Raw genomic sequence first — 287,707 nt, 5'->3', positions numbered from 1 at the left:
CAGGGCTGACATCCATCACCAGTAAAGGCTGGTCCCTACACCAGAAATTTGGGCAAGATCTGTCCCTACTCCCTTGCTCCCCTGATGGGCACACTGTCACCATCCTCAAGAGAGAAAACCAAAGTTGAAATGAAATCGGGTCCAGCTTGATAGGAAGAGAAGTGATTTCATGAGGAGGGCGGTCACAAGTTGGCCCAGGTTGCCCAGAGAGGTTGTGCTGAAGCTCATTGGAGCAAGAGGTTGGAGTAGAAAACCTCTTACTCTCTTCCAACTTGAATTATAATTTGATCCTAGGATTCAGGAGAGGCTAGCTGGGCTGAGCACAAGGATGGGACTTAGAATCACCTGTCCTGGGCTGTGGTTACTGCCTGTCCACATCACATGTCATTGTTGGAATTGGGAGGACCAGTAGAAATACACCTGGGACGTGCATAATCCCCAGGCAGGGATCAAAATCCCCAGTTGAACTGGTTGCACCATCCCCGTTCAGTTCATATTCACGGTTACGGCAGCATATCCATTTGCCTCCATTCCTTTCCTAGAGGGGCTGAACAGAGGCAATGAAGGCCACTCCACCTCTCCATCACTGTGAGCTCTGCTAGCCAATACTTTGTGCTCCTCCTATCTTAAATCACCCAAGGGAGCAACTCCCTGTCCCAGGAGATGCTGCAGGAGCCAGGGAAGAAGTTTACCTCTGGGCACTATAAAAGGTCACCCCAAAAACAGAAGAAAAAGGACAGTGATCTTGAAAATCTCAGACAATCATAGCTTTTAACTTCTAAACACGGAAAAAACAGGCGTCTCTCATCACCCAACTTCCATCAGAGAGAGCTGCCATAAAATAAAGCTCGAGCAATGGAGTGAAATTAAACCCAAATTGACTATGTGGCAACACAGGCTATAAATTGTGGTTATTGTGACCAGTGCCTGGGCATTATCCAACTGCCTATTCATCTTCTCCTTTGATTAAAACATCCCGTACTAATTCCATTTCCAAAGCCCAAGTTTATTTATGCATAATCAAATTAATTACATTGCCTCACTCGGTAATCCATTCATATCTCCTGGATGAAAACGCAGCCCCAAGATTTGACACTCAGATATTCCTGGCAGGAACGTGGCATCTCAGAGAAAATCCTGTGGAGTGGGGAAACAGCAAAAAATCACATCCTTCCCTTCATCCTGACTCCCCGTACCTTGAGGGTAGGTTTTCACTGCTGGTTTAGCTAAGCTGAGTGTCACCTCCTCACATTACTACCACCCCCACCAACCTTCTCACCCTGGTTTGAGGGTGCTTTAATCCTTGCGCTGCTACCACGGCTGAGGGCGTCAGTGCAAATTTGAATATCATCCCAGCTCCAGATTTGGGTGGTCGCCCATCCTCCCGTGTCTTCCCATAGTCTCAGAAGCTCTGGCCTCTCCTGGCCAGCCTGGCCCAGCAGCAGAGAACCCTTCACCAAGCTTGTTCTTCAAGGAGGCCAGATCTCTGCAGGATTATTAAACCACTGCTCATGGTTGTTCCTTTTTTTGTATCACAGTTAAGATACACCAGCTCCTCCTTCTGAGGATGTTTTCAGGCTCCTAGGGCAATTAACATAAGGCCATTTGCAAGGATGTTTTCAGTGCCTGGTTGTGAACACAGGAATATCTCTTTTCTTTCAGAAAACAAGCTAAGGGACAAGCCTGGAGGACATGTGAGTTCCACCAGAGTGCAAACCTTTCCTCGCCCTCCCTCCAACTTTTTTCCCCTCTCTTCAGCTGCCAGAAGGGAACCAGTTTCTCTTGGGAAGGGGTGCATGTAGCTACACAGTTTTGCCACGTTGACCCACAAGGTCTCACCGTGCCACCATCCCCTCCAGGACCCTGCATGGTCCCTACGAGAAGGAGCCCTCTGCCCCCACAGACATCCCTCCCAAGCATGCAAGTGTGCACAGCTGCAAGATGTTTCCCACTGCAATATGTTGCTGGGCTCTCCGCTAATCCCACCCTCCTCAATACCTGTGCTTGTCCGGGCGCCTGAGAGGATTTGGAAAGGCAGGGGAAATATAATTAGACACAACGTTGCCCTCGGAGTCAGAGACGGGGCCGGCTCGTTGAAGGGCAGCGGTCAGCAGAAGGAGCGAAGAGGAGTCAATTTAGCACGGCTTACAGTGCCGTTCCGGCTGATTAGGGATTTGATGAGGGAAGGGGTTTGATTTTGGTAGCCAGAGTGACAGAAGCCTTACGGTCAGTTGAGATCTTGTTTAAGGAGGGCAAGCGGATCTGGACTGGGGATGACAGATAGGGAGACGGGGACAAGCGGGACGAATTGGCATGGTTCCCCTTCTTTCTTGTTGTCTCTGCAGCCCCCTGACCTAATCCAACTAGGGCTGGCCACCAGCAAGGAAAGACAGCCAGGAGGGTTGCAAGGAGCTCAAGGGAGGGAGAGAGGGTAGAAACAGCAGCAATAAAGAACAAGGAGAGGCAAGAAAGACACGCAGACAGTCAAAGTGGCATCTTCCCTTGGAACATATCTCAGCCTCAGCCATTCCAGCGTTCTCTGGCTGTGGACCTTTTGCTCATCACCTCTGCCTTCATCCTGCAGTCCTCTGTGCACCAAGAGCAGGTAGGAGAGCAGAGGTGAAAAAGGAGACCCAACCTCATATAAGACTTGTCCAACCTTGCCCTTTCTGGATACTGGTTTTGCCTTCTGGGAATGGAGAGGCCGTTTCATGCACATACCACTCCCCTCCGGGGCCAAAGCACAAGAGCATGTAGGGATGTCCCAAGGACCACGTCAACCCCGTGGTCCTTCCTGTGGTTTGCAAATCAATTAGGCTTGTTAGGCCATCAGTTCCCTAATTATACCCCTTTCAGGTGCATGTAACTGCTGATCTGGTCGAGTCCATATTAACTCCGTGCTCAGAGGTAAATCCTCCACTTGGAGGAAGTTTTAAGAAGCCGTAATGCATAGTGAAGGAACAACCACAGAGAGGCAAACGTTAACATAAATTATCATATCAATGAGCCAATGGGGGGTGGGGAGAGGTAGAATGGCCTAGCAAGCTTTCCCAGATGGATACCAAAGGCACTGCAGCAAAGGACAGTAGAATCTCTTTCACCCTTGCCCCCATCCCAGACCCAGGCCAGGAAGGGGTGGGAGTTGAGGGACATGTCAATGCACATGCCCTGTTCTTATGCAGGTCTCTTGCAGCACCTGCTCGTTGCTCCTGAAGACAGGAGGAGGCAAAAGGCCCCATGATCAGGTATGTCACTGGCAGGGTTCTAAGCCCGATTTTTCACCTTGGGGTGTTGAACCTCTCCATTAGCTGTGATTCCACCCTAAAATATCTCACCCTCCATTCCTCTCTGCAGGCTGAGCTACAGCCAGGGAAAGGAAATTTCATCTGACACCGTGTCTTCACTTCAGGGCGGAAGGTGGTGGAGAGGTTTAGACATCACCTAGAACTTTACGGGAGCCACGTGACTTTGTTTGGGGGCTCACGATGTGAGTGTCATGAACACAGTCACACCTTTCTTGCAGGTAATGAAGCAGAACTGTTAATTGCAGTTGTTGTAAAGAGAGAGAGATTCTTACGCTCCCTTGATTGCACAAGTAAGAGGCACCAAGAAAACTCTGCTCCGAAGAGCACCAATTAGGCAGAGCTGCTGAAAATAGCCCCAACTCCATTTTCTATTGTCACACGGAGATTAAGTGACTTTCCCATCTGCCCAGCCAAGGCTCCAGGTGTCATATTCAATCTCCTAAAATCACAGGACAAGGCCTCCTCCTTTAGCAGGTCAGCTCAACAGCTTCTGGAAAGTTAAACTATTAGGAGAAAAACCACGCAATGTGGTCAGCTTTGCAGCCCTTCCTGCCTTGCCAGAGAGGGGATCCTGTCCTAAATGTAATTATCAGTATTACTAAATGTCAGGGGATTTCGTCATGCCTGGGCAGAGAGCTTTGCCCCGTAACACCCTGTAAATCAACTCACATGAGGAAGAGGATGCTCAGGGATGGAGGCCAGGCGGGGTATATCACCGGGGGAAATTCACAGCCTTCAGTTGCCCCAAAAAGCAAAATCTTCGCAGCGACTGGTGCTGTAATCCTCACTCCCAGCACCCAACGGTGCTAAAATGAGGCTCGAAAAGGTTCAGCCTGGAAGTCAGCAGGAGTGCAGTGCCAGCACAGCTGAGCCTTTAAGAAAGAAAGAAACTGCAATCTCCAGCCAGAAACCAAAGTAGGGAAATATTCTGTGTTAATAAACAAAATGAAAGGGAAAGTTAAAACCATCCTTCTCCCTGTTGTACTTGTGATGTGTTTGGCTTTCAGTTCTCTTTGACAATCCATAAGAAATTAACACCACGAGATATACAATTATTGTCAGATGTGAGCAGGGCAATCAAAGCACTTCAAATCAATGTTTTGTCAACAAAAATAAATGAAGGTATTTGCCATGAAAATTCCCACAAAATATTGGCCCTTTTTCCCCTGCAAAGCTAGGAATCTCATTTTATATCAGCTCTGAAGTTCCTTTTCATCTGTCATCGTATCTTGAAACGATAAGAATTACTCTCAGTAGGGAGTTATTTCTTCGCTTCCCTTTCAGCTCAAAATAGAAAACACTTTTTTTTTTTTTCACTTTTTTTTTTTTTTTACTAATTTGAAATAAGCTTAATATCATCAGTGAAAATTCATCATCAGAACAGAAAGATCAGATCTTTCCACAATTCATAATAAAGCAGGGAGCTCTCACCTGGTAACTGGTGCCTACCAGCTTCCAAATGCAGCTTCAATATAATTAAATAATAATAATCCAGAAGATACAAAGCCAGGAATCCTGGAGCAGTACTTAAAACCGTGCCACCTCCATTTCAGATGACTGAATGCGAATGTGGGTGATTTATTTGATTAATTAGCTAGGTAGGTTTCGAGCAACCCTTCACTGCATTTTCTAGAGGCTCCATCCAAAGCCCACTTAAGCCAGTGTAATAAAATCTTTTGCCTACAAAGGGCCTTCAGATAAATCCATGGGCATGTGCCAAGGGTTAATTTCTGTTTCAGCTCATGCTGGGTCTACTCCACTGCAGTCCCCGGTGATTTCACTGGAGTTATTCCAGATCATCCAAAATGAAGGCTAACACGAGCCAGCCCCTGGAACACGCACCTGACTGTGCAGAGGAGATATTTTCAAAGACAACCTCCCCCAGAGACAAATCTTTTGCTTGGAGTATTCTTCCCCAGCTCCCCACTCCTCCCAGGGTGGGAGAGAGAGCCCTGGAAATTACTTTTAGGGGCAAATAATGGGGGGAGAGGTGAGCTCTGAGCAGCACAGTTCCCCCAAAGATGTTACACTGTTTATTTACATCAAGTGGAGTGGAGAGGTTTGGCTGACACGGAATGCCATCTCCCTATCCCAGGTGGGCTGTATCCCTCCAGAACTGTGATCTCATTCCTTCCACCTTTGCAGAAGTACCCCGTCTGATACCCCAGTGATGGCTCTTTGCTCCTTCCACCCCTTGCCCTGTTGGTCTCCATGCAGGCAGATATCTCCCTCCCTGTGAGCCACCCCTCTTCCCCAAAATAAAAAGCTTAAGGGGGTTGGTGGTTCCATCCAAACACCCTATTGTGCTGGGGTGACATGTGAGGCACACCCACCCCCAGTGCACCCCCCTCTCCCCACTCCATCACCCTGCAAGGTCCCCAGCCCTCATGGGCACCACGGAGGGACAAAGTACAGCTGGAGAAGGAGGATGGTAAATGTTGGCACCTTTTGGGGACAGGTTCTTCAGGTCAGGGCAAGTCCTGGGGACTGTCCCCAGGCACGGCTGCAGTCAGGGACAGTCACCGTGGCTGGATGCAGGTGGCCGCAGTGCCGACACATACGCAGCTGTCATCCCCGCTGAGCCAGCTTGCCGTCGTTTCAAGTTTCCACTCGCAGCGTGTGGCAGTTTGGGGAGGGAGGAGGGGGTCTTTATCTTATTTTTATTTATTGGCAGTGAAGGAAGAGAAAACCCCCCCAGCCCTCCTGTGCTATGCAACAGGAACAGGAGCCTCGCTCCCTCGTCTCTGAGCCTGGGAAGGTAATTGCCTCTCTCGCTCCAATCCCTGAGAAACCTTTAATATATGTCTCCGCCAACTTTGAGGCCTTGTCCAATCTTGACAAATTGTAGTGGAACAAATCCTGTTTGGTTGTAATACAGCGATTCGAGGGAAGATGGATTCGAGAGAGATGGCAGGTCCCGTGCAGCCGTTTAATGTATTTTGGCTGGGGGTGCTCGGCAGCAGCAGCGGCAGCAGAGGCGAAGCACGATGCTGGAGAAATGTCCCCCTGCATAGGGAGGGACAGGTCGGGACCCCAGCCCGGATGCTGGCAGGGAGGGAAGGAAATTCCTTGGGGACATTCCTCCCAACCAGCCAGTGCATGTGGGGGACTTTGGCTATGTTCCCAAAAAGATGCCTCTGCAAACAAGGAGGGTAGTTGTCCCCATGTCACTAGGGGGGATCGTGGCAGCAGGCATTCCTTCCCACATGTCTCTTGAGGAGACTTCATACCACCTTTCCTCCACCCCAGGATCCCCTGGCCATCCTGGGATTTATTTTTAAACCAAGCCACCCAGAGGAGATATCTGGGGTGAGGAGAGGCATTGCCATCAGCTGTTGATCATCTGTTTGTCCGGGAGAAAAAGTATCTATCAGATGGCTAAGTTATCCTCAAGATGGACCAGGGCCTTGGTACCAGGACCTAGTCCCACCAGCAGGCATGGAATCTGAAGGACATCAGAAATCCCCCGCTAGATTCAGTCTTATTTCTTAACACCCAAAAAAAGGCACAAATCTGGGGAGGAGAAGAAAGAAATTTTGCATTACCGTATATAGAATCATACGTATATAAAGCTGGAATTTTATTTTTAACAATTAAAACAGTCTGTAGGATTTCAGGAAGAGGATATTTTAGTTTTAAGACAGTAACAAAATTGCGCTTCTAACAGCTTTCTGCATACAGGTATAACCTAGTTGTCAGGAGATGAACGTTAGTCCCAATTGCAGAGCAAATAAAAGAAAATCCAAAAATGTACCACATCAGGGAATTGACAGGGAATAAGCTGTTTTACTAAATCTATGACTGAAAATATATTGAGTGATACTGCTGGTATTAGACTGGGTCACAGTTTCAAATTCCCTATCCTGCTTCAGCCCAAATCATGATAGATCTATTTATTTATATATATAAAAGACATGCACAGATACATATGTAGGTATTATAATTGTATTTGTGTGTGTATACGTATATATAAACATAAGAATTTTGATGAGAACAACCCTAAAAATATTTCTTAAGCCCTCTACGCTTTGATTTTTCTGCACGTTGAAATGTACTGTAAATCATCAAAACAAAGCGAACCTTTCTGACTTGATTGAAATGCCACCCTAATGCCATACAAATACCGAGATGAAATCTATGTGTCCTTGCAAAAACCGTTTTTTCCCAGTTTCTGATGAGTTGGCCTTTCCCAACTAAAATCTCGCATCTGAACATGTTCAAAAACGCTCTGTTCATTTAATGCAAACGATATAAAAAGTTGTGATTTCTTTCAGCTGTTTAACACTGGGGTTTTTTACAAGGAAAAAGTAGAAGGGGACACATGTTCTGATGGTTTCCAGGCAGATCCTTTTACTCCACAAACCTATCTCTGCATCGTTTGGCCAAATTTTGTCATCATTAGACCCGAACAGCAAATATTATGAATATGCCTGAGCCCAGAATTTACATCCTCACTTTGCCTGACCCGTTAGCAAGAGGGTACATTATCAGGGAAACCTCCTAACTACAGGTTTGCACAACTAATTCTTCCTCAACTTTTGGTCTGCCACTTGTACTGAAAAAGATCAAGGTTTGCCTAAGTATTTTTGGTCTGAAAATCTTCAGAGAATTTTCTGTTCCAATGAAATTATTAAGAACAGAAATAGTTGTGTCAGCCCTGGCGTGGCCAGCAGGGACAGGGAAGGGATCTGAGCCCTGGGCTGGGCACTGGGGAGGCCGCCCCTCGCTGAGGGGGTTCAGTTCTGGGCCCCTCACCCCAAAAAGGCCATTGAATGACTCGAGCGTGGCCAGAGAAGGGCAACGGAGCTGGGGCAGGGTCTGGAGCACAGGTCTGCTGGGGAGCGGCTGGGGGAACTGGGGGGGTTCAGTCTGGAGCAGAGGAGGCTGAGGGGAGACCTCCTGGCCCTCTGCAACTCCCTGCCAGGAGGGGGCAGAGAGGGGGGATGAGTCTCTGGAGCCAAGGAGCCAGCGCCAGGCCCCGAGGGAATGGCCTCAAGCTGCCCAGGGCAGGGTCAGGCTGGCTCTGAGGAAGGATTTCTGTGCAGAAGGGGCTGTTGGGCGTTGGAATGGGCTGCCCAGGGCAGGGGGGAGTCCCCGGGATCCCTGGAGGGGTTGAAGAGTCGGGCTGAGCCAGCGCTGAGGGATCTGGGGGAGTTGGGAACGGTCAGTGCTGGGTTAACGGTTGGGCTGGATGATCTTCAAGGTCCTTTCCAACCTAGCTGATTCTGTGATTCTGTGATCCTGTAACATTCTTTTTTACTGATTGTGATTAGACAGCAAAGTTGGATAACTATACAAGCAGAATACACAGATCTGATCTTATGTTTCCTCCAAAAAAATGCTATTTGGGGAAAGATTATATGAAGCATGGTAAATGCAGCACAGTCCTTCCCTGAGCAGATCATCCCAGCTCCCTGCGATGAGAGCGTTCCTGATCGCCAGATCTGTGGGTTGCGCTGATCTCTCAGTTTTCAGGGGCATCAAGCCAAGTTTCTGCTGTACTGCTGAAAAGTGAGAATTTTGACTATTAGGAATGCGATTATTTTTTTCCAAGGAATATTCTGAAAATTATGGATAATCATAGGTTGAAAGGCTCAGCCTTGCACAGGCATCTCTACCTGGAGATTCTCAAAAGAGAAACGGCTAAAAATGAGACACGCACAGAAAGTTTGCTTGCAGGGATTTTGTCCCTGCGTGCTGTCCCCATGGAGGAGGCAGACTCTGCTGCAAGAGCCACCTTGTCATTTAGGAGTTTAGAGACACTGCCACAGGAGGATCCATTTGCCAGGGCTACAAAACGCAACTAATCATCGAGTCGTTTCACAAATGTAGGCAAGAGCAGAAGCTGAGCACCCGACTGCAGAGCAGTTTTACTTATTAGCTTGTGGTCAAATTCAGTGCAATTATGTGGTGAGATATTGGAATGTGGGCTGAGCTTTACCCACAGCAGCGCTGTTTGTTTGAAACCGAAAGCAATCGGAAGGAAAACAAGCTATCTGGCCACAGACCATTGAAAGCAATAGGCAGTTGCAAGGTCAAAAGCTTTGGCTGCCTGCAGTGGATTTAGGAGAGAGAGGAATCTGTTGTAGCATCTATGAAATTCGGGCACTAAAATAGATTCTGGAGGGCAGAGTTGGCGGATGCTATCCACAAAATGAAGGCACTCTTTATAGCCAGTGGGATGGATGCAACTTTCTTAACAACACACTTAATTCTGGCCAAAATAGGGAGAGTCTCAACAGCTTGTGTAGAAATGTGATATAAAATTTTTAGATTGTGCATGGTCAGTGTCTGTAAGCGTACAAGGGATAAAAGAAGGGATAGGTGATGAGGGCCTTTATACCCTACGTCCCTCATGCTCTTGAGCCCAGAAATTTGGGGAAATATCTGAGCAGTCCTTCCAGGGGAATACCAAAGTTCACCTCAATCACGTGGGAAGCTGTAATCCTGAGCCACACCTGCATCCTCAACCACATGGGACTCCAGGATTATTTCTAAACTACCACCTTCAGTTCAAACAACCCACATTTGCTCTCCACGGACACCAGCTCCATTTGTAGCTCTCTGGTCTCCAAGACATCCAAAGAGAAGCAAAGCTGAAATAAAGACTTAACTCTCCCTGCCCAGTACTGGGCTTGGGCTGGGTCTGCTTTGTTGTCTCCAGCTCTTGAATTCCCTTGGGCATGCTCAGAGCCTCACGTGGCAAAAACGGAATTGCAAATCCATATTAAATATTCCTTAATTTCCTAAGCGCCTTCCCTCTCTTCACAATTTTGCCACTATATTGCACATGTAAACAAACTTGAGAGGTCCTGAAGGATCTCTTGGGCATTAGTGGGTTGAGGGAATGAGATAAAACACTCAACTTCCCAAAGGCAAACTTCCCTAAGACCATCCAGAAAGCCAGTGGCAGAGCCAGGACTAGAGTCCAGATCTCAGCTGAAGACCCTCCTTCAGCTGCATAACCCCTGTTCTTTTCTTGATTCCTTGTGAAAGGCTCCTAAACAAAAAGAAAGGGGAAAATCTTTTCTTCATGGGTATGGGGATAGACCAAGAAGTCCTTAGGTTTACACCACTGCAGGAGGCTTCAGGTCAGGCAAATGCTTTGAGAAAAAGAGGATTGGGAGTTAGACACGCTATCACTAGAGGACTGAAAAAGAGGATGGGCAAGAAAAGTCAATAAACTGCCACTCTCAGGAAACTTATTGCTTATGTATGACCCACCACATGTCCCAAATATCTATTGGCAATCCTGGAGGGAAACATAGCAGCCCTGCTGTCCCTTGTCTGAGCAGGGGACACAACAGGCAGTGTCCAACGAGGACTGAGGAGACAGCTGAGTTAGGCTGCAGTGATGGACGAGCCAGAGGAATGGGCGGAAAATGGGAGCAAAGGCTAAGAAACCCTAACCACACTGAAAAGAAGTCAGCAAGACCAGCATGACCCTGTTCATCTCCATCTCTGGGTGTTGCTCAGAGTCTATAAATCTACATAGCCGCAGATTCTTCTGCCTGTCAGGGAAAAGGGAAGGGAAACGTACTTTATTTCTAGTCCCAGTGCTTTTGATGAGCTGCAGTATTGCCCTTCATACTCCTCCAGTCTCAATAAACCTGGCTAATTAGCATCCTGACCACTCAATTAATTAGGCAGTACACTTAATTATGACAAACTACATTATTCGCTATAGCCCAGAGTCCAATGGACATTAGCGTCAGGTTATGTTCAGTAACAATTTGATTTGAGAGGGAGTTTATTGACCAGAAAAGACATATGATGAGATTAAAATAATCAGTAGAACTAGCTCAGTGCTATTGGCTTGTCGTAGCTGTGGGCTTGGGTTATAAAGACATCGAGGATGGCCAAATTAGACGCTTCATTCTCATTAAGAGCCACTGCATAAATGGAAAGATATTGGCAGTGGGAAGGGAGAGGCAGCCAAGCTACAAGAGGGTCTCAAATAAGATGCAGGACAGTGGGTTTGTTTTGGCTCCTTCTTTCTCTTGGTCATGACCCTGCTCTTTGCCAAATATAAAGGAGAAGCCCAGGGACTCCTAGAGAGCAGAGAAATAAGGCTTGCTCATATACAAGCATCCCTTGGGAAGGCAACAGCCATTTCCCCCCCCAAAAAATATCTGTCACTCTTTCTGAACAAATGGCCTTGACTTGCCAGTGTCCCGGTGGAGGTCACATACGTTGCCACAGGGCTGACCTAACCCAACCAGGGTGCATTTACACAGCCAGGAGCAAGCCAGGTTGATCTCTGCTGCCCATCCACCCTGCTTATCTTCTAGCGGGATTGCCCAACACTGCTGATCATCACAGCATGCACCGGCATCCATGGACCAGCCACGGGATGGGGCCCGGCTCTCAATCCATCTCGTCTGTTTTGAGAGCATCCCATGAAAGAAGATGGCAGGTGACGTGCAAAAGGCTTTTGGTGCAAGGGTAGATGGGATTGATGGGCAGCCTGAGGAATTCAGGTCAATACGAGCACAAAGCCTTGAGGGCGTTCGGAGCCCTTCAGTAATGCTGATAAATCTTCCCCTTTTCTCCCCAACTCAGCTGAACAGCAAAACTACTATCCTGCCTTTTTTTGATACTGCCTATTATTTCAAGAGTGATCACAGGCAATTTAGTCAGAAGTAGGGATGAACTTTTCATTACAGGTTTAATACCAGTGCAGATGATGGGCTTTGTGGGTCCTGAAAGGTAGTTCCTGACCTACAAACCTGACTTGCAAGCACAACCTTGTGCTTTTCAGTCAGCATTGATGTCGCCGGAGTCTACGGCAGCCTCCAGGTCATGTCAGTCATCTGTGGTTAATCTTTCTTAGCTGACCAGACAAGGATAAGCCCAGCAGACAGGCTGATGTTGCCATCAAGACTTTGTGTAGAATGTGGGAGCTGCCATAGATCCCCAAAGGCCGCGTGCTTCACTGACAGCAAGATAGTCCTGCTACGAGTCCTTCAACTGCTTCCTGGTGATCAGAAGTACTCTTAGTGAGGTGAAGAGCTTTGAGAATCCCTGTAGATATAGGATGAGGGATGAGAAAACCACAGGTGGCCCCTTGGAAATGGAGCATATGCATTGCAGTATCAACGATGGGGAGTGGCTTCTTGTTCTTTTTCTTCCTCAGAATCAAGAAATGAAGCAAATAAGACCCTTTGCTTTGAATTCAGAGATGTATTTGTTACCCCAGTATTAGCTCAGAGTCAGTTTTCTGATTCAAGATTCTTCTGTGGAAAGAAATCAGTGAAACAGAACAGGAAGAGCTGGAACACACCTAAACTGGATGATACATAACATCATCAAGAAGTCAAGGGATAACCCCCATGACAAAAAAAAAAAAAAAATCCAAACGAAAAAATCACACCACACAACAGAAAAAAAAAGCAAAACCAAACAAATAAGAAAGATGATTCCTCAGTGAAGGGGAAGGACAAAGAGGAGATTCACTGGGAAATCTGACCCAGCTCTTGGCATTTCCATCACAGCTTTGCTCTCCCAGTATCTCCTACTTGTGGTGGCCAAAAAGGTGGAAGGAGCCCATGTTTGTGCACATCTTGCATCTCCCTCAGAACTCTGCAGATTAAAGTTTTCACATAAATGTGCCTTCCCAGCTGGAAAAAGACACAAAATGTCACTTTCATGGCAATTTGAATGGGACCATCCTGCTCCAGGAGGCCACGTGTTCACCAACACAAATATGCGTTGTCCTCAGGACCAAGGAAGGGGATCGGCTCTGGTTTATTCACCGTTAGGGACATTGTCCATCCCAGGCCACACCTGAATATCTCACCACTGTCCCAGGCTGTCCTCAGTCACTCTCAATCCTTTCCCTCCCATTCCCATTTCCTTCTCAGGTTTACCGGGAGATGTTCATCATCTGGATGTCTTGGCCTGGCACTTGCAGGGTGGAAGATTTCCACAGGACAGTGACACAGACATACCTGAAGAGAGTTTTCCCAAAAGACTCTATGTGCTGCACAGTTTCCTCCCAGCTAGTTCTTCCTCCCAAATTGTGTTGGAAGTTTAAAATATTAGATTATATTTTGATTTGAGGAAGGAGGGGGTATTATTATTTTAAACTTCTTCTTTTTTTTTTTTTTTTTTTTACATTATTTGACATATATATTTTCCTGTCCTGCAGAAACATTCTTCTCCCTCATCCGGAACCTAGGAATCAAAGAAGAAAATAAACTTAGTTATTTTTAAAAGACTTTCCTGTGTGAAAAAGTATAGGGGGAAAAATACATTCATCCTCAAAAAGAAAACCAATTTTCAGTGACTTGAACTGTGATTGCAAGTCTAGGAGGTTGGCCAAGGGCAGAGTTAAGGCTCTTTGGATACTGGGAAACTCTACACCTTAACATATTGGATTTCTTTTAAGTTTAACATTAACTCTGCATGTCTAGGTTTATTGCCCTTGGCTCCAGGATAATTGTAACATCCCTGTAATTTATTTTGCCATAATTACTGATATGCACTGCCAACTTTAACTGTGTTTTAGAACGGATGCCACAGTCCCGTGCGAGAAGGTGGTGATCCTTTATGTCGTGAATGGCTTGGTCCCATTCAGAAAAAATAAAGGGCACCCATAATTTTCTCAAAATGACTCAAGGCTAAGGGCAGTGCCAGCTTCAGTCCTATCAGGAACAACAAGGGGACCAATACTTTAGAGAGAGGGAGGTCTTCATCCTAGTAAGTGGCTGTATCCTTCAGCCTTCACTGAAGGAGAATCTTTCCGTTACAAAGAGTAATGGAGAAGAGGAGGAATAATCATTAATCCTAAAGAAAGCCTATTCGAATATAACGCATGCCCAGTTGTGAATGGACTTTCAGCAATACTTGGGGTCCAGATATACCTTATTCTGCCATTGAGATCACTGAGGGCAAAGAAAAAAATTATTGGCACCCAGCACCAGTCTAAATTACTCTCACATTCCTGGGCTAATGAACAGGTTTCCTGTTAAGTCTCGTAAAACATCTCTGGTTCCCATAGAACAAGGACTGTGAGTTGTGAAGCCTGGCCATATTCTGCACATGGGATGGGGAAGCTTTAGATCTCTGCTTCTTAGAAAAAAACCATCAGCTGCCGCCTCTCCTGTGAGGTGTGTATGCATATGCTCTGCACTCGTGGGCTGCACTGCCTTTACATTCATCTGGCTCATCGTCTTCAACCCTTGATGAGCCCTGAGGTTCGGGACAGCCTGGCCCCAGGGCTGGCACCTCAAACCCCCAGACTGTGCTTCCCACAGCAGCGTCCCACACAGGAAGGCACTGAGCACAGCGTCCAGGTAGGACTGCATCCACAGGTAGATTCACACCCTGGTGTAACATCACGTCCAGGTGCATGAGAACCTGTCCCGTGCTCTGCCCAAGAGAAACTCCATGCCCTTCCCTAGATGTGGCCTTCCTAAGCTGCTCTCTGACTCCATCTCCTGTAACATGATTTGCTAAAGCGTCGTCTCAGGCATGAGGAAAGCAAACATCTGAGATGGGAGTGCAGCCCTCACCTGGGTTACTCAATCAGCCCAGTGTCTGATACATGCAGCCTCGGGCGCAGGTTCCACGTAGTGTCCCAACCGGGATTCACATGACGGCTCTGTTTCTCACAGCTCACCGTGAAGAGTCGAGGCCGGCCACCTCAAGCCATCCAGGCTCGGCAGAAGCAACATTGCAGATACTTGTTGCAGATGGAGAGGACGTTTGCTCAGGCTACACTGTGCTTACTACTTCCAGGAGCTGTCTGAACCATGGAGACTTTGCAACAAGTCCCAGAACCCCTTGTTCCATTCCCAGGAAACCGATGCAAAACTCAACCGCATGGGCCCACATTTCGTTTTCCCCATGAACAATTTCCCATGGGTAAGGAAATCGGGACCAAACAGAAAGCTGCTTTAGCTCCATGAAATGGAGGGGGATGGATGGGCAGATAGAGCCACGCACACGGGAAAAATCTAAGACCTTCATTTCTCTTAACAGCTAATTTGCGGCAATGAAGGCATAAAATGCGGAACTCGGAGGCAATCCTTCAGTGAGGATGAGACACAAATCAGGAGATAGGAGGAGGATTGCTCTCCCCAGATCTCTGCTGCAAACGGTACAAAGACATCAGCTGGTCTACACGTAGCTACAGAGTTTATCACTCACTAATCTCCCAAAGAGCAGAGCTTGGGGAGAAGTTTTCTACTGAAAATCTCTTATAGCCAAAAAATTGAGTTTTAACGATATTGAAGCATTTCTCAGATACATTTCAATTTCACCGAGTTTTTGGTGCTTAAGTTCCCTTCCTAATTCCAAGAAATTAAAAATAGAATGAAATGCATTAAAAGAGACATTTTCATTTTGCAGCTGGGAACGACTATTCAAATTCATCTGGAAAAAAAAAAAAGGCAAAATTAGCAGCCAACTTGGAGCATTCCTAATTGAAACAAAATATTGCAGCCTGCTCACAACCAAACATCTCAATTGGCCAAAGACAATTTTTTTTTCCAAATAGTCAATCTGCTGAAGTACATAAAGAAATATTCATTTCCATTCCAATCCAGTTTCAAGAATATCGATGTTTTTATATCTGACCTGCTTTAAGAACATACCCAGATTCTCTGCCTTTCCAAATTTCCCTCCTGGGTTTCTCGCTGCTTCCCTGCAGCCCCACCTCCCGCTGGATGAACCCACAGATTTGGGCAGGCCGGTGGCATCACTACCAAGAGCACCGTGCACTAGCAACCATGTCTGTCCCCCCACAACTTCAGCCCATCCCCAACTTCAGCTGATCAACCCCTGGCCAATCCCTTGTCCTCACACAGTGCTGGGCTCTGGCATGACTTCCAACGAGACTTGGGCCAACAGCTGCAAATCTGGGGTGGACTGTTTCCCAGTTCCTTTCTCCCGAGCAAGGATATATTGCTGGCTGCACCCTACTCGCAGATAATCAGATCATGCTATGGCTTATTTTTCCCTCGAGCACAGCTCCTCGTTCTGGCACTGAGTTCAGCCACAGACAAAGCTTTCCCATGGACGTTCAGACTGGACAATAGCAAGGGAACTTTTTTTTTTTTTTTCTTTTTTTTTTTTTTTTCCTCCAGAGAGGTGCTGTGAATATGGGACCTTTCAGAGGCTCATTCCCTGACATCCCTCTTGCCTGCAGAGCACCCAGAGGGAAGGACCATCATCTGACCAAGACTGGGCTGTGTCATTGTCAAGTGCAACACTCTCAGGCTCTAGCTACTGGATGGTTTGCACGGAAAGGTGTGGACAGGAGGAGGACTCTCCCCAGCCGCATCTACCCAGCACCAACAGGGTGTGAGCAGCTGTCCCCTACAAGCCCACCCTCCTGCCCTACCCACAGTGTTCAACAGAAGTGCTGTTGGCTGCCTGGAAACTGGAGGGACTTGGGCAGCCTGGGAAGTTGGAAACCAATAGATTTCATCTGTTTAAGGTTTTTAATGACAGCATTTCGCCTGGAGGCCCCATATCATCTCTCCAGCTACTGCTCATCCGCAAAAATCTCTCCACCTCACTAGCTCCAGATACCACCCTATGCAGGCAGCAGGAGAGTCGGGAAAGCAACCACGGGTGGATTCCCAGAGCACCACTTGAAGCAGCACTGCTGCATCCAGATCAGCCGTGGGCAGGGAGGGCAACACGTCAATGAGGTAACACAAGGCTCTGGTCCACAATCCAACCACCCTCATGAACACAGACTGCAGCCTGTGGTAACTGATCCGTGGCCACTCACCTCTCCCAGCAACCTGCTGTCTGGGCACCTCCATGCTCTGGACCCAAAGGTGTTCTCAACTGAGCATATCTGTGTAGTAACGCGCTGTCTACCACAGAAATCACAGAGGTGCCACTGCCCGCTACTCCAAGGGCTGATCCAGCTTACAAAGTGCAGCCTGGAACAGAGCTCAGTCCCTCCCACAGCACCACACCAAGTCTCTGAAGCAATCAGAGATGCCACGCACAGAAAGCTGGCATTGAGCGATGGTCCTTGCTGTCAGTCAGAGAGGGCTGCAAGACACTTTGGAGGTCTGCTTTTTGCTCCCCGCAGAGTGAATCCGTGTCAGCAAGCCATAGAGGAGGAGGGAATGGTGCAGAGAATCTGTGCATTGGCCTAGCCCAGGTCTGGAAAGACAAACCGTCACTTTTTAAAGGAAGACACCAAGACGGGACCGGCTGGAGTGAATTTGCCATAGCAATAGCTGGCGGAGGCCACCCCACGCTGCTGTAGTCAGGAAGATGGGGCAGAGAATCTGTTTCTCCTTGGAGTTTGCAAGGCTCAGAGCATGAAAGAGCCTCTCTTCTAGGTGTTACTATCACATGCATCATTAAATGCAGCAATCCCCCTGCCTGGAGTTCCTGGAGGGCGGCTCCCATGAAGGACACAGACCACAGTCCCACTAGAAATCAGATACATAATGCAAAGCAAATGCAAAGTGGTGCCCGCAGGAGAGGCAGCCTTCACCGTCTGCGTCATCCAAGTGAAGAGCCTGATGCTGGCCAACGGGAAAAAAACACCCAACAGGAAGGGTAGGAACTCATTCTAGGAGGTGAAATAGGGAAGATGAGATTGCAAAGGATACAATATGACAGAGAAGACAAATTTAAGAACTGGTAGAAAAGGGAAGAAAGGGACATATCGCCTTGCAGAACATGAGGCACTGAAGCACATTCTTCAGAGGTCTGTGGGCTGCACAGGCACTAGAAACAATAATTTGTTCTAGTGACCATTTGGGAGGGAAGAGGCCTAAGACACTGTCCTCTCTCTGTCTCACTCCTCTCCCTTTCTCCCTCTCAGACAATCAAGTGAATTAAGCTAGCAGAGTTACGTAGGAGGCATCGGGCGTCAGATATAATTACTCACCCACTGCATCATAATTACTGCAAATGGTCCATTAAAGGAAAATTATCATCAATATGATATTATCAGACAGCGGGTAAATGAATAAAGGAAAGTGCTTATTCTTCCATTGTCCTGTTAATAGAGATGTCTTTGAAATTGATAATGTGAAGGATGCCACCTCACTGGAGACAGTGGGCCAGCAGGATGCGGAGGGGAACTGTAGGTGTTGACACACCAACAGGACCCACCTTTTGGGATGGAGGTGCAAGTGCAGATGCGCACCTTCATCTAATTGTCCAAGAAGAGGAGGATGAGAATAGACTGAGACTCTTGGGCAAGGTGTCATCTCTGTTTAGGATACCCTCACACCACTTCTTCCCGCCTTCTGCCTGAGGGATCCAGCGTCACCCTTCTGCAAATGGTCCTTAAATCTCAGTGCCAATAAACTTTAAGGGACACGACTCCAACCTAACATCCAAACCCAGACCAGGGCCAGGTCATTGGCATGATGTTGCTGTTAGGAGACCTCTGTCCCAGTGGTTGCACTGGGAGATGAGGGGATCAGAGCTGCTCATCATGCAAACACTCTTGCACTCACCCTGCTGAAATTAAGCCACAGCTGAAAAAAAAAAAAAAAAAAAAAAAAAAAGCATCAACTAATTGCAGCTCTGGATCAGCAAACATGACACTTTTGTGCACTGGTGGGCTCTGAGTGTTGAATAACTCTAGGAAGCTCAACCTCCACCTCCACAACTGGGAACTTTGAAGGCAGAGGGTTGGGTACAATTGTGCTGGAGCAATGACTGCCCAGAATGAGAAAAATAAGGAAACAAGTAGATGAGATCTGGCTCCTGTGAGTCACCGAGAGATGTCCTGGATGCTCAGACCACCTGAATAAACTTTTGGCAAGGCATAGCCTGGTTATCTTGCTAGGAATTCCTAAGGCAGGGCTGGAGGTGTAGCACCCAGTGTTACGGTTGCAACAGTCTCTTTAGACCTGCAAAACGGTAATCAAAAGACACGGAACAGTGCAGGAAAAGAGAGCAGAGTCCTTCCAGAGCAGACAGCATGGGACATACAGCAAATATATCTGGATTTTGAATTGTTACTGCTGCAGAGGAACAACGCAAGAAAGGTCACATCTCTTGTTTCATGTATTAAGACAGTGTTTATCCACCCGGGGCCCCCAGGCCGTGAAAGCTAAGTCTATCCTAGGGAATTATATGGGTGCGGAATTATTTTCTAGCAGTGAGGCCCAAACCTCTCCCCCTCACCAGTGTGGTCAGTAGAGTTCCAGCAGTCAGTGAAGTTCTGCTAATTAATACTGGCTAATTAATTACAGCAGACATAGCCAAAGGTTAGTTCTGAGCTGTTGTTGAAGAGTAAATAAGCAAAGAGACACTGTTAACTAGCAGTTTACATTTACTACAGTAGAGCTCTGAAACACCACTAGAATAATTTAAGAGCCACAAATTTAAACACACAAAAAAAATTCTGCTGCAATAAACCATTTCCCTGGCAGGAGTGAGGATGAGTCTCCATGGGATGTATTACACCATCTCAGTTCTTTGTGGGTTCTCTTGAACCTTCCTCTGGAAGAGCTATTTCCAGCTGAACTATTTCTGAATCTGCACATACAGAATTCTGGGGAAAACACACCAAACTTTTTCCAGCCTTCCTGCTTCCAAATCTGGGAGCTCTCTTGTGTAATCAGACAGGTCCAATCCTATAGTAGGTGTGGTTTGCATACCTATGTCCTGGAGATCTGGATAAAAGGCGTTTTGATGGGGTTCATCTGGCTAAATGGTGTGTCTGCAGCGGAGACACCTCTGTCTCAGGCCCCCTTTCCCATGGATGGAGTCTGAGCTGATGCAGTTAGTAGAGCCGAAGGAACTTTTCCACTCTTCCTAAAGCAGAAAACTACATCTGAGTGGAAAATTTACACTTTCAGCTTTGTGGATGGCGCAGATCTGAGCTTCTGGCTGTAACGGGAACATAAACACCCTACTTAAGATGGAGACACCTGTGTGAAGACTCCCAAAACAGACAGGATGACTCCCAGCCTTTAAGTGACTGGGGGAAGGACACCTGTGAGATCCCCAGGTCCGTGGAGTGGCATCCTGTTGTGACTCCTGGTCTCACTGTGATAATAATGTGATAACCCATCTGAGTGCCAGAAGCAGGGAAACAGACCCAGAGGCTGGTTGCAACCCCTTGCTCCAAGCTCTAGCACTCACCATCTTTACTTGGGTATTTACAGTCTCCTTCTCTCATCTTCCTCCAGAAATCTTTCTTTGCATGAAGGGAGATGGGGCATTGTGGTCCTAAGTTATCACATCTGGACTGCAACATGCACATCCTTGTGTGAAAGGGCCGTCTGAACCATATTGAGACCCACTTTAAAGAGAAGGAAGTGCTCTAGGACACCCTTGACCCTTGGAGGCTGCTGTATGCCCCATCATCTGCCCACTAGCAAGCTGGTGGGACCACCTCCATCACTGGGAGACATTATCCACACCCCGAGAGCTGTGATCAGGACAAGACTGGGGTGTCCATGAACAAGCAAGAGAAGTCACTACAAGGTAAAGTGGCATCAGTGAAAGGGAAGGGGGGTGGGAGCAAAGCCAGCCCCAGCTGCAAGACCAAGGAGCATCCTCAATTTAGTTGCCTAACAGATACCCAGTGAGAAGCACCAGAAACACCCACAGCTTACACGCTGCTGAGGTGACAGAGCTGCCTTTTCCCTCTTCCAGCACATCAGTGGCCAGACACCAGGGTGACAAGGACCCTTGTAAGGCCATGGTGAGGTAGACAGGCTCTGCCCAGGATGACCAGCCCCACTCTCTCGTTCTTCATGCTCTGCCAAGAATCCTCTGTCCCGAGAGCGCCTGGGATAGGTAGCCTTCACAGAAGAGTGAGCATCTGGCCTGAGCAGGAATACGCCTGCGGGGCCAGGTTTGGTAAAGCGGCACGGAGCTGCATCGGTCTCAAGTGTAGAAAATAGTCAGTGAAGGGAGTAAAGCGGATCTGCTGCTATTCATTTCACAGCTGTAGTGGGATTAGTGGAACGAGGGCGATGGGGTAAGCTGCCCCTTTTATCTCATTCAAACATGTTGCTAATTCAGCAGAGCACCGCAGCCAGGAGCAGCTCCCAGCCTAATCCACTGTATCATTCTCACCCAGCGTGAAGAAACGAGAATTTTAATCCGCTCCCCACCCCCCTCCACCCCATCAGCTGCTCCAGCGGGCTCTGCCTGGCCTAACCAGGCATGGGGACCTACTCCATGCTTGGCACTGCTTCCCCCAGCACCGATGACTGGCTCTCCGGGAGCTGGGAGAGGTGGCTTCTCAGCTGCAGCTTCCACCCTCCACTCCATGGGCTCAACTGGGCTGTCAGTGGTCCCACGCAACCCCAGGATCCTGGGTGGCCTCAGGAACAAAGCGCCAAGAGCATCAAGGGTAAATGCATCTTGAAGGGCTTCAAGTGACAGCTTTAGCATGTGAGTTTGGTTGTTCTAAGGATCTTCTTCCAGGTCAGCAAAGATGGTGGTGGAGAGGTGGCGTTTCTGTGGCAATGAACAAAGCCTGATGCAAGGTTCCACAAGGACAGATATTGGCCCAGACAGATCTCCAAACCTTGGAATTTAGGAAGAGGACAAACCAGTAGGTTTACAGAGCATGTGGTGTCCAGCTCTCCGCATAGTCAGAGCTCCCTTTTCACACATCAGCCTCTCAGAGCACATGCAACAAACTGTGAGATGTCTTCTGGAAACACAGTCCCTAAACCAGTTTCCATCACAAGAAATGCTACCTGAGATACCTCCCTTCTGAAAGCCAGACCTTCTTCACTCCCAAACATTTCAGCCATGCCTTTGTTCCCAAGGAAACACTGATCCACAGCCCCATCCCATGTGTTCACCTGCGAATCTCAAAGCACTGTAAGAACATCTCGGCCCGATGTGACAGATGACAAAAATGAGGTGGAAGAGGAGTCTCTGAGTTGCCATAGGCCACTCAACTGGCACACTCTGAAACTCAAGCAGAATTGCAGAGTCTGAGCACAATGAACAGACAGCTCCGAAATTTTAAGGCCATGCCCCAGCATAAATTTTAAGTAACAGACATGATTTCCAAAACCTGTTGTAGACCTTATGCAAACATTTGTCTGGATAACCTGTGCTTATGCCTCGATCTCGCCACTGATATGCTGACATGCATCTAGACATGCCTGAGCACACCGGTGTAGACCGACGGGACCTTCCCCATGTCTCACTGTGTCTCTGCTTCTGATGCCTCCAAATCCAGTCTTAAACCGAGCTCAGTAAAATTCTTCTAGGCTTGTGTAAAACCGGTTAGAGACAAGAGGGTACCGTGACGCCTCTGAATCCCCCTTTGTGACAAACGGCACCTGCAAACAAGGCAGTGACAGCAGAGCCTCCAAAAGCATCAACATTTATGAACTTCGAAGCCACCTTCATCCCACTCAGGTTCTCGAGATTGTGCATCTTGTTTCTCCAGCAAAGAGCTAGGATGTGCCCCCAGTTTCCCCCATGTGAACCCTTGCTAGGTCTTTACTTGCAATGTAGAAGCTCTCCAGAGCTGCCCTGGATTGAGCCAGGTATGGAGTTGTCAGTCCTGGGATTCGGGGCAGCCTGAAGCCCCATACAACCTTAAACCGATGTATAAGTTGTACAGATCGCCCCAACAAACTCCGTAAGCACAGCAAAACCCAATGGCTCAGCAAGAGATCATACACTGATTGAAGAAAGGGGAAGAAACAAAGAAATGCACAATGCAATGTGATAAGTTTCCCTGAATTTTTGTGACAGTAGTACTTGGAGACTGTATCTAAGAGGTTTTAGGTGGGAAGCACTCCTTAACAAAACTGGTGCAAGAGAATCTCTACCCTAGGGACATATCTGCCCACTTTCTCCTCTGGAAGAAACAGCAGCAGTGTTTTCTAGTGGAATACAAAAAAACAAAACAAAACAAAAAAAAACCCACAAAAACAACACCAAGTGTCAAAAATCAGCATCAGCTCAAAGCTGGCATCCAGCTCAGGAAATATCAGCCGGTTTGGTGAAAGTCTGTGTTCAAGAAAATAGAGTTTCCCCAGAGGACTTAAAGCAGAGTTGTCCCCCAAGGTGATGGGAGACAGCAGGGATGTGTAACAAGCTGCTATTGAGAAAACAGAAGTCCTTGTCCTGCGTTCGGGCACGCCTGACTGTGCAAGGCGAATGTCTTCCTTGCTGTGGATGAAACAACAAATCCAGACACTGGGACTTGGCTTTCGGCTTCTCCCTGCTCCTCTCAGTGCCTGCATGCCCTCGGATGTGATGGGAGATCTCTACTGAAATAACCTAAGCAGCTCCCGCTCCCCGTTAGAGCTCAACCCATCCTGATGCAGAACGGAGATGCACAGCCCATGGCAGAGCAAAGCGAGGATGAGAAGCCAACGCCTCCGCCCCACACCAGGCCTGGTGCGTGGCGGCTACACGCAGTCCTTGAAGCATCTGGAAAATATCCAAAGACAGGTAGATGGGTCACGGAGAAGGACTGGGCTGGATGCTCCTTTGCGCAGCCCCGGGGTGTTCTGAGTCCCTGAATCCCTTGGGGACTGTCCCAAAGACGTGCTGCACCCATGGGGCAGTGCCTCAGGGACACCCCACCTGACCGACCATGGGTCACCCCCCATCCCTCCCAGGACCTTTAGGATCAAAGCTAAAAAAACCCAGACTCACCCTCCCTGACCCCAACCCCCCCAGCCTGGATCAAGGCTCCTCCCCAAACACCTCCCTCCCCACAAATCCCCTGAACCTCTTCCAATTGCACACCAATAAAAAGTACATTATTAACACCCCTCTGTCTTCGCTCCCTCACGCTCTCTGATGGGCAATGAAACCTCCCTGAATTATGCCGCTCGGCATGCTTACAATTTAATTACACTTAAAAGTCAGTCAAGAGCTTCTGGAGCCGAGTGGCTGTTAAAGGGTTGTAGGGGAGGGGTGGGAGGAAGGGATGGGACAAAGACCCCCAGAGCTGATGTGCACACGCACACGCACGCACACACACACACCTTCTGCAAAATCATTAGCATCAATCTATTTTCTGTCCCTCCTCCTGTTCCCCCTCCCCCCTGCCCATTTTGCTGAGCTTTCTGGGGTTTTCTGGGCAGCAGCCCCATAGCAAAGTCTCATAGGGAACTAGGGAGGGAGGTGGTGGAGGTTTGGAAAGAGGGAGGAATAAGACAGGCAGCAGCAGCTTTCCCTGCTCCCCACCACCTCCACCCCTGTGTCATTGAGAGATGGCACGCGCCTTGGTTTTAATTAGATGGCGGTAATTGCCTCGGTGCAGAAAAGCATTGTTCTCACTGGTGGGAAGGGAGAGGGGCTTCAGGCTCGGTTGCCGCCAGGAGCTGGGGGAAGGAGGGTTTTGCTGGGTGCTGCTCGGTGGGGCAGAGGGCCTGGACTGAGTGATGAGACTAATTCATTGATCCAAGAGGACAAGTGCCGAGATTGAGCTACTGCGGGGCTTAACCCTTTCACCCCCGTGCCATAAATGAGCCTGCTTGTGTCCAGAAGCACGAGAAGAAAGGGTCCAACCATGGGGCATGGGTAGGTCTGGTGACTGTCCAGGGTCCCCTCAGGCTCTGCTGTGTGTCCCTTGGGGTGAGTGTTAAAGCACCCTGGGGAGAAAAACGGGGAGAAGAGTCTGTCTACTAGCAGAAATCAAAACAATATTCTCCCAAAGTGTCAGCAGAGGGGAGTGGGATGGTTGCCTCATGTCCCTGCACATTGCAAGGCACGACCTGGGTATCGTAACACGCAGCAAGGTCCTCTGGGACAGCGCAGAGCATTGCAGTGGAGCCCAGCACGCTCACACACCGTGCCGAAAGTGTCAGTAACGTGGGAAGAAATGGGGGCTTTGGAGATTCAATCTTACCCCTGCTCCCTGGCCTCCCAGCCGTGGTGGGCAATCCCTTCCTGATCCCTGAAGTCACACAGGTTGAGCCCTGGAGCGTGACATTTGATTGTCTCCCCTGGCAGATCAGCATGGTGGCATCATCCATAGTGTCTGTCGGAGAAACGTCCCTGGCCCCCATCAGCCCCCGACCGTGTCCACAAGCCACCCAGGTCCACGGCAGCCAGCCTGGGTGGAAAAGGTGTTAAACCTTGTGCTGATAATTAGGGATGGTGCCGGAAGGTCCATGCCGTAGTCCTGGTTAGTATGCAAACTCAGATGACATTGACTGCACCCCAACGTGTTCCCGGGTGTGTTTCCTCACCGGAGACTTTCTTGGCAGTAGATCAGAGCTGACTCAGGAGTTGCACTTTGCACTGAGCACACCAGGGCACGGGGTCTCTTTGAAACAAGTGCTTTGAAAACTCCCACAAAGGCTGTAGATAGTCAAACATCTCCTACGCGGCCCCAGCAACTGGGATAAATATTTATGAGGGATGTCAGTGTTGTGTTTCAGGACACACGCCAAACACTAACCACTTGAGGTTAGCAAGAAACTGCCCCCATTGGCATATTATTGGATAAGTGTCCATTACAGGGGCTGACTCCTTCCTCCGAAGCAGATGGGAGGGGATGCTCTCAGAGACAGGATATTGGATGAGATAGTGGCATCCCCGCATTCCTTGATGATTGCTCATAAAATTAGCCATCCCTTAAAAACAGTCCTCCCTTGTCGATATTTAACTGCAGGCTGCCGGAGGGGGAGAGGCCGTGCCCAGCTTCCTGCTGCTTCGACCCGCCACTGAGCAGGTTGCCTGTGGGTTTGCACAGCTCTGTCCCAGCCTGGTCAGGGTCTCCCCCACCAGCGACGAAACCAGGGTTGTGACCGTTGGCTTGTGCCAATCGTCCAACAAGTAACAAACCCCCTTGGTCATCATCCCGTCTCCAAAACTTGATGGTTTTGAGTCCTGTGAGGCTGGTGGGTACCACACACATCACCCATCACCCAGACCACCGAGTACCCCAATGGGACAGAGAAGTTACGTGCTCAGCAATTTAAAGATCATTTGGGAACATCTTCCACGCAGTTGAGTTGCTGTGAGGGTTCCTGGCATGGCATTAGCCCAGGTCAGAGGGGCTCCACCATGGCTCAGAGCCATCAAATAACACCCGGTCCCCAGGTGAGGGTGCAGCTGTGTCGGTGGGACACCCTGGGATGGTGCTTTTCACACTCGAGAGCCTGTTTCACACTGCAGTGTGGACACAGCTTGGGTGTTCTCATCTGCAACACAGGGAGACCAGCACCCGTGCGGTTTGGGGCCAGGAGATGGGTGTCCATCAGCTGGGCACCGGCAAGGGCGAGGAGAAGAGAAGGTACTAAAGTTAGGTCAGTCTTGCTAAGGCATGAAAGGTCGTGCAGGGAACAAACTCTCACAGGCAACTAAGAGATGGAATATGGTCTTTTCCAGCACCAAAGCTGTGATACTTGCAGGGGCAAGAATATAACCCACCACCCATAGTAGGGAAACTGAGGCACAACAAGGCAATTTAGCCAAAGCAAGGAAGAGCAGCCCCTTCTGCCAGACTGATCTTTGATGAACTGGCTGCCTATGCCTTGTGTGTGGAGTCAAGTTCAGGTTCGGGACAGGAGGAGGCAGAACCAAATCAGCGATGAGGAGAGGAAACAATCCCTGCGCTTAGGAGAAGGACCCAGACTCAAAGCCATGACTAGAGGTGGAAGGGGGCCTTAGGAGACACATGGAGGAACAAACCCAGCTCGACCTGCCCAACCCCAGCAGAAGGAGAGGAAGAAGTGGGGAGGGAGGATTTCACTGGGAAAACATCTCATGGGATCAAATCCAGGGCTGACACCAGACCACCACAACTCTCTTACAGTAGCATCTGCAGGAGCCTGGGAGATGCAAAGCTGGCAGCCTTGCTCAGAGCAAGTACACGGCTCAGGTGTTCTACCAGAGGCAAAGAGGGCGAGGAGGCACGTTCTCAGCTGGGGCTCACACATGCTGGTGAAACTTGGCCTCTGCCACAAGGAATCCGCATGGAAATGCCTCCAAAGTCACCGCATGGCTGCGGTGAAAGGAGACAGACAGTGTATGGGACTCTGGGCTTGAAGAGCTGCTCTGATCTGTATTACTTTTTCTGTCTGGTAAGATCTTGGCCCCAGTGATACCTCCTATGGATTTAAATGTCTTTCTTTAGTAAATAGCAGTGGGCCATATATACGTACCTAAATATACATGCATAAAATTCATTTGCAACAATAATAGAAGTGATGACCTGGCACTTTCCCTCTCTGCCTGTCAAACCTTCCTCTGCAGCACTGAGAGGATGGATTAGAAATGGTTTGATGTATGGATGGGTGAACAGATAAACTAACCAGAAATGGATGGAGGTGAGATGGATGGGTTCCCCATGCATCCTGACTATCGTCAGTGCATTTCAGCTCTCAGTTATACAGATCTAAAACATTCAGGCTGCCTAAAGCTTTTCTGCTTTGAAAGGTGGTTGCATGTTCAGTTGCTCAGCAGGTCCAAGCCACCTTAAACAACACTCACCCATTTTCGTGGCTTTGTTAAATGCACCCCACATCCCCATCCTAGTGCTGACTGCTGGTGGGGAGCACTGGGACTGGGGCATGCTCACCCCAGAGCAAAGCCCCACTGAGAACTGATGTCTTTTGCAGTGGAGAACAATTTCTTTTTCAAAAGGATGTTGCTATAAAATGCATCTCTTGCAGACCCCAACTCTAACAGTAACCTAAAGGTATCCCACCCAAAGACTACAAGTCCCTGGAGAAGCTCTCTGCTTCTCCAGTTTCTCCACTTCTACCACAGGGGCACACCCGCACCCACAGCCACCACCACAGGAAACCAGTAAGAGAGGTAAGTACTGGATGGAGGAACACACCCAGGGATGGGTGGCAGTCTCGAGATCCACTGTTTGTCCATTCCGTGGACTCCTACACCAACTTTATGATGACCTTACGAGGCCAAGCATCAATTTTCAGTTCCCAAGCCAAGCTGGGCCAGGCTATGGAAGGCTAAGGCTGAATTCTGTCTCAGCATGGTCTGGGCAGGATACCCATGAACGTGGTGTGGAGGGTGATACGAGCTCTTGCTCTCTGCGCAGAACAGATACTTCTGAGTGCTTAGAAATCGCCCGCACTGAGCTCCTGAGCGCAACTCCATCGCAATAGCCACAGAGGGATCAGAGACAGAGATGGGAAAGGGAGAGGGAGGCAAAAGGCTCAGATGATGAGTCTCTCAGCTCACTCAGTGAACACCACACATTCATAACAAGCCACAGACCAACTGCACTGCACCACAGAAAGCATCATGTGAGAATAAAAAGATAACTGTCGGAAGATGTGCCCATCCAGCCACCTCTATCCAATCCCCACGTTTTCCTCTTCAACCCATCAGTTGCTCAATGTAAATTTGGTTACATCCTAATAGAATTATTAGTTAACTTAGAGTATTCCCAGAGTTTTCCCGCTGACGCTTGTCTAACACTTTGTCCCACAGTGCTTTGCAGAGGATGGATCTAGGTGCTCGTCCCTGGCAATCACTGCTGAGGGGGGAACTGTAGGTCTCCTAGCATCCCACAGCAAGACAACAGAGCCAGCCAGGCAGTGAAGACCATATACCATGAAAGAACCTGCCAAAGAGAGGTTTTGGAGCAGAAGGGTGTTAAATCTGTATGTATCTATATGCTGCTTTCCTTGCCTCACCCATCAGCTTGGGATGAAGCCACCGACCCCCGGGTGTCCTTGCAGCTGAGGTTTGTACTGGGTAAACCAGGGATGTACCTGCAGGCTGGGGAAAGATGGGCAGAGGGAAGGGCAGCAGGAGGGTTGCTCTCCCCTACACCCCCCCCCCCCCCCCCCCCGAGAGGTCGTGCATGAATCCTGCCACCACTCCTGGACCTCTGCCAAGCATCTGGCACAGAGCTCTGGCCCCTCCATCCGCCTGCAGCAGTAATAGAGTAAGTGCTCTTTCACGTCGTGTTGCTTTGGCTTTCCAGGATCCGAGGGGGACTCTGACACACAGCATTTATCTCAAGCGGCTATTGATTCCCAGCTCTATAAAAATGATTACACTTCACCCAAGGCTGCACTCACTTCAGTGTCTGAGCTGAAGAGCAGGAAGAGGCTGCCCAGCCGGGCATGAGCTGCGGAGGGAGGGAGAGACCACAGGGGAGGAGACGGTACTGGGAGGTTTATTCAAAGATGAGCGGATAAAAGCTGCAGGGCTCTTTCCTTTGGGCAGGATATAGATGGGAAAATGCTCACCTGATGGAGCCACTCAGTTGCTGAAGGACCATGGGGATTTGAGCTGAGGGTTTAAAGGCAGCACTTTTTAGGTAGTTCAGCCAAACTCACAGCAGTTAGGGAGCAAACAATTTCAGGATGCTCCTGTAAATGTGGGAGGATCAACACAGTTCTGGTGGTGGTCCTGGAGAAGACAGTGGGTTGTAATGATTTCCACCATCATGAAATCACTGCAGACCTGGGTGATGAAGCAAGAGACATGGTGGAAATCAGTGCCAAGGCCAGAAAAGCAGCCGGACAGCCCAGCCCAAGGGTCCCTCCTTGGGATCAGGAACACTTGAGTTCACTGGGGCAATGCAGAAGGAACAGAGAAGACAGCAGGACAGCAAGACAGCAGAAGCACAAGGAGGGCAGACACTCACCATGGAGTCCCTCAGCACTTTGTGAGCGGTGCTGCCCCTGGCATGGGAATGGGTTTGCTTGGACTCATCGTCAGGGTCTCCATCAGAGCCACCAGCCCTGGGATCCCTCTGCAGTCATGGTCTGCAGAGCCAGTGGTGTTTGGGGAGCCTTTGGTCAGATACACCCTAGTCTAGCTGGTCCTGGCTGAAGGCAAGCCCTGCTTGCCCTGACAGGACAGTTTCTGTAAAGATCTTGCTGTAAAGTTGCCTCCTCCATCTGCCCAGCCCACTGGAGCACAGATGTGCTCATGAGTTGGTACCCAAACTGTCGTGTCACAGGCCTTACCTGCCTCTCTCCTCCTACTCCTCCAGGCTCAGGCCCAGGCCGATGCTCCTGCCTTGTTCCTGGTCCCCATCAGACCCCTCTACATGACTTTCCATTGGGTAGCTTGAACAGGCCATGCACTAAACATCAAAGCCCAGATGAAGAGACATCTGGAAGAATATGGAAGTGGACTTCCTCATGGCCAACAGACTGTAAATCTGTCCTGGGAAATGCAATCCTTTATCCTAGACTAGTACAAGGTCTTGATGTCGGGCTTCAAGCCAGGAACCTACACCAAAAGCCAGCAACGAGACAAACAAGCCATGGACCAATTTACGGACTTGCCACTGGATTAAAACTTGTTGATGGAGATCAGTGAAGAGGCTCATGATATAGCAGGAGGCCACCCAGCCTGCCCGAAACCATGCGTCTCTCCCTGAGCCTCAGGAAGAATTGCTGGAAATAGTGAGCAGCTTGGCTTTCAAAGCATGGAAGATTCTCAGGGAGCTGGGACTATGAGAAAAACCCTCCAGCACCGTTGCTGGAGGGCAGTGTGGATGAGGTTATTTCCAAGAAGCAGTTTGGAGCTGTCCCGAGAAGCCACATGGACAGAGCCACTGGGATTCAGGATGCAAGTCAAAGAGTTGGCAGTACCAAAATGAGTTGTGCCATGCACTTGCCTTCAGGGTCGGAGAATAGTTGCTGGGGGCTGGAAGGAGAAAAGCAACAATGGGGAGAGATATCTCTCAGTCAGGCAAAGATGAAGGATTAGAGGAGACAAAAAGGTCTCGGAGCCACAGCTGCACCTGTGGATGGGGTGCAGAGACCGTGAGTCGCCAAGAGTCTTTGTGCCTGTTCCAAACCCACTCTCAGACAAGGACAAAGAGAGAAGAGATCTCTGTGCAGCACGATGCCCATCGTGAGCAGCAGTAACTCAAACACCCAGCGTGACAAGCAACAAGTGTTCCCCTACAGAGCTGGACTTGGGCTGTGCCTTACCCAGAAGTGACTCTGGGTCTATCGAGCCCATTAGACCTGGTCCAGCAAAGCCTGATCCCACTGACACCATCACAGTTTGACTGGATATGGGAAGAGGCCCTGCAAGGCTCTTCTCTCCCTCAGCCTGCTTCTTCTGCTTAGATACTATCCTGGAGCACGGAAAAAAAAAAAAAAACAAAAAAAACAAAAAAAAAAAAACCAAACCAAACCTTCAAACAGAAATTAATCCTTTTGCAAACTGCCCTGAATTAGGACCTAAAGAAAGAGACTGGCTCAGAAGTATGGCACTTGCCTGGAGCTCCCGAGCAGAGAGGGAAACGGGGGGATATCACCGACGCTGCTGTTCTGCAGAGCTGGCTGTGCACACCTATTGGTGTGCTGAGTTGGGGAGGGCTTTGCTTCCAGCATAGGAGGGTTATCAGGGGATTTGCTGCTGTTGCAAAACTTCTGCATGGATTGGGAGGGAGAGGGAGAGGTTTTTCCAGCAGTCAGCAGAGCACGATTTAGCATCTGCAGAGTTGAAAATGACCCTTGCGATTACACTTACTTTAGGGGACGTGGATTTTAGATTTCCCCGTGTGCTGGATAGAGATGCTTGTGCTTGCTGCTTGGGGGAGGGATGTGTGGGACACAAAAGACTGTCGAGGGGACAGGCCGTTACTGCAAATGTCATTACTCCAGAGGGAAAAGGCTGAGCTGCTCACAGCTGTAATTAACAGTCTCCTCAGACCTGTGAATTCAGGTTTGAGGATGGGATGATGCGGGCACTCATCTCTCTCCCTTGACGGCAGAAGGGGCCAAGAGTGATTAATTTGGTGCTCAGCTGAAGCCTGATGAAACCCTTGAATGTGAGGATCTGAACAATACGTGCATCCCTGAGACATTTCTTTAGCTGGGCAGCAGGAGGGCCAAAGTGCCGGGAGGTTTCACCGAGCACACTGCTGTAATTCCACACTGGCACAGGCCCGTGCACAGATGGGGTTCCACTCACGGCTGACTCGAGGAGGCCTTCCTGAGCTGCTCATTGCAAACACAACCCCAAACAGAGAGCAGAGCCAGGCCCTGGGTTATGTGTAACCAAGAAAACAACTTTTCTTCAAAAAGATGCCGAAATGGGTTCATCTGCTGGAATAAGACAAAGCCCTATTGCTTTTGGGGTGAAGTCCAGGAAAAGCCATACAGGCACCACATGGGCACAGGGGTGACCCCAAAATGGTCACGTTACATCCCTCTGAGTCATCTGTGTATGGAGTTCCTGGAGACCAACATAAGAAAAATGAAGTTTTAAGAGGAGCTTTTCTTTAAAGAACAATTTAGCTAAAACTTATCTCATGGAGGAAGGACCTTGTCTGGAATGTAGATAAGGAACTGCGAGGGGGAAAAGCAAAGTATGGGATGGGGATAAAAAAACTATCTTAGTGACAAGAAAGATCTTTGCGGAGAAGCATCAACATCCCAGCTGGACCATGTTGAACATAGACAAGTCAGGGATGCTGGGAAGAAGAAAAGAGTGAAAAAAGGAAACTTCTGGTCCAATTTCCAGTACAGAGGCAGCTTTAGGGCAGCCCAAATTTTTTAAGTAGGCTTAAACATTGCTAAAGTTAGAGGGAAATGTCTGATTTTTAAAACAATGAAGCCACAGAGGTCCATACCCAAGGTTAGGACATGGTTTGAAATGGGATTGTGTCAATCTGGGCAAAAGAGAATTAAAAAACAAGGGACCTAAGTGAATGTTTGCAAGGACGTGCCAGACACAAACCTGGGTAGGGTGGGTTGGAGATGCTCCGGGAAGAATTTGCTCACTCCCAGGGAAACTGAACCTAAAACCAGCTGCGCATGCACACAGGCAGTGCATGGGGCTGCTCGGGCTACACAGCACAGACCCAAAGTGTCCGTGGCCTCGAGCTGGGCTCAGGGACACACACGCAAACAGATTCTTACCCACTCCACGTGTCCTGTAAGGACTTCACAACCTACAGCTTCTCAGGCACCCCCAGACATCCTGCAGGACTGCCTGAACCAGGGAATCGGGATTGTTGTAGAGGGCAGGGCAGGACCCCAAAAGGGCAGCATTTGTGGGAGCCCCTGGGGTCCAGCAACAAGAGCAGAAGGGAAATCCGGGCTCCAACACTGGCACGTAGTTGACCTGAGGGGCAAAGCTGCTCCAGAGCCCAGCTGGCCGTGCCCCTGAGCCCCGCAGAAGCCGTTTCCCAGTGCTGGGGAGGGGAGGTGTACATCCGTCCTGGCCTGGTTGGCAGATGCATCTCAGCCAGCCATTCCCCCTCAGGGATGCCCTCCACTACTGGGGTGCAGGGAGCCCGGCACAAGCCATGCCTGTTCTCAAATATCCCCCCTCTCTGTCCCCCAGCCCTCCCCTCCAGTGGGGCACCTGCCACGGGGACCACTTGGCTTCCTAGCCCCAAGGGCAGCGCCAGGACCCTGACTGCTGTTAGAAGACACCCTGGCTGGCACCCAGAGCTGACACCCGATGCATCACCACCTCCTGCTGAGAAGACACTAAGCTCAGCCCCCACCCACGGGCTTCCCCCAGGGTTACCACCAGTCCTGAAGCAGGAGACTGGCCAGGACACAGAGACACCCCACAGGCAGCACCCCAACTGTGAGGTGCACGATGCTCACACGAGCCCCATCATTCCTGCACACCTGACCATACTGAAGTCATGCATCCCCAGGAGGTCCCGAGTGAAGAATGAAGGCTGCGTGGTGCAACCTGTTTTACAGTAAGGATAAATGCTGGGGCGAGTCCTTTGCAGAGCACCCAAGCATGGAAGTATTTGGCTCAGCAAGGGCTTACGTCATGGAGAGAAGATGCCATCTCTTACCCAGGGGCCTCCCTGTTGGAAGGAGCATCTCCAAATTCCTGGAGGTACATGCTAACCGGCACAGACTGTGCTGGGAAATGTAACAAGCCACAAGCTGCAGGGATCCGCTTACACCGCTGGGGCCGTGGACCTGGCAGGGGGATGTGCAAGGCTCCAGCAGCAGATCCCTTCTCATGCTGGGGGGACAAAATATATCAGACTCCAAACTGGTACAGCCAGAGGTCCCAGTACCAGGCTAGGGTTTCATCCTGGAGGGACAGGTGGGCCAGAGACCTCAGCTCGAGCATGCGGCACTGCAGGCAGGGCTGGAGCAATACGGAAGGGCGGCAGGTTCAGGGCAGCCACCCATCCAGAGAGGATGGAGCATCTACACACAGCAAGTACGCCAGGCACCGTCACATCCTCCTTCCTATCCCTGTGTCTGTCTTTGCACGATGCCTGTCCCCACTTCCCTTTCTCAAGCCGTTAAACCTCACTCCTCACCTTGCTGTCCCTACGCTCATTACTGCGAGGTTGAGCCATTCTGTAGCACATCAAGCCCTTGGGTCTGCCCTGGGGCATCCCATAAGTCCCTCGTGCCAGACCCTTTGCACCCCACTGCTGTGTGCCAGGCCTGGAGCTCTGCCAGAAGCTATTGTCTCACTCCCAGGGCATGGGACAGCCCAAAATGTCCTTGGCAAACTGGTACCAGCACCAGCTCTCTTGGCCATCCTTTGCTCCACAGCCACTTCTCTGCGAGCAAGCAGGGGCTCTGAGCCAGGGCCCTTAATGCACTCAGGCTGGCTGCTGGCTCAGTCACTTAATAGAGTCCAATTGTCTATTTTTCATTATTGAACAATTCCCTTTATTGGGCTTTTTGGCTTGTCCAGGAAATCCAATCAATAGGGTTCCCGAGGCAAACGCTGGCTCTGCGTCCTCTTCCTCTCACCGCAGGGACCTGCTGTCCCTCGGTGCCCAACCACCCCATTGACACCGCTGAGGCCAAAGGCCTGGGAGCTGGAGGGGATCTCTGGCTGCCTGGCCACCACTGAGTGTCGTGCCCGTAGGGATGTTGCCTTCCCAGGGTGGGAAGGCAATGCCAGCTGCTTCCCCAGGGGTGATAACCACCCCTGAGGGATTGGGGGGGCTGTTGATTCAGGGGGAAATGGGGATGTGCAGGGAAGGGGGGTGTTGGTGCTGGCTGGAGCATTAGACATCTGCTGAAACAGTCCCAGCTGGAGCTGCCAGCTCCAATCCTCTGGGTAGCACAGCCTGGCTTTCACACCAAACCCCTGCTCGCTTGTTTTTGGAGGTGACCTGGGGGATTTCCAATCCAAGCACATGGCCGTGTGCATTACCTTGTAAGTGCAGAGGAAATGTTATACCTCCTAGAGAGGAAATCACACATGGCAGCCCATCTACACAGCCCCAGACAGCCCCACTGGTGCTGATCTGGGCACTGCTGTGTGTGCACAAGGGACACAGCCACACTTCCCAGTTCAACAGACGTAGGACTGTGTGACAGGGAGCATCCTGCAGCCACCTCGCAGCACAATGTGGTTATCTCCATGCTGTGCACGGCAAATAGTCCTCAGCCCACCCTAATACTTGAACTACACTCACAAATTGCTGGAGGCAGCACCCTCTAGCCTGGGCCCAACGGAGCAGAGCAGATGATGGAGTTCCACTGCTCAGGAACATCTTCTCATGCTGTTTAGATCATCGCTATCGATGCAGCCAATGGCAGCCACCAAGGGGAGAGAGCAGGTGAATCCCTGCCCTCACGGCACATGGGGAAAGGCATAAGGGTTTGCAGTGCATGATCTGTGCTGCTATTCCCCTCCACAACCAGTGCACCCCATTTTACTGGGCCCATCTTGAGCTGGACGTGCAGCACAGTGAAGAGGACTGGGAGAGATATTCTCAGAGGGGCACTGTGAAGATTTTCAGCCCAAAACGATAGCTGCATTGCATGCTGTGGCTCGTTCATCTTTCAGACCCAGCTTCTGGAATCAGGGGAAGAGACAGTTTCCATCATGGCACTTTCTGCCTCCTTCCTCACTGCGTCTGCTGACACAGCATTCCCACCCATGTGCAGAAAACACGTCAGCGTGTCGGGGGGAGAGACCCAGTGCCAAAGAGAAGGAAGGATCACACCCACGTAAAGCCACCATCAGGTACCACCGGCCCAACTAGCAAGTGCAGACACAGCATGAAACACGCTGGGAAACCAGGTGTTCTGTCAGCACCGACGGCTCTTACAGGACATTTCCACCTTGTGAGGCTGCAGGAAAATGATGGAAATCTTGCTAGGAGTGACCCCTAAAGGCTGCGAAGCTGAAGAAACATAAAGAGAGGGATTTTCTTAAGAAAAGGAGAGGGTTCCGAGGAGAGGAGAGGAGAGGAGAGGAGAGGAGAGGAGAGGAGAGGAGAGGAGAGGAGAGGAGAGGAGAGGAGAGGAGAGGAGAGGAGAGGAGAGGAGAGGAGAGGAGAGGAGAGGAGAGGAGAGGAGAGGAGAGGAGAGGAGAGGAGAGGAGAGGAGAGGAGAGGAGAGGAGAGGCTCCTGATTTGGGGATTTGACTGCTGCCACGCAGGGATAGTGCATTCGTGAGTGTGCCTGTGGCTGCATGGGAAGCACCGTGATGCCCATGAGTGTGTCTGCAGGATAAGGATGAAGTTTGCTGGGGCATTTTTAGAGGATGCTGCTTCCCCTCGTGTGTCAGAAGCCCTTTCCTTACCTTGAACAGGGCGTTCAGAGCCAGCAGTGGCGGCAAAGGGGGCAGCATTCAGCCAGATGCAACCTTTGAGGCACCTGCAAGGCTGTTGCTGTGCTTGCGATGCAGGTGTGCACACTCACATCCCTTCCCAACACCACCTTGTGCCTTCCTGATGAAATGCACGGCTTTGCACACACGGCCTCGTGTGCACAGTGCCGTGCACATCCACACACACACACACAGAGACCTTCTGAGGTGTCCTGTGCCCAGTGTGCCCTGTAACCACACCCCACAGCCCAGGTCAGGTTGGCGTGATGTTGCTGGGGTTCAAAACCTTGTATGTGTCACCTTAACTTGGGGCCATCACGGTGCTGTGTGGTCTCCTGGCAAAATGTTGATGCTCAGGGGTCGTCTGGGCTCTCCATGGGGCTGTTATCACAACTGCCGAGTGAAGGAGTCGGATCTGACCCTCGGAGACGTTATGCTTCAATCCTAGAACGGGAAAGTCAAAATGACCCAACCCAGGGATGTTTTGAAATGTCCCCACAGCTGAGTGTAATCCGAGAGCCAGTAAAACTAAAATCACTCATCGCAGGATGTTGGCGGGGGGAGATTAGTGCGCTTGAACCATGACATCTTGCAGGCCAGAGGGACATGTGCTCCCAAAACTGTGAAGTGAGAAACTCATCACCTGGAGGCCACAGCCAGGAGAGTCTCAGGAGTGGGCAAAGCCAAGTAGCCTGGGCAGCGATGGGGTGCTTTGCATTCCTGCTTTGGGGTGTGATTGCTCTTCTTCTTTTTCTCCTCTAATCGTTCGTCAAAACATCCTGTTCCTTTCTGGGCAGGCCTCTTCATCTGCAGTTGATTTTGGCACTGCTCGGTTCCACAAAGGCCCCCTTCCCCCTCCAATTCATTTGGCTTCTTGGTGCACATGGGATGGTTTCTGGTCCCTGATGGAAGGAACCAGATTTTTTTGAAAAAGAAAAAAGTGCTTCTGACTCTACCAGTATATGGCCCACAAAAAAAATCCCTGTAGTGTCCTATCTGCATGTGATACAGGGCTTCAAGCAGTTTAGGAGAAATGGGGAAAGTGGACCAAAAAGGGAAGAGAAAGCTTAATTTGAGAGGTTCCTGCGCTGCAGAGTGCAAAGCAGCACTTGTCAGGTGCTCTGGGGGACAGGAGGCCAGGATGATGGGCACATTCAAACCCGAAGCATAGCCAGATGCCGTTCCCACATTGCACTCCACCCTAGTTCACTAGGAATAATCCTCCTGATAAATCAAATCCCATTTAAAAGACACCTCTCGGCCTGAGCTCAGTTATCCCTGCGGGATCGCTCTCTTAGAATCAGCAGCTGCCAGGGACCACGTCTGGGGGTGTCTGCAGACTCCTGGAGCCACCACGGCCGTGCTGCAGGGTCACTGTGCTTCTGCAGGACCCTGGCACACGGGGACGGCCCCTCACTGGGATGGGGCAGCAGCCAGGCAGGAGGGTAGGTCTTGTGGATGGTCAGGCTTTCACCGTGAGGCACAGGTCCAGACACTGAGCTATTCTGGGATTCTCATTTTCTCTCCCGTGTTCCGTTGATCAGCTTTCCTTTGGCTCTTCCCCAGTAGACACAGCCTTCCTCTTGACCAGCTGGAGGTCTTCTTCTTCTTCCCTTCCAGAGGTCATCCCTCCTCCTAACCATCCCTGTCATGGGTCACCTCGAGGAAATGTGGAGGGAGCTCTGAGCACCCGCTGCTTATGTCAACATCACCTGAAGCTACAGGTGCCTTCAGCCCTGAACATCTGAAGGAAAAAGGGGGGGCCACAAAATAAGAAAGCTGGTTTTGAAACATGAAAGCTTCTGCTATGCAGAAGCAGCTGGGGCACACCTCAGACCTTAACAGACTCGTGCTAATGTGAAATATCCAATGCTCTGCCCGTTTCCCTCCGCCCCTGCCTAGAGGAATTAGAGCCATGCCACCAAAGTTAATAGTCATACTGATTTTGCCTACGGCAGCTCCATGCCCACAAAGCCCTCCGGACGCTGCTGTGCAGAGATATCCTGTCCTTATCAGAGCCATCAGGCTCCTCCTTGCATCCGCTTGTCAAAAGCTGCTCCGAGGAGAGGCAGGAGCTCTGAGAACAACAAGGAGACACGTGTCAGCATCACCCGCTCATTGCATCCCTGCCTTCCATCGCATCACCACTGCTCATCACACTACTCATCCCTTACACAAAGCCCGATGCCTGACACCAACATTTTCACCAGGTGGTTCAGACGGGTGGTGTCAGAAGCACCACCATTCACCCAAGGGCCAGATCAGCACGATCTTGCTGTCTGGGCAGGCAGTGAGCAGAAATAAGGTCCCAGCTTTGAACAGGGAGATGTTCCAGATGTTTGCCTGCTCCTGGTGATCTGGAAAAGACTCTGTGCACCTGAAGGACCAGGGGGAGGGCTTGGGGGACACTGGGGAACTGTCTGCTCCTTTAGAGCCTCCAAGGAAACTGTCTGGTCCAGGAGATGTACGTAGACCTCGGGGCACCCAGCTAATCAATCAGCCTTCCAGGAGCCCACAGGCCACTGGGAATGGTCAGAAATTGTGGTTTCTTCTCCAAAATAGGGATTGCAAGTCCCAGCTCCAGCTAAGTGCAACTGAAGGAGAGCATTCAGGCAGGCTGGGCACTGAGATGTACGTGCAGAGCATCCTCTCCTCTCCAGCACACACCCAAGTGCTTGAGGCATCCATGAGAAGGGACTTGACCAAAGGCATGCAGAGGGGACCCCAGCAGCCCCATCCTGCCATCCCACCCCTGCCAGCTCCTCCAGTAAGCCCCCAGCTTTGCGCTTGTCTCCCCCACCATGGTATCTTCCCCACACCTGTGGTGCCTCCTGATCTGCGTGGCCGACAAAGAGCTACTGAGGGCTGATGCATGTCTTGTGTCAGAGCCAGAGGCTGGCAAGAAGGAGGCCCAGGCAATTTTAGGATTAAACACACTTTGGTTTATTGGTGGGAAGCAGAGCCAGAGTTGGTATTTTGCTGGGGGTTACCTGCTGGGATATCTCTGCCGTATGTCCAGGGAACATGGGGTGAGACTGGCTGTATGAAGTCTCAGTGGGATTGTCCCGTATCTGCTGGTCTTGCAGCAGGAAAACCAGTTGGGCTGCATGGTCCTGGCTACTGGTTTCCTCTCCGGTGGAGATAATTTGTGACCAGATATTTCAGGCTTTGGAGAGGCTGGGAGGGTAGCAGCCTTGCTAAACTGTTAGGAAATCATCTCATGAAGGAGTTCAAAGAAGAATGAAAGTCTCCAGCACCACAACCCAGCAAGTCCTGATTCACACCGAGGTCAGCCAGATGCTCACCAGTATAAATCTGGGATAATGTAGATACATTTGGAAGACCATTTATTTGTCTCCCAGTTCCTGAACTGCAACCTTCATCTCCTTTTCCTGCAGCAAAGAGATGTGGCCATAGGCTTCGTGTTCAGATGATCCTGTCCCTCGAATCTCAGGACTTCAGTCTCTAGGCAGAAGAACAAAACCTTTCAAGACAGTGGAAATGCTGCTCATATCCCAGCTATAAGCCCCGTTACTGACGCCCAGTTGCCCATATGTGGTCTTGGATTCAACCCTGTGAGATCCCTACATCTCCTAGACCAAAGGATGTGGCAACCTTCTCCCTCTTCATCTCTGGGATGCCAGGGCCTGTGTGGAGGAGAAGAGATGAGTCCAGTCATAGGGACTGGCCAGGGACTTTTCCTCGGGCCAACGTTGCCCTTCACCCCTCAGCGTCAGACTGATGGGAAGGGAGAGTGGAGGGAGAGGTTGCACTAGTGGTAAGTTGTAAAAAAAGCGTGGTTTTGTCAGTGTAAATCCCGAAGTCACTATTTTTATGGGGTGGAATCACACTTGGAAAGATGCAAAGTGTGACAGTAGCAGCATTGCACAGGTGGCGCTGGTCTAAGGATGCAGGCACAGCAGGGAGTGCAAATGTCTCTCATTAAAGCAAGTGATGTTACCAAAAAAAACCCCAGCCCAGTGTTCAGGCACATCAGCCTTTCCCCCTCATTCCCACGTGTATGAAAAGCCCTTCCAGTGCAGGATTAATTTAATAGCACCAAAGCCCTGGATCATCCCCAGATGAGTGGTCCAGCTGGATGAAGGCAGTTCAGGGCTCTTCCAGCTCCAAACCACTGCGCATGGAGCCAGGCAGTTGCCCTGTGCCTTTCTCCTCCGGCCTTGAGCTGCTCTGGGTGACATTTCAACATGTTGCATGGAGGCAGAGTGATGTTGTCAGGGAAACAACCCTCTCCTCACCCTAATGCACGCGAGTGCCAGAGTGACACTGTTTGGGAGAGCCCACGTCCTCACAGGTAAGGACAGCCATGGGTTGGCATTCACGTGACACTGAAACAGGGCTTGGCTCTGTCACCTCATGAGTCCACATACATTTGCCTGGTTCAAACCCCACTTGTCCTGTTTTTCAGAGGGGTTGCACTGACACCAGCACATACAGAACACCCAAGCAGCAGCTCTTCACACCAGCTTTCCAACGAGCATCATGAAATTGGCCAACGGGACCTCAAAAGGGTTTTGAAGATGGACAGCTTGACAGCAACCATCCCAGCACTGCCTGCTGGCTTGGAGGGGTCCAGCAGCACCGGAGGCATTTGGGAGAGGACAAGGGGATAGACTCAACAAAGGGACAGATCAAAGGATGGACCAGAGAGACCCCACAGTCAGATGACAGATAACCAGAGAGCTACAGCTGGCAAATGGATGCAATCCTGAAATACTGTACGGTAAAAGAAATGTGTCAGGGAGATGAACAAGCAAATCGAAGATGCTTGGTGTAGGTGGATGGATGAGTGATAGATCCATGGCACTGCTAGGCGGGTGATGAATACCAGGGCGTGGGGACATAGCAGACAGGCAGAGACACGTGTGTACCACGGGAGCTGTGTGTAATCTCTTTCCCCGTGTGCGAGTCGCCTGCAGTCCCCTTGGGTCCCCTTTAAAAAAACATTTCCAGAACCTGCTTCATAAATATTACGGGGGGGCTGAGGAGACGGGGTGGGGATAGAGGAGTTTGTTCCCAACTCTCCAGGTTGTCTTTGACAGAAAACGATCCTTAAAACAAATCCGGCTCGGTTTATCGGGGCTTCAAACACCCATGTGCACTCACACACACACACACACGCATGAAGAAAATTTCAAAAACAAAACAAAAACTGAGGGGGGGGGCCCAAAAAAAATCAAAAGTAAAAAAGAAGAATTAAAAAAAAAAAAAAAAGCCCCATATTTTAGAGTCAGCTGAGAAGTGACAAAGTAATTTGCTCCTGGCAGTCTATCACGGCAGTCTAATTCCCAGTGACACCATTCAGCTGCTGACTACACTAACTGTCAGAGTCAATTAGCCGGGAGCCAGCAGCGCAAAGTGTTTACGGGTGCTAAAATTCACTCCACACGCTGTGCGGAAGTGAGAAAAAATTACTTTGAGGGAAGGGGGGAAATTCAAGCGGCTGGTTTAACGTTAACAATTGCCTCCACCATGCCCTGAGATGGCAGCAGGGCCTGGAGGATGCCAGGAGGAGAAGAGGGAAGGCAGTGTGGCCAGGACTGAGGGCACCCAGGGGTGTCACGGGTGCCCAGGCACATTCACCCGTGGAGCTCATTGCCACGGGAGGTGGGACAGCTCCTGCAGTAGAGAGGGGGTGTCAGCCAGCTGGAGGAGGCAACAGAGCTTGGGCTTTCCCCATCCCTGCAGAAGTGGTTTGGAAAGCCAAGGAAGGGGCAGGCACCCCTCCACGGATGGCATGTGCTCACTGCAGGATGCCCAGGAGAGAAATAACCCATTTTTCCTGCCATCAAGTCCACGTGCCTGGCACGGAGCTGCACTGACACCATCCCCAGGCCACCCTCCCTACCCCTCACATCTCACAAGGGGAGAAAGGAGAAGAAATCTGATGGAGAGCAATGCGATTTCCCTAAGTCAGGATCTCCTCAGGAGCCGTGAGGAAGCGGAAGAGTGATGCCAAAGCACATGCCGGGGTGAGGAAAGCATTGCTGTGACTGCACAGGAACGGGCCATCAGCCCGCGACCATCAAGGCACAGACGGACACCAAGAAAATATCCTCTTTTGCTGGCATTGCCCAGCGATAGGCAAAGATCTTCCGATGTCTGCCTGAAAAAAAAATGCTGCATGAAGGTGAATCCCAAAGTCTGAGGGCCATCAGACTTCCCTACATCCTCTAAACCCTTGAAATTTTTACTGTTATTTCTTCTGGATGGGGAGTGGGATAAACACATCCAGGGTTTTTGCAGTGTGAGATTCGGGCATGTAGATATCACAACATAGGAGCTGGAGGATTTTCCTAATTTGGTCAATTTTGAGATTATTAATTTTTTTTAATTCTTAATTGCTTCTGCCCCAGTCGGTAGACAGGAAGAAAATTTGTAAAGAAATTGAAAATCGCCCTCCTCTCCCCAGTGACAACTCACCTGGGGCCAAACCAAAATATCCTCTCTCCTCCTTTTGCAAACACATTGCAATTAAGACTTTTTCTTTTTCATGGGTATTTCAGCAGCAACGCTTTCACCTTCCCCGAGATGAAGACAAAAGGCTGAAAGCAGAGTTTGTGTGAACAAGGGATATTTTGACAGTTGCAAAGCTTTCCATGAAAATTTGATCAAGAAGTATCTGTGACTTCCCTTTCCTGGGAAAACAATCAGTTCTAGTCAGTTGTCTGTTATTTCCTTAGAGTAAAAAGGTCCTGGCCAGATGTTGCTCACATCCCAGAGTGTCCAAGTCAGTGTGATTAACTCGGGCGCTACGCTGTTGTCGGAAGGATCTCAAACCCATCTCCTCAAACCGATGGCGACACGGAAGCCAGACACAAAAGAGGTCACCTCTTCATCACTTTCCCTCTTTGTCATGTGAAATGTGCTCAGACATTTGTGGGTTTTTTCCCAGTTTTTCTCAAGTCAGACATGAAACTCGAAATAACCCTTCCCCTGAGGCAAGTTGTCCCCTGAACTGCTGAGAAGTGGAGTGTCCCACAGATGCCACCTGTGTCTGTCACTGCTCAAAGCAGGACACGGGGCTCAGGGGGACAGATCTCTTCCCACTGCACTTGTTTTGCTACACCCCGTTTTTGCTCTGGTCTGAGGCTGAGGCTGGATGAGAACCAGGGAGGCAGAGAGACAACTTTCTAGTGTCTTGTCCTTCTAGCAAGAGCAGGTGGTTGAGGAAAAGGAATATTGATCTGGATCCAGCCCATAGCCCTGGCCTTTAAAGCTGCCCCTTTCCAGGGTTACCTGGCCCCCCTCCATAGAGGGGAATTCTCCTTCCCTGCAGAACAGGGTGATTGCAAAGGGCAACTCAACACTGTTATTTACTGACAGAGCTCTGCTATTGCTCTTGAAGCACCAGCTCTCTAATAGGATGTACCGGCCCTTATGAGATCAGGCAATGCTTCCCTCTCTCCATTTAGACAGAGAAACTGAGGCAGGAGGCACATGAGCTCACCCAACATCCGTCTCTCTCTCTGGGGTTTTCCCATGGGAGAGGAACAGGCTTTCCATGCATCAGCTCATCCTAAAGGTTTGGAAATGGGTCAGACAACTCACACCCTAAAGCAAATGATATCTCAGCATAACAGGACCTGGGGCTGACCAAGTCATCCCTCACATGTTGTCTGGTTTCTGCTGAGCTGAATTCCGCTGTAACGGCCCAGCAGAGGAGGTCTGAGAGTCACAGACTCACACTCTCTGCTCTCCCACCTTCTTCAGGGAATAATTGAATGCTGGGATATCACGTTGGGCCTGGCTGCACCCTTATCTCCATTGCAAAGAGCAGGCAAACAGAAGTGGACAGACCACGGTGCTTTGAGCAAAACCCCACGTTTTATAGCTCAGACCTAAATTTGTTCCTCTGTCCATTTCCCCCACACACATGTGAAATTGAAAGCAATAAAATCTCCCCTGAGAGAGTCAGGTAGTGTCCCAACTAAACCAGCGCAGGAGGAGGGGGATGCCGTGTCCCGGCTGGCTCTTGGGGAGAGATCTTAAAATCACAGCGGACACAAAACACCAGGTCGTGCTCTGTGGCAGTGACCTCAACCTTTTGGCTCCAAATCACTAAATGCAACCTAATAGCAGCTATTTCTGCCCCTAAGCAACAGTAACATTAAACGTTGTACCCCCGGCTTGCTCACGCACTGTTCTCCACCTGCTTCTTCTCCCAGCCTTCAATAGATTGTGCTCGGTGAGCCCTCCTAGGAAAAAGATTCGAGTCCCAGCCTTGCTAATGTTGATTACACTGGAGTCATCTTATCTACTCTCCAGTTGCCTGCCTGCCCTGCTGTGAATTTTTTGCAGATTTAGCTGTCCAAGCTCTAGGCTGTGGTCCGTGGCCTCTGTGAGCACTGGTGTAAAGCAGGTAACAACAGCGGCCAGTGCTCAGGACAAGGTACGTTGCCCAACCAAGGAAGAGAAGCACCCACCACAGTGCAGGCAAGAGCTCCCACACCCTCAAGAAAGGCCTGGGCAGCTCGACACTTTGGTGTTGGGGATTTAGCGTCCCAACAGCGCAAAGCAGCAGGGTTTCCATCGCATCAGAAACTTTTCTGGTTCATGGGACTATTCTGGCCGAGCTGCTTTTTCTGTCCAAGGGTGGTGGCACGGGCAGGACCCTTGTTGCTCACTTTACAGTAGGTCTCAACATGATCCCCTGGCGAAGTGCTTCACCCAGGCAGGGCACTGGTATCCAAACTGAGCCCACCGGCCTCGAATCTCCCACCCAGGACAGGGATGATGACACCAGTAGGTCAGCATCTTACCACCGAGCTTGTTGCATTGTTAAACCTCTGGATTTTGGAGACGTTTCATAACAAAAATGTCTAGAAACCTTTGTGGGAGGAACATGAGAAGGGAGTCATTGATTTACTGGGTTTTAATTTCATTAAATGTTTTCTGTGATATGATATTTTGAAGGCGACAACCCCCCTGTGGGAGTGAAGCCTTTGCTGGCAGGTGGGGGTTCCCCATGGGGACCAGCTCCCATTGCCATGGGGGGTAGACTGGGATGTATACTGCAGTCAATGTCTCAGATGGGTCCAGTAACACCCACACCAGAGTCCTGGGACCTGACTCTTCCAACACAGCCAGATCTGCCAGGGAGCAGGAGAGGGTAGATAGATGCTGAGCCCTTGCAGCATCCCAAGTACCAGGAGATCATTTTCTCCCCGAGTACAACCAGAACAAACCCCACCCATCTTGGAGGAGGATGGATCCAAATCCATCCATTTTGCTCAATTGCTGATGAGTTATGAGGAGGCTGCTTGGCTCACTGTCCTTCAGCAGAGTGGGTGAGGATGCTCTGGAAGAAGCTCTAAGTTCTGAGAGCAGCTGAGATCCCCTCAGAGCAATATGGGTGGGTTGGTCTACAGTAGATCCCACCTCCCAGTCATAGAAGTAGTACTGAGGCAGTGTGGATGCAAGCAACGAGCTACTGGGCAAAAGTTGCTCCTCCCTTTTATCAGCATCAGACTGCATACCTTGCTTTATGCACTGAGTGTGTGCCAAGGGTCCAAAATACTCCACAGGTAACTGGACACCTCCTTGCCTGTCCCCAAGACTCTCAGTTTCAGCTGAGCTTTAACCAAAGACAGACTTATCCTGGTGCAGGAGTCCTGCCTGTCCTACACAACGAGTAGTGCAGCTTGTAGGACACTCCAAGGAAAGGGTTTTGCTAGGGGCTGGGCTCATTAGAGCTCAACAAGTAAAACAGGCTTACCTTTCTCAGGTGCTTAGAAAAAAGAGTGGTGCAGAGAGGGGATTTGCACTCCATTGATCTAGAGAGATCTCTGGAGCATGCCTCTGTAGGTACCAACTCCCTCTGGGGGGTAGCATGGCTAAATCACCAAAAACCCTTTCACAGAATCACAGAATCCCAGAACCATCTGGGTTGAAAGAGCCCTTGCAGCTCCTCCAGCCCAACCATGACCCTCCCCCTGACCGTTCCCAACTCCCCCAGATCCCTCAGCGCTGGCTCAGCCCGACTCTTCAACCCCTCCAGGGATCCCGGGGACTCCCCCCTGCCCTGGGCAGCCCATTCCAACGCCCAACAGCCCCTTCTGCACAGAAATCCTTCCTCAGAGCCAGCCTGACCCTGCCCTGGGCAGCTTGAGGCCATTCCCTCGGGGCCTGGCGCTGGGGCCTTGGCTCCAGAGACTCATCCCCCCTCTCTGCCCCCTCCTGGCAGGGAGTTGCAGAGGGCCAGGAGGTCTCCCCTCAGCCTCCTCTGCTCCAGACTGAACCCCCCCAGTGCCCCCAGCCGCTCCCCGTACGACATGTAAAAAGATGCAGCTGGCCCTGGAAGACAAACAGAAAACTCTGAATAGCACCATCCATGTTGGAAGCAGCTCCTAAACCAATGACTCTTTTATAACCAGAGGATGAGCTCTATGCTAAGTCCATCTCTTCCACCTCAGGTCTCTATACCTCGGGTGGAAGCCCACACAGTTCTGAGAAACCTGCGCAGTGAGTCTACAGGACATTGGCAGCACGATGTTCACGACAGAAGAGCTGAGGCTCTATCAAACATTGCAAAGGACCCCCATGGGAGGTTTCCATCATCCTCCAGAGCTCACCAATCAGCTCCCTCCTGGCAGACTCCATGCCAAGGTCTGAAACTTGGACCTACAACATTTCTGACGTGAGAGATCTGCAGGGGATGTTCCCCCACCAGATCCTCATGGTGTAGGAACCTGATACAGGGCAGCTGCTGGCAGCAAAGCATCGTCGTCATCTTCCTGTGACATCTCTGGGACCAATTCTGGCCAGAAGGGCCTGAATGTCAGAATGATAGACCCTGTTTGAGACTCGGTTATCAAAAGGCTTTTCGCTCTGTTGTATATTTTAAATGAAAAATGGAGCACAGAACAATACAAAAATGTCTGTGTCACTCAAATTCCTTTTATTCTGCATCAAAGCCAAGTAGGGGATTTTTGGAGATTTCATTTTCAACACAAAAAATTACAGGGAGAATTTTTCCATTGCAGAAATAATTTTTTCCCTTTCATAATAATTATTTTTCCTCCATATCCTCCTCCTTTGCTAGTGGAAAAAGAAAAAAAAAAAAAGAGGGGGGTTGTTCGGGGCTTTTTTTAAGGAGAAAAAGAAAACAAAAAGAAAACAAAGGACAAATATAAAGATTATCTCCATCAGGAAATGTGGTCAAAAGACACAGTTGTTCTTTTCTTTGGAGATTTTGTAGAGAAACCCTCCCCTGCTCCCCTTTCCACAGGAAACCCCGAGCCCAGGAGCATCTCTGGCTGCTGCTGACACTGTCTCCTAAAGCAGGGTGTTGGCTGACATGCTCTGGACTACAACTAGCCCTTTATTTTTGCACAATAATGTGTTTTCCCCTCTGCATATCAATTCAGGGGCTTCATCGCTCCAAGGAGTTGAGCAGAGGGCTCCTCGGAGGTCCCACAGGAGAGAGGAGGGCTGCGGCAGGGCCAGAACATCTCTCTCACTGTTGCAGAGTTCTCGTCTCCTCCACCACAGTCTCATGCTCTGTCACTGAAATCACCAGAGGTCACCAGTGACTGTGGGACCTGCAGAGATTCAATCTCCTGTTGCTCTGTCACCAGCCACGTGTCTCATTACGCTCAGCGTCACTTCAGGTAATCAGCCAGGGAGTGTGTCCCTTGGACAAAAGTGCAACAGAAGTTTGGCAAAAGTGCTGTAATTTTAGGCAATAAACTGCCCGCTGGGATAGCTGTGGTGATTAGCAAATTTCATCCTTTTTTTTTTCTTTCTTAAAATGTGTATATCTAGCCTGAGAAATTCAAAGCCAGAACCCAAATCAGTGTGAAACTGCAACTGAGTCATCATGGAGTTGTGGGAACCTGGCTATGTGCTGTCGTCTGGGTTTTTATACAACTTGCCTTAGAGCAGACAAAGTCTGCAAGACCTGACAGCCAAAGGCAAAGCTTGACCAATGCACACTGGAGACACACAGCGAGCTGTTAATGAAGGGAGCAATTAACTAACGCAAGAAGGAAGTAGCACTTCCATTACTGTCCCTTCAGCCTTCGGGGATACTGCTCTATGGGAGATGGTCTTCTCCAGCCAGCAGTTATGGGTTCAAGGGAGAACTCACAGCGAGGGCAGATGACCAAAAAAGCTGAGTTCGACCAGCTTAGTGATCTACCCACCATCAGCTGAGCTGTGTGGACCTTTCACTTTCAACTGTGTGGTTTCACTTAAGCCCTATTTGACATCATTCACACTAAAGCGTTTTGGTGGCTGAGATGCCCAAGGACAGGGGGTTGCCACAGACCAACTGATGAATGAGAAGACGCTAAACTGTAGTAACTCCATCCCGTGTCTGAGACCAGCATGTTGTGCTTAATGCAGTGATGGGTGCTTTGAGGGGTCCTACCAACCTTGTGTAGAAGACGATGGTATCAACGCATCTCACTCCCAGTGAAACCCATGAGAGCTGGGCACCTCAGGCCTAGCGAAGATCTACCCTGCACAGCTGTGTCCTAACCTCAGGGCTGCCTCTCTGTGCAGGAGGGCTCCAGCGTGTCCAGATGTTCATCAAAACCACCTTTAGATCCTGGGAATCATGGACTGAGACTCACACAAAAAAACCCAACAAATCACAGAATGTTTGCAGGTGATTTATCAGCTAGAGCAACAGGGCCGTATTCATTTCATAAACCCACTCCAGTGAAGCAATCTATCCACTCCATCTACAGGAAATCCTTCAAGGAGAACCAAAGGACTCCTGATAACAGTGACCTCTTCATGCTTCTTGGTGACACGATGTCCAGGTGTCACGCAAAGACAGCTGAGTCCACAGGGGCTGGTGGTTCCCAAAGCAGAGATGACTTTGGGGGTCACCTTCAGGCAAAGCTTAAACCAGTCATCCCTACACAACTGGTTATCTGGGGCAACAGGGTGTAAGCACTTGTGGGGATCCATGCTCTGCCATGTTCTTGCCTTTGGGACATTGTGTCAGTCTGGACACACCTTGGACACAGAATTGACCTTCCTGCACTGCTGACATTCAGTTACCAGGAAGAGAAAGGAGTGATTAGGAAATATTCACGAAGCTTTTTGTTAGGCCCTGCAGTACAAAGGGCCCCAGATCCTTGTTCCCCAATTCACTAACCCTTTCAGATAAAGAGCAGCCCTGTGCTGCCGGGTTCAGGAGACATGACAGGACCTGTGAATTAATGGGGAGGACAACAACAGCTCCCATCCAGCTTGTGACATGGAGGGAAAAGAGAATTTGACACTGAGATGTTAAATGTCAGCCTTGGAAGAGGATGGATGGATGGATGGATGGATGGATGGATGGATGGATGGACGGACTGGCAGAAAGGTGGATGAACAGTCAGATGTGAGGATTTTATATTTTTCAAAGTCTTAATGGCATGAATAGCTCCACTTAGGCTTCCAGATCCCACCAGCCAATGCATAGTCCATTAAAAGGGATTGTGTTCCACGTCCTTCATGCACGCAAAGTGATGACCAGGTTGTCTGGCAGGTTGCAGACTGACCCCACATTGTCCCTAGCAGCCCCCATGCCCACCAACGAGCCCTAGTAATCACTGCCACTGCCCCTGGTCCCCAGAGTTAAGGCTATGCCTGAGATGCACTCAGTTATTAAATATGATGTGACAGCTGCCAGCCAGCAGCATCCCACCTTGAGCAAAAGAGCATTTGGAGCTGCACGATTTCCAAAACTCTCTGCTCCCACCACGCTGGGGTTGGATGGGAAGCCTGGAAGTGATCAAGGATGTAGAGATCTTGTGAAAATCCTGGCCCAGATCCTCCGCGTGGGGCTGGAATGAGCACCGGGCATTGCACACATAAATATCGGTCGGGAGGGCCCACATACGCTCTCCTAGGATGTCTGTGGAGCAGGAGAGCACCTCCAGGAATTACACCAGGTTCTCTTGGAGTCTTTAGGGAGAAGCAGGCATTCTGAGGTGTGATCCATCTGGCTTTCTGCAGCCATCAAAGTCAGATGAGATGAACTGCCCCTCCACCAGGGCCTATTTTTCTCTTTGGTGGCAGAGACAGCCACGATGAGCACAAATAGCTGCTTTTGGAGCCATGAGTCCCTCCTAACATTTCTTGGGTTTTTTAAGCAAGACTCAAGTAGCACATGCACTTCCTCACTGAAAACACTTTGAAAATCCCTCATGAGAAGAAGACATCACACTTCATTGTCACCCTTGTTTGCATGGAGGTTTCCTCCACCCTCTGGAAAGTTCAGCTCCAGAGGAGAACCACATCCCCTCTCTCCCACCGGGTGTTCACATGAGGAACAAAAGTGTCCCAGCCCCACAGCAGAAGGATTACAACCCAAATCTACGCTAGGATCTGACATTTATTGGAACACCTACACCCCTTCCTGGATTTGGATCAAAATCTCTGGCTTGAGTGGAGACAAGGAACCTGCAGCAGAAGCAGCACTTGAACTTCTATCATCTCCTGGATCCCACGCCGACAGCATCACCCAAAGCCCACCTATCTCCTCCCCATGTACCTGCCACTCCAGGAGCGGTGCTCGTCTCAACAGGAGGCCGGAGATAACACTCCCCAAATTATTCACGACACAGCCCATGGCAGGAGCTGGTGAATGGAGGTGGGAGGGAGAGAGGGAAGGAGGGAAAGAAGGAAAAAACACATACGACAAGCTTGTCAGTTGACTTCTTAAGCAAAAGCCAGCAAACCGTGCAGTCAAGCGCCGAGTTCAGTTTCTCCCAATTAAATTTAACAAGTGACGCCCCTGAATCTTTCATGAGCATTCGGAAATTTTAGCCCATCTGTCTTTACACACACACACAAGTCTCGCTCCTGCTCACGTTTTTAAACACCGCAATCCTCCAGCGATCAAGCCCTGCCTTTTTGTACTGCATCAGCAGCACCCAGGGGACTTCAAACCCCTCTACACGGGGTGGTGTGAGGGTGAGAGTGGCCACACAGCCGGTTTGGAGGTGGCCAAAAGGGGTTTCGTCTGGGCCATCTGCTCAGCACTGCGTGCCGAAGCTGCTGTGACTTCCTTGGGAGAGGCATTGCTGCCTCCGTCGCCCCTGCATCCCCCCCTTCCTCCCGCGTGATCGATTGTCACTTTAATTATCTGTCGGCCCCGCGATGTGCCGGCAGGTTCCCCAACCTGAGTCAGGCTTCAGAGTGGCTCCTGGGTCTCGGCGTGTTTGTGTGCTGCCTGCGCGCAGCGTCGGCTGCTTTCAATTAAAGCTCGGAGGTAACCTGAAAGAGGCGCGCTGGCTGCCGGGGGGGGCGAGCACCGAGAGGGGAGAGGAGGGGAGGGCGAGGAGTGGAGTGAGGAGGATGCCACTGGGTTAACTGCAGAGGGCTGCAAGACTACAAATACCGAGATGGGATGGTGGAAGCCAGGGAGACCTTGTCTCGTGGGCTGGGGAGAAACACCAGCATCCCAAAGAGGTCTGGTATTTGAAGTCTTTGTAGGGGAGGAAGACCACATGTTGTCCCTCCCACAGGCTGCCCCATCCTGCTACTTCATCAGCAACATGATGCCAACAGCGTGAGGCTGGCAGATATGGCCCAAGACCTCCTTGATCCTGGGATCAAGGGATCTGGAGCCATGGGAAGCCGTCTGCGATTGCAATTGCTTGGTCCTGGCCTCAGCAAACCCCCATTGCATGCAACGGGTCTGCACAGTGATGGGGAGGGATGAGTGCAGTGCCAGCACATGATGGAAGCAGGACCCAAACTAGGCAGGTGGAAGATGGCTCTAGGGCTTTTGGACTGCAACAGGTTGTATCTGCAGCTTCCTGCAGCTTTGGAGGCTGGAGGTGTAGCAAGAGCAAGGAGAGGCTCGAGTATGGCTGTGACGATGAGCTCAGCTGAACAAGCCAACACAAGGGCCTGGGGGAAGTATCAGGGTGGTCGTGACCCCATCTTGGTGACACGATGGGTTATGCAGGCACCTGTCTCACCCACCCAGGCCCACCAGAGCTGGGTGCTGAGCGTTACAGAAAGCCCACACCATGCAAGACTCACCTCTGCCCTTCCTGCCCTCAGGAGATCCTCTTCCGAGATCCTTCAGCCTCTTCAGCAGCAAGCTGCAGTGAAAAATTTCAGCTAATTTTACTCTATTTTGTCCTGGGAACAATAAATCCTCATGGGTCTGACGGACGCATTGGTCGCCCCGTGTTGGATCATGTCTTCTCCAGGACACAAGCAGCCTCTGGAGCCCGCAGATCTACCATTCTAAAGTCTTCATGAGTGCTTTGGTAGATTATTTCTGTCCTTGTCACCATCCCACTGGAGTCCAGGCCCTCACCATGTTCTGTGCAACATATGGACAGAAAAGGTCAGGTCCTTATCACCGGCAGCCCGCTTTCTAAACATTTTACAATTTAAATTGGATTGCACACGTTATCAGTCTAAATACACTTTGGTTATTTCTGGAGTGGGGTTTTGTTGTTTTGTTTTGTTTTTTTTCCCAAACTGTCATGACTTGGTGCTCCAATAGTGAATAGTTTTGCCGCTTCATTCGGGTTTGTTTAGTTGCTGGACCAGGGCAGGATGGTTTCTATGTCTAAGTAAAGCAATGTTCATGTAAACGTGGGTCACTGGGTCAGGGGAGCCTAGGTGGAAGGAGGTGTGATGGGAACCATTTGCACATCAGTGGAGAGATCTCTGCCAGCTCTGAATAAGACCTGAAATAAATTCCTTGCCAGACTGGGCAGAATCAGACGTAGGCTGGCTACTGAATTATCTCCAATACAGGGCAAACCCAGCCATTGTGTGGTGAGGCCATGTGCAGAGGTGTTGCACCAACCCCCCTGTCCCCTTCCTTTGGCTCTGCACAGCTCTCCAAGCCCTCCCGCAGACACAGCACCCACTGTAGAGACCTGAGGATGTCTCGCGTGAGGTCTTGCAGTTTCTTTCCTTCCCCTCTTGCAGAGAGCTCATCTATCCTGGTTGGCCAGGGCAGCCACAGTCTTTCTCATCCCAATCTCCCCCCAGCTCTCAACCCACTGGGATGCTGGGTTGAAGCATCCCTGCCCCAATCCAGTCCCTATTCTCAGCCCTCCACTTTGACACGCACTCTGCATCCTGATTCCTTAGGGACATGGGTTGTCCATGTGGAAGCAAATACATAAATGCCTCCGCTGTCCCACAGGGAAAGGGACAATGCTGGCTTTCAGCTCACACACAGCTTGGGAAAGGTGGCACCAGCCTCGGGAGGATGCAGACTCACAGGCGTGAAGAGATGAAATTGCCTGATGTGTGTCAGTGGGGGAATTTCTAAGCAAGGACAATCCTCCTTGGACACCGTTTCTCTTTGGTTGCATCCTACCCAATCACTCGACTGTTGTTGCTGCCTCTTGTCCTACCCTGGGGCTGGCAGAACCTAAAGGCCCAGCGATGTCCCTTGCAGGTAGGCCCTGATGCTACAGGGACCTCAGTAGACAGACGGATGGGTAGGCAGATGGAAGAAGGGTGTCCTGTACCTGGAGGGCAGAAGTCCCCCAGGAAAAGGGGGATGCTTAAGTTGCACTAACTAGAAGCAGAATGTAGAAAATTCATAGAGTTTCACACACTGGCAGGGAGACGTGCTGGGCTCTGCTGTTGTTCCCAGAAGACCACCATGAAAACCTCGTAACAGCAGGCGTTTCCATCCCAGCCACCCCGAGGGGACAATCCTGCTGGCTCTCCTGGGGATGGAGCAGATGATCTAATGGGTCTTTAGCATTTTCTGGCTCTCAGCTTCTCCGCCTCAAAGCCGAGCTTTGCATTCAGAGACCAGGCTCTGCCTCCAAGTCCCATCCCAAGCCAGCAGCAGTCAGGGCTCCTTTCTCCTGAGTGATGGAGAAGGCAAAATCCAGCCTTTGAGTGAGGAGCTGAGAAATTTCCCCAAGATCAACTTGTTTCATAATGTCCCATGGAGATTCTTGCAGCTTCATTTGTGCTGCCTGCTGCCACCAGCAGCTGCTGAGCTAAACAGTCCCCAAGCCTGTGTGGACACGGCCATTTCTGAGGGCATAGCTTGATTCAAACCCATCACCATTCTAGGAGCCCCTTGTGGGGACAAGCAAGGTCCTGGACCCCCCTTTTGCTGTGCTGGGTTGAGAAATCAGCTCTGGCTGCACTGGAGCTAATGTTTATTATGGGTTTGCCCCACAGTTTTGACTTGCACACTTTCTCAGCCCCAGTCCGCATTCCCTCTCGGCCTTACAGAGCCCTGGATGACTGAGAGGCAGCTATTCCGGTTCTGAATGATGGGGTTTTACTCCATGGTTTGTGGTATCGTGATTACCTGCCTGCAAAGGGAGCTCAGCTCAGCTCAGGACTGCTTTCTCCTTGCTTTGCTCCATCTCTAAGGCTCCACCACTGGCCCGTGCTGGAAGTGGGATCCTGGGCTAAATGAGCCAATGCAACCGCTGCACAAGGTGCCAAGCCTTTTGTGGTGACATTGCAGGGACTGCAGTCTGAGGATATGCAACCCGCAAGGTTTCAAAGAAGAAGGGATATCTTTTAGATCAGCTGAGACAGCGGAGAAATGAGGACAAGCTCTCTGAAACACCAGCCCTCCCAAGCTGCTTGGAGCACAGCAAAAGGCGTCAAAGCAACCCGGGGTAAGGGCATGGGCTCTTCAATTCCCGACAGCTCTTTAACCCAAAGCTGCTTTCTCTCTATCCTTGATGGAAAGAAATCCATCTTCCCAGTTCGGTTCCACCATATCCCCTCCAGCCCTCTGCAAGTGCTTGTGGTGAGCCTCATCAGGGAGCAGATTAAGGTTAAAATGACCCAGGGGGGAAAAGGTCAAGGGATTTTTCAGCCAGAAAAACACAGAGGACGTTGTTCACTCCTTTGGAGCAGCACGGCCTCCTCTGAAAAAAGCTGGAGGTCTTAAACAACAACCATCAAGGAGTAAAAAAACCCTTTCTGGTGTGCTTAGTGGTTACCCTCGCTGGCACTCCTTGGATCCACAGCAGCAGTTTCCTTATCTACATCTTGTAAGAGACTTTATCCAACAGTCTAATTCACATGTCAAGAGCATCCCCAGAGAAGTCGCAGGCTCATTGCTGCAGAGATAAGCTTCAGAGAAGCCCTCCCTGGTCAGCATTCAACCTTGACATAAGTAAAGGGAAGGAGATAATTACATGCTCATTAGCTGGACAGCAGGTTGGAGGCAAGAGGTCAGAAATAGAGAAAACATAGAAAAAAACCTCAAGCAAATCATAATGTGAAAAGAACTGGTGGAAAAGAGGTTTTAAGGACAGAATAGATGCAGGAAGAAGAGGCTGGGACATTATAAAAGGCATCCCATCAGCCTGCTACATGCCTAGAGATGCAGGAGGTAAGGTGGCTCCATGTCTGAGGCATCCTTCTGGCACTCTCCTGAGCACCCAAGATGCTGGTTTGGAGCCAGAACTGTTGGTCCAGTGATGCTTTACTGCCCACAGGGCTGGCACATGTCTCTGCCTTACCAAGAACATTAGGTAATCTCTAAGTCAGACTCTGGGAATGGGGATGGGGAGACCCCGTCCACCCTCCAGGAAGTTCAGAAGTTAGATTTTTAGTGCAAATCACCCCAGGGGCAAGCTCTGGGCAGGTCCCGAGGACAGCTGCATTAACACAAGGCAGTAGCGTGAGCCCAGGGCAGGTGCAGAACGTCTTTGGTTGACTCCTCCACCTGGGAACATGATTCATCCAGCTGTAGGTGCTCTGAGAAGGTTTTCAATTCCCTCAGAGTGACCCAGGTCGTGGGAAGTGATGACAAAGAAGGAACCAAGAGTATCCCAGTTACTGAAGGCAGCTTTGCGATGGAGAGGAGCCAGTCAAATAACTGGCTGCCACTCAGAGGGGCAGTCCTCCTACCCGCTACCCAAACCCACCCATGTGGCCTGGTACCAGAGTTCATCCAGCCCCACAGAAGGAGATAAACCAGTAGAAAACCATCTCATAAACAAAAGAGATGCACGCCCTGTTGGAGAACATCCCTGGACCAGTTCTCCATGGGCTCAGAGCATGGTCCAAGGGCAGGGCAGGACCACATAGCTGGGGTAGAAAGGATGCGAAATGAGTGCTTTTAGGCTCTAACATCACAATTTAGCTGGAGCATCAAACCCTACACTCACCACCATGCCTTCATGTGTGCTGGGACCGGTCATGAACACCAGCCCCTTTGGCAACCTCATCAGAGAGGCCAAGAGAGGAGGAGAAAGCCAACGAGACCCTAACTGCTGGACATGTTTCCTCCACGTAAACAACACAAGGGCTTCAGGGACTTGTCCAACACATCAGTCTCCTTGGCACTCGGATGACCTCAGCCTCCCCTTGGCTGTGGCTACAAACCCACTGCTGGCCTGAAAGAAAATAATAAAGAATTAATCAAGACCAAGCTCTCATCGGTGTTAATGCTTCACAGCTCCGTAGCCACTGTACTTGAGCAATTCAAATGCCTGGTAATTTGCTTTGCCTTATGAAATAATCAGGATGGAGAAGCAGTGCCTCAGCCTGGGGCGCTGCTCCCACCATCATCGCTCTGTTTGTGCTCCCAGAACGGTTGCAAAGGGTTTTCAAAGACTCCGCTCCTTCATTTCATCAGCAGTGGGATCATGTTGCTTTTCTCCCTTTCCATACCAACATCTTCTCTTTCTCTTCCTCTCACCATGGTGGATGCTCGTGTCTCCCCTGCCATTTAACCTCACGCAGCCCCAGTCTGCTCCAGCACAGACCTCATGGGCACTAACAGCTCTGGTGACATCTTCTAGGAGACCGACCCAAGCTCTGAAGGATGACATGTGGCTGATGGCCCTGAAATCCTACTTCTGGGGGGGTCACAGCATCATCACTCTACCTGCAGCAGCCATCACAGGGCAGTATTATTGTCGGGGTAGGCAGCGGGTCTGCTGAACGCCTGACAGAACAGATGGAGTTCGACCTTGGCCAGATCGTCCCGTACTCTTAGAGAGACCTACGTGCAGGAAGGCATACCACACAAGAACAAGGAACTGAGTAAGATAGGACAGGGAACATTTGCTGCAAGAGATATGAAACTGCTGACCACAGACAAGAAACTACGTGAATTATGTTCAGAAGTAAAACTTTAAGAAAGCTACCCAATCATGTACCGTTGCTATGGGTTTAGCCAATTGTGTTAGAGCTTGCGGCAGCTGTAAAAGATAGATAAAGTATGTAGAGAACAATAAAGTGCTTCTTTTGCCTCTGACTTGGTTATTGATTGTCGCTTGACCGTCTCTACCTCGACATATTACTGCAAACAGACCCCGCGTATCGCTGGTCTTGGAGAAGTACCAGACCTCTGGAGCCCTCTCAGGACCATAAGGCTGCACAGGACAACTCTGAAGTCATGGTTAGCCCACCTACAGCAGTGATTAGCCACCGTCCTGTCTTAGGTATTCACGGGGCTTGTTACTGTAGCATTGGAGCATCTCAAGGCCCACCTTGACACAGAGGCAAGGTGATACGGCAGTTTGGTTAATTCAACAGGCAGCAAACTCCAGGGTTCAAAGGCTTTGAGAGACAAAGAGCTGGGTTAGAGCAATGAACAAGCTCGGCTGAGCAGGGAATCATTTCTGCAAAACTGGGCTTGGCCCTCAGCTTTGAGTTTCTGAGAGAAAATGTCTCCAGGTCGTTGAAACATGAGCTGCAGAGACCATCTTACAAAGCTGGATAGGACTGACAACCAGGGCTCAGCAAAAAGCATTAGCATCTCCCTTAAACTTAGATGCCTCTGTTGTCCATGTCTCCATCTGAGTTGCATACCCGCGGCTTCATTCATAGTCCAGAGAGAAAAGCCAGCATTTTTATAGTGCATTCATCCAAACAAACCTGGGCATTTACTTGAGGTTGAATGAACCTCCGGTGACTGTCTCTGGTGATGATAGAGTGACCCAGGCTGCCTGGCCCAAGGGAGGATGCTCATGTTTCATCAGATGAAACCTGCGGTACCTGACTGCCAACCAGGCAGCATTGTCCGAGGGTAACAACGCAGCCACGCCGCAAACCTCGGTCTCATTCAGCTCTGCAAGCGGGAAGGAAAGGAGGAAATTCAGGTTGAGGCTTAATTGCTCTTGATTTTCTTCACTTCAGGCACATTTCTTCTTATTCCACTGATGGCACAGTCGATTTTTTTTCTACTTCCATCACTGGCTCACAGTAACTGGCATGCACAACTTAGGCTCAGCCAAACTGCCCAGGAATAGCAAGTCTTGCCCACCAAACAGGCACAAAAAATGAGAGGTAGCACACAGCCTCATGGGCATGACTTCACGCACAAGGGAGGAAGGACGGGCCGTGTCCTTCACCCCTGCCATCTCCCGTAACTCGCCAAACACAGCACCAGGCAGTAGTTCACACATGCTGCAACAGGACATCCAGGAAACCCACTTCCAGCATCTCCATCCTAAATCCTTCTACCAGGAAAGCACGGTCAGCTTGAAGAGTGAAAAATTTGGGATCTGCAGGCTCCTCGCTTTGATTTCTGTGTGGCTTCTTTGCCGCTGCAAAGTCACCCTCCACGTGTTCATCGCCAGCAGTGAGACAGAAGCTCTGAAGAATTCTGCAAAGGCTGATGCAGATGGGTTGTTTTAAAGTCTTGCTCACTCGCCATAGGAGCCATCACCTCTTGCACTGGTTTCCTGAAATCACCTGTATTAAGATGTGTCCCTAGTACCATGAGCAGCTTCCAGTGGATTTTAACGGAACACACAGACTTGGACTCTTCCAGCAGCCGTTGAGAGCCCTGACAGCCTCTCATACAGGCAAGGATGAGAGAGGCTGAGAAACAGGAAAGAAGTGAGGCTTGGAAGCAACATGAAAAGCAGTGTTAATTATTTAATGGAGGAAAAGAGATGATGGACGCAACAGGAATGAAACTGCAGCGAGCACATCCCAAAAACCAGCCCTGGAAAATTGACATTCAAGAAGCACCGAGAGCTGGATCTTTTCTCCAGGGTGCTGAGCACCTCCATCCCAGCCCTGACCACAGCACCAGGCGAGCCCTTGGGGATGCGATGAAGATGCTTTGGCCCACACAAGACTGGATCTCCCCACTGAGCCTCTGGGCTTTGCCACTCTCCAAGCCACCATTCAGAGCTTGTGCAAGACCTGGGGCAAGATGCATACTGCAATGGAAATGAGGTTAGAAAAAACACATGGACGTTGTTGATAAGCTCGTTTTAAACCCCAGCTCACTCTTCCTCTGCCCAAGACCTCCCTGTGCTTCCCTCAGACCCACGACCATACCAGGAAGAGTTATTGGAGATGTGCTGGAGCACGGCCATCTCCGCCCGTAGGTCTTAAAGAGCTGCACATGCAAAGGCTGGTAAACTCGACCATGTCAGGGACTATTCCTGTGTATCAGGACTAAAAGACGTTAGACGAGGCCACCCCACGCTGCAGCTAAGTTTGGCTGGTTGGACACAAGCCCTGCCGTGCCAGCCACCATCAGAACTAGAGATCTGCAGCCCTGCTGAGCTTAGCAGCAGAGATGTAGCCAAAAGCCCAGCTTCTTGAGGAGGTTTTAGGTGTCCTTAGGAGCTACATGGCTCCGTTTTGAGGTGGGGATGGTTTAAATCACTGCTCTGCTTCTCATTCTGGCACATCGGTGCAGAGCATGTCTTGTGCTGCCAGCCCTTGCTCCTACACCTCCAGGAAAAATCACCCCGACAGCAAACCCAGGGCAATCAAACCGAATCAAAACACGACCGGGAGAGACAGCAGGAGAGGAGCAGCCTCGAGTCGGTGTTAAATGCTCAGTGTGATGTAAAATCGGCCTCGGCTGCGTATGCAAAACTCGTCCCACGGAAAAGATGCGCATTAGGAAACCAGAGCTGCCCCTGGATACCGCACATGTTACGGGGAGATGATTTACATCAAGTCCTTTCTAGAGGAAACTGCCAGTCTTGACAGGCAACAGATTTGACCTCCCTTGACAATTGCCCCAATTTGCTCAGCTCTTTGCTTTATGGATCCTGGCCAGGTTTTGTTTTGGTTGCTTAAATTTTTCTTCTTTGTGTTTTTTTTGTTTTGTTTTGTTTTGTTTTGTTTTGTTTTTCCTAAGTGAATTTAGCACCATTAGAAGATGCCTGACTGACAAACCTGGCGACCAGGGACTCTTTAGCCACATGATGCACGTGTCACCACGAGGTGCAGAGGAGTCTTCTGCGTAAAGAGAGGCCGCTTTTAAAACCATCAGCAAATATTCAGTCATGAGAACTGTCCCTGCACCTCTGCTTGCTTCACAACCCGAGCTAGAGAATCCTGAAAATTGGATATCTTAGCTGTGGTGGCTAAAGAGGCCTTGGGGTTCATCTCATATAATTTTATCCCCATTTTCTTATCACATTAGTAATTCCGCCTTGTTCTAGACTTTTGGAGATTATTTTTAATTTCCTAGAAGCACCAGCTGTTAACTGGGGACCATGCAAAAGGGAAAGATGACGTCAAGGAGCACAGAGCAAGGGCCAGTGATTTGTGTTCGCACAGCTAACAGCCCCGTGTTGGTTTTAGTCAGCACCTATTTAACTCAAACACCCCACTCATCATCAGAAGGAAAAAAAAAATCAAAAATATTTTTAAAAATCTGTTTAAACTGCAACTTTCTTGATGCAGCGCTTAGGAGCTGATCCACTTTTCTGCATCCTCCGATGAATTTTGGGGAAAAGATCAAAAAAGTTGAGATTGAGTTCTCCTGATAGCCTCGGGTGACAGACCAGTAGGGAGAGAATTGTACACCTCCCCAAATACTGGAAGAGCAGTCAGCCTGTCTTTACCCACGATTAATTTTTTTTTTTTAATTTGCAAAGTCACCTTCATATCCTCATGGTGTTAGCATCCCTGCACTTTAGGGAGTGGTGGCAAAGCTCTAAGGCCAAGTGCTTTCCTCCGCGGGCTGGAGGAAATGTTAGGACTGTGGGACAAGAGCAGCTCGGTGGGGACAGGCGGTGGATGTGGTGGCTCACAGGCAGGTGTTAGTGTAGCTACATAAACCCAGCTCACTGTTGTCCATCCACAGCTGACCTTGCATGCTGTAGGAGCCTGATGCTCTGTTTCTGTGCTGGACACAATTTCTCACTCCCATATTTGACCTATGGACCAGCCAGATCAGGAAAGACAAAAGCAACAGCCAGGAGCCAGCGTCCTCCTACATGGGCTCTGCCGAAAACCTGCTTTGTGCATCTGGGACATCCCTCAGCGTGATGCATGGGCTCCTCCTACACCCCAAAAAAGGTCTAAGGGACACAGTGGAGGTGTCCAGACTCTTCCTATGAGATGGTCTCTGAAGGAAAAGCAGGAACAGGAGACCAAAACCAGTTAACCCCCCCTGAGCAAGCCCTAGCAAAAATTGAGATCTCATGCTCAGGTGAGAGAAGCGAAGAGATCAGCCTCTCCTCTCCCTGCCAGCACATGGGTGAAGCCAGAAAACAACAAAACACCTTGTTCTCCTCTAACAGTCCTTAAGCAGGGTGTAGCTGGGGGAAGAAGAACCTCCCAGTGCTGCCCAGGCTGCCTTTGAGAACGCATCAGGCATGGTGCGGTCTTTTCTGCAGGGCCTGGCATGGAAGAGTCCTTCATCCCCTGTCCCGCACAAAAAAGTCAAATATGGTCTTTTCTGGGACTTGCCATCCAAGTGGCAAGTCCCAGAAAATACAGACCCTGTATTTTCCTTCCCTCTTTTTTCCCCCCCAATATTCTATAGTCCATTTTCACTTGATCCAGCTGGAAAATAATATAGATCTCTTTCATAGCCCTTCATCTCTAACATCTGATGACAACAGCACACCTACCATCCCACCCTTTGTTCCAGATTGCTGCGGTGCCCCAAATCCCACCCTCCGTCACCACGGGCCGACACATCTAATCCTGCTATCCCCAAACACCTCCCTGCCCACGGTGCTGCCCAGCTGCTTACATCTCCACCTCTGCCCCTGAAAAAACTTCTGCCCCAAACCCTGCTCCAATTTCCCCCATGTTTTGGTGTTCATGAGTCTGTCCCCAGCATCCCAGGAGGATCTGATGCTCACAGCACCACCACGCCTCCACAGGACACCTCCATAGGGCAATCCCACCCTGTTGCCTGAAAGCCCCAGTACCCCCAGTATCCCTGAGTACCTCAGTGCTTAAAACCGTACCCAAAGCCCCAGAATACCTTGTCACTCTGTTGTTCTGTCTTTGCCCGTGGTGCCGTGCTGCCCACAAACCTACCCTAGCATCCTCCAATGTCCCATCCCACCCCTCTTCCGTACACACCTCCTGCAGCCATGTTACCCCAAATCCCTAAAAGCTCAACAAATCCTCTGGCCACCTCCCAGCAGAGCATCCAGTATCCCCAGTCTGACCACTCAAAGGCCACAAAGCCATTTTCTCCAGCTCAAAGTCCCCCAAACTGGTCACTTCTGACTCTTCTGCTGGGGGGATTTCAGGCTTGCTGGGGATTTTTACATGGGGATCTGTATGGGAGGCAAGGGGGAAGCGTGGAGGATTGCTCTTGCAGCTTGGGTAGGGTTAACAGCTTGGAATCGGTGACTGGAAGAGGCCACAGCAGGAGACCAGTGACCCACTAACAGTCCTTTGCAACCCAAATGATTCCTGGTCTCAGGTTTCTGGTGTATCACAGAGGAAGGGGGAGCCGGGGAGGGATGGGGGGAGAAAAATGCCGACACGGTGGAAACATGAAAAATAGCAACAACAAAAGGGAGCAAAAAAATAAAAAATATCAAAGAGAATAAGTGAGTGCTGATAGCACCACAATACAAAGCAACCCTGAGCGAGCGGCAGCCTGCACCGAGCCCCCATCCCACCCTCCTTGCACCCCTCCTGCTTCCAGCCCCCAAGGAGAGACAATGCCCGTGGGGAAGGGAGCACAGCACAAAAACAAAACCTGTAGGGCCGTCAAAGGCTGGTCAAACTCCCCCTGTCCTCACCAGCTGCCACTGAAGGGTCCCCATGCCTGTGGGGGGGCAGTTCCCCAGCTGCCACATCCCCTTTGCCCCATTTCCCCAGCAGCGCTGCCTCCCCACTAACCACAACCACTGCGATGAAGGTTGGGGAAAGGAAGTGGGAAAGCCAGGTGATGGAAAACAGTGTTGGAAGCACAGGCACACAGCAGTCCCTGCCCCAAAAGTCCCTTGGACAACATAATATAACCATCAGCCAGATGGGCCAAGCCACAGCCCTCTCCCCCCTGCTGGCATTTGCAGCCAGGGAAACTGAGGCACTAGGAAAAATTATTGTACAACAGGGTTGGAGGTTCTTACTGGGAGAAGAGCCTCCTTCACCTCTCCCACCAAGGTTAAAATCATTAGTGCTCATACGGAGCTCAGCGCGGAAGCGCAACGTTAGCCCAGCGCGTTACCCTCATTATCCACGTGGCCTCATCCAGCTTCCGTATGAAGACGGCGTGACGGCGTGGGAACGGGGCTGAGCGGCACGTGCTGCGTGGGACCCCCATGCTCTACGCCATCCCAGTGAGACCCCCCCAGGCCCCGAAACACCTTATTCCCTGCTCTGAGCATCGCGGGGAAGGTTTAGGACCCTGATAAAGCCGCTCGGTCCAGCACCACGTGCTGTGCAGGATGCTCTCCTTGGCGGAGATAATGTCCAAAGATGCTCCAAGGAGCACCAACGTGTCTGAGAAGGAGTAGGGACTAAGCTGCTTTATGCCTGGGGAGGGGTGCCAGGGCGGCACCCCCCCATCATAGGGGCATTAGTAACATCTCCCCTTCCTCCAGCTCACCTGCCAGAGGGGGACACATCTGTCCCCACGGCACCAAGAGCGCCCGGGGACGGGGCATGTCCCCCAGCAGGCAGCGGGGGAACCACCGGAGCTTATTTCCCAGGGCACAGGCACAGCTGTGAGAGCAGGGACGCTGCCAAAGTCCGGGAGAAAACCACTGATTAATATCGTCCTCCGGTGGATCCCGCGCTGCAGATGTGCAGGCTGCTGACTCGGCAGCTCCTCGCAAGGAGACCTGGAGCCAGTAAAGCTGGCAGGAGCAAGCACGGCCCCGCACGGCACACAGCTCCTGGGGGGGGACGGGACAGCACAGGGGGCAAGGCTGACACTGGGATGCACAGCATGGACGCTGCCCTCCCGTCCCATAAGGTACCAACAGCAGAGAGTCACTCTGTCCCCTAATATCTGGTTGCACTCACCATCTCGGGAGCAGTATCCCGACAAGATGCTTGAGACAGGCAGCTGCCCGTGGAGAGGGTTGGGGCAGGCTGTCTGTAGGCTCAGGCAGGTGGCAATGAAACCACTTACATCAGCTCCCATGCCGGACGTTATCTTTGCAAGCACAAAGACCAAAGACCTTTTATCCCAAGGGTTTTTTTTTTTTTAAATTTTATCTTGAGAAAGGCTGAAACTCCCGACACGCTTCCGCAATAACACACCACTGGACAGCAGCATGATAATACGCACTCATATTACCCATTTCTAATTAAACCAGAGAGCCTCCTTCTCTAATGAACTAACCCATTGGAAATTAATCAGAGGGTGACCAATACCAGAGCAAAAAAGCAAGGAGAAAGACGTTGCCATCACCTGGGCCCTGTCTGATTAGACGGGGAAGTCAAGTCTCCCTGCAAACAGGAATCGACTGCCGTGCGTTGGCCCAGCACCGCATCGATCTGTGCCGTTGTGTTTAAGAATGCTAATGAGCTTGCACGGAGGCAAAAGGAAATAATTTGTGTAAGAAAATACGGCTCTTGATGGGGTGTTATTTCTAGGAGGAGTTGATTCAACACCAGCTCGGGAACTTCATCATCGGAGGGGTCAGGGGACTGCCCGGAGATGTGGCAGCAGAGAAGGAAGGTCCTTGGCTATGGGGGTGATTTCTCTGCTGGACGTGGTGGTGGATTTGGGAAGGATGCCTGGTGCAGACCCCACACAGACAGGGCATGGAGGGGCCAGACGGGATATACAAGCATCCCTAAAAGAGAAATGCAGTCCCCAGCTGGGGACAGACTTTCACCTGAAGGCTCCATCCCTCCCATCCAACCACCTGGTAAATCACATCCATTTCATTGCCCGTCTGTCCCACCTCAACCACCTCCAGACCCTTGTCCGTCCTTCCCACCTGGTAAACCATCCCCCTGTTCATCTCTCCCACCTCAACCACCTCCAGTCTCCTGCCCATCCTCCCACCCCATCACCAGAACCACCCCTGGTGCTTCCCACAAGGCCCAGTCCACACCGAGGCCACCATGTCTCCCCTCCCAGTCCCACCACCGACCTCTCACAGAGCTCAGGAGAGGAGCACCAGGGAAAGCTGGTGCCAGATGGGTCCAGCTGTTGCAAAACTAGGCTCATACATCTTTAACCACGGCCCAAATCTTTGCCAGCTGTGCATTTGTGATGGGCGAGAAGGAAGCCAGACCTGCCTCACCAGGACCTTCACACCTCCCTTCCAGCACAGTCCCATCAATATTTCATACCTGACCTTGTGGCTTTGGCAGACTTTTGTTTGGTTTTCGTTGCAGTTTTCTTCACTCTTCCTCTGTTCTCTGTCCCGGTGCTTCCTCAGCCAGCACTAATGCCCCATCCCAGGAGAACCCTCGGGACCCCCACGCTGGCTCCTGAGATATTCACGGGCGGGAACATGCAGGGAGGCTGCATGGGGTGGCCTTGCTGCGATGGCAGTGAGCATGGTCCCGGCCCGCGGGCATGGTGGAGCATCCTTCCCTCCTCTCCTTCCCCAGCCTGTCCCAGAACAGGGCAGGGGAAGAGCCACACGCAGCAAAAAGCCCTTTGGGGGGAGCATTAGCTGAGCTCCTAACTGCAATTAAAAATGAGCTCCTGGGTGTCTCCTGTCTGTGCTTGCAATGAAAGGGGAGAGAAGCAATGAGCAGCAGAGCCTTTATTTTAGGGACTATGGACGACCACGAAGGAAAATTATTTTAATTTTGGTTTATTCTCTTTTTCCCAATGGCAATGCTGTCCTGGGAAGGTTTCACTGTTGAAAGGAGACAGTACCTCTGCAGCCACCACGCTCGACAGGGATAGAGGACGTCATTCCTGTCACCTGAGGCCTTTTTATCCTCTGCGGTCACAGTGGAAAGGCTCATGTCTCCTCTCCTGAATTCAACTCCTTCTGGTGCGCTCTGGAGGTGCTGGGGTTTGCTGTGCATGAAGTCACCTCCCCAAATGGGACCTGAGCCCAGCCTGGTCCTCCCCCTCCAACTATCCCATGAGGCTTTCTTGCAGGGACCCCAGCCAGGAGCAGGGAAGGAGCAAAACTCTCCCCATCCCTCTCCCAGAGCAATCAAAAGGGAAAAATCTCAATCCCACAGTTTTCCACCCTAATCCTGCTGCCTCTGGGCAGCTGGACCATGACAACCCACCTGGGCAACATGTCCCTTCCTTAAAACTTAATCAGCAACTGATGAATATTTCACAAAGACAAACAGGCCAGGTAGATAGGGTCAATCTTTTATTCATGAGCATCGGGGAAGGGAAGGCTGTGGGTAGAGAGCTCCAGGCTCAGCCGGGTTGTGGACATCTCCCAGTGAAGATTTTATGGCCAAGACCTCCTGCATGGCTGACGCCCATCCCTGTCCTGTGGGCATCTCGGCAGCATCCATGCCAGGAGATGGTGACGTCCCACCAGTCCCTGCCATGGGACAGACAACCACGTTCCCCCTCTGATTTACCCTGTGGCACCAGCTCAAGGGAGGAGGCAGCATGAGAGCACCGGGGAAGCAGTGTGGGGTGAGATAAGCCCAGGGCTGAGGTGCACCAGCAAACCTTCGGCCAGCCCAGGAAGAAACCCAACTAAAAACCCCACCTTTTGCCCCAAGCTGAGCCTAAGATTTGCCTGAATATTCATGGTGATCATTTTTTGGAGTTGCAGCCAAGGCTGGGCTTGCTGGGGAAATGTGATCACAGATGCTTTTCGGTACCTTGCCCACTCCACTCTGCCCGTAGCCGCATCAGAAAGTCCACAGCTGTGGCCACATTTTTGGAAAACCAACCCTTAAATCCAAACCCTGCTCCGAATCGAGCAGCGCTGGACCAACACTGATCTGGGCTGTACCGACCCTCCTGCAAGGTAAAAAAAATACCTCCTCCTGCATCCTGGCTTGTAAAGAGTCCCCAAATCCCTTTTCCAAACCAACCCCAAACCCATTTTGCATCCACAGGCCAGGCAGGTGGGAACCGCGCACTGCTCCGACCTGGCTCTATTCACATGTAACAGACATGAGTCCCTCTGTAATAACATGTTTAATTAAACGCAGCCTGGCCACAAAGGCTGGCCTGACATTTAACTGGCATCTCAGAAGATGCTAACGAGGAAGACGTTAATTACCCAGCTTATTAGATGTCCGCATTATTAACATAACCCTGATGGAATTAACTTGATACAAACTATCCCACAAATATTAATTACCTAAAACTTCCTCGTAACTCGAAGGTATTAATAAGACAGTAATTATGTATGGATTGTATAGCTGCAAGTTAATGACATGGCAATTTGATTTGTCTCTGAGAAACGCGATAAACCCGAGGAAGTGTTCTCCGAACAATCAATTGATATTTAATTAACGGACAGAACCTGTCGGCGTAAATCTAAATTAAACGCCCGCAACGTCTTGTTCAAAGTGTTATGACAAAGGCTCCCGGGATGTGCCAGCACGGCAGGGGGTCTCCCGTGCCACGCGGTGGGGTTGCCGCTGGAGACAGCGAGCACCAGCACCTCCAGTCTCCATCCCCTCCAGTGCATGAGACCATGGATGTGTTCTTCCTCCTCTTCTTCCTCTCTGGCCTGAGGAGTCCTTGGGCTGCTCTGAGTTGATGAGGGGATAACGCTCACAGCCCCCTCTGCTATTCAGCATCATGCTCACCTCCACCACAGGCCCAGATCCGGCAAACACATCCCCGCCACGGGCCCTTCCACAGCTCGCGCTTGAGAAAACGGTTGAAAGTCTCGAAGGGCTCGCGATGGTCCCTCCAGCCACCCCATGGTTCAGCAAGAAGACCAAGGGCTAGAGACTCTCCGCTGTTGCCCAGATGAGAGACTGGTCAACTAAGCAGAAGTGGGAGCAGTAAACTCTTGGGGTACAAGGTGTTTGGGCATGAAAAATCTCCCAAAAGAGGCCTCAGAAAGCAAAGGACCCGCGCTAAGAGTTAAGGGGGACGGTGAACATGTGGGGTGTCCCCTCAGCCTGAATTCCCACTTTGTGGTTGTCATTGGCCAGGCCTTTCTTTTTGATCTGCACATGCCATGGCCAAACTGAAAACCCCGAATACACCTACCTCAGCTCCCCCAAAAGCGGCCTGACACCAGCGGGTCCTTCCTTTCAGCCGGCTGATGAAAGCACTCCTTCTCTCCCTTGGGCTTTGCGCCTCGCAGCTGGAAGTGGGCCAGCAGCCCTGTCCCCACGGCGAGGAAGATGATGGTCCAGCCCCTCCATCTCTTTAGCTGTCAACTCCTCCAACTACCAGCATCATCCCCCAGACAGGCAGGATGAGACCCGCGGGAGCAGGGGAAGAGCCGGTCCTACGGCGCCCACCGCCCAGGAGAGGTTGGCAGGACGAGGCTCCCCTTCGCCCTCCCAGCCGCCTCCCCCACCTCTTCCCTTCCCTTTATGTAAATTGAAAATAACAATTAGTTTATTTTTGCTTGTGCAAATTACAGCTCGCACGCTCCCAGGGAGCAGACAGCTGCCAGGGCTGCGCTGAGCTCTGCTCCAGCCTCGGCCTGTTACATGAATAAATAACCTGGTGTTGGGGGGCAGGGAGGATGCTCTACCTGCCCCCCCCCCCCTTCCCTCTGTTCTTATCCACAGAGAGGAAGGAAGGGGGGGGGGGGGGCGGAACTCCAAGGAGCCTTTGGATTTTACTGGCTGCGTAATTAGGCGCTAAGCTGATGAGTTAATTGGGGAGTTTGGCAGGCAGGGATGAGGAGCTGTGGGGCCAGTGTGGGGGACAAGGGGGTGCCTGGGAGTTGGGGATGATGACACCAAGGAGAGCTGCTCTGCCTGGGACAGCAAAGGGCCGTGGCTCGTGGGGCCTCATCGCCACCGGCCCGGAGGACTGACCCGGCCTTCGTGTTTCCCGCTTGGCAATGCGGCTGGTTTCCCTGTGCAGACACACGGATCCGCATCCTGCACCCCACCTTCTGCAGCCTACATCCCCCCTCCTGCACCCCACATCCCCCCTCCTGCACCCCACATCCCACCTCATGGACCCCACCTACTGTACCCCATCTCCTGCACCCCACATTCCACATCCCTCCTCCTGCACCCCACATCTCACTTCATACATCCCACCTCCTGCACCCCACATCCCGCCTCATGGACCCCCACCTCCTGCACCCCACATCCCTCCTCCTGCACCCCACATCCCACCTCATGGACCCCACCTCCTACACCCCACATTCCACCTCCCACCTCCTTCACCCCATATCCTAGCTCCACCATGCCACATCCCACCTCCTGCACCCCACATCCCACCTTCTGCACCCTAATCCCACCTCCTGCACCCTAATCCCACCTCCTGCACCCCACATCCCATGTTCTGCACCCTAATCCCACCTCCTGCACCCCTATCCCACCTCCTGCACCCCACATCCCACACCCTGCACCCCACATCTCACCTCCTGCACGGTGTCGCGCAGGTTTACACACGTACATGCACACATGGGTATCGGTACACACACCTGCAGGCAGTGATGGGCAGGGACAAGTGATAGCACCCGATTAATTGTTATCAGACACGCCTGGAATGAGTTGGCATTGCCGGTAACTGTCAGCGTTGCATCCTCACTGGAGCTCGTCCCATCGGGTGGGCTGGGCAGTGCCGGGCTCCTTCTTGCTCCTTGCGTGTGATCCAGCACTTCCTCTTCCCCCGGCACAGCCACAGCCACGACACTGCTCACACAGCCGCAGGGAGCATCCCATATCCCATTTGTCACGTCCCTTATCCCGCATCCTGCTGCCCACACCCAGCATCCCACATCCCACTACCTGCATCCCATCCCCTGCATCCCACGCACTCCACGCACCTCCTGTATCCCACCTCCTGCATCCCAGCCCCATATCCTGCATCCCACATCCAACGTCCTGTATTCCTGCTTCCCGTCACTTTCTTCCTGTATCCTATATCCCACCTCCTGCATCCCATACCCCGCAGCTCACATCCAACGTGCTGTATCCTTGTATCCCACATCCCACCCCCATATCCTGCATCCCTCTACCTTCATCCCACATCCAATGTCCTGTGTCCTTGCATCCTGCATCCCAGCTCCCGCATCCCACATGCTCCACGCACCTCCCGTATCCCATATCCCACCTCCTGCATCCCACCTCCAAAGTCCTGTGTCCGTGCAGCCTGAATCCCACCTCCTGCATCCCATGTCCTGTAGCCTTGCGTCCTGCACCCCATCTCCTGCATCCCACCTTCCCTAGGCTGTATCCTTGCATCCTGCAGCCCTTCTCCTGCATCCCATATCCCATCTCCTGCATCCCACCTTCTACATCCCATAGCCCGTATCCTACATTCCACAACCAATCTGTCCATCCTGCATCCCACCTCCCACCACAGCATCCACCCAAACCGAAGGAATCTGGGAATCAAAACCCAGCTGCGGTCCTGTTCACGGTGTGCAGGGGATGGTTTCCCACACGCCGGCCGTTGGGAAGGACCTCGGCTCCCGCTGGATTGGGGAAATATCGGTGCAACAGGGACGTGCTGGCTGGGGGGGGGGGAGGCAAAGGGCTCTGCATTTCCCTAGGAATAAATCCCAGCCGCAGGGATGAGCCGGGCAAATGCCAAAGCAAACAAGCCTATGGGCTGGCAGAAGCACATGAGCTCCGTTTTCTAAGGTGATATATTATATATATGTATTTTTATATTTATATATGTTGAGCAGGTTCCCCGGGACACAGGAGCGTGGAGGAGGCAGCCAGGCCCAGATCACAGGAGGGAGACAACACACAAAAAGCAAACTTTACCCGAGCCAGAATATAAAAGATTGTCTCGAGCCAAAAAATATCAGCTCCAACCCGAGCCCAGGCACAGCTTGCAGCGTGTCAGCCCCGAGGACGGCTCGTCCCACACGGCCTCTCGGAGCCAGCGCCAGGGCTTTTGTTTTGGTGAGGGATTTATTTTGCTGGGAATTTAATAAATTCATGCTTTTTGAGTGAATGCAGCCCCAAATTCGTGCATGTCCAGCATCCCACCTTGCTTCCTAACCATGATTTAATATCCCAGGGCTGGAGTTACGTTACCAAGATGTCAGGGCTTGAGCAGAACAGGCTGTAGCAGTTCTGTGGTGAACCCGCTGGGTATTAACATCAATAATCGAGGAGGAAGGAGCAAGGGGGTATTTCGGTGGTGCCGCATTGATGAGCCTGTTGCAGTTTTCTGCCTGTTTGCAGACACCCAGTTATCTGGAACCATCCAGTTAATCGCTACTTGGGGATACCGCAGAGTGCAGGGTCCTGGCTAGTGGGTGGCTTTGCCGGGGGTTATAACTCATTTTTTGGGTATCTATGTGTGCTTGGGCAAGGTGCTCCGGGATGCTGCTTGTTTGGGATGGAGCATCCCCCCCAAAATCATCCATTTTCCCTACTGGAAGAGATGTGTAAAAATCCGTCAGCGGGAACAGCTTGGAGGAGTTCTGGCTGTTTCCCAGCCCAACGATGCCCGTGGTGCTGTCAAGCGCTCACCAAGGTGTAAGTAAAGCTTGAAAATGGCTTTAAAAAAAAAGCTTTGGCAGGAGGTTTGTCCCCCCACACCCCCACCCTGAGAGGCAGCCACCCCTTTGTGCACGCCGTGCGGTGGCTGCTTTCACCCCCCTCAGGGCTGCAGAGCCAGGCTGGAGCTGGGGTGCAGGGGATGACCAGGATGGGTGCAGATCCTTGCAGGAGGGAACCTGGGGTGGCCCAAGGTCCTGCAACCCCCCTGCAGATCCCAAAAAGCAGCAAGCGCTTGGGGAAGGGAGCTAGCCCCACTAGGAAAAAAAAAAAAAAAAAATCAGGAAAAATGAGGGGGGAAAAAAAAAAGCTTTAAAAAGCAGTCAGAGCAACCCCAAAATCCACACACCCTCTTGTAACATGCACATGTGGCGCCCCACAAACATCCGCAGCCCTGCGGCACGCTACGTGGGTGACACGCCGATGTGTCACCCCGTCCCACAACACCCCCCCCCCCAGCCCAAAACATGTGCCAACACGCTCTGACCACGCAGACGCAGCCCCGCGACACTGCGCAAACCCAGGGTCCTGCGGCAAAGGTCAACACAGCGCAGCCGCCCCCCTCAAAAAAAAACACTGCAAAGCCAAGTAGGGAGCACCCAGACACCCCCTCCTCATCCCACAGTGCAGGGAGAGGGCTCAGCCCTCCCAGCTCCAGCGAGGAGACAAGTCATAAACCAGCCCCATTCGGGCATAAACCGCTTTAGTTTTTATTATTTATTCACCAAACAGGAGCACGGCCGGCTCCAGGCCAGCCACCCCCAGGCAGCGCTGGGAGCTTGAGCACCCCAGCAGCAAGTCAGGGTGATGGGAGCGCTGAGGGGGTGTCCCTGACTGCACCCCAACTCTGTAACTCTGCCCCCAAACCTCCCCAGGGAGCTGCTGTGGGAGGGGGTCACCAGGGACTACCACTATTAACCAGTGGCATTAATGCCCTGCTCTGGTGATTTCCAGGAGGTGCTGGAAAAAAGTAAATGAGTGGGGAACAGGAAAAAAAAAAAAAAAAAGAAAATCACAGTTGGGAGTCACATCCCTGCTCCCATGCCCAAAATTGCCCTTGGAGGATTGGAGAGTAAGGGGATCACTGAAATAATTTGGTCGAGGAACAGCAACACCGTAAGAACCAGGTTGTACCTTGCCCGGCTTGCTGCAACCCCCAGCAAAAAAAAAAATTAAAATTAGAGGAAGGAGATGGAAAAGCCAAGTGGTGCCGGGCACCAAGGAACGGGGAAAAAAATCGGGAAAAGCTTTGCTCTGGCGAGGCGGTGGGGAAAGGCAGCGTGGGGCAGGAGGCGATCGCAGCTGCCCCACGGGTGTCTCGGAGCATCACACCGGACCCCAAACACCCCCCCCAGCCCCAAAGTCAGCTCTGCTCCTCCAGCCAGCCCCGGCATGGCTGGGAAGCGGGGTACCAGCCCTCGGGGACACACGGGATGTGCCCATGGGGAGCACAGATCACAGCAGGATTGGGGGGCAAGAAAATAGATGGGGGGGAATGAGGTCCCCGGGATGGTTTGGGGAACGCACTGGCCCCAAACCCCTTTTTCTCCTCCCAAAACTATTATTTAGACAGCTAGAAGCGCTCTCCACCCTCCAAAAAAACCCAAAACAAAACCATGCCAAGGTGGGGAGGATGTTGGGAGAAAAATTTGGGGATTAACCCACCGGGGAGTTGCGATTCACCCCCAAAAAACCAGGCAGAGGCGGCAACGTCCGGCGAGAGGCTGCACAGGCAGCAGGACGGGTTATTTTTATTTAGAGCCAGGTTTACAAAGCTTCCCCGGATCTAAATAAGAATAGGAACAGGGGATAAACTCCCCCTCACCAGCCTTCCCCCCCCTTTTCTGCCCAGCCCTGGTGTATCAGGCATGGGGCAGGGGTCCCTCCGTGCGCCCCAGCCCAAAAACCTGAGCCCAAAATCACGCCGAGCTCAGGCTGCTCAAAACCCCTCTGGACACAAAATAAGACACCAAGAAGCCCAAAGCAGCTGAAGAAAAAAAGGGTGGTGAGGGCTGGGGGGCACAGGGGAGGCAGAACTAGAGGGTCCTGGGGCCACAGGCACCCCCATAAAGCCCAGGGACAGCCGGTCTCAGGGGGGGTGCATCAGCACGGCGGTGATTTATGGGGGGCGGCAGGAGAAAACACGCTGCAGCCAACGTGTCGGGGCAGCTCCTGGCTGGGGACCTGCCATGGCCGAGCCTGGGCACAAATATAGGAGGGAAAAAAAATATATATATATAAAAAATTATATAAAATACTGAGAAATACGTTGGACCAAGGGCTGTGTCGCAAATTGCCCCACCGAGAGTGGCACAGCCGGGGAAAACTGCGAGCGGGGCGGCCGTGCTCAGGCTTCCCAGCAGCGTGGAACAGTCCCCAAAACCCCCAAAACAGTTGAAAAAAAAAAAAAACCACCAACCCTAAAGATTTCCTGTAAGGAAGGCGTGTGTTTGGTTTGGGGTTTCTTTCCACACACCCCACCACAGCCCGCTCCCCCCTCACCCCGTCCTTTATTCTAAGAACTCAGCAGGGAGAAGCCAAAAGGGGACAGAAAAATCATTTATTACCGTTTAATATCAAGCCAGCAGCTCACTGGGATGATGTCGGACAAGCTGGGACCAAACTGGATCCAGGCTGGGGCGAAGGTGACTTTTCGGCAGCCACGGGGACGAAGGTCTCCGGGGCGCCTTGGGACCCTCCGGCCGGGGAAAAAAAAACACAGTACCCGGCTGGAAAAAAAAAAAAAAAAAAAAAGGCAGAAAAAGTGAAAAGCCAGAGTTCAGCGGGGCACAGTCGATGGTGGTCCCTGGCTCGCAAGTGATGCTCAGCGCCGGATTTATCCCTGCGAGCCCCCCACGCCGAGACCCCTCGCCCGGCCGCGGCTCGGGGAGGGTTTTGACATCGGTACCAGGATTCAGACAAACAGCAACACACCCCCCCCCCCCCAAAAAAAAAAACAAACCCACAAAAACAAAGCCCAAACAACAAAACAAACGAAAAGGCAATGCTGCGGGCCCCCCCAGTTGAGAGAAAACCCGACCCAGGCTCTAGTTGAATATAAGTTTTTATCTTGATGCAACATCGTTAAAACCGTCACAAATCGAAACAACAGGTCGTTAAAAACGCTTCGCACGATCAGTACCTAAAATGCACCAGGCTCCCAAGCTCGCTTTGTCCGCAAGACCCTTGTGTTTTCCCCAAGATTAATTTTTTTTTAATGGTTTTTCTTTTTTAAATAAGCAACTTGTTAAAAAAAAAAAAAAAAAAAACACCACCCCGCTCCTCCGCGCAGGATCAAGCCCCGCTTTCGCTCCAAGCACAATTGCACAAATTATTATTTTCTTTTTTTTTTTTTTCGCGCAAGAAATAATGTGCATTTTTCTTTCCTTCTTTCGACATCGAGGTTAAAATAATATTCCGTTTCCCGAGGGTTAATAAATAAATCTGGTGCATAGTGAGATAGCAGCCAACCGTTTGCAGTCCATATATTACTATATTGCCTTTCAGGTCACCGTAGAATTGTTACCTCTCCCGCCCCCCCCCCTCCCTATTTTTAAGAGCATAGATAATTTTAAATCTCTATAAAACAGTATTATTTAACCCAATTGATTCCTGTATATAGTGCATTCGGCTTCTTCCCAACATCGTTAAATTAACTCGGATATTATTTGCATGCTATTACATACAAACTTTTAAGACTCGTGTATTTTTTTTTTCTTTTCTAAAGGATTTTGGTTTTTTTTTTTTCGTAAATCACCAAGCAAAATATAGGCTCAAGGAAAAAAAAAAAAAAAAGGCAGAAAACTAACTAATTTCTACATATTTACAAGGGTGAATAAGTTAAATGTGGCTCAGGTTCGCCGGCCGGGAGGGGGGTGCGGGTGGCGGGGCCGGGCAGGGCGCAGCGCTGCCAGGGCCCCCCCCGGATGATCCGTGGAGACCCCTCGAAAGGAAAAATAATAAAATCAGGGGTAAAACACGCAGGACAAGGGGTTGGGGGGGGGGCGTGGGGGGAAGCCACCTGGATGGCGCTGATGCTCCGGGGGAGGGGGGGCGGCGCGCCGTACACGTCCCGCATGCAGGCTGGCTCCGGGTCCCCCCCCCACCCCCGGCGCCCCGGGACCCCCCTCTCCGAGTCCCGATGGGTTGGGTGGGGGGGGTTCAACTTCCCCTCCCAAAAATTTCAGTGGGGGAAAAAAAATATTTTTTTTTTATACAAGCAGAGGGTTTGCTCCCCTTACATGGAGAGGAGGAAGAGGGGGGGGGGGGGGGGGGGGGCAAGAAAAAAATAGGGGATCTCTCCACACCCCCACACACACACCTCACACCCCCCGGGTTTGCGGCTCACATGAAGAAGTCGGCGGCGGGTTTGGGGGCGGCGGATGGGGAGGGCTCCCTTGGGAAGCCCCGGCCGGCTAACTTCTCATATTTTTCTTTGTACAGATCCCTTTCCTTGGCCAAGCGGGTCACCTCCTGCTTGAGCTGCTCCACCTGGCTCTGGAGTTGACATTTCTCGTTCTCCAAGATGTGTCGTTGCTGGACCCGCTTGTAACGGCAGGATTGAGCGTAGCCTCGGTTCTTCAAGGTCCTCCTCTTCTGCTTGAGGCGGATCACCTCCTCCTTGCTGAAGCCCCTCAGCTGCCGGTTGAGCTCCCGCACCGACATACTCACCAGCTGATCGTCGGAGAAGCGGTCCTCCAAGCGCAGGTGGTGATGATGATGATGGTGGTGGCCGGGATGGTGATGGGCGGCCGGGGGGAGCTCCTCACCACCGAAGGGCTGAGGTCGGAAAGGCTCGTAACCTTGATGGTGATGATGATGATGGTGAGGGGCACCGATCAACGCCTCCACCGCGTCCTCCGGCGTCAGGTTGAGAGCTTCGGGGTTGAGGTGATGCTGGTAACCCGACATCCAGTACAGCTCCTCCAGCTGAGGTTTGGAGCCCAGGGAGGCGGCGGTGGTAGTTGGGGGACCGGGGGCCGGTTGCCCACCGGGGCTAGGAGCGCAGAAACTGGGCGAGGAAGGCACGGAGGAGCAGGGCGTGCTGAGCGGGGTGGAGGAGAGGGAGCCGGCGGGCAACCGGTGGCACAGCCGCTCCGCCTCCGCCGGTTCCTTCTTCACCTCGAACTTCATCAGGTCGAAATCGTTCACGTACTCGATGGCGAGGGGGCTGGTGGGCAGCTCCGCGCTCATGGCCAGCTCCGAGGCCATCTCAGTCCATGGAGGGACCGGGGGGTGAGCCCCCGGGCACCGCCGCTCGCCGAGGGTTCAGGGGCCCGAGGGCTGCGGGAGCCTCCTCCGAGCGGGGCTTCGGCCGCGGGTCGAGCCGGTTGCCCCCGACGGGGCTCCGCTCCCGGGTTGAGCCGGGCTCCGGGAGCCTCCGACGGGGCTTCGCTGCGGGCTCAGCCGGGCTCCGGGAGCCTCCGACGGGGCTTTTCCTTCAGCCGGGCTCCGGGCCGGTTTCTCTCCCCCCCAGCCACCGGGAAACGGAGCCCCGTGGGTGCGGGAGCGGGCGCTCTCCAGCCCGGCTCGGCGGGGCAGGTTCCGCCGCTGCCTGCGGCCGGTTCCCAATGGCGAGGAGCAGGCAGCGCCCTGCCCGCCCCTTCCTGCCTGCCCTGGCACCTGCCCCGGCCCCACCTCCCCGGGCTGCGAGCCTTCTCCTGCCCTCCTCCTCCTCCTCTTCTTCCTCCTCCTCCCCCCGGACACGGCGCCCTGGGGATGGGGGCCGCACCCCCTGCCCGCACCCCCCGCCCTGCCCGAGCGCTGCCCGTGCTCGGCGCTGCCGCTGCCGGGCGGCTGAATGGAACCCGCCGCTTTATATACGGGGGAAACGCGGCCCGGCCACGCCTCCCGAGGCGGGTTCAGTCTCTTTTCACCTATCAGAGAGGCGTTTTCCCGTCGTGATTTGCATATCCCCATGGCAACGCCCCTGGGAGCTTGTCAATCTCGGCGGGGACGGGGCTCGGCGCTGCCGGGGCTCGGGCATCCCCCCCCCCCCCCCCCCACTTCCCCGGGTACCACCGGACCCACCATGTGCCTTCACCCCCGCGGCTCCCCCCATCCCCCCTGGGCCCAAACCGAGCTGAGGAAACAGCGGGCAAAAATCCGGAAAGAAATTTTAATTTCTTCCCAAAGAAACGGGAAACATCCAGAAAGGGGATTATCGAGCCCAAAACGGTTGAGGCACCGCGGCCTCCTGCACCCCTGGGGGTGCCAGGCACGACATTGGGGTGCAGCCCCTTCCCCATCATGATTTTCCCGGGCAGGAGCAACCCAGCGTCCTCCCTGGGGCACGAGGAACACTCGCCATCCCCCGCAAAACCTGATTATATATATTTTTAATGATTATTTTGGGGGGATGTTCCCCCAGGGAGCAACCGCCTGCACCAAAACCGCCTCCGCGTGTTCCAACCAGGCCTGGAGCTCCGGCTTCGAGGCTCAAGGAGGTGACATCCCTCCCCCGGCATGTGGTGAGGAGCGTCACCAGCTCGAGGACCATCATCCCAGCATCACCAGTAGCCAAACTGGTCATGGGGTGCTCAGCCCGGCGCAGGATGAGGCCTTGGCCTGGATGCGGCCGTGATGCTCCGAGTCCTGCCACCTCGTGGCAGCTGCGGCTGCAGCACGGGAGGGATGAGGAGGTTTGGGGTGCCCGGGTGAGGGGTGGGATTAACACCGGGGCTGGGGGGCGGGGAGGGGGTCAGGGGCGGCGCTCAGGGGTCAGGGTGAGCGTGGGGGCACTCGCCGAGGCCAAGGATGGGGCACAGCAGCAGCCCGGTTCCAGCTGTGCATCCAGCTGTTCCTCACACTAAAGGTGTTTTGAGGGAAACTGAGGCACGGGGCAGTGGCCAGCGAGTTGTCCCACCTCATCCCAAGGGATGACCGGCCTCATCCCCACCCACCACGTAGCTCAGGGCTCAGGATCATCCCCAGCGCCCTGCAGGATGTAACCCAGGTCCCAGTATATCCCAGTCTGGCCGCATCCTGCCCCACTGCAGCTCCACGGGATGGGTTGGGGGGGGGTGACTGTCTCCTCCTCGCTCGGGTGAGGCTGCTCTCCACAGGTGCTAATTAACCATTCAAAAAGAGGGATTATTTAGGCCAAATTAATGCAAAAATGTTTTTTTTTTTTTGAGGGCGGACAAAACCCCTTACCCGCTGAGTCGTCAGCAATTAAAACCCATTTTTTATTCTACTGTCTCTGGCCTCTGGAGGGTTTGGGGTGCTCGTTGTCCCCTTTTTAAAATTTCTCCTTCTATCAAGGTAAAATTGAATGGGGGCAGATGGGGGGGGGGTGTCCCCCACCAGGGAGAGTGATGGATACAGGCAGAGCCCCACGGTGATGCTCAAGTTATTCCATACTGGAAAACCTGAGACACACATCCCCTATATTGGAGACCCCAAACTTGGTCAGGGGATAAAAGGGGCACCCCCCCACCCCCCCAGCTTGTGGGAGGGGGCAAAAAAGGGAGATACAAAGGGCATCTTGATGTTTTGGAACAAAACGCCCTTTTCACCCCTATTTGCCTAATTGTGTGATCCCCAATGCAGAATTGGGATGTTGGGGTCCTGCACTGGGAAAAGGGGGGGGTCTGGGATGTGGCCCCACCACCCTGTCCCTGGCACCACGTTCCTCCCCCACCTTGGGGGGCACCCGGCCCCCATCAGCAGCTGCCACCCGCGGTGGGACGGGAGCCACGAAGGGATTAGGAACGGGCCGAGCTCCAACGGGGCCGTCGCTCACCCACAACACCCCCCCTTTGGGTATTTTTAGTGGCGGGGGGAGCACGGCCGGGCCCCGTGGCATGTCCCAGCCCTCCCCACCACACCAAACCGGTCATCTAAGTTTACTCACAGGCCCTCGAGTGACATAACCAGGTTGGTGGCCACAGGATGGCGGTGGGATGGCGTCACCTTTTACTTTTAGAGCGGGCAGCTCGTGTGCCCCTTTAACCCTTCGAGCAGGGCTGGGTGCCCGCACGGGCACTGCCTCAGTTTCCCCAGTTGGTGGAGGATGGGATAATGGTGCTCAGCACCCAGCTTGGGGTGCTGCTGGCTTGGAACATCGGCCCATGGGGAGGGTGATGTCCGCAACCACGCGCCCCGTGAGCTGGTGGGACCGTTTTGGTGACGCTGCACCAGCATCTGCAGCACAAATCCTGGTGCTGCTGCGGTGAGAAGGGTGGGAAACGATTTGGGGAGGGGAAAAAAATCTTACGAGGAGCAGCTGGGGGAACTGGGGGGGTTCAGTCTGGAGCAGAGGAGGCTGAGGGGAGACCTCCTGGCCCTCTGCAACTCCCTGCCAGGAGGGGGCAGAGAGGGGGGATGAGTCTCTGGAGCCAAGGCCCCAGCGCCAGGCCCCGAGGGAATGGCCTCAAGCTGCCCAGGGCAGGGTCAGGCTGGCTCTGAGGAAGGATTTCTGTGCAGAAGGGGCTGTTGGGCGTTGGAATGGGCTGCCCAGGGCAGGGGGGAGTCCCCGGGATCCCTGGAGGGGTTGAAGAGTCGGGCTGAGCCAGCGCTGAGGGATCTGGGGCAGTTGGGAACGGTCAGGGGGAGGGTCATGGTTGGGCTGGAGGAGCTGCAAGGGCTTTTCCAACCCAGATGGTTCTGGGATTCTGTGAAAAATCACACAAAGAGGCTGACACCCATGGTGGGACCAGCTATGGGCACTGCGGAGGAGGGCAGGGGACAGCCTGATGACACAGAAAAGCGAGCTTGCGGCTGATGCTGACACCTGCGTCCCCGTCAGGCGACCAAAACCCGCGCCAGCAGCACCCACCGCAGAATGTTTACGGTGCCATGCCAAAACACTGCCCTATGCCACCCCCCCACACACACTCCCAGCCAAGGCACATCCTTATTGGTGCCCCAGGACATCCCAGCCACGCACCCACCACCACCACAGCATCCCGGGGAGGCCGGATAAACCCCCATCGCGGCCCATCACCGAGGCGTCGTGGCTGTTGGCGGCAGCGGGGGGAACCCACCGGGGCTCAGCGACACTTCTCCAGGGGCCGCGTTTATCCCCGCTCGGGAAATTAATCACCCCCAAGCAGCGCTTTAACGACAAGTGGCAATAAATTACAATCCTCCCCGGGAAGGGAGCAGCGGCGCCGGTGGGCGGCAGAGCCGCGGCTCTCAGCGAGCTACTCATTGCCTCGCTTAATTAGCGCAGCGCGAGCCTTAATCCCCGTTAGCCCACTCATTAGGGAGCCCAGGAAGCTCCCGGTCACCATCGCCCCACACAAGGACTCGTAGCATCGTCCCCTCCAGTGATTTTTAGTGAATTTTTTTTTTTTTTTTTTTTTGGGGGGGGAACCACCACGTGAAGAAACATCTTTTTTTGGGTAAGGCGGGGGGGGGGTAAAATGATAATAAAAACGTTGAAAGATTTGGGGAGCAGAGTGGCTCCTCTACTGACATCAGACGGTGGCTTGAGGGGATGTTTGTGCTGAAAAAAAGAGCAAAGCCACGCTCCGACCGACCGAGCATCCCGGGGAAGAAATTCTTTATTTACATATCAAAACACATGCGTTAATAAAAGACACTTAATATCAACAGAGATGACGAAGTTTTTATTAAAAAACAACTCGCTGGACACACACAGGGGTATGAGGGCAGCCCCGGGGTGGGGGGATCTGCTGGTCCTCGCAGTGGTTGGGGGGATGCTGGGGTGCAGACACCCCAAACTGGTCTCCAAGTGGCAGCACACCCCCCACCCCACCCCCAGCAGCGGGCAGTATCCTTACACAGGAGCCCAGGGGGGTGACAGGCGTTAATGCCATTGTGCCTTTGGTGGCATTTTGTGCCCTGTGTCACCCGAGCCAGGCACTAAACATCCCCCCCGCGCACAGCCCCCCGACCCCGAGCTGGGCAGGGGGGGGAGCATCCCAGCCTGTAGATGTGGGGTGACAAGACAACCCCTCCGGGGGGGTGTTCAACTGGGGAAGGGGAAACCCCGTGGGGACTCGCTGCCACCCAGTCACAGGGCCCGGGGGGGGGAAACTGCAGCCGTCAGCCCCTCGGTGCACCTGAGCCCACGGCTCCGTTGCCCACCCCACTGCCGACAGCACCTGGGTGCTGGGTCCCCAGGGAGCCCCAGTGCTCACCCACCTCCCTGCTGATGCCTTTTTCCCGTGTGAGGGGCAAATCCAGCACCCCCCCGCACCCTCCCCAGCACCTCTGGGTAAGGGGAGATCCTGCAGTCATCCCTAAAATCGCATCTGTGGTGGGGAGCAGCATCCTCCGCCCCGAAATTCCCATGGAAATTGTACCCACAGATGCAAAAAAACAACGCGTCGGCTCAGCACAATGTTCCCCCCTGTGTTTTGCTCCTGCTGGGATTTGGAGTGACCCCCCAAAAACCCCAAAAGAACTGGTTTGGGTCTCCCAAGGGAGATCAAACCCTCAAAATTGTACCCACAGATGTAAAAACCCATCGTGTCAGCTCAGCACAATGGTGTCCCCCCGCCCAGTGTTTTGCTCCTGCTGGGATTTGGAGTGACCCCCCCCCCCAAAAACCCCCAAAGAACTGGTTTGGGTCTCCCAAGGGAGATCAAATCCTCTTAGGGATGGGGAGAGGTTGGGGGTCAGGGTGCAGGTGGCAGCGGGAGAGCAGTTGGTGTGAGCTCAAGGCTGCTCCCAACACACATTTCCACTAGGGATGCTCTCAGCACACGGCTCCGCTCCGAGAAATCTCCTCCCCAAACCAAGGGGATGGAGCGGGAGGGATGCAGGTGGGCTCTCGGCATGCAGAGATGAGGGCTGAGCCGTGCGGGGGCTTTTACACCCCGTTACATCCCAGCAAGGTGACTTGTGACCACTGGCCACGCTTGTCCCCAGTATAGTGGCTGACCTGGAATCGAGCACGTCGGGTGATGGCATTAAGCTCCTCAGGTCCCCCCGTGTCACCTCGTGTCCGGGACAGCAGCAGAACCACGATCTGTGAGAGGATTGTTGGGGATGGGAGCCTCTTCCCAGCCCCGCAAGGAGCCTGGCGGCAGGGTTTGCCTTCAATAAACTGGCTGAAAAAGTAATTCATTGGCAAATGAAAAATATTTCAAAGCAAGCTGCTTCCCTGCAGGAACGGGTTGGCGCTTCCTCACGCTGCCGCCCGGCTCCTTGACAAAATGATGTCCCGGAAAAACAAGATGAGAAGGGGGTGTCGCGTCTGGCCGCGGAGTCCTGAGGTAGGTGCCAGGTCGTGCCCGGCTCTGCGGTTCCTGAGCTGGTTGGCTGCCACGGGATCGGGTCTTGCTCACAGCCGGGGCTTGATCTGCAGCTGTTTGCCTGGAGGGAGGGAAGGAAAAGGTGATGGTGGGAGGTGGGTGGCACATCTGGACACCCCTGGGCTTCTCCTGGCCCGGTTGCGGTGGGGTAACACCGGGCCCTGGCAGCACCCACCAACCTCACCTCGGCCACCCTCCTCCAGGCGGGTGTTGTCAGAGTCCCGCGAGGATGCCGGTGGCAAAGTTCTCTTCCATTTGGTGCTGCCTGGGAGCAGAAAGGAAGAAAAGAGGAGAAAGTCATCGAGGTTGGCTTGGAAATCCCTCGGGATGCAGGTGCAGGAGCATCCTGAGCTCCTCCGCTGCCCCCGTGGCCCCGGCGCTTTGTGCTTTAAAAGGGAGTAAGAGCTGCCCCAGAGGTGCTGCCAACGAGAAGGAATAATTAGTGAGCAAATGGCGAAATATAAACGAGCCCACCTTAATTACATGTGGTGCCTCTCATCCTGAAGTGATGATTGTGGTTGCCCCACCCCTCTGCCATTCTGCTGGTGGGGACACGTGTGTCCCCAACGTGGTGCTCAGCCTGGCCTTGCTGCCCCGTGGCCTTTTCCGCAGCCTTTTGGTGCGGAGTTGGTCCCTTTGGGGTGGGAACGTGTCAAGGCTGGAACCAACGTCCCCCTCGGCCACGGCTGGGATGGAGGTGGCTGGCTGCCCAAATCCCTGAGCAACCCCAGCTCCCCCGCAAGCAGCACAGGACAGAGGCACTCGTAGGTCCCTTCCCACTGCAGAGCAGCAAGTCTGCTGCAAAATCCCCAAGTTATGGGGGAAAAAAGAAAATAAAAAGTAGCCAAATCTTCTAACTGCAGCAAAAATTGAGCATCACGACCCGCTCCGGGGCCGGGCTGGAGCAGGGAAGAGCAGAGCACCCTGCTCAGTGCTCTGGCCGTGCCAGTGGAGAGGTTTGGGGACCAAACCTTTCAGCTACCCCCAGCATCCCCTCAAGATGCTTTGGGTGATGAGTTCTGCTTGCTGGAACGCTGTCCTCCCTCCTCGAGAAGGTCCCAGATGCTCATATAAAGCAAAAAATCCACAAAGCACCTTTGGGAATTCACCCAGGCACATCCCACGGACCAGGGTGGAGGGCGTGAAGTCCTCCTCCATTTCAACCTCAACGCCAGACACACCCTTCTGCAGTTTCTCCTATTTTCCCTCCCTGAAGGGTGCGGAGAGGTGGTTCTGGGGTTCTACCTACCAGACTGGTGGGTGGCGGGCAGGAGAGCAGCAGCCATTTGGGCAAGAAGACGCCGAGATGAATGAAGTTGGAAAAAGGAGGAGGTTTCCCAGAAAAAAGTACCTACAGCTTGCTGAGGGATCAGGTTTCGTGGGAAAAGCCTCCTCTTGCTTGGGATTACAGGAGAAGGTTGTGGAGAAGATGGAGGGAATCCAGCTCAAACCCCCTCCAGATGCACCGTGGGCCCGTGGTTCTGCGAAAAACCAGCGCCGGCGCTCTGCATCCCCACACGATGATGCCCAACATGGAAGAGGGACCAGGGGCACCTTTGAGCAGCCTTGAAAGCCCAAAGAAGAAGGTTTTGGGGCAGGGGAGGCGGGAGGGGCGAGGATCCCACGCAGCATCCAACAATGGAGAGTCACCAAGAGTTTTTCTTTGCTTTTAAACTTGGGTAAACAAACTTGCTCGGAGTCTAAGCCGTCGTGGCAGTGATACATAGCTTTTGAGCTAATTTATGTAAAATAAAGAGGGCTCATTTAGCACCTTTCCACCCTTAATATAACACCCATACATCAGAGGGCTGCACAGCAGCCACGAGGGACTCAGCTATTAGTCACTGGCAACTCAGCCAAATTCGGCTTCGGGGCACGGCAACACCGAGCAGACCCCGCTCGGCCTCTGACCACCCTCCTAATTTTCCAGCTGACCTCAGGTATCCCTTTTTCATCGAGCCAGGTGCTTTCTCCAGACTGGGATTTCCAAATCCTGCCCCATTAGGGTCCCGCAGAGCTGCTGCTCATCAAGCCCAAAGGATCAAAATCAACATCTCCTGGTTCCTGCCCCACCAGCAACCACGGCCACGGTGCAACAGGAACGATGGAAACGGCTCAATTCCCCCTGGATGAGCTGGAAAAAACTTCATTAGCTAATATCCACACAGTGGCACGAAACCCGTGCTTCGCCATTCAAAGTAAATATGATTACAGAAGTAGAAATATAGATTTCTGTTTTTTGGGGGGGAGATAAAAAAACAAGGTGATTTTTAAATCGACCATAATTCGCTTCCAGACTTTGGGGCTGTACAGAGCTGAGATGCCTTCAGAGCATCCATCCCTGATTTCAAACGTATTCCTCAAAAAGTCAAGGAGAGCAATAAGGAAATAAACCCAAAATAGGTGGTAAAAGGACTAAACCAGTCCAGTTTCTCACCTTGGATGGCGGGAGGAGATGCTGCTCCTGGAGCAGTGGATGCTTCACCCCGTGGGGAGCAGACAGGGACGGGCAAACACCCCGTTGTGACAGCTGGGGGTGGGGACGTGGAGAAAACAGGGGTGTCACTTCACCCACTCCAGCAAACGAAAATATATTTTCCGCTTTTGTGCATGGGAGATCCTGCAAATGGCGTGATCAATCTTGGGTCGCATCGCGCGCCTTCACTCTCTCTCCCCCCTCCCTCTTCCTTCTCTGCATTTCGGCAGCCACACAATCCATCTTCCAGGAACCAGGTATATAATTTCTAGTTAGCGAAAGCCGGGCTAAGAAACCCCTTTTTCATTACGATGATTGAACTGCTTCCAAAGAGAAGAAACCGGGGCTGGATCACAAGCTCTCCATCGAAAGCCGGGCGGCTTTTGCTGAGCTTGTCAGCCTCGCTGGAGAATTAGGACTTCCAGCGCTCTTCCTCCTGATGAAAATCAACATTTATTTTGCCTAAGCCTAAGAAAGTGTCAGGCAGACAGAGAAACTTGCCACTCTTCACGAGGAGAAGGAAGGGAAAAGAAGGAAATCTAATAGAAATATATTATCAAGTCCGAGGAGTGGACAGTGCAGTAAATCACGCTTCAGGTGGCACCATTATATTTTTCAATAAAACCTGGCCTTCCCCCAGACGCTGCCGAGCCGAGCGGCTCCAGCTGCACCCGACGGGAAAGTTAAAACAAAATTTTATTCATCCAGATTCTGATACAGGGGGATTTAAAGGAATTTAAAGGTGGGGAATCCTCTCAGACGGAGGATAAAAGGAGGCGGGTTTGGTCCTTGTCCCCAAATCTTCTCCCTGCTCACCGCTCCTGATGGCTGAGGGTTTAAAAAATTGAGTTTCTTGCCCTGCTGCGAAGCTGGGAGGCAGCTGCGGAGAGGGAAAGTGGCTGGTGATGTCCCAAATCACCATGAAAGACCCCCAAGCCCCAAAGCCAGGGGATGCAGGGGAGGGCGGCTCGCTCGCAGCTTTCCGAACTCCACCATCCGGCTATAAAAAGCTGTGTCGGAGGGAAAGCTGGTTATATTGACGCTTTCCCTTCCCAACCAAATGGGATTTTTGGTCTCCATCGCTCTCCTGATGTTGCCAAGGGGGTTTTTGTCCTCTCCTGCATCCAGCCAGGCTCCAGTAAGGGGTTTTGCATGGGGCATGGTACCCACAGCCACCCTGCTCCTCCCCGAGAGCTGACCCAGTGTGAAACGGCCTCAAATGAAAAACATAATCCCATTCCTGAAGGAGAGCGGGCTAACGAGGTGGCTGCAATTAGCTGTTTTAACAGCCAGACAGCTAACACTCCAGTTATTAATACAGCAAAGGGGGATGCGAAAGTTTCTACCCGACAGCACGGAGCACTGAGACGCATCCCAGCATCTTCCTGCTGGATGCTCAAGGTTTAACACTGTGAGGAGAAATTTCCACACACACACTTTTTCCCCCAATTCCCAAAGGAAAAAAGATCCCTTAACCCCTTCCCAGCTGCTTCAGGGGAGCCCGGAGGCTGAATCTGCCTTGGAAACAGCTTTTCCTTTCGCAGTGAAAGCGCTTGGCTGCGTCAGCTCCTGGAGAAACTTAGGCTGGGAGATTGCTTTTTTTAATAAATTAAAATAATTATTATTATTTAATAAAGCCCAAGAACAAATGGTGAGATGGAAAGGCCAGTGGCAAGGGTTAAGCTCCCGATTTTTCCACAGATGATTTTTCATACAGAAAAAGCAGCTGCGGGGCTGGATCTCCTCAGCTCGATCCTGCACTAAACCTACCCGCTGAAACAACCTGCACCGAAACCACCTCCTGCTCCTGTTCTACCCCGACCTTCTGCCCCTCAAGTGAGGGAAACCTCAAAGCTGGGATGTCGTGAGAAGCTTTGTCCAGATAAAAAAAAAAAATCCTCAGATGTTTTCTTGCTTCCTAACCAGGATGTTTGAAGCAGGGACATGTTGGGGGAGATGTCCCACTGCAGTGCCCATCTCCTGCCACACTTGCAGAGCAGGACATCTGTGCCAGGCCATCCTTTCCATGTTTTTTTCTCCTTAATTCCTGATTTTCAGAGGATAAAAGCAACCGGAAAACCAGCCCTGAGCTGCAGCGACTGGAGAGGGGTACAGCAGAGGCGCTTTGTGGTGTGGTGGTACGCCTTGGTCATGATGACATACGGTGAACACCACGTTCATCCTTTACTGGTGAGCTGAAGCTTATCCTGAAGAAGGTGGGATTTCACCACCTCGGAGGGCTCTTCCATCTCCAGTTTTTAGGTTATTAAATAATTCCAAGGGGGGAACAACAGGGCTTCCAAGTGGCAGCAAGTTGAACAAGAGGAGTCTTCAGAAATCCTGAGCCAAGCCTAAAAGCCCTGGTCTCCAGACCCTCTGCCACAGGTGGACAAGACCCTAAAAAACGGGTAAAAAATTAATATGGAAGAAGTAGATTTCAGTATTGGCAAAGGACTGAGACTTGGCAGGTCTGAAAGTTGTCTGTGAATCGATTGGGGAAGAGGACTGGAAACGCAGGCGGCTCGGTCCAGGCGGTAAGTAAATCAGAAAAGAGTATTTTTGACGGTCTTTTGTTGGGCTAAGAAACAATGATTCTGATTCAAAGCGAGAGCCCAATTAGGAAAACTCACAGCACTCATTGGGTTTACTGGAAGTTTCAACTAAATTGGCCACTTTGCAATAAGGAAATTAAACAGCAGTGATCTTTCTGACTTTTGGACTTTCCCAAAGCCACCAAGACATGAGGAGATCCAAGCCCAGCCTTCAACAACACCCAAGTCTGACGGTCCCCCAGGCCTGAGGGTGTCCTGCAGCAGGAGCAGTAGGGGATGGGGATGGAAGGATGGAGGGGTGGAGGGGTGCAGACAAGGCCTGCAGAGGGATGGGCAAGGCCCACCGGGGTGAGGTACTCCTGGTGAGGTCAACCACCCTGCGCACCAGCCCACCCGTCTCTCCAGGCTGGGAAGGAAGCACCCATGATCGAGAAGAAGTCTGAAACCAGTATCCAGGGTGTGTGAAAGCAACCTAAACAACTACAGAAACCCCCAGCAAACAGCCCCCAAACCCACAAGGACCTGCTGACTCAGGAGAAGATGCAATTGCTAACGACCCGAGCAGATCCGACCCGTTAGCAGGAAACCAATTAGACTGATAGGTGATGTCCTGCTCAAGGGATGGGTGCAGCCGATAGATTTTTGCATTAGAAAAAGCAATTCTATTAGAGGTTTGTTAATTCAGTTATGAAGGAGTCTTGATGCTCTCTAATTAAACTCTCCCTGCATGCCCAGCGGAGCGTGCGTTGGCCGGGTGGCTGGCGAGGGAAGCATCAGCCTGCAGCAGGAGAACACAGCAAAGGGAAGAGCAGGGTGTCCGTGGGAACATCCCATCACCACCTGTCAGGTGCATGGATCATCGTCTCCACGACAGGAAAGACCTGCCAAACACCAGGAGAAGAGCTGGGAAGGTACCGCCCAGCTCCACGCTGCCCTGGAGTCCTCCCGGCTGAGGAGCCGTGAGGCAGAGAGGGTTCATGGGCACCATCAGGAAGGAAGATGGAGATTTCCTGCTCCTTATCTGGACCCTGCTAATTTATCCTACGAAAGCAGGAGACCTGAGGGGAAGGCGGTGATGGGAAGGCTGATTTAAGGACAGCAAGGTACATCAAGCATGCTCCTAATGCCTTTTTCCTTTCCTTGAAGACTTCAGGGCTTTGTGTCCTGCTGCTCTTCCTCTCCTTAGCTTGTCCTTGTCCCCTTGGTATCATCTGCTGAGGATCTGGGAGATCCTGTAACTCCCAGGAGCTCTCACCATGAGCATCACAGAATCAGAGAATCACCCACGTTGGAAAAGCCCCTGGGGATCATCGAGTCCAACCCTCAGCCCGACTCTACAAAGTTCTCCCCTACCCCACATCCCCCACAGCTCATCCCAACGGCCCTGAAACCCCCCCAGGGATGGGGACTCCCCCCTCCCTGGGCAGCCTGTTCAGTGTATTCAACCTATCGAAGTGCCTCCACCTACTCCTGCTATCCCACAGTATCGCAGAATCATCAAGGTTGCAAAAGACCTTGAAGATCATCTAGTCCAACCATTAAAATCTAGTCCAACCATCTCCTATCTACCTCCTAAGAGGTTCTGCCAAGGGTCACATCCCCAGTCACGTGGCCTTGACTTCCCAGCCATCACAGGCAGAGACATGATGAGCTGGACCTTATTGTTGAGGCTGGCCAGGTTGAAGCAGGAGGTGGGACTCCATGACCTCCCTGGGTCCTTTCCATCTTATGATACTAAGGGCAGGACTTGGACCTGAAAATGGCCCAGGGCTGCGGGGGAAGGAAGGTGACTGCGTGGTCATCCCATACACACTGATGGCATCTCCACAGGCACTGAGGAAAAGGTCCTGCCACATGCATCCCAAGCTGAACAGCTGCCAGAGCAGAATGAAAAGGCAGCGGAGAGGGAGAAGCTGGAGCACAGGTCTGCTGGGGAGCGGCTGGGGGCACTGGGGGGGTTCAGTCTGGAGAAGAGGAGGCTGAGGGGAGACCTCCTGGCCCTCTGCAACTCCCTGCCAGGAGGGGGCAGAGAGGGGGGATGAGTCTCTGGAGCCAAGGCCCCAGCGCCAGGCCCCGAGGGAATGGCCTCAAGCTGCCCAGGGCAGGGTCAGGCTGGCTCTGAGGAAGGATTTCTGTGCAGAAGGGGCTGTTGGGCGTTGGAATGGGCTGCCCAGGGCAGGGGGGAGTCCCCGGGATCCCTGGAGGGGTTGAAGAGTCGGGCTGAGCCAGCGCTGAGGGATCTGGGGGAGTTGGGAACGGTCAGGGGGAGGGTCATGGTTGGGCTGGAGGAGCTGCAAGGGCTTTTCCAACCCAGATGATTCTGGGATTCTGTGAAGCTCTTGTGGCAGAAGTCTTTGTGGCATCTGCTCTAGGAGATCTCCATCACGGGGGCCACGGGGCACCAGCTCCTCCATCGCAACACATATCAATGAGCAGATGGCACGTGACGTGCGACAGCCTCGGTGCTGGCACAGGGATGCAGCACCCTGGCAGCCACACGCCCTCGTGAAGATGATGTAGCTGCCCCCGAAACACAAAGGAGATGGTTTATCTGCTCCTCTCATGCCTAAACTCATCCCTGGCTCTCTCCCAGCCCACTCAGATGTTTCCACCCTGCAGCTCCCTGAGCCACCCACAAACCACCAACGAAGCTTCAGAGCTCTTGCGAATTGGAATACAGCAAATGGGGAAATTGAGGCACGCAGAGATCAAACACAACTATCCTGACAAAAGTTCCTGCATAAAGATTTCAGTTGCTGCTCTTGCCTGTGAGCAAAGATCTCAGATGATCTGCAACCATCTCCCATCAGTCTGACCTGCCCCCGTGACCCACGAGGGGACCAGGGACAGGCCTGGAACCAAGGGGTTGATGATTCCTCCTGAGTCAAGGAGTTATTGCCACCCTTTGGGTGATGCACCAAGACCTTCAAGCAGGTTCCTCAAAAGTCGGGAGGCCCAGGAAAGATCTTCTCCAGCACCTAGGCCAGACTCTGGGGAAAGAGAGGTCCTTTGCAGTGACCAGCTGACAAATGTTGATCATAACACCCCCAGCAACAGCGGGGGAGACCCACCAGGAGCCTGCTCAGAAAGGGGGTGCTGTCTATGTCAAGTCAATGGAGGGAACCTGGAGGAGAAAGGTATACAGGAGGAGCAGAAAGGCTGGGAAGACTGTGTGGGACAGAACAGCTGCCCTCAACCAAGCTGTGGGAGATCCAGAGGCCATGGAGGCTCCCTCATCTGAACAAGAGGCCGTGGATGTGGTCCCACCCAAAGAAGAAGCCACAGAGATGGATCAGCTGCAGGTGCAGCCATTGGCCTGTTACTTCATCATGGTCAAGGTCTTTTCCAAAAAGAGGCAACAAGCCCCACCAGGAAGGCCAAGACCTTTGCTCCCCACCAGCCAGGACTCAAGATCCTCAGAGAAGTCCAAGATGGCTCAGATGCCTCCTGAAGGTAATTTGGATGGAGGAGACAGAACTGGAGGGTTTCTGTCTGGAGAAGAGAAGACTAATGGGGAATTGCTGTCTTCAACTCCCTGTCTTCAACTGTGCTCAAATAATCACTGTTTTCAGTTACCTAAAGGCAGTTGAAGATGGAGCCAGGCTCTCCATGGAAGTACATAAGGGATGACGGATCAATAAAAGAAAATTATATCAAAAATTGTTCCCCTCGATAAACAAAAAGCTTCAGATTTATCACGAAGTCCAAGTTCAGCACTGAGGTCTGCACTAAACGCTTCATTAGCAGTGCTTTTCCGGATCGGGCTAATTTAGCAGCGCTGCGAAAACATCCAACATTTGTGAGACCACACCTGGAGTTCCATGGCTTCCCCAGTACAGAAGAACATGGACATACTGGAGCCAGTTCAGTGGATGCCACCAAGATGGTTGGGGTTGGAGCACAGGATGTATGAGATGTTCGTGACCACACAGAAACCAGTTCCCTGTATTTTATCTACAAAGACGTTTCCTCCATGACCTTACCAAGAGGAGCAAACTGCACTAAGTCCCACCAGGGTCAAAGTTGGCAGCGGATGCCAGCTCCTGTCATCCTGGGACAACCCCTTTGTGTCCCAGCCCTCCATCCCCAACCATCTAGATGCTTCCTGGAAGGCTCCAGGTCATCTTCTGCCGCCGGTTCACACTGATCAAAAGGGTCGGTTGTCTCACCTGGCTGCCAAAGTAAGTTTGGGATCAAAATGTTGGGGTCAGAAGCAGCGTTAAAGGAGATGCTGCAGGCGATGGAGAACATCCAAGGGGAACCAGCCACATCCACGCAGACAGTTGGCAGCCCCGGTTTTCTCCTAAATTCCAAGAGCTGGGGTTGGTTGGACCAGGGTCTAGCACCAAGGGGTTGCCCAACCTCGCAGTCCCAGGCCCTGCTGGGGCTGGCTCTCAAACACAGGTCCAGCTGGGGGGGGGAGAAAGGGGAAGATTTGCATTTCCAAAGTTATTCCTCCAGAAGTGAAAGCTGTAAACAAACCCAGAAGCGTTGTGCACCTCCACGAATTCCTCCAAAGCCAAAGCGTTTGAGCGTGCTCAGCGGAGCCGTTAAAAAAGACTGTAGCGAGCATCTTCCATTAACGTTACGACCGTGAAATATGACAATAAAATGATAGCCGTATGGTCGCAAATTTGCAGCCCGCCGAGTTGCTAGGGGTTTATCGTCACTCAAACGTGCAGAGAGCTGTAAAATGTTTACAGAAAGGGTCGTTTGCAGCTATAAAATCCTCTTTTCTCTCCTAAACAAGGCTGAGTGGAGCCATTTACAAACCCCTGAATGTTCATCGGGGGAGAGGGGAACATCTGTTCTCTCCAGGAGTTTTCAGTGATCTTCTCGAACAAATTAACTAAAATGGGTGCTTTCTAATTAAATTAGCACTCGATTGGAATGGTTTGCATTGGTGCGCTTGCTTACAATTAGCGCGGGGAGGCCAGTTAGGCTCCAGCGTAGGCTATTTAACTGGAAGGTGAAATATGGAAAAGCCCATTACCTGGAAACGGGTATCGGAGGGGTAGGGGAGCCCATGCTCCCTCCGGCTCTGCCCTCCCGGCTGGAGAACACAAGAAGGTGAAGGATGGGGTGCCACCAAGCTCATCCTTCCCAGATGGGATGCTCGGCTGGAAGCACTTTGCTCTCCCGGTGCCTCACGGATGGGCTTTTTGGAGGATGCTCAGAACCAGCGTCCTCCAATTACTCCTCTGACTCCAACTGACAAGGCTCCTCTTGCAACTTGGAGACCCTCCCCATGGGAGGAGCAGTGGGCTCAGCACCACCCATGCAGACCACATCACTCCTTTCCAGTCCCCTTCTTCTATATCCCAAGGCCAGAGGCTGCAGACTCCCAACAAGACCCCACAAGCTGATGCTGTTGCCCACGCTGGTCCTTAAAGGTCATGTCCAAACCCCCACTCCATCCCTCCAGCACACACAGACAGTGTTTTTCTTCATTCCTCCTGCATTTAGCGGTATTAAAAGGGCATTTTCTCAAACTGTGACCATTTAACCAAGCAATTCAGATCACTCCATAATAATAACCTGTCCTCCTCCTTATTTACTACCCCGCCAATTTACGTGTCACCTTCAGGCTTTACAAGCAGAAACCAAATATTACCCTTGGTACAAAGGCTGAAGCGGGGAAAGTGCAGACACCCAAACCCCACCACAGACACCAGCCACTACCTAGAGCTACTCAAGGCCTCATCCTGATCACCCGCTCAGCTCAAAACAGCACCTCAAGCTCATAAGCACCAGTCCTGGTGACTTGGCCACCATGAACCATTTGGTCCTTTAGCAGCATCGACAGCCTCATCCTGCACCCTCTCGGGATGATGGATTGTTAGTGGACAGTGGCTCCTTTTCTCCCACTAGGTCGTGGGGGTCCCCTGCTGCCGCTGTGCCCCCAGGACCCTTTGTTTGTGTGTTGAGATGAGACTTTAATTACCGAGTGTACCCCAGTGCTGAACACAGGCAAAGCTGGGCACCCAACAGTATCCTCGCACCCAGACTTGCCGCACACGATCGCTGCATCCGTTTGGCATGGAAACTGCTTCATCATCGTCTGATTTTACAGCCATCTGCAATTCCCGCCTGGTTTTCTGTTCCTTTGGATCCTCCAGTATCTGCTTTCCTGATGCCGTGGGCTCCTTGGGCAAAGAAGGAGCACGGAGGGATGTGTGCCCTGACCCCGTACCTGCTAGCTCCCCGTAGCCCTCCTCCCAACATCCCTGGACTGAACCAACTCCTTCTACTCATCCTCCTACCCAAAATGCCTGGAAATATCATCCTTCCCTGAATCACAGAATCCCAGAATCATCTTGGCTGGAAAAGCCCTTGAAGATCCTCCAGCCCAAGCATGACCCTCCCCCTGACCGTTCCCAACTCCCCCAGATCCCTCAGCGCTGGCTCAGCCCGACTCTTCAACCCCTCCAGGGATCCCGGGGACTCCCCCCTGCCCTGGGCAGCCCATTCCAACGCCCAACAGCCCCTTCTGCACAGAAATCCTTCCTCAGAGCCAGCCTGACCCTGCCCTGGGCAGCTTGAGGCCATTCCCTCGGGGCCTGGCGCTGGGGCCTTGGCTCCAGAGACTCATCCCCCCTCTCTGCCCCCTCCTGGCAGGGAGTTGCAGAGGGCCAGGAGGTCTCCCCTCAGCCTCCTCTGCTCCAGACTGAACCCCCCCAGTTCCCCCAGCCGCTCCCCAGCAGACCTGTGCTCCAGACCCTGCCCCAGCTCCGTTGCCCTTCTCTGGCCACGCTCGAGTCATTCAATGGCCTTTTTGGGGTGAGGGGCCCAGAACTGAACCCCCTCAGCGAGGGGCGGCCTCCCCAGTGCCGAGCCCAGGGCTCAGATCCCTTCCCTGTCCCTGACGGCCACACCAGCGCTGATACAAAAGATGCAAACCAGAGTGAAGAGGAAAAGGATGCCCTCGCTGCCAGGGTGATGCCTCTGCCCTCTTGACTGAATTACTCCAGGCTGCCAAGCGTAATCCTGGGCGTTCCAACAGCTTTCTTAGTCCGCAGATCAATTGCTCCGTCTTCATCAAAGAGATAAAAAACCCCGATTAAGCCACTGCTTTAGGAGCGTTTCCCTGGTCCCGCCACCGAGATCAAAAGGGAGTTGAACCAGGGCCAAGGAGAGGGAAGGAGGGAGGTGTGTGTGGGGGAGAAATCCCTAGAAAGGAAAGCCAAGTGCTTCTCCCTGCGTCGCGGCGAGGAGCTTTCCCATCCATAACGCGCCGCGGTTCGACAGCACACACGCTTGCCTGTGACTTCAGGAATATGTTGCTAATCCTGGGAATTTTCTTTCTGACAGCGTTAAGGCATCTCAGCCTTCCCTGGCTCGAAGCACTTTGTGGTCGAGCCAGGCAAAGCCTCGCAGATCTTCGGTAGCCGCTTACGGACGACCGTGCAAATGCTCCAGCCTGGCTTTCGGCGCGGAATTCATCCCTTCTCCTGGCAGGATTCCGTTCTGGCTGCACGCTCAGTCGGAGGTGGCACAGGATTGAACACAGGGAGGGATGCTCCAGCCCTTCCGTTCCTCCTGAGCCATATGTTGTGGGGATTTCATCATTACTGCCACAAAATATTTTGATTTCTGAGACGGATGCTGCCTCCCTTTCTGTGATGCTGCTCAGGAGATGCAGCTGCTGCACATCCCTCCAGTGAAGGACGGGAGATGAGAAGGAAAGTGTGAAGCATTGTCTGGCTGAACACCTCCCACCCAGTGCTCGGAAATCTCTGCCTCACCATCTCCATCACCCCTGTTCCTGCAGAGGCATCCCCACATTGCCCCGAAGTCCCCTCCCTTCCCACAGAGCTGCTAGTGATTAAGGGATTTTCCAGTGTAGAAGCTGAATTAGGAGAGAAGGAACCAAGGAAAATGTTAGGAGAAACAGAAATGCAGTTCACCTCCACCCCGAGCCACTTTGCAGAGAAACAAAGACGTTTCTTCTCATTGCTTCAACAATTTTATCTTTTTTTTTTTTTTTTTTTCCTCACAGTCAGTTCAAATAGTTGAAACATTTCCCTGAACTTTTCCAAAAACTAAGAAAATGTTGAGGCAGAACATGTCAGAGTTTGTAATAAGTTTGTAATGTTTTGTTCATCCTAAAACCACATTTTCCAAAAATTTTACTGCTTTCCAAAGCCTCTTCCCCCACCTTTAATCAAAAGAACAAAGCAGATAATCTCCGATTAATGTGGCTCTTTCTTCAAACTTGCAACCACCCCATCCCACCTCCCACCAGGATTGTTTTTATTTCAAAGCTTCGAAGCTGTTTCCCGTCAGGAAACGCACGTGATGGATGGTCCAGAGGTTGTTCCGTGGGTCCAGCGATAAGGCAGAGCATCACCACACCCCTCTGAAACACCCTCCTACCAGGAACTGCTGCAGTTCCATCACAGCAACAAGACTGGATTCATCACCAGATCATTTATAGGACAAGGAGGAAGGAGCCGATGACAAAAGACGGGGACAAAACCCCACCGTGTGTTTTCGGGAGCAGAGCCAGGGGCTCCTGCCCCTGCATGCACAGAGATGTGAGTCCCGATTGCCATCCCAGTTTGGGCTGCCAGCATTAACTGGTTTGGCTACTCACAAGGAACATCGACCCCCTCCAAAACCCATGGAGAGCAGCAGGGGAATAACTCACCCGCTCAGAGAACCGCAGCAGCTCGGAGCACACGTGAGCAAAAGCAGAGCAAGCGCTTCCTACCTGGCTCGTCCTCTGGCTCGTCCTCATCCTTCTCCACTTTGCAGCCCTGGTCACTGGGGGATGATGAGGACTGGAGGGAGATGAAGGACGGCAGCTTTTTCAGCCAGCTGGTTGGCGAACTGCCCGCCTCTTTCCAAAACTTCACCTCTTGCTCCGCACCGGAGGGTCCGGGCATTTCTCCATCATCGTGGAGCTGAGATGAATCATTCCTGTAGGAGGCACATGGGAAAAACAATAAGGAAAAATAAAACAATCCCACTCGGCCATGCTGGGCATGGAATCACGTGCACTGGAAGAGGCTGGGGCGAAGCACTGGAGCTGCACACGGAGACTCCCCAGGTTCGATCCTGGGCTGCTCCGTATCTCTGATTTCCGAGGAGCCAGCTCAGATTCAGCCAGAGTTTCTCACTGCATTCCCCCACCCTGTGCTTCCCTGCAAGTTTTCCAGCTCTCAGATGCTCGTGGAGGTGCTGGGCTCTTGTTCGGGTGCCGGCTGGGCAGAGGAGAGGGGAGATGGAGGGTGTGGGGAGCAGAGATGGCTCAGAGACACCCCACTGGGCTTGGCTCAGCCCCAACCCTGCCGCCCTTCTCCGAGCGCAGCTAACGTGACACTTCAGCTCGTTCGACATCTCCGATGACGGTGCCAATAAAGGAAAAAAAATACCTCCCGAGCAGCTTCCAAGCTCGGGCGTGCTCCTTTCCCAGCGGAGGATGCCAGGAGCTGGCCCCGGGAGGGGAGGAGGGTCCCTCCCGCTGCCCAGCCCCGTGCTCATGCCTCCTTACCTAAAAAGAGCAAGGAGCTATCTTACATTTCGTTCACACCGGGGACGTGAACTGAGTGTCATTCCAAGGCTCTTCGGTCACCCAGGATAAGTTCGGAGACCCGCTGAGTGCTTGTCCCCCTCTGCTACCTTACAAGGCAGGGCCAGGATGAGGCCCAGGACCGGGCCAGAGCATGGATCAGCTCCCAGGTCCCTCCACTTCCATCCCACCTTCACCCCCACGTCCCGTTACGAAGAGCCATGGAGGAGCCAAGCATCCAAGCCAGGATTTTCTTCTCCCACAAAGCAGGACTATTAGATTTTGGCTTTAATTTTAATTACATTGGAATGCAGTCATTGTGCAGACAGGGCTCAGGCGTGAGGGCAGAGGAAGGCAAGGATGTGCCAACCTTAAGAAAATCTGTGACCCTGTGAGGATGAGGACTAACATGTTCATCACCAGCCTGTGGCTCCATCCCAGCACCCAAAAGCATCAGAGAGAGCTCAGAGAGCTTCCAAGGATCAACCAAGGACCCAGCCCAGCATCAAAGGGTTTTACAAAACCTATCCTATCTTGATGCCTGCTTCTTCAGGCAGTGAGTCCAGCCCCGAGGGCAAGCCCCTCCATTCCACACCAAGGGCTCAGCTCTGCTCTCTGTCACGGCAGTGAGGCAGAGGGATGATGGTTTCCACTTTCCCACAGAGCTATGGATAAGCTGTACCTGCTTTTGGCAGCGGAGACTCTATCAGGGCTCCTCCATCTCCCAGAAGGAAGGTCTACAAAAGCCTCAGAGATACCTGGAGGTGCCGAAGCAGCGTATTTCTAAGTGTGAAGATACCCCACGCACCAACGGCACGCATCGGGTAGCAAGACACGATCTATCCTCTCTTTCTTCTCCATCAGCTCTGCCTGGAGACTTCTCCCTCGAGCATGGACCCTGCCCACCCCTATTACCCGTGGTGGCTCTATCAGGAAGGCACCACAGTGACCTAACGTATTAAAATAAACCAGCACACAGATGCCTACACATCTGGGAAATAAAAAATCCAGAGCTGGCTGGGAAGAAAACTGTTTAAGAGCAGCAAAGTGAGTTTCTTCTGCTTTTTCCTACCTGTCCGTCTCCTCCAAGACTCGTCTCCACTTGGAGGGGTGGTCGCTGCGGTCGCCATCTTCTGTCTCTCTTGGGTGGCGCTTCTTCTGTGGGTGCAGCAGCTTGCACCGGGCACCCCTGGGGCAGACGCCTTTCTTGGCAAAGTCAGGGCAAACCAGTGTGTGCTTCTTCTTGCACTGCAAGGGGAAAAGAGAGCAATGTTGGGAAAGGTGGCGAAAGCCCTGTGGGGAAAGCAGATTCCCATGGCTGGGCTCCTTCAGGTGGCACCAGTATTTTGCTAAAGGAAGAGAAGGATGTGTTGGTGCTTCCTTCTCTGTATTACGATACTATCCCATGCCAAAATACTGGTGAAAAATATGAGTGTCCTCTGGGAGACACAACACACTAACGCACAGCTTTCCAAGTGCCTGATTTTATCAACACAAACCACCAAAATCTTAACGGCAATGATCTACCCCCAAGTTGGTGCTGCTGAGAGGTCCCAAAGAGGTCATCTGGGCTGGAGAAGCTGGTTTCAGAGAGAACACTGGGTCTTCCTGCCCAAACATGCCTGGGGCATGGAAAGGAGCAGGGAAGAGCAGGAACGAAGCACAGATGGAAAGCTGCCAGTCAGAGGGACCTGGGGGGGTTGATTGCCAGCCGGCTGAACAGGAGCCAGAGTGTGCCCAGGGGGCCAAGGAGGGCAACGGCATCCTGGCTTGTGTCAGCACTGGCGTGGCCAGCAGGGACAGGGAAGGGATCTGAGCCCTGGGCTCGGCACTGGGGAGGCCGCCCCTCGCTGAGGGGGTTCAGTTTTGGGCCCCTCACCCCAAAAAGGCCATTGAATGACTCGAGCGTGGCCAGAGAAGGGCAACGGAGCTGGGGCAGGGTCTGGAGCACAGGTCTGCTGGGGAGCGGCTGGGGGAACTGGGGGGGTTCAGTCTGGAGCAGAGGAGGCTGAGGGGAGACCTCCTGGCCCTCTGCAACTCCCTGCCAGGAGGGGGCAGAGAGGGGGGATGAGTCTCTGGAGCCAAGGAGCCAGCGCCAGGCCCCGAGGGAATGGCCTCAAGCTGCCCAGGGCAGGGTCAGGCTGGCTCTGAGGAAGGATTTCTGTGCAGAAGGGGCTGTTGGGCGTTGGAATGGGCTGCCCAGGGCAGGGGGGAGTCCCCGGGATCCCTGGAGGGGTTGAAGAGTCGGGCTGAGCCAGCACTGAGGGATCTGGGGGAGTTGGGAAGGGTCAGGGGGAGGGTCATGGTTGGGCTGGAGGATCTTCAAGGGCTTTTCCAACCCAGATGATTCAGTGATATGTTCCTTTTCAGACTTATCTTGGGACTGCTGCCTAGACCAGACTCCTGCTGAAGGTGCCCCAGGGCTGGAGCTCAACACGGTCTGCTTAGAGCTTTGGAATGAGCTTGGCTGACTGTCCAGGGATGCTTAGCGTGGCCAGGGCACAGCACTGGCAAAATGATGGAATCATGATGTCCACCCCAAAAAGCATTTCTGCCCTGCCAGCCCGGCGTTTTGGTGGCTCCAAGCAGCAACGTTCACAGCCATCCCCACAGCCACTGGCTGTGCCGGTGGGAGGGAGTCATCAGCAGTGCTCCGCAGCTTTCCCCAGACTAGGCTTTCTGCTGGGAAATGGCAGGTTTTGGCAGCAGGAAAGGCAGGAAGAGATGCAGGCAGGGCAGAGGAGACACCTTCAGGTGTGATTTCTGCCTGGGTGGCTGGGAACGTTGGCCGGGGGGAGGGAGAAAAAACAGCCTCTTCCTAATCTCCAACTGTTCCCAACACCGTGATAGCAACACCCAGCAACCCAGAGAGCTTGTCCAAGTGTAACCCAAGGGATGGAGGGTGGGAGCAGGTCCTGGAGCTATGCTGAGCCCCGTGATGTCCAGGGGAACCCACACCCACCCAGGATGCTCTGTCCCACCCCACCTGATGAGCCCACCTTGGCTCTCGCAGGCCAGCAGGCACCACATCACAACACCCATGGCAAGACACAACCCAACACACACAGCACCACGAAGGGTCCACAACACCAGGATCCATTTGCCTGTTCACCTTCTCCACAAGCAAAGACACAGCCTGCTTTTTCCCCACGTGGGTCCTTCCACACTTGGATGCCCAAACTGCAAACCTCCTTGCTACAGAGTAGTAAAGGTCACAAAATCACAGAATCATCTAGGTTGGAAAAGACCTTGAAGATCACCTAGTCCAACCATTAAAGATGCTTAAATTTTGCACAGGTTTGGGGAAAAATAGGACAAATCCACGGGAAGAGAAACACAGTGAGGGTTTCAGCATGATCATTCTTGCCTGTTTATAAAAATGCATCTTCCTGACAACGTGGGATGTAGGTGAGCTCCTGCCCTTTTAACACAACTTGACTTTGGGAGAATGGGAGCAGCTCCCCACGCTGACCTTTGGGATTAAGCGGCAGCCCCGCTGAGCCGTGGGAGATCTCTCCTCAAAAGGGCAGAAGAGTTTGGCAGCTCTGCTGCCTGGGGCTGATCGCTGAAGTCGGCAGAGGAGCAAGAAGCTCGTCTGCTGGAGGTTGGGGACGGCGCTGAGCAGCAGGAGGGCTGGGGATCCGGATGGACACACGGCCATTGGCTCAGTGGGGGGGATGGCGCAGTGACAACTAAAAATTCACTAAAAATCCCAGTTTCTATGACTTACCCCCTCTATCTGAAGGAGATTGAATGGCAAGTAAGTCTACAAGCCAATGGGCAACCTGAGAATAGTGAGCTCTAAACTGCCCAGGCTCTGCCATTACCCCAAAATCTTATGTTTCATAGAATCATCGAAAGGTTTGGGTTAGAAGTGACCTTTCAAGATCATCTAGTCCAACTCCCCTGACATGGACAGAAACATCTTTTACTAGATAAGGTTGCTCAAAGCCCTGTCCAAGTTTCCAGGGAGGGGGTATCCACAGTTTCCCTGGGCAACCTGGTCCAGTGTCTCACCACCCTCATCATAAAATATTTCTTCCTTATGTCCAATCTAAACCTACCTTCTGTCAGTTTAAAACCATTACCCCTTGTCCTGTTGCAACAGGTCCTACTAAAAAGTCCCTCCCCCATTTTTCTTAGTCCCATTTAAGTACTGGGAGGCCTCCCTAAGGTCTCCCCGGAGCCTTCTCTCCCCCAGCTGAACCCCCCAACTCTCCCAGCCTTTCCCCCCAGCAGAGCTGCTCCAGCCCTCGGACCATTCCCGTGTCCCTCCTCCGGCCCCGCTCCAGCAGCTCCATGTCTGTCCTGTGCTGGGGACCCCAGAGCTGGACGCGGGGCTCCGGGGGGTCTCACCAGAGGGGAGCAGAGGGGGACAATCCCCTCCCTCGACCTGCTGGCCACGCTGCTTGGGACACGGCCCAGGACATGGTTTGCTCTCCTCCACCCACTGACCAGCACTGGAAAAGCACCACTAGAGACTAGAGCACTGCAGCCGTGCAGGCAGTGCCAGCTCCTGCCCGTCCCGGGCTGGTAAGAACACTGATGCTTATTTTGGGTATGGAAAAAACCATCTCCTCCAGCACAGAAAGCTCTGTTTAAGCAGCAATTCTCTTGCAAAACACATAGAAAACAGACATTTGAGTCAAGCAGAGGTTTGAGAGAACAGCTTTCAGTTTTTCCCTATCTTTTTCCCAACTTGTGCTGGTCCAAACACCTCCATCTGCAGACGGGATATGGCCCAGGCCAAGAATAAATGCTTGAAAAGGCAGTGACAGGACAGCTTTCAAGGGCAGTAACTTCTCCCAAATATTAGTAAGCAGAAAATCAACCCCCCCAACCCGATAATTGCTTTAAAAATAAGTGAAACAAAATTAAGGGAGAGAAAAAATAAAGGCAACATCCCGTTGGGGATGGAAGGCTGGGATGAACGCGGGGGCTGCCAGGCGATGGAGAGCTGGGGAGGTTGAAAGCTGAGATCATCTGCATGGACAAGACCTGGAAACCCCCACAGTTTATCTTCTCATTCTTCTTTTCCCCACATGCTTTGCCCAAAGCCATTCTTTCTTCGGATGGGCAGTGATAGATGATGATGCCTGCCTTGAAATTACCCGACTCTGATGGCGCAGGATGGGCAGAGCTGTTGAGCCCCTTTGCCAGGGCAAGTGGATCCCAAGGGGAGCATGAGCAAAACCTCAGGATTTCGTGCCTCATACAATATCTGGCAGCAAAAGAGGGCGGGATGGGTTCTTGGGCTGTATCATCACGTTTCTGACCAGTGTCAACACAAAATAATTCCCGTGTTGTCTTTATAGCTGGGGCCAGCTCTAATTCAACGGCACTGACCTCACGCGGTGGCAAGTTGGCCTGATGGTACATCAGACCTAGTGCATGCCGGAAGGTTTCTAAGTCCACCATCACCTCCAGCTTTCTGTCCTTGTGCTGATGGGGACACTCTGAAAGCCTCCTGTTGATTATGAACTCATCTGATGCCGATTATTGTTATTTATTGCCGGGGCAGCAGCTCTTTAGAGCCTCTGTCCAAGGATGCGAGATCCACTTGTGCAGAGAAGTTTCCAGCACAAAATGGACTTGGAAAAGAGAAGAATAGGAAAAAAGTGCCTTAGCCTTCAAAAGCCACGTGGCTGCCTCACAGTCACAGCTGGTGGTGATGCTGCTACGCTGAGGAATGATGCTATTTTGGGGAAAAGCTGAGAAACTTGGCCGTTTCTTCCCAGCAGGGCACCCGAGGGACCGAATACAAATCCTTGAGGAGGGGGGATGACGGTGCCGTGGTCCCGGCTGGGTGCTGGGATCGGGATGTGCCACCTCCCCAGTGCTCTCACTGGCACCAACCTCCAAGTCAATCATCGTACCAGACCACGTTTATTGGCTTCACGGCAAAAAGATACTTAATAAAGAAAACAAACCATGTGCGACTAATCCCAGGGCCGTGTCCCCAGCTCAGGTTTCTAATGGCTTTTCCATGCCGTTCCCAGCGCTCAGCCCCTTCTTCCGTAACGCCCCGTCCATTGCCGCTGTTTCAGGGCTGGGATGGTAAGGCTGGGATTGCCTCCCCGCCAGGCTTGGCGGCTGGAAAAAACCCTTCTGTTTATTTACGGTACCTCTTCTGCTCTTGCCCTGCGTGCCGGAGCAAACACGCCGGGGCTGGGTTGCTGTAGGGTGGTTTGCTGGTCGCCGCGTGTCAGCCGGGGTGAAGCGGAGCGGGGCTGCGGGGTGGCAGGCACGACCTCATGCTGGGGGCCATCTGATCCCTTCCACCTGTCAGGGTGGCTAATTATACCCCCATGGGACCCCTGCCAACACGCAGGTTGGACCATAAAAAGAGAAAAAAGCCTCTGGTTCCTTTCCAACAGAGACAACAAAAAACACACAGCACCCCTAAAAAGCCCTGGGGAGAAATCCTCCGGCTCCATCAGGTGCTGACGGGGATGCCATGGTCTCGCTGATGCTGTCCTCATCCCGGTGTCCCCGCTCCAGGGTTCCCCAGCAGTGGTGCCCGGTGCTGGGATGGTGCCTGGCTGGCAGCTCCCGTGGCTGGGATTCCTCCCTGGCTGCCAAGGCAGCTCTGGGTGAAATTCAAGGTGCCTTAAATGGCCTAACGGACCCTGACACGCACAGGGAGAGGGATGGGGACGAGGGGGTTTGCAGGGCGCGGCCTTGTTTAGCACAGACCTGGCAAAGAAGGAGGCAGCAACTGGTGGAAGGTCCCAGCTCAGCCCCGGCAATCACATTAATTAACATTTTCCATGAAGGAGCTTGGCAGGAGGCAGCGGAGGGCGGGAGGAAGGCGAAGCTGGGTTACTGGGCCAACCACCACCCACCCACTGACCTTACGGGGTGGGGATGAGAGGTCCCATCCAGCCCCAAATTCCCGGCTCTGCTCCACCAGCAGTTTGTCCAGGTTGAACCTCCCAAGTATCTCCAGGCTCGTCTCACACCCGGCTCGATTGCTCCTTTCCCAGGGGACGGCAGGTGACAAGGGGACCACCAGACAGACAAGAGATGTAAAGTGCTGGAGGGTTTTCCCATCTCCTTGGACCCGTGTCCATCTCTGGGTCCACCGTGACGGACACAAGTCCAGCTCTTGCCGGGAAACCCAGAGCACTGCAGTGATAAAAACACCACGCAGATCTTCTGGGGAAGGGGGGAGCATTAAAAGCACAAGTTAATCCCCGAAACTCAAGTGTCTTGACTCAAGTGCTTTCTATTTGAAAGCCCTCTGCACATCCACGCAGCTTCGCCAGAGCTATTACAGGTAGCCCCAGCGCCGAGCAGCAGGATTAACTGGTTGGATTGATGTCAGGCTGTTTTAATGTCCCTCTTACCCGCCACATCTCAGCGTTAAGTGGCTGTTGGGAAGCTATCGCTGGAGGTGGCGGAGCTGTTTTCTGACGCCGCTCCGAACTGACAGCTAGTAAATAGGGTTTTTTTGATGGCTTTTTTATAATTGGGTGCAGATGGAAGCAGGCTTAAAAAAAAAAAAAAAAAAAAAAAAAATTTCCAGCTCCCTGTCGTTAAAACCTGGAGGACAACACATCCGAACATCGTCCCGGCTGTGGAATAATGCTGAAGAAATTTAGCCGACACAATTATCTTAAGGAATTTACTCCAAAACAGGTTTCTGCTCTCAATACAGAGTTAGTGCCTTAGCAAAATGCTTGCAGGGAAGGGATGACTTCTGATGGCCTCCAAATGCTCGCTAGGATGTGAGACCTACCAAATGCTCTCGAGGATCTACCGCAAAGCTGCGAACCCTCTCCCTTGGTATCTGCAGGCAATAAAACACCGTTGGAGCTAAAACACCTCCAGAGCTGGAGCAAGAACAAGATGGCGTTTCTAAAATCAGGGGGAACACCATATTTAAGATGCAGCAAAACAGCTGGGAGGGATTGAAGAGGCCAAAGCAAAGCCTCATCCCTGCAGCATCCATTCCCCAAGCCCAAACAAAAATGACCTAAGGGACGAGGCTCTCCTTCGCATCCCTTCTCTGCCACCTCAAAGCTTCCTTTAAATCTCTGTCAACTGTTTCCTCTCATGTTGCTGCTCCTTGGTTTGGGTGTGTGACTCCTCTGTAACTGGAATTTCCCACGTTAGTAAAATGTTGTCAACGAGCATTTCACCTCCCCAGCACACATGCATGGGACACCTCCAGGCTTCAGCTCTGAGCGGGAGCAGAAGTACCATAATTGAGTATTTCCAATGATTTTTTTTTTTTCCTTTAAATGTATCTTCTTACTTGAGAATTGCTTCCTGCCTCATCTCGCTCCTTGCCCCCAGGTTCCCGCTGACTGGTGAGAGCTTTGCTTAGAGTCTCAACAGCTGGAGGTTGGATTTTCCAGACACTGAGCAAGTCAGCCCTACTCCGACCCTAAAGCACCCCAGACCAGTTGAGCCACCACAAAAGCAAAGCCACTGATATAAGGAGGAACCATCATAGAAGGTTTGGGTTTGGAGGGACATTAAAGACCTTATAGTTCCAACCTCCCTGCCATGGGCTGGGCCACCTTCCACCAGCCCAGGTTGCCCAAAGCCCCGTCCAACCTGGCCTTGAACCCTTCCAGGGAGGGGGCAGCCACAGCTGCTCTGGGCAGCCTGTGCCAGGGCCTCACCACCCTCCTCGTGAAATATTTCTTCCTTATATCCGATCTAAATGTACCCTCTTCCAGTTTAAAACCATTGCTCCGTCTTTATGAGCCCCTTTTCTATATTGAAAGGCGGCTCTAAGGTCTCCCCGGAGCCTTCTCTCCCCAGCTGAACCCCCCAACTCTCCCAGCCTTTCCCCCCAGCAGAGCTGCTCCAGCCCTCGGACCATTCCCGTGTCCCTCCTCCGGCCCCGCTCCAGCAGCTCCATGTCTGTCCTGTGCTGGGGACCCCAGAGCTGGACGCGGGGCTCCGGGGGGTCTCACCAGAGGGGAGCAGAGGGGGACAATCCCCTCCCTCGACCTGCTGGCCACGCTGCTTGGGACACGGCCCAGCTTACAGTTGGCTCTCTGGGCTGCGAGGGCACATTGCTGGGTCATGTCCCATGTTTTACCCACCAGCACCCCCAAGTCCTTCTCCTCGGGGCTGCTCTCCATCCACTCCTCCCCCAGCCTGTGTTGATACCGGGGATTGCCCCGACCCCTGGGCAGGACCTTGCCCTTGGCCTTGTTGAACTCCATGAGGTTCACATGGGCCCATTCCTCCAGCCTGTCAAGGTCCCTCTGGATGACAACGTGTCCCTTAGGGGAATCAACGGCATCACTCACCTTGGTGTCATCTGCAAACCTGTTGAGGGCGCACTCAATCCCGCTATGTTGTTAATGAAGACATTAATTAGTATTGGCCCCACTACAGACCCTTGACGGACACCATTTGTTACTGGTTTCCACTTGGACATTGAGCCATTGACTGTAACTCTTTGGATGTGGCTATCTATAAGGTGAATTACCAACCCAGCGATCACAGCCATGTGGCAATGTCTACGGCATCCAATCATTCCCCGTGCTACTTTGTTCAGGAACCCCATTTCTATCAGAGACCCTCACAATCTCATCCATCATACCCCAAAGCCACGATGGAGCCAATTTCACGTGGGGAACTCATCGATGGCAAATACCAACCCCAAATCATCATTGTTGAGGATGGAGCAAGCTAGACATCCACCGGACATCCCCTGCAGCGTCATCTGCATCAGGGATGACAGGGACTTCACCACTTGCACGATGCCAGGGGGCTCAGGGAAGGTGTCACCACTGCTCACAGGACACAGACATCGTCCACCCACAGAGAACAGATGGGAATGAAGGGAGATTCCAGCACAGGAAGCAAAGACAAAATCTGCTCTTCTTTGCGTTCATCTGTACAGAAGTTCAGGTTGAAATCAAGAACTCTCTGCCTTGTCGGTATATTCCCAACTTTTCTAGCCGTGATTCAGCGGCTGCTTTTCCCCTGAACTTCCTAATTTTGATGTTTTGCGATGCACCTTCCTCTACAAAGATATTAAAGTGCAAGAGAGAAAATCACAGACCGGTATTTATCTAGGTGCTATTATCAACTAGCCCAGGCTATTAAGCAGTTCAAGTTTACCCTGATAAGTAACATCTTTAATGTAAGCATCTGAACGCTGTTAAGATACTACAGTTAAATTAAAGCAGCAATAAGAACCCTCATTATGCCATTACAGAGTACGGTAAATAAGATGCAACTGGAAACCCACAAAGATTTCCACAGCGATACACAGGTAGGATTGGGCATGGAAGAAACGCGATTGGTTTTAAACCTCCTCTGCAGGCTACAAAGTGTTTTTAACGGAAAGCTCCCGTCGCCAGCACTGAGATTTAGCACTTGCTATGAGCAGCACAGACACTGTCACTCAGAGGAGACATGCAAGGACTCAACGTCCTCAGCAAACCAACAAGATGCACCCGGACAGATTTCAGCCCACTCAAATCCAGCCTGGCCACCGTTCATGATTTTACAAGCAAACCCATTACCAAGCCTACCCACTTTTTTTTTTTTTTTCTTAATAAAGTTTTTACTTACTAATCAGTTTGTTGATGAAGATTTCTGCTACACATTCTAGGAAAAAAAAGAAATCAAGCAGGCAACCCTACCACCCAGAAAACATCTGTCAACCACAGCCAAAATTAAAGATAAATGAAATAAAGTTGCTTCAGTAGTTGATTTTCGTACAGCTGCAGTGGACTGTAAAAGAGCTATCAAAGGCAGTGCTCTCCATCCGCTACTTCTGAACGATGGGAGAAGGTAAGCTACAAATCCCCCATCCCAGAGAAGGAGCTGCCCCACTGCCCAGGAGTTATCCCCAGTGCCCCCCAGACACGCCTGCAAGCAGCAAAAACCACCAGGAAAGTCGAGGTCCACTCAGCACACCATGAACCCACTGGTGGAAGAGGCCGATACATGGCTGCCATCTAAAAATATGCCTAAAATATCACTAAAACCTCCTAACAAACAGACCCAACACAATTTGGGTCAAAATGAAGGTGAGGGAGCCATGCCTGGGTAGCTCTCCATGCCGTGCCTCCTTCAACACCAGGAAAAAGGAAGCGGGTGCATTCACCTGGCAAACTCCTCTCCTCTTTCCCCCTGCACATGTGTTCACATCCTACATGAGAAAGCCCGGAGAGGGCTCGTAACCTCTAAAACCAGCCTCACACAAAGCTTCACGCAGTATTTCTGTTGCTAAGACCAGGCATTTCTACCTGTCCTCCAGCTGAGCCCAAACCAGCTGCGTGTAAGACGGAGATAAATTTAAATCTTAAATGGCTCTTTCCCTCACACGGATGAGAGAAAGGGGAGGAGAAGCTGCCAAGATGCTTTAATGTGACACCTCCTCATCACGCTCTCCCGCTGGAAGTGTATAAAATGGATCATCTTTTAAGAAGAAGCAATTTGCTGATGTTCAGACCCAAATGCCCAACCTTCATGAACACAGGCGGATAAATCTGTTTGAGGTTTGATTTTTCTAATAGGAGCAGGAGTGAGTTTTATCCCCAGTTCAGGGTTTGTTTGGTGACAAGGAGGTACAGAGCAGGGAGCTGGGGCTCAGCAAGCTCATCCCCACGTGGGTCATCTTTAAAGATTTCACCGAGATGGGAGAGAAAAGTGATGTGTCTGAGCAGCGAAATCATGCAAGTCTTTCTCCTCTTCCTCTTCTCCACCCTTTAACCAGCTCACTCCTTTCACTGATTTACAGCTTTAATGAACAGCCCCTCCAGCTGCCTCCTGGGCACCCCCTCATCATGTCGAGGGGTCCATCGATGGCATCACCGTTTCCCCATGGCCCCTCTGCTCGGATCCAGCCAGATCCTGCACACCTACAAGATCCTGTCCTTCCTTATCCAACGCCATGAGTGTGTCCTGCTGCCACCAGCTCTCTCCGATTCAAATGAGGAAATTGGAAGAAGTTGCAATAGGATCATGAAAGGAATAAGATGGAGGTATGACCAAGATATAGAAAATTTGGGATGGCTCAAAGCTTAGCCTTCCCCAAATCCCTCCCCATGCTAATACTGAGTGGAGGTGTTTTATATTAAGACTTTTTGCACTTCCAACAGGCCCCCTTGGTAGCTGGGCAAGGAGGAGCTTCTCAGCTTGACTGGGTCTAATTCAGCTTAACAGCGTCATGGAGTTTGGAGATGAGTGTTTCAAGCCAAGAAATCTGCTCCTGCCGCAGCTGGTTCTCTCCAGGCATCAGCCCTGGGGTGACTTGAATGAAAAAGCATCTGCATTTGAAAGCTCTTAGTCAGTCCCAAACTAAAAGCATGCACAATCTGCACATGAAGGAGCTGCTTAAGGTCTTAGACAGTATGTGAAGGGCCTCCAGGAGGGGAGCAAACCTTTGCTGACCCACTGCTGTGATGCTGAAGACCCACGAGTACAAGGCTGCCACCCAGAAAACTGATCTGGAAGAAACTCAGCCCCAAAACATGGCCTCTCTTGATGCTAGCACACCTGGACACCTCCAAAACCCCTCCCAGATCCTCTCTGGCCACAGCCAGGACTAGTTTTGGGGGTATGAGATCAAGGAGCAGCCTGAGCTTTCAGGATTTCCAGAGCCAGAAGATGTTCAACAATCCTTGATGGACTTTTCATCCAGAGATTTGTCCATGTGCTTCTCCTCTAAGGGAGATGTTGGAGCTCTGAAATAACAGCAGTGAGCATAGGGAGGCTCCCATCCCACTCCTGGCCCAACCACAGCAGTGGGGACCTTGGAGAGAAAGAACACAACTGATCAGAACAGCAGGATGAAGAAGCAAAAAATTACTCACAGAATCCCAGAACCATCTGGGTTGGAAAAGCCCTTGCAGCTCCTCCAGCCCAACCATGACCCTCCCCCTGACCCTTCCCAACTCCCCCAGATCCCTCAGCGCTGGCTCAGCCCGACTCTTCAACCCCCCCAGGGATCCCGGGGACTCCCCCCTGCCCTGGGCAGCCCATTCCAACGCCCAACAGCCCCTTCTGCACAGAAATCCTTCCTCAGAGCCAGCCTGACCCTGCCCTGGGCAGCTTGAGGCCATTCCCTCGGGGCCTGGCGCTGGGGCCTTGGCTCCAGAGACTCATCCCCCCTCTCTGCCCCCTCCTGGCAGGGAGTTGCAGAGGGCCAGGAGGATCTTCTTAAAGGTTATATGCAGCTTAATAATTCACTGTGATTCTTACACTTGCTAGACTCAAGAAGCTTCTGCCATTGAACACCTCCAAGCCTTTTGCTGTCACAAAGTCTCTCGACGCTGCGGGAAGAGGAGAGCCAGTGTCCTTCACCTCCACACCTATGTGCCAGGTGCTGTGGTGGCCACAACGACCACCTGGGACAGAAGTCCAGGATGATCAGCAGGCTGGAGCACCTCTCCTCAGACAACTAGCTGAGAGCTGAGGTTGGAGGAGCTTGGAGAAGGCTCCAGAAGCACCTTATTGGTCTTTTAATATAGAAAGGGGGCTGATCAGAAAGATGGAGAGAGACTTATTACGAGGGCCTGTAGTGACAACGGTTTTAAATCAAAACAGGGTAGTTTTAGATTGGACTTGAGGAATGAACTTGTTATGATGAGGATGGTGACACCCTGGACCAGGTTGCCCAGAGAGGTTGTGGATGGCCCATCACTGGAAGTGTTCAAAGTCAGGCTGTACGCAGCTTTGAGTAACCTGATCCGGTGGGAGATGTCCCTGCCCGTGGCAGGGGGTTGGACTGGATGATCTTTAAAGGTCCCTTCCAACCCAAACCCTTCTGTGATTTGAAAGATGGAGGCGGAGTGTCACTACAGAGCCAGGAATCCACCAGCAACTACGTGGATGAACATACACAGGTTTCTCAATGACTGCCTGTGCTCAAGGAAAAGGCACTGGGGGTCAACCTGGGACCAAAGGAGGGGAAAGAAATACCCAGAAAGACCAACATCTGATGGCTGTTGGGTGTGAGAGAAGAAAAATGCTGTTTTACCCAGCAGACAACAAAAAAACCCAGCTGAAAGTATGCACTATGACCAGTGTTGATCTTCATCTTTCTGTGATAACAGATTAAGGGACCCCAGGCTGCTGTTCTGTATCACGTACCGAGCATGGGATAATGAAGAGAAAACCCCAAAGACATTTAACTGTTCGCTGCTGCTAACACAGCTCATGTGGCTTTTCCTAAAGAACTGTGTGAAATTAAATGTTATCAGACACATGAAATAAGTTTATAGTGGGAAGATGTTAAAACTTCCACCAGAAAAGGAGAAAATAACCAACCCAACACATCATCAAGACCAGAAAAACGCAAACGAGAACAAGGCATCAGCTGAGAAAGTCCCCACATTTGAATTTTCTACAGAAAAATCAAGCAGCTGCCACCGTGAAAAACACCACACGCCACCTGAGGGAGGAAAATGAGTTTTCCCAAGGAAGCTCCACTTCCTTGGGCGGCGCGTGCTAACCGAAGCTGCCCCTCTTAGCATGAGCACGGCCGGTATTTTATGAGGATAAGGTGCAAATCAGAGCTGTGCTGAAAGGCTGTTGGCTGAGCAACACAACAAGACCAAAAAGATGGATTTTAGGACACCCAGAGAGGGTCAAACCCTGCTGTGGTGACAGGTCCCCTGGTCACGCTTCACCATCAGGGACGGGGCTGGTCGTGTCGGTCGGGGTGCCCGGGAGGGATGGCTGCTGGTAAACACGGGAGCCCTGAGCCCCCTCTTACCCATGATTTATTCCCATACATCTCCCCGTGCCTTTTCACAGTAGCCTCGTTGTTTAATCTCACTGTGTCTTACTGCTTAACAGTTCCCACGGGGGAACAATTTACCCACAGGCTTCAAGGCAGCTGATGGAAACAATATGAAGATCGGTATTTAATGCGGCACGCTCGCTAATGTACACCATGGGGGAAAAGCTTATTTAATACAAAACAATTTTACAGATGCAGCAGTTAGAGGGGACCGGGTTGACTCGCTTGCCTTTACTCTGACACACTACGAGGGCTAGAGAATGCCAGCACCAAAACCTGCCCTAGCCGTGATTCTTCCAAATACAGTTTATTCCCCGATAAGTCACGTTTTGTGCCTGTAAAGCAAATCTCCGGGCAGCTGCTCCTCGAGGTTTTCTATGGATGCAATGCAAGCGTTTGCTGTTAACTCCAGGTCCAAGCTCTCAGCCACGCAGAGATCTCAGGCCACGGTCAACCATCAAATATTACAACAGCAGCCCAACACGCAACACCTTATCACTCGACGAGATCCTTTGGGCCCAGTATTATTTCATATTACTGCATACAGCGGAGGGTCAGGCTGGGCAGGAGGAGAAAATGTTTCCCAGCAAGAGTGGTCCGAGAGTGGAAGAGGCTGCCCAGGGAGGGGGGAGTCCCCATCCCTGGGGGGGTTTCAGGGCCGTTGGGATGAGCTGTGGGGGATGTGGGGTAGGGGAGAACTTTGTAGGGTCGGGCTGAGGGTCAGACTTGATGATCCCGAGGTTTTTTTCCAATTAACCTGAATGATCTGTGATTCTGTGATATTATTTCATAATATTTCGTATTATTTGGGTATTATTTCAGAAGCTGAGCATGGGTGCAGCAAGGGGAGCAGCTTGGCAGAAAAATCACCTCCCTGACAAGCTGGGCATCTCTCCTCCAGGCTCACTGGCCACGCAGCTCGCTCAGAACCTCATCTCCTCCTTCTCTCTACATCCCGGGGGCCACCACGGCTTGCTTGCTGGCACTACCTCGTCCCTTGTGCCCTCCAGCCTCACCCCATCCCCTCCTGGTGAACCCATGCCCCAAGTCGAGATGCAGGTGTGAGGACCCATGTGGGAGGAAGGATGAGGAACCAGAGAGAAGCTTTTACCGTAGAGCAGCTCATTAAAACATCTTCGGAAAACCCTGGGGAGCGCCTGCAAGAGGCCCCATTTCTCCCTCTCTTCCCACTTCCCCCTTTGGGCTTCCTCCAGTGCAGGTGACCAGCCCAGAGCGACCAGTCTCACCGAGCATGACCTCTTCATGGTGCCAGAAACGGTCAGGGAGCTCCAGGCAAGGCAACAAGGAGATTTCCATGGTGGGCATCGCTTTGTGGCTTGAGCTAAGCCACATATGACATTGTGTTTAGAGATGATTCAGGCAACAGAGCTATTTGGAGCCATATTTCCCTGACCGCATCACCGAACTGAACTTGCAGGTTCCTCCACTCCCTTTATGAGCGTGTGCAAGATGGAGAAACTTCCCAACCCACGACTGAGGAACCAGTAAGAATGCTGGAAATCCAGCTCCTAGCCCTGCTACCACTTCCCTCCTGGAAACGATTAATACTGGGGGTAACATTCCCTTAACGAAGGATGTGGTCACGCTCTCGTACAGGAGCTGTCCCCTCTCCCCAGGGATGGAGGGACCTTCACCTTCTACGGTTTACATTTCTGAAAAAGGGACTTGGGAATGCAAAATTAAAGCTTTCTCACTTAATTCTAAGTTCCTGATGATGCCAGAGCAGGCCAGACCTGGCATCGTTTGTACGAAGAGCTCGTGTAGTTGCGGTTACAGCCCATGGGATGTCAAAGACCTGATCAACTTGGCCTGAGCATCCCACAAGACATTCTAGAAAGTACTTAAGAGGCAACACTGCCAACGACACATGATAAATTATGGATAATAATGGACATTTTTTACGAAGGTTTGACAAAAATCATAAATTGTGCTTCTTTGGGGAAGCACAGAGGGGAAAACATAACTGGAAGAAGAGCCCAGTGTGCCACAGCCCAACATAAAAGAACCAGAATTTCTAATTACCAACCGTCCTCATGTGAGTTTATCCACCGAGGATGCTACGCCGGTGTCACACACATTTGCTGTCCGTGCCCTTTGTGGTTCAAACCACAGGCAGACAGCCCTCGCCGTTCCTCGGACAGCGAAAGGCAGAACGAGAGAAGATTTACTCCCATCCTAAATTATTCAAAAGAAAAGGGACTGCGCATCTTTAACAAGCCATCATTTTATGAAGCAAGGTTAACATTTTTACTTGATTCAGTAGAATATTATAAACTCTCCGGGGTCCATTTGAGGACTTTCTACTTTGAGCAAAAGGCACGGACTCAGCACTTTTTATATTATTTAGAGAATAAAATTAACCCTTAATGGCCCAAGCTGGTATTTCTCCTCCCCAGTTAAATATGGCCCACTCAGCAATTTCTCCCCATATATAATTACAGGCTGCTATCCATCATCTGTAGGAGAATGCTTTTCTGACACTCTAAAAGTGACACGGTAAGCACTTTTACTAATAGAATAAATATTCTAAATATCTCTTTTATATTTTCATTTAAATTGGAATATTTTAAAAATAATTGTAGGGACCCTGCCTGCGTGGCTAGTGCTGTGCTGGAGGGAGGTGGCAGGATGCCTGTGTTTTCCTTCAGAGGAAATGTTTATCTTGCACGCAGTCCCCTCCACGTGCTGCCACAAAAAGTAATTAGGCACAGATTAATTTATTAGCCTCTCCCTCCACTGCTGCTGATGTCCCGCTTTCCTTTAAGCTTTCACTTTTAGCTTTTTTTCCCCTTTCTTTTGGCTGTTTTTTCCTGGGTAGTGGTTTCTCCTGGGGAAGGATGGGTTTGCCTTCCAGAAGGCACCGTTCGCTGTTGCGTTGGGGTTCTGGGCCAGGCTGGTGGCTTTGAGCGATGACGCCGTGGTGATGGGCACCGAGCACCTACAGTTTCACTTGCTGGGTTGAATCTCTTGTCAACAAGAGCTACCAGGATGGAGGAACGAAGGAGAAAAGCCTTTTGGGGATCCAGGCCAGAGCACCACATGGATCCAATCATCTGTCTGGTCATGAAAATCATGAGGGAGTTAGAAATCTCCAGGAGCAGCAAGTCAGAGCAAAACTGTGCTTAGGCAGATATTTCTCCATGCGTTATCCGTTAAATGCAATAAAATAATATCATTCCATAGGCCCACTGGGGCATATTTGAGATGGCGCCCTGAGACCTGCCAGACTTGAGGGAAACAAAATTATTGTTTCATTAGTGGCTCGTTTTTTCAGCCAAAGAGCCGATTTAAAGCAAAGCTTGCAAAGTTCCTGTCGTGTTCTCAGCGCAGTACGTGCAGTCTCCAGCTCAAGGAATAAGCTTTCACTGTCTCCTCCTGTTCATTTGCTCTTGGCTCATGGAAGTGGCTAAACCAAGCCACGACACTGATGTGATGTTTCCTTCCATATCAAACACCTCCTAGAGGCACCTCGCAAACTGCCCAGAGAGAAGCAGACTGAGAGAAGAGGATGGCTCCTTCCTCCAGCTGTGGTCATAGAGATGGGCCAGTGTTGCACAGCAAATCACAGCATCATCAAATGGATTGGGGTGGATCTTTGAAGATCATCCAGTCCAAACCCCTGCCCTGGGGACACACCAGCCCAGGTTGCCCAAAGCCCCGTCCAACCTGGCCTTGAACCCTTCCAGGGAGGGGGCAGCCACAGCTGCTCTGGGCAGCCTGTGCCAGGGCCTCACCACTCTCCTCGTGAAATATTTCTTCCTTATGTCCAATCTAAATGTACCCTCTTCCAGTTTAAAACCATTGCTCTGTCTTTATGAGCCCCTTTTCTATATTGAAAGGCCGCTCCAAGGTCTCCCCGGAGCCTTCTCTCCCCAGCTGAACCCCCCAACTCTCTCAGCCTTTCCCCCCAGCAGAGCTGCTCCAGCCCTCGGACCATTCCCGTGTCCCTCCTCCGGCCCCGCTCCAGCAGCTCCATGTCTGTCCTGTGCTGGGGACCCCAGAGCTGGACACGGGGCTCCGGGGGGTCTCACCAGAGGGGAGCAGAGGGGGACAATCCCCTCCCTCGACCTGCTGGCCACAATGGTCAAAGGATAAACAGAAATCCCACCATATAACCCCTCCAGAAGAAAAAAGCCTGGCAGCTCTCAGCTACAGCAGAAAAGCATCATTTCCATAAATCTGAGAGTCCACATTTGCTTTATTCAAACCTGGTGGCAAAGTGACTGGCTGCCCCTTCTGAACCACAACCGTCTGGGGACTCCACTGCTCTCGCAAGTCTGAGATGGCAGCTGGAGAAACCAAGGGAAGGTGGCCCATACCTTGTTCAAGGGACCCGAAAGAAAACCACATGCTCTACTAAAGAAAAAGTGGTTCACTCCAAGAAGGAAAAATCTTATTCAATTAATGGAAAACAGCAAAGAGGCGTCAGATATGACAGTCGCTTTGGCTCCCAGGGGAACACCAGCATGGCCAACCCTCTCCCTTAGCCATGAAGCAGGGAAAGGTGAGATCCTGCAGCGTGGCTCCGTGCCACTGAGGAACTGAGCTCGCTGCCCCCCACCTCTCCCGTCGCTTATAAAGTGGGGAGCCACAAAATGTCAGATAAACCCCAACATTTCATCTTTTTGCATGTAACAGCCCTAAAATCCCACTGGAAACCAGCAAGTGGCCACCAGCTCCAGGGCCCACTCCAGGAAAGCTGCTCTCTCGCAAGCTCTGTGTGTTACACAGGGTGCAGTAAGCTCACAGACAAGGTGGTGTGTTACCCAGGGTGCATATTTCTTTAAACCAGAGGGCCCCCAGGACCTGGAGGTGGGCTCCACAAAGCCGCCAGATACATATTTGGGCACAGTTATTGCAGGCTAGGTGAGAAGGGTGGTCTTGATACTAAGACTGAGCTACAATATCTAAGGCTCAAGTTTTAACCCATCACAGAGCCAGCATGTGAAATAAGCATTAAAGTCTGAGGGGTTTCTGTGCAAAACAAATACTCCTAAGCCTTCTCCTTTGCTTCTCATCTATTTAACAGTTCTCAAGGCAGGTGCTATTAGCTCAGGCACTGGCCTCTGCTACCATGGACACTCTGGGGAGCCTTCACAGAATCCCAGAATCATCTGGGTTGGAAAAGCCCTTGCAGCTCCTCCAGCCCAACCATGACCCTCCCCCTGACCGTTCCCAACTCCCCCAGATCCCTCAGCGCTGGCTCAGCCCGACTCTTCAACCCCTCCAGGGATCCCGGGGACTCCCCCCTGCCCTGGGCAGCCCATTCCAACGCCCAACAGCCCCTTCTGCACAGAAATCCTTCCTCAGAGCCAGCCTGACCCTGCCCTGGGCAGCTTGAGGCCATTCCCTCGGGGCCTGGCGCTGGCTCCTTGGCTCCAGAGACTCATCCCCCCTCTCTGCCCCCTCCTGGCAGGGAGTTGCAGAGGGCCAGGAGGTCTCCCCTCAGCCTCCTCTGCTCCAGACTGAACCCCCCCAGTGCCCCCAGCCGCTCCCCAGCAGACCTGTGCTCCAGACCCTGCCCCAGCTCCGTTGCCCTTCTCTGGCCACGCTCGAGTCCTTCAATGGCCTTTTTGGGGTGAGGGGCCCAGAACTGAACCCCCTCAGAGAGGGGCGGCCTCCCCAGTGCCGAGCCCAGGGCTCAGATCCCTTCCCTGGCCCTGCTGGCCACGCCAGGGCTGGCACAAGCCAGGATGCTGTTGGCCTCCTTGGCCCCCTGGGCACAATGCTGGCTTCTGTTCAGCCGGCTCTTCCCAGGTAAACACCAGCACAACGTTTGCGAGCTGCAGCCTTTAATTTGTTTCCTTTTCCTTCCTACCTGCAAGGCAACCAAGCCACTTTGCCCATCACCCTTTGGGAATGCACTGGATTGCTGTTCATCCCACCCAGGTGTTCCAGCTCTACAGCTCCCTGCAGTGCCATAGCTTGCACAAAAAACCCAGCTTGTGGCTTCAGCAAAGGCACATCCATCCCAGGACCCCAAGAGCTGTCCCCTCTTTACCTTTTCTCCCATGGGGCAATAGCCTTTGAGAAAATCCTGGCACACTTCTGCCTTCCTGGACACGTAGACGTGGCTGTACGGGCAGTTGCTGTTGTTGCAAATTCCCTTCAAGAAGTAGGAGCACACTGGCATCTGCAGGGGCAGAGTATGAGAAACCCGTTAGAGCTCCCCCCGACTCGTGATTAGGAACCGTTCCAACGCCCAGAACTGAAAGAAAACTGTGACATGCATAAAATAAATATACACCTTTTGCCAGCCGCTGATCCCAGAGGTATTTTTACCTCTTCTATTAGTCTCCTGCAACGCAGCTCCCTGGCATTACGTGATCCCAGTGTACATATGCACCGGGGGTGAACATGTTTGCCTTGGCATCCTTCAGGATGCTGGAAAGAGGGTGGAAAGCATGAAACTGCTACCAGAAAGAAAACTGCCTCTGCACAGCACGAGGAAGGGATGGGGAATCATAATAAACTCTGCTATCATGAGGGCTTTGCTGGCATGACGCACAGGGCAGGTTCATCTGCTGCTGCCACTCTCCCAAGTAACTCTGGAGAGAAGGGGCCACTGCTCCCCAGCTCCTCGTTTGTAGGGGGGTCTGGCCATCGTAAAGGCCAACACAGCATCCTGGGTGTGCCCCCCCCATTTGGCTGTTCCGTGGATACGGAGCTGGCTGGAGAGCACGTGGTTAGATAAAAGCTCCAAAAAGTGTGTCCAGGCAAAGGGGAAAACCTCCACGAGCATTTGTGGGGTGTTACATCATGTGAAGGCATCAGCCTCCTATCCCCAAGGGCTGCCAGCGCTGGAGAAGGGATGCTCCAGGAGGGAGGGAAAGGAGGAGGAGAGCCCAGGCTCCTGCCACGAGCGGTCAAGGAGAGGGGTCGGATCCCCGGAGCAGAGCCCCGCTCCCGCCCTCACCGCTCCCGAGCTTTAGCAGCGCGACAGCCGACGGCGAAAAGCGAACAAGCAAAGATCCTCATCGTCCTCAAACCACAAACTTCACCTTCTGCCAGCTGTTATAATTAAAAACAAATTACCAGCCTGCTGTGATATTTCAGCATCCTTAACTCACCGGCTACTGCAGGCAACTTCCCGACCCAAGCAGGCAGCTGCCGACGGGAAGAGGCGCTTCCCGAAGCCGTCGCAACGATCCAGCTCCTCCCGCTCAATCCCTCGCTGCTCTCCTACACGCTGAATTAATTCCCTTCCAGCTCAGCTCAGTATCGATCCCTCCATTCACCAGTAGCATCTCAGTCCCGCCAGTTCGAGCATCCCCAAACTAGTATTTACAATTCTGCAATAACCACAGCTGAGGCTATCCGGAAAAATCCCTTTCCCTGAAGGGCACGTTTGGGTTTTAACTAAATTGGCTCACTTGAGGTAAAGAGAGAAATAGAAGGAGGGGGAAGCAGAGAGGAAAGAAAACAAAGGGTGCTTTAAAAGAGAAGAGTTTATTTTTAATTGTCTTTTAACTGCAGACATTAACATAAAGGACAGGGCTCTGGGGCTATCTTTTCTGGTGGTGGTGGTGTGACCGTAAATGATTCCCTTAATGTAGTTTTTGATATAGAGCCCAAATTAGCTCTAATAAAAAGGGATAATAAAGGCAGCTCTTCTACAAAAATAAACTCCTCCTTGCTGTCAAGCCTGAGCCATTATCAAGAGGAAGCAGCACTCTCATTTCAATTAACCTTGTTTGCACCCCACTACGTCCACACAAATAACAATAACATTAATTCAAGGCACTGGTGCGGTGCGTCTGTATTAGACAGCTTTGACTATGTACACGCTTTGGAGCCAGCAGCTAATGAACCCGAAACTCAACGTGAATTTCCAAATTGCTCACAACAGAGTTTTGAAGCTCTATTAGGGAGAAAAATGCTGATTCTTTCCGAGTTCCTCAAGGGGAAAAGCTGTTGTAGCAGCAGCGGGCGGTTGCCCGAGTCCTAGCCTCTCGCTAACCTTCACTCACAAACCCATTCGTTCAGATTTACGCCGGGATCCGCTGTCGCGGAGAAATTCCCTGCGCCTCGCCTCGACGGATGCTCCTCAGTCAAGAGCTCTACCCTGCATCCCCTGCGCAGCAAAATTCCCCAACTGCCAGCTTTCCCTCTCCTCCAGGCTCCTTCTTCCATGGCCAAAGGGATAGTTTGGGTTTTGAAAGCATCTGCAAAGCATCGTGCCCATCTGGAGCAAACCCTCCGCCCCAGAGAGCATCCTCTGCTCGGAGCAAGGGTTTTGCTGCTTAGGATGGGGAAAAGCTTAACCCACGCAGCTTTCCCATGGAAAACAGAGGGATTGTCCCCATTTTTCAGTGGGCAAACTGAGACATGGGATAGCCCCAAGGTTGAGTAAGAGTTCTGATCTCAAAACAATAGTTAAGCTCTGCAACCTCTTGGTCTTTCACCTCCTGGAGCAGGTACAGGGCCCCATCCCCAGTGACTTACCACTGGGGTGAGGCACACGATGACAATAAACTTAAGTTTCTTTGATGAGGAGGTTGAGGGGTGTCCCGTTCCCCCCATAACCACAAAATGAAATCAAGAGTCAACTAACGGCGCATCAACAAAACCAGGAAGCCCCAAACCACGGCTGACAGCACATCATCGTTAACCACGTGAAGAAAATCGCGTTAAAACCCCAACAAAAGCCAACAAGAAGCTGCCCATCCGAGGAGCAGGTGGGATCTGCTCCAAAAAACCCCCAAGCAGGCAGAAACCGCTGCCTTCCTCTGCTGAAAGACTTCACCTGCCTCTCTCCGCCGCTGATAAATGAGACTAACGCCACCTTTGCTAGTAATCACCCGGGTTAACAGGGAGCTACGGGACTTGAAAAGCAAAGTCGCCTCTCGCTTTGGGTAGCAGCATCCCCGCAGCTATAAATCACCCTGAAACAGGCTTGAACTCCGCAGAGGAGGTTGTTTCTCTTCCAGTCTGCGCTGACGACAAGGTGGCGAGCGGAGACCTCTGAACCGCCCCCGGGGCGCCTAATCCCACGAAAAATAATCTTCCTTCCCCTGCGGAGCGCGACGTGCCTGGCCAGAAACACGTGTTCTGGAAGCATTTATTCCTAAGAGTTGGCACTTGCCTGCTTCGTTTGTAGGCTTGTTAATTTAATGACTCGTCTTGGGTTTAGATGATGCTTCGTAGCAGAAAACTGCTAAGGGAAAAAGGGAGATGGGCAGAGGCCACCTGCTCCCTGTAGGATCCCTTCCCAGGGATTCTGTCTACAAAATGCCATCAGCAAACCAGCTCTTCCAAAACAAACTTCAGCATGGCCACTCCTTTTTAATTCACTTTTATTACCACAATCATATCATGTTTATTCTGCCCCAAATCCTAACTGATGAGGTGTTGCTAAATGGGAAAGGTTGAGTTTCCCACATCACGCTGCAGCCATCATTCTCCATCTATTCACCCAAAATGGAGCCCAGAAGTCAAAAGCTTGAGGTCCTCCTTGAGGCATCAAGACACACCAAGTGGTTTTGGGAGAGAGAAACTGAGGCTACATCTTCACCAGCAAATAAATTCCTTCATGCTGAGGAATATTTCTGGGTACTGAGACCAGCTGGCACAAACCCACCCACATCCAGGCGTCGCATCCTTCAGTGGACACAGCTACAGCCAAACACCGACCAAAATGGCTCCTTGGCCACCTCCAACTCCCAAGTTTCACCCAGATTTTTGCCCTGGGACCACAGACAAGATCAGGAACCTGCTGAAATACGATTTAACTTGCCAGTACAGATGTAAGCGAACAGTCCCGTGCGGACTGGATGAGTATCAACCCTTCTGTTCAGAGGCACAGCAGGTTGCGTGCTGCCGTTAGCACTTGTACATCACTTGGGTGAAGAGAAGTAGCTGACCCCATACCCACTCCAAATCTGCATTAAATACAACAAATCTGGATCCACCAACAGACAGTCCCTTTGCAAACCTTTCTTCTTTCTTGGCTTCTTTATTTCTGAAGTCTAATGATATGTTTTAGGAAGAAAAAAAAAGAAAACAAGCCAGTCCTTTTTCCTTCTATCAATTCTCATCCCCATCCCTCCTTTGACACGCCACGAGTCAGGGAATACAGCTGTCCCCAGTCTATCTTCTCTATTTTATATACTCGTGATTAAGTGACTCTGAAGAGAGATACATGTAAAAAACATATGGTGCTTTGTGCCTCGTTCAGAGCGACTCCGCTCACTGCCACGATAACTTATGAGCTCCCCACTGACTATGAACGTGCCTTAGGCAAACGGAGGGAAAGGGAGAGAGGAAAACTGCATGCCCAAAGGCAAATGCTGTTGGAAAAGGTCCTGTCCCAGATGCTGATGAGACCCGATGCCCCATGGGTTAAATCCTTTACAGGTCAGTAATTGCACTGTAATTACCTACACGATGCTGTGAGTGGGGAATGAAGGACAGAGATGGAGGGAGTGGGGAGAAGAAGGTGCTATAAGGACAATTCACAGGGCGCGGGTAAAAAGACCCCGAAGTTTGAGTAATTAAAAGCAGCGCTTCCAGATCTGGCATGGCTCAGGAGAGCTCCAGTCCCCACCATGCCCTAGGCCCGGCATCAAAAGCTTTTGATATATGACACGCCAGAAATTCAGCCAAGGAGGGGTTGAGACTCATCAAGCGACATGACGAAGGACTGAGCCTTATGGGTTTCTCCAGGGAAAGTGGTTGTTGCTCACATCCCGCTTACTGGCATCTCCATCCCAGAATCCCAGAACCATCTGGGTTGGAAAAACCCTTGCAGCTCCTCCAGCCCAACCATGACCCTCCCCCTGACCGTTCCCAACTCCCCCAGATCCCTCAGCGCTGGCTCAGCCCGACTCTTCAACCCCTCCAGGGATCCCGGGGACTCCCCCCTGCCCTGGGCAGCCCATTCCAACGCCCAACAGCCCCTTCTGCACAGAAATCCTTCCTCAGAGCCAGCCTGACCCTGCCCTGGGCAGCTTGAGGCCATTCCCTCGGGGCCTGGCGCTGGGGCCTTGGCTCCAGAGACTCATCCCCCCTCTCTGCCCCCTCCTGGCAGGGAGTTGCAGAGGGCCAGGAGGTCTCCCCTCAGCCTCCTCTGCTCCAGACTGAACCCCCCCAGTTCCCCCAGCCGCTCCCCAGCAGACCTGTGCTCCAGACCCTGCCCCAGCTCCGTTGCCCTTCTCTGGCCACGCTCGAGTCATTCAATGGCCTTTTTGGGGTGAGGGGCCCAGAACTGAACCCCCTCAGCGAGGGGCGGCCTCCCCAGTGCCGAGCCCAGGGCTCAGATCCCTTCCCTGTCCCTGCTGGCCACGCCAGGGCTGACACAAGCCAGGATGCCGTTGCCCTCCTTGGCCCCCTGGGCACACTCTGGCTCATTCTCACCCCCCCAGTCCCTCTCTGACCGGCAGCTCTCCAGCCACTCCTCCCCAGGCCTGTAGCCCTGCTGGGGGTGGTTGTGGCCCCAGCACAGAATCCCAACAGCGGAGCCTTGGCACCAGCTCACAACCCGCTCCCCACACAGTGCCACCGCTCTGGTTGGTGTTTCAATACCCCGGTGGGATTAACCTTACTGCTGTTGTCTGGGTGATCCTTTGTAGCAGAGAAATGAGCCTCGAAATCCATCCGACAAAGCTGAAATATAAATACGTGCTTGAAGCACATCCCAGCTCGGTGAAGGACCCGCAGCTACACTTAACCTTCCACACCTACCTCACCTCTGCTTCAATGCTTGAGGTCTCCAAAGCTACGTCCGACCGGCGATCCTAGACACTGAACGGAGGTTAATCTGCTAAATCGTACACTGATAATCACTAAAAGAAAACCTAATTATTTTTCCACCTCGCTCTGTGTAATAAAATCACGGAGCCCCAAATATATCAAGAAGGTTGAAAACGATGATGAACTCAGAAGCCGTTCTGCCAGCCGGTTTCACTGGCTGGCTCTTTAGAAAGGTTAATTTATACCTCCAAGCTCTTGGATGTTAAAACATCCCCCTCCTCCGACCTCAGCACAGGGTGATTTAGAAGGAAGGGCGATCTTGTGGAGGTAGCTAAGGATTAGATGTAACTAAACACTACTCCTCTGCGAATTTTCTTCAATCTCTGGAGTTTAAGCACGCCTTAACCCAACACACGTTACCCAACACAGCCCCAGCTGTTCTGGTTTCCAATCTACTGCTTGAGGCATTCATCTACCGATTCACCGCGCCACTTGAAGAGGCTCACTTTGCTCTCACAACCCCAGCATGAGCCTGGACAGCTTGGCAAGCGAAATAGAAAAAAGAATCACAGAATCAAGGTTGGAAAATCCCTTGAAGCTCCTCCAGCCCCACCATGACCCTCCCCCTGACCGTTCCCAACTCCCCCAGATCCCTCAGCGCTGGCTCAGCCCGACTCTTCAACCCCTCCAGGGATCCCGGGGACTCCCCCCTGCCCTGGGCAGCCCATTCCAACGCCCAACAGCCCCTTCTGCACAGAAATCCTTCCTCAGAGCCAGCCTGACCCTGCCCTGGGCAGCTTGAGGCCATTCCCTCGGGGCCTGGCGCTGGGGCCTTGGCTCCAGAGACTCATCCCCCCTCTCTGCCCCCTCCTGGCAGGGAGTTGCAGAGGGCCAGGAGGTCTCCCCTCAGCCTCCTCTGCTCCAGACTGAACCCCCCCAGTTCCCCCAGCCGCTCCCCAGCAGACGTGCTCAGAGAGTTTCCAATCTGCTGCTTAACGCATTCAGCTACCGATTCACCACGCCGGCTCAAGAGACACACTTTGCTCTCACAACCCCAGCGTGAGCCTGGACAGCTTGGCAAGCAACGTACAAACAAACTCTGCTGGAAGCACTCAAGGAGGTAGACTCCCCTACAACCACCACCCCGCTCGCTGGGAAGCCATACAGACCTTGTCTTTGGACACTTTGTGGGAAAACGAACAGGTCCCGTCCGTCTTCTTGCACGTGCCACGGAGAAACCTGTAGATACACCAGAAGGAGAGGGTTGAGCACGAGGCTGGTCGCAAAACACGTGGTTTTGAACACCAAGCATCTGTCTTGCCCCATTACCATGCTTGCCCCAAGGCCAGACTGCTGCTGAGCTCACTGTTAAGGCCCATTTCACACCCTAAATTGTTACGAGACCTTGTTAGAAGAGCAGCTGATGCTTCCTGATGGATTTTGTTCTTTCACTGTATTTGGCTGCTCATTAGTAGGTAGAGCAAGGCTTGTACCACAAAGATGATGCTCCCAGAAGGAGTGAAGTCCTTACTAGAGCCCTGAATACAGCAGACACTGGAAGAAGCACCAGGAGGACTTTAGGTATGAGTGGCCAACAACCAGGAGGAGCAGAGATAGGCACAAACCAGAAACTAACATCCCAAAGCACATGAGGATGTTCAGACTTTTTTCTAGGAGCTACCAGTGTGACAGCAGATTAATAAAACACATCGTGGGAAGAGTGATGGTCTGAACCCCCCAGAAGAAGACTCCAGGTGTACGTGCTCTCAGTTCCACAGCCTTGAAGGGAGCTTCTAGAGCACAGACTATGCCCTAGCTTTATTTATAAAAACTGGGTAAATACAGAGCTGAGCATGAAGAGATTCATTACAAATAAAACAGAATTCAGATTGTTTGAATGGGATCATACAGATATGAAAACCAGCGGTTGATGACAACTAGGTTTGCAGAGGATTGTGATCACAGCATAGCTATGTGCACCTCCTCAAAACACCCAGACCTGGAAAATAAAGGACAATCTAAACCAAAAGCAGACTGAGAAAATTAAGAGATGATAACGGAAACCTAAAGAACGGGATTGGAGCTAAAAGGCACCAGGGTAAGGAGACACAAAACAGGGAGAAAACCAGTGTTGTCCTCTAGTGATTCAAGGAAATGGAACAGTTTGGAGGCCCAAAAGACCTCAATTCCTAAAGTACATGAGGAGCACAGACCAAATCCAGACTTGGTTGCCAACATAAGAAGAACCAAGGATTGAAAGTGAGGACTCAGCAGCTGGCATCCCTTGTCCTCTATAGCACCAGAAATAATCCTGACCAGACACCTTGGACATCCACCTCGGTGCTCCTAAGGATGTGTTATGGGAGAATGAGTGAGAGCGAGTAAAATCAGTTAAAAAAAACAATAAATCACCGATCCCTCCTATACAGTCTCCCATCAAGCTTTGTCCAACCTCCAAATGATTTCTAGCACAGCAGCAATTTTACGGAGAAATTACTCAAAGAGTTCATCAGTGGAGTTGGCTTTTCTACCCTTTTTAAACGACTAATAATATAGTTTAATCAACTGTTGGGCAGGTATAATGAGCTGGCAACATGAATCAGTCCTCCTGTAATAAATTACCAAGTCTCGTAGCCGTGTGGTGTCACAGGCTGAAGGATTCAAACCTGTTGCACGGGTCCAAGTGGATCTGAGAAACGCTGCTAGAAGAAATCACCCAGCGCGTGGTCACAGCGGGCTCTCAAGTCTCTAAATTCCACCTGGCAAACCCTGACGGCATCTTCAGCCTGACAGCAGTAACTAAATCACTATTATTCTGCTTATTTTTAAGAAAAGTTGATTTGATCTTATTACTAATTTTTAAAACACTACTCTGATTTAAAAATTTTTTTTAGAGCTTCTGTACTACAATATGGCAAGTTACTTCTTAGACGGGAATGTTCTGGTGATAGTATCCACCTCCAAAATGTGAAATAAATATTTTTGTAATCCCTACAAGCTGTGCAGAACAACCAAAATGTGTGTATTTAATTTAAAGGCTGGTTCTGTGATGCTTTATTAGCATTAATAGGTGTAAAATGCTGTGTAAATTTAGAGAAAAGTTACCAGAAGAGACTAAATAGAGCGTGATTCTCCAGTCTGGGAAGTCTGGACAGAGAGGGTAGGACTGTATAGTTCTAAGTGGTGCCTAGAAGCTGATCAGGGAATGGTTATTCCATCCTTCTCAAGAACCACGAGTGAGGAGGCACCCAGCACACCAGCCAGGCAGCCGGGTGAGGGAAGCCCTTTTCACGCAGCCCATAATTCAGCTGTGCAACCCACGGCCGTAAATACCGTGTGTTAAAGAAAAGAATAAATAAATTCACAAGAAAAAAAGAACTACTGACATGATGATGGTTTGCTGACAACCTCTAGCAATTGAAAAACAAACCCCACCAGGCTGTTGGGATTCACTGCCAGAAGCTGAGAGGTCCCAGCCAGGAGAAAGACCCCTTCTCTCGTCTTGTCCTCTGCCTGTAGGTATCTCCCAACCCAACAGCGTTGGGTAAACCCTAGGCCTGACCCAGAACAGTTGTCCTCGTGGGCTTAAATCTCAGTTATCAGGTTGTTTCCCTGGGGAATGGCACATGAGCAAGGACCAAAGCCAACCAATGGTCCAGTCTACCAAGACAAGCCAAAGCATGCGGTTGTGTCCATCCATACCTGGTGCAGACGGCCACTTTCTCTGGGTCATGGATGTAGGGGCAGCTCTCCCCGCGATTACACTTGCCGAAGCGGTTGTAGTACATACAGTATTCCTTCTTCTTTTTCTTCTGCTTGGCTTGACGGATGATGGCCAAACTCCGCTGAACAGCACGGCTAAACGGAGAAAGACAGACAGGGTCAGTAATATCTCCAACATCAACACAATGATGACATAGTCAACAGCACTTGAAATCACAGAGAAGCCCAACTTTCACTATGATGAGACAGTGAGATATTGAGGATATTCATGCCAGGCCATAAACTCTTAGGTATTTATTTTTTTGGCCAACTTTACCCTGTGTTTTTAAAACTTTGCAAGATGAGGCCAGAAACACCTGCATTTAGTACAGAATTAACCCCACGCAGCGGAACAGGTCGTGGTCAACTTCCTGGAAAGTACCTTTGCAGAAGACAACCCTGGGGAACAAGTGGGAGTGTTGATCTGCTCGAGGGCGGGGAGGCTCTGCAGAGAGACCTGGGCAGGCTGGAGCCATGGGCTGAGCCCAACTGGGGGAGTTTCACTGAGGGCAAATGCCGGGGGCTGCCCTTGGGCCACAACAACCCCCAGCAGGGCTACAGGCCTGGGGAGGAGTGGCTGGAGAGCTGCCGGTCAGAGAGGGACTGGGGGGGTGAGAATGAGCCAGAGTGTGCCCAGGGGGCCAAGGAGGGCAACGGCATCCTGGCTTGTGTCAGCACTGGCGTGGCCAGCAGGGACAGGGAAGGGATCTGAGCCCTGGGCTCGGCACTGGGGAGGCCGCCCCTCGCTGAGGGGGTTCAGTTCTGGGCCCCTCACCCCAAAAAGGCCATTGAATGACTCGAGCGTGGCCAGAGAAGGGCAACGGAGCTGGGGCAGGGTCTGGAGCACAGGTCTGCTGGGGAGCGGCTGGGGGCACTGGGGGGGTTCAGTCTGGAGAAGAGGAGGCTGAGGGGAGACCTCCTGGCCCTCTGCAACTCCCTGCCAGGAGGGGGCAGAGAGGGGGGATGAGTCTCTGGAGCCAAGGCCCCAGCGCCAGGCCCCGAGGGAATGGCCTCAAGCTGCCCAGGGCAGGGTCAGGCTGGCTCTGAGGAAGGATTTCTGTGCAGAAGGGGCTGTTGGGCGTTGGAATGGGCTGCCCAGGGCAGGGGGGAGTCCCCGGGATCCCTGGAGGGGTTGAAGAGTCGGGCTGAGCCAGCGCTGAGGGATCTGGGGGAGTTGGGAACGGTCAGGGGGAGGGTCATGGTTGGGCTGGAGGAGCTGCAGGGGCTTTTCCAGCCCAGATGTTCTGGGATTCTGTGAAAGCTCCCAGGACACAGCCAGGGACTCTTGCAGTGCTGACACCAAATGCATCCTGGGCTGTACGAGCAGGAATGCAGCCACGAGGATGAGGAAGGGAATCTATCCCAACTCTTTGTCACTTGCAAGACCACAGCTGGGCACTGAGACCAGTTTAGGGCTCCAAGTACAACACAGTGATGGTTGGCCATGTGTCAAGCAGAGACCACAAAGATGGTTGGGGTTGGAGCACAGGACATTTGAGTAGAGGCCAAGTGCTGATTTGCTCAGCAAGGGAAGTGCCAAGGGGCATCTTACTGTGACTTCCTAGTGGGATGGTGTAGAGAAGGCGGAACCAGACCTTCTCAGAGAGATACGTTGGAAGGACAAGAGGCTATTTGGGGCAGGAGGAAGGACAGCTCTCCAGAGATCCCTTCCCACCTCCACAACCGTGACTCTCCCTATGATTTTATGAGTGTGGAGAGAGCTTCCTGCAGTTTTGTGGAACATGGTGAGGCAGAAAACATCCTCTCCCATGCAGGGCTCATGCAACACAGGATGCAAATGCTGAACAACTTGGAGGGCACTTCAGCATGTGTCCCTGTCAGCTGACCTGCTGCTGTTCAAGGCCTTCAAGTGGGCACCTGTTTATGGATGTCAGTGAATGAGGGCCTACCTGATGGCCACAGAAACACAAAGTAACATCAAATACCAGAAAAACTTGGTATTAATTACCTGGTACCACCAGAAGTTACTTAAGGATATCAGAAGTTGATTAGTGCATATTTTCCCCAAGTTTCCAGCTGAAGACAATTACTCAGCTACTACAAAGATGTAGGGGAGCAAGAGTAAGAGGGGAAGTGTTGAGATCTGGGTGAATGCAACACCACGGAGGGAACGTTTGATCTCTCTGAGCAGGTGATTAGATGGTACAGCAGGGTCAACTCAAGTTTGCAGAAGACCCAGTGCTCTGGAGGGGGGCAAAAAAAGCCATTCGTCTTAGGTTCTTTGGGTATTTGTAAGCGTTGCTTCCTTAGAGACTAAGGATAAATATTTATATATAAAATATAATATATATTACATAATATTTATGTATTTCCACAGTCTTGGTCCTCCTGGTGCAAGAACCACAGGTCTAAGGGTGACAGTGGAGTTGCCCACAACAAATGCTCACTCAAGAAAACTGTTTTTGGGGGGGAATGCACATTTTTACCTCTATAATTATTGGTTGTCTGCAGCTCTTGAGTTAAAATGCAACGAGCAAAAGACAACTTCATACAGCCAAACTGCTGAATGCAAAAGCCCCGTTTTATCAGCAGAAACACCACCCCTTCTTTCATCACAAATGGCTCAGGGGGACACCAAGGCCCACCACAAATTGCTTCTTGGTACCTGAGGTGCTTCCAAGGCAAGGCAAGCCACGATATGGCATGATAAGCACTTAAAAAAAGTAAATTTATTTGCAAAAATGATGATATTGAAGAAAAGCTCTCCCCACAGTTGACACCTCATGTTGACTTGTGATACCTGGCCAGGTCACCAGCACGACAACCCACACAAAAAGCATTTGCAAGCTGGACTCCAGTACCAGTTAACTCCAATTGTAGATTTTAAACCAGTTGATATTAGTGATAGGATATGATAAAATATAGCTAGAATCCGGCACTACATCTGTATACAGACATCTGGAACAGCCAAAGCTCAGGAATAAATTTTAGTCTGCTACAGTTAAGAAGGACTTGCCTGCAAAAGCTCATATTTAAGGACACTGTGACGTGTGGCACATCTAGCACCAAAAATATAAGGCAGGAAGAAAGCTGGCAGGGTGTTGAACAGCAGCAACGTGCTGTCATTCTCCCATACATGGTGCTTCCCAGTTGCCACGTGGCAGGTTCCCAGTTTGTGGGTGGGACAGCGAGAAGGAAAACCTGCAGATTTCTTAGGTGGAATTGGGATGGGCTTCTCAGAGGCAGGGAAAAAACCCCAAAAATCCTCTTGAGAACAATATGGTTGATTTAAAAAGGGACTTTCTGAATAGGATTTGGCATTCTTTGCTCGCAGAAAGGTGTTGTTATCCATTAATAGGCTTTCAAATCCTTTCCAAGAAGAAAGGGCGGCTTTCTGCTGAGCTTACAACCACCTCGTAGCAGAGGATAGGAGAAAAGCAGCAGCCAGAGCTTCACCGAATTAACAGCCAGTTAAATAGCTGCGTCTCAAGCTTCTGACAACCTCCTGAGCACAGACCAGGCGCAGCACCCGGAGGGGCAGCACGGCGTCCCTCCCCGCGAGGACAGACCTGGCGATGTATCGGCTCGTAGCTGATCTGTTCGGGCAGCCGGATGGAGAGAAGCCAGGACTGGGCACACAGTGCAACCTCGCTGTTGGAAACAGAGAAGAAAACAATTGAAAATTTGCTCAGAATGGAGAAATTTTTCCGGAATTCATGCAGCCTTCAGTATCTTAGGTCCACAAAAACAGTCCGAGGGCTGGAGCAGCTCTGCTGGGGGGAAAGGCGGAGAGAGTTGGGGGGTTCAGCTGGAGAAGAGAAGGCTCCGGGGAGACCTTGTGGCCTGTCAATATTTAAAGGAGGCTTATAAGAAAGATGGGGACAAACTTTTTAGCAGAGCCTGTAGTAACAGGACAAGGAGTAACCGTTTTAAACTAAAAGAAAGTAGATTCAGACTAGATAGAGGGAAGAAATTTTTCACAATGAGGGTGGTGAGACACTGGACCAGGTTACCCAGAGAGGTGGTCGATGCCCCCTCCCTGGAAACATTCCAGGTCAGGTTGGACGGGGCTCTGAGCAACCTGATGTGGTTGAAGATTACAGAACCACAGAATCCTTCAGGTTGGAAAAGCCCCTCGGGGTCATCGAGTCCAACCCTCAGCCCGACTCTACAAAGTTCTCCCCTACCCCACATCCCCCACAGCTCATCCCAACGGCCCTGAAACCCCCCCAGGGATGGGGACTCCCCCCTCCCTGGGCAGCCTCTTCCACTCTCGGACCACTCTTGCTGGGAAACATTTTCTCCTCCTGCCCAGCCTGAGCCTCCCCTGGGGCAGTTTCCAGCCGTTCCCTCTTGTCCTGTCCCTGATCCCCTGGGAGCAGAGCCCAGCCCCAGCCTCTCTGCAATGTCCTGGCAGGAGCTGCAGAGAGGGATGAGGGCTCCCCTCAGCCTCCTCCTCCTCACACTCAACACTCCCAGCTCCTTCAATCAGATATCCCTGTCTCTGACCTTCAAAGGTCCCTTCCAACCCAAACCCTTCTGTGATTCCATGAGATCTTATTAATTAACCCAAAGCAAAGAGCTCCCCAGTGGGTGAGGATGTTCTTTACAGGCCTCCATGTTGACGGCACCTCTGGGGCAGCCACAGCAAAAGGGCTCCTCGCCAGCTCCAAACACAGCAGGGACCTTTCCCCCCAGCACCCAAACGTGCCAAAAAAAACCCCTCTGGGCCACTCGCACGCTTGTACTATCAGTCCAGCAAATTTTCATGCTTGGCTTGGTTGCTCCCCGCAGCCGGCGGGGGAAGCCCAGCGCCTGCCGCCGATACGTGCACGCACATAATTAAATTGTCCTTGAGTGGCGTAGGAAAGAATGAATTGAAAATAAAGGCTGTATCTCAGCTTTCCAGGTGGTACGAGAGCAGCTCAGTCACTCACCTGCCAGCCCGGGCGTGTTGGGGAGTGAACGAGTGGAATTTGATAGCGCGGCAGCGCGCTCTCCCCGCGCGCGAGCTGTCACTCGGGCTGCCGGCGTCGGCGAAGCCCCATCTGTTCCCTCTGCAAATAAAAACGCTGGCGCAGGCGCGATGCCGGCGCGGGCGGCACATGCCTGTCGATCAGAAGCATCGAGCACGCTCCGCACAACTCGCTGGCAAGCGCGTTCAAGCTTCCCACAAGCTCACTCGAGCTCGCCCCAAGCGCGTCAAGTATCAACCGGGCGTTTTGAGTCACCCCTGAGGGGTTTTGTGCTGGGCTTGGGTTTTTTTTTTGCCTTCCACCTCGTCACAGAGCTGCCTCGCTGTAGGAGCATCTTTTTAACTTGTTTTCAGTGTTAAAATCAAGGCACATCACATGCGGGTCGCTGCGAAGATGCCGCAGAGCATCTCGTGGGTTAAGAGGCCGACGCGCTCCAGCGAGTTTGACCTCCCAAGTGATGCAGGGAGAAAGACCCAAATTAAAGCCCGACCGTTAGCGTAGGGATAGAGCATCCCTCAGCCCTCTGCAATTATGTTTAATGCTCCTTAAAGCAAGCTCAGCAGGACAGGCTATACCAGGAGCTGGCTCCCCAGAGCAGCAGACAATCTCTCTAAATATTTAATACTCAGGCATAAAAGTGGACTCTCGGGGACAAACACGCTCCCGTGCTTGTGCACCATCCTTTTAGTTAAAGCAGCCTGACAACCACATCTTGACCAGAAAGGAGGACTAAAGAAATAAGTAATACGTAAATAAATAAAGGGTGCAACAGCCTCATGCCACTGGGTTTTAATTTATACATAGCAAAAAAATACATCCATGGCATAACGTTTGGGGTTTTTTTGCCCATTTTCTGGCAAGAAGTCACGCTGTTATAAAAGTGGACAGGCAAGGTGCAGATCCCGTTAAGTTAAGGGCTCTTGTTGTGAATTAATTCACAGCCTAGAGGCAGTTTAACCCCCCCCGAGAGCTGATCCCATCCACAAAATCCGGGTGAGATCCGATCCAGCATGCCGACACCGGGTCTGGCAAAGCATCAGACTGGCAGCTGGCTGAGAAACCCTTCATCCACGCTTCCCCACTGCCTAATTACTCACCCCACATGCAAATCCTCCCCAAACTATTAGAAAACCACCTAAATATTTACCCAGGAGGAGACAGCCCACCGGCTTCGTAATGCTTCTGGTTAAGAAGCTCCGTAATTACACGTTTTCGCTGTCAATTGGGATTTACGGAGGAAACTCAGGCTCTGGCACGATGGTATTTTTAGAAGCTTTTGCATCGTGCAAAAAGAAGTTTAAATACAAGCAAGGTTCTCTGAGCATCAAAGCAGCAGGGGAGGAGATGCAGGAGAGGGGGTTTGATGTCTCAGACCTTTAAGGAGTTCCCAGGAGTCCAAGTTTTGATTTTTAGAGCGGTTACCAACTCGGGATTGCCCAGTTAAGAGCCGCTACCAAGAGACTGGCATTAATAAATACAAAACTTGTAATATTTTGCAAACAGTGGAGATTCAGGGTGTATCTGTATTATCAAAGTAACCCACGTGGTGGGAAACGGGGCTGAGTAAAAGACACTGGAGAACCGGATAAGGGTTAAATGAAAAAAAATTAGGAGCTGAAATTTGCTGTGGTCTAAGACTAAACGAAACAAAAAGCTAAAACGATGCCCCCAGGGCTTGATACTGATCTCTGGGAGTTTGATCCAGACATAAGACACTTTTATTTTGCAAATCTGTCCCGTTTTTCTCGCCAACTGCTCTCCAACCGGGGCGAGCATCAGCGTCGGGACGCAGCAGTGCTGTCGGATCAGGAGAGCAACTCGCGCATCCCCGTATCACCTTTGCCTCTATATTGCAAAAGTCCCTCGCTGCAGAGATTTAAATAAGCGGCGTGGCAAGTTCCTCCCCTGTGCACGCTCAAAGGCAGCGGGAACAACAGGGGGAGAAAAAAAAAAAAAATGAGGAAAAAGAAAAAAAAAAAATCTGCTGGGGAGAGCATCGAGAACTGCACATTAAGGGCTTTTTAACTGATTACACACAGCACGGCGGCGTCAGGCTTGATATTTTATACCCCGCATAAGGGACAGGTGTTTTTCTCCCTTTGCCTTTTTTTTTTTTTTTTTTTTTTGCCTTCTTAATGATTTAGTCGGATTGAAGCGCATCATCTGTAAGGAAATACACAGCCCGTGCAAACGGGGGTTGTTTCTCTTAATGCATCATCCCCAACCTGACACTGGCTGCTCCGGCGGCTCTCGGTGTTATCAAGCGCGAGCGTTGAGAAGTGATTGTTGTACCTAACCCAGCCGTGAGACTCGACGCGTCTCTCCAGAGGGAGCAGGAGCTGTCATGTTCATTAAATGCATGATTACAGCTATGATTAATAGCGGGGGCTACAGCCTAACTCCTTTTTTTTTTTTTTTTTTTTTTTTCCCTTGCTCCTCTGAAGAAATCCACAGCCGAGCGGTCCCGTGGTGTTTTCTGCAGCGTTTGCCTCTGCTCAGCCCATCCCGCTCGAAATTCCAGTTTTTGATGGAAAAGGGCAAAGAATCATAATTTATCCCTACCGAAGGCTCCACAACCACAAAATATGTTTAAAATGAGCAGGTCGGGTGCTGCACCCCACCACCACCACCCATACATTAATTGGAACCCTTTTTTTTTTCCATAACTCCAAAACATATCTCAGGGTTTGAGGGGTCCCTCACCTCTACCGTGGTCTTTCTCCTCCAGGGAAAAGTTGGCAGATATTGGCCTTGGCAGCCCCAAAACCACACTTGGGAGCAACAGTCAGTGCTTTCCAGAATGCCAACACAGAGAGCGGGATGCTCCCATCCAGCTCCACCACCCCTGCTCAGCTCCCCCTTGCCCAAGGGCTTGAGATACAACAAATGCACGCCATGAAGGACACTTGGAATTTTCCTTTGTGTTAAAAATCAGCTGTAAACATTGCACGGAGGGAGCACGGTTCATTATTACCTGCTTAATTATTTAGGAACAACTTTATTGCATCTAGGGCACAGCTCAAGGACCGGGAGCTCATCATGTGGAAAAGTCTGTGCATCTTATCTAGTAATTTATTTTTTTATATGGTGGAAAGGTTGGAGAAAAGTGAAATAGCTGACAAAAAAGGTTGGAGAAAATTGAAACAGTCAAAAAAAAGGGAGAAGCCGCAGGGCCAAGGGATGTGCAAGAGGGTGAGAGCATCGTGTTAGGGTGATGGGCCAGTGCCAGCCATGCATGTCACCCTCCTTGGGGACAGAGGAAACCACCGAGCCCATTGCTACTCATCTGCTTCGACTGCTCCAAATCAAGGATAATTTATGGAAATCTTACACAGCGAGGGGAAACAACCAGGGCGCTGCCCAAGCGACCGCAGCCGGCAGAGAACCGGCTCCACCAGCTGATGCTCTGACTCGGGGATGACCATAACAGGGTCATCCCAGCTTCCCGTGATTTAGTCTCGCTCATCAAGGGAAGGGGTTTGGCCGTTAGTCACACTCGCTTCTACTCAGCCTCTTTCAACACGACCTTGACACCCAGGAAAAGGCTTCCTGTAACCACGCCGGCTCCTTTAATAGGTCCCATTATAACCCCACTTCGCCCACCGCAGCGCAGACTTCGGAAACAGCCAAGCGATTCATTTTGTGAGGCTCTCCTTTGCTTTATTGCTGAACAAAAAGTTTTGAGGCTGGCACTCGGGGAAATTTATTTCTTTAATTATTATTCATTTAAGCGGGTTCCACTGTTTCAGATGATCAGCACTAGCAGCTGCTGGGGGTAATTTATTTTACTCACCGGGCAGCAGAAACCCTCACCCTCTAGAAGGTAACAGCAAAAGATGGCATGAGCTGCTGCTACACGAGCGGAGCTTTTCACGTTTTCCTGCCTGATCACACTCCAGCTCCTAACAGGAACATGCACATCCCCAGGTCAGGCGGTCACGAGTGTTTCATTAGCAATGCAACCTCAATTAAAGAAGCACAGCCTGGATTTGATGATGTTCTACGAGCCGCTGCTTGCAAGGAGCCTGTGGAGCATCTCCTGAGCTCTGCAAGCTCCAGTCTAAACCAGTGCTGGATCCAGTGGTGCTCCTCAAGGAGAGCAGGTCCCTGCCCACCAGCACCTGCAATCCCAGAGTCAAGGGACTGAGCTCAAAAGGATTGAGTGATCCCAAAATCAAAGGACTGACTTCAAAAGGGGTAAGAGATTGCGTAATCCCAAAGGCAAGGGATTGGGATTGAAGGGGCCAAGGGATTGAGCAATCCCAAAGCCAAGGCACTGAGACTGAAGGAGCCACAGAAATGAGCTCAAAGGGGGTAAGGGATTGAGTAATCCTAAAACCAAGAGAGTGAGCTCAAAGGGGCCAAAGGATTGAGCTCAAGAGGTGTAAGAGATTGGGTAATCCCGAAGACAAGGGATTGAGATTGAGGGGGCCAAAGGACTGAGCTCAAAAGGGGTAAAGGACTGAGCAATCCCAAAACCAAGGGATTGAGCATGAAGGGGTCCAGAGATTGAGTAATCCCCCCAAAAAGTGATTAAGATTGATGGGACCAAAACCTGAGCAGTTCTAAAGACAACGGATTAAATTTAAAAGGGGTCAAGGGATTAAATTCAAAAGGTGTGAGAGATTGAGCAATCCCAAAACCATGAGGTTGAGATTGAAGGGGCCAAAGGATTGAGCAATCCCAAAACCAAGGAACCCGAAGAAACCAAGGGATTGAGCTCAAAAGGGGCAAGAGATTGAGCAGTCCTGAAGACAAGGGACTGAGCTTAAAAGAAGCCAAGGGCTGGAGCTCAAAAGGGGTAAAGGATTGAGCAATCCTCAAAACAAGGGATTGAGTTCAAAAGGGGCCAAGAGATTGAGTACAAAAGGGGTAAAGGATTGAACAATCCCCAAAACAAGGGACTGACTGCCAAAGGGGCCAAGGGACTAAACTCAAAAGGGGTAAAGAACTGAGCAATCCCAAAGACAAGTAACAGAGATTGAAGGGGCCAAGGGATTGAGCCACCCCAAAGCCAAGGAATTCAGCTCAAAGGGGCTGAGCACGAGTGGGCCCCAGCACATGTGACACCAAAACCAGCTGAAACCTGGTGTCCAGGCTTAAATCCTTCCCTTTTTTTAAAGAGCCAAGCGGCTCGGAGGAGAGAGCATCATTCAGGCAAGCCCTTGGCCAGCCCGACGGCGGGGCTGAGCACTTTATCATCCTTGCAAACACGGGAAGCGCGTTTCTGCAGCGCTCAGCGCTTCTAAAATTAGTTGGTAAACAAGGAGCCGAGAGTGCACTTTCTCCCAACGCACGGCTCCCTGCGCCGTGGTTATCTTCCTCCTCCTTTTGCCGAGTGTGGAGTTCTCCCACCGCATCTGAAATCGTGTTCATGAGCTCCAGTCATCCATCTTCAGCGGGATGCAGCGGAGGAGCTCACAGTCTCCCCAGCTGGGCATTAAGATGCTGTTGCAGCAGAGTGGGGAAACTGAGGCAGGAGGGAACATTAGGCAGCAGGATGGAGGAAGGGAGAGCATCTAGATGCGGGGAAAGACCCTCAGCCCTGGAGATTTGAATTCAACCATGTGTTTAGAAATCATTTGCTCCTCTGCAGTCAAAGCTGTGACTGTGCCACGGTCACAGCTGTATTAGGATACACATGGTGGCAGATACTTAAGAGTTCCTCTTAAACCTCTGCCTGTGGGAGCTCAGCAATCACCACAGAATCATCTGGGCTGGAAAAGCCCTTGCAGCTCCTCCAGCCCCACCATGACCCTCCCCCTGACCGTTCCCAACTCCCCCAGATCCCTCAGCGCTGGCTCAGCCCGACTCTTCAACCCCTCCAGGGATCCCGGGGACTCCCCCCTGCCCTGGGCAGCCCATTCCAACGCCCAACAGCCCCTTCTGCACAGAAATCCTTCCTCAGAGCCAGCCTGACCCTGCCCTGGGCAGCTTGAGGCCATTCCCTCGGGGCCTGGCGCTGGGGCCTTGGCTCCAGAGACTCATCCCCCCTCTCTGCCCCCTCCTGGCAGGGAGTTGCAGAGGGCCAGGAGGTCTCCCCTCAGCCTCCTCTTCTCCAGACTGAACCCCCCCAGTTCCCCCAGCCGCTCCCCAGCAGACCTGTGCTCCAGACCCTGCCCCAGCTCCGTTGCCCTTCTCTGGCCACGCTCGAGTCATTCAATGGCCTTTTTGGGGTGAGGGGCCCAGAACTGAACCCCCTCAGCGAGGGGCGGCCTCCCCAGTGCCGAGCCCAGGGCTCAGATCCCTTCCCTGTCATGGGAAGATACGAGTATCTCCACAGATTCTGGGTCCTATAATTGTGGAGAAAATTCAAACCCACCAGTAACTAAAGCCATGCTGCTGAAGAGGTTGGCTGCCACCCATGAGCATCCCTCCGGCAGCTGAAGCTGACCCACATCAGAGTGTCCCAAAGCCTTTCATCTAATTGTGGATCCCACATGCTTGTCAGGATGTAAATCCTCAGCTGAGGGAGTCGTGCAGGTGAGGATTTACCCCGGGAGAGCAGCCTGGGCACTGGCAAAACACCGCGGGAGCCAGCCCCACTCACGGTGTGCAATACCTCCCACCGCAGCAGCTCGGGCCTAGATTGGGGTCAGAGCTGTTTTCTGGACAATGTCAAACCTTAATTTGGTTTCTGCTGTTTTCAATCTTGTACAGGGCTGCGCTTTTTTTATTTTCCCTTTTGGATTTCTTTGTGAAATGCTGCGTTGCCAGGACCTTTTGCTTCTTTCCCCAATTTCATGGAAATTCCTCAAGTGTTTGAATAACATCTTAGCAGCTGTAGAAAGAAATGAAGGAAAGGTTCGTTGTGAGCGGAGAAACCCAATTATTATGCTTGTTTAATTAACTGCAACATATCGAATGCTTTCCACACCATCCTGCTGCCTATTTTCTAATACTTCTGCAAAGTGAAAAATATATTATGGCAGAAATACCAGTTATCCCAGGGGTAAAGACCTTTCCATGTTTGATACTGTATTTTCATCCTGCATGGGGATGAGGAGAGGGGGTTCAAGCTCTGAGTTTGCAGTTAGATGTTTTCTTCTGAGCCCTTTCCATCCTTGCTTGAGCGGCTGAGTTACAGTACATCTCAGCTCACTGGCCGGCTGGGACAGCAAAAAGACATTTTATTTCTATATTTAATCTTTAGTGTTCTGGACACAAGGACAGAAATTGCAGCAGGTCCTTTAGGAGCAGAGCAACACGTTCTCAGCAGCTGCATGGACCACTGCGATGCCCCAAAACACGAACCCCTGCCGGGAGCTTCTTTACACTCAAAACACCTTCAGAAACTTTTACTGGGTTTGCAGTGATCTTGTTCTTGGCTCCAGGGTGTTCCCCACATCGCACCGCTGCTGACAAAGCGAGTTGTGGATGAGCTCAGCAGTAGCGTGGCCAGCAGGGACAGGGAAGGGATCTGAGCCCTGGGCTCGGCACTGGGGAGGCCGCCCCTCGCTGAGGGGGTTCAGTTCTGGGCCCCTCACCCCAAAAAGGCCATTGAATGACTCGAGCGTGGCCAGAGAAGGGCAACGGAGCTGGGGCAGGGTCTGGAGCACAGGTCTGCTGGGGAGCGGCTGGGGGCACTGGGGGGGTTCAGTCTGGAGCAGAGGAGGCTGAGGGGAGATCTCCTGGCCCTCTGCAACTCCCTGCCAGGAGGGGGCAGAGAGGGGGGATGAGTCTCTGGAGCCAAGGCCCCAGCGCCAGGCCCCGAGGGAATGGCCTCAAGCTGCCCAGGGCAGGGTCAGGCTGGCTCTGAGGAAGGATTTCTGTGCAGAAGGGGCTGTTGGGCGTTGGAATGGGCTGCCCAGGGCAGGGGGGAGTCCCCGGGATCCCTGGGGGGGTTGAAGAGTCGGGCTGAGCCAGCGCTGAGGGATCTGGGGGAGTTGGGAACGGTCAGGGGGAGGGTCATGGTGGGGCTGGAGGAGTTCAAGGGCTTTTCCAGCCCAAATGATTCTGTGATGAGCTGTGGCAAACCCCCTGCTCTTCATCCTGCTCCAGGAGATGGATAAGTTGCTTTATTGCTCCTGGTAGCCCCAGGATTGACCCTGATACAGCACAGGGCTGCAGGAGGTGCATCCCCAGGACCAAATTTTAACTAACCCCCCTGCATCAAAACGACTGCCCATCCCACTCACCTGGCAGGGATGCTACGACAGAACTGATGGATCAGCTGCAGAAACCAGCATCTCATTTCTTATTGCAGTCGGGCCACGAAGAGACAAAATACCAACCCAATAAATTCAGGCAAACAGCAGAATTATAACCCACTGTAAGTAAACTCTGAGCTATTAAACTGTCACGAGCATTTCCTTTCTCTCTGCTACCCCAAACACACAGTGTCTGGCACTGGAAGGGAAAGGAAAAGCTGGTTTTTTTTTTTTTGCTCTTTTAAAGAAACTTTGTCAAGTGTTGAAAACACAGAGCACTGAGCAAATGTGTGAAGGCTCGTATCCGAGGAGCACACACAAATCTTCCGCCCTGCCAGCCCCAGTTATCATAAAGCAAGAGCTGCTGGTATCTGTTGAATCCATCCTTGTGAAAGAGGATGAATTGCAGCGAGAGCTGAAAGATGACATGAAAATACTGACACACACCAGTTACTAAGGCTTTATAGTCACAGACCCACCGTGCCGTGTGGCAGGGGGAAGGACGCTACAGCAAAAGAAGATATCTTAAAAAAAATAAACTAGATGGCTTTGTAATTGATAGAAAATAAGCCTGGAAGGGACCGTCTGTCCCAAACAGGGACTAATTAAACCTGTTGCTCTAAATGAGACCCCATTAAACGACGTGGTACCAGTATGGAAGGAAAGATGGGGGGACTGCACCTCCTCTGTGCCTCATCACCCCCAATAAAGCCACAATGGGGAGCTGCTCCCTCCCCACCACTGGCCAGCAGGTCTGACCTGCTAACCTCGAGATAGCTGCACATCTCCCTTAAAGTCTCATTATTTTAAAACTGAGATCAAGTAGGGGGAAAAGCATCCACAAAAGTATCCAGTGCGTGCTCACCCCGTGCCTTTTACCATTCCTTTGCTTTTTAAAGCTGCTTTAGGTCACTTCTACAAACTCAATCCCTTGAAAATCATTGCTGTTCCTCCCCCATACCCAAAATCCTCCCCCAGCAAAACCCCAAGAGCGATGTCAATGTCTGAATTTACAAAAAATCCTCCCGTCACACCTTTGGCTTAATCCTTCTTCCAGAAATTTGGTGTTTGTCTGCTTGGTCCCAACCCAGCAATGGATATTCAGAGACAGGATGAATCCACCAGCCTTTGCTGAGTTGCCTGCGCATGACTTTGCTGTTTCCTGGTGGCTAGATAAATGTAGAGATGTTCTCGCACTTAGGTAAATGAAAAAAAAAAAAAGTCTAGAACAAGCATTTTAAATACAGCATGGGCGAGATCTGGGCTTGGGAAAAACTCCCTCAGAAACGTTGGTGCTTCAAAGAGCAGCAGAAATAGTGATTTAAGCATGGTGGTGCAGAGTCAAGGCCTCCCACCATTGTCCCAACCCCTAAATTAAAGCCACCAACGCATCGACTAGGCAGTAGCTTGAGTCACGTCCGACCTCCCTGCTGCAAGGCCGGACCTACCCCACCTGTGTCCTCCCCAAAGAGAAATTCATGTCACCTGTTCTTTCAAAAATCCCAATAATGGAGATTTCAGAGTCAACCCAGGCAATTTACTCCAGCACTTCATAATCCTCATTCTTCCAAAGCTCTCCCTGAACCCTGCCTACAACAGTTTAAGCCCCTTGGTTTTTGGCTGCTCCACCTGGCCATGGAGGAGACATCCTTCCTTTGCTTGGCAGTTCTTCATCAACTTGGGGCCCTGCAGCCCCTCCACCTCCTCCTCTCCAGACTGCACAGACCCAGGTCTTCCACTTTTCCAGTCCTTCCAGCCATCGCTTCTCCCCTGGACTCTTCCCAGTGGTCCAACTCTGGTCCCAGAACAGGACCTGCTCCAGCTAACTCCTTCCCTGCCTGTTTCTTGGGGGTTTCCCCCGTTTTCTTGCACGCTGGCAAGATGTTTCAACGATAGCTTCAACACACAGGGACGGTGCTTATGACAGAACCACCTTCAAGTTGGGTTTTGTGCAGCTGATAGAGACACTTTGGAAAATCCTATTGTCGTTAGTAAAGCTCTTGAAAAAATCCGACAGTGCTGACACCAGGCTTTGTGTGGTCTACAGACCCCTAAGCTTGCTTTATGGCCTTTTTTTTTCCATGACAAAGGCTGATCCTTGTCCATCCTCCATCAGACACAGCACCAAAGCCAAGGATTTAACAGCTCGCAGGTAGGATCGCAGACTTCAAAACAAGCCATATGGATGCTACTCCTGAGCGTGCACGTACCTATTTGCAGAGCCAGCAGCCAGGAGGATGTTGCAGGCTAGTCAACCACCAAAAATCTGTCCTGAGCAGAGCTGAGTTGCAAAAAAAAAAGCAGCAAACCGTCCCCAAATCGCTGCTGAGCATCCCTTTAATGCTCTCAGAAGGGAAATTACCTGAGAGCGATGCTCCATCGGCTCCGTGCCCCCTCGGCCACCGCAGCATCCGCATCTCTGCCATCATCTGCAGGCGTCTTCATTTCCCATCTCCAGGTGCCCAAGCAGCTAATCCCTGGTTTAAACTAAATCTTTGCCCTCTTCCCCACCAGCAACGACGTGCAGTACGGATTTATCATCACCGGCTGTCCCTCTCCTGCCCGCCCCTCATTTCCGTCTCTCCATTTTCTCTCCAGCACCACTTACCGGCTGCATGCGAGCGTCAGGGGGAGTTATTTACTCTTTATTGAGATGTTGTTGTTTGCTCCTAATTTTCCTCACGTTTTTCAAACTTCCCGGAGCTGCTCATCTCTCCTGCTGATGGGATTTTTGTGCCTGCACAAAGCTCCTTCCCTCCCTAATCCCCGTTCTTTGTGGGTTTCAAACTACCCAGGATGCCCCACCACGCTCACACGGATCGGGGTGAAGGCAGTTTCAGAGGCTGCACCTCTCAACGACACTGTGATATTTATTTCTCCTTTTCATCCACTTTCCCACCATACGTAAAATGACTTTGCCATTAAATCACCTCATTTATAGCATCATCCACGAACATACTCATCTCCGCACCCTTCATCCTTCCAGCAAAGATAAACAATAGCACAAAGCTTTGGCTTTGCCTTTCCCAGCTTAACTGTCCCTAAAATTTGTCAATAAAGCAGTTATGGAGCAAAAATATTTGACCCCAAGTAGAAACTCAATAAAATACTTTAAGCACAGTTAAAAACCTGGTCTTGCCTAAAAGCTACACAAGTCCAAGAGGAGCTGAAACACAAATTTAACTGAAGTTAAATGTAAAGCGGGTAACTGTGTCGAAACGCCTGTTTCATATTTATCTGCAGAATGATCCTCTCAGCTTTCCTTAGGTCAATACTGAATGTAATTTGATGAGCACCTCAAATACGTTTAACCTTGTGGTGCTGTTTGAAGCTGCCCAAGACTTTGCTCAGTTTAAAAAAAGAAACAAGATCTAAAGGCGCATCAATACAAGCTTGAACTAAGCCTAAGTTAAGAAAAACCTCTTCAACCTTTCGTTTTTTCTGTATTTTTTCCCCTCAGTGCTAGCGCAGAGGAAGAACAGCTGGGGGATGCCCTTGGGCAGCGATGGGACGCCCGTCACCTTTGCATCCGGGCTCCTACGAGGCCAGAGTATGAGTTTCAACACACGGGCTGGGAAAAGCATCTAAAAACTGACCTCAAGGCTGAGGCTGGGACATCAACGGATTTTAGACACAGATCAGGACAAATTCTTGCTGCTCACCTGTTCTGCCGGGGCTCTTGGTGCTCAGGTCCCTGCCCCGGCCAGGGGTGCTGGATGTCTTGGAGAGTTTATTCGCCGACACTCGGTACATGACGCCGCCGATGCAGCGATAGCCTTTGCTCCTCCATCTCTGTTGGACCTGCTGGGACTTGGCACCTTGAGGCGACAGGCGTGTTTGGTTTAATAACGGGGATCTGCAAAAAAAATGGTAAGGTTCAAGGTAAGTCCAAATGAGGGATGATATTGGAAGGAGCTGCTGCTTCGTGAGCAAACTCTCAGTTGCCTGAGCATGGACGTTATGCAGGAACTTGCTGCAGAGTAACTCCCAATTCACTGCGGTTTACAGCAAACACCCCCACCTTCACGGACTCTCCTCCATGCAACAAAAAGACATTTCTTTCCCCCAGATCACCCACGGCAATTCCGCAGGAGAAGAGACCACGTGTTGAAGGTCAAGTTCCCACCCAACCGTAGCCTGCTGGGACCCAGAAAAGGTCTTTATCACTAAACTCTGTAGATATTTGCCCTCGACCCCAACGCCTTGCATGCAGCACAGCTTCGATCCGTGCTGCTGGGACATCTTAACCAGAATAACTGGTGCATCTGAAACAGGATCCAGGGGAGTCCATGGAGCCCAGGCTGATACCCCATCTCACACCCTGGGCTTGCAGCCCCAGCCCCAGCAACAGAGAAGGACCAGAGGGGGTTGATTGCCAGCCGGCTGAACAGGAGCCAACAGTGTGCCCAGGGGCCAAGGAGGGCAACGGCATCCTGGCTTGTGTCAGCACTGGCGTGGCCAGCAGGGACAGGGAAGGGATCTGAGCCCTGGGCTCGGCACTGGGGAGGCCGCCCCTCGCTGAGGGGGTTCAGTTCTGGGCCCCTCACCCCAAAAAGGCCATTGAATGACTCGAGCGTGGCCAGAGAAGGGCAACGGAGCTGGGGCAGGGTCTGGAGCACAGGTCTGCTGGGGAGCGGCTGGGGGAACTGGGGGGGTTCAGTCTGGAGCAGAGGAGGCTGAGGGGAGACCTCCTGGCCCTCTGCAACTCCCTGCCAGGAGGGGGCAGAGAGGGGGGATGAGTCTCTGGAGCCAAGGAGCCAGCGCCAGGCCCCGAGGGAATGGCCTCAAGCTGCCCAGGGCAGGGTCAGGCTGGCTCTGAGGAAGGATTTCTGTGCAGAAGGGGCTGTTGGGCGTTAGAATGGGCTGCCCAGGGCAGGGGGGAGTCCCCGGGATCCCTGGAGGGGTTGAAGAGTCGGGCTGAGCCAGCGCTGAGGGATCTGGGGGAGTTGGGAACGGTCAGGGGGAGGGTCATGGTGGGGCTGGAGGAGCTGCAAGGGCTTTTCCAACCCAGATGATTCTGGGATTCTGTGAAACAGAAAGAAATGTGGGTGCAACCCCATAAGGGAATCGGCAACATGGGAATGTCCTTGAGCTTGGTCAAGCTTTATGGACCTCTGCAAGCTTTGATATTTTTGGTATCATAATTCTTCTTCTGATTATAAGGTACTATAATTTTGCTATTATTATTATTCTGCCCCCAAATCTGCCTCTTTCAAGAGTTTTGCTACATCCCTGCATGGGACGAGTCTCCCAAGGCCACTGTCATACCCCAACTATTGCCTGGCACAGATGAGGGGACTCGAGCTGGGTCAAGGGGACCCTTCTCCACCTCTCCATCTCTCCCCTACACCCAGAAACCTTGCAGAGAGGCAGCAGGACAGTGATGAGCTGGGAGCTGTGACCCGGTTACTGCTGCCCACAGAATCCCAGAATCCTTCAGGTTGGAAAATCCCCTCAGGGTCATCGAGTCCAGCCGTCAGCCCGACTCTACAAAGTTCTCCCCTACCCCACATCCCCCACAGCTCATCCCAACGGCCCTGAAACCCCCCCAGGGATGAGGACTCCCCCCTCCCTGGGCAGCCTCTTCCACTCTCGGACCACTCTTGCTGGGAGAATTTTTTTCCTAATGTCCAGATGTTCAGACCAAATGCCCATAAGGATTGATAAACTCTGAAGTGACATCATAGGAACAAATATGTCTCAGAGGGACTGAACTGCCACCAAAACCCCCCGTGGTTCATGACCTGGTGTCTCCTGCCCCATCCCATCTCCCTCCCAACCCGCACGGAGCCACCCAGCTCATTTTCGTACACACGCCGTTATACAAACAGAGCTGCTGCAGCCAAATCAAATCTCTTCAAATATCAGACGTCTTCCCCATTTAGCGCTAATCCAAACAGTAATTTGTTTATGCAAATTAGAGCTCTAATTTTGTATTAGTCCAAACTATGCTCATAATGCTATTAGCAGAACGTATATAAACCGCACATTACTGGAGAATATCTGTAAATTAAGACCCCGCTATCCTATCAGCAGAATGCAAACCCCGGAGAGCATTACCTTTAAATGAACATGTGCTGCAAAGAAAAAGAGAATTGTAAAATGTAATAGTTACATTTCTTAGCGCTTAGTGTGACAGCCTATTCATTTCATCGGGCTGTTGCCACTGGCTACCGAGCTTGGAGAATTGCTGCCTGGTTTTTGTGGAGGGGATGGGGACTGCACAAAGAAGCCGCTGCCCCGTTTCCCCAAGGGCTTGGTCCTCATGAAATAGCTCCAGAGAGGAGCATCAAGTCTTAATTTTTACAAAACCGGGTTATTTGCGAAGAGCCATAGCGGTGATATTGTTGTCTGAGGGACACTAGGGCCACCCATGGACCACTCAGCAGCGCACAGCAAAGCTCTGGAAGTCCAAAGTTGCAGCCAGTGTTGGCTGCAGGACCTGGAGAAAGATCTCATGGCCGTATCAGTGGCCTAATGCAGCCAGTAAAAATTATATCAAGTACCTAATCACCAAGGGAAGTGATTCTCCCCCTCTGCTCCCCTCTGGTGAGACCCCCCGGAGCCCCGCGTCCAGCTCTGGGGTCCCCAGCACAGGACAGACATGGAGCTGCTGGAGCGGGGCCGGAGGAGGGACACGGGAATGGTCCGAGGGCTGGAGCAGCTCTGCTGGGGGGAAAGGCTGGGAGAGTTGGGGGGTTCAGCTGGGGGAGAGAAGGCTCCGGGGAGACCTTAGAGCCGCCTTTCAAATGCTTAGAAGGGGCTTCTAAGAAAGATGGGGACAGGCTTTTTACTGGGGCCTGTAGCGATAGGACAAGGGGTAATGGTTTTAAACTAAAAAAGAGCAGATTCAGATTAGATCTAAGGAAGAAATTTTTTACGACGAGGGTGGTGAGACACCAGACCAGGTTGCCCAGAGAGGTGGTCGATGCCCCATCCCTGGAAACATTCAAGGTCAGGTTGGACGGGGCTCTGAGCAACCTGATGTGGTTGAAGATGTCCCTGCTCATGGCAGGGGGGTTGGACTGGATGATCTTCAAAGGTCCCTCCCCCCCAAACCATTCCACGATTCTGTGATTCTCCCTGAGCACGGTCCCGTGCTCCATACGTATCAGGGCAGGGGAAGACAGTGTACAGTCTCTGCCCCATTAATAAAAATAATTCTTGGGGCTCCCAATAATCATCCTGGATCAGAAATGAGTCATAAATCTAAACACCTGCTCCACGCCTATCGGTATAGCTCAGCAGGGTGCAGGGGGTTGGACTAGATGACCTTTAAAGGTCCCTTCCAACCCAAACCCTGCAATGAATTGAATAAATCTATCCCAACACACCAAAGTACCCCCGTGGCTGGGACAAGACGACCCATCCCAGCTCCAGCTCTCCTCTTCCTCTTCTTCCCAGTGAAGCAGCTCCGGGAGGGCACCAGGATGCTCCGTGTCACCATCCACGGGGTCTGCAGTGCCGACAGCGTTCGGCTCCTGCTTTGCCCAGCACTGAGCCAGGATTATCAAAGCCCTTCAAGGAGGCTCCGTAAAGTTTTCTTCGGAAAACCCAGCTGGCAAAACGCCCCCCAAAAGCTCCCAAATTTGCAGGACAGAAACCGCCAGAACTGTTGATTGTGAAGGAAATAATCAGAATAAGGGTCAGAGACCAAGAATTTGTTTGTCGTATCCGTAACCCCCAGATACACCCGGCATCAGGGCAACGGTTAGTGACCAGAGATCTATTTCCTTTGGTTTGGACACAGAAAACACAGAAAAATACCTATAAAATGTTACCGACTGAGATACGAGGTCTGGACGTTAGTTCGTATATATATGCACAATACATATATTTTATGTATGTCATATATACAACATGCATTATATTTTTAAATATATATATAAAATGATATAGATATTATTGAATATATAATTGTATGTATATTCTATAATCTGTGGATAATATATATCCATACACACACATATTACTGAACATATATTGAATACTTATATTGAAATATATTATCTACAGATTATATATAATAGTATGCAAATGCTTATATATAAAAATCTATAGATTATTACTTATCTCTCAATTATGTTTAGGTATTATTGAATATATAGACTAAATACATATATTGAATGACATATATATACTCAGTAATATCTGGAGATATTCAATACATATATATTCAATATATATATTCAATCATAGCTAGAGATGTTCAAAATACATAATCAAAATATAGATATATTCGATATCTATCTTCAATAACATCTACAGACAATTGATAGAGATACAAGGCCTGGACAGTACTGTTCTTTTTAGTATTTTATATTATTCGGATATTTTTGAATATATTGAATTATGTATATTTGGTAATCTCTGTAGAGGATACAATATACATATATTATATACAGCTGTAGATATAGATATAACATGATTTTATCTGACATATATTTCATATATCCTTTTAGTCTGTTAGAGGGGAAGGAAGAAGCCCCACGCTCACCCACGGTGAGAATATATATATTCTCAAGAGATATATATATCCAATATATATAGAAATATATATTATTTATAGATAATATCTATATAGATATAGAGATCTCTCTATATAGCAACACACCGAACATCATTTTTAATAAAATCAATAATATATATTAAATTATCACACACATATATATTTATATAGAGAGAATCATAGAATCCTACAGTCATGGAATGGGGTTTGGGTTGGAAGAGACCTTAAAGATCATCTAGGCCAACCCCCCTGCCATGGGTAGGGACATCTTCCACTAGCCCAGGTTGCTCAAAGCCTCGTCCATAAAATATATATATATATATATATGTATTTATATATATAAAATAACACCCAGGCCTCCTATCTTGAGACATCCCAGCCCTAAAACCCACGGCACACCAAAGTGACACCAACAGCACGCTCCAAACAAGAATGTTTTCCCCGTTCCTGCGTGGGTTTCACTTCTCCTTGTGCATCCCTAACCAACCTGGGCTTCGTGCACCCCAAATCCTCCCCGTTCCTCCGGGCATGGGCAGACAGCCTTGAGCATCACTTGCCACCTCTCCGGCATGGGGGTTTACTGTCTCGAATGAGAAGTTAGAGGACTGCTGTTATTATCAGGGAATTTCCTTAGAAAAACATCAACAGAGTGCAAAATAATTTAAAAAAAAAAATAGGGTAAAAAACCCCACACCTCTTATGGCTTTCATATCAATAAAATCCAACCAAACTCAAGTCGTGCGCAGCCCCGGGGGCTGCTCGTGCCGGCTGGGACCAAACAGCGCTGCTTTAAGAGCCTGGCTGGTTGAATCCCCCAAATCCTCAGGATATTTATTTTCTCGCTTTGCTGCACTCACTCAACCCGTTGAAGTGGTTGCACACTCCGGCGCTCCTTGTTCCAAAGTCACCATTTATCAAGAGTTATTACCCGCTGGCATCTGACCCCTGGTATGTGAGCAGAGAGCAAGCAGGTAGCAGCTGCTGAGCAAATAGCAACAGCTGCAGATTATAAAACATTTTATGCTTTTATAAAGCAATATTAAAAAGAAAAAAGCCAGTACAAGAGGAGCGGAGCAGTGATGTGCACAGCGGCACGCTCTCCTGGCAGCCCTTAGCGATGGCCAAGCCTCAAATACAAGGGACCATGGGCCCCATATTTCCCATTAGGGCTGTTCCCACTGGGATTTTTCAAGGATTTTGGCAAAGAGCATCAAAAAGCATCTCACTCCGCAAAGGGAGTGGGGCTGAGTCTTCTCCAATTTGTAGTCGTCGTGTTTTTGAGGTCAAAAAATGACCCGTCTAGGTGTCCTCCAAGCAAAGCTTCTGCAGAACATCTGCTCAGGCTGCCAAAACCCCAAGTGCCACCAGACCAAAATCTCAACCAGGGCTCAACCTGAGCTTACTAGAGGTTTGACCATCTCCATTTCCACCTTTTGGGTGATGGAATTGACCAAGCAGGGATGTCCCGAGCACGCCTCAACCTCCGCGGAGGCTCTGTACCACCTGGAAACCCTCCCATCTAAAAAAGTCAACGTTCATGGGGGTTATGCCAGATGTGGGGGGAGATGGGCCCCAATAACCCATCTTAAACATCTCTTCAGGGGGCCTCACTATTTGTATTTATTTGTATTTGTATTTATTCCCCTCTAACCTTGGAAGGTGCCTCCTCCATCCTTCACTCCCCAGAAACTGGAAGTGTAATTTTGCAGGGGGAGAAGCCCGGGGATGCTGCCTGGGGCTGGTGGGACCCCCTGCCCACAGACGTTCACACCATCATGGGGGGGTGGTCCTGATGCAAACCCAGAAGAGGATCTCCCCAGGAGAGGAGATGCCGTTCACTGGGAAATGCTGGCCACGCTTCATGGGAGATTTCAGCAGCTGAACACACGCATCAGGTTCAGCTTTGGCCACATCTGTTACTTATAGAGTATTATTTATTAGCATGTTTAATGTATTTATTGTATTAATTAGAATATTGATTATATTATGTATATTATAGGAGCGGTAAGAGGTTTAAAATTGAAGGTAAAATATGTTTTCTATCCAAAAATCACAGTGGAAGCTGAGCTCATACAGAAGAGCAGGGCTGGAACTTAATTGCCCAACCTCCATCTGTAGGAAACCTCTGTTTTCCTCTCAAGCCACGTTGTTGCTCCCAAGCGATTGTGTAGCCCCAACACAACCGCTGGTGTTTGTCCCCCTCCCCGTTAGTGACATCCAACCCAGCGGTCGTGGTGAAAAGCCACCAGCGAGGAGGGCAAGGGGAAGGATGGCTGTAACGGAGGGCAAAGAGCTGCACCAAACGCCCCGTCGCTTTTCATCGGCGGCGGTGTCACAGCTCTTCGTTGAATTCTTACCCTAATGGAAAGGACAGCCTTTGGAAATGAACTGTATTGAGAAAAGAGGATAAAATTAATGAGATAATAGCCAGGCCAAGGACCTGAAGAATACGCCAGCCCCTCGACACGAGGGGCTTGTAATTCCCTTTCTGCCGCACAAGCCCGTGGATCTAAAGAGTCCTCCCGTCCATCCAGAAGACCCGCTCCGGCAGGAAATTTCATTAACGCTGGAAAATAGGAAAGGTATTAAGTGTGGATAATGAAGGCCAGAGTGTGAACAGTGCCTTAAGATAGTCTTCTTTCTAGCCTTTGTAATGGGAGGCATGAACTTTCCCTTCAAATCCATTTCTAATCCATTTGAAATACTACAGCAAATTATCTTCCCTTCAGCCCGAAAGCGGCCAGCCAATTTACTCCGAATAGAAGTGACAATGCTACAGAATTTATCGCCATAACCTTGACTACACAAGGTTGAGGGTTGTCTTTCCGCCACCCCCGAGGTGGACAGGGGAAGAAAAATTTTTAATGAAAAGGGGGTAGAGGGACGCTATAAAAACGCTTAAAAACAGAGTCGTAGCTGTTGGAGGTCTAAGACCAATGTGGGGGCCAAGCGCAATAGGAAAATCGCAGCGTCTTGAGCTAAAATTGTTACAGGTGGAGGTCCTGGGCTGATGAAACACTCTTCAGGTTGAGTACAGGTTGAGAACTGGGCTCTTCCTTGCATCTCTCACAGAATCACAGAACCATCGAGGTTGGAAAAGCCCTTGAAGCTCCTCCAGTCCATCCGTGAACCTCCCCCTGACCGTTCCCAACTCCCCCAGATCCCTCAGCGCTGGCTCAGCCCGACTCTTCAACCCCTCCAGGGATCCCGGAGACTCCCCCCTGCCCTGGGCAGCCCATTCCAACGCCCAACAGCCCCTTCTGCACAGAAATCCTTCCTAATATTTAGTCTAAACCTTCTCTGGTGCAATTTGAGGCTATTCCCTTTTGTCCTATCGCTGATTACTTAGTTAAAGTGAGTCATCCCCAGTTCTCTGCAACCTCCTTTCAGGTAGTTGTAGAGGGCGATGAGATCTCTCAAAGCAGCAGTAACTTTGCCCAAGTTCAGCAATTTCTGGTTGGTGCTTCATAGATGTTCATGTTGCCCAAATCTGATTTTTCTTCTCATGGTCAAACACCGAGCTGCTGTGTCCTTCCTCCAGTGTTCTCGGCCTGACCAACTTCACGTTGCTTAGAAAGTGGAAATGCTGGGTCCTTCCTCCACCCTCACCCTTTTCTGCAAGACCAACTTCTCATCGCTTGGAAAATGAAAATGTTTGTTCCAACAGACCAGTAAACCCAAAACAAAAACTGGATCAAGTGGGAGAAAAGGGCTCAGAAAGACAACGGGGAGCCAATGGTCAGTTGATGCCCAGCTCAGTGCGCCTTCCTTGCTTCCAAACACAGCAAAGCTGCTCAAAATGGATGAAAACCACCGAAATTCAGCCAGAAGCCAGCAAACGCTGCTACCAAAGCAGGCTCCCTTCTTAAATAGATAAAAAAAAAAAAAAAACAAAACCAAACACAAAAAAGGGAAATTTCCAAGCCAATGTGGAAAGTGAGAGTGAATGACAAGGACGACTGTCCCTGGCACACAGCAAGAGCCGTAGGAGATGCTCAGATTTAACACCTTCAAGCTACGGACATAAGGGCTCACTCAAGACCCAAAACCATCTGATCCCAAAAAACGACACAAACACCTGCATAAACGCACCTATATTTGCAATATTAGATGTATAAAAATCAAACACAAAGAGCAGAGCAAGAGCATCCCAACGGCGTTTCAGCCAGCTGAAACGGAGAGGATTTCTCGGTGCTGACGGCAATACAAGTGGCTCTTAAAGGAGGGTTTTCTTTTACTACTGGGTATCTTCTTTAGGCTTAGCTTATTTTTTTTTAAAAAGTAATCCTTACATAGTAAGAAATCACATTTGCATGCTGGCATTTGATTCCTGAGGAAAAAGCGGATCATAACTGGGGCAACAGTTACGGACAGCACTGGGGAGTGGTGAGACAGGAGGAATCTTGTCCACCCAGAGCCTCCCAGATGTCAGTGCAAACCCCTAATTTGGAAGAAATAATAATAAAAAAATAAACCATAATGTCCTTGTTCCTTAGCACGCAGCAGAACAAAAGAGGATTTAGGCTTAAAAGTGCTCCTCAAACATGCCAGCAGCACTCTGAGCTCCTGCACCATTCCTCTTTGGAAGGTGCTCTGATCTCCTGTAACATCTCTATCCCCACCCACCGGCTGCTTGAGGAACCCAAATCCACAGAAAAAAAGCAAGTAATTCCATTAAAATATTTGATTTACAGAATCTATATCAACATTATTGCTTTCTTCTTAAAATGAAAAAGGTCAAATCTCAAATAAACACTTGCTACTTTAAGACCTAATTTATTTAAAGAATCTGATTTGGATTATTCAAATAATTCAGTTCACTGACTGTGATGTTTGAGGTTGAAAAAGTGATTGGAAACTAAAAAACTGAAAAGCACATGTCTTCTTCCAATATACAAATATAAATACAGGGGATCTATTAGTTTTAAAGATATAGTGAGCAGCAGTTGCCTGTTAATTTATTCATTAACAATTCTCCACTTTCAATAATTAGTTATGATTATGAAATAAACACTTCGTAAAAACATTTTAATTTGGTTCGATTGAATCTGAATTTCCATTCAAATGCAGCTTAATGTTAATCTCAAGGAAAAAAAAAAAATAATCCAGCACGGATCTCATTTACCATTTTCAAAACCTGGGAAAAATTATGAACCTCAATGAGTACCTATTAAGCTACCTAATTGCCTAAATGAAGATGTACCTACCTAATAAATCCTCCGGTCTTGCAGGAGAAAAATAGTTGCAAACGTATTATAATGGTTATCAACCAACGAGAACAAAGATTCCTCCAGAAAAACAGCTGGTGAATAAAGGTGAGGAACAAGACTGGACCTGATGATTGAAATCAAAGGTTTCCATCTTGCGGATTTAAATCCTAATTAACGTCAGCAATTAAATCAGAGTGAGCTGCGACGGTGCCATGTGGCCACATGCAAGGGGCTGAATTAACGGGGAAGGCTTCGCTGGCTTGGCGGGTACTGTTGATGTGTGATGGCGATAGGGTGGAGCAGCAGATGACCAGCCACCAGACACGCTCAGTTAGTGCTGGTTTTGGTAAAACTCAGCCACTGACCTCCCCTGGCAGTGCCAAGAGCCCCAGCCCCTCTCCTCCCCGGCCCCAAGCATCCTTCCACGTGCCACGCTCATCACCACAGAAGCTGTAACACCAACAGCAAAGCCACCAGCACCATCAACAAGCAATACAACCTGTCTTTGAAACGTTTCATATTTTCTCCATCTATCTAAAAGCTTTTGGCTTCTCCTGCATGCCATCGCCAATGCTATTATCAAAGCTGGCTAAATGGATTTCTCCTCATTACTTCATCCTGCAATCAAACCCACCGCAGTCACTTATACGGCTGCATGTTGTGTAAGAAACATTTGATTATACCTACAATGCAGGGTTGTTGAGGGGTTTTTTATGGTTTCCCTCACTGTCCACATCCCATAGGCATGACACCTCTTCCCAGCCCTCACACAGGCTGGAGAAGTTCTCTCCTCAAATAATTACACTCAGAAAGACTCAGATATGAAGATAACATCCCAATCTTCCAGCAGTGCCTTCTCAAAAGGATGTAAGACTCACAGCCAAACTTGTGCCGAACTGGTGGACAATATTTCATGGAATCACCAAATGGTTTGGGTTGGAATAGACCTTAAAACTCATCTAGTTCCACCTCCCTGCCGTGGGCAGGGGCATCTTCCACAAAGCCCTGTCCAACCCGGCCTTGAATCTTTCCAGGGAGGGGGCAGGCACAACCTCTCTGAGCAACCTGGTCCAGTGTCTTTGTAACACTTAAATCTTTGTCAGTTGTTCCCCCCAAAATGACATTGAGACCGGCACAACTGAGTCGATTCTCATTGCAAAGAACCAAACCAGGCCATGGGAAGACAATGACGTTTCTGAGGCGGGTGCAGGAGCGTGGGCACCGCGGCAGCAACAGAAATATCCGAAGTTTCAAACTTTACAAGGTTTGAGAAAGGAGATGGGGCACCTTTGGGAAAGACCGAGGCGTGCCAGCTCGGCAAAGGGCAATTCCAGTGGTGGTGAACCCCAAAATCACCTAATGTAAGCCTGACAGCCCCAGGCTACGGCCATGGGTATCTCCGTACCTGACTTTGCCCCGGCAGCTCTTTAAGTGTTCGGGGGCAAAGCCAAGCCCTGAAGGCCCCATCCGCAGGGCCCAGCCAAGAACCAGCCTGGGTGAGAGCAGCTCCAGGTAGAGATGATGATGGTGTGACCAAGGAAGGCTTTGCTGCGGGCAGGTAACAGCTGAGAGAAGCCACGTTACTCCTCCCTCACCACCCACACAGCTTAGAAGAGGCAAGAGGCAAAAACGTCTCCAGTGTCACAAACCCTGCTCCGAGCTGGGGATTAAAACCTGAAGCATTAGGCCTATAAAAAGGCCTAATTAAGCCTGCATACAAAGACACAGTTTGGGCTACACATGCTTCATAAACAAGGCAAGACTCAGCACGTCTCTTCTTTTCCCCAGGATCCCCAACCAGGAGCAGGAGCCGTGGAAGCCCCGAGCTGCCCTGGCATGAGGGGCTTCACTGGCCAAACACCACAACGGAGCAGCTTTCATCGAATCACAGAATGCTTTGGGGTGGGAGGGACCTTCAAAAATCATCCAGTCAAACGCCCCTGCCCTGGGCAGGGCCACCTTCCACCAGCCCAGGTTGCCCAAAGCCCCGTCCAACCTGGCCTTGAACCCTGCCAGGGAGGGGGCAGCCACAGCTTCTCTGGGCAGCCTGTGCCAGGGCCTCACCCCCCTCACAGGGGGGAATTTCTGCCTTAGATCTGATCTAAAGCTTCGTTCTGTCAGTTTAAAACCATTACCCCTTGTCCTATCACTACAGGCCTTACTAAAAATTCTGTCCCCATTTTTCTAACATTCTCTTATAAATATTGAAAGGCGGCTCTAAGGTCTCCCCGGAGCCTTCTCTCCCCAGCTGAACCCCCCAACTCTCCCAGCCTTTCCCCCCAGCAGAGCTGCTCCAGCCCTCGGACCATTCCCGTGTCCCTCCTCCGGCCCCGCTCCAGCAGCTCCATGTCTGTCCTGTGCTGGGGACCCCAGAGCTGGACGCGGGGCTCCGGGGGGTCTCACCGGAGGGGAGCAGAGGGGGACAATCCCCTCCCTCGACCTGCTGGCCACGCTGCTTGGGACACGGCCCAGCTTACAGTTGGCTCTCTGGGCTGCGAGGGCACATTGCTGGGTCATGTCCCATGTTTTACCCACCAGCACCCCCAAGTCCTTCTCCTCGGGGCTGCTCTCCATCCACTCCTCCCCCAGCCTGTGTTGATACCGGGGATTGCCCCGACCCCTGGGCAGGACCTTGCCCTTGGCCTTGTTGAACTCCATGAGGTTCACATGGGCCTCCAGCCTGTCACAGTCCCTCTGTTTGGCATCCCTCCCCTCCAGCATATCATTATTTCCTCCCAAGAGATTTACTGCAATTTCTTGAAGGCATTTCAGCCCCACACTGGCATTCCCTTTCATTTCTTGCTTACTTCCAAGAAAAGTCACAGTAAAGGCTTCACATTGCACTTGGCAGCCCCACAGCACTGGCACTCACGGTCTCAGTCACTTGGTGACAATGAACCCATGTGCCAAAGAAAGCACTTAAATTATGCCAAGACCTTACAAAACAAAGAGAAGATATAGTTATTGCCTCAAGGAGCTTACAGGATCCCAGAATCGTATCAGCTGGGAAAGCCCCTGCAGCTCCTCCAGCCCAACCCTGACCCTCCCCCTGACCATTCCCAACTCCCCCAGATCCCTCAGCGCTGGCTCAGCCCGACTCTTCAACCCCTCCAGGGATCCCGGGGACTCCCCCCTGCCCTGGGCAGCCCATTCCAACGCCCAACAGCCCCTTCTGCACAGAAATCCTTCCTCAGAGCCAGCCTGACCCTGCCCTGGGCAGCTTGAGGCCATTCCCTCGGGGCCTGGCGCTGGGGCCTTGGCTCCAGAGACTCATCCCCCCTCTCTGCCCCCTCCTGGCAGGGAGTTGCAGAGGGCCAGGAGGTCTCCCCTCAGCCTCCTCTGCCCCAGACTGAACCCCCCCAGTGCCCCCAGCCGCTCCCCAGCAGACCTGTGCTCCAGACCCTGCCCCAGCTCCGTTGCCCTTCTCTGGCCACGCTCGAGTCATTCAATGGCCTTTTTGGGGTGAGGGGCCCAGAACTGAACCCCCTCAGCGAGGGGCGGCCTCCCCAGTGCCGAGCCCAGGGCTCAGATCCCTTCCCTGTCCCTGCTGGCCACGCCAGTGCTGATACCACTGACCTTGCCCACCTGGGCACACAGCAGCGTTACAGAGGAGAGCTCTTCTCCCTGCCCAAAATCACTCCTGTTTGCTAAATCACTGCCATTGTTTGCCACCCCATTCATTGCTGAGAAAGGGATGAAGAGCCTGGCTGCAAAATCAGCTCTGTGTGCCTTGAAGAGAGGACAGAGGAAAGCACCTGCCTCGTGACCTGCTGCGTGGAAGGACCAGTGTGGCAGGCGGGGGGGGCAGGGATGGATCGCAGTGCTTCGGAGCACCTCCTCATTGGAGCTGGACTCTCCAGCAGGCTGACAGGAGAGCACTCAGTGGTGCCACCACACAGCCTGTTTCACCTACACGAGACTTCCAAAGCCTCTTTGCTATCGCAGTGGACCAAGTCCTCTCTCTGTTTTTATCTGTTTTCAAGTTATTCAAACTTTTTGCTGTTCCCTCACTCCCCTAGGCAAGCAGCGGGGTGGGAAGCTCATTCATAGGAGGATGAAAGTGAGGGGTCACAGCACACAGAAGGGCAGCAAAAGTTCACCTATGTGCCAGACAGCAAGGAACAACCAAAAAAAATGAGAGCGCTGAAGCAGGAGCAGGCAACGGGCACGGCCACCTTCCTTTGCAAACATTTTCCTGTAAAAGTAATTTATGAAGTTGTCTAAAGCCATATGAAACGGAGGGAAGAGGGATTTCAATAAACACACAGGGCAAAGGCTTGCTACCTAATTAACCAAGAAAGCCAAAAAAGGAGCATCCTGCGTGTTTGCCATCAACCTTAAATTGCTCTGAGACACCGCAAAGGAGCACACAAGACGACAACAAAACCAAAGGAGCAGGATTTGTGCTTTCAGGGTTTTAACCCCACACCTGGAAGGTGAGGTGTTCGCCTGGTGCCTATTCAAGCTGCAGGCTGTAAAAAACACTTCTAGATTCACAAAGCCAAAAAAACCCCAGGAGCCTCTTGGACAACCCCAAACCCATCAGTACGGGTAGACTGGGAGTGTTGAGTGTGAGGAGGAGGAGGCTGAGGGGAGCCCTCATCCCTCTCTGCAGCTCCTGCCAGGACATTGCAGAGAGGCTGGGGCTGGGCTCTGCTCCCAGGGGATCAGGGACAGGACAAGAGGGAACGGCTGGAAACTGCCCCAGGGGAGGCTCAGGCTGGGCAGGAGGAGAAAATGTTTCCCAGCAAGAGTGGTCCGAGAGTGGAAGAGGCTGCCCAGGGAGGGGGGAGTCCCCATCCCTGGGGGGGTTTCAGGGCCGTTGGGATGAGCTGTGGGGGATGTGGGGTAGGGGAGAGCTTTGTAGAGTCGGGCTGAGGGTTGGACTCGATGACCCCGAGGGGCTTTTCCAACCTGAAGGATTCTGGGATTCACACCCATTTCATTAAGCCAGTTGAAGTCATTTGCACAGATATTACACAGAGAAAGAAATCCAACAGGGGCTGGGTTTTACACCACTTAGGATGTCCCCTCTCCATTCGGGAGCTCTCAGCATCGTTTGAATGGCCCAACCGCCCATGTAGCCCATCCTCAGATGGGGGATTTGGCAGTGAGTTGTATCCAACCACAGCCTAAGCCTCAGCTGACGTCTCAACCCCTTTTTTCCAGGGATGATCAAAGAAAGGAGCTGGTATATGGAGCAACAACATCTACGCCAAGACTGTATCTGCTTACAGTATCACTCGTTGGTCAGTGACTGCCAAAGAGCACAGGAGAGGTTAATGGCTTGAACAGCGACAACAAATTGAAAGGAGCAAATAACCTTTAATGTCCCATGACATGTTCAGCCTCCTGACGACTGTGTTTCCTCTCCAGCCCCTTCATTTTCAACTATTATGCGAGACAGCAGCATGTCAACAGGCTTTCTACCACCTCTGCAATCTTCCTGCTGTTATTCTCAGTGTCACCACAGCCTGAATATTTAGGCAATTTATGGTAATGTTACAAAACTACCTTTAGGACTGCTCCTTTCTCATTTCTAAATGCTTTAAAATTCTTGGAAGACACTTTTACCCTGCAGCACTCCCCATCTCAGTGCTGGTAGGCTGGGGGAGAAGTCTACAGACTAGGAGGGACTCTGGGTTAGTTAATTAATATCATTTGTCACGTTTCCCCCATGTAAAGGAGAGATATGATGCTACACAAAGGCTCAGGGTACTGTATCTGCTCCCATCTCTGTGCCCGCCTCCTACCCATCCTCTGAGTTTTGGAGCTCTACAGTCTTTAGTGGTTTCATTTCTTCCCTTTGCAAGCCAGAAAAGCCAGATTCCTGCTAGAACGAGCTCACAACTGAAGGATTTGATGGAACAGCAAGATGAGAAGAAGGAAAACCCATCGACACCAGTAAGAATGATGATAGAAGGTGGTCCAAGCATGACAGATACCTACCATCCTCAGCAAATGCAGGACAGCATCAGACAGGGGGATGTTTAAAGACGGTCAGCTAATGATGCTGGAAAGGGGCCAACAAGTGCCAACACCCAGAGGTGTTGGGATATTTAAGAAGCTAATGTGAGACATTGTGGCCAGCGGGTCAAGGGAGGGGATTCTCCCCCTCTGCTCCCCTCTGGTGAGACCCCTCTGCAGTGCTGTGCCCAGCTCTGGGGCCCCAAATATCAGAAGGACACGGACCTACTCAAGCGGGGCCGGAGGAGGGACACGGGAATGGTCCGAGGGCTGGAGCAGCTCTGCTGGGGGGAAAGGCTGAGAGAGTTGGGGGGTTCAGCTGGGGGAGAGAAGGCTCCGGGGAGACCTTAGAGCGGCCCCCCAGGGCTGAAAGGGGCTGCGGGAAAGGGGGGAGGGACTTGTCATCTGGAGTAAAGAGATAGGATGAGGGGTAAGGGGTTTAAACTGGAAGAGGGGAGATGTAGGTTAGATCTAAGGCAGAAATTCTCCCCTGTGAGGGGGTGAGGCCCTGGCACAAGCTGCCCAGAGAGGCTGTGGCTGCCCCCTCCCTGGAAGGGTTCAAGGCCAGGTTGGACGGGGCTTTGGGCAACCTGGGCTAGTGGAAGGTGGCCCTGCCCGGGGCAGGGCGTGGGACTGGATGATCTTTAAGGTCCCTCCCAACCCAACCCAGTTTGTGATTCTACGACATCACTCAACTGCTGACCCAACACAAGCGGAACATCTCGGAGCCGATCTCGTGGAGGAAACGCCGTTTCCACAGGCAGTTTCCCAACTCACAGAACCTCCCAGTACAGTTGGAGAGGATTATTGTAGACAAATGTTGCCTGAGGATTTAATTACCTGGAATAACAACAGAGTCTTCCTGACAAATTAAAAAGTTTTGCTAATGCCATGAGTTTTAACTGGTATCTCCTTGTTTAATGTAACTGGAACTGAGTAACCAGACACTGGTGACAGAGGGACAAACAAAAAGCTGTTAGCTGACACAGACACGGAACTAATTTAAGATCATAATTGTTACTGGATTCATTGAAACTCCTTCCCTAAATTAAGGTTGAAGAAGATATTCCTGGTGCACTGGGGTCATCCTGGCCAAATTTTGAGGGCGTATTTCATCCATATTGTGCAAACCCAAGTGTCTCCACTCCAGGATCATTTTTACCTCCACACGTGCCGCTGCATCAGCACCTTTACTGAGCACTACGGCTCTTCTCATCCAGATGGCAAGGACAGGGAAAAGGGAGAGAAGTTTGCCCACACTTTCCCTTGGCGTTTTTTGGCTTGAGGAAGCACTCTGCTAAGATCATCGCCCCAAAGATGGGGAGGAATCTCCATCCCCTAGCACTACAGGAATGCAGAAGTCTTTTAAAATCACTTCTGACCTCTCCTATGGGTCTTCTGATTGGTGAAACACCCCAAACACCAGAAACCAGTCCAAGCCACCCCAAGATGCTGGTGGTACCTCCAGTTACACATACCCTGCAAGAGATACTACGTGACCCATCTCACTTCTTGCCATAAACCTTCCAGACCCACAACCAGGCCCCAGTATGGTTTTTCCTTCTGCACTTTCTGCACCCTCATCACAAAGGTGCCCGGCTCCGCCAGTTAAATGCATCTTTGTTGAGCTGCCAGTAGGACAATATCACTCTCGGCAGGATGCCGCTTCTGCCTGTAATTAATGTTTCATCATCGTTCCTGAAAGCAAACAGCTGCTGTGGTCTCAATCACTCATCTTCTTGTGGCTCTTGCTTTCCTAAAGGGTGGCTGGCACTACGCTGCCTTCTTATTTTGTGTCTTCAACCACAACCTTCTCCTGTGGTCAACAACAGCTTGGTTTATTTTGCCACTTCACGACCAGAGGGTCTCGGCCAAGACTATTCAGACTATTTGCCAGGATTTTAGTTTCACAGTGCTTCTGGCCAAAACTCTGTCTACTCCAATGACTCAGTGGACTCTTTGTGTTTAGGTGAGGACTAAGCAGATTTTTGCTGAAGTCTCCTGCTCTACTGGCTACTCTCTCCAATTTGATTGCTCCTCCTATCCCTGCACATCACTTTCTTCACAATTTTTGAAACACTACTTAAATAATCCATAGCTTCACTTCCCCCTTCATCCTACACCTCCCTGGCTGTTTCCATTCATTGTGTTTAGGATCTTGCATGTCTCTTCTCCAGAGCTTCCAGGTGGTTAGATACCTCCTTCTGTCATGACCTGGACTGGAAGCTCAGAGTCGCAACGGTTCTGTGATTCCCTCAGGTTAAATAAGGTGAAATGATACCAAAAGACCTGTTAAAACGTTTTAGTTGAGGTAGAAAACGGTTTAAACTTGGAAAAGGATAATAAGTAATGTGGTCTCTTCTAAATCTATAAGAAAGAAAAGAAAGGAAAGAAAAAAAGAAAAGAAAGAAAGAGAGTCAAAGAAATTGATTATCACCGCCCCTGGATCCAGTGTCATCGTTTCAGGTCCCGCAATCTTGGGTGGTGGGTGCATGCCCAGCAAAGTTTCTGTCACCTTTTTAAACTCATTTTATCAGCTGATTTGCATACTAGACGAGGAGGGGCAGGGATTCCACAAACTCATTTCCATAAGAGATGAGGAAAAAGGTGGAGCAGTGGTTCCAATTGAGTCGGTGGCCCTGCTCGCCCTGCCCACCTTTGGCTTTTCCTTCATCCCCAGATATTTTTGCTGACTTCATGCTTCTTATCAGTCATCCCAGATATGACCACCTCTTATCAGTTCTTGTTACCGCCTCAACGGCCGAAGGCCAAACTCATTAGCAAGGCAAGCATGGTGTCTGGCTTGCACAATAGAGCCACAAAGTACCGGGCTTAAACAATAAAGCCAGCGATTAGGCAGTGCTTGTGCTTGAGGAGAAACACCTGGTTTCACTCAGTCCCGTTTCCCCCTTTGAGGCTTATCTAAGGAGACTGTCGATGCAACTGCAAGGGAATTGGGGGGTGCAGCCTTCAATACACCCCCGCTTCCTTGGGTGACGTTCCTTAGACTAATCCAAAGGCCACAGCTTGTCCCTGAGGTTTTCTGTGTCGATGAATGTTTGAAGCATTACTTCCTTCAGTTCCTTACACCTCCCCATCTTTCAGAAGACCAAACCCAGCTCAAAGTAGCTCTGCTCACTCCTGGTTCTTTTGGGAGACTGACTCAAAACCACCTCGCTTGGCTTCTCTCTAGGTCTGATCCCACCCTTGGAAAGCCATGGAAGGATCTTCTGAAACATTTCAAAGTTACTAAAGTTCTCCAGCATAAGTTTGCACGATAAAAACATCTGCACTGCAACACTGGCCTGGAGAAAAAGACAAAAAAAGACCTGTCCTATAAGATGTGATTGCCCACATGAAGCTGTTTTCAAGGTAGGTCAACTTTCAGCCTAAAACCCATGACAGCGTCCCGTTAAACCGCTTAAGCTAAGATGGAGAATGGAAATGCTGACAACCCCTAATACAGAGCTTTCCAACCCGCCGCTCTAATGCTGCAGCAGATCAGTAATTATACCAGGAAGACCAGGGACCATTGTCCCATTAATTAGATTCCTTTTACCCCCATTAGCTCAGACGATTGGACAAAGTTCATTACGGTTTAATTCTGATTAGCTGAAATGGATCTCTTTCAGCATACGAGACAGGCAGGTGTTACCGGCTTTAGCACCTAAGTCGTACTCCAGCCGGGTGCCCACGCTGAGCGTGATACTGTTTGGGCAGCACCAGGTCCCACGTCCACGTGGGATAGGACATGAAAGCGTAATCCCTCCAAGGCAGCGTCCTACCGCCCTCGGTGATGGGCGACAGGGTTCTCTAAAATGAGAAAGAAGGTAAGAGCAGGTCACAGACCTTCCCCCATCCCAGCACTGAAGTGATACTTCTTCATCTGCTCATACCAGAGGTCAGTAAATCGCAATATCAGATCTCTGGCTGTGCTCCAAGCGCAGCAATACTGCACCTTCCTAATGCACAAATCTGTACGAAGCATAGTGCCAACATCGAGCCCCGTCACCGCTCGGATCGAAACTCCGGGCATTTCCGTGCGGAGGGGCACTTCCTAGAGTTTGCATTCCGAGCAGATGGATGATTGAGTTCTAGCCAGGCTGTGCCACATACAAGCTGGTTTGGGAAACCCTAAATAAAGGCTCAACCCGCAAGACTAATCGCTGAGGTTCAAAGCCATTTGATAGTCCCCCTGTGCTCTGCACTGGGGAGGCCACACCTGGAGGTTGTGTCCAGGTTTGGGCACCTCAATCCCAGAGAGATCTGGAGGGGCTGGAGCGAGGGCAGAGGAGGGCAACGAGGCTGGGGAAGGGCTGGAGAATCAATCCTGTGAGGAGGCAGGGCAGGAGCTGGGAGTGTTCAGTGTGAGGAGGAGGAGGCTGAGGGGAGCCCTCATCCCTCTCTGCAGCTCCTGCCAGGACATTGCAGAGAGGCTGGGGCTGGGCTCTGCTCCCAGGGGATCAGGGACAGGACAAGAGGGAACGGCTGGAAACTGCCACAGGGGAGGCTCAGGCTGGGCAGGAGGAGAAAATGTTTCCCAGCAAGAGTGGTCCGAGAGTGGAAGAGGCTGCCCAGGGAGGGGGGAGTCCCCATCCCTGGGGGGGTTTCAGGGCCGTTGGGATGAGCTGTGGGGGATGTGGGGTAGGGGAGAACTTTGTAGAGTCGGGCTGAGGGTTGGACTCGGTGACCCCGAGGGGCTTTTCCAACCTGAAGGATTCTGAGATTCAGTGTGATTCGGTGACGCTGTGTCCGTACCCACAACACTTTGCCAGTGGCACAACCTGCTAATTCAGAAGCAGCCAGAGCCATCTGCATCACTTTCAAACCCAAACCAGCCTCAACTCTGAATATTTTCCAAAATACTCAGCCAGACATATAGCCAAATCCCAGTCAAGGTTTTCCCTCCTGCCTGCTTTCCAAAAATACCTCCCATAATTGCTTTTTCCAGAGACGGTTTCTTTTTAAATGCTCTTTTTCAAACGCAGGAAATATAATACTAAGAAGAGAGAGAACAGCTGATATATTTTAATTAAAGCAAACTAATATCTTGGTCAGGCAGCAGGGCCCAATGGAAAACCCTACATCAGGCACTGACTCAGCACGGAAGAGGTTAAAGAAGTTCAGCGGGGCTGCGCTTTAAGGGAATTATCCGCTGGGAAAACACCAGCTCCTGTCCAGCTCCAGAAACCCTCGTGCCCTTGGCTAGAGGGGCTTTGGCTGGGGATAGATCCATACTCATGCCAATGCAATATTTAAAATTAAATTAAATTTACCTAATAAGGCACAGGAAACAGCGTATAAATGCTTCTTCTGAATTTTTTTTTTTTTCCTTTAGAGAGTTGGTTTTGCTGCCTTTATATTATCCTAAGGAACAAATAACAAACTCATATTTCTAACGGCAGACTTATTTCTCTAAATTCAATGCAGGCAGTTGTTACACATCCGCGTATACACCCCATATTGGGGCTTTTAAGCATCACAAAACACCCCGAGTAGCGTTGTCAGCTCTGATTCCTTAGCATGAACTCTTGGCATCCCTGTAATCAAACGATCCAGGCAGTAAGTGTATTAATACAAGTGTTGTGTATGCCTGGATAAGTATATATACTTACACACATATATATTTTATAAACGTATGCATGTATATTTTATAAATACATGTATATAAAGAATTTAAATCTCCTTCCAAGTGAAAGAAAAAAAAAAAAAAGTCCAACACTTCTGAGAGCGTCAGTATATAAGATACTCACCAGGCAAACACTTAAAAGAAAGTCTGCTCGGACTTGGTATATGCTGTAATGTATAAAAATGATTCAAAGGCACCCATCAAGGGGCAGTGTATTGGTTAGCAATACTAATTGCATTGCCTACATTACAAATGATATTGCTCCATTATTAAAGGGTCGGGACTATTTTATGTGCTCACATCTATTCAATTGGTATTTCGATCAATGGATGCATTACAAGCTTTCCCTTTAAGAGCCTAATAAACAACAAGATGGAAAGGAAAATTCGCCGTAAGATGACGCTTTTAAAAATCCATTTCAAGGGGAGCTATTGAGACTTTGTAAAGCAGGTTGCAACCGAACCGAAAGGCTGGAAACTAAGAAGTTGAGAAGGTCATGCTAGCCCTGCAGAAGAGAAAGACTTGGGGGTACTGGTGGATGTAGAATTGGCCATGAGACAGCAATCAGCACTCACAGCCCAGAGAGCCAACTGTAAGCTGGGCCGTGTCCCAAGCAGCGTGGCCAGCAGGTCGAGGGAGGGGATTGTCCCCCTCTGCTCCCCTCTGGTGAGACCCCCCGGAGCCCCGCGTCCAGCTCTGGGGTCCCCAGCACAGGACAGACATGGAGCTGCTGGAGCGGGGCCGGAGGAGGGACACGGGAATGGTCCGAGGGCTGGAGCAGCTCTGCTGGGGGGAAAGGCTGAGAGAGTTGGGGGGTTCAGCTGGGGGGAGAAGGCTCCGGGGAGACCTTAGAGCCGCCTTTCAATACCTAAAGGGGCTTCTAAGAAAGATGGAGACAGACTTTTTACTGCAGCCTGTAGTGATAGGACAAGGGGTAACGGTTTTAAACTAGAAGAGGGCAGATTCAAACTAGATCTAAGGAGGAAATTTTTCACAATGAGGGTGGTGAGACACTGGACCAGGTTGCCCAGAGAGGTGGTCAATGCCCCCTCCCTGGACACAATCAAAGCCAGGTTGGACGGGGCTCTGAGCAACCTGATCTGGTTGAAGATGTCCCTGCTGGGGCAGGGGGTTGGACTAAATGACCTTCAAAGGTCCCTTCCATGATTCTGTGATTCTCCACGAGTGTGTGCCCGTGCTCCAAATGCATCAGGGCAGGGGAAAGACAGGGTATGGTCTCCATCCCATTAAGAAAAACAATTCTTGGGGTTCCAAATAATCATCCTGTGATCAGAAATGAGACATAAACCTAAATATCTACCATGTGCCTATCGGTATAGACCAGTGTCTCACTGACATGTCCTGGGCAAAGCCCTCCACAAGGGAAAGGCTTCGCCAGCACCTGGTGAGCAAAGCACAGTGAACACCGGGATACACTCCAGCACCAGCTGCCTCATACACCAGAGTGACAATAAGCCAGAACCTAGCCCGTGCCTAAATTAATGCGGATGTTTCCTAGAGCTTCCCCTACCTCGGGAAGCGCCGTTACAGCTTTCACGGAAGCAACAAGGAAAAAGCATCTGCACGTAATCGTGTAACGGTATCATGCTGACACCACTCAGCATCTCTGTGTGCGTGCTCGCTGCCCAGAAACACTCAGTGCCCTTAGATCAGGCCAGAGAAATAGTAAAACCAATACCAATTAGCATGAAAATCATCCGCTTGAGCTCAGAATCTGGCCTCTGAAATCAACTGCTTAATGGCATCATCCCGAGCAAACCTTAGTGTTCGGCTCAGAGAAGTTTCCGAGCGTTTCCACTCACTCTGCAATGGCTCTGCTAGTTAAGAGCATTTAAAAGAGACCTCCTGCAGAAAAAAACCACGGCCACGTGGCACGTTTCAGCCACGCCAGTCATCTACCAGCCTGCTTGGGGAAGCTCATCCGCGGCGAGCTGTCAGCACGCTAAATCTCAGCGCGCTGACAACTCCATAGGTGCCAAGACAGGCGCAGCATTTCCGTGCACCTCTCGGACAGATTTATCAGTTACCTCAGGAAAAAAAAGGACATTAAGCTGGTCACGTAGGTGGGGCGGAAGCTCAGTATGTTTCTGAGGTGTTTGGATAATCGCCTACTGAAGCCATCACTCGCGCGCGGCTTCTAGATCAAGCCCCAGCAGCGAGAGCATCATCCAAAGAGCACAGAGATGTCCTTCATCAGGGACTGTGCAGTGAAACGAGGGAAAAGGAGAGCCAGCACGGAAGCAAAGTGATGTGCAAAACGTTTGTGGCATTTTGGGGGAAACACGGGCTGTGAACCTACAGGGCACATCACTTCCTGAGACATCCCTGACAAGGTCGCTCTGTTACATAGGACAGCTCGGAGGTGTGAAATCCACCGGTCCCCAATTTCAGCACATCAGTGCTGCAAAGGGATGGGCTTTGTGTTCGATGTGTCTGCAAAGACCCAACAAATTCACTGCTGCTCTCTCATTAAAACTAAATTAGCCGTCAGCCTTTCCCACGCAGGACTCATACAGAGCTGTCTCCCTCTGCTGGCACCAGACCCAGAGCAACTCACAGCTCCGGAATACAATAAAATAATAAATAAATGGGGAAAACTTCCTAAATGAACCCCAAACTGACGTCCAGATCACAGCACTGACACATTCTCCACAGGCACGTTAAGGCGGGATGTAACTCGCACTTACGGTCACTTCCATGGCATCATTATCCCCCTCTTGACATCACCCCCCTCTGTGCAAAGGTGGATGAAAAAGGATTTTAATGATGCTCTGGAGCACAAGCTTGCGAGCAGGCAGATACCAATTTGGCACCTCTAGCTCATTTTTCTGCTCAGGGTTTGATCCTGACAAGGATGCTCGGCCACCAGCCCCATTGCAGGACTCCCAAGTATCTCCACTACACTGACAGTAAAACCTAAAAACGTCATCTTCCGAACCAAAGGTGGAACTAACGCCTGACTGAAAGGAAAAAGAAACAACCAAACAGATACGCTTCCAAATTTATAAAGTGCTGACACCAGCAGAAATGGAAAAAGCAACAGCTGGAAGAGCTGAGATATTTTTTTTTTTTTTGCACCTCACAGCATGCAGAAGCTGGAGGGACACCTGCCCTGGGTCTCCCCAGGCTTTCCTGAAGAGGAGGAGAAGTTGTGAAGGCCACCTTCTGCCACAGTGACAGCATCAGGGAAAAAAGTCCTCTCGGTGCTTACCCGAGCTGCTCTTCCTTGTCTTCACAGACGGGAAATGAAGGCACTGTCTGGAAACAATGGCATGGACACCCAAAAGCAAAGACCTGAGGGATCTGCCATGGGTTCCCCAGGACCTGGAGGGACGGTCACTTCACCACGTGCGGATGCGTAAAGCCATACCCTGATAAAGATCTCCCTCCGCATCATTACAAAGTGTCTTGCCTCCCCTCGCCCAGCCCAAAATAATCATGTTAAAAATATATGTGATCAGAGGACCATAAAAGACCACACGGCCACGGCCAGGGCCAAGGAGGGAAGAAACGAAACGCGTGACTGCAACAGAAGAGCAATTACCTCCCGTTCTGGATCCTTTCAAAATCAATATTCAGCCACTACAACTGACTAGGTCGAGGCTGGTGATGCCCCTGAAGAGGTGACACGAATTGGGAAAGGTGTGGGCTGGGGGCATTGCTCCTCTCCCTGGCCCCAATGGAGACGACCACAACCTGTCCCCAACGAGAGGCAACGACCGCGTGTCACCGGCTGGGCGAGGGTCCGGGGGAGGAAGGAAAGCAGAGTGTGGGGAAGAAGACAGCGAGATGGCTATAATTTATATTCTCCTGCCTATACTTTATGGCTTTCTTAATTCGGCTCCTGCTACTATTAATGTAGTTAATGTTGAGATTATATCTATTTTCTGGCGTCAGGCAGTGATTTATTCAAGCCATTTTTCCGGTGCCGGCTCCCACGCTGTTAAATCAAGCGACTTGCCAATTAAGTGCTGACTGGGGAAGTGGATGCAATCTTAACAGATATCTAACCGCAAATTAAACTGGGTGTTTCTTACGTGTTGCGGTGTGCAAGGCCAAACTGCTGAACCTTGCTGAGCTGGGAAAAGAGAAAATAAAAACAACCCCCAAAACAAAGGGGGAAAAAAAAAACAAAACAACAAAACACCATTAACTTGTAGAAGAAAAGAAACGAGTCGCCTTTCCCAGCAGCATGGTGCTCATCACTGAAGCCTTGGGTGCCCGTGGGTTTCTGGAGTTGAGAAGACAACCACCGCCCAGCAGTGAAAACCAGGCAGCAGAAATAGTGGAGAATTCCAGGGTGGGTTTGGAAACACCTATTTTGCAGAGAAAAGATGGGAGCTGGGGCTCGCTGACCCACCAGCTACTCCAGGTCTCTCAGGGTTCATGAAAGTTCAAGTTGTCTCGGGCTTGCAGCAGGTGAGTCCAACCACCTGCCCAGGGTTAATTTTTGATAGGAAACCTCAAATATCCCTGGATGTCCCGGTGGCCCAAGGCTACAATCAGCAACAGCAAAGCCCAGAGGTCGTGAGGAGAGATCACAGAACCACAGAATGGCTGAAATTGGAAGGAACCTCTGAGGATCAACTGGTTCAACCTCCTGCTCAAGCAGGGTCACCCACAGACACTGGCCAACCACCACGTCTAGATGTTTTTTTTAATGCATCTAAGGAGGGAGATCACACCCCAAAGGCTTGTGAGGTTCTGGGGTCCCCCAGCACCTTGGCGGGACTGGTCAAGCTATATCACCTGCCCAGGGCTTGGCTGCACCAGGACAAGCCATCACCTCCTCACATTTCCCCCCTTCTTTTCCCCCAAACAGAGCTCCCCATGCAAGGGGGGGGGACTAAAATGCCCACTGCAGATCCTAGAGCATCTTCATCAACATCCAAACCCAGTCATGGTCTATAAGGAGGACACAGCACAGTGCAGAGGAGCACATCCAAGAGGTTCCCCTTTGGTAGGTGACCAATAGGAATGTTAGAAATTACTCAAAAACCTGCTCTCCTGCTCTCACAAAGAGACAACAACAGCTCTGCTGCTTCCCAGCCTGCGACTCAACCATTAGCAATACTTCCTTGCATCTATTATTTGCCTCAAGAGTTGTGATTGAAAAGCAATACACGAAACTAAGCGCTATTATTAATAATTGTGAAGTAGTTGTGATAACAGCTCATGATAAGTGGTGACTGTTTTTATGTTGGGTGAGTATTGAGCAGGCATTTAAAAAAAATTTAAAAAGAAAAAAGGAGAAAAAAATCCATTACGTACATACAGGGCAGTATAGAAATTCCAAAGATCCCCATGCTTGGGCTGTACTACGGCCAGGAATTAAATCAAAGGACAAGAATAAACAGGTAAGAGGCTGCAATGTGTCCTGACAGGCGAAAAGCGACCTACGGGGAGGACTGGAGCAATTCTTGCCAGCTGCTGAAATTCAATCTAAGGGAAACACCATCCAGAGCTCCCATCATAAATACTCAATCAACGAGGACAAATGACTTCGCAAGCCTCCATCGCAATAAAAGGATCGTGTTCCTGGGTGGCACAAACGAGAGTGACTGCCTGGCTCTGCAATATTAAAGGAAAATCTCCGGCTTGCTACCCCGCTTTGGGAAGCCCAAATTGCTTCCCTGGCATACGAGACAAACCACACGGGCAGGACACAAACTGCCTGGTACGTTATCTACCGTTGTTGCAAGAGACCAAAATATTTGGCAATGTGCACTCACAGCCCAGAGAGCCAACTGTAAGCTGGGCCGTGTCCCAAGCAGCGTGGCCAGCAGGGAGAGGGGGGGGATTGTCCCCCTCTGCTCCCCTCTGGTGAGACCCCCCGGAGCCCCGCGTCCAGCTCTGGGGTCCCCAGCACAGGACAGACATGGAGCTGCTGGAGCGGGGCCGGAGGAGGGACACGGGAATGGTCCGAGGGCTGGAGCAGCTCTGCTGGGGGGAAAGGCTGGGAGAGTTGGGGGGTTCAGCTGGGGGGAGAAGGCGCCGGGGAGACCTTGGAGCGGCCTTTCAATATAGAAAAGGGGCTCATAAAGACAGAACGATGGTTTTAAACTGGAAGAGGGTACATTTAGATCGGATATAAGGAAGAAATTTTTTACGAGGAGGGGGGTGAGGCCCTGGCACAGGCTGCCCAGAGAAGCTGTGGCTGCCCCCTCCCTGGAAGGGTTCAAGGCCAGGTTGGACGGGGCTTTGGGCAACCTGGGCTGGTGGAAGGTGGCCCTGCCCGGGGCAGGGGGGTTGGAACTAGATGATCTTTAAGATCCCTTCCAACCCGTATCAGTTGATGATGCTTATGATTTTACGAAGCAATTAAAAATCCTAAAGTGGTTGCAGCACACGGAGGCGACTTCACTAGAATCTGGTACCCAACTTCCCTCAGTCTCCAGCAGAAGCTCCGCCTTGCTCCAAAACTCCCAGAGTGCCCTGCGCTGCGATGCCACACGATCATCCCGTCATTACACACAAATTAAGTCCTCAAATATCAGCAAAGGAATACTTCAAGCAGGACTTCAGAACCTTCTTTTTCAATCTTAGTATTAAAATAATACATATTCATCTCCAGCAATAGGAAACCTAACAACCTGATGAGCATATTACTCTCAGGGTTTGCGTAAAAAAGGATAAATTTTTTGAATTTAGCAGACAAAAAAAACCACACACACACAAAGGCATTCTGGCAAAGCCATTTGCGGTCACCTTCACTGCAACGGCCTCGATCATACTGCAACAAATTGGTAAGATTAGCTATTAAACACGCGGGAAGATTGGGCTGGCAAGTTTGAAATATGCAAGCAGTCTAAAAATCTATTGATTATTGTAAAGGTAGTTTACTACCACCCTTAAAAGTGGCCTAAAAGTGGTATTTAAAACAGTGTTTAATTATGTAACTTGGCTACATGACAGTGTGCACAGAGTTTGAGTTCCTTCTTTGCCGACTTGAAGTCTCATCCAGGTTCTTTTTTGGCCACACCGTCACTTATTTTTGGGGAAGTCCATCAAGGGTTAAGCGCTGGGCAAAGCACAACGGGAATAACGTTGTCTCCTGCCCCAAGAGATACAACATCGTAACTCACCCGTCACACCAGGTTCTCCACCACATACTCCGCTCCATTGACAGTGTGTTTTAAATCACATATTAGCATTGATCCAATTAATGCAGCTCTTGCTAAAGCAGATGATTTCTGAGTCTCCTGCCCGTTGCGTATTCTTGGCTGCATTTAAAAGGAGCAGAAGACCTGAGGCCAATCTCAGCGTTTCCCCCTCTTCTTGTCTTGAAGGTGCTTTGCAACAAGCAGCTGGTTTCTTCCCCAACCAGTTAACACTTTTCATCTTTCCTGCCCAACTGCTTAGTCCCTAAATTTGACAACGCTTAACCGTTGCACGTGGGGATAATGAATTTTTTGGGGCTGAATTTTTTTGTTTCTTTCAAATCTCATCGGGACATCCTGCATCCATTCTTGTCCTGCTCTCCACATCCTCAGGAGAGGCAAGCTGGAGAAGCAGCTTGCCCTGATTTTTCAGGTTGGAAAAGATCTTTTAGGTTGGAAAAAAAATCTTTAAGACTATCGAGTCCAACCTTTAACCTAACACTACCAAGTCTACCGCTAAACCGTGTCCCTAAGCAACACATCTACACATCTTTTAAATACCTCCAGGGGTGGTGACTCCATCCCTTCCCCGGCCAACCTGTTCCGATATGGACATCACGGTCTCGTGTTCTTTTAGCAAGGAGATGCCGGGAGGAGCTCAGCAAGGAGCCTGCACTCCAAAGGGCTCAATGGGAGCCTGTGGGGAGAAAAAGCTGGAAGAACAGGAAGGGAAAGCCCCTGCAAAATCATATGGGCTCATCTACAGATGGGCAACACCTCCAGTCCACAGCCCAACCACCACCAGCTCTCAACCGAGCCCCCAGTGGCACCTAAGAAATTTTCCAAATGTTTATTTAACCCCATCCCTACCAGGACACATCTCAACACCTCCACGCAATGCCGAAGCAGCACTTTGCACGTTGACCGAGCTGGTTTCACGTAGTGCTTTGCCATGAGACCTGTTGTCCACAGGAGGCCTCAAGTGACCAGCTAATAAGACCCTTCTACCATTGCTAATTACACTGGCAAGGCTTCGTTCCCTCTCTCCCTCTTCCCACACCTCTTTTTTCGTTCTTTGCAACACGTGTAAATGGGTCCTTTGAGTTCAGGCAATACCCAAGGACCCAACGAAGGGAAAAGCCTGGGAGACATCACTTTGAACAGCGCAGGGATGAACCATTTCTCCCAGCTGTCATTCCCCAGCTCCGCCACGGCTGAAGAATCAGAGGAAGAGACCTTCATGTCTCAAAATAAAAAAAAATAAAATACAAAATCCTTTGAAACCGGCTCCAAATTAAGAGCTGCATCGAGGCTGTCAAGCCCCTGCTAGCTGAGTCTACACCACCTTCCGTGCGAAAAGGGAGCTTAGCCCATTTATTAGAATGATGAAAGCAAAGGGATCTAAAAATTGCACTCCTTCGTTAATGAGCAGCCGAAGGGATCGGTAAGCATAATTTCAGAGGCTAGTAATATTTTATATAATCGCCGAGTGGTTTAAATTGAAAACCCCCAACTGAATCAATATTTACTGCATTGAAACGAAATGAATAGTAATAAGTCACTAAGCTCCCTGTCCTGTTTCATAAAATAAAAAATTATAAAAATGAGCACAGGCGCAGAGCGACTATCACATTAACTTTTACGGCACTTGGGGAGTCATAACCGACTGTTCTCATAAAATAAAATTTTAAAAAACCTGCCGGAGGAAGCCTTGCTTCAGCATCGCCAACAGAAAAAAAGCAAAATAGGAGCCGAGAGTTTCACAAACGCAGGCAAAAAGTCTCCCAGCAGCCCAAAGCCCCACTCCCCGGGCGGGCAGCCTGATCTCAGCTGCTCACCGAAGTGCTTCCTACTTGATTTCACGTGGAGACTTTACCAAGAAACCCTCCCAGCCAGACCTCAGCCTCCGGAGCGCTTCGGACAGCACGGTGCCACAGCTCTGGATACGACCAACAGAAATCCTGCCCTCCCTCGCGTCTGCACGTCGGTTTGTGGGAGCTGTGCAGAGGTGGGAGCGATGCAGATCCACGGGCAAGCGCCCGCTGTGATGCCCCGGGACCAGAGAGCAAGTCCAGGGTAAGGGTGGCACTGCCCAACAGACACCCTACCCCTACACAAACCCATCGATGAGTAAGGATTAACCTCCACGATTACAAACAGGGACAGGGTGCCTCGTTACTCCTAATCACACAGCTTCATGCCTTGTCCAAGGAGGTGGGTTTTTTTCCTTCCTCTTTATTCATCGTTATTTTATTTCTTAAAACCCTGGGAGTTCGGAACAGCATCACGGCTAAAAGCGTAATTAGAAGAAAACACATTTCTATAGCACCTTTGATCCAGGACACTCAGATCCACGTACAAACGCCACATTTCAATATTTCCACCGAGGAGAAAACCATCCACCCACCATCTTATGTTGTGGAGAACCAAGGCCAGGTTGGCCAGGGCGTTGAGCAACCTGATCTAGCGGAAGATGCCCCTGGCCATGGCAGGGAGGTTGGACTAGATGATCTTCAAAGGTCCCTCCCAACCCAAACCCTTGGATGATTTGATCATTCTAAGCTCCCGAAGAACATTTAAGTGGTAGATCCCACTGATCACAGAAGATGAGAGCCCTGGCTTCCCACCACCACCTCTCTGCCCTCCCTGTTCAGAGCAAGTGCTCTGCTCACATGCAGAAAATAAATAATCCTGATGCAATAACATTTTCTCCTGTAGAAAGGTCCAAGGCGGGGGTGGTTAAGCGCTCAGAAGCAAGCTGGATGCACCTTTTTTTCATCTTTTATTTTTTCAAGCCGCTTTTTCTTTTTTGAAACACCTTCAGCTGGTTGCCTGAATTCCCATCGTTCTTGTTCACGCTTAAAGGGAATTTCAGGCTTGCTAATATTAATAAAAACAGCAGAAGGAGACTTTTACCCCATATAAATTATAAAAATAGAGAGGAAACTTTTTTAGCTCACTTTGCCAAAGTCATTGCCCCATCTCACAAAGTTTTACAAGGATGGAGAAAAAAAAAAAACCCCTCACTACTTTAGACATCAATGCTGGAGCTTCCCAGCATCTCCTTGTCTCTCCCACCTGACCAAGGGCACGTGCCCACACCCCAATCCCCACTGCAGCAGTGCTGAGCTCTGTTTTGGGTTGAAACATGGTTATTTTAGGGGCAGAAAAGACGAGGAACTTGTTAGTGGGAGGAAACAGGAAAACATTCCTGCTGTCTCACTCATGAACACAACTCCCACAAAGAAAGTTCCTTCCTGTGCCAAAAATAATGTTTTCCTTTTGCCCCCTTTTATTTTTGCATTTAAAAAGGAATTTAAAACAAGCAGAGATGCTGCTTTCTGCACGCCCTGCTCCTCCTTACCGAGTCATAAAACCTTTTTCTATATAAAACATCCTGAACCAGAATAGCTTTGGGTTTCCCCCAGAGATTCGTCCCTCATTGCTTCCATTTCCACGCTCCTTTCCACGTCGGGGGATGGCAGGATCACCTGTGGCAGCACTGATCTGAATTCCCTACCGATAATACAAGGAGCAATTATCAAATCGCGATTTGTTTGGGGGAGATTAAAGGAAATTATTTGCAATCAAAACATATTTCGGCTTGGAAAACCGTTGATGCTCGCGGACAGGTGGCTGCAGCACTTGTGCCAAGTTCGGGAACCCTTTTGCCCTTTTTTTCCCACTTTCCCAGCTTTAACAGCTGTGACCTCTCAGACCTCCCCGTATCCTTCTGCAAATCCTCCTTCCAGGCGAGCCCTGGGGGCAACGTGAGCTGCAGATGCTCCGGTGCCCAGCCGGCTCCCGGGGACGGACGGACGGACGGACGGGGAGCGGGGAAGCTGCCGGGTGCAGATGGTCGGCCCCGCCGAAGGGGCACCCGTGCCAAGGGCGGGCGCAAATACGGCCTCGTGCTGAAACCCAGCTCTGCCACGCACGGCGGGGGGCCAGGATCCGGCCCAGGGGAGAGCCAAGGGGAGGATGCTCCTGCCTCGTAGCGAGCAAGAGGCTTTACAAAGCCTAAACTGTAAGCAGCGCTTCTGGCTTCACCTAGAAGCAAGGCGGTAAACACAGGCAGAGGATAAATCCACAAATTATTTCCCCAACTTGACGTTCCAGCAGCTAGGTAAAGCAAAAAAAAATGAATTGAGAAGTTCCTCGCGGCGCTTAGAGACATCTAAAGCCCCTCTTACAAGTCCTCGTGTTACTTTTGCTCAGTAAAGATCATTCAAAATGAAAACTACACAGACCCTAAAGAAAAAAAAAACAGTTTGGAGGAAATGCCACTATTTCGTCCCAGAGCGACCTCCATCAGACAGAGAATTAGGGTGTAGAAAGAGGAAACCACAGTGCACTGCTGGGGAGAGATTAAACCTGGCTGGAGTGGTATTAGTACTAAATGAGCTAATTCGGATTATTTTGAAGGCAACAGAAGGAAATAAATGCCCAGAAATTGAGAAATAAATGCCCCAAAACTGAGAAATAAATGCCCAGAAATTGAGAAAGCTGATTACGTAGGGTTTGGATGTAGAGTATGGTATAATATAACATTATTTAGGTATTTGTCTCCGTATCGGGTATAACATACACTTCAACTCAGCTGGAAATACTAATTTTCTGAGCCCTAGGGCAAAACACACCTGACCTACACGGGGAAATCCTGCTGCCATGGGTACCACAGCATCTCCCTCCTCCAAGCACTTCCCAACCCCCGGAGAGGGGCCGCTGCTGCCCAGCGAAGCTCCTGGAGATCTTAATTTATGAAAAGTCAGTCCCGCTCACGAGCCAGCCCCACATCACCCTCCAAACTCGACTTTCACGTCCTATTAAACCATTTTACCTCTTAACTCTCGCCTAGAAGGACGTGGAAACAGCCGTGTTTTAACAGACAGCTGATTAATGAAGCGGCAGAACGAGATGGCAGCTCGGTCTTTGCTTTCTGCAGCCCGATTGCTGCCAGCACAGGGTTTGCTCAGAGCAGGAGCAGCACCCACAACACGCGCATCCCTCTGCGTTCACTAATCCGGGAGTTTCTTTCAGCCTTTTTAGAGTTTGGGTTTTTTTTTTTTGTGGTTTTATTTTTTTGTTGGTTTTATTTTTCTCACGCCAGGAAGAAACAGATGGATCCATCCTTCAGCCTGAAAGAAGACTCAATGTTTACTTAGCCTGCAAAGAATTAATCAGTTGAAAACGATGCTCCAACACTTGCCAAGTGACCTCTCTGCCCCCACAAACCAGTTTGCTCTTTCCTGAGCCCCGAGACCTGCCCGGGCACAGCCTGGCACAGGCAGCCCAGATGCTGGCAGCAGTTGGACTCGGCTCAGCACAGCAGCTCACGGCGAGGTTTAAACAAAGGTATCACAATTTTACCATCGCCGGGAGCTGATAAGAAACGATTCGGGTCATTTCTGCAGCGTGGAGCTGCCATTCTGCCATGCTGCACTTCCCTCTCCCTCTTTTTTTTTTTTTTTTCCCCCCATGTTTTCTGTTTTTAAATATCAACTTTCACACCGGAATCGGCACAGGAAAACTTCTCGGATCGATCTGCTAAAAGACTGGAGAAGTTATGACCCTTTGTAGCAAAAACCATTTGGGGAAAGGGGTGGAAAAAAAAAAAACAAAAAAAAAAACAGCTCTGCCGTTACTAATCTCTTAGTAGGGTAGAAATTTAGAAATTAAATACATCGCTCATTCCCACAGCTGTCACTGACAGGTGAAAAATCGGTCACTGTGTAAATACCCAGCACTGAAAAAAATAATCTCAAAATGGGATGCTGTTAGGAGGGATTATTAGCCATAGAAAAACCACTTCCAAAGGTTTAAAACCACTTCAAAATGAGTTTTAAACACAGCACGTGTGCAATTTGGAAAACTATATCCCCAAACAGATTTCATCTGGCCAGACTGCTCAGCTGCTGCTGAAGCCTGGGTTAGAAAGGGTGAATATGATCCTATAAAACATATATTTTTGCTGAAGACTGGGTTAGAAAGGGTGAATGCTATACTTTTTTTTTTTTTTTTGTTAAAGCTAAAGCTGGCATCTGGGGAATTTGCATGGACAAAAGGAACAGTGGTACCTGAAACCTCGTGGTCTCATGACATATTTTATCCTGGAGCATCTGAGCAGCAACAAATAGATGCTCTGGGACAGAGTGAGCAGCATCGAGCACAGGGTAAAGGGCTTAAAGAGGGCTTAAAGGGGGACTGCACAAAGAGAGCATCAACCCTCCATTTTCTTCCACGTGGCATCTGCCCTGCTTGCCCAGGGTCCATCCTAGAACCTGCGTGCTAATCTATAAATAACACTATAACAACCGTAATTAACATTTTTCCACTAAATCTTTCCCTGTGCTTTTGTTGGGAGTGAATGATTTGGGTTGGAAGTTGAGTTTTTCACCTCCACACTGCATTTCAAGATCCTCAAGGTAGACTCCAAGTAAGTGCAGAGCAAGGCCAAGCCCTGACGTACCGGTCATGTACACGCCATCAGGTTTAGGGTGTTTTGGATATAACCTAGAGGAAGGGAGCCATTGAGAAGCGATTGCAAAGACCACTGCCACCCCAAAGCATCGTTCCAAGAGCTGCTTGGGTTGAGGTTCCAGTTGATGACATGTAAAAGCCATACAAAGCCATGACATAGGGATAATCATCTCAAATCTGGTGTCGCAGCACCTGAAGATGGGCTCCCCAATGCCGGAGACAACCCCTCCAGTTGCCTGGGCACAAACTTTTGCATCTCCCACCTGAGTTCCTGCCCCAGATGATCCAGCTCCAATTCAAAATTGCTGATCTGCAGCTAAAAACATCCAACTTTTAATCTGTATAAACCTCCTCGCTAAGGATATTCTGCTTTTCTTTGATAGCTGCTGCACTCTGAAAGCAAGGAGAGGCGGTCACAAAAGAGGAGAAAAAAAATCCCAGCTAATGATTTACCACTCATCAGCAAATCCTCTACTAACCAACTGTGAGTGTGCTCTCTGTCTATTATAAACACTAAGTAAAACATATTAGCTTAATATGCCACGGGGTGGGAGCAGCCAGTCAGCAAGACGTTGCTGCTGAGTGGTAGCTCGTCAAGAAGCAACATAACCACTCGTGAGCAAGTCTGTGGTGTTATACAACACTGGCAATGCCCTATGTGTTGGTTTTAGTCCCTAAGGGATCTTTCTACTTGGCTTGTCCAGCCCTGGGTGCTGGTAACGCTTGTGCAGCACCACGAAACAACTGGGAGATGGTGGGTTTGGTGTGAAAAGCCCCAAGGGAATCACTTCCCAGAGTCCCACAGAATCCCAGAATCCTCTGGGCTGGAAAAGCCCTTGCAGCTCCTCCAGCCCAACCATGACCCTCCCCCTGACCGTTCCCAACTCCCCCAGATCCCTCAGCGCTGGCTCAGCCCGACTCTTCAACCCCTCCAGGGATCCCGGGGACTCCCCCCTGCCCTGGGCAGCCCATTCCAACGCCCAACAGCCCCTTCTGCACAGAAATCCTTCCTCAGAGCCAGCCTGACCCTGCCCTGGGCAGCTTGAGGCCATTCCCTCGGGGCCTGGCGCTGGGGCCTTGGCTCCAGAGACTCATCCCCCCTCTCTGCCCCCTCCTGGCAGGGAGTTGCAGAGGGCCAGGAGGTCTCCCCTCAGCCTCCTCTGCTCCAGACTGAACCCCCCCAGTGCCCCCAGCCGCTCCCCAGCAGACCTGTGCTCCAGACCCTGCCCCAGCTCCGTTGCCCTTCTCTGGCCACGCTCGAGTCATTCAATGGCCTTTTTGGGGTGAGGGGCCCAAAATCTCCTTGTCCCAGGCTGGTGCCCACACCGCTGACTCACAGCAGCCGTATCTCTTCTAGCAAGTAGGGTGAACTCTTCAGAGTAGATCTGTAGAGGCAAGCCAGTGCTGAAGACCCAACACTCACGTTACAAATTAAACTCATTTTGGCAAAAACACATCCTTTGCTTTGCTCTTGCCTGACCCTTGATGATCCAGCGCCCACCAAGTAGCTGGAAAACATCCTCAGGATGGGTTTCATCTACCAGCAATTAAGTCTGAGTCTCTAAGACTGGTCTGTGAAGCCGCCCAACAATGGAGACGTTCCACTCAGGAGACCAACTTCAAAACTTTGTCCTGATCCAGACAAAAGTCCTGCTGAGGATCCACGAGCCTGCCACAGTACCACGCTCTTCTACAGCGGTTTTGCACCATCACGCTTTGTTTTCAGGGATTAAAAACATGAAACAGAAGGAAGACCCTCCATTTATACGTTATCCAAGCTATGGACTGGCCGGCTTCCAGCTCATTTCCACCCAACATGGGCATCTCAAGCCAAAAGGGTGGAGCAAATTCAACATCTTATGTGGCAGAAAGCCAGCACTGGGCCAGGAGTTCACTGGGGGGGATGGCTCGCATGGACACTGGGAAAGAGGCTGGTGGTGGAAACGACCTCTTGCATATCTTTAATTTCTGGGAGACATCTGTGTTTAGGTGGGTGTAAGTATTCCAAAAGCAAAAATATGCCCCAATGACGCTAAATGAGAAGATATCCCTTTTATTCACAACTACATTCACCATTTACATCTCCAAGTGATCTTCCTATGGCCAAAACTCAGATTTCTGCATTTCTTCCCCTAAATTCAGAAAGCAAGACATTTGCTGGGCTATCGATCTAAAGCGACATTTCAGCAGCCAAGTAAGAAGCAGGCACAAGAAAAAAAAAGATTATTTTCTGTACCTCTGCAGGAAATGCAAGGCACTTCCCCCAAATTACATAAGGCACAGGCTATCTGTTGTACTCCACTAATTCAGAAAGGGAGGCAGAAATTCTCCAGTTTTTTCAGCCAAACTAGTCAAGTATCTCCTTTATCTACTCACAACCAACACAGATCCAGCACATGATGAAGCTGCAAGATCTCCCAGCAAGAAAAGATCCGGGTTTAGGGAATGGTGGGCTCCCCAGAGAAGGATGTTCCGGCGAAGCACTGATCCAAGATCAACACAACGCCCTGCCGAGTAAATAACCCATCATTGCCTCCCCAGGTTCGGATGTGACAGCTTTATTTTTAATAGAATCCATTCAAAACTCGACTACTCCATTAACCAAAATTAAAAAAAGAAAATCCCATTATTCTTAAGTATTTTCATATGCATTTAAAGCTGGTAGTTAACCTCTGAGTCCCGTTTTTATTTTGTTTTCATTAGTTCCTCCAAAGTAGAGCTCAATTACTGTGGCCGACCCTTCGAGGAGGAAACTGGAGTGCTCCCCCCAACACCAACAGCCCCAGATTCATGCAAAAGCAACACAAACTACAACCTCATGGCACAAAGTTGTCCCAGCACAGGACAGGACTGGGAGGACTGGGAGGATGGGGGGGACAGTCCGGGCAGGGAGTGGGCTGGTGCAGCCCCTGGCTCCCGCTGCAAAGCTGCTCATCTTGAATCTGCTGCTCAGCATGTGGGCTGGGAAAGCATCTGGCTGTCAGGTCTGTTTTGGGGAAAAGCAATAGGGGAAAAAAAAAAAAGGGGGGGGGGGAAAGGGAGAAAAAAAGGGAAAAATGAAAGAAGGGAAAAAAGAAACAAGAGAAAAAAGAAAATAGGAAAAAAAGAAAAAGGAAAAAAGCAAAAAAAAAAAAGATGAAAAGACAAGAGAAAGGGCTAAAAGACAAGAGAAGGGGGAAAGAAAAGTGAAAAGTGGGGGGCGGAAAGGGAGAGGAATAAAAAAGAAAAGGGGGAAATAAAAAAGGGGAGGAATAAATGAGAAAAGGGGGGGAAATAAAAGAGAAGGGGGAAATAAAAGAGAAAAGGGGGGAATGAAAAAACATGGAAAAGAGGAAAGGGCAAAAGAAAAGAGAAGAGGGAAGGAAATAGGTAGGGAGAAAAGGGGCAACAAGAAAAAAGAAAAAGGAAGGAAGAGAAAAATTAAAAAAGGGAAAGGGGGGAAGGAAAGAGAGGAAAGAAGGGGAAGGAGGAAATAGAAAAAAAGCAGAAAGGGGGAAAAAAAGAGAAAAAGCAAAAAGGGAAGACTGAGTTTTATAAAGGGTAGACTGAGTTTTATAAAGTGCCTGTCTTTCTGCACGGGGGGAGTGCTCAGCGTATGAAAGATTAATCCCAAGCTTTGCCCAAAAGAGGCGACATTGTGTTTTAAAGCCTCTAAACTAGTCCCTAACAGAAACTGGATTATACTAGGCCAGATGTCAGGGCTTCTCAGAAACAATACAGGGTTGTGTATCTCATACCATCCTCATTAAAAAGATTAAAAGTACTTCCTATAGGAAAAAAAAAAAAAAAAAAGTATTTTCAAATGGGAGCTACAGTTTCCTCCTGCCTATAATGTCTCCAATCCCAGCAGATGAATTTCACTTTAATGAGATGTCATTTTGGAGAATGGTTTAACATCCCTTCAAAAAAAATCTTAGCCCTAAACCTCGTAAAACCACGTCGAGATTATTAAAAGAAAATTTACCACACAGACAAAATAAAATAAAACAAAATAGAACCCGCCAATTCGCAGAATCCATGACACGGCCGTTTTTAAATGTGATGGAAAAGGCTTTCCAAGTTATCTGCTTAAACACAGGCTTTCTGTTTACTTCTCACTTTCATGTCAAATGAATTTGGGAAGAAAAAAATTGACAGGAACTTTAAGGACATTAGTCACATTTCGACTCCTTTTTCAGATTAACGCATCAAAAGCCGGGGAGGCGGAGGGGTATTTTATCATCTTGATAAAATAAAATTAACTCCTGGTGCTCCACCCTCTGCCCGCAGGGTTATGATGCTCACGATCCTTCGCCTACGTGAGGGGACATCTGGAAGCAATCGGCACTGGGAGCAGGAGATGCAAAATCCCACTGGAGCATCACCTGAATGTGATAAATAACTTATAAAGCTGTGCTTGAAACCCCTCCAGAACTTGGAGATTGAAGCCTGGGCCTTGCAGGCTCCCTCCACCTCGAAGAGCAGCGTCTCAACCACAGCTCCAGTCCAGTTTGTGCTCCCAACTGGTCTGTGGGAGGTCAGGATTGCCCCTCTTGGATCCCTTCGTCCTGCTAACGCGAAGATACTGGCTGGTGGAAAAAAATAAATGGACCAAGGAGAGAAGACAGCCTTTGCTGAGATCTTTAAAAAAAATTTTAAAACCCCTGTCTGCTCACACTATATCACTTCAATTAAAGCCTCCCCCCGTCACAGCACTCAGCAATTATCAATGGTAGAAGCCTCCATTAACTGTTTTCTGCAACTTTTGAGATGAAGTCCCAGCCAGAAAAATACGGATTTGCTCCATTACAGCCCCAAACCCCGCTCTCAGCTCTCAGCCCCAACCGCTGACTCCCCAGGGTCAGGAATGTGCCGTGATTTAAGGTGTCTTCCTCTTGGAGAACTGTACAAACATCTCCAGAGCCTGAGTCATCTCGAAGACACGTGGAGAGCAGAGTCTTCGCTCTCCAAAACGGCTTGACAACTTCTCCTGGAGGTGCGTTGAGGAAATGCACGAGAGCAGTGTCTTTGCAACACGGAGAAATAATCGGTGTCATTTATTTGCCTCTGACTTTCTTCATCTTGAGATTTTTGAGACGGTGGTTAAGGATGGAGAGAGAGAAGGATCCTGCTGGTACTTTGCCAACCCACTTCTACCTACTTCCACCGCTCGTCGCTAAACCAATACACCTTTTGGTCTCCAGCCCGTAGTGTTGCTGTTGGATTTTGTATTTTCACAGTTAAGTCAGGAATAAATTAAAAAAATCCTCCTCTCCAGATCAAACTAATGGTTCATGGACTAATCTGGTTCCTACAGCCACCAACTCCAGATGCTTTTAGAGAAGAGCTGTGAATCCCTCAAACAGAAAAACATGAACGCCAGCCTGGGAGATATCTCTTACAAATGGCCATATTGAACATAATTCTAGGTAGATTTTGCTCTCGAAGCCTCATATCTTAAAATTCTACAAATTAAACACCTTGTGGTGTTGACTTACCAAGGTGGTTCTTGCATGGGATGTTTTAGCATTGTCCAGGATGATCGCTGGGTCTTGTTTAGAGGAATTAGGTTTTTAGGACATCTGCTGCTGTCCCCATGTCCCTTTTCAGAAGAAGCAGTCAGCATATAGATAATTTAGGGGATCACCCTCCCTATAGCCCGTAAAGCACAGCAGGCACAGCTGGAGCTACCCTTCCCCTGCTCTCTCCAATTCTCAGGAATAGCTAATTTTAAAAGGGCATCTTCATTTCCTCCCCAAAGTTGGTTTTTTTTAAGACAGAAGAAGGATGTTCTCCACCATGTGAGTCTCCTGAAATATGCCCCATGGTGTTTCACTCTATACAGAAGTATCTTCTCCAAGGGCTGGAAATAATTCCCCAAGCCATGCTGGTGATCAGAACTCCATGCCAGCAAAGCTGACCGAGTGGAGAGGGGCTTCCCCTAACCCTGACAGGTGAGATAAGGGCTCCATCATGCCCAACCAGATCCAGATAAACTCCCCACAGGGGCCCCTCTGGCTCTGTAATTGTGAGCGTGAGCAGAGCTACTCAACATTGGGCTGTAGGACAAGCAACACGCACCAACATATCTCAAACACTTCTTAACAGTTTCCAAAGATGGCACAAAAGTTGGGTGAATCCATCCCATTCCTAGAACGGATGGTGTCCCATCTGTGGTGGAGTCCCCGGGATCCCTGGAGGGGTTGAAGAGTCGGGCTGAGCCAGCGCTGAGGGATCTGGGGGAGTTGGGAACGGTCAGGGGGAGGGTCATGGTTGGGCTGGAGGAGCTGCAAGGGCTTTTCCAACCCAGATGATTCTATGATTCATGAGGAGTCTTAGACTACAACCAAAAAGCTCAAAAGTCATTACATAACACGTTACTGCCCATCAGCTTGGATTACAGTAAACGACTCGGTGCAGACTGAAACACTTGGGTTTAAGGTGCTGTGCCCCGATCTGCAACACATCGGGAGGTACACAGAGAGGAGGAGAGAACTTCCCCAGAAAGCCACAAGGATATGCTCTCCTCCCACAAAGAAGAGAGGATAGATTTAACATTTCATATTAATGCCAACCAGACAATTCAGCATTTTGCAGGACTCAGATATAGCAATCGTTGTGGGAAAGCCGTGCTGGCACGCACCCGTCGGGGTACACACACCTCTGGTTTGCAACTTTAGCTCAACCGTGTCTCCCTTCCCCAAGGGTTTAGGCAGAAAGAGTCAATTTATGCGCTGAGAGCACACCAAGGCCAGCACCTGCGGCTCCACTTGCCCTGCTCAGACATGGAAAATACTCCACCACGGAGGGGGAAGGCAAGTGCCCTTCCTGACCACACAATACCATTGTCTCAAGGAGATGAAACTACTATTTCTGCAAGGAAACATGTAACAGGACTCAAGACATGTCAGTAAAATGGGATCAAGTAGCAAGGAAAGGCTTTCCCAGGAGGGGACAGTGGGGGCTGCATCACGCCGTGTCTGGTTTTACGTGGGGATATCCCTCAGAGTGAAATGTGCTGTTCTGTAAAATGACTATTTACAATTACTAAAAATATAAAAAAATAAAATGGTTGGACTAGATGACCTTCAAGGTCTTTTCCAAGCTAGATGATTCTGTGATTCTGCATGAAATTAGTTCAGCACCCCAGAGTGGGTTTTGGGGGAAATGATGATGATAATGATGATGATGCACAAAAGAGGAGACCAAGCACGGGGACAGCACTGGAGAGCGGTGGCCTCCACGCGAGCTCAGCAGATACCTTCACTGGTCAGCAGAAGCTAGAGGGTCAGCACTGGACGGCCCCACCGCTGGAAGTGCTCAAGGTCTGGCTGGACGGGGCTTTGAGCAACCTGATCTGGTTGAAGATGTCCCTGCCCATGGCAGGGGGCTTGGAAGCAGATGTTCTTCAAAGGTCCCTCCCAACTCAAACCCTTCTACGATTCTGTGACCTGGGTGATGAGTTGGGTTGACCAGCTGGCAATGGTTATCTAAAAAACACTGGTAAGAGAACAAAAAGACATCAGAAACCAAAAACTCACCCAGAGTGAAGGAGAGGAAGGGATGAGACAAGGAGGTTGGTGTGTCCAAGCCACCCAGCACACGGCATCCCCAACCTCCTGAAAACACGATGACTGGCAGAGATGGTGGTTTCTCCTCCTCTTGAGTGTTTGCCCACATGTCCCTTTGCCCCGGAGAAGTGACACTTGCACCCACCACCACGACTGAGCCCATTTCACAGCCTGCATCGCCCACTTCACCTTTCAGCTCAAAACCCTGAAGGCTTTGCAGGGGAATGGGTGGTGAGGACCCAAATCAAGCCCAGAAGGCTCTCATTTACATCTTAGTCCCTTCAACATGCTCCAGGCCAAGGAACAGAAAGAAAAGAAGAAAACAAAACTAAACCCCACAAGCGTATCCTCTGCTGACAAGTTTTTTCTCCTGAGCAGGCATTTCTCTGACAAAATGTTGTATTATCTTGTTCTTTACTTATTTATAGTGCTGGAGGGGTAGGACTGTCCCTCAAGAGGAGCTGCTAAGCTTTCTGAAGGAAATATCTGAGCTTCTCCGCCAGTGCCAGACTATTATTTGCAGACAGGTTACTTTTCTTTTAAACACATGCATCAGTATTTCAGAAGAAAACTCGTCAAAGTGGGTCAGTGTTTAACCACTCATCGGGGGTCTATAAACACAACATCAGCCGTTATGTGTAGGTCTCTCTGCTCCCAAAAACGTGTCTTAAAGTGGTTTTGTCTCTCCATGAGAGGTTGGTTCACACTCCTGCTCTCTGTGTTGCTCTTGGCACAGTTCCTGGCTGAACCTGACACGGGTGTGTCACCCCCCCGTAGGGGGACAGGGACATTTCCCACCGCTGCTGTGGGATGGATGCTCAGTGACATTTGGGTTTGTCCCGTTTGCCCTGCTCTGCTTGCAAGGACTGTCCCTTCGGTGGAGTAGGTGGCTTTGCAAGGGGGAGTAACTGCAGTGGCCAGGGGCATCCTCCTGCTGTTATCCTCACCCGTTCCTTCCAGCCAAGGTGTGTTGGGGTGGAGGATCCAAGCCACAATGGCAGACACTCTCCCTATTTTTCTAGCAGTTTCCACAGCACCCTCAACCCCAGAAGAGCTTCTGCTGCCTCTGGGCAAGATCTCTGAACCCTGGTCATCCTGATTTATCGGTGGCCACATCTGCTGACACCACGTGAACCACGGGAAGAGGCTGGAAGCAGGAGCAGCATCGCCGCCGCGGCTCAGCGCGTGGCTTCATCCATCCCAACTCCTCCACGGCGACTCGCTCAGCCCTCTCCCGGCGGCGAGAGGCTGCACGGGGAGAGGGCATCCCCCCCGCGCTTCCTAAGTGATGGCCAACCGCAATGTCAATAGGAGCAAATGAAATTTAAGGCAAGCAAATCACAGCCCGTCTGAGCTGCGCTCCTGCAAAGCAGCGAGAGATAAGGGGGAGGAGTGAAAAGGAGAATCAATAAATCTTAACCTCATTCACAATGATCTGGAGCTCTTATTAAGTAAATTAATTTAAGTTAATTTAACTCGATCATGACTCCCGATCACAGTGATTTAGTGAGGGGGAAATTGCATTAGGAAAGGCCACACTCGCTAGATAGAAGAACGGAAGAAAATTAGATCCACTTAGCAATGTGAATTAATATGGAAATAGCAGGTGTAAATTTAACCTTATCAAGAGAGTGAAAATTATCTTCATAAATTTGGAGAAATAGCCCCCAAGTTGCTTATAAATCTATTTAAAACAAAAATATTACAAAAAGTGTAGTAAAATTAATTTAAAATATACTCCCATCTATCGCCTCTAAGAAAAGTCAGCAGCGGGGTGAAGTTTAATGCAACCTAGCAATAAGGGGAGAACACAACTCATCACCGAGGGATCAGCACCGGGTACCTCCGGACCCGAAGCGACTCTCCCCGTCCCTCATTTCCCAAAGACACGTCCCTCTTCATCTCAACTTGATGATTTGGGGGAGTTTCTCCGCACCAAGGGCAACGTCTCAGCTGCCCCAATAAAGTTTCTTGCTGCAAACTGCAGCACAGACACCCAAAAAGAGATGGGGGGGGGGGGAATGTCAGAAACATCTTTAACAACAGCAAGTTTGTAAGACAGACAAGAACGTGGCTCCTGCCTAAAGTTTCTTACGGCAGCGTATTATGTCTGAAAAGATCAGTGGCCACGCAAAACCCTTGCACATCGCTTTTGGACCCCCCAAAATCTCAATTTAATAGTAGGGACCTCACCTTAGCATCAGCACTGGCTGCAGCACCACGAGCCTTTTAACATCACACTTCTGGCTTAAGGTGAAAAGGATATTAAAAATAAATAGGTGACCGTTCAAGTGGTCAACGGAAAGATAAAAATCAGGAGGTGACTGAAGCGGTGCTGAAGGCATGAACAGCGGGTCCCGCCGCCACCGAAGCTGCCCGTTGTTTTGGCAAAAGCAAAGCAAAGCAGCAAGAAAGCAGCTCCCAGCTCATTGCTTCTTACAGCTCCAGGAGGATGTTATGAACGATGGAGGAAAAAAAAAAAAAAACCTGTAAAAACTTTAGGAGAAGCATTTGCCATGTGCTTCCTCCAGACAGTCCAGATGATTGATCACACACAACGAAGGTAATAGGGAGACTGAGTAAGAGATTTATTGCTTCTTTAAAATATAATTGTTTTAATTTGCTGATGGCATTTTATCAAGATTTGTCTGAAACAGCTGTAAGATCTAAACTACGTTATTTAATGAAGTCAGAAATTAATACGGATAAAATTATTCTACACGTGGAAGCTCTCAGCCAATCGTGGCAGCACAAACAGGTCACTCCCCCACAAATTCACTGCTCGGTTGAGCAAGACCCACCACCCAGCAGCCAGAGACTCCTGCTCTAACCCTGCCTGAAGCTCCTGCCCTCCTCAACTCTCACCACGCGTCCCCCATCCATCAACCATCCAGATCTGGAGTAACAAGATGCAAGGGACGAATCTGAGCCAAACAGTCAGAGCACGAGATGTTTCCTATTAACTACAGCTAGATTTCAGAGATTCATCAAAGGGCTTGGGTTGGAAGAAACCTTTAAAGATCACAGAATCCCAGAATCATCTGGGTTGGAAAAGCCCCTGAAGCTCCTCCAGCCCAACCATGAGCCTCCCCCTGACCGTTCCCAACTCCCCCAGATCCCTCAGCGCTGGCTCAGCCCGACTCTTCAACCCCTCCAGGGATCCCGGGGACTCCCCCCTGCCCTGGGCAGCCCATTCCAACGCCCAACAGCCCCTTCTGCACAGAAATCCTTCCTCAGAGCCAGCCTGACCCTGCCCTGGGCAGCTTGAGGCCATTCCCTCGGGGCCTGGCGCTGGGGCCTTGGCTCCAGAGACTCATCCCCCCTCTCTGCCCCCTCCTGGCAGGGAGTTGCAGAGGGCCAGGAGGTCTCCCCTCAGCCTCCTCTGCTCCAGACTGAACCCCCCCAGTTCCCCCAGCCGCTCCCCATAAAGATCACCCAGTCCAACCCACCTGCCATGGGCAGGGACATCTTCAGCTAGACCAGGTTGCTCAGAGCCCTGTCCAACCTGACAGTGAATGATTCCAGGGATGGGGCATCTACAACCTCTCTGGGCAACCACGTTAGTAATTTATTACAGCATCAGATTAAACACAAGCATCTGCATTTCATCAAGGGGCAGCAGATTAAATTTGATACAGCTACAAGAAGCCTCTTAGACTCTCCCTTACCACTGATGCCTGGAAGAGTTTCATGAGTCAGGCTCGTACATCAACACAATAATAGTTTTGGGCAGCGTCGTGTCACAGTACGACACGATGAGTCTCACTATAAAGAGCATCAAGTGGCAAAAACATCATCATGTTACACTGGCTGGGGAAAGGATTGCAGAACCAAATCCACCAACAGAGAGCAGGTACAAGATGCAAATTCCCCTCCCAGGAATAAAACTGGGATGATTACAGAGCAGGGCGAGCCTTGCCTGGCTCCCATTTTCTCTTTCAAGATCCCAGTTGAGGAGCATTAATGGTGGAGAGACACTAAAGCAGCAGTTTTGCCCAGATTCCTTGCTGAATATTTAAAAAAAAAAAATAAAAAAAAATCAATCTTTTCTCTGATAAACAGGCAGGATTTGCAGCGAAGGCAGCGATGGAAGGAGAAGGGTGGTTTGAACAGGACTAGCCTGTACCAGGAACAGAAAGCAGCAGTTTTTTCCACCTAAATAAAAGGAGGAAAATTTGCTCAAAACGGCTGGTTCAGGACCAAAAAAAGCAGCAAAGTGAAGCGAGGATGGGAAAGGGCAAGATGCACCTCGATGCAGATGTAAATGCACTCATAAAGGGCAATTTGAGTTGCACAGCAGTGACAGTAGCTATGGAGTGACCACAATCAGAGCCAGCACTACACAATTCTACAGGAGGAAACAGGAGATTAAAAGCCACGAGAAACAAATCTTCATTTGCACGCAAAATACCAGGCGCCGTAATTACCAGCAGCAAATTAGGAACCTCTAAGAAGCAATACAATTTCAGATTTTACTGTAACATACTTGTACTCTCACAATGCAAAAGCCACACTTTGAAAAATTAATAATAATATTTTTGAAAAGCTGCTTTTGGGGCCAAAGAAGAAACACCATAATTACTTATTTGTTGGTTTGGCTTTCCATCATAGCTTGAGAGCAGTGAGCAAAAGCAAGAACTCTCACTGGCAGGTAAGATGCACACACATGCTGCCTTGGTTCAACAAAAACGCAGGATGAGGGAGCAAGAAAAAGAATATGTAGGTTTTTTGTGGCAAGGGAAAGGCAAGAAGCTGGCCCCAAGGATGTGCAAATGGATGTGGCACCTCCAAGTGGAACAGCAATTGCACCAGAGGAGGCAAACCAAGAGATTTTGGGGGACACCAAAAGGAGACGCGGAGATCGATGGCACGATGTGCAGGTGGGAAAATATGGAAGGCAAAAGTAGAAGGTCAAGAAAAAGGAGAAGGTGGCGCCGGTTAAGACTGACCACAAAAAAATTTGGGTGGAAATCAGTCCAGAATTATCCCACAGTTTCCATAGGAGAAGAAGCTCTTTGAAACTGAGGCTGGAATAGAAGGTGAGACAAGCAGTTCCTCAACTAACAGCTTGAAAAAACAAGACAAAATGATAGACTTAATTTTATATTTTAAAAAATCCTTTGAAAATAAACAGCTTTATTTTAAATCTCTCTGTTTACCTAGTACTTTGCCTCATCACCCCAAAGTCTTCCAAAACCAACTCCCCCTTCAGATACCAATATTTGTGAAACTCAAATTCACATAGGACGGGGAAAAATCAGGTGAAGTCCGGCTTCAAAAACAATCCCTGCAATCTTTCTCTCTCCGCAGAACCCACCACCATAAAAACCAACAATCTTTGGGGCACTGCTGGAGGAAATAACTTTTGGATGAAACCACCCGGAGCAGGGCGTTGGTGCCGACCTGTGTCGCTGCTCTGCTGATGGTGGGGGACAGCCCACGGCATCCCCCAGCTCCTTGGGTTTGCTACACCAGAATGAATAATAAAATTTAACAAGCCCAGAGCAGAGCAGGTTCTCTCTGCCCAGAATATTGATTGGAACAGCAGCAAACCAGCACTTCAGGGGGAGAAAAAGTCATTCTCAACCTAAGAATAGCCAGAATCTGGGTTATAACCAAACCCATCATTTCTAACAGCACATTTTTTAGAGCATCAATTACTCTAACGACCTTTCTGCTTATACCGAAGTTCCAGCCTTTGTCTTGGCCTCTGAGATGTGTCCTGGTAACATCTCCACCAGTTAACGGGGCTGGAGCTCGCTCGTAGCTGAAACTGGGACGTCAGCACAGTTGATTTAGGAAGAGTCAGACCCAAGGGTCTGGCACCATCCTTTGGTGACACCCTTCTTCAGACGGGTGCTGACACTACAAATTATTTGCTACAGGGCCAGGCTGATGTTCCACCCACCCAGACAACCCAGGAAGAAGCAAGTTTGTGTCTGCACCTACCTCCTGGTCTAAGTTTGGGGCATCTGAGCTCCTCCGAGGCACCAACGTGCACAACGCTGTAAATCAGAGGGAAGGTCTGACCTCATTAACAGGCTTGACCGTGCCTAATTAACAAGCCACGTCCATCTCTAAAACAAGCCGTGAGTTTACTTATGTCTGATGTAGACCTGTGTGTGTTTATTCATCTTTCTTACAGCTTATTTAACAGCTTCATGGAAACAATTAATTCAAACAGGGAATAAATACGAAGGCACAGACTGTGGTAAGCTGTTGGCCGCCGACTCAGGCTAACGTGATTACTAATATGATTTTACACTTTAAGTCAATAAACTCTGCGTAGAAGAAGCCAAACAAATAGAGAAATTAAACAATGAACGTGCAACGGTAATAACCAAACAGGAGCCAACGTGGGAGGTCCCTCAGCTCCCCCATCCCAACCAGCTGCATTCGAGGGATGGAAGAATTACCTGGATGTTACGGGGCGCCTCGTCTTCCAGTTGGGAATGGGGGTGCTGAAGGATGATAAAGCTGGAGACACCACGTTCTTCTTCACTATCCTGTAGCGTGTCTTTATCACCTTGTTGGCTGGGGGGCTCCTTATGAAGTGCAAGTTGGCTCCTAGGAGAAAGGAAATGGAAAAAAAAAGACTTGAAATTCAGGCGTGCGTGGAACAGGATAGACCTCACCAATGTAAGTCCTACATAAGGGGCACCCTGGGGTGTGTCAGGCACGGGACCACTGTGGTTGATGGTAACAAAAAGGCTCTGACGGGCTTGGGGGTGTTTGGCTTCACCAGCCCAGCAGCAAAACTCTACCAGGTGAATCACACATTCCCCAACAACACCCTGATCACCAACACTGACACTGGAAACACACTGACGTATTCAACCATTCCCGTTTTCATCATATTTTGCAGGATGATCTACACACTGGTTTATTCTGCTGAATGTTTCATGCAATTAACAGTTATATGTTTGATTCTGGTTTTCCTCCACTTGATAGCCAGCAATTTTTTTCACGGCTTTAAGGAATGCATCTAATTGCCCGACTTTTATAACATACAGCTATAACTGCCCAGATAATTAAAGCTGACACTACATGCTGAGACTAAGTCTTCTGGTTTTATAACTGATTTAAAGGGCTGGCTGTTTTTCTTGGAGATACTCTAATTAAAATTATTGCAAGGTTGAGAGGGGAAAAGCAGAATCATTATTTCCCCTGAAAATGTTGTACCTGTCCCATGGGGTGTCTCTGCAAGAGAAAGGAGAAGGGCACTTCCCAGGTAAACTGGTAATCTCAGGATGCTGGATCGGTGTTTAAACAAGAAAACCAGGGAAATGTGTTTCAGAACAGATCTCATTCCCTAGAGCGGAGGGCGCAGCTTCCCCATCTCGCTCCAGCAGTGGGAATGGTGATCTGTGCCTTTACAGTTTCAATACAGAGAATATTTCCCTTCTTGTGCATTCCCGAGCAAACCAGCATCTCTTGTTGGGTTCAGGAGGGATCCGGCAGCCCGTGGCAGGAATTTCCACTCCCAAACTCAGCCAAGAGAGTTACCACTTCTGACGGGGGTGGGAGGAGAAAAGCAGACTCTGCCATGACCGATAAATCACCAGAATTCTTCATAATAAAGATGACAATCGCAACGCTCCTCGATACTATACTGGAAGATAAATGATCACCGAGCAAGGAGCGTATGGAGGGATTCACAGCCTTCAACGCTGCCTATAAAGCCCTGAGCACGCTCACGACACCACGCAAATAATCTCTTTTATATGGCTGCAATAAAATTCGGAAGGCGTTTGGTATAAATAGCCCAGCCAGCTCGAACTTGGCATTACGCTTGCCCACGCCACAGCGTGTGGAACCTCCAGTCCCTGTTTGCACCACGCGGGAAGCCAGATCCTCACCCCAAAGTGTTAATTTAAAAGACTCTTTTACAGCCCTCTGACTCATATGCGGGACCTCTGCTTAATTGCTGTATCAAAATAATGCCTGCGCGCAAATTATTTTCTGCAGCGGTAGAGTAAGCGGAAAACTTTGGATGATGCTCTCAAGACCACCCCTCTGTTATTATATTAATATCTATACTAACCAGTGAGCACCTATAAAACCAGCAGTGCTACAAGTTAAGGGTGTGTTAAGTCAACTGGTGAATGTCGAACAAACTGAAAACCCAGGAAGTCAATACCAGTCACTTAAAGAGTTTCTGGTGATCTGGAATAAAAATTAAAGAAATTAAAATAAAACTGGATGTTTGGTTGGGCCCATGTGAACCTCATGGAGCTCAACAAGGCCAAGGGCAAGGTCCTGCCCAGGGGTCGGGGCAATCCCCGGTATCAACACAGGCTGGGGGAGGAGTGGATGGAGAGCAGCCCCGAGGAGAAGGACTTGGGGGTACTGGTGGGTAAAACATGGGACATGACCCAGCAATGTGCCCTCGCAGCCCAGAGAGCCAACTGTAAGCTGGGCCGTGTCCCAAGCAGCGTGGCCAGCAGGTCGAGGGAGGGGATTGTCCCCCTCTGCTCCCCTCTGGTGAGACCCCCCGGAGCCCCGCGTCCAGCTCTGGGGTCCCCAGCACAGGACAGACATGGAGCTGCTGGAGCGGGGCCGGAGGAGGGACACGGGAATGGTCCGAGGGCTGGAGCAGCTCTGCTGGGGGGAAAGGCTGAGAGAGTTGGGGGGTTCAGCTGGGGAGAGAAGGCTCCGGGGAGACCTTAGAGCCGCCTTTCAATATTTAAAACAGGTGTGTGAGAAAGACAGAGAGAGACTTTTTATCAGGGCCTGTAGTGACAGCACAAGGGGTAACAGTTTTAAACTAAACAGGGCAGATTTAGATCAGATCTAAGGCAGAAATCCTTCCCTGTGAGGGGGGTGAGGCCCTGGCACAGGCTGCCCAGAGAAGCTGTGGCTGCCCCCTCCCTGGAAGGGTTCAAGGCCAGGTTGGACGGGGCTTTGGGCAACCTGGGCTAGTGGAAGGTGGCCCTGCCCGGGGCAGGGGGGTTGGAACTAGTGAATCTTCAAAGGTTCCTTCCAGCCGAAACCATCTGACGGTTCGATGACCAGAAGAACTGCAGGCACACACTGTTTTAGAGGTGAAGCAAGAAGAGAGAGGAAAGAAGACAGAGAGCAAACAGGGTTTCATCGCTGTTTCGCTGTCCTGAGACTTTTTGTACCAGACTAAATTCTTCAGGGCAGCAACTGCACCGTTACAGAGATTTTTAAAGCCCTTTGCAAGGTTTAAGCTCTAATTACAATTGCTCACAAGCACCAGCAAACTTGGAGGGTTTTGCTTCAGAGAACTATATTTAGGATTGCCAACAGGAACAACACACGGACAGACAGGCAAACCCCTGCCTGGCCCAACGCCGCACACACACCATGAAATCCCAGCTCCGGTGAGGGCTGGCCACAATGAGCCCCTTTTGTCACCCAGGAGGCGGGGACGTATCCAGCCTCTTGTGGATACAGCATCAACCACCTACCCAAAGCAGCTCTTTCACACCGAGGAAGGGATAAAGAGCCACAACTCCGCATCCTCCCCACCCGGCAACGGCACAAGTTGACCCTTTCCTTCCACCGCTCCAACCTTACAAAATTATTAAGCTGGGAATTTGTCGAATACATTATTAACACTATTTTTTTTTTTTCCTTTGCACCTACACCAACTCTAGCTGCCACTCATCAACCCAGAACCTCATCAAACTCCTGCCTGACATCAGCCCCCGCCTCACGCTCACACGAGAAATAGAGGTCCCAAATTGTTGTGGCTTGCAGGCATCCCCCCCCTTTTTGCACAAACAGGCTGGCACCTGGTAAACTCTATTCCCCGGCGGTAATTGGATGGTGTATTCATGCCGAAGCTGCTCTTCTGAAAGTGCCTGCGTGCACGGCTCCAGCATTAACCACATCCTGAAAGAGACTCTCCGAAGAGCTCAGTTTTCTATTATTACTTGCTAGCTGAGGGGTTTTGTGTAGATAATCATGTTATTTAGATAGGATGTTGGTTTAATTCCCTTCATTACAGGCTCCCAGGGTTGTAATTTTTTTTCTCCGCATGATGTATTCCCCGTGGCACATTTCACTCAAATCAAACACTTTACGCTTTTATTACAAACAATACCCCAGCGTCCCCCGTTATCAGCCCAGCGCACACATGCACACTCCTCGCAGAGATCCAGAGGTCAGTTCTAATGACTAATCGATCTCATTAGCTTTCCTAATTAAAAACTTTACTACCGCAATGGAAGACAAACTACAAAAAAACTGCTTGCATCATATTTGAATGGGATATGAGCATCATTTATCAGCCAGGGCTCGCAGCCCGCGCCCATCGCAACGGGCCGCGCGCTGCTGAGGTTGGTGCTTTATTCGGAGACACACATCCCACCTACCGTGCCCACGGAAAAAAAAAAAAAAACCAGGGCAAACTCCACTGCTGACCCTGAGATGAGCAAAACCTGTCACGGTGCTCCAAGCAGATGGGATCTGGGACCCACCAGCGAGCGCAATCCTTTAAGAAAGGGGTTGAAAGCAACATGGTTACGAGAATCTTTATTTCTGCTCTTATTTTGCTGCAAGAGGTATCGAGAATCGACCCTGTGGGAGAAGTTGAAGCAGGGAGGGCAAAAACAGGGATCCTGGAGTGTCTGCGGGAGAGTTGGAAACAACTTGAGGATTCTGGAATCCTTAAAACATACAAGCACCACCACATCTTAAACTTTTACGTTCTCCAACCACATCAAATTGCTTCCTATTTCTGTTCTGTGTCTCCCCCAAACAAGCAAAGTTTTACCATTTAAACATGATAGCTTTTTTCCAACCACAATACAAACTGGAAAATGAAGATCACTTCCAAGGAAGTTTCAACAGAAAAAGTAAAACCTTTTATAAAAAAAAAAATCTATTTACCCCCACGGCAAGACAAATGGGGAGGCGGAACACTGACCTGCTAATCCTTCATCCCTGTGAGCTCTTGCTAAATCTGAACCCTCCACTTCTGCCAAAAACTGAGCTGAGGGGAGGCAGATATTAACTAACTTTGCCTGCTTCTCAACCAAACCAGTCCTACAATCACACAGGGCAGGGGAACGCTGCGCCCTGAGCCATTTATTTCTGCGTGACTGTGCCATTACAGCAGCTCTCCAGGGACAGGCCAGCATCATCAGCTGGCCGAGCACTAACGAGCAAGAGCACAAGTCCCCACGGCACGAGGAAAATGCTGCTGCTTGGGGTGGATTAGGGAAACTGTGAGTAAACCCTGTCCACGTACTGCTGGGAAAAAGAAAGTTAAGAAAGCAGGGTAATTTCAGGAGCGCACATGGCCAAATTCAAGAGATTATTGCTGCTTTTGGAAGAGGGTATGGGATAGAAAAAGCTTCCTATATGGGCATGGGAACGGCACAAAAATGGGGAAAAAACAGAAGTAATTGGCACTGTGGGGCATGACACGATCAGGGTCCTACGAGGTCTCTTACCCTCTGTCACCAGCCACCACGAGCCGCCCCGTGCGTGATGCTCAGCGCTGGAGCTCTGGCAGCTCAACGCCGAGCCGCTGTCACCGCTGCGGCTCAACCCGAGCCGAGGCGAGCTGGGGAAGCAGAGTGACAGGGACATTGATCTTGCAGCACTTGGAAGCCAGACGAGAGCGGGAACAAATGTAAATTGGGGAGCAGAAGCTGTAGCTTTAATGCGATGCTGGTATTGTCCCCAGCACCGGAGGAAAGCTTGGGGATGTGAAGCAATGCAGCAGGGACATCCTAAGGAGCCCTTTTAACTCACTCAAGAGGAGTTCACTAGGAAAAAAAGCAAAGCAGAGGCCATAAACCTCTGATAATCTCAATTGCTTCTTCAAAGAGAGCCATTCAGAAGAAAATAAAGAGCTAAGGGCTACTAGTACATGTGCAAAGGGTGCCACTGGCATGTCATAACTCCTAATACAGGCTCTGACGCTAGCAGAGATTGAAAAATCATGCACTTGAAACAAAAAGGAGATCCAATAAGAACTGAAAATCTCTGCCAAACGGTATTCTGAAAGCAAATACTTTCTAAAATAAAGATGAATCCCACAAAAAACCTCACCACGGGATTTGCTCCAGGCCTGAAAGTAAAAACTCAGCAAAACCCACCGTTATCTCATCCTCAGCTCCCAAAATGAAGCTGCAACTGACCTGCTACCCAAAGCAAACCCACGCATGTCAGCAGGAAAATCCCACACACACAGCGATGCTCTAGGATGGAACAGGACCAAATGTTTGTTGGGGAGCGGCTGGGGGCACTGGGGGGGTTCAGTCTGGAGAAGAGGAGGCTGAGGGGAGACCTCCTGGCCCTCTGCAACTCCCTGCCAGGAGGGGGCAGAGAGGGGGGATGAGTGTCTGGAGCCAAGGCCCCAGCGCCAGGCCCCGAGGGAATGGCCTCAAGCTGCCCAGGGCAGGGTCAGGCTGGCTCTGAGGAAGGATTTCTGTGCAGAAGGGGCTGTTGGGCGTTGGAATGGGCTGCCCAGGGCAGGGGGGAGTCCCCGGGATCCCTGGAGGGGTTGAAGAGTCGGGCTGAGCCAGCGCTGAGGGATCTGGGGGAGTTGGGAACGGTCAGGGGGAGGGTCATGGTTGGGCTGGAGGAGCTGCAGGGGCTTTTCCAACCCAGATGATTCTGGGATTATGTCTAAACCACGATGCGCAGCTTCAGAAGAAGTATCAGGATGATAAATATAAGCCAAAAAGAATCCAGAAAACAGCAGCAACCACACAAATCCACAGCAAAGTCCTCATCTACTTATATCTGAAATACATGGGAAATGGAAATGTGCATGTTAAGTTATCAAAGACTATTAGGAGAAAAGATTTTACAAACACAACAGAGGCAGGAAAATTCTCCACTGTGTAAGTAGTAGTTCTGGCCCAAAACTACCAAACTGCAGGGAAACTGAAGGCACACGCAGAGCTACCAAAAAGCAGTTTAACAAGAGTACACCAATGAAAACATATATTTTCTCATCCACATTGCAAGGCAATATCTTGCTAAGCCTTGCCAAGGTTGTCACTGCCTCTGGTAACCACCAGCCCTTCCCTTCTCAAAAAACCAGCATGCAGAGACAGAGGGAAAACACAGAGGAAACCTCAAGGAGCACCCTTGCCCCTCTGTCACCACCATGGTGAGCTCACACCTGCAGGCAAGGGCAAATTTCACAAAATCCCAGAATCATCTGGGTTGGAAAAGCCCTTGCAGCTCCTCCAGCCCAACCATGACCCTCCCCCTGACCGTTCCCAACTCCCCCAGATCCCTCAGCGCTGGCTCAGCCCGACTCTTCAACCCCTCCAGGGATCCCGGGGACTCCCCCCTGCCCTGGGCAGCCCATTCCAACACCCAACAGCCCCTTCTGCACAGAAATCCTTCCTCAGAGCCAGCCTGACCCTGCCCTGGGCAGCTTGAGGCCATTCCCTCGGGGCCTGGCGCTGGGGCCTTGGCTCCAGAGACTCATCCCCCCTCTCTGCCCCCTCCTGGCAGGGAGTTGCAGAGGGCCAGGAGGTCTCCCCTCAGCCTCCTCTGCTCCAGACTGAACCCCCCCAGTTCCCCCAGCCGCTCCCCAGCAGACCTGTGCTCCAGACCCTGCCCCAGCTCCGTTGCCCTTCTCTGGCCACGCTCGAGTCATTCAATGGCCTTTTTGGGGTGAGGGGCCCAGAACTGAACCCCCTCAGCGAGGGGCGGCCTCCCCAGTGCCGAGCCCAGGGCTCAGATCCCTTCCCTGTCCCTGCTGGCCACGCCAGGGCTGACACAAGCCAGGATGCCGTTGCCCTCCTTGGCCCCCTGGGCACACTGCTGGCTCCTGTTCAGCCAGCAAATTTGGTGGCAGAAGAGGGGTTTGCAGTTAGGAACAACCTCGACAGCGAAACCGTGGTGAGCTCTGACGGGAAGGACTCACCAGCTCCCCTCCTGCTGCAACACCACATTACGGGGATCCAGGGGTGCCAACATTTGCCCTGTTATCAACCCAGAGCCTTGTGTTATCTGCCTTCCTCCAGCAGCAGAAACAATGCTTTCTTGGTGATTATTCATTACAAAAAGGCTCGGGATCTTAAATTCTACTATAAAATTCCTCTCTAAAAAGAAGTGATGGCATCCTATCAGAACAGGAAGAAAACTAAAACATCCCAGAATTTAAAACCCTACATCCCATCTCCTCCGATTGCTGTTTTCCCAACTGTGAAATAGATGGTTTGGTTGAGACGCACCTTAAGCTCAATTTCTTGCGGACAAAACAAAACAACATACAAAGAAACAGCTTTGCTGCAGGGTCTGCAACAAACCTCTGCAAGGCACTTTGAACACGGGGTGCTGTCACGTCCCAATTTCTCGGGATAACAATTCAGATTCCACAATTCCCAGGTCAGAATTAAGGTGAAACAACACCCAAGGATTCTTCAAATTCGCAAAGCTCATTTTTTATTCGCTCATAACAGATAACTGGCATGAAACTTTTTCAGTAATCTTTGCATCCACTGCAACAGGCATTAAACTTCCACCGACTAGTAGCAGATCTATTAACATACCCTGATAAACCTTAAACATGCCTTGACAAGCTTTACACATGCCCAAACAAGCCTTGCCTTATATGTAGAATACAGAATAAGAACAGGAGAGAAAAGGGGAGAGAGGAAAGAGAGAAAGACAAAAAAGGAAGATTTCACCAGTCCTGGTTACATCCTTGGAACCAGGTCCTGCCCTTGGGCCACCACAACCCCCTGCATGGCTACAGGCTCGGGGGGTGTCTGGAGCTGTCTGGGGGAGAAGGGTCTGGGGGTTCTCAGTGACAAGCAGCTGAGCAGGAGCCAGCAGTGTGCCCGGGTGGCCAAGAAAGCCAACGGCCTCCTGGCTTGGGTCAGCACTGGTGTGACCAGCAGGAGCAGGGAGGTGACAGTCCCTGTGCTCTGCACTGGGGAGGCCACACCTGGAGGTTGTGTCCAGGTCTGGGCACCTCAATCCCAGAGAGATCTGGAGGGGCTGGAGCGAGGGCAGAGGAGGGCAACGAGGCTGGGGAAGGGCTGGAGAATCAATCCTGTGAGGAGGCAGGGCAGGAGCTGGGAGTGTTCAGTGTGAGGAGGAGGAGGCTGAGGGGAGCCCTCATCCCTCTCTGCAGCTCCTGCCAGGACATTGCAGAGAGGCTGGGGCTGGGCTCTGCTCCCAGGGGATCAGGGACAGGACAAGAGGGAACGGCTGGAAACTGCCCCAGGGGAGGCTCAGGCTGGGCAGGAGGAGAAAATGTTTCCCAGCAAGAGTGGTCCGAGAGTGGAAGAGGCTGCCCAGGGAGGGGGGAGTCCCCATCCCTGGGGGGGTTTCAGGGCCGTTGGGATGAGCTGTGGGGGATGTGGGGTAGGGGAGAACTTTGTAGAGTCGGGCTGAGGGTTGGACTCGGTGATCCCCAGGGGCTTTTCCAACCTGAAGGATTCGGTGATTCTGTGGTCATTGGTCCAGCCAGCCCACATGTCCAGTTCTGGAGGGGCACAGCCACCCGGGGCTTCAAGTTGTGCCCTTTTATAATTCCTTGCCCCTCCTCCAGGTGGGCACTTGGACATATTAGGCTAATTAGGCATCCACAGGCATGTGCATATAAACCCCTGCCTTTGACAGAGTTCCCTACCAGATGGTTGAGACATTAACTATGGTTTCATCAGACCACCACAGATGTGCCACGCATTTATTTTTCTTTTTTCTTAAGCACAGTGAATTTTAAAACGTTGTGGCATTCAAGCATATTACAGATTCTGATATTTTTTTAAAAGAAAATACAACCCCAAATACTGTAGCAATTACGATGGAGACTGAGAGGCGCGTTGAGTTGGGGAATCATGGGATCTTCAGTGACACAAGCGGCTGGAGCCCATCAGGAAGATCTGAGACAGCTCTGCCAGCACATCTCCAGAGGTTAGAGCTGGTTTTAGGGTGAGTTTTTTCTTTTGTTAAGATGGGCAGTGGCTTCGTTGTGTTCTAACATTGGGCTTGTGCACAGCAACAGATATTTTAAAGACAGCAAAAGGTAACGTGCTGACCCGGATGCCACGAGCTACGCTGTGTTTTCACCAAGTATTGCTTTCTTCGAGAGACTTCTGCTCGTCGTTCTGGGCAGAACCCAAAACCCCTGAGGATATCCCCATCCCCAACATCACGTTTTCCAGGGTGAGAAGTACTAATGAGAAGGACACAGCTAATGGAGGAAAAAAATGAGAATGACAGAGAGAAGATGGGCTAAAACAAGAGGGCAGCAGGTGTTTTGGGGATCAGAGAGCATATAATAGCAATTACACTGAATAATTTGTGAGAAAAAGGGTCCTAGAAGTTAAAAGCTATGAGTCACTTAAGAGCCAGCCTAGCTCTGTCTCTGATGGCCTTAAAAAAAGCCCACCTTGTGCACCTCCAGAAATTGTGGAACTACCCAACTCAACTTTCAAGGGTTATATTAACAGATCATGCACCTAATGACCTTGCAACAAGAATAAATCTGTGGGTGAACCTGAATAAAGTTTTATCACAGCTCCTACACTCAAAAGTGAATTGGTTTTGGTGCTTCCCATTACACCAGAAGCACCTGCAAGACGTCAGCCCTGAACCACGCGGCTCCGATGCCTTTTGTTCTGGCTACCAAGTTGGCCAAGTCCCTAGAGTTAACAAAAGGATTTGGGATTACTGTAATGCTGTTACGAATTTAGTGTGAAAGCAGACACCAGTATTACGGGATGATTATCACAGAGCGTGTTCAATATGTTCACACAGAATGGCACAGCAAGAGGTTAATTATATTGCTACTGGAATCAGCTTCCAAAAGGACCATCCTTCGGTTTAAGAGGGGAATTTAATTTTCACACTCATTCAGTTCTGAGCTCTTTCAAGAGCGACGGCTATTTATGCCAGAATGTAAACGATGGTTTATGATCATGAACTGCTGCTTAATAGGAAATAAATCCAATTGATCAAAAGTGCTTTACCTGTGACCCCAAGCAAGACTGCTGTTCAGACTGTAATATTCGCAGAGGACAAGAGAAGCGGGGGCTTTGCAGCTGAAAGGTTTTAGCGGGCTCCAAACCCATGGCAATATTTGCTTAGCACGGCAGTCGCGTTCAGCTGGGAACATTTGGGGAATTAATACCAAATCTGCTTCGCTAATTCCTTTACGCTGAACGGACCGCAGGCAAAGAAGAAGTTAACGTAACCCATCAGGCATGACACGGCCCTGGTACGGTGGCACTTGCTAGAGATCAACTAAAGAAAAACTGAGCTTAGCAGACAAGGTGTTAAACTCCACATGGATTATTCAAACAAATTGCCTGTATCTGGCTACGCACCTGAAATTCCTGGGTTTGACCAAAAAAGAATAGGAACTTGTTTCCTGGAAATACAGAGTGGGAGCAATAGGGAAAACGTTGCTCAGCTTCAAAGGAAAAATCAAGTGATGTGGCCAGCAGGTCGAGGGAGGGGATTGTCCCCCTCTGCTCCCCTCCGGTGAGACCCCCCGGAGCCCCGCGTCCAGCTCTGGGGTCCCCAGCACAGGACAGACATGGAGCTGCTGGAGCGGGGCCGGAGGAGGGACACGGGAATGGTCCGAGGGCTGGAGCAGCTCTGCTGGGGGGAAAGGCTGGGAGAGTTGGGGGGTTCAGCTGGGGAGAGAAGGCTCCGGGGAGACCTTAGGAGCCACCTTTCAATATTTAAAACAGGTGTGTAAGGGAGACAGAGAGAGACTTTTTATCAGGGCCTGTAGTGACAGCACAAGGGGTAACAGTTTTAAACTAAACAGGGCAGATTTAGGTCAGATCTAAGGCAGAAATTCTCCCCTGTGAGGGGGGTGAGGCCCTGGCACAGGCTGCCCAGAGAAGCTGTGGCTGCCCCCTCCCTGGAAGGGTTCAAGGCCAGGTTGGACGGGGCTTTGGGCAACCTGGGCTGGTGGAAGGTGGCCCTGCCCGTGGACCAGATGATCTTTAAAGGTCCCTTCTGACCCAAACCATTCTATAATTTGATAGTTATTCAAGCCAAGAGAGTGACCCCCCAGGGAAACATCCAGAAAAGAAACATTTCAGCATGGAAATACCACTGGATGCTTTTAAAGGAGAACTTATTAAAAGTTATGTCCCAGCCTGCCCTAGACCCAGTAAGGACCAAGCCTCGCTCCTGTGCTCTCATCACACACGAGCTCAGAGTCTCAGGACACCAACCCACGTCCTCTTGCTTTGGAAATGGCAAATAAAAACAAACCTTACCAAGCGTTCACAAAAACTTATTTTCGTATCAGAACAACTTTATTCTCCTCACTCATCAGAGTGCCTGCCTCTTCCTCCTCAAATCACGGTTGCAACCATGTCCATCTTCCCAAGAAAGGCTTCAGTGGTGAATCAAAAGTATTAATTACGAAGCTTAAACAAACCTGAGAACAACCTCATTTTCCCAGCTGCAGGGCACCGACCAAGCAATAACACCTCCCAAAATCAACTTGAATTAGGAGCTTTTCATCCAAATTTTTTGGCAAAAAAAAGGGCTTGGAGCATGACGCAAGCACACACCAGGAATCGAGAAAAATCTTTGCACGACAGGAAATGGAATAACATTTGGTTGCAGGGCTTTTTCCAGATGTCAAAGTGAGTCTCATCGTCACCAGTGAAACACAGCTCATTGTTCACTGAGAATCTAAAGAGCCAGTTTGAAACCATCATGACACTTAAAAACTTCCCAGTTTTCCCAGCTTAACATCAACCCTTCTTGTGTCTTCCCCTTCCACCGAGGCTGGGGGTAACTCCCTGGTCTCATACACCTCCCCAGAGCAAAACAGAATCCCAGAATCATCTCAGTTGGAAAAGCCCTCGCAGCTCCCCCAGCCCAACCATGACCCTCCCCCTGACCGTTCCCAACTCCCCCAGATCCCTCAGCGCTGGCTCAGCCCGACTCTTCAACCCCCCCAGGGATCCCGGGGACTCCCCCCTGCCCTGGGCAGCCCATTCCAACGCCCAACAGCCCCTTCTGCACAGAAATCCTTCCTCAGAGCCAGCCTGACCCTGCCCTGGGCAGCTTGAGGCCATTCCCTCGGGGCCTGGCGCTGGGGCCTTGGCTCCAGAGACTCATCCCCCCTCTCTGCCCCCTCCTGGCAGGGAGTTGCAGAGGGCCAGGAGGTCTCCCCTCAGCCTCCTCTGCTCCAGACTGAACCCCCCCAGTGCCCCCAGCCGCTCCCCAGCAGACCTGTGCTCCAGACCCTGCCCCAGCTCCGTTGCCCTTCTCTGGCCACGCTCGAGTCATTCAATGGCCTTTTTGGGGTGAGGGGCCCAGAACTGAACCCCTTCAGCGAGGGGCGGCCTCCCCAGTGCCGAGCCCAGGGCTCAGACCCCTTCTCTATCCCTGCTGGCCACGCCAGGGCTGACACAAGCCGGAATGCCGTTGCCCTCCATGGCCCCCTGGGCACAAACCACAAAACATCACGCAAGGTTGTTAATTCCTTCTGGAGATCAGAGAGCAGGACTATAACATCTTCCCTGCACAAAAAAGAGAGAAAAACCACCATGCCTCCCCGTTAGCTGGGACTCCTGCCTCCGTAGTGTACATCCGTGTGCATGCTCACACCGAGAAAATTAATTCATCTGCCTCTTCAGTGAACCCATCCACCCTTCTGATCAAGCCACCAACCTGGTTCATCTGTCCTAACTCCTCTGCCATCTCCTCCACCCATCCCCTCCACCACCCATCTATCAACACGCCCGGCACAGGCGTCTCCCTGCGGAAAAGGTCATTGTCCATGTGTTTACTGCCTGAGTGCGACGCTTCTGGTGGTTCAGCAGGTTGGGTTTATGAGGAATGGGGAAAAACACAAACTTTTACTGCTTACGTGCTTCTTGTGAGCAGCACAACATATATCTGCTCCTTCCCACCCATCCCTTTTTCCATCCACGGCTGAGATGCTGCATTTAAAAGAGATTTACTGAATCTGGTTTCTTCAGTTTTGTTTTTTTTTTCTTGTCAGCATCAGACTAAAGATGCTCAGGGCCAGCATCTCCATTTAGGAGAGGTAATTACTAACGATTCACTGGGGGTGCCGAGCACAAGGTGCCACACATCACCTCGCTGCAAGAGCCGGCAAGTCGAGCCCACGGCCCGAGTCCTCGGTGCTGCTTTCGGGAGTCACCACGAGCCCTACGCCAGCCAAACCAGGACACCCCAAAAACCCACCAAGCGAGAGCCTTTCTGCTTGTGACTCTCTGAGTACCATTTCCCTGGACCACACTGCTGGCGAGTCTTTTTTTTTTTTTTTTTAAATCATACTAAATTAGGCATTTAAATCTTGCACATAGTGCTGAAGATTCATGATGTATGTCTCCCGGTCCCGGAAAGGCTAACGCTGATTTAATACACGTAGATCTTTAGTGATGATTGGTAGCCCATTACGTACCCATAGTCGGCACGTTATACATCACAGGCTATGCTCCCCTTCTTCCAGCTAGCAGGAAACCCTCGGGTTGCTCACAGGGTTTTGCATCCCTTCTAGTCATGGTAGTAAGGATTTTTCAGTTGAACTACTGTGGGGAAGGACTGGGACACAGCCACATGCTGTGGCACCACCATTCCTCCATCCGTAACGGGCACCACCGCCACACTGATGTCTGCATTAAAAGCGCAGCAGGATGGGAAATCACTTCCCAGAGTCCCACAGAATCACAAAATCCCAGAATCATCTGGGTTGGAAAAGCCCTCGCAGCTCCTCCAGCCCAACCCTGACCCTCCCCCTAACCGTTCCCAACTCCCCCAGATCCCTCAGCGCTGGCTCAGCCTGACTCTTCAACCCCCCCAGGGATCCCGGGGACTCCCCCCTGCCCTGGGCAGCCCATTCCAACGCCCAACAGCCCCTTCTGCACAGAAATCCTTCCTCAGAGCCAGCCTGACCCTGCCCTGGGCAGCTTGAGGCCATTCCCTCGGGGCCTGGCGCTGGGGCCTTGGCTCCAGAGACTCATCCCCCCTCTCTGCCCCCTCCTGGCAGGGAGTTGCAGAGGGCCAGGAGGTCTCCCCTCAGCCTCCTCTTCTCCAGACTGAACCCCCCCAGTGCCCCCAGCCGCTCCCCAGCAGACCTGTGCTCCAGACCCTGCCCCAGTCGTGCTTCTGCACCCACCAAGCGTTTCTTCCACGGTTCCCAGTCTCCTTAGTATGTTCAGGGATTTTTCAAATTCATTTTGGCCGCAGCCAAATTTGCAAACATTGCACGAGCTGTAGCAAATAGGTGACGGCTACAGCATTGTCAGACACACGTGATAAGAACATATACCCCCATGAGGGCTGCCTGTGTGGGCCCAAGTGGTTCCCACGATCCAGCCTGACTACTCATGCAGGACTCAAGCTGTATCGCTCTCCGAAGAGGTCTGGGTTGGCACACTTCAGAGCAACACCCCCACCTGCAGTCAAGCAATTTGGAAAGCCACTGAGAAGAAAGGGCAGAAAAGAGCATATCTGAGACAGCTCTATAATTTTAATATTCATATTTAAACTGCAACAGAAACATCAGGAAATATCTGGGCACGTTCTCCAATCACAAAATCTCCAATCCAGAGAGGCAGAGACAGATGGACTCCAACGAGGCCCTGCTGGGGACAGAAGGACACATCAACCGTCACCCAATCACCCAAGAAGACGCGTGGTCCCAAAACAACACTCGCACTCTCAGCAGCTGCTGGGTGGGCAACACATCCCCACCCTGCGTTCCACTCGCTCGCACCCAGCTCCGCCGCATCCCCAGCTCCGCTGCCGAGAAGCCCCAGGGTGGCCCCGTCCCCACCCAGGAGCATCCTGCCAAGGACGGGCAGACACCACGTTATCCACCTGGGAGCAGCCAGAAGTGGTCACGCTTAATGCACTAAACACACTTTTCCCAGCTACAGCCCACGTTAAAGAGCCTGAATGGGTCTCTGGAGCATTGGACCTTGTTCAAACACAACCCTTATTATTATAACAAAAGAGGGTGGTGGGTTTTTTTTTCCCCCCCCCCCTTCCTTCAGTGAATGATTATTAATGTGTTTCCAGGAGCTGGGTCCATTTCTCTAAATGAGAGCGGGATGGCAGGAGGAAGGCTGATAAATGCCCTCCTCCCCCCGGCCTCACGGCGGGAGCTGCCAGGGGTTCTCGTTCTAACAAGCTGCAGATGGAAGACGACTGGAATAACAAAGTATGAATTTTTATGAGTCTAATAAATCACTCTACTTTTCCTGCTCTTGATCGTTTTCAGCACTTCAGACACTAGAAAAACCCCAGCTATAATCAAATGAGTTCACGGATCTTGTGTTAACGCCTCGCCGTGGCACGGAGAGAGGTGGCTCTGCCTCGGGAAAACGACAGGGAGCACTTGTCGGGCTGGAAATCCATTTGCATTTGTGTTTTAGGATTGACTTAATTTTATTTTTTTTTAACTTAACAAGGAGAAATTTGAATCCGTTAGGTAATCCCCCACCCTCAAAGCCACTTATCAAACTAAAGGCCACCCAGCTTTTACCTTTCCTAACTATCCATTTAAAAAGACCCTGACCTGACTCCAGCATCAGCAGAGAAACTTGTATAAACTCTGTGAAAACCGAGGAAAACTTTGCAAGCAGCAGATTTGTTAAGATCTTTTTAATTCTCCTTTCTCAACTTCTGTTTGAAGCAGGCAATGCACAGGCTCCAAATCCATCCGGACAAGAAACAGAAGGTGTCAACTTCAAGTCGCGGCCATGAGTACGCGCATACGTGTTTGCCGAGGGAAATACCCACCAAAAGGCCTGATGAGCACCATGTCGATGGAAAGGAAGAATGAAGACTTTGCTCTCCTTACTAAAAACTACTTTTGAAACCTCCAGGACAGCGACCGGCAGAGAACGGAGCCGAAGTCAGAAAGACCATGATGTGGTTAAGCAAAGGAGAACACAACCGTCGCTCCCCACCGGTCTGCAACCTCTCAAGACCAAGCCCAGGAATTCAACCTGCAGCTCCAAGAGCTTTGAAGCCTACAAAAAAACCCCCACCCTTATAATGAGTTCTCCTGGTCTCCCAACGCCCGTGCTGACAGCAAACCTCCATCCCACCGCGCCCACAAAGCAGCAGCATCCTGAGCCTCGCCGCGTTACCTCCCCAAAGGAAGGAGGGCAAGTTAGCTGGGAAACCTGTTGTTTCCGTCATCCTCCTCCTGCCCCAGTCTTTAATCCATTCAATATGTTTTTTCCCCGCTTTTCATTTGCTTTTCCAGCACAGCACTGAATCAGGGAGGGAATTCATCTTTGACAAACATTTACCGATTATCAAATCACAACTGCAGCCGCAGACAGGGGCAATAAGTCACTTTAAGCAGCCGTCCGTATTGCAGGCTGAGGAGTTTGGGCAGCTCCTCGATGACAAATAACTCCTGTCAAAGCCGCGTGTTCCCTGGCGCTCCAAACCCGTGTTCTCCGTTGTTCCACGCTACCTGGTGTTTAATGACAACACTGTCAGACTAAGACGAAGCCTCTGCGCTGTGGACTGTCAAAGCCCTATTAGAGGAAAGATTGAGACCCTACTCTTCTTAAACTCACTCAAGCAACACAACCCGCTAGTTTTTATAATTATTGTACGAGAGCCATCGATCGCGCGCTGACACCTAACCTATCCGTATGAAATGGGAGTAGTTTGCTGGGTGACAGTTGCTATAGATTATTGTGGGTGGGTTGGTTGGTTGGTTTTTTTTTTTCCCCCCCCTGTTTTATCCATCGCTCTACAAAGCCTAGAATAGATGGGAAGGAAGAGGAGGCAACCGTGCACCTTCAGTTAGTGCCTTTTCTATCCCAGCTTTTTACCTTCAAAGAGACTTTTGGAAGTTTGATGCTTGCAGGACACTTCTCCAGTTGGGAAATCCAACTTGCCTCCTCCAACTCACACATCTCCTGGCACGTCAGATGTACCCATATTATCCCAACGAGCATCTAACACCACGACGATGCTTCCAGAGCATGTTCCTGCATGGAAATGCTCATGTAGACAAATCAGGGGAGTATGAAAAAAAAATAAATAAAATAATCACTGAACGCTGATCCTGGAGGCAGGGAGCAACCCAAGGCAGCCTCAACAGGCAGGACTGGCAGCGGGTTTATCCCTGTGAATTCTTTCCCTTCCTCCCTGGGGTCAAAGCTCTGCATTTAGGGAAAAAAAAAAAGAAAACCAGTATCTCCAGCTGCAGTGTTACAGTGGAGGAAAAATTCAAGCCCACCTGATGTTACTGAGATTGCACCGCTTTTCAGCATCCCTCCTCCCCAAGGAAAAAAAAAATAGAGATAAGACATTAAGTGCTGCTACTATCTCTGTCCGCACAGATGTCTGCTGCTGCAGGCAGCCCCCAAACCAACCAGGGCCCGGATCCATCTACCACAGCACCCACCAGTTCATCTTCTTTTGCTCCCAGAGAAGAACCGGACAAAACTTTGGGTTGGCACCAAAGAAAAGTCTTCTCTCAGAATACAAACGTGTAGTCCAGAATGAATTTGGCCCTCTGTGGATGTTATACTGAATTCCCAAAGCATGAAGGAAGGGAACCATAGTCCAAGGATAAAAGGAAGCTACTTCTGAGCCATAAAAAGAGGAGTGAAAAGAAGGAAATAATAGCCAAGTAGGCACTCAGCTGTACCGAGGGAAATCTGGGTTGAAGAGGAGGAGCAGTATCCCGAGGAACAAAGACTACTTTGTTGTTGTGGCTGCCCATCTCTCACAGCATCTCCACTTGCGTGTCCACCGAGGACATCACAACAACATGGCCTCTCCGACTTTTGCATCCTCTCTCCAACACAGTTTTTATTTCATTGAGGAAAAATCCTTTTATCTGAACTGCTTCCAACAGACAACGTTGGGGACAGATGCTGCTCCCAAATTCACCTTACATAGCAAGCAATGACTGCTCTAGGGGGGTTGACTGCCAGCCGGCTGAACAGGAGCCAGCAGTGTGCCCAGGGGGCCAAGGAGGGCAACGGCATCCTGGCTTGTGTCAGCACTGGCGTGGCCAGCAGGGACAGGGAAGGGATCTGAGCCCTGGGCTCGGCACTGGGGAGGCCGCCCCTCGCTGAGGGGGTTCAGTTCTGGGCCCCTCACCCCAAAAAGGCCATTGAATGACTCGAGCGTGGCCAGAGAAGGGCAACGGGGCTGGGGCAGGGTCTGGAGCACAGGTCTGCTGGGGAGCGGCTGGGGGAACTGGGGGGGTTCAGTCTGGAGAAGAGGAGGCTGAGGGGAGACCTCCTGGCCCTCTGCAACTCCCTGCCAGGAGGGGGCAGAGAGGGGGGATGAGTCTCTGGAGCCAAGGCCCCAGCGCCAGGCCCCGAGGGAATGGCCTCAAGCTGCCCAGGGCAGGGTCAGGCTGGCTCTGAGGAAGGATTTCTGTGCAGAAGGGGCTGTTGGGCGTTGGAATGGGCTGCCCAGGGCAGGGGGGAGTCCCCGGGATCCCTGGAGGGGTTGAAGAGTCGGGCTGAGCCAGCGCTGAGGGATCTGGGGCAGTTGGGAACGGTCAGGGGGAGGGTCGTGGTTGGGCTGGAGGAGCTGCAAGGGCTTTTCCAACCCAGATGATTTTGGGATCCTGTGCTCCTCATAAGGTCTAGTCTCAAAATCAAGGTTGGGGGTCACTTTACCATCAGTTATTTTGGAAGCAGTACATGTGTGGCTTGCCACCAGAGCCTGCCACCACATACACACTCACATCTTTAAACTTCCAGAGAATTTAGAGGGGTGAGGGGAGGAAGAAGAACATTGCTGTCGCTTTAAAGAAATGTCCTCATTTGCTTAAAGCAGCTACAGGATCCGTTAAGTTACTATAAATAAGTATTTTCACAGCCTAAGCTATGCACAAGCATCAGTGCATGTGGTTTATTTGCTTGTATTGCCCATTTGGGTGATACAGCTGGGTGAGTTTGGCATGCATCCACTTCTTCCACCTCCCCAAAGACCACGGCTTCATCTGCGCTAGAGAAGATGAAGAACCCTCGTGCACTCCACTGACAGGCAGCTCTGGATGCTCAGTGTGGGGCTAGATGGCACCCAGAGGCACCCAGGGGCACCCAAACCCTACCCCACTATCCCATCCCATGGTCGGAGCTGCAGGAACTGACACCACCAGGTCTTAAGCGAGACCCAACGAGTCAATACCGCTGTTCCTGCACCAGAGGTGAAGTCTTCTCAGGGGTCTGATCCAAATAAATGGCCCTATTTGGGGTGGGGACAGTGAGAGGGAGCTTAAACCATGGAAACTTGACAACCAGACTTTTGTTTCGTTGAAGTCCACATGGGGCTTACGGTCATCTAAATTTATAGTGTTGAAAAAATAAGAGAGGATTATAAGAAGGAAATGTCCATTGGCTGCCTGGATGGCGCAACGAGGCGTTTCTCGTTAGGCAATCTGAAATAAGCACCACAGCCCATGAGATTGTGTGTTAATTTTGACTCAAGGTCCTTCCAGCTGTAATTTCTTAGCATAAAGGCACAAAGACAACCCCAAGTCGTCTTTTTAGGAAAGGGAGCAAAGAGGAAAGCTGTGGCATTGGTGGCTTCTTAGCTCCTGAAGTAAAGAATAAAGTTAAGAGACGTGGCAATAAGGAAAGCTCGGACCTCTAGCTCACCTGGTCCCACTTAACTTTGCCATAGCCAAGGCTGCTAATGAAGAAGGGAGCAAAACAGAGAAGAAAAATTTCCATTTGCAGTTGAAAACAAACGCTGTTTTACCCGACGTGTCAATAATCCTATCCCTCCCATCCCATCGAGAGCACTTTACGGTCAGGTTTGCACCCTTGCAGGCCAGAGCAGTCATCCCGGCCTCGCCAAGAGCAGATGCTGAAGGAAACGGCATCATCTTCTATTCCCACAGACCTCCAGTAGTGCCTAGACTCTGCCTCCCATAAACACCTCATTTTCTAAACCCTGAGTGACAGGCGAGCGGAGCGCTCCCCTTGTACCATCCTCGGGATCACCCAGGGATGTCAGCGTGGCAGAGGGAAAGAAGAACAAGAAATCTCCCTTCTCCTGCCTCTAAGTTTGACAAGCCATCCTAGACAAGGGTTGTAATGTTTGATAAATTTTCATTTCCCTTCCGAGGCTGTCAGGTAATCTTTTTATTGACAGCACTACAGGGGTTTTCTGTAGTCTCAGGGAAAAGGGCATGTGCTCTTGCTTGTTATTAAACCAAATACATATTTCGGATGGAGAAACAGCTACTACCCACCTCCGCCTACAAATAAATCCTCTGGGTACGAGTCCTGCATAACTCCATGCATCGCACAAGCCACGTGGAAGCCCAGTTCACCACACGGTGCCCTTGGAAACTCCCCAGCACAAATCCAGAGCTGAAACCATTGCTAGCTCTGGGTCTCCTTTCACCACCCAAGCGACCGTGCTTCCCCCTCTCTCTTAGGGGGATAATTTTACAGTGAATAGTACTCAAATGCCAAGAGACGTTTCTATGGCTTAAGTGTGACCACATCATTTCTAATAATACCCACCGGAGTCACAGCTTGGTGGTGGTTCCCAAACTACCATGTGAGGCCATTGGATTAAGCTCTTGGCCATGCAAGGAGTCACACCAACCCTCAGCATCGAGGAGAACACTTGCCCACAAGGAAAGAAGGTCCAAATCCTGACCCAGGACAGGCGCTACCATCTGATCTTGATGATGAAAGGAAGATGAACCTGGTATGAAGGCCAACCAGCTCTCTCCTCCTGCTTCTCCACTAAAGGAAAAGGTAGGAGGAGGGCAGGAATGTGGACAACACTGAACTTCCCCCAGAAGCATGACAGGCAGAAGGAGCAAAACCATGACCATTAAAGAATGGGCACAACTTCCACTTCTCAGAGGGATGTTACTTCTTTTCACCCTGCACCAGCCAAAAAGCCAATGTTCCACATTACAAGGAGCAAAACTTCGGCTCAAGCCTAAGAAGATAGATGAAGGTAAGTCCTGCTAAAACCAACAGCCACCCTCCCATGATTTCTCTAGGTTTGAATCAGGCTTCACCCTGGTACCAAGCCCCTCTGCCCTCTCCAGAGGCAGGGCAACATGCACCCAAGCAATGATAGCCCCATCACCGGCCGTGTCCCAAAGCACCCGGCTCCACCACGCCTTGCAGAGAAACGGCATCGACAACTTCAGGAGGAGGAACTATCCAAAAGGAAAAATAAAAATGGGTTTCCAGAGGGAAATGATGGTATCCTCTATTCTCACTGCACTAGCTGCGTTTCCCTGCAGAGGGGAAGCAGGTCAAGAAATATTGACCCATTTTATTGGGAGAGGGCAAATAGTTTCTCTTTGTGTTGATTAAATCAATAAACAAAGATCATTTAAGCTAGAAGAGTCTTCTCTTAAAGACCTTCTTTCCTTGCTATTTCGTTACTGCGCTTGCAGAAAGGTCACACAGAGAGAAGCCCAAGGTGTCAACTTCCCAGTACGATGAACATTCGATCCAGAAAAAGAAATTAAAGTAGGGCCAGAAATACCACTGATAACGGCGCCAATGAGAAAAAACTGCAAGAATCTTACGTAAAACTGCCAGGTATCCATTTCAGCATCAAATACTATTTTCAAACCTCTCACTCTGACAGTTATTTCCAAGAGGAGGGTACTTCTGAAGCCAAGGAGGACCTTGCGCCACCCACCCTCCATACCAAAGGTAGTAGAATGAGACTTTCTACAGCCTTTTAGGGGAAAATTGCCTCCCCAGTGCACTTTGGAGCAGCAGTGTCTCCTCAGTCTCGGGACCCACGGGAGCAGCCGGGCTCTGCTCAGTGGCGAGGACAGCAGCATGGGACACGAGGAGATGTTCTGGCTCCACCTCACCAGCACTAGGACACTGCCACGACCAACCTGCACCAGATGTACGAGCGTAACTGTTTGTGTTTGCAATCTGCTGACTGCCTTGTGGAAGACAATCCACTTCAGCTTAATCATTTTTAGTGAGGGTTTGGGGGTCTTTTTCTGAGCATTTGGAGAGAAGCAGGTTTGGGAATGACAGCCTGGAAGGAGAAACCAGAGAAGAATCATTCCAATCAGCAGCACCTAAAGCAGCAGATCCAAGAAAGCCCACTGCTCCCTAGCACTGGCTCAGCAGAAGCCTTGCTGGATTTTTTTTTTTTTTTCCCAATTTTGAGACTGTCAACTGCGTTTTTTCAAAATGTGAAGTCCAACAGGAGACTAAAGACAGAGGCTGGGGCGATTTACATTCAGTGCCAGCCCATCAGTGAGTACAGTCATGGTTTCCTAAAGAGCTTGGGAGAGGCAGGTGAGCAAACCCCCTGGAGATGTGCTTTAGAAAATCCCACCCTCCAACTTTTAACACCAAGTTCATCCAAAAAGTCAGAAGAGAAACTTGGCTGCCAAGGCAAATACTAACAAACGACAACCTGACACCGTGGCAGGAGTGACGCTCTCCACATTCCCAGACCAGCCTCCTACTATTACCAAGCTGTTCCAGCAACAACAACTGTCCCAGTTCACAGCACAGTTATTTCGGGTCTCCCCTTCTCCAGACCTTTCGATGAACACCAGCTCCTTTCTCCTTCATATGTATCAGTCCAACAATATGACTTGCATCCTTGGCCTCTTGACATTCGCCAACCTCATGACAGGTGGTTTCAGCTCTTTGGGGCCGAGAGATCCTCTCACAGCCTGTCCAGGCGATGCAGAGGGATGTCACAGAACCAAATAGGTTGAAGATTATCTAGTCCAACAATGAACCCAGCACAGACCGTTCCCAACTCCCCCAGATCCCTCAGCGCTGGCTCAGCCCGACTCTTCAACCCCCCCAGGGATCCCGGGGACTCCCCCCTGCCCTGGGCAGCCCATTCCAACGCCCAACAGCCCCTTCTGCACAGAAATCCTTCCTCAGAGCCAGCCTGACCCTGCCCTGGGCAGCTTGAGGCCATTCCCTCGGGGCCTGGCGCTGGGGCCTTGGCTCCAGAGACTCATCCCCCCTCTCTGCCCCCTCCTGGCAGGGAGTTGCAGAGGGCCAGGAGGTCTCCCCTCAGCCTCCTCTGCTCCAGACTGAACCCCCCCAGTGCCCCCAGCCGCTCCCCAGCAGACCTGTGCTCCAGACCCTGCCCCAGCTCCGTTGCCCTTCTCTGGCCACGCTCGAGTCATTCAATGGCCTTTTTGGGGTGAGGGGCCCAGAACTGAACCCCCTCAGCGAGGGGCGGCCTCCCCAGTGCCGAGCCCAGGGCTCAGATCCCTTCCCTGTCCCTGCTGGCCACGCCAGTGCTGACACAAGCCAGGAAGCCGTTGGCCTCCTTGGCCCCCTGGGCACACTGCTGGCTCCTGTTCAGCTGGCTGAACGTTCAGTCTCCCCAAAACACAGCCACTTTTCCCTTCTGCACACAGATATATCAGAAGAAGATGATATAACTTATTGCATTCCTTGTGGACTTGCTAAGCTGTTGTGTCAGCATCTCATTCTGGTACAAAGTGTGGATTCTTATCATTGAAAAGAAAACCATACAGTTTGTGGGTTTTGTTTTCAAAAACTGACCTTCGAATAATTCATAAATACCCAAGTACACCAGCAAGCTCATTTCTGGTTAAAAACCAGAAAGAAATGCGTCGCATGAGGCATCTTGTGCAGATGTTGGCAACGAGCCCAAGCAGAACCCATGAGACTCCTCAGTGCCCCACAACATACTCAGGTTTTAGTATCCTGCAAAAGCGCAGCCTCGTCGGCGATAAAAGCGAGTATTCCTCCTTACCTACCTCACAGGTGGTAGCAACTTAATTAATGTTTGCACAGTCTCTTAAAGACAATCAGTGCTGAGTATTATTAGTTAATAAAATACTCCATTGCTCAGGTTACTTCTTATTTGTATAAACCTCTCAAACCTCTCCATGGTTTGTTTTTTTTTTTTTTCCTGCCTCATCTTCTACCAACTCTAATTTTAGACTTACCAGCAGCCCCCTTGGATCAATACCCAAATCCACACTCCCAAATTCCTGGCCTGTAGCGTAACTATGTTCTGCAAAGAGCTTTTACCAATTAAAGTTCACCTGCAGGTGCTTCCCTTGGCAAGCTCTGGTAGAACAATCTTCCAGGGTGTCAGGGCTCTTGGACCCTCTCTGACAATGCCAAGATGCAAGGCAAGTGCACCGAGAGGCCACCCCACCCAAAGAGATCTCTCACCACAGCTCCGGCACACGGCAATGACAAATCACCCAAACAAGCAACATCCTGTGCTCTGCACTGGGGAGGCCACACCTGGAGGTTGTGTCCAGGTCTGGGCACCTCAATCCCAGAGAGATCTGGAGGGGCTGGAGCGAGGGCAGAGGAGGGCAGCGAGGCTGGGGAAGGGCTGGAGAATCAATCCTGTGAGGAGGCAGGGCAGGAGCTGGGAGTGTTGAGTGTGAGGAGGAGGAGGCTGAGGGGAGCCCTCATCCCTCTCTGCAGCTCCTGCCAGGACATTGCAGAGAGGCTGGGGCTGGGCTCTGCTCCCAGGGGATCAGGGACAGGACAAGAGGGAACGGCTGGAAACTGCCCCAGGGGAGGCTCAGGCTGGGCAGGAGGAGAAAATGTTTCCCAGCAAGAGTGGTCCGAGAGTGGAAGAGGCTGCCCAGGGAGGGGGGAGTCCTCATCCATGGAAGTGTTGAAGAGTCGGGCTGAGCCAGCGCTGAGGGATCTGGGGGAGTTGGGAACGGTCAGGGGGAGGTTCACGGTTGGGCTGGAGGAGTTGCAAGGGCTTTTCCAACTCAGATGATTCTGGGATTCTGTGATATGTAAGTAGATAAAACAACTAGGAAATTCAAAAGGAGGAATAAAGGAAATCTTGCGAAACACAATTTAAGCACGATGGGGTAGAGGGTTCCCAACAAACAAAAGCCACCCTTTGAAATGAGGTTGAGTCCCACCCTAGCAGGCTGGCTAAATTCATTGTTGTACACTAAGGGAGGGGTCGGGGGAACGACAGCCGCACGCCACCGGGACCAGCTCAGGGCAGGCAAAGCTGCAGGTGCTGCCAACAGCACCAAGATGAACAACCCATGAGAGGGACCTGAGCAACAACAACAAGGAGCCAGGGTTAAGCTGGGAGGCAGAGCACCCCTGAAAGCACACCGGGGGATCTGCAGGGCACTCGCGTTACTCCAGCTCTAAAATACAGTGCCTGAAATTAGAAACTACGCTGACTATTCCCGCTGCTTTAATACTCGTAGTCCTCAAGTACCAGCCCTGAGTGCTCTTCGGAGACAGATCTCAGGAGCTTTTGCACACCACGTTTCTTTGCCTTTTAAGACGGGTAAAACCACCTGCTGGTCCGTGAAGCGAGAGGTCAGAGGATTTTAAGGACCAACAGGCTGCAGGAGCGTGGTCCCAGCCCCTCCTGGGATGGCAGCCGAGCCGTGCCAAGACGCAACGGCATGGGATGAAATCCCTCTTCAGATGGGAAGTCACCAACTGTTCATAAACAAGAAACTGCGTAAAGAGGATGCCTCAAACAACTCGAGTGAGATGACCTGTGGGGGAGAAGCAAATCAAGCTCTGTGGAGGTGGGACGTTGGGCCGTTTCTCCTCCCCTCCCTCCTGTTGTTGCCCAGAGACAGAACTTTCCTCACTGTGCAGGTACAAGCCAGAGAAATTAAGAACCTTCTGGAACAACCTATTGCACATGTGTAAGAAAGACTCTATAGAGGCAACACCCCACGTGTGTCTTTGTCGACCCACCACCTACGGACCAAGCTGGCTACTCTGCAACAACAAAGGATCCAAGGGTGGTGATTCCCCTTTTCCTTTCCCCTCCTCCTCTTTTTTTTCTCTTCTTTCTGCTCTCTCTCTTTTACATATATTCATGTGCAGAAGTTTTCTACAAATTGAATTTCAATTGGTTGATCATTGATGGGTTATTAAGAAAATAGTCTCATCACCAAAGTGCCTTTATTAGTTTTGGGGTTTTTTTCTACAGAATCATCTCAGTTGGAAAAGCCCTTGCAGCTCCTCCAGTCCAACCATGACCCTCCCCCTGACCCTTCCCAACTCCCCCAGATCCCTCAGTGTTGGGTAAGCCTGACTCAGAGAATCCCAGAATCCTTCAGGTTGGAAAAGCCCCTCGGGGTCATCGAGTCCAACCCTCAGCCCGACTCTACAAAGTTCTCCCCTACCCCACATCCCCCACAGCTCATCCCAACGGCCCTGAAACCCCCCCAGGGATGGGGACTCCCCCCTCCCTGGGCAGCCTCTTCCACTCTCGGACCACTCTTGCTGGGAAACATTTTCTCCTCCTGCCCAGCCTGAGCCTCCCCTGGGGCAGTTTCCAGCCGTTCCCTCTTGTCCTGTCCCTGATCCCCTGGGAGCAGAGCCCAGCCCCAGCCTCTCTGCAATGTCCTGGCAGGAGCTGCAGAGAGGGATGAGGGCTCCCCTCAGCCTCCTCCTCCTCACACTGAACACTCCCAGCTCCTTCAATCACTCCTCACTCTTCAACCCCTCCAGGGATCCCGGGGACTCCCCCCCTGCCCTGGGCAGCCCATTCCAACACCCAACAACCCCTTCTGCAAAGAAATCCTTCCTCAGAGCCAGTTGTCCAGTTGGTTACCAGTTGACTGTTACCAAATTGTCTCCATTCAGTCACTAAAGTGGTCAGTTAATAAAGTCACCAGCACAGTTTTTCCTCGGAGTCATTGTGGTGACTTGGCCCGCTCTGCCCAGCCCACACTGGCTCTTCCACCAGCACGCAGGCTCTCGGGGAATTCAAAAGATTCACCCCCCCTCACAACCCACCGCGTGGGATGGGACACACGCAATGGAGGTTTCGAGGGGCAGCAGCACAGAGGAGCAGCCCAGCATTACACTGCAAAGCACGAGGCGTGGGGCAAAACCAGCTCAGGTGGATTTGTTCACCCTCCGCTTGGAGCCCGCAGGTATTTCAGCGCCGTCCTAAGGCGGTGGATAACGAAGCGCACCAGCAAACGCGAGGTTTTTCCCATGGGCTGTTCACAGACACCAGCGTAGCAAAGCGAAGCAGCAACTCCCCGAGCTGCCCCACCGCTCGCACGGGGCTGCCAGCTCCGCTGCCCGCGCGAGGCAAATGGAAAAGGCAGCGGGTTTTCAGTGGGAGGCGATGCAGGGAGGGAAACCTTATTATCCTTTTTCATGAGATACCCAGGTTTCATAATCCATCAGCGTCTAAGCCCAGAAGCAGCCGGGTTGTCACCACTCACAGCCTGTTGTTTGGCAAAAAAGCAAACCGTTTCCAAGCAAACAGTTTGGGAAACTCTGCTCCACTCTCCCCGCAGCCCCCCCCCCGCCACCGCCACTCTTCGGGGCGCAGCGCTTCCACACACAGCGGCACGAAACGCCTCGCCTAATGTTTCACACTCTGAGAGCTCCTCCAGCATGTGCTCGCTGTGTAATCCCCACAAAGTGCTTCCAAAAACAGCTGCAGCTCTCCTTAATTAGTCTCTGAGGGCAACGGGCATTAATGATTTCAGTCTGATGCGTAACTATTTTTGTGTAAACCCCGCGCACCACCCTCCCCTCCCCCTGAAGTTTCTCTGCAAACCCTTCATGGATGGCTCTGTTGAGCAGCACAACCTTTTGGCCAAAGCCCTGCTTGAAAAGTCAACTGAAGAGCAGCTTAACCACCAGCACCGAGCTCTGATGTGGTGTCACCTCCAGGAGGAAAGTATTGACCAGCTCCAAGATCAGTGGAGAAGCCAAACCACTTGCAGGTAGGTCTTGGTGGACCCCAAGGAACGGTCAACATGAGGAACTAACTTTCAGCAGCATCATACCACCTTCAGCTTCGGGGTACATCGTGCACAGATCTGGAGTAAACCCTCAAATTACAGACACACACGCCATCTCCTCCAGCAAGAGCTCGTCGTGTTTGCTTGAGGGCTCCTTTAACACGAGCTGCCTTCCAAGAAACACAACGTCTTTACCCAGGCAAATGGGGCTCAAGGGTCTGAACAGAAGGTAGCGGAGAAGATGTTATCCCATCAAGCCGTTGTCTTGACTCAGCAGTTTGATGGAAGCCTTCAGCAAAAATAACTTCTTTAGCAAGAGCAGGTTCTGTAATAAAACCTAACCAGTGTGTCTACCTAGTCCCCTTATCAGGGGCCAGGTTTTAAAAGTAATTATAACAATTAACAGGGGAAAAAAAAAAAAAAAAAAAAGGCAAAAAGCTGAGAATTACAACTCGGTGGCTGCAAAAGGAGCTCAAAGAGCTGCTGTTGTGTTCGGGAACCAGATGCACAGCAGCCTAGCTCACTGCTTGAGAAAAAGCAGCCAAGCGTGTGGTAACTTTACACCAGCGTTATTGCATTCAAGGCCAAAGTCACACAACCTCACGTGAAAACCTTGGGCACTCATGCCTGATGGTAGACAGACATAAGGGTCAAACTGATTTGTCTGACAGCGAAAACACCCCAGCATGGGATTTGCCCACTGTCTGTCTACCAGAGGGAAAAAGCTGCCAGACAGTTTTGACCTTCAAGCAAAGCAAAATTGCTCAGTTAGGCCAGACCCAGGGGCAGCCCAGGAACTGCAGACTGCACCTTGGATGAGAGGCAAGACCAGCACCGTTGGATGACATGTTCCAGCTGACTGGTTTTCTCCAGGAGCTAAATGCGTGCTTGTCCCCAGTGTCCACCCAACTCCTCGTTCAGTCAGCTCCAGTCCAACCAACTCGTCTTCCAGAGGGGGCTAAACATACTTGAGAATAACAAAAGTCAATCAATTCAGCAAAATCTTCCTACAAGCTCAGCAAAAACTTGCAAAGATGCTTCGGGGGGAAAGATTTTCTCCTCTTGATGTACCTGTGCAAGTCCCAGATGCAGCAGAGAGGTCCCCAGACATCAGCTGGCTCTTTGGGGAAGCAACGTGTCTCCTTCAGGCTGGTGGCTCTCAGTGCCATGTCTTCAAGCAATTAGAGACTGGGGAGAGCAAGCAGAGCAGCACAAGGCAAATTCCTCCTCTTATCCTCTGCTTCTTTAGTTTTTTTCCCCTTCCTGATAGGAGCAGATATCAGAAGGGAGGACGCCTGGATGCCCGCAGGATCACCAGCTGCTTCAGCAAGAAGCCCCGAGGCACGTGGGAAGAACTACGCAGGGAGCAGCACCTTCCACACGGGGCATCGTTTGCACCCAGGGATCTGCCAACCCCTCCAGCAGCTCCTCCAGATTCAAGGCGAGGACGACACAAAACACTCCGTGGCGCCCGCAGGCTCCTGACAAATTGCTAAAGCTGCTCTCGGGTGGGCAAAACCATCCACGCCCCGTTCAGAGCTCGAGAAGTTCTTTGGGAAGTCGTGACGGCGCTTCCCAGCATCGTTCCAGTGGTCCCCACGGATAACACCCTCCCTTATCTCACCCACGTGAGCTCTCAGCCTTCCTCTGGTATCGTAACGTCACGTAGCAAAACCTCTTCCTTGACAAGAGTCATAAACCCCAAACCTCCCCCTTGATTAATGCAAGTGGTTTCAGACGTAAAACAATACAACCCAGCTCAAAGCTATTTAAAATAATAAACCGCCTTTGATTTTTCATATTCATAAAACCTGGAACAATATGGCAGCCCAGGAGGATGCTTATCAATAAAACTGGAGTGGAATATCAATATTTAGCTACGTGGGAATTTATAACAACTCGGGAAGCAATTGTTAATACAGAGTTCAGTAATTTGCACCGCATTTGATGTAAAGCAATGGTAATACTTACCATTGACAAAAATATACCTCCGGCGTATTTATTTCTATAAAGAGGAGCAAGGCACAAGGCAATACAAAGTAAATAACAAAAAAGAGCAGAGCTCAGCCTTCCGTTTGCCAAGTTTATAGGGAAAATAGGCGCAAGGAGGTTCCTAAGGAGCACTCTGCAAGCGAGCCTTCACTGACCAGAGAACGCAGTGAACTCAGAATCACAGAATCTTCTAGGTTGGAAAAGACCTTGAATATCCATCAGTCCAACAACGAACCCAGCACTGACCGTTCCCAACTCCCCCAGATCCCTCAGCGCTGGCTCAGCCCGACTCTTCAACCCCTCCAGGGATCCCGGGGACTCCCCCCTGCCCTGGGCAGCCCATTCCAACGCCCAACAGCCCCTTCTGCACAGAAATCCTTCCTCAGAGCCAGCCTGACCCTGCCCTGGGCAGCTTGAGGCCATTCCCTCGGGGCCTGGCGCTGGGGCCTTGGCTCCAGAGACTCATCCCCCCTCTCTGCCCCCTCCTGGCAGGGAGTTGCAGAGGGCCAGGAGGTCTCCCCTCAGCCTCCTCTGCTCCAGACTGAACCCCCCCAGTGCCCCCAGCCGCTCCCCAGCAGACCTGTGCTCCAGACCCTGCCCCAGCTCCGTTGCCCTTCTCTGGCCACGCTCGAGTCATTCAATGGCCTTTTTGGGGTGAGGGGCTTTTTCCCTGCTGTTCATCCCTTGCTCTGGGTAGGTGTCTGTTCTCAGAGACGAGGGAGCACCAAGCCCTTCTTCCTAATCACCCCACTTAATTGCCCCCAGGATGCCTTAGGCTGCACAAATAAAGAAATTTCTCGTTACTTTGAGGAAAAGCAGCTTTTTGCAGGGGGCTGGAGCCCTGAGGAACAAGTCTACATTGGAGATGAGTGGCTGAAATACATCCTCAGGGTAGCAGCTCCACGCAGCCCCATTGCTGGGTGCTCCTTTCCTGGCCGGATTCCTGGAGAACCACTGTCCTGTGTTATTTCTCCCCAAGTGTTCTGGTTGCTTCCAACCTCCTCAGGCTCCATGAGGCCCCAGCGCCAGGCCCCGAGGGAATGGCCTCAAGCTGCCCAGGGCAGGGTCAGGCTGGCTCTGAGGAAGGATTTCTGTGCAGAAGGGGCTGTTGGGCGTTGGAATGGGCTGCCCAGGGCAGGGGGGAGTCCCCGGGATCCCTGGAGGGGTTGAAGAGTCGGGCTGAGCCAGCGCTGAGGGATCTGGGGCAGTTGGGAACGGTCAATGGTGGGTTCATTGTTGGACTGGTGGAGCTTCAAGGACTTTTCCAGAGATGATTCTGGGATTCTACGAAAAGAGGATCTACTTCCATCACAGGCAGCAGAAATCAGAGCTGCAAAAGCTGAAAGAAACCTCCTGGCTGCAGCAAGGGCTCAGCCTCGAAGTAGCATACAGCTTTGCAACACACAGGGCTGCTTTTTCACCCCGACACACTCCTTTGCCTTCAAAATCCCAGCATCTGACAGCATGATACCAGCTGTATCCTCAAGAGCATTAAGGCGGTAAGTAAGACTCATTGATCAGGAGGGGAAACTGAGGCAGAAAGCGGCGAGGACAACTTGTTAAAACCATGGTGGAAAACTAGCAGAGGACATCACTGACACCCTCATCTCCAGGACTCCCCTAGCTTCAGTTCAACACCCCTTCCCCTGACCAGGCATCGGTCTGAAACAGAGCAGCGAGGATTAAAGTGGGATGTAAACAAAAGAGCTGCAGTTTTCACTCCCCACCAGGGCTGCTGGCGCTGGAAAAGTCAGCGTTGGTTTTTCAAGCTCGCAGTGACTCTCCAAAATAATTCTGTCCATCTGCAGGGTGACATGTGGGAAAGCGGCCGGCGTCGGGTTTCGGTACAGCCGTGTAAATTCACAAACTGTACGGCTATTAATATTGTGAGGCATCCTCGCCTGCTGCGGGGCGGGGGGTTAAACGCTAGGACATGACCATGGCATGCCAGTTGTGCCTCTGGATTTGTAACAACTGTGTGCAGGAAGCCTAGACCAACGACTGTGCTGCCCTTTTATTAATACCAGTACCAGCCCCAGCCCAGGTCCCAGGATCTAGGGACTGCTCTGCCTGCCATCGCCACAGATTCTGCCATAAAACATGGTCAATTTGAACTCTCGCTCAATGTTTGGGTTTAATTCTCCTGCAAAACCATGCAGAGAAACCTCTAGGTGAGGTTTAAAGGCACTTTAGCCACTGCCACAGCTCAGGCCTCAGGCTCTAGGGACTGCTCTGCCCTCCACAGCTCAAGCTTTGCCCTTACAACATGGTTAAGCTGGATCCTTGCTCAATGTTTGGGTTTAATTCTGCTGCAAACCCATGCAGAAAAACCTCTAGCTGAGGTTTAACGGTGCTTTAACCCCTGCCACAGCTCAGGTCTCAGGCTCTAGGGACAACTCTGTCCTCCACAGCTCAAGCTTTGCCCTTACAACATGGTTAAGCTGGATCTTTCCTCAATGTTTCGGTTTAATTCTGCTGCAAACCCACGCAGAAAAAATTCTAGCTGAGGTTTAAAGGTGCTTTAGCTCCTGCCACAGCCTCGATCTCAGGCTCTAGGGACTGCTCTGCCCTCCACAGTTCATGCTTTGCCATTAAAACATGGTTAAGCTGGATCCTTACTCAGTGTTTGAGTTTAATTGTGCTGCAAACCCACGCAGGAAAACCTCTAGCTGAGGTTTAACGGTGCTTTAGTCCCTGCCAAGCCAAAATGTTGATTAAAAGGCAGAGCCAATTTAACTCGGGACTGAAAACCATGTATCAAATTAATCCAATATCAATAACCCTCCAACACCTCCCGAAAGCAAATTAATTTTACACAAGTGCTACCCAAAAAATTAAGAAAGGCTCCTCCAGCGTCGCAGTACAAAAAATCACAGGATCCATCTCAGCACATAAAGAGAAAGTCACGGACAGTGTTTCTGCACGGCAACAAAACCCAGGCAGACCCAGCCAGCGAGGAGCACCCGTCTCGGTGCAGGCACCTGCCCTGCTTGCCCGTGGTAACTCCCAAAGAGTCAAGGCAACGCCTCGGTGGTACCCAATAGCCATCAACACGTGCCATTAAACCCACCCACGGTCTCAAAAAGCCGCGTGTGCTTGGGCAGCGCCTGCGCACCGACCCTCCGCTGCCGGTTTAAAAGTGATGTTTCAACTTAAGGGCCAACTTTTTTTTCTTCTTTTTTTCCCCCCTCCTTAATTCTTTCTCATGTTTTCAGCAATCCTTCCCCACTTGCACATTATTTTCAAAGCTTTTAGCACCCCAAGGCACCTCCTCTCACTGTATCTTTCAGGGATGAGTCCAACAGAGAATATTCTTTGTCCTTCCCTTAGGATACCTCAGAGGAATTTTTTTAACATCAGTCCTCAACCTCCCAAAAGTGTTTTCCCCACTTAAGAGACGAGATAACTGAGGTGCAGAAGGACAAACAGACTCTTCCTACACCAGACAAAGGGATCAACAGCAGAAGCAAGTATAAAACTCAAAAAAAAAACCCCAAACCCAAACTAACCTTTTTCTTCTTTCCAAAGCTGCCTTGACATTTCTTCAACTGTCCTAAGTGGAGCAGCGGGCTGGTCGCGTTTAAATCATTCCCCCCACCCCCAGTCTCACCAGCAGATTAATGCATTAGCTATTCACCCTGCAGACCAGCCTGGTACTGGGAGCACAGTTGAGCCATCACTTTTGCAGTCACCAACCTTCCTGCTTTCAGATTAAATGCATATTTTTAAATCAATGCCTGGAAAAATGCCCTGCAAAGAGCTGCAGCGAGTGCAGAGTGAAAAAGAGATGTCAACGTGTGCGTGCAGTTGCACGGAACACGTCTCCACGGATGAGGAGCTGGCAAGGTTTGGGTTTAGGGGGTTATTTTGCATGGCAAGGTTCCATCCCATCACCTCAAGCTGTTGTCTGTAGATCTTCAAGGGTCCATGAAACATTTTTAGGGAAGGCAGAGAACCTTTGGAAACGTTCTTGGGAAAGGCAGAGAACCTTTGGAAACATTTGGGGAATGGCAGAAAACATTCTGAAACACTTTGGGAAAGGCAGAAAACATTCTGAATTTGGGAAAGGCAGAGTATTACCCCCCCACAGCTACCCTGAAAGGAACAAGAGGAGGAGTAAAAAGTGGAGATGATATATCTCCTTACCCGTTCTCCACTCTGGCCCCACACTTTAAAAAAAAAAACAAAAAAACCACCAAAAAACCAGTAGTAAAAAAATTTCTAAAAGATACCAAGTAGTTCCTACACATGCAGATTCATCTGAGCGCTTGAGCACATTGAGACTCACGTGCGTCACTGAATTAACATGTGCAGGCACGTGCTCAGAGACGTGGCATGCCACAAAAAAAGCTGAGAGCCCTGAACCTGCCCCCAAACTGCTGTCCCAGCAGGGCAGAGCTTGAAGACGCCTTTGCATCTCACAGAATCCCAGAATCATCTGAGTTGGAAAAGCCCTTGCAGCTCCTCCAGCCCAACCATGACCCTCCCCCTGACCGTTCCCAACTCCCCCAGATCCCTCAGCGCTGGCTCAGCCCGACTCTTCAACCCCTCCAGGGATCCCGGGGACTCCCCCCTGCCCTGGGCAGCCCATTCCAACGCCCAACAGCCCCTTCTGCACAGAAATCCTTCCTCAGAGCCAGCCTGACCCTGCCCTGGGCAGCTTGAGGCCATTCCCTCTTGTCCCATCACTTGTCTCTCACCTCAACTCTTTCTCCACAGGGTGAAGAAGAGAGGGGAGGGAGCAGCCGGCCAAAAAACTGCAATGTGGAAGCTCTTTTCAAACTCTCCTAACAAATTTCCCGGCTCTTAGGGAGCGGGAGAGGATGACAGATCACCGAACCTTTAGATTAATTGCTCACCAAAGTGAGATGGTCGTGTTGGGTACCCGACGTCAGCACATCCCATCAATCTCCGCAGCCGAGTGCCGCTGTCGGGAGCTAATCCCCCCCCTCCTCTCCTCGCCAGGCAGGGAGTTCATTTCCACTTCATTACTTCGCAATGTAGCGAGCCGGAGAGTGTCTTACTTACTGGCTACCCTACTCGTGCCACGTTACCAACGCCACGCTTTGCCGAGCCCAGGGCAGGTGCCGGGGAGACGGGAGCAGAGCCTCACCTCCCCAGAGCAGCATTTTCCCAGCTGATATCCTTTAAAAAAGGGCACAGGCAAAGAGGGAGGATGAGATTAATCGCATGTGCTACTCCTGTCTTTCATTTCTCTCCTGTTTGGGTGCTAAAATCGTGGGAGAAATGAGAGTCCTGCGCTGACAGGACAACACAACCCAAAGGGTCTGCCCTGCTCCTGCGGGAATCTCCCGGAGATCCCGCTCTCCTACACCGAATACCCAGTGCCTAAAGCCACAAGAGCTTGGAAACATGCACATCGCTAAAAGTACTTTAAATCACTAACGCAGCACTCTTAAATCACCAGTACAGCCTTTTCGCCAAGATACCCTCGTGCTGTTAAACAGAATCCCAGGAAAGAGCCTGGAGAGCTTTTCCCACCCCTTTCCATAACTCCGTGCCCTCCTTGGACAAGCCCAGCAGTGCCAAAAACTGACTTTCAATGCTTTGTGATGGATAAAGGCGCCGTTGCTCTCAGCTTACGGGTAATTTCCTGGTCAGCATCACTTTATCCCACCATCTGCTAAAACAATTACTAGCTGGAGAAAAACTGAACCAGCAGAAAAAGTCGAGAAGGATGCGTCGGGGAGGAGGCAGATGCAGCAGTGTCAGGCTCGAGCAGAGTTACAGCACGGTGCTTGTGCCTCGCTATCTGCATCTCCAGAACAAAATCCTCGTGGGTAAATATAAAAGAGAAAGGGGGAGAAAAAAAAAAAATAAAAATCCCAGCTAAAGGATGCTTCATGGAAAAGCGAGGGTTTGGAGGAGTTTAGGGGGTTACTACTTTTTTTTTTTTTTTTTTTTCAGCTGAAGGAATTTTATGCTTTAAAAACTGAATGCTCACACTTACTGAAATTATACTTCTAAAATGGTTTTAGTTTGCTTTAATCCCACATTTTTGCCCTTGAAAAGAGGGGGGTGCATACCCTCCCCTCCTCTTGTTGTCCTTCACATGCATCTCATTACGCGTGCAGCCACCCTTCCTCAAAAGGTTCTCAGGGATAACAAAGACCCCGGGCTGTTTCCAGCAACATCATTAGCCGCTGTGTAATTACAGGCCCAGAAAGCAAAATGTCCAGGCACCCAGGTTTATCTACACCACCCTGTACGCCACTGATTTGCCTGTGGGAATTACACCACGCACAACTGTATTTGTTGGGCTATTGCAGACGGTGTTAGACAAGCAGGAACAATTACCAGCCCTCTGCTAGCCCGTTAACTTGGTCGGTCACTAAATATCTCTGGCATGAAGACAGCTATTTGCCGTCTTAATCCGAGGCAATCCAGGTCGGCAGGGACCGATGGGCAAAAATGTATTTAATTAAACAGCAGAGCCTCCCCCTCCACCGCTCTGCTCTCGTGTTCCAGTCCTGATCCTGTACAGACGGGACCGGAGCCTCACCGCAGGGTCCGGAGGTGATGCCACACCATCTCCTTTCTACCTAGCAGAGCAATTAATACAGCAAATAATTAATCACGGTCAAGCAGAGAGGACAGTGGGACAAGTTTTAAGTGACAAACCCGAACGCATGGGAAGGCAAAGTCCCAGCTTTCTTGAACTAATACAATCAAATAAAAATATCCGGTCAACTCACCAGTATTCGGAATTAATTAACAGGGGAGAAATCAGCACCGTATAGAAAACATTAGGGAGGCAGCACAAAAGCAATGCAAGCTCTGTCTCTAACACAGTAATCAGACACGACGAGGCAAGAGGTAATTACAGGAGCACTGGAAAACAGGATTTACTCAGAAAGGTTTTTACTGCACAGAGTCATTTGCTCTGCGTATTAATTCTACCAGCTCTCACGCCTCGCAGCTCAATAAGGCAGGCTATGTAAGAGTTAAAAAAAAAAAAAAAAAAAAAAAACCAACCCAAACCGCAAACAGCACGCTGTTTAAATTAAATTCTTGCCCCTCGACACTGACCCCGAGTTCTCCTGGACGCACGGTGACAGTCACGGGTGTTTAACCAAAGAGGAGGTCACAGGCGTTGCTTGGTTCACTACTCCCTTTATTGGGGCTAGAAAGGTTGAATGAGGTTTGTCTTAAAAAGAAAGATGCAAAGTCCCACCAAACCAGCTCAGAAATCACACGTGTGCTGCCTATCTTAAAAAATTAAGATAGCCAGAGCCTTCAAGGTCCCCCGTGCAAGCGTGTCCCCCTGCTGCACCAGAGCCAAAGCCCTCACAGGGGGTGTGAACGCTTTTGCACAACCACATCCTTTTTATTTGGCAGCATTTGGTTTTTTTAAAAGTTGCCCTTTGTATTTCTGCCCATTTTAAAACCACCATCCTTCAAAATGCAGCTGCCTTCTGGGTGATTTTTAAACCTCCAGGACTGATTAAAACCAAACGCAAGCCGTACGCTTTAAATCACTGCAAAAATTAAAGCGGAGCATCACTGACGGGTAAAAGCCCACCAGCTCTGGCCAGGCTGTTATTCCTGCTGAACACATGGATATTTTGCTGCTTCTTGTAACTCTCAGTTCATTTCCCTACTGTCGTTTCCTACGGAGGAAAAAAAAAAAAAAAAAAATCCCTTCTCTGCAAAATCTGGCTCAGGTCTCGCGGAACGCGGGTGCATCGTGCCCCCTAGAGGGTACCACCGCGGGGTCCGTGTTCAGATCTGCTTCTTGAAATTTAAAAAGGGGAAAAGGAGGAAGAAAAAAAAAGCCATTTCCTTCCAGATCCCACGCCCGCACCTGAATATGCTTTATAAAATACATTATATGTAAAAAATTTGGAAAGAGGCAGGAGAAGGGCATAAAACTTTGCAGAACAGGCTGGGGGTAGCTAAGCCTTGCTCAGAATTTCCCTTTCTAATTAGGAGATGTGTAATTAAACCCCAGCTTGATCCCAAACCAAGGAACACACCGAACAGAGCCCTTCTTGCTTTTGCTGGAACGAGACATACGTGGAGTTGGGGAAGCTGGTGGTGCCGGGCTGAGCCCAGGCAGTTCTAAAAATCATTTAAAAAATAATGTTCTCCTGCTGTCCCCTGGGCTGAACGCTCCCCCGGGGCAGCCCCTCGGCCTTCAGGTCCATCTCCCAGGAGCAAACTCCGAGGAGAGGGGTTATTCACTGACCACCTTCCCCCTTTGCAAACCTCTTTTCTTGCTGTTCCGTGTTTCAGCGCTGGAAACATGCTGAGTTAAACAACGCAGCTACAATTAAAACAAAAACTGGAAGGGGAGGGGGAAATAAAATTTAAAAAAAAAAAATAAAAAATGGCAAAAGCCAAAAGGAATAGGTACGTTTGCAGCCGGCAGCTGAAAACAGATGGGGAGTCAATGAGGCAGAGAAATAAAACGCAGAGAGGCTGCTCCTGCCTGAAGGAGCTGCCAAGGTGAAGGCTGCCGGCCCGGGGAGACCGGGGTGCGGCGGCAGCGCAGAGGGGATTTACAGCAAGCAGGGACAGTAACCGAATCCCCCGGCATTCGAGGATGGGGAGGGGGATGTTTGCTTCTCTTTAAATGCATCGTCTGGCAGGGGTGGTGCAGCGTTCTCCTGGTGCAGGTTAAGAAGCCAAAAAAAAAAAAAAAAAAAAAAAAAAAAAAAAAAAATCACGATATTTGTGCACGCAGCGACCCCGGTTTATCCCAAATCAAGTGCTCTGCCACTTTCCTAACCTCTCGTGATACCTTTCCCTGCTGTTTATTCCGAAAGAAACATCAAATTGGGAATTCTGGGGACACGGCACTCCCGAAGGGCTGGGTAGCCTGGACCTGCCAGGCCTGCGGGAATAAGCTGAGCTTTTCCTCCAGGCTCCCTTCTGCTGAGACTGCACTGAGTCCATCAGGCTCACTCCAGAATACCAGGCTCTTAATTAAGCGTGGTTAATCAGACACCTGGATTTGTCCAGCCCTGTTGCATTCCCTGGGGCAAAAAGGGAGAGGGAAAAAAAATAAAAATATAATCTACACCACTTGTTTGCCTCCTGCAAGCTGCAGCTCATCACAAGCTGCCAGGCTTAGCACGCAGACAGCTGCGGATGCTGACCGAGAGCTTCCCATTTGTTTCAGAACTTTGGATTAGGCTCAAAAAAAAAAAAAAAAAAAATTTAAAAAAAGGGGAGAGATTTGCAGGTATAGGCGGTGTTGGGAGAGCTGCCTCTTGGGGCTTGCTAAGGGGTATTTGGGAGAGGGCACCCGCGCAGCCCTCGTCACTACGGGGAGCAAAGGGGACCAGTTTTAAGCAGGAGGTACTCCAACCTGGCACGTTCAGCCTCCAAATGGTCTCTGAGAGACACACTGAGGCTGAAGAAAGAAAAAAGGAGTTTCTCCAGAGCATCCTTTCTGATGGTGAGGCTGATCTCATGCTGGCCCTTGACTATGTGGTAGGATGGGAGTAAGAGCCGGGACGCCTGGTCATGCCGCCCAGCTCTGCCCCCAGCTCTCAGTCTGCAGAATTAATTAGAATTCTTGGTGCAAGAAGGCACAGCAGGATGGGAACAGCCCATTCCTAACTCAAAAGAAGGATTTTGGAGCTGATCTTCAGGGGTCACTTGAGAAAAAGGAGAAGCAGCCACCTGGAAAGGGAGCAGAGACCCTCAGGCTGCTCCTCGGGAGCAAATAAAAGTCTGAGCCCAAGGAGAAATTTCTCTGGGCATGGAGCAGACTCACGGGCAAGCTCTGAGCACCGCAGGGACATGTCAGCACCCAAACCAGCCCTTGTGACGTAACCTCATGAGATTTTTGAGCTCTGATTTTTGAGAGAGACCTGCAGGAAGGCAAGTGCCACCATCCTGATAGCGAGCAGGGATTTCATCCAGGGAAATGGAGAGGGGAGCACGGCTGCAGCAATAACACCATGCCCTCCATCAGCTCCTGCAACTAACGACCCTTCACAGCCCACACAGACTGACAGACAAGGCGGGAGGGGGGTCAAGACACAAGGAGTCAGATGAGCCAAGTGGCAAATCAACAAGAGGACTGGGGTGAGATCATCCCAGCAAAAATTACCAACGGAGGTGTCAGGCATCGAATCCCTTTTTAATACCACACGATTCCCTGCTGGCCTCAAGAGCCCCGATCTCCAGGCCCCCGATGCCAACAGCTCCCAGCACCGGGCCTGGATGCTTTTTTAATTCACGGTAATTGCATCTGACTCTAGCTTTCAATTACAAATTCCGTCAATTCTACGCATTCGAACCAAATCTTAAAATTGGAAAGGCACCTGTGAAGGGAGCGAGAAGCTTCCTGAAGCTGTGGCAAGGAGGCCAAGCCGGGGCCAAGATGCCTGTCATGAGTCAGATGCCAAGCTGGATGCTTCTGTAGGGACTTTACAAATGGAAGTGCCATCCTGAGCCAAGACGGGTAAAGATAGCTCTTGCGCACCAGAATAAACCTTCAGTTGAAGTTTCTCTTGTTCCCTGTCTCCCTTCTTACTCGTGTGCCATCTTCCCGTTCTTCCCCCACGAGCGATACACCCACCTGGGTCGGGTATATCCTCCGGGGCGTTGGGAGGCAAGTTGGGAAGGGGATAGGGTTACTTGTGAGCCTGGGGAGGGAGAAGTGGCTTGCTCACAGCTGGCGTTGCCTTGCTTTCTCACAGACGGTTAATTGGTAATTTTCATCACTCTCACTGGAAGCATTTGCTGTTATATATGGACGAAAGAGATAGAAAAGGGAAAAGATGATGGCTAGGGCAGGTGCTTTCACGACGCATTTCCGGTGAAACATTTCCACAGCCTGCAGAAACCACCTTCCAAGAGTCAAACCCAAGACACAGCCCTGTGAAAGAGCAGTTTTAGGACATCCCTTGTTCATTTTCCACAGGCTGATTCAACATGAGAGTTGGGTGATGGGAGACAAGCAAACCCACTGCCAGCCACTCTCCCAGGTCCAAGTGTCACCTCAAAAGAGGCAGAACCACAAGTGTCACCTCAAAACCATCCGTGTGTGACACTCTTGAAATGTTCGTGGCATATAAGCTACAGAAAAGATCATCCATTAATGCAGAACAACTTCACAGGGAAAAAAAAATACAGAATAGCACGGGGGGGGGGGGGGGGGGGAAGGAGGAAGTAAGTCTTAATTAGCAAGAGTTGTAACTACTTTACTGCTAGAACAAAGAGAAAGACCTGTCCTCTCCTACCAGGAACTATAATACCCCCCTGTACCTGCCACATCCAGCTGTACTCTGTCGTTTCACAGTCAAACCTGCAAACTCTGGGATGAGGATGCTCTGCAACATCGATGTTGCTTCGGCAATATTAATAATAATAACGCAATAATCACCTCGAGCCACAAAACGTTCCCTTAATCCTTTCCCGTGGATGCTCAAGCATCCTTAACGGGGAAAAAAAAAAGCCAAACTCTATTTTCTTCATTGTTGCTTAGTGTCACAGCATTATTCAGGAAAATTTGATGGAAGAATGTCCTGACAAAATGCTGGAGCATCACAGCCACGCAGGTGGACCACTCAGCCCATCAGCTTCAGGCCTTCACTGACTCATTTTTTGTTCCAAAACAAGCAAAACGGAGACAGCAGCCCTGGGAGGACCAAGGACCTGCAAGGACTAGATGTGGGTCACGACCACAGCTTTGGGAAGGGACCAGAGGTAACACCAAGAGGCAAAGAACGTATCAGGGGTCTGCCTGCAGTGACTTAACCCCCGAGGCAGTGACAGCCCGTGGACACGCTGCTTTCACGGACCCTCGCAGTCATCCGGCGCCAGTTTGATTCACTTTGTTACGCGCTAAAAATTCCTGATAAAAGCCTAATACACTACTCAGTTACACGTTACCAGGTAGAAAATGCTTTTTATTCCAGGGTGGCGGATATTTTTGGTTGGTTTATTACAAACTTTAGCTCAGCTGAAAGGGCAAGAACCACCCTGTGTACAAACAGCCTGAACCGTGCAGAGAAATGTCCATGGCAGATTGCATCTAGGTCTTACCTGTATCCTTCAAACTGCTGCAAAACATGTAATTTCAGTGTCTAAAGCACCAAACCTCAACCCAAACAAAAAGAATAGAGCTGTACAAGCAGACTGAGAGACCTGTTCTAATCCTGGTTCCATCCCCGGGCCGCGCATGACCAGGGTTAACCTCCGGCTACGCAGAGGATGAACGCGTGGACGTCTTTCAGCAAGCAAACCTTTGGATTAAAAGTGTGACCAGCCAGCAGCTCTTAGAAGAAATGCAGGTTTTGGATTGTTTCAGGTGCTGATGTACAACCTTTAAACGTCCCTCCGGGAAGACAGCCCTTATCTGCTGCCTCCTGAAACCTCAGCACAATCAACACATTTTTGGACACTGCCTTACTGCTTTAATTAGGTAATTATCTAAATCTTTATTGCTACCTCCTTTGATAGGCTCAGGCAGACCTCCGAAGTTCTCTAGTTTCACCTGTAGATAACAACATAACCTTAAAATCTGGTGGCAAGTGTCTCATCCATGATCACATCAGAGTTTCAAGGGAGCTGATGCCCGAGCTGACGCTCCTCACTGCCCATCCTGTGCACCAACAAGGGCTTTAGTTTCCTGGTTTGCCAAACTGACACTTAGAAATAAATCCCAATAATTATTTACATGATGTCTTGGTCACGGGACTGAATTCAGACACAGATATTTACGCAAATGCAGAAAATTACAGATATCAAAGCTCGGTTGCAACGCAACCAGCAGCATCCGAAGGAGTCACAACGAGCAGCCACAGAGTCAATGCTTCTTCCACCAAGCTGCACCTCCACTCCCACAAAAATCCCCAGAAATCCCACAACAAGACCCAAGAAAGCAACACTTAATGCTTTCCATTAAAGGTGTAAAATACTCCGAGCTTTCCAAGCCAGCGGCTGTTTCCCTACGATTCCCCAACAGTTAGCGAGCGCCATACGGTTTCATTTGTTGACAGGGCAGAGTGCTCCCGGGGAGGGAAGGGAGCAGTGACCCAGAGCAGAAAGCATCTGGGAGCAAATAAAGATAATGAACTGCTTTTAACAGGAGTAAAGCTCCTGCCACCGCACACGCAGCCCTGGCCCATCGCGCTGCTCGGCACCAAAACCCAGCGCAGAAAACCGCAGGGACAGCGCAGAGACCAGCACGAGCAAAAGCACATTTACAGGAAGGAAAATAAGGGAGATGTAAGGTATTAGAAGTGAGATGCTCTATTAATATTGCTCCTTAAACAGCAACGGTCATAATTCAGGCAGCCTGTACAGAGAGGTAACGACGTGACACTGCTTTGCCACAGCATGGAAGGAGCTGGGGATGCTCCAGAGAGCAACAGAAGAAACTTCCTTGGGATGGTCTTTAGAGCTGGAATTGAATCAGAGAACAGTTCTACATATTTTCCAACTCAAAAAAGAGAGAAGAGCTTCACGTAACGCTTCGCAGGTTACAAACTAATCCATTCAAGAAATACAGGCAGGGAGCAGTGACGAAGAGGAGGCAGGTTCCATCTCCCCACGTGTATCACCCCGGTTTGAAAAGGCCTTGCTACACACCGAAAACTGAACACACACACACACACAAAATTTAAAAAAAAAATCACACCGGCCCTGGCAGCAAGGTTTCCAGATCTATTTTATGCTGGAATTACTTCGATGGGATGGCTCAGGCTGCTGGCAGCTGCTCAGGAGTCCTGCCTGCCTTCCTTCACCGGAGCTTTCTGCCCGCGACGCCAGCGCGCAGAGGAATTGCCGTCATTGTCCAGGATCCCATCACAGTAGGTGCCAGACAAATGCAAAACAAAGAGCTTTTAATGAGTTTATTTCTCCTAACAATGCAACAATTGCTAGGACAACTAATTAACGCGTACAGCAGAGCTCTATCTGCACTAATTATGTATTTTTTAATCCATTCCCCCTCCTTTCACCCGCGGAGGCAGCTCTCAGAGATAGCAAGGGAGGGAGTATTAGCAGAGGTGCTGCTGCCTTCCGCCTCCTGTTGTCCATGGCAGCTCCAAGTGATGCTCCACAACCAGGGAAACATCCCGCAGGCAGCAATCCTGGGCAGGCAGCATGCTACGGGGTGGATATCTCATTTTACTCTTCTCCTTGACCTTCATTTTAAGCCCTTGACTTCCCACATGCGTTTCCCAAGCAACCTGCTGCTCTCCAGGCACAGAGCTGGGACTCACCGGCCAAGAAGTTTAGTGATAAACTTAAAAATCACAGTTAAATCTCATCTCTCTTCTCTGGTGCTGTGGAAGAAGTAACCAAAAAACTCTCAAGAACGGGATGATGAAGGACTGAGCATACAGATTCTCAGGGTTGAAACGTGTATTTGCTTCCAGAGAGGGGAACTCAGAAAAAAAATCCCATCTCTAGAAAGAGACTGGCTGGCAGCAGGGACAGCCAAGAAAAGCAGCGCTTGGACTACATAAACCCAACTGTTCCCTAATTCCAAGTTTAAAAAGGAAAAAGCCAGTGTTGCTCCCTGCAGGCCTTCTCCCTTCCCGATGCCACACCACTCACCTTCAACTCAGCAGCTGCCCCCAAGAAGTGCTTTCAGGCCCTCTGCTAACATCTCTGATTACAGTAATTAATTTTTAGCCTGATTTTTAGCCTTGGACCCTTAGACCCACACCCCAACAGGCACAGGGTGTAGGGCAACGTGTCAACTTGGGGACTGGCACCTCAACATGTTGCACTCTACCCATTGCTGCTGAGCGCGCCCTTCTTCTCCGTAAATGTTTTTAAACACTTGTGACCCAGTTGTAATTCTAGCTGGGATCATCTCAAGCTCCTTTTCTTTCTCGTTTACCCCAACCCTCTCTTTCCCAAACAGCAAGATGAGCCCTTTCAGATGGCTGATGGGACACAGGTAACATCACGCTCCGGGACAGGGCTCTCCTGTTGCATTCCAGTCTCAAGTTTGAGCTGACATTAAGGGCATATTCATAATGAATTCTAGAGGTCAACGCTATAATTCAGACAAATAGGGGAAGCCATACCGAGGTGTTGAATGATTTAAAACATAATTCACCCCCCACCCATTCCCCGGTGAAGGGTGCCACCTGTTAGTGTTTGGAGCATGAGAAAATACCCAGGAATGAGCAGAATCCCAAGACACGCAGCTCCGCTCCACCAACTGCGGTAAGGAAGAAGCTGCTAATGGCTCCTCACTTGCTCCAGGGATTATGTCATAGCTCAAATTGTATTCCCAAGGAATGGGGTTACCGCATTCCCGAGGAACGTACTGGATAGACGCAGCAAGCTTCCCAGAGCTGAAAACAACCCAGGCAGCGCAACAGCACGGGGCCACATGGCACGGGCAAAAGCCCTCAGGGACTTGCAAGAAGAAGCGTCTGCTCCAGAGGTCCCCCCTCCAAGCCCCTCGTTTTCAACACCCCTTTGGTCAGGAGCAGGGACACGCACTGGCCGGAGATGGGCACAGCCTGAGCTCTGCTCCTCACCGGTGTCAGCCGGGCAGCGGCGTTGCCTCCTCGCCCCCAGCGCATCATTCCTCTACACCAACTCTGTTTTGTTGAGATTGCAATGTCCAGCACCCATAAAAGCAAGCTTGGAGCACCCCTTGAAAAGGGATTTGACTGCTCTAAGCAGCCCCACAAACACAGCGGGCTGCGGGACCCGAGTAAAACACAACCCCGTGTTAGAGCAATTAGTAGGGTTACAGAGCAAGGTGCTCAGAAAATCAGGAATCTTTGGACTCCAGGACAAAAATCCCCTCCACCTACAACCAAAAAGATAAAGGAGAGGACCATAGATTCCTTCAACACTCTTTTCTGAGAAATTTCCACATCTTCAGGCACAGGCTTGCCCATCGCATTTGTTTTACAATATTTGGCCACGGGTGTGGTTGAGCATCTCTGGGGTCACAGTTGCCCCCTGGTACCTCTCAGCTGTTTGCAAGGGCTAGTACAAGTACCAAACACATGCCAGTCCCTAAAAATGCATCTCCTACTCATACTGAGACAAACAGATCCCGCCTATAATCTGATCCCACTTAACAAATTAAAAGAATATTTCCCTCAATTCTAAAGGAAGATTTTCAGCCCTTGCAAAGGGCTTGAATACATAATAGTGATGAAAGTTGCCCAAGAGCCTGAAGCAAATCAAACCCATCTTTTATCTTGACCACCTAGGGAGGACATCTCTGCTCTCAAGGGAATGCGTGCAAGGTACTAGGAACTCACCGACACCAAAACCAGTATATAAGCTGGAAAATAATTTTAACAGACTTTTACAGATATCAAACCACCTTGCACTGTAGTTTAGATGAACTAGCCTTAACAAGAAAACTCACAAAGATCAAAAAATATTAAATAGTTCACACGAAACATTTCCACAAAAATCCAAAAGAAAATATAAGAGCTGGACAAGACTTAGGCTGATACATAAACCTTTTTATTTTTAAGTCAGCACTTCTAAAATACACCCATGATTGCACCACGGAGACTTTTAGCCGCTCGGGAATGTCACCTGTCAACGCCTGCTCCCCAGGCGCACTTAGAGGGAGAGCTGATCATCACTGATGTTCCCATCCAGTAAATATTTCAAACAAAAACCAATTAACACCACTACACACTGGAAGAATGCTGCCCCCCTGTTCTGCCTCAGAAACAAACTTGCCAAACTCAGAGAAAGCTAGAGGGAAAAATAAACCAGAAAAAACAACCCACACCTTGATGCTTTCCTTTTCTGCTTGGGTCCCCCCATCACACAGTTCCCTCCTGCATCCCTTGGAGATGTGCAAGACCTCTGAGTTTCCTCTCACAGAATCATCTGGGCTGGAAAAGCCCTTGCAGCTCCTCCAGCCCAACCATGACCCTCCCCCTGACCGTTCCCAACTCCCCCAGATCCCTCAGCGCTGGCTCAGCCCGACTCTTCAACCCCTCCAGGGATCCCGGGGACTCCCCCCTGCCCTGGGCAGCCCATTCCAACGCCCAACAGCCCCTTCTGCACAGAAATCCTTCCTCAGAGCCAGCCTGACCCTGCCCTGGGCAGCTTGAGGCCATTCCCTCGGGGCCTGGCGCTGGGGCCTTGGCTCCAGAGACTCATCCCCCCTCTCTGCCCCCTACTGGCAGGGAGTTGCAGAGGGCCAGGAGGTCTCCCCTCAGCCTCCTCTGCTCCAGACTGAACCCCCCCAGTTCCCCCAGCCGCTCCCCAGCAGACCTGTGCTCCAGACCCTGCCCCAGCTCCGTTGCCCTTCTCTGGCCACGCTCGAGTCATTCAATGGCCTTTTTGGGGTGAGGGGCCCAGAACTGAACCCCCTCAGCGAGGGGCGGCCTCCCCAGTGCCGAGCCCAGGGCTCAGACCCCTTCCCTGTCCCTGAAAAGTTCCCAAGCTTGGTGAACATCAGACATTTAGTAACCTCAACAGATACGTCCCTACCAAGCCCGCTGGGTCCCTCTCAAACCCCTACACCTCACCCCAACACCCCGTGCCAGGCGTGCTGGTGGGACACGGAGGTGACCTGATGCTGCACCTCGATGGACCAGGCAGCCCAGGGTGAAGGCCGATGCCTCTTTGCTTTTCCGGGCTATTATTAATCAGTCCCCTCAGGCTACTTATCCACACCCAGCAGATTTCCATGAAACCTTACGAAACATACCGTCTCCACCACCTCTGTCCATCTGTTGATACTGAGATCAGCCAAGTACAAAAACCAGCGGGGAACATTAAGCTCTTTTGCAGACAGAGCCGGAGCCTGGACACACATCTGCAGCTCTGTGTTTGTTCCAGGCTAACACACATGCTATGGCAGCGGCCCACACGGGGCAAAGCCACCCGGAGCTCTCCCCTGCAGCAGCATCTTCAGGAGAAGGACAGGAAAAGCCTCAGCTCACCAGGCTCAGCATCATTTTTTAGACGACGCTTTTGTTACCTGCAAGAAGTTGTCAGTCCGCTCCAGGATATATCCACCAGCATCATCCCTCCCGCACCAGAAATTACCTTCCCCTTCACGTGAGCTCCCCTTAATCAGCATCAGTCCATATAAGCCATGTTAACCGAAACGGTTTAAATACCATGTCTTTGCTAAGCCAGCTCATTTTGACTGAAGCAGGTCAGGGAGTGCTCGCAGGCCCAATTCCTGTGAGCGCTGGCACTTTCAGAGCCGGCGTGCATCTACATTTCACGCAGGTACAGTTATAATCTGTTTATCCTCACATTAAGACTTTGGACCTCCCGTATAGACCCAATCCAGGTTTAAGCGAGACCAGCGCACAGGTTTTATGCTGTTGTAGCTATTTCAGATTGCAATTTGATTATTTGGGGTTTAAAACAAAAGATTACTCATCCCAATCCTCTCCTGCCGTCGAGGCAGGTAATGAAAGACCATGGCCAATGAGTTACTGTGCATGAGCTGAGCCACGGAACCCGGCTGCTGGCACATCACAGCCACTTCAAAACATGGGGAGGGGGAAAACAAACCCATTAGTTGAACGTTTCTCACAGCTTTCTGCAAATAGTTTCTTTTGTATGTTCTGTGAGTTAATAAAACTCGTATAACCAACAAAACTCTGCAACCTCCAGGGCAGGAATACTCAGGGTGAAGAGGAAAAAAAAAGTCCCTGCAATGGTCTGATTGCTCTCGACAAGACTATGCAAAAAGAAAGTCTTTTTTCAGGAACACGTGTGACCCCAGACCGGCCTTAGAGGGGAGTAAACTACTTAGGATTATTTGTAGACTGGCTTTGGACCTCACAGCACCCTACCTGGGCCACTCTCGGTGCTTCCAGCCTTCAGAAAAGGAAGACTCAGGCAAGTCAGTTCCCACAGCAGTAGCTGGTTTCATTTAGATGCTGCGGGGTCAAGGACTAAACCTAAGGTTGCACAAGTCTCAGCTGAGCTTGGCTCAGCATCCCCTTTCAGCCTCGGCGCTCCCCAGGAAGCCCTGCAAAACCCACTGTCACCTTTCCTCCACCACGTAACCACACGGTTTTAGGAAGAGGAACTGTTCTACCTGCCAAGAACATCACCGTAGCCTTCAGTCAGGTATTACCCAGCCTGGAGAACAAAGGACAGAGGCAAAATTTGAGGCTTTTTCATCCAGATCTGCCTGCTAAACCCAATCACAGCACAAGTGATGGGCAACCAGCTGTGCTGGATCAGGTCTCAAAGTCCAACCCTCTCACTTCTGCAGCAGAGCAGTCATACCTGTGGCATCGGGTTCACATGGGGTTATAAAACCTCAAAACCCCTCTGAGCTAGCTTAGAGCCTGCAGCAAACCCTCTCTGGCCAGCTGAGACACAAACAGCAAAGTCCGCAGAGAAGAAAAATCAGGCAACAGTTGTTTCACAGGTGATGATTTTTTATTTTTTTTTTTCCCCCCCAGATCTCCCATCACACAGACAGCAAAACCGAGGTACACCATTATAAGCATTTACCCCAAGGTCACCGAGGGAATCAGCACCAGCAGTGCATATTAATAACAAAGTCTCCTGGCTCCTAGCCTGCTCCATCAGGCCCCTTTCTCCACACAAGTGTTTCCCTCCCCCCCCCCAATTATTCAGGTAATTGAAATGCCTGCTTCTGTCCTTGAAAATTAGGTTGAAAGTGGCTTGAAAATTAGTTGCAACAACACCAGCCAGGAACTGTTAGCTTCTCCACTGATGCAGCCCGCAGGGTTGTCTATAAAACTCCGTCCAGGAGCAGCGAAGGCTGTTTGGTTTTAATCAACTCTAAATGTATTTGAAGGACACTCCCTGGGTCTTATAGGGATGTTAGGTATTCAAACCTAAGAGTATTACCAAATGGCAGAGAGGACCTCTTCAGGCCATCAGAAATTACAGAACTGGGAAAAGAAATCTCCTCTCTCTTCTAGTGTCTTGTCTGAATCCCCAGTTGACCCCGGTTGATTTTAACATTAAAAGTTTTGTTGTTGGTTTGGAAACGGGTAAGGGGGGGTGGGTGGGGTGTTTTTTCTTTTGTTTTCCTTTGTGGTTTGTTGTTTTGGTGGGTTTGTTGTTTGGTTTTGTTTGTTGGGGGTTTTTTTTAAATAAAAACTTCGTGCATCTGCATGCACTGAAAATAAAAATCACATCCAGCATTTTTCACTCAGCTGCCACGTCAAATTATGTTCTCCGGGCCATGTGTCAGGCGCGATCTCCTAAATCTACGAGCTATTTTAATAGCAGAAGAGTCAGACTTCCAGCCCTCATCCTACCACTGACCTGAATGCAGTGGGAGTAGACTGGTTGGCAGAGCTGTAAGAAACAAAAACATTCCCTGAAAAATTTCTGACATTCCTCCAGCATGTTATTTTACTCTTAAATAACCCAAGTGATATTCTAGAGCACCTCAAAGCAGGCTGCGAATACTGAATAGAGACTTAGTTCTGCTGGAAAGGTATTAATACATCCCCAAAGAGGAAAAAAATAAAAATAAAAAAATAAAGCATCAAGATTACACAATTTGCAGGAAGAGCCATGAGCAAACTCTGGTCCTCCCTAAGATAGTCCTGTCTGAGAAGAGGAGATGATTCTTCCTTCGGTAGATATGGTTCCCCACAGCCGCCTCCTGGAGAAACTGGTATGTTATGGTCTAAACAAGGGGTCTGTGCCATGGGTGGGGAACTGGCTAACAGGCTGCACCCAGAGGGTGGGGGGAAAATAGCTCTTTTTCAAACTGGCAATTTGTCACAAGCAAGGTCCCCCAGAGATCAATATTGGGCCAAATGCTGTTTAATATCTTCTTAAGTGATCCGGATGATGGGATCAAGTGGACCCTGATGAAGTTTGCTGGTGATACCAAACTGAGTGGGGAAGTGAACACTTGGGAAGGGAGAGTCACCCTGCAGGAAGACCTGGATAGGCTGGAGGATTGGGCTAAGAAGAACCTTATCAAGTTCAACAAAGACAAGTGTAAGGTCTTACACCTGGGAAAAGATAATCCAGGAGCGTAGCACAGGCTGGGATCTACCCAACTGGGAAGCAGTTCTATGGAAAGGGACCTGGGGGTCCTGGTGGACAAGCTCAGTAGGAGTGACCAGGGTGCTGCTGCAGCAAAGAAAGGGAATGGGGTGCTGGGCTGCATCAACAAGGGCATCACCAGCAGAGATGAATCACAGAATCACCTCGGTTGGAAACGCCCTTGCTGCTCCTCCAGCCCAACCATGACCCTCCCCCTGACCGTTCCCAACTCCCCCAGATCCCTCAGCGCTGGCTCAGCCCGACTCTTCAACCCCTCCAGGGATCCCGGGGACTCCCCCCTGCCCTGGGCAGCCCATTCCAACGCCCAACAGCCCCTTCTGCACAGAAATCCTTCCTCAGAGCCAGCCTGACCCTGCCCTGGGCAGCTTGAGGCCATTCCCTCTTGGCCTTCCTTGGTTCAACTCTACCCAGCACTTGTCAGGCCACACCGGGAATACTGTGCTCAGTTTTGGTCCCTGCTACAGAAAAAAGATGTGACCAGGCTGGAAAGGGTCCAGAGAAGGGCCACAAGGAAGATCAAGAGACTGGGAAACCTGCCACGTGAGGAAAGGCTGAGAGAACTGGGTTTGTTCAGCCTTGAGAAGACTTAGGGGAGACCTTGTCACCATGCTCCAGTATTTACAGGGTGGCTACAAAGAAGATGGAGACTGACTTTTTGCAAGAAGTAACATGGAAAAGATGAGGGGTAACGGGTACAAGTTACTCCCGGGGAGATTCCGATTGCACACAAGATGAAAATTTTTCACAAGGAGAACAATCAGCCATAGGAATAACCTCCCCGGGGAAGTGGTGGATTCCTCACCATTGGACACTTTTAAGATTCAGCAAGACTGGGCCATCTTGTCTAGACGGTGCTTTTGCTAGAAAGGTTGGACCAGATGATCCTTGAGATCCCTTCCAGCCTGGTATTCTATGATTCTGTGATCCTTTCTTCTAGGCTCATTAGCTCCTTGCAGTGGCACACCTTTATCCTTTCTGAGAAGCAGAAGTTGATGACTTCAGAGAATAAAATGGATCTGGTCATTTAGTCACCAAAAGGAACATTTCCTTCTTCTGAGTGTGCTAGACAAGTCACAAAAACATATTTCCTCACCCACAGATACTTCCTCATCATCTTGTGACAGGAAGCAACAGAGTGAGAGGCCGTTAAGTCTTCCCAGAGCAGGCCTGAGCGCTCCAGCCCGGAGCTGCTTTCCTCTTCACATTACCCGACCAGCACGTGGAGGAGAAATCCTCTCCCAGAGATGAAAAATCAATTTGGTCTTTGACATCGCAGGCACGACCGGTCACTCACACACTAATTGGTACTGGCACCACAGCAATTTTGTAGCCCAGAAGTACAGGAGAAGGGCCCCAGCAAACCAGTGGATAAAAGCCAGGCTCAAGTCAGGTTAAAACAAGTAATCTAGAGAATAAGACATCAAACACCTATTAGCATTAATCCCTATTAATCCCTCTAACTTCACCTCTTGCCATCCTTTCTCCAACTTTCTGGAAGCTGTCTGAGGATCTAACAAGGTGCCTCCGCAGTCCGTGCACCACCACCACGGGACACCAGCGCTGAGCCATCCCCGAAAGTTTTCTTTTGTCAGGAGAGCTGCGTAGGAAGCGCTAACAAACAACAAAGCAAGTGAAAATCCTCTGTCACTATGTCATCCAGCATTCCCTCGTCCTCTGACAAGGTCACGCGGTTGCACAAAGGCCAGTTTCAGAGTGGGATGCATAAACAGGAAAGCAGGTTGTAATCCTTCACCTCCACTGAGCTCGAGAAGCATCGGTGACAGCCAAAGAAAAAGTGGAATAAGTTACCCAGGGAGGATGTGGAGCTTCCACCACTAGAAGTCTTTAAAATTGGATTAGATGCCCACCAGGCACGGATGGTGTAAAATGAGTGGCTGTGCCTTGAGCAGGGGAGAGACTAGACAGCACCCTAGGTCTAGCCCAAACTTTTTTGTTATTCTACACCACAGTGTTACTAATCACACTCACCAGAAAAATCCAGGAGAGTTAAATCCTTTATTTATACAAGGTGTGGATGCCTGGTGAGCAAAGCCAATAAAACAAGCTAGAGAAAGGAACTCTTGCGAGCCCTGAAGCTGCAGAAGAAAGGGCAGCATTCGACTCCTTAGATCTTTAGTCAATTCTTCAGTGACAGTGGGGAAAAAAAAAAAGAAGGGTTTTACCCTTAAAGAGGGACCAAGGTACAGAAGACCCTCGGCTTCCTGAAAGAGCTGCAGAGAATTGTAAATCTGAATGAAAATGAGAACTGGACGTGACTGCTCGTGCTGCCAGAGTGCTTAAAAGCCCCAAATACTGTACAGAGACATCACCAGAAAGACAACCTGTCAGCACAGACACCATCTCAAGGCCTCACAGAGAGAAATGATGGGAGAAAGCAAAGGGAAAATCCTCTCCCAAAAAAGGATGAGCTCCTTTTCTCCAGGAAATTCACACAAGATGAGCCCAAAGCTCGTTCCCCTCTTCAATCAAAGGTTTGTTAAACCACACCACTGCAGATATTCACAATACCCATTCAATTCGACTTACTCTTCCTCTGAATTACCTTCTTCCTACCTTTAGTACTTTCTTGTCCAGGGTTTCTAGGTAAAGCAACCCACTAAAAATCCCTCAGACATGTCAGCGATCCTCTTGATCCCAGAAAATCTCCTCATCTAGGGGGGGGGATCAGTAGTTTCCTCTCCTTTACAGGGGTTGTCCTTCTCCCAGCACAGCACATCAAGGCCACGTTTGTAAGCAACTGTTCTTGCACCAGAATTCATTTAAACTTTAAAAGAGAGGAAATATGTCAATCTGACAGGCTATCAGCTGAATTAGTGAAAAGTTTTTAAAAGCTATTGACAAGTCCACTTCTGCTCTGGATTCGAAAGACCACGCTGCTCCATTAAGTAACCCAGGCACTCTGCTCACATGAATATTTAAAAGAGAAAAAGCAAAGCATTAGGCAGCCAAGCAGCCCAGGAGGTGCACTAATATCTTCGAGGACAGAGGACAGGACAAAAGAAGTGTCAGCACACACAAAGTGGCCAGTGTGATGTCCAGGTTTGGTTTTTTTATTTGGTTTTTTTTTGTTTTTTAAGAGGATGGCGTGGAAAAGGTAAGGTCCTCTCCGGCACCACTTAGTATGAAACCAGCCTTTCGGCACATGCAGGTACTGAGACAGAACAGAAAGCAGATTCATACTGAATAACCGTTAAGGGAAATGTAATAAAGAAAAAAAATCTCGCTTCAGTTTAAAGGTAAAACTGTCTGGGAATCATGAAGACGCAGCACGTATTAAAGTAAAACTATACGAACCCATGTTTGCCACAGAATCCCAGAATCATCTGGGCTGGAAAAGCCCTTGCAGCTCCTCCAGCCCAACCATGACCCTCCCCCTGACCGTTCCCAACTCCCCCAGATCCCTCAGCGCTGGCTCAGCCCGACTCTTCAACCCCTCCAGGGATCCCGGGGACTCCCCCCTGCCCTGGGCAGCCCATTCCAACGCCCAACAGCCCCTTCTGCACAGAAATCCTTCCTCAGAGCCAGCCTGACCCTGCCCTGGGCAGCTTGAGGCCATTCCCTCGGGGCCTGGCGCTGGGGCCTTGGCTCCAGAGACTCATCCCCCCTCTCTGCCCCCTCCTGGCAGGGAGTTGCAGAGGGCCAGGAGGTCTCCCCTCAGCCTCCTCTGCTCCAGACTGAACCCCCCCAGTGCCCCCAGCCGCTCCCCAGCAGACCTGTGCTCCAGACCCTGCCCCAGCTCCGTTGCCCTTCTCTGGCCACGCTCGAGTCATTCAATGGCCTTTTTGGGGTGAGGGGCCCAGAACTGAACCCCCTCAGCGAGGGGCGGCCTCCCCAGTGCCGAGCCCAGGGCTCAGATCCCTTCCCCGTAAGATCACTTTTCTAACACTTATTACCAGAACGCCTGAAAAATCTGGTGTCACATTAAGAAATGAAAAAAAATTAATAAACCTGAACTACTCTGATAAAGAAATCAAGCTGCATGTCCACATTTCCCAGCCCTTGCTGCTTAGCACAGGCCTCGAGATAGAGTGAGAGCAAGCAAGGGGTGACATAAAGCAAAGTCAATCTCACACCATTCGCTCCTCTGAAAAGGAATTTGCAGCAACGAGGAAAGCTCCCACGCACCGAAGCCTTTAAAATACACAGGAGCCAAAGCGCAACTCTTCTGAAAGCCAGAAATCCCTAGAGGGAAATCACTGAAGTAGGAGACCAAAGTTGCAAGGTACAGCATAGAGGGAAGGGAACAGAGAAAGACCCACTCATCAGGCACTGAGCGCTGCTCCGCTTAAGAACCCAGGAGACAAGACAACATAAAACAAGCTGCCCGCTTTAATATATATTAAAAAGCAAAGAGAAACGCCAGGCTGCAGATTTACTGCCTGTCACCAGCAGAGGTTTAACATCTTGATTTCACGCTGGTATTCTTCATTATGTTTTATTACCGGGCTTTATGTCACTACCACAGCGTTCAGGTGGGAATTAAGAGGGTTTCATTCAGAAATGCCTTCAAGTCGAGACACTAAACAACCCAACAGCGGGGCACTGCTTTCCCACCACCAGCTCCTCTCGGGGAACATAAGAAATGCTGAGAGCACCCGGGAGAGGTGCTGCGACTTCACCACGCTAAGCTGAGCCATGATAGCGCTCGGCGGTGCCGGGATTGGCAGCAGGGAGCCTGCCAAGGCACGGAGAGAGGAAATAAAGCAAAATAATAAAATCACAGGGTGATATTTTTTAAGTTATCAACGAGTCTAAGTGGCTGGGCTGCTTTACACGTGCCTAGAAACAACTCATTTTGCAGCACTAATAGAGAGGAGTTTTTGCTGTCCTATAATACCCTTGGAGCTGTCAGTCAGAGTCCCCTTTCTATCCATATATGAGATCTTTTCAGCACAGCAAGGTTTTATCCTTATTACAAAGCCAAGACGCTGCCTCCCCCAGCTCGGACAGGCATGACAGCTTGCCTGCACAGATCTAACCCCTCCAAAATAAGTATCTCAGGAGCGTGGCAGCAGACAGGGACACCTCCAGGACCAGCCTCCCCGGCCCGACTCCAGGTCCTGCGGCTGTTTTCCAGAATCACAGCCCGTTTGCCATAAGGATGCTCCAGCCCCGAAGGGAAGCAGGAATAACTCCCCAAGTAGACACAACTCGTTCTCAGCATTATTCAGGCAGTGAAACGGCTGTTGGAAATTGCAGGCGCCGGCACCTGTTTATCTAGAGGGGCCAGGCAGGGACTGAGAAGAGATAAACAAGGATATCAAGTTTAGGAAGCTTTTCAACAAAGCTGCTTTCCCCACACAATGTCCAGGCAATGGCATGTCACCCACGCCCAGCTCCAGAAGGAAAGTGGTGATAGTGGGAGAGTTGTTGGGGCTGGGCATCCCCCTTTTACAGGGGGGAAAATTTACTGGGGAGCAAAGATCACTTTACTGGCGTCGGATGTCCTGGTTTTTCTAACCCCTTTGGCTCAACAAGTGTTTGTTCCCGCACTGCTCTGACCTGTCCTCACCTGTCCTCTGCAGCACACATCCTCCCCAGCCCTCGAATTTCACAGAATCCCAGAATCCTCTCGGTTGGAAAAGCCCTTGCAGCTCCTCCAGCCCAACCATGACCCTCCCCCTGACCGTTCCCAACTCCCCCAGATCCCTCAGTGCTGGCTCAGCCCAACTCTTCAACCCCTCCAGGGATCCCGGGGACTCCCCCCTGCCCTGGGCAGCCCATTCCAACGCCCAACAGCCCCTTCTGCACAGAAATCCTTCCTCAGAGCCAGCCTGACCCTGCCCTGGGCAGCTTGAGGCCATTCCCTCGGGGCCTGGCGCTGGGGCCTTGGCTCCAGAGACTCATCCCCCCTCTCTGCACCCTCCTCCCCAGGCCTGTAGCCCTGCTGGGGGTTGTTGTGGCCCAAGGGCAGCCCCCGGCATTTGCCCTCAGTGAAACTCCCCCAGTTGGGCTCAGCCCATGGCTCCAGCCTGCCCAGGTCTCTCTGCAGCCTCCCTGCCCTCGAGCAGACCCACACTCCCACCCAGCTGGGTGTCATCTGCAAACTGACTGAGGGTGCCCTCGATCCCTTCGTCCAGATCATCCATAAAGATGTTAAACAGGAGTGGCCCCAGCACCCAGCCCTGGGGGACACCGCTCCTGACCGGCCACCAACCGGATTTAACTCCCTTCACCACAGCTCTCTGGGCCCGGCCATCAGCCAGTTTTTTATTTGCTGGGGAGGTGATGGATATGCTAGGGAGAGAAATTAAAACCCCGTAAAGCAGATGTTTCCTGAGCTTCAGAAAGAAACTGCAAAGCTCAATCTGTCCGTGAGGAGCCACGTTTTTTTAACTGCTGATCTCAGCAACGTCCACTGGCAGCGGCATCCTCGCTGGCTCACGATGTACCAGGGTTCACTAAGAACCAGCCCTCATCCCAGAGTGGCACCTACACCACCTCGGAGGTCAAAACTCCTTCAAAACAACAGGAAACAGCATGAGAGGACACTTGGGAACCAGCAGATGGGGACGGATATGCCATAAACCATCACCTGGGGAAGGGAGAGCAGGGAACCACATAGTAAGGGACAGTTGCACATCCTCGCTGAGGCTCTGCAGCGATCCTCAGTCTGCTCTGGCAGCAGAACACAGGTTACACACAGCCTTACAAAATCCAGGAAAAAACTGGGCAGCTTTTTGGTGTCCCCACATGGATCAAAAAATGAGAAAAATAAGTTTCCAGGACATGGGACGCATTTACTTAACATGCTCTCCATTATTCCCTTTTGCTCCCTTTCCCATGTAAGCCATGCACAGACCTCTCCGGGGAATAACACAGAATTCATCACCCTTCCCTGCTTTTCCCAGGAGGGTAAATGGAAAGATTCTGAGCAGTGTCAGAGGCAGGTGATTTCTCTCTGCCCTCACAGGCTTTCTCCTGCAGGATGGGGGTTATATCTGCACCACCAGCACATCATGCAGCTCCCACCAGCGAAGCCACATGAAAAAGCATTCAGCCCTAACGCAATTTTGAATAGTTGCATCACCCACTCAGGTAAGTACTTCTTATAAATGAAAGCAAAGACAAGTTTGCACCAAGCTGTGCAATCCAGACGCAGGGACACTTTCAACTGATTCACAAGGCTATTTGATGGACTCCCAGCGCAAAGCTTGGAGACACACAGATGCTCCCTTGTTCTCTTTATCAGAAATTTGAGCTTAACTACAAGCTTTAGAAGCGCATCACAGCAAACCCTACCTGTTCACAAGCCAGCCTAGCCGCTAGCTAGCCAGCATTTCTTCTGCATCATTCTTTTCCTAGAGCCCTTCCATCACCACCTCTTCAGGACATCGGTTATATTAATTGGTTGGCACACTCTCCTGACTGTAAAGGGTAATTTACAGCCTTGGTGCAGCATGAATAACATCACGGAACAACAGCACAAGCCAAATAAAGCAAGCCTTAGCCACAGCAGGGCTACTGTGAGGCAATCGAGATAAGTGGAACGCTCAGTTTTGTGAATATAAGATTAATTTGAGTCGATAAAAAAAGATCTTTGTTTGCCGTGGGAGCTGTGGGTTAACTCAGACCTACTGGCTCGATTAAAGGTCCTCTCGAGCAGTGAAATAAAGCTGTTGGATTTGCTTCTGCTTTGGTCCTTGCCTTCACATCTCAGAACATGGTACCATCATCACTCGCAAAGGCAATTGCCTTTTATTACAACGGTGCTCCGGAATCAACTCCTAACGCTGCGAATCTTACAACTATTATTCTCTTCAGGAAAGAGGAATAAAAGGGCTTTGGCACAGCATCTCTGGCGTTTTCATAGTTTCCAAAGTCCTGGCAGACGCAATTGCAAAGGGAGTACACAGTGGCAGTTCTGCACCAGCCTCGCTGCCGATAACCTCTTCACAGCTAGACGAGAATCGCAAGTTTTTGTCAGCTGGGTTTGATATCGTCAGTCACAAATGCTGTAAAACCTAGTGAGCTGCGTAGGGATTTTGGTGCTTAAAGTGAAAACTACAGCACTGTAGCTGGTAACATAAGTTAATTCCTTAGAATCACAGAAATCTTGGTAGGATCTCTGGCAGTCTCCAGTCTCCAGCTGCGTCACCAACGCCAACGCCGGCTCAACAGGAGCCAGAGTGTGCCCAGGGGGCCAAGAAGGCCAATGGCATCCTGGCTTGTGTCAGCACTGGCGTGGCCAGCAGGGACAGGGAAGGGATCTGAGCCCTGGGCTCGGCACTGGGGAGGCCGCCCCTCGCTGAGGGGGTTCAGTTCTGGGCCCCTCACCCCAAAAAGGCCATTGAATGACTCGAGCGTGGCCAGAGAAGGGCAACGGAGCTGGGGCAGGGTCTGGAGCACAGGTCTGCTGGGGAGCGGCTGGGGGAACTGGGGGGGTTCAGTCTGGAGCAGAGGAGGCTGAGGGGAGACCTCCTGGCCCTCTGCAACTCCCTGCCAGGAGGGGGCAGAGAGGGGGGATGAGTCTCTGGAGCCAAGGCCCCAGCGCCAGGCCCCGAGGGAATGGCCTCAAGCTGCCCAGGGCAGGGTCAGGCTGGCTCTGAGGAAGGATTTCTGTGCAGAAGGGGCTGTTGGGCGTTGGAATGGGCTGCCCAGGGCAGGGGGGAGTCCCCGGGATCCCTGGAGGGGTTGAAGAGTCGGGCTGAGCCAGCGCTGAGGGATCTGGGGGAGTTGGGAACGGTCAGGGGGAGGGTCATGGTTGGACTAAGCGATCTTCAAGGGCTTTTCCAACCTTGATGATTCTGGGATTCTGTAACCAAATCAGGGCAGTCACAGCTTCATCTACCCAGATCCAAAATACCTCTGGGGTAGAGACTCCCCAGCCTCTTAAAATGAGCTCTGTGCCCTCAACCTCTTATGTTAGGTCGCATGTCCAAGATCATCTCAAAATGCTCTACCACTGGACCATCTCTTTGCATCCTCCTTGAACTGGGATGCCCAAACCCAGCCACTGTTTACCAGTAGGACCCCACGAGTGCCACAAAGAGGGTTAATACCATCTCTGAATCTGCTGGACATATTCCTCTTAACATAGCCCAATCCAGTTTGCTCTGTTCGTAATGAGAGGACACTTCGGGTACTTCCAACTCAGGGTCCAACGCAGACCCAGGCCCTTTATAAGAAAGCCACTACAGAACCAGTTGCTTCCCAGAGCACTGGGTCAAGCGCATACTCTCAAAGACACTGGCACTTCCATGTTTATAGGCGTCCCAAATTCTATTTCAGGGCACTGAGTTTATTGGGATGTAAAGTCCTTTGCAAACAACGAATCCAAACTCTCCTGAGAGAGATGAACACGTTGATGTGCAGCTCTCTGCGAGTCCACCATTCAGAGGAAGGTAATCTCTTTGTATCAAAGAGAATATTCAAAACTAAGCACAAAGTTGATAATGACTTGTCAAATCTAGAAACAAGGACCAGGACTAGCTGCAGATTCAACTGCTCCCTACATTGTCATGCACAACAATGTACTTATTTTTTTCAATATACCTTCCCAAAGCAAGTATCCTGACTATTAGTAGGCAAGCATCAGACATAATTAAATATTTAGTATTTAAATCACATCTCAACGGTAAGAGTCCTGATCATTCTCTCCAATCTGCATTTTTCTTTTTCCAGGCATCCCTCAACTGTCTCCCCTCCTCTTTCTGATAAGGAGGATGAGGCAGGGAAGGGCTCCAAGAGGGTCAGCACCACCCTTCTGCAAGGTGGTGCCTCTCAAATGAAGCACGCCAGACTGAAGCACTGCAATTTTATTTTAAGAGCATGAAGAAAGCAAGCCAGAAAGGCAAAATGTTTTTTTCTCAGCTGGGCAAGACCTCTCCTTGTCTTGTGATTTTCTACTTACCCTTTATAAAGCGTGACATTAAGAAAACAACCCAACAGTCACAACAATAATCAAAAATTATTTACGTGACAACAAGTCCCGCTGTTCCACTTCTCAAAGGTTTATACTTCAATTTTCCATGAGTGGAATTTGATCCCTGACTCAGAAATTGCATAAATGTCATGATTTCTGTCAGATTAACAGAATTTTAACATAGAGATGTTAATATAATACAGTTTACCAAATTTCCTTGTTCACTTCCCTATACAAATCTACATCTGTCTAAGTACACAGATATACTAAGCTGTGATACATCATTACTCTAGCCCCAGTATAGGAGCCAGAGCAAATATTAGGGTTTAAAATGTGTAATTTAAAATGTATAATCGTGAAGCATAAGGGTAAAAGTTTAAGCCCAGACAATTTCAACAGGGCCAGAACTTCACCATCTATTTTTAAAAAAATACCAACTTACTCGTTCCAGTTGCACAGATCTTCTCGGCGTGTTGACCATTTCATCTCAATTTGTAGACCATTTTACAGCCTCTTAAATAATTCCTCTGCTTCTTTAGAGCACCTCATCCTTCAAATATTCATGGTGGCCACTCAACTTTTCCTGAATGTCAGGAATGTCTCGCTCCGAAGCCAACACTGTGAATTAGGACCTACAATTTGTGGAATACTGTCTCCCTGTTTGGTTATTATTTTAGACTGTACGTATTTAGGAAAGCTAGTGCATTAACCCCATGGATAGGAGGGGAAAATGCCACATCAGAAAAAAAATAAAATACAGCTGCCATATTGAAAGTAAATACTGTAGTCCATTAAGACAGAAAAGGACCAAACTTTGGTTCTTCTAAACATCGATTATTCTGGAATAATTAATTAGCAGAGCTATAACAATACATAAAATTGCTAGCCTCTGACTCTTCTGATAATTTATGCAAGATTAAAGTATCGCTGTGGTTGCCTTTTCCATTGCCTAATTCAGCATTTTCTTTTTCCTTATGAAAGCAAGACTCCAGATTTAACTGCTCTAATGCCCTTTTACAGTGTTTGGTGTAGTAAAATCTAACAGCCACTACAGCACGCTAGCAGGGAAATGATGGATCACGGAAGCTCACAGAAGGGGAGCACTGTAAAATGCCCCAGTTAATGTTGAGATAGCAGAGTAAATCTTATTTTAAAAACACATATACACATACATATAGAGAGAGAGTGGTGTCTCTGATGAACTTGTTTCACCATATCAAATCCCCTTTAGATTTTTCGTGTGATAACGGTTACTTCCACACGGAGTACCTTCCTAATAACCAAGCAAACAACTGCCTTGCAAGGAAACCATTTCAAAGTCATCATCACTAGATTAAGCTCACTAATCAACCCAATCACAATGACCCAGCCAAGAAAAAACACCATTTAGCCGAGAGGTTGGTCTCTTCTTCAAACAGTTTCTTCAACAGAAGAGAGTTCATCTCTTTTTTTTTTTTTTTTTTTTTCCCTCCTCTCCAAAAAACAACATTTGAAGATGTTCTGTCTGGGCCCCTTGACTCAAGTGTGTCCTTGTCACCCTGAAAAAGCTCACAGCTGAGTCTACCAGGAGATGCACCTGTGACACAAGAAGCTCTACAGCCCCTCCGGTGAAGGCAAGCTGCCTTGAGAGAGCTGACACCAACTTGGACCTTCTCAACATGATTCCTGGGCTGCACTGTCCTTACACCTCCATAAAAGGTGGGTGCTTCTCTCCTACAACCAGAAGCCATCCGTTACACAACAGCACTGCACCTTTCAGTAACCTCAGATAACTTTTCAGGAGAGCTCTTTGCTTTTTACCTGGGTTATAAACAGGGTGTTGATACAGAATCACAAGATCACAGAATCATCTGGGTTGGAAAGGACCTTGACAATCACCTAGTCCAACCGTTAACCCAGCACTGACCATTCCCAACTCCCCCAGATCCCTCAGCGCTGGCTCAGCCCGACTCTTCAACCCCTCCAGGGATCCCAGGGACTCCCCCCTGCCCTGGGCAGCCCATTCCAACGCCCAACAGCCCCTTCTGCACAGAAATCCTTCCTCAGAGCCAGCCTGACCCTGCCCTGGGCAGCTTGAGGCCATTCCCTCGGGGCCTGGCGCTGGGGCCTTGGCTCCAGAGACTCATCCCCCCTCTCTGCCCCCTCCTGGCAGGGAGTTGCAGAGGGCCAGGAGGTCTCCCCTCAGCCTCCTCTTCTCCAGACTGAACCCCCCCAGTTCCCCCAGCCGCTCCCCAGCAGACCTGTGCTCCAGACCCTGCCCCAGCTCCGTTGCCCTTCTCTGGCCACGCTCGAGTCATTCAATGGCCTTTTTGGGGTGAGGGGCCCAGAACTGAACCCCCTCAGCGAGGGGCGGCCTCCCCAGTGCCGAGCCCAGGGCTCAGATCCCTTCCCTGTCCCTGCTGGCCACGCCAGTGCTGACACAAGCCAGGATGCCGTTGCCCTCCTTGGCCCCCTGGGCACACTGCTGGCTCCTGTTCAGCCGGCTGGCAATCAACCCCCCCAGGTCCCTCTGGGACTGGCAGCTTTTCAGCCAGATACACACCAACTTGTTTTACTGCAGAGACCTCACATGTTTTGGGGAGGTTCTTCAAGGAAAAATCAAAGTTGTCAGGCACCCACAGACACATGTTTGCCTGGGCACTCTCTGTTCCACCCAAGGACAATATGTCCCAGGACATCTGCCTGTGCTTCACCATCAAGTATGCTCGTGCCCTTTTCCACTAGAGAGCCCCCAAGGGCAGGCTTAACTGCTAAAAACACGTAGGAACAGTTCTGAGAACAGATCTGGACCCATAGTTCACCAGCCCCATCTACACACCCACGTAACACCCTTCCTCAATACTATTCAAAACAACCCCGAGCACAATCCAAAATCAGCCAAAAACCACACGCAGGTGGATTAGAGAAAGGCATGAGGGAGGAAGAAATGTTCCTCGACCTCAAAGTTCCCGGGGCAATAGCAAAATTCCCGTTGACAACTGAAGTAAATGTGTTTCCCCATCCCTTAGACTAAAGCAGAAACTCAAAACCGCAAAAGCTGCTGCAACAGCAGAGTTTTGTAGGACTCGTGAGATGTTGTCAAGTCCACAAAGCACTTACCCTAGGTGTACTTACGCATCTGTTCCATATTCTGAGGGGTATTACTCATTTATATTGCTTTGTAGAGTACACAAAGTGAACCAAGTCCTCAAATGAGCGGCTTCTAACTCAGCTCAGCAGCAACAGAGAGGATTTGTCGTACAAAGCTTGTGAGTTGTTACCCGGAAAAATCAAATGGGAAGTGTTTGCAAAAGAAAATTGGAAAAAAAAAAAAAAAAAAATTGTAAATAGGGATTTGGAGAGGAACGGGAAGCAGAAAGCAGAACAGAAAAACCTACCCAGGTTTTACAGAGTTGAGCATCTGCTGGGGCGGGATTTGGGGAGTCCTGACAGCACTGGGGAGGATACTCTGATCATCCACAGCACGGGAAATATCCGTAATTTCCACTGTGACCATGCTGGGGACACCTTCCCTCAGTTTGTGTATTGGGTGTAAGAAATAACAAAAGAAAGAAACCAAAAAAGGAAAGAGATACTCATTGGGAAGCTTCAGGTTACAGAGGCATTCGTATTTAAGTGCCTTAAATGCCTGCTTTTATTTTTTTTATTTTTACTTTAAGAGCCTAAGAAAAGACAACCAAGGGGATAAGTGGCAACAGCACTGAAATTCAGCACAATTCAGAGCAGCAGGGAGAGCCAGAGGGGTTGAAAACGTTTTCAAAAGCTTTACTACGCAGCCTGAGCATCCACACCAAGACAATCCCGTTCACACATGAAGGACTAACCCAGCTCAAAATTACAAGCAAGGTTTACAGCATTTAACCACTCGGACCAAAAAAATAACCTAAACAGCACAGAAATCCCATGCTATACATTCATAAAGTCAACACAACAGCAGCTGGTCACTATTCTTTAGTAGGACAGGCTATAAACAGACTCTTTTTATCAACTCTCTGCCCTTCCAGCAATAAATACTTGCTTTGCCGTAAAAATAACAGCAAGGAGAGACATCCAGCATTCAACAAGAAAGCACTGATGACCGAAATTACACTCTGCCACCCTGATCTGAGGATGTGCTATTTGGAGTAACAGGTTACGGGGCACTCGCCAAGAAGTGGCACGACGCAAGCCCCAGGAGGACGAGAGAGAAGCACGTACCGCTGTGCTAAGACCCACTGCTCTGTTTTCTTATTCCCCCCCCCCCCCCCCCCCCTTTTTTATTTTGTTCTATTTTTGTTCTGCACCGTGCCATCCCTGAAAGGTTTCAATTCTTAGAAAAGCCCCCCACGGACTTGAAAATATCAAGGGTCATAGCCAATGAAAAGGATGTCATGCATCCCCCAAGCCAAATATTTTTCCTATTAGTATATAAATAGACTATTCCCCAAAGAGCGCCTTGCTACGAATAGAATTTCACAATCAAATGATAGCTGGCACCGTACATGGGTACAGGAGAGTCTCTGAAAAAGGGGAGACAGGTATTGAGAGGTGATTTTTAACATTAAGTTGAGCATGTAGTTTGAATTCTGCAGGAAAAGGGAGAAAGAGCAGACACAGAAACTAAGTATAATTTAAAGTGACTCTATGTCAAGGGAAGAGTCTCTGCTCTTCCCCAGGTGCTCATCACCTGGCAGAGGCCTATCCACAGGTCTCACAGACACACAAGGAGCGCCTTGCCCTCATTTTTATCTAGAGATCATGTCTTTGAAGCATTTCGGCCTGGATGTTGTCCCTACTGCAGTCGCTGTTTTACCCGACTCCAACTCCGAGTGCTGGAGCCGAGCGCTGGGGAGGAGGCTGTCTACATGGTGACACCTCCTCGTTTAGCAACGCTGACTTCCCTCCCTCGAAGCAGCTTGTTATTTTTAAAAGAGGGTTCTGAAAACAGAATCCCCGCTGCTGGCTGCCTGCAGCTCCTCTTGCAGCTTGGGACAAGTCACCTGTAAATGCCAAGTAAAGCCAGAAACCCAAAACCGTTACTTACGAACACAGACGTAACCGGTGCCGGCAAAAAGCCAAGTATGTGAACTTTTCCCAATTACTGCAAAGGAGTGAGCAGCCACTTCGCCAGCCACACTCCACTCCTGGCTCCCAAGGACAAGCCAGTGAAAGTGAGAAGAGAGACCTGACAACATAATGATTTATGGGCAAGGTCAAACCTACGTGTGACAGCGGAACGCCGTTAGCCTGGCTGGCCTCGAGCGGTGAACCTGCGAAGGGTTCGGATAAGCTAGGAAGGAACTGCTTGGAAAAACGAGACTAATGATGGAGCAAAGAATCCAAGGGGTCTTGAGCTGGGCTGCGTGTGATACAAGGGCTTCCTTCGAGGGCAAGGATCGCCACCTCTGCCGCCTCCTAGTAAGACGTAACAGAGACATTGCACCGGCTTAATTCAGACGTAACACGATGGGAGATGTCACCTCAAACAGCAGCAACACCTCAGAGATTCACTGAAAAGAACAAAAAAAACCCCAAAGAATACAACTTCAAAAAAAAAAAAAACAAAAAAACCCCGAACCACAGTGCCCTAACAGGAATCTCCCCATTAGAAATTTTTACTGATTGGCCTTCACGTTAGAAGGAAAAAAAAAAAAAAAAACAAAATAGAAGAAGGTATAAAACCCATTGCTGAGATTTTCAAAGCTGCCAGAGGGATACAAACACCCAGTGTCAATAAAATTAACAGCAGCTGAGCATTCAGATGCCAGCCATAACTTAGTCCTCACCATTTACGCCCCGTTTACTTTCTGCACCCGCCTGGGCACGAGTAATGCAAAGCAGCTCCTTCCACTTCTGCCGCCAGCCTTTTGCCGAGCGAAAGCCCCTTGCTCGTCGCAACACCCTCATCCCACACAGCTTGTGTTATTGAGCAAGCAGAAAGAAAAATTAGGGTTTAGGGAATTTTTTTGGAAGGTGACCATCACTCTGACTGAAATTAAAGAGTTGTAGAAACTCTGCAGATGGCAGGGTAAAGCGGGTTTTATGAATCCTGACGGAATTTCTCTCTGGAAAGAAGCAAATACAAACAGGATTTCCTTCTATTCAGCACATTTACAGAGAAGCCAGCTTGAGTGCTGGTGGTGGCAACAGAGGACAAGCAGGAAGCTGGTAACACAAACTGCTGTCTTATCGCAATCTGGAGCAGGAGAAAGGCAAAGATAAGCAGGAAAGGAATGTTTTAAAGGGGGGAAAACAGACAGACTAGTCTCCTAGCTGTGCATGTAGTGGATGCAACAAAGGATAGGCTCAAAATTTACTCTTGCTCTGGTCACAGATTTGCATGGCCACAGACTGGTCGCTGCTACAGTTCTCCAGAATCCCAGAATCATCTGGGTTGGAAAAGCCCTTGCAGCTCCTCCAGCCCAACCATGACCCTCCCCCTGACCGTTCCCAACTCCCCCAGATCCCTCAGCGCTGGCTCAGCCCGACTCTTCAACCCCCCCAGGGATCCCGGGGACTCCCCCCTGCCCTGGGCAGCCCATTCCAACGCCCAACAGCCCCTTCTGCACAGAAATCCTTCCTCAGAGCCAGCCTGACCCTGCCCTGGGCAGCTTGAGGCCATTCCCTCGGGGCCTGGCGCTGGGGCCTTGGCTCCAGAGACTCATCCCCCCTCTCTGCCCCCTCCTGGCAGGGAGTTGCAGAGGGCCAGGAGGTCTCCCCTCAGCCTCCTCTTCTACTTGGCCTCCTTTGCCAAGGCACGTGTACGGCAGAGACGGTAACGCAGCCCCTCCGGTGCCACCTTCCCAAACCACCATTTCACTAGTTAACACCTGCCAAGCGCTCTGAACAGGCAAAGTGCTGAGTAACAGTATTATTCCCACCCCGGCACGAGTCCACTCCGTTCTCCAAACCTAAAGAACAAAAGAAATTAAAGGATGAACCTGGGCGGCACAGCCAGAGACATCCCTCGCCGCGCAGCTCCGCGCAGCGACAATCCTGCCAACCCGCAGCCGCAAAAGCGTCTCTCCCGCCACCCGCCTCCCCCAGCAACAATCCAAAAGCCGCTACTTAAAAACTAGTTTCATACGCAGACCAGGAGATCACTACAAGCAGGAGGGAGTTAGGTTTTTAGCTCAGGAGGTTCAGTTAGGACACAGCGTAAGTTCATCCTGAAGCAGAAGACGACGCGACCGGTTTCCGCGCTGCAGGTTTACGTGATGCTCTCGCACCGAACCATCAAACAGGAAATTATTTAAGAAACAAATATACATAGCGACACAATAAGGAAGGGTCCCTAGAGAAATCTGCCTCTCGCTTTCTCCATCTTCTGCTTTCAGCCAGCTGTGACTGTGCCTAAGCAATCCCGGGCACACGGCTGAGAAGTCCTGCCTGGAAGGGGACATTACGGAGGGGAAAAGACACCGAGGAGCCTCTTGCCGGCATCTTTGTAATATTCTGTAATCCCCCCGGGCGAGGCGGGCAGCCCACACTGCTGCTGAACAATGCAGTTTTGAATTCAATTAAAGTGATTATCTGTTGTGCCAAATAAATTGTGTACAGCATATATCCTGCAGCATTTTACACCTTTGGGCTCATTATTTTCTAACTGTTTCCTCCTGTTTATGCGCTTTCAAATTAAATTGCTGATAATATGCGCCAAAATAAAAAATGAGCGCACCTTGTCCGAAGAAAATTGATTCTCCTTTTTCCTGAACCGGGCGATTGCCAGGTTTTATATACTCTGTTCCTGGCGATCATTAGTAATTCAATTTTCTTTTTATTAGCCCCCTTATCTGCTGAGCAATATAGTGGCAGAGCTGACCTCTTTCGCACGGGTAAATGTTTAAAATCTTTTCCCTGATTAATTTTGCCAGTTAAGGAAAAGAGGAGAAATGGCCCGGCTCTTAGCCATCACAATGAATAAAGCTTAATGTTGATTGTGATGGAATTTCTAATGCCAAGGAAATTGATTGAACGCAGCAATTACACTGCAATAGTAACTCAAGGGAAATGGGATAGTTTTCTCCTGGCCATAGCCTTTTGGTTATTTAAAACAATCCAATTTGCAAGGATAATTATATATTAGTGTTTTATCTGCCACTTGAAATGAACATGGGAGTTTTGATACTGGCCCAGCATTAGCAGGTTATTGCTGCAAATTACTTGATATCTGCTTTCTTTCACATAAAGACGAAATTAGGCCATCAATAACCAGAAAAAGGTGGACCGGGGAGATACGAGGGGCACGAGTGCCCTCTGCAGGGCTGCGGGGAAGGAAGGGCAGCACGAGAGACTCCCCAAAATCCCCAGTTCTCCTGCTTGTCCCAGCACACCGTACAGCTGCTGCTCCCGCGCCGGACATGCAGCCAACAGGCACGGCACGGTTCCTCATCCATAAAGCAGTCACATCTTCCACGTTAAAAGGAACTTTTTAAAAAAAAAAAAAAAAAATCTTAATTTTAAATACTTATTTCTAGTTTTTCCTAGCAAAAAAAGCCAGGGGAATAAGAAACAACAGCACTGTCATGCTGAATGCCTGAACATTTTCCCAGCACACTGGTGTTGCACAAGAGCTGTGGCAGCCAAGGAGAGCAACAGCATTGATTTTTTTGCAAGGGTGAGGAAAGGTTCACAACTCACCTGTCTCTCAACTCTTGTTTTTGATGAAAAAAGGCCTCATCCTGCAAGATGTCACACAGGCCACCAGCTAGAGCTGGGAGTAAAAGGCTGTTGGAAAAGAGGGGGGATTCCCACGTCCGCACTGCTGGCACAGGACTTGTAGTACAGGAGGAGCAGGCACAGCCCTCTGGATCACCTCTGGATCAGTCAAACCTCACTTAGAAGTTGATGTTTTCACTTAAAACTGGTGATAAAGACATCACAGCCCTGCACTTTTGGGAATAACCCCACGTCTAGTTTGGAGAAAGCAGATGAAAGCTGCCCAAGCTAATCAGACAGCACACGGCCAAAAAGCAATGTTGTCCCAACATATACACCAGGATTTTATTATATTGGCTATTTGCTGTAACAAATGAGCAACAGAAAGGCAATTCAGGATAGACATTTGCCATTTAGACCACATAATTGCAACATACCCTTATTGGCAGGAAAGTTACTTGGCAAATACAGAACAGGAGCCCGGAATTTATACTCCAAATCAAATCCTTTAGTTCAGATGCCAAAAAAATTTAAAAAAAAATAAAAATAAATTAAAAAAAAAAAAACAAACAAACAAACAAACAAAAAAAGGCTGGGGGCATTGTCATCTGTGGGAACTCCACCTACATCTTAATTACCAGTCGACTCCCTGCTTCCTGAAAAAGGGATTGCAGTGAGAGGGCAGAGCCCAGCAACCTTCCCAACACAACTCTCACACAGTTAACAGAGGAATTAAAAGTTCAGGCTGTAAAACCACTTCCAATTATGGTAAGTCATTTGAAAAAAGTGTATATACATATATATATATGTTCGAAGAAAACAAGAAAGAAATCACATAGATAACTTCAGCTTGCATTCAAAAGGACTGTATTATTCCTATGCAACAGTGGCAGCAGTGGCCTGAGGACCATCTTCAGCTGCCTGAACCCTTGTTAGCCACAGAATCCCAGAATCATCCGGGTTGGAAAAGCCCTTGCAGCTCCTCCAGCCCAACCATGACCCTCCCCCTGACCGTTCCCAACTCCCCCAGATCCCTCAGCGCTGGCTCAGCCCGACTCTTCAACCCCTCCAGGGATCCCGGGGACTCCCCCCTGCCCTGGGCAGCCCATTCCAACGCCCAACAGCCCCTTCTGCACAGAAATCCTTCCTCAGAGCCAGCCTGACCCTGCCCTGGGCAGCTTGAGGCCATTCCCTCGGGGCCTGGCGCTGGGGCCTTGGCTCCAGAGACTCATCCCCCCTCTCTGCCCCCTCCTGGCAGGGAGTTGCAGAGGGCCAGGAGGTCTCCCCTCAGCCTCCTCTGCTCCAGACTGAACCCCCCCAGTTCCCCCAGCCGCTCCCCAGCAGACCTGTGCTCCAGACCCTGCCCCAGCTCCGTTGCCCTTCTCTGGCCACGCTCGAGTCATTCAATGGCCTTTTTGGAGTCAGGCGCCCAAAACTGAGCTCCCGCTTTTCCCTGGATAAAGAGAAGCAACCGCTGCCTTTTTTGCCCCTCTTGTACCAGATCCCCGATTCAGATCTAAACCATCTAGCCGACACCAGAGGCAAGCGAGACAGCCCGATCTGCCACTTCTAGAGATAAATGGATATACGAAGCCTGACGTTCAGACACAGATCTGAAACATGCAGGTGCCAAATGAAGCAGACGCCGCACAGAAGTTGTGAAGCCAGTTCAAACAAGAGGAAGAGCAGTGGTTTCATCAGGCTCACAACCATGCCCAAAGCAGAGCCGTGTTCCCTGAGCAGAGTCACAACTCCCAGCAAAGCAATTATCTCCAAGTTCTCCTTCCCTCCAAAAAGAATCTAAGAAGTTAAATGGGGAGAACAGGAAAGAAAAAAAGGAAGTCTTCAATATTAATGACACATTAATATTAAGGCCTAAGTGGACAAGAAGTCCAACATCAAAAGGCTTATCAACATACATTTGGTTCCACTGAGCAACAGAACATTTTCTATTCCTCTGAGCAACAGAACATTTTCTATTCCTCTTTGCTTTGGTCAAGCTCCTCCCTACGCATTCTGGCCCAGCACAAGCCCTGTGTTAAAATACCTGGAGGAACAGACCACTCTGCATTAGAAATGCTTCACCACTCTACTGTCCCATCAGAGAAACTTCGATTTGGGCCATACCCCAATTTCTGGGTGGTTATTAAATGTTCCTCTTAATCAAATGAGTATTTTGCAGTTAATTGATAACAGCTACAGGTATAACGTTCCTCAGGAGAGCAACCTAAATAATCCTGAGAGAGCTGCTACCAGGCTGCCACTTCCCATCTTCTCTCTAGTACAATCACTGAACCTGAAATGAAAACTGAGCAATTCCCACCAAGGCAGGCACCTCTGAATACAACAAACACACGTTTGAAACCAGGTCTCAGCAGTGGCTGGGAGAGCTGCCCCACTGCAGGAGATCGAACAGGTCTGTTTGGGTCCAAAAAGAGAATTGGAGAGTCAGGAGAGGACCAGGCGCGCTTGGGAAAGGCAGAACCAATGTATCTCAAAAGCCTGTTTAACAGGACAAACAAGCAAAGCTGTGTCACACCGCAGGGAAGGAAGGGGCTGACCCAGCTTTTTGCCCTCACGAAGTAGGACACGCTCCTCCCCAGCCACCCTTCCATCCTCAGCCCTGATACACGCACTGTTTCTGTTGATGGGGGATCCAGCAGCACCCTTGGGAATGCAGCACGTTGGGTGTTCAGTCACCACACAGACACCTGTCGGATCCAGGCTCCGCATAATCACAGAATCATCCGGGTTGGAAAGGACCTTGAAGCTCCTCCAGCCCAACCATGACCCTCCCCCTGACCGTTCCCAACTCCCCCAGATCCCTCAGCGCTGGCTCAGCCCGACTCTTCAACCCCTCCAGGGATCCCGGGGACTCCCCCCTGCCCTGGGCAGCCCATTCCAACGCCCAACAGCCCCTTCTGCACAGAAATCCTTCCTCAGAGCCAGCCTGACCCTGCCCTGGGCAGCTTGAGGCCATTCCCTCGGGGCCTGGCGCTGGGGCCTTGGCTCCAGAGACTCATCCCCCCTCTCTGCCCCCTCCTGGCAGGGAGTTGCAGAGGGCCAGGAGGTCTCCCCTCAGCCTCCTCTGCTCCAGACTGAACCCCCCCAGTGCCCCCAGCCGCTCCCCAGCAGACCTGTGCTCCAGACCCTGCCCCAGCTCCGTTGCCCTTCTCTGGCCACGCTCGAGTCATTCAATGGCCTTTTTGGGGTGAGGGGCCCAGAACTGAACCCCCCCAGCGAGGGGCGGCCTCCCCAGTGCCGAGCCCAGGGCTCAGATCCCTTCCCTGTCCCTGCTGGCCACGCCAGTGCTGACACAAGCCAGGATGCCGTTGCCCTCCTTGGCCCCCTGGGCACACTGCTGGCTCCTGTTCAGCCGGCTGGCAATCAACCCCCCCCCCAGTCCGTCTCTGGCTGGCAGCTCTCCAGCTGCTCCTCCACAACCCTGTAGCCCAACCATATCCATCCAGCACGATCACGAGACCGACATCAACCATCCAGCTTTTTAATCGGTTTGTTAGCTGGGCTGTGCATGTCCAGACACAAAACGAATGCAAGGGAAGTCACTCATCTGGCCCAGGACCATCACCAGTCTGCTCCCAGCAAGAGGCAATGGCTGCTGGAGATTTAACATCAGTCTCTCCGCCCCATTCTTGCCCCATTCTGCTCCCAGAGTCTCCCAGTAACATCTCTGTACCCCACCTACTTCTCTTGCAAGAAATGGCAAGATTTAACAATTCCACTACACCATTAACACCCTGACTTTGCACAAGCAGAGAGAAATAAAAACAACCCTCTCGAATAACCCGAGAGCCCCAAGAATTGAACCCACAAGCCTTCACTTATTCCCAGCTCGCTGTAAAACCAGACAACACCTACTATATACATAATTATATGTTTAAGGCACCAAACGTCAGTGATGTCCACGCTGCTCCACACCTTCTCAGTGGCTGGGCTCTCTCATCAGACTTGAGGATTCTGCCTTGAAAACATCCACACCCCATCCAGCATCTAACAACCTTTTTGTACTAGACCACACATGTCTCCTTGGTGAAAAAAAAAAAAAAAAAAAAAAAAAAAAGAGAAGAAAGCCCAAGCACATGTAGGAACAGTCCAGCAATAATTCAACAGCTGTAGAAACCCAGAGCATAAGACTAGTTCAACACATTAAGCTGCAAATACACTGCCTAGGATTGAACCCCCTCAAAGAAAAGCCTTAAGGCATAAAGGATTCAAACCTATAAACTCAATTCTAATCAAGGGAATCAAATACACCGGTTAATTATGAAGGTAAGTGTGAAGGGTCAAGGTGTGATGGACTTGGTCACTAGGCCTCTGTGCTACAGGCAAGGCTGCTGCTGCCAGGAGGAAGGTATAATAAAAGCAGGGATGTTTGGGGCTCAAGTTCTGAGGACCTCGCAAGTCCTCGAGCAACCCCAACCCTGCCAAAATTCATTTAAAGCCGTCAAGACTCTTGCTTGAATTTCTCTACTAACTGGAGAAGCAAAGCAGCCATGAATCGCTCAGCAAGAACCTCACAGAGCTGCCAACGGCACGGGAAGGAGGCAACCAAGTCCTCTGGGAACCCCCGAGGTGATGGTACAACACAAGTTAGATTATCAGCAACCATCTCCCTGAACCACCTCCATCAGCATTTATCACCCAACGGCCCAGCAGCGAGAGGAAAACCTGTACCCAGGGTAGAGAAAAGATGACAAGAACTGTCAAACTGACATCGTTGTGACGCATCTTAGAAAACCTCTCCAGGAAAAGGACACACGGCCAAGTTCTCACAGTCACCACGTCAGCAGAAAACAGACCCGGCAAAAGATCTCGACTACGCAAGGTTGTCCTAGCGGAAGGATGTGTTTAATTCAGAGCTGAGGACAGCAAGTACAGCAGAAAAAAACCTTGTACCCTCCTCCTCAGGGAAGAGAAAGGCAGCCTAAGGAGTCCTTTCAGAGCGTCAAGTGAATGGATCCCAGTGCCACTTGCCAGGCCATTTTCCAGTCCAAATAATGGCTCATCTACTGGAGCATAATTCCTCTCCACTGAAGAAAGCAAGAAAGAAATTTAGAAGCCATTTCATAATTATGGTGGGGAAGCATTTTTATTTCACTATGATACAGAAAAATGATTACTTGTTTTGAGACTTATTTACTTATTGAAAACTGCTTAGCAACTTATTTACAGCAAGTTACAGTATTACTTATAGTAATTTTTAATATTGCTAAGAATCCTGCTTGCCCAGACTGTTCTGTGGAATTTTACCCAGGACTACTGTGTTCATAAAACAAAGCAGTTCACTGTGAAAATCTACCAAGAACTATAATGTTCAGCAAAATATTATGGTTTTGTCCTTGGGGAACAGGTGTGCTCTAACCAGTTGGGTCTTGGTAATGAGTAAAGACAGCCATGTATGGATGGTAGGAGTTCTATTGGTTCTCTTAGATAAGACAGAATGAGTAAACCAGCTGAAAAACACTCTTGTTATTCAAGAAATTGGTCAAAAGAATCTGTGCGTGCTCTGAGGAAAAAACAAGGTGAGAAAGACTACGAGCCTTCCTCCCAAAGACGCCCCCCAGGAGGCAATGGGCAGGTGCAAAGAGAACATCAACTGCTGACACCAGCCTCTAGAACTAACCCAGCCTCACTCATGCATATGTATGTTTGTGTTACGTAATCCACTGAATATGGATATCCACACTCTATAAATTCTTGGTAAAATGTGCTGTTGGTGTGTAAGCTTTGTGGAGAGATCCCCTTGCGCCCCATCTGGAGTAAAACATCCCTGCTGTATAACTCTACTCGAGATGTAGAGTCTTTTTTTCCGTGAATCAACTAAGGCATCAGCATCCGTGCTCCCACTAGGACAGCGAGGGATGGGGAAAAGGAGGATTGGTGGCATTTATGAACTGAGGAAGAATAGTCTTACATGTGCACACACACACATACACACACAGGAAAAGGCAGGCGGGACATTTCCTTTTGCTTTTAGCTATTTTAAGAACCGAATCAAGACACATTTTTACAGCAGGTGGCTGCAGTTTGCAAAGAAAAAGAGCCACGAGGCACAGTCACCAAGTTTTCTTAAAGCAGATGCCAGTTTCCACATCTCTGAACTAAAATTGAAAAATGCTCAGATCCAAACTGGAAAATAATGTCCATGACTTCAACGCAGACAACTCACAACTTCTAAACCAGGGTTTTGTCCATGCTAGGCTTGGCTAGCTATCAGGGAAGCTTTGATAATCTGATCCACTTTTGGGCGGGGGAATGAACTACACAGTCTCCCAAAGTCACTTCCAGACCTGTATTCCATTTTTTTTCCCTACTTTCATCTCTAAACTTCTTTATTTGCCAGCTTTACTTTGAACAAAGCCAGGAGCGCAACCATATTTCTGCTCTATCTATATATTTTCAGCCCTATGCAGTTTAAGATCAAAAATCTTTTCAGTATGAGAACATTACCTTCAATCAAGGAACGAGAATTAGGAATACATTCACAAAAGACATGGGCTTTTGGCAGCTGCCAGTCAGGCTCCCAGAGGGGGCAAAAAGATTTTGATCGTATATTTTTAACCTTCATTTGGTTAGGCACACTTTTTTACGGACAGCTTCCAAAAAGAAGAAACGTTTGGTAAGTCAAGCGAGTTTCCACGGGTGTGAGGAGCCTTCCCAAGGCAGCAGCTTCAGTGCTGCGACCTCCCCGACAACACACACAGCTGAGCAAACTACAACAAGGCCTCTGCTCTGCACAAACCCAGGTGTAAACAGGGAGCTACATGGAGAACAAAGATCTGGTTTAACCTCAGGTCTGGTCCTGGATCACCCAGTTTACATCCCTGTAACCAGCAGTGTCTCCATTTTCTCATACATAAAATGCTGTTGCAACCTCATATTGCTCCGTATCTCCAGGGTCTACAGCACAGCCACTCCTATCAGGCTCTCAACAAGCACAGGAAGTTCTTTAAAAAGGAGCTTTACAGCATAAAAATTTATTTATTGACCTGTATTAGATGTGCCACACTGGAGAAAGGTCCCCACCAAGCAGTTTGTGAGGGCCGAGTCCTAAATTCACCCCAGAATAGACAGTTCACAGTTCCTGGGAGGCGGAAATGTTGCATTCCCCATCCCACACATCACCATCACCCAAAAAAAACCTCGTGGCCCCCCCATCGCCATCACGGCTGGATCCGACCACGTGCCATATCCACCACCTCTGGTTTTCAGAAACCACAGAAGAGGAATCCCAGTGCCAGCACGACCAAGACCTCCAACCGTACAGGCTGCCTTCATACTCTGCACGAAAACTTTCACCACAGCAGCTGGAGGTGCAGCCTTCACACTTCTTTAGACACCAGAGGGTTTGCTGACATCCTCAAATGGAGCAAGATTCAGCCCCAAAGCCAAGCAACTGCTCGCATGCAGGACCATCAATGCACAAATGTACATCTTATTCTCCCTGCCCCTCTCCCAAGTCATTGCCCACCTCCTAAAGCACCAGAGGGAAAATTCTTCTCCCAGCATCCCGCCCAGCCCTCCAAACCCCTCTTCAAACACACATAAAGGAAAGAAAAATTGTTTCCTTCTCCTCCCAGAAAAAGCCTTTCCCTTTCCTGAACTGCAAGCCTCCGTTCTTCTCTTTTCAGCCATCAAAACACAGCAACACCTCAACGCAGCTATTCGAAGACAAAATAACTATAATCACACATAATACACATGTAAGCTCGTTAGGTGAACCACAGAGCAGGAAACCACAAAATCATCTTCCTGAAAACAGAAGCTCAACAGCTTTGCTTTTGGAGGAATGTCACAGCTACGTCATGGCCGGAACAGCCCTCCCCACGCAAGCGATGCCCACCCGCAGCCTCACCGACCCCCCTGCCACAGGGGAAGGAGCACAGCACAAACACACCGACAAAACACACTTCACACACGTCTGAGAAAACTACATCTGAGGGGAGCGAAGCCACTGCTCTGTGATCACATCACCACTGAATAGCAGAGACAGACTCTGAGACAGAAACATCACACCACCATTTCACACCCGCGCAGGAGCAGCTCTCCCGGCCCCAAGCAGGTGATTTTTGCTCTGACAAGCACTAACCCAAAGCAGCAGGACATGGAGGCAAACTACCAGTCTACAGAATCCCAGAATCATCTGGGTTGGAAAAGCCCCTGAAGCTCCTCCAGCCCAACCATGACCCTCCCCCTGACCGTTCCCAACTCCCCCAGATCCCTCAGCGCTGGCTCAGCCCGACTCTTCAACCCCCCCAGGGATCCCGGGGACTCCCCCCTGCCCTGGGCAGCCCATTCCAACGCCCAACAGCCCCTTCTGCACAGAAATCCTTCCTCAGAGCCAGCCTGACCCTGCCCTGGGCAGCTTGAGGCCATTCCCTCGGGGCCTGGCGCTGGCTCCTTGGCTCCAGAGACTCATCCCCATCTCTCTACAAACATGACGGACCCAATATTCCTCTGATTATTGTTATTTTAAGCAAATTACATACAAAACCTCTATATCTGCTGACATGGCACTGGGATACAGGTGCAGGTAGCTCTGTAGTTGCTAGAGGAGTATCTCATTACATGCACAATTTTTTGCTCGATGAAAAAAAAAAAAAATAAAATAATACATTAGTCTTACAGATATATTACTGCCTCTGCCATCCTCTTCCTTCCTTGAGCACCTTCCTATTTGATGCCTGCAAGTCCAGCAAAACCACATTAAAAGCAAGAAAGAGCTTTAAAATGACCTTGGATGGAGATGTCAAAGCACAAGACAGCTCTGGGATAAGGTAGAATACTCCAACCAAACTTCTGCTCCTCAAATGTTTGCTCCGGGACCAACCAACAGCAGATTCACCTCCTGGAAGACCTGAGGTAACTCATTTCCAAATCCAAGAGCCTCCCTTTTTGCCAGCACGCAGTCAACGAGCACCGTCACCCTTTGGGACAGCCGTTCCTACCTTCCTTGGAGGAGCCCTGCATCCTGGTGGCCGGCAGCCTGCAGAGCCTGTGCTTGGTGATCTGCACCAAGCCCTTGGGCGAGGAGCGTTTCAGCGTCACAGAAGGTTTTCCCCGCAAGGAGTTTTTCTTCCTGAGATGGAAGTGACTTTTCAGAGGCGTGGTAGGCGAGGAGCCGTTCTTCCTCTCCGTTGGGGAACTGCAAAGGGAAACACCACACAGTTAGAAGGGAACAGAGAGGCGACCAAAATGTACTTGATCCCCTTGCCCGGAGCTGAGGAGAGAAGCTGGGCCAGCAGCTCCATGCTGCTCTCCCACCCAAGGGTGACACGAGCCACCGAGCAGAAAATCGCAAGTTAACAGGCAAACGTGATGAATTTCTGGCAAAGCACAGATGGAGAATGAGGTATTTGACAGCCTAACTCAACTCCTTCCCTTCTGCTTTGTGCTCAGCTGATGCAGGGGAGAGGAGAGAATCACAGAATCGTTTAGGTTGGAAAAGACCTGTAAGAAGATCATCGTGTCCAACTGTAAAGCTCACACTGCCAAGGCCACCACTAACCCATGTCCCTGAGCACCACATCTACACATCTTCTAAACACCTCCTGGGATGGGGACTCAGCCACTTCCCTGGGCAGCCTGTTCCAGTGACAAAATTCAGGGAAATCTGTTCCTTTCGGTGAAGAAATTCTTCCTAATATCCAATCTAAACCTCTCCTTGCACAACTTGAGGCCATTTCCTTTCATCTTATCACTTGTTACTCAGGAAAAGCGACCAACACCCACCTTGCTACAACCTCCTTTCGGGGGGTTGTAGAGAGCAATAAGGCCCCCCTCACCCTCCTCTTCTCCACACTAAATCCCCCCAGTTCCCTCAGCCGCTCCGCATAAGACCTGTGCTTTAGATCAGGGGTTCTCAACCTTTCCTTTATCACAGAACCCCTTTAAATACCTTTTGTGGCCACAGACCACCAAGACTTAACTCAAGATTTAAAGCACTAGACTGCATCCAATATTTCTTTCCATTTTCTCATGAAGGGTCTTCAAATTTGGAAAGAAGGGGAATAAGTTAATCTGTTACTGCACACACTCCTATTATAATATCTTTATTGCAATGATTCCATATGAACTTAAAATAACAGCATCAACACTCTTCTTGCTCCAGAGACCCATTTTTATGGTGTTTTAACATGCTAATTCCGAATCTGATGCCGATTTTTACATTAAAATTCGATGAAAAGTTTTTACAACTCTTCTCATCTCCCCCCTTGTCCGTCTGCGTTCAGTGCCCGTATATTTTTGTTTACAGGTCCAGGGCCACCACTTGGAGGAGCAGACTTCAGCTCTGTTGTGGCCCTAAAGGGGGCTGTTGGGTTAAGAAAATGTCTTTCAGGGAAAAACCACCTAGTTAAAGCGGGTCCCACCAACCATACTAGCACCAAAGATACTAGCACGTCAGGCCAGGCTGGGGCGGGGGGCTTGAGAATGAGATGAGTATTGAGGGGAAAGGGCTGTGGGAAAAGGAAGACCAAATGTTTCCAGGCTGGATGTTCCCCACCCCTGCTTCAAACCTTCTCAGACCCCCTGAGATGACATCAGAGCCCCCCAGGGGTCTGTGGACCACAGAGAACCACTGGTCTAGACCCTTCACCAGCTTCACTGCCCTTCTCTACACACACTCCAGCACCTCAAAGTTTTCTTGTAGTGAGGGGCCCAAAACTGAACCCAGTATTTGAGGTACTTGGCGCTGGTGAAGCTGCACAGGGGGACAGTCATTTCCCTCGTCCTGCCAGATTTTAGTGAAATGAGGGTGGGGATCTCACCCCCCCGACTGCCTAAAAAATAATCCAAAACAATCGCAGCTTCTCCAGGTACTTTGCTCCAGAGTGATCGATCCTCCCAGCACGATCCACCCGCAGACACATTCCCTAACAAACCAGGAGAGCAAGACAGGGATGGAAACCTATGGTGAAGCACTGAGCAGCGGATCTGGGAAACAGAAGCAGGAATCGAGGCAGCAGATTCTCAATCGGTGCCACCTTACCAGCTCACTGCATCACTTAAAACAGTTATTTAGGCCATGGCCCTCAATTTTCAAGAGCTCAGGCTTGGTGTTACTGCAGCAAGAAAGGGGCCAAACCACACATCCACAATGCTGAGAGTATTTCCGAGTTCAGTGGTAGAGTAGAGGTCACACAGCTGTGCCACCAACCCTCACCCCATCCCGTTAATCCCTTCCCTGCAGTCTAGGCTGGGCTTCATCCAGCCCTGCCAAGAGCAGCACAGAGCAGCTCTCCCACCAGGAGCACAACGCAATGAAGCCCATGTAGCACTCCCACAACACACCAGACATTCAGAGTTTAGTCCCGACTTCTAATCTGTTTCACCGAATCCTTCAGGTTGGAAAAGCCCCTCGGGGTCAGCGAGTCCAACCCTCAGCCCGACTCTACAAAGTTCTCCCCTACCCCACATCCCCCACAGCTCATCCCAACGGCCCTGAAACCCCCCCAGGGATGGGGACTCCCCCCTCCCTGGGCAGCCTCTTCCACTCTCGGACCACTCTTGCTGGGAAACATTTTCTCCTCCTGCCCAGCCTGAGCCTCCCCTGGGGCAGTTTCCAGCCGTTCCCTCTTGTCCTGTCCCTGATCCCCTGGGAGCAGAGCCCAGCCCCAGCCTCTCTGCAATGTCCTGGCAGGAGCTGCAGAGAGGGATGAGGGCTCCCCTCAGCCTCCTCCTCCTCACACTCAACACTCCCAGCTCCTGCCCTGCCTCCTCACAGGATTGATTCTCCAGCCCTTCCCCAGCCTCGTTGCCCTCCTCTGCCCTCGCTCCAGCCCCTCCAGATCTCTCTGGGATTGAGGTGCCCAGACCTGGACACAACCTCCAGGTGTGGCCTCCCCAGTGCAGAGCACAGGGACTGTCACCTCCCTGCTCCTGCTGGTCACACCAGTGCTGACCCAAGCCAGGAGGCCGTTGGCTTTCTTGGCCACCCGGGCACACTGCTGGCTCCTGCTCAGCTGCTTGTCACTGAGAACCCCCAGACCCTTCTCCCCCAGACAGCTCCAGACACCCCCCGAGCCTGTAGCCATGCAGGGGGCTGTGATGGCCCAAGGGCAGAACCTGGCACTTGGACCTGTTGAAGCTCATCCCGTTGACATTGACCCAGCAATCTAATTTATCCAAGTCTCTTTGTAGAGTCTAAATTCCCAGCCTAGTGCAAAGCCCTTTTGCAGATAACTCGGCCCAAACGCCTTTTCCTTCCTCCAAGCTTCATTTCTAACTTTCCCATTTTACTCTGTCCTTATGAGACATGGCCGGGGGGAGAACTTGCCCAAGACCCCAGGAGTATCCGCTGGTCTGGCACAGTTCTCCCAAGGCAGCTACAACCACAGATCTGTCACTGACTCGACAAGGAAGAGCGAGAGCCTCCAGGGAGGACACGTTGGGTTACAGCAGTGGGTGGCATAAAGGATGGCACCCAAGGGAGCAAAGTACCAGCAGAGCACCACGGTCGGCGCTTCTTCCCAGCAAGCAGAGCTCACCTCCCACCCCTGCTCCATCTGCACAACACTTCACAGGGACAGACCACACACAATATGTGATTCAAACCACTTCTCTTTTCGCCATCTCCTCAACACAACAAGATTAGGGGAGTTGGAAAATAAATCAAGACAGCTGTTTCCTTCCCTTTGAATATTAGTCTGTTATTCAGGTCAGGGAGGAGCCTCCTAAGTGCTGTGGCAAAGTCTTCAGAGAACAGGGATGGGAGATGAGAAGAAAACCCAGCTCTGTCTGAAATGTTAAAGTCAGTTACCCAGACTGCTAAAACAATTCAAATTTGAGGCCTTCCAACCCGGGAAAGCAGGATGCCTCCAGACAAAGACACTGCAATTGGAAAGAGAAAAGCAAAAGCAGGCAGCCAAGGAAGCCAACGGCCTCCTGGCTTGGGTCAGCACTAGTGTGCCCAGCAGGAGCAGGGAGGTGACAGTCCCTGTGCTCTGCACTGGGGAGGCCACACCTGGAGGTTGTGTCCAGGTTTGGGCACCTCAATCCCAGAGAGATCTGGAGGGGCTGGAGCGAGGGCAGAGGAGGGCAACGAGGCTGGGGAAGGGCTGGAGAATCAATCCTGTGAGGAGGCAGGGCAGGAGCTGGGAGTGTTCAGGGTGAGGAGGAGGAGGCTGAGGGGAGCCCTCATCCCTCTCTGCAGCTCCTGCCAGGACATTGCAGAGAGCCTGGGGCTGGGCTCTGCTCCCAGGGGATCAGGGACAGGACAAGAGGGAACGGCTGGAAACTGCCCCAGGGGAGGCTCAGGCTGGGCAGGAGGAGAAAATGTTTCCCAGCAAGAGTGGTCCGAGAGTGGAAGAGGCTGCCCAGGGAGGGGGGAGTCCCCATCCCTGGGGGGGTTTCAGGGCCGTTGGGATGAGCTGTGGGGGATGTGGGGTAGGGGAGAACTTTGTAGAGTCGGGCTGAGGGTTGGACTCCATGATCCCGAGGGGCTTTTCCAACCTGAAGGATTCTGGGATTCTGTGAAAAATACCTTCCAGTATACAACAACCCTCACTGCAGTTTCACTTTTAGCCCTGACCTGTGTGAAGCCGATGGACACAAAATACAACCAGTGCAACCACACCGCTCCGAAGACAACCAGAAACTTACCCCGAGCTTCCTTTTCTCTTGATGATTTTTGTCCGACTCTTCACTTTGTAACTGGACAGCGTGGCATCACCGAAGGAGGATTTCACCCCGCCGAGACCAACCTCCACAGCGCTGGGAGGCAGCGGGGCCACACGAGGCAGGTTGAAGGCTGGAGGCTTTTTCTGATCCTCGGATCGCCACCTGAACGCTGACTTGGACGTGGAGGGTGAGGTCTGCAGGCTGGAGGCTTTCCACTTATACTTGCTGGGAGAAACACCCAATTTAGACTGCAGTCCCGATTTCTTCAGCTTTGCTCCCAAATCTGCTTTTGGTGATAGTTTAGCAACTTTGTCCGCTCCACCAACGACTTTCTTGGCACTTTCCGAAGCTCTAGGGCTAACCCATCTCTTCACAGCACGAGAGCATTTACCAGGGTTTGCAACCCAGGTGTAATTAGTTTTCCTGAATTTCGTAGCTTTGCTGGAGACGGATGTTGAGGCAGCTCTTTGGAGACCGGCAGATTTGGGGACTACAGAAAACTTGCTCTTCACTGGAGCCCCCCCAACCACTACAGTGGCAGCCTGAGCTGGTTTGGAGCATGTCTCACCGTTTCCAAGAAGCTTCGGCTCTCTGAAACCATCCCTGCCTTGCTCACAACCAGACTGCCAAGGAGCCGGTGGTTCTGCCTTCCTCCGTACCACGTGCCGAGCCCCCTCGCCATTTGCCAACACCGAAGGCTGTTGGGGCTCCGATTTCAGCGTCACGGCGCTTTCACTGGTGCTTCCACAAGAGGCAGGGGAGCTGCTGGCCACACGCACGGTTCGAGGCTTATCCGACACGCTCCTGTACACCGAGCTCACGCACCGGTGAGATGAACTAAATGAAACGGAGAGAGAAGGTCGTGTCTCTTCGTTTTGGCTCACAGACTGAGATTTCTGCGTGTCTTCGCTGTCAGCTGAAGCAGTGACCTCTGTTTTCAGCCCAGAAAACTCACAGTAAGAACCCACGTCAGCAAAATCTTTCATATCCACAAACGGGCCAGCCCTCTGTGGCAGCTGGATCCCCACAACTATATTACCATCTGTGGTCAAGTCCACGTGTCTCTCCGGGGATGATTCTGGTGGCTCAGGGGCCTGGTGGTCCACACTGTTTCCAAAAGCCTGAGACGTGCTGGCAATTCCACCGCTGCCACCATCAAACGCTGATCCCGGCGGCCGGTTGACAAGGGAATATTTTTTCCTCCAGGAATGGCCCTGTCGCAGCTGGAAATCCCTGGGAGCCTGCTGGGGGTACCTGGCTGAAAACACCCCCCTCCTGCTGAAGGTAGGCTGGTGGGGGTTGTTCCACCTCGGTGGCACGGATGGCAGCGGCCGTGGCATGTCCCCGTGCATGTTTTTATGGTCGTTTATGAGACCTACAGAGAAGAAAACAGCGTCTGTTAATCACCAATCCCATGGGATTCCAACAGCAACACAGGGCTCACGTGGCAACGAGGACAATCGCTCCCGCAGATAAAAACAGTGCTGGAAGGAAAAACTTAAATATCTCCCTCAATTCTCATGAAAGTCAGTCCCAAAAGCCATTTTGCAGGACAGCTCAAGGCAGGTCTGAACCACAGACTCACCGACGGACCCTTAACATGCTGCACTAGTGCTGTCAGGCACATTTTGCCCCTTTACGCTCTTTTTTTTTTATCTGCCAAAAGGGATGCTTGAATTATTGTTTCTGGAGCCTGATATTAAAAAAAAAAAAAAAAAAAAAAAACCACGCTGATTTTATTTCCAGATATCTTTTCAGAGCAGTCTCTGAGGGTCTGCTCATGCACGGAGCCCAACACAGCCAGCCCCAAACACAAAGCACAGAGATATTTAGGTTGAGAAAGACCTTTAAGATCGAGTCCAAACATTAACCTCACACTGCCAAGTCCACCACTAAACCACATCCCTAAGCACCACATCTAACCATCTTTTAAACACCTCCCAGAACCGCGACTCCATCACTTCCCTGAGCAGCCTGTTCCAAAGCTTGATAACCCTTTTGGTGAGGAGATTTTTTCTAATATCCAATCTAAACCTGCCCTGGCAAAACTTGAGGCCATTTCCTTTCATCTTATCACTTGTTACTCAGGAAAAGAGACCAACACCCCCCTCTCTGCCCCCTCCTGGCAGGGAGTTGCAGAGGGCCAGGAGGTCTCCCCTCAGCCTCCTCTGCTCCAGACTGAACCCCCCCAGTTCCCTCAGTCGCTCCCCATAGAACTTGTGCTCTAGATTCTTCACCAATTTCATGGCTCTTCTTCAAGGAGGCTCTGAGGAGGCCCCAGCTTTGCTGTGGAGTCACTGCACATCCCTCTGCCAAGCCACCACACCTCCCCAGTGCTTTGGTCTATTCACGAAGTCGTTTGGATGACAGACACATCAATTAGAGGCCCTGCGCTTGTTGTTAAGCCTTAGTGTTTAGAAAACCCTGCTAACAAAAGGGATTAGCAAAAGATTTTTGAGCCTTTATTTTAGGGACAGGTCCGCCTAGAAAAGTTTTTCCATTTAAGGATTTTTTGAGCTTTTACTTTAGGGATATATCAGCGTAGAAAGGTTTTTTCCTACATGAGGGTTCACAGAGCTGCTGGAAGAGCAGATCCCTCCTGGAGGAGGTGAGGACCGTGTTTTCCTCCCTCTCAACTCCCACATAGCAGTTCCTGGACAGAGGCAAATCCCCCACAAGGCCCAAGCAGAGTTTGTAGCTTTACTAACGAGGAAAAATTACCTTGAGGTCTATAAATAGAGTGAGATAGCGCTAAGAATAAGCGCTGATGCTCACCAGAGCTAAGAAAGGGGATGCAAATATATATCCTCCCCCCTCCCTGCTCCTCCACCATGCTGAGGAGTCAAGGCACGGAGGGCGAGGGGCACATGCCACCTCTGTGCCACCAGCCCCGGGGGCTGCAGGGCTGGGGACACCCCAGCCCCAAGGGTCACAGGCCCTGCAGGGGCCAGCAGTGTGGGGATTCCCCCCCCCAGTCCGTGGGGACCCCCAAACGCCCCAGCGGGCTCTAGTCTCTGTTCCCTCCCGGTCTTGGCCCACCGGGGACTGCTGGGCCCTCTCCCCTCCCCCCTTCTCCCCAGCACTCCTGGGTGCTCTCCACCTCCCCCACCTCTTGGGCCCTTCCCAGGCCTCAGGCCTCCCCTCCCCCCCTCCCCAGGGTCCTCTCCGTTCCCCTCCCCCCTCCCAGACTCCCAAGGTCCCTTTCACAGCCCTCCCCTCCCCCCAGGCTTCCCAGGCCCCCTCTCACAACCCGCTCCTCCCGCCCCCAACCCCCCACCCTCCAGATCCCCTTCACAGCCGCCCCTGCCCCCTCCCCAGGACTCTGGGGTCCCCTCAAAACCCGCCCCTCCCCCTCCCAGACTCCGGGGTCCCCTCACCACCCGCCCCCCCAGGCCCCAGGGTCCCCTCAGAACACGTCCTTCCCCCCTCCGTCTCCCCGGTCCCCCCACAGCCCCCCCTCCCCTCCCTCAGAGCCCACCCCGCTCCCTCCCGTCCCGCACTCGGGGGTCCCCTCTCAGCCCCGCGCCGCCGTCCCGGCCGTACCCTGCAGCAGGCGGATCTGCCGCCACAGCCGCTCCCTCTCCTCCATCCCCGCAGCGCTCCCGCACCCGCCCCGCACCGCGACGTCATCACCCCGCGACGGCCGTTGGCCGGTCACGTGAGCGAGCGAGCGAGCGAGCGAGCGCGAGCGCCGTCGCGGTCACGTGACTCCCGCAGCCGCCGCGGCCGTCGCTTAGCAACGGGGGCGCCAACCCCGGCCTGCGAGTTCCCGGCGAGGCTGAACCCGGGGCCCGGGCCCGGCCGGCTCCGGCTCCCTCCGCGCCCGGTCCCCAGCCAGGGCTGGCCCGGTTGGCCCCAACCTCTGTCCTGTGCCCAGCCTGGCCCAGCTCTCCCCAGCCCCTGTGCCCAGCCTGGGCTACCCTGGTCACCCCTGTCCCCACCCCAGTCTGGCCCAGCTCTCCCCAGCCCCTGTGCCCAGCCTGGGCTACCCTGGTCACCCCTGTCCCCACCCCAGTCTGGCCCAGCTCTCCCCAGCCCCTGTGCCCAGCCAGGGCTACCCTGGTCACCCCCGTCCCCACCCCAGCCTGGCCCAGCTCTCCCCAGCCCCTGTGCCCAGCCTGGGCTACCCTGGTCACCCCTGTCCCCACCCCAGCCTGGCCCAGCTGTCCCCAGCCCCTGTGCCCAGCCTGGGCTACCCTGGTCACCCCTGTCCCCACCCCAGCCTGGCCCAGCTGTCCCCAGCCCCTGTGCCCAGCCTGGGCTACCCTGGTCACCCCTGTCCCCAACCCAGCCTGGCCCAGCTGTCCCCAGCCCCTGTGCCCAGCCAGAGCTACCCTGGTCACCCCCGTCCCCACCCCAGCCTGGCCCAGCTGTCCCCAGCCCCTGTGCCCAGCCTGGGCTACCCTGGTCACCCCTGTCCCCACCCCAGCCTGGCCCAGCTGTCCCCAGTCCCTGTGCCCAGCCTGGGCTACCCTGGCTGGCCCATGTCCCCACCTCAGCCTGGTACAGCTGTCCCCATCTCCTGTCCCCAATCTGAGCTATCCCGGCTGTCCCTCATCTATAGTCACAGCCTGGTCCAGTTGTCCCCAGCCCCTGTGCCCAGCCTCGGCTACCCTGGTCACCCCTGTCCCCACCCCAGCCTGGCCCAGCTCTCCCCAGCCCCTGTGCCCAGCCTGGGCTATCCTGGCTGTCCTGTGTCCCCAGTCTCATCCTGGCTCAGCTGTCCCCAGCCCCTGTCCCTGCTGTCCAGCTGTCCCTGTAGACTAAGTAAAGCCATATGTTCGATTTAATGCCTGAGCTATAGTGACACTTTAATTTAGGATCGAATGGACTGCACTGATTTTCTGAGGAGGACCGCTAAACACTGGCTCTATGGTGTAAGCCTGATACTTTGTATAAATGATGCAGACCTTGCTAATGACTTTAGCCTTGACGAGGAGCCAGAATATTGATAAGAGGGGAACATTGTGCCCCAGAAGGCACCCAAAGGCTGGATGATTGCCTGGGAAGCATGAAGTCAGCGAAAATCAGCGATAACTAGGGGAAAGGTGAAGGTGGCATGGGGAGACCACGACCACCGACTCAATTCAAGACCAAAAAGATGCGTACCCCCCCACGCCTGTAAGGAGCATGTGTGCTAATTTACATAACAAGAACTAATTTAAATGTCACTAACAAATGAGGGACAAAGTCATAAGAAGCTAAGCAATGGTTATCACAGTAAACGTGTATTTGTGCAGTTTGAAGCGTATAAATACAGTGAAGTTCTTCAGTGCAGTGTGCTGGCTTTGTGGAACCACCACCTAGCACCCACTTTTAGCAAACACAGAATAAATAAATATCTTGGCTCTGTGTGTAATAGTGGCCTATTGCACACCGGGTACCGAACACTGTTTGAGGGACAACATCCCCATCCCCCTGTCCCCAGCCTGGGTTATCCCAGCTGTCCCTTGCCCCAGCACAGCCTGGTCCAGCTCTCCCCATCTCCTGTCCCCACCCCACCCTGGCGCAGCTGTCCCCATCCCCTGTCCCCTGCCCAGCCGGGCCCCCCCACCCATCTCTGCCCTCTCCCATCACCAGCGTCTGCCCACAGCCCACCACCCCCCAGCCTGCAGGCACAAGGGGAAGAACATCCTGGTGACCCCACAAGACCAGCTCCAGCAAGGAAACTTAAAATTTCACACGTCAGCCTTATAAATCTTATTTCTCACAGTTCAGCTGTAATAGTTTAAAATGTTTTGCAGGACAACTCGTGCCGAAGCTGAGCTGCAAATATTGCTTGCATTAGTGGAGAAAATCATAGATGTGTTCATCTTCCTGCAAGAATGGGCAAGTTTGGTTCTTAATTTAAAGCCTTTGCTGTGCAATAGATGTGCCGGCAAGGCTTCAGCAGCAGGAGAGTAAAATAGCTGGGCAGCTTTCAGGACAGTTCACATTCCCCCCCCCCCTCTCAATTCCTCCCAGAAACCAGGGGCAAATTAAGAGCTGAAAGCAGTTTTTTAGGTCCAGTCCCAGTCCCTATCCCCTAGAATGACTTTCTTTGTCCTGAACTCTACCCCCTGAGCACATCTGCCAACCTGGAAGTCAGATGACCCCTTGTTACCAGTACAAATCAGGAATATCCACAAAGTGTATCCATCCAACTCAGAGTGCAACCAGAGAACAAAATTTCACAGAATCCCAGAATCATCTGGGTTGGAAAAGCCCTTGCAGCTCCCCCAGCCCAACCATGACCCTCCCCCTGACCGTTCCCAACTCCCCCAGATCCCTCAGCGCTGGCTCAGCCCGACTCTTCAACCCCTCCAGGGATCTCGGGGACTCCCCCCTGCCCTGGGCAGCCCATTCCAAGGCCCAACAGCCCCTTCTGCACAGAAATCCTTCCTCAGAGCCAGCCTGACCCTGCCCTGGGCAGCTTGAGGCCATTCCCTCGGGGCCTGGCGCTGGGGCCTTGGCTCCAGAGACTCATCCCCCCTCTCTGCCCCCTCCTGGCAGGGAGTTGCAGAGGGCCAGGAGGTCTCCCCTCAGCCTCCTCTGCTCCAGACTGAACCCCCCCAGTGCCCCCAGCCGCTCCCCAGCAGACCTGTGCTCCAGACCCTGCCCCAGCTCCGTTGCCCTTCTCTGGCCACGCTCGAGTCATTCAATGGCCTTTTTGGGGTGAGGGGCCCAGAACTGAACCCCCTCAGCGAGGGGCGGCCTCCCCAGTGCCGAGCCCAGGGCTCAGATCCCTTCCCTGTCCCTGCTGGCCACGCCAGTGCTGACACAAGCCAGGATGCCGTTGCCCTCCTTGGCCCCCTGGGCACACTCTGGCTCATTCTCAATCCCCCCAGGTCCCTCTCTCTCCAGCAGCTCTCCAGCCACACTCTTTCCCAAGCGTGTAGCGCTGCTGGGGGTTGTTGTTTTATTTGGTTGTTGTTATATTTTATCATTTACATGGACATTATCCTTAAGAAGTTTGTTTTTGGAATAATTTCATTCTTCCCTAAGCGAATATACCCCATAACTTTAAATAAAGCCATAATAGAACCTCAAGTCTGCAAAGGAGATAAAAATCCAGCCTAAAATTATTTTTTAAACAATTTGGGGGAAAAAAAAAAAAAGGGTGAGCCAAGTAGCTGCACCAGCGCACTGTTGTTTCCTTCTATACACTCTGTCGTGGTTTAAACCCGGCCAGCAGCCAAACACCACGCAGCCATTCACTCAGCCTCCCTCACCCCCAGGGAACGGCCAACAGAGCTAGAGGGGTAAGGAGACTCATAGGTTGAGGTAAAAACAATTTAATAATAGAAATAAAATTAAAATAATAACGATAATAGTAATAATAGAAAATACAAACAGATAATGTACCATGCGATCGCTCACCACGCACTGACGGATGCTCAGCCCGTTCCCGGTTGGTGATCCCAGAGAAAAGAGAATCCTGAGACCACCGTCCCAAAAACCCGAGTGGAGCTTCCTGCTCATCCCTTATCTATGTACCGAGCTCAACGTTAGATCGTGTGGAATAGTCCATTGGCCAGTTTGGGGCCGTTGTTTTGGCTCTGCTCCCCCGCAGCTTCTTGTGTACCAGCGCACTGGCAGGACATGAGAAGTTGCGATGTCCTTGATTTCTCAGCAGCAACTCAAAACCTCAGGAGATTATCAACATTCTTCTCATATCGAATCCCATACTGAATCCAAAACACGGCGCTATCTGCTAAGAAAGAAGAAAAATAAAACCCAAACCAATTAGCTCTACCCCAGACGAAACCAGGACACGCTGCCATGAAGGGAACCTTATAAAAGCAACCCATCATCAACCTTAAATCATGTAAACCAGAAGCTGTCCCTTGGGACATCTCGCTTCCCATCACAGTTACGGAGTTCTGCCTCTTCTGGTTCTGATCAAATCACGTCCCCGGGGCAAGCCCATGATTTGCCTGCTCGGAAAGGTAGATTTAGTAAATTATTGACGGTGTGTTCAGTGGCCTTTTAAAGCAATTTAGCGGTGGAATATGAGGAAGAGCCAGCCAACAGGAATAGATCACTTTATACAGATGGTAGCAAAGGCTTCAAAATACAAAGCGATCAGGGAGCCTGGCCCTTATTAGCCTCCCCTGAAGCCCTAAGACTGCAAAAAAACCCTGGCAGCTTCTCCTGCCGCAAAGTCCTGCAGGTATGGGAACGGGCTGGGGACCAGGCGGGCAAAGATACCGGATCTCTTCCCTTTGGGCAGCCTCAGTTCAGCTTTAATCAATCACGAAGCCCCACCTAGAGTTTTGTAACTGCTTTAAACTGGCAGAAATTGGCACTTCTGCCAAAAGAAGCCTCCTCCGCTCCCAGCTGCTCGTTCCCTCCCTTGTGCTGGCACAAGAATTCGAGTGGCTTGCATAAATGAGCTAGAACGGGCTGCTCTGAATTGAAATTAATTCAGCACACACAGAGGAAAAGCTAATTTTTAACGTAGGGAAGCCATGTATCCACCACTCCCATAAAACCCAACCTCAGCAAAGAGCGAGCTAAGAGCAGTGGGCCCTGTTTTGCCAATCTATGGCAAAATATGTAACTAGAAAAAGCAATGTATGGGGCAAGGCAGTGCTGGAGGGTCTCGGGCCACTTGGGATCCTCCTCTGATGCTCCTTGGGTGCTCCCCAGAAGGAAAGCTTTGGTGGGCTGTGGGCATCCAAAGGAGCACGGACACTGTGATAAGCATGAACTGGATCTTCTCCAGGGAACGGAGAGGAGCATCGTGCCTCGGGACGTGCTGTACTTGCACATATCTCCCCCGAGCAAAGGGCAAAGGAGAGATAAGGATGCTGCATCACTAAAATAAACATTTTTTTTTTTTCCTTTTCAGCCCACCGTGAGGAAGCGTTACCCATCCAGCCACCTCACCGGCTCGATGCCTCGTACAAGCAGCACATCTGAAAGCTACAGGAATTCACGGCACTTGTTCTTTGTTCATAGCACCATGCTTGCATGACACTTGTTTGTAAGTCTAATTTAATTAAAAAAACAGTAAAAAGCAAGTGCAGATTTTTTGACGCTGTGCTGGCAGGGTGTCTGCGCGTGAGAAAACGCCCTGGGGAGGGTAGCACATTTAAGAGAAATTAAATTGTCTCATTCAGCCCAGAATAAACATGGTGCTAATCCCTCTAATGGACTTAAACATCACCCGTACTGCCGATCCAGTGACAGGCGTGCAATAGGACCCAATTAAGCTGCTCACGCGTTTGAAATCATGGCCTCATCAGCTTTGGTTTAGTCTGGAGTCTCTCGATGGCTTTCCCTAAACTTGCTGAGACAAGCTAAAACACCCAACTTCGTGAAGCACTGCACCAGCAGATTGCAGAGGCCTGATGACAGGGTGAGTGGGAGGCACTGGTGGTTCTGCTGCCTGCTCCCGCCAGCAGGTTTACAAAGGCACCGGGATCTCCCAGGATACCCGGATCCCCCTGCTCTGCCTAAAACGCCCAGCACTGCCTGGGATCCATTTCCAGGAGCGTTGTGTATAGGACAGCACAATGGTTATTCTGTCAGGGGGGGATCTCTGAGTCTCAGCTGGAGCATTACATCAAGCTTTTACAGAATCACCGAATCCTTCAGGTTGGAAAAGCCCCTCGGGGTCAGCGAGTCCAACCCTCAGCCCGACTCTACAAAGCTCTCCCCTACCCCACATCCCCCACAGCTCATCCCAACGGCCCTGAAACCCCCCCAGGGATGGGGACTCCCCCCTCCCTGGGCAGCCTCTTCCACTCTCGGACCACTCTTGCTGGGAAACATTTTCTCCTCCTGCCCAGCCTGAGCCTCCCCTGGGGCAGTTTCCAGCCGTTCCCTCTTGTCCTGTCCCTGATCCCCTGGGAGCAGAGCCCAGCCCCAGCCTCTCTGCAATGTCCTGGCAGGAGCTGCAGAGAGGGATGAGGGCTCCCCTCAGCCTCCTCCTCCTCACACTGAACACTCCCAGCTCCTGCCCTGCCTCCTCACAGGATTGATTCTCCAGCCCTTCCCCAGCCTCGTTGCCCTCCTCTGCCCTC

General features: G+C 50.7%; 2 protein-coding genes across 2 annotated transcripts; both read right to left on the bottom strand.

The window, feature by feature from the left end:
• Positions 1 to 75,711: 75,711 nt before the first annotated feature.
• Positions 75,712 to 78,164, bottom strand: MAFA (MAF bZIP transcription factor A). Its single transcript, XM_074898331.1, has 2 exons — positions 77,832 to 78,164; positions 75,712 to 77,788 (listed from the first exon to the last, which is right to left on the bottom strand). The coding sequence occupies exon 2, from the start codon at positions 77,619 to 77,621 to the stop codon at positions 76,755 to 76,757; it is 867 nt and encodes a 288-aa protein (XP_074754432.1). The 5' UTR covers positions 77,622 to 77,788; positions 77,832 to 78,164; the 3' UTR covers positions 75,712 to 76,754.
• Positions 78,165 to 81,896: 3,732 nt separating this feature from the next.
• On the bottom strand, positions 81,897 to 281,316 carry ZC3H3 (zinc finger CCCH-type containing 3). Its single transcript, XM_074898330.1, has 13 exons — positions 281,241 to 281,316; positions 277,680 to 279,072; positions 273,026 to 273,222; positions 194,352 to 194,502; positions 145,132 to 145,325; positions 131,913 to 131,994; positions 128,323 to 128,478; positions 125,790 to 125,859; positions 118,931 to 119,062; positions 99,253 to 99,428; positions 97,380 to 97,588; positions 83,823 to 83,903; positions 81,897 to 83,699 (listed from the first exon to the last, which is right to left on the bottom strand). The coding sequence occupies exons 1-13, from the start codon at positions 281,284 to 281,286 to the stop codon at positions 83,668 to 83,670; spliced, it is 2,919 nt and encodes a 972-aa protein (XP_074754431.1). The 5' UTR covers positions 281,287 to 281,316; the 3' UTR covers positions 81,897 to 83,667.
• Positions 281,317 to 287,707: the final 6,391 nt, after the last annotated feature.

Source organism: Athene noctua, chromosome 2, assembly GCF_965140245.1.
Source record: "Athene noctua chromosome 2, bAthNoc1.hap1.1, whole genome shotgun sequence".
In the NCBI taxonomy this organism is placed as follows: Eukaryota; Metazoa; Chordata; class Aves; order Strigiformes; family Strigidae; genus Athene; species Athene noctua.
Note: the sequence above shows the minus strand (reverse complement) of the source record. Positions and strands in the feature narration are given on the sequence as shown.

Excerpts from the sequence above, each read along its gene's own strand:
- MAFA (XM_074898331.1), bottom strand. The coding sequence starts at position 77,621 with ATGGCCTCGGAGCTGGCCATGAGCGCGGAGCTGCCCACCAGCCCCCTC.
- ZC3H3 (XM_074898330.1), bottom strand. The coding sequence starts at position 281,286 with ATGGAGGAGAGGGAGCGGCTGTGGCGGCAGATCCGCCTGCTGCAGG. Across the intron at positions 128,479-131,912 it reads ACGAGCCGATACATCGCCAG|CCGTGCTGTTCAGCGGAGTT; the intron begins GTCTGTCCTCGC and ends TTCTCCGTTTAG. Across the intron at positions 125,860-128,322 it reads AAAGTGGCCGTCTGCACCAG|GTTTCTCCGTGGCACGTGCA; the intron begins GTATGGATGGAC and ends GTGTATCTACAG.